Source organism: Hypanus sabinus, chromosome 3 (genome assembly GCF_030144855.1).
Source record: "Hypanus sabinus isolate sHypSab1 chromosome 3, sHypSab1.hap1, whole genome shotgun sequence".
Lineage (NCBI taxonomy): Eukaryota > Metazoa > Chordata > Chondrichthyes > Myliobatiformes > Dasyatidae > Hypanus > Hypanus sabinus.
The window spans coordinates 121729489-121973281 of record NC_082708.1 but is presented as its reverse complement, the minus strand read 5'-3'; the positions used below and the strand labels follow the sequence as shown (position 1 = coordinate 121973281).

General features: G+C 42.2%; 2 protein-coding genes across 9 annotated transcripts; one reads left to right on the top strand and one right to left on the bottom strand.

Moving 5' to 3' along the window:
• The first annotated feature begins 596 nt into the window (after positions 1 to 596).
• gatb (glutamyl-tRNA(Gln) amidotransferase, subunit B) lies at positions 597 to 65521 on the top strand. Of its 4 annotated transcripts, none has more exons than XM_059965031.1 (14): positions 597 to 751; positions 1523 to 1664; positions 1860 to 1973; positions 3585 to 3777; positions 5340 to 5462; positions 14402 to 14515; positions 15460 to 15544; positions 16644 to 16688; positions 17200 to 17389; positions 20047 to 20180; positions 22117 to 22195; positions 28248 to 28382; positions 46675 to 46767; positions 65052 to 65508. In XM_059965031.1, exons 1-14 carry the CDS (start codon positions 639 to 641, stop codon positions 65241 to 65243), a joined length of 1752 nt encoding a protein of 583 aa, XP_059821014.1. In that variant the 5' UTR covers positions 597 to 638; the 3' UTR covers positions 65244 to 65508. The 4 variants fall into 4 exon arrangements, with proteins under 4 accessions (XP_059821014.1, XP_059821015.1, XP_059821013.1 ...); XM_059965030.1 differs by having other exon boundaries at positions 604 to 751; positions 1520 to 1664; positions 65052 to 65513; XM_059965032.1 differs by lacking the exon at positions 46675 to 46767 and having other exon boundaries at positions 603 to 751; positions 1520 to 1664; positions 65052 to 65521.
• Positions 47237 to 198426, bottom strand: fhip1aa (FHF complex subunit HOOK interacting protein 1Aa). 5 transcript variants are annotated; one of them, XM_059965028.1, is made up of 13 exons: positions 197683 to 198426; positions 195640 to 195819; positions 131811 to 132016; positions 127788 to 128411; positions 117489 to 117647; positions 105807 to 105893; positions 95605 to 95772; positions 94275 to 94354; positions 79366 to 79568; positions 76958 to 78007; positions 67396 to 67574; positions 57813 to 57954; positions 47237 to 48740 (listed from the first exon to the last, which is right to left on the bottom strand). In XM_059965028.1, exons 3-13 carry the CDS (start codon positions 131895 to 131897, stop codon positions 48541 to 48543), a joined length of 2979 nt encoding a protein of 992 aa, XP_059821011.1. In that variant the 5' UTR covers positions 131898 to 132016; positions 195640 to 195819; positions 197683 to 198426; the 3' UTR covers positions 47237 to 48540. The 5 variants fall into 5 exon arrangements, with proteins under 5 accessions (XP_059821011.1, XP_059821008.1, XP_059821010.1 ...); XM_059965025.1 differs by lacking the exon at positions 195640 to 195819; XM_059965027.1 differs by lacking the exons at positions 195640 to 195819; positions 197683 to 198426 and adding an exon at positions 197501 to 197649.
• Between the last annotated feature and the right edge of the window lie 45367 nt (positions 198427 to 243793).

The following is a 243793-nucleotide window of genomic DNA, read 5'->3' as shown; positions in this document are numbered from 1 at the left end:
CTAAACACAGAAGTGACCGACGAACCTACTCGGGACGTCTTTGGACAGTGAGAGGTACAGTACTGTAACGGCGCTGGAATTAAACTCCGAGCTGTAATAGCGTTAACGCTACGCTGCCATATTGTTGATCGTGAGGGAAAAGTCGAAAGTTACTGCATGACTGGTAAAATAGACAGAGCAATGCTAGTTTGGAATTTAATTCTAATAAATGCGAGAAGAACGTGAAGAAGAAAGGCTGCAGATATATTGAATAGAGAAGCTGATCCCAGATCCTATCCTCCCATCAAGTTTTTAAAAAAATAAAAATTTGTCATATCCGTCATGTTGTCATATCACTCCGTCGCATTGTATTTTTGACACTTTCAGACGCTCATCTGTTTTTTTTTCATTAAAAAGCACGGACTCATGCCTGGATAAACACAAGCGCCAAGTCACGTCACGCAGTCCACAGGCGAGCCGCGTTTAGGACTACACTGCCCGTGAGCCCTTGCTCTCCCCGTGGTAGGACGACACTGCCCATGAGCCCTTGCGCTCCACGTGTTAGGACTACACTGCCCATGAGCCCTTGCGCTCCACGTGTTAGGACTACACTGCCCGTGAGCCCTTGCGCTCTCCGCGTCATCCCACGCTGCAATGTTATGGCGCTGTGTGTGAGCTGCTGGAGGAGGAGAGTATTGGCGGGCACGACGTTGAGCCATTTAACGGTGTTCGGGCGAAGCGTTCGGTCCGCGGCAGGACGGCAAGGCGGCAGGTGATGGCGGCTCGCAGCGCGGGCTTGTTGCTTCACCGTGCGATTGAGCTTCAGTGTGTCCTTGAGATTAGCTTCCGGGCTCGGGAGCCGCTGGCCGTTCAGTCTGATCTGCTCGTTCGCTGCAGTAGCGTCTTGTCTTGTCATCGATAGTATGGTCAAGAAGTGTTTTATTACCCATCTCTGATGCAGTTAAACTATGTATATTTCTATAAAATTGATTTATTTGGTCGTGGGGTATGCAGTGAACAATTAACAAGTGCAACCTCATCAGAAATCCAACTAAAATGCAGTTTTCCAATTTTTGTAGTCTGACAGGACTGTTCAAATAAGCTGATGCACAAAAGTTTGAACAAAACTATCCTAGGTAAAGGAAACTATAGACAGAATACAAAATAAATGAAGAGCATCTAGTTTAAAAAAAATAACATCCTCCAATCAGCCTTTTACCTTAAAAGGACAGCATGCTGCTTTCTTTCCTGAAAACATTGCAGCTATCTATATTCAGTTTACCCCAAGCAAAATTAGGTTCCGGTGGTATAGCAACAGCATTTTCAACTAATCGATCACTGAAAAGTTATGTTCCTAATATTCACAGTAAACTTAAAAACATCAAACTGATAAATTCAAATGTTATGAACATCTACTAGTAATTTTGTAATATTTCAATTAAGCAGAGGAATAGATATTGTAATTGTTTCTATAAGGGGTTATAATTTTGATTATTGTTCATGTTTATTTCTTGCACTTTATAAACTACCTTTATTCCAGCAGATGGGAAGGAGTTGTGGGATTGGAAGTCCATGCTCAGCTGTACTCCAACTCCAAACTTTTCTCGGGGTCACAGGTGCAGTTTTCAGCACCTCCAAATTCATTGGTGTCATTTTTAGATGCTTCGCTTCCAGGCACTTTACCAGTGAGTGTTTTTAAATAAGTTCATACTAAGAAAAAGCATTTCAGGATGTATACTGTATACATTTTTCTGACATTAAATTGGACTTTTGAACTATTGAGTTGAAAATAATTGCACTTCGTATAACCTCCTTTGGATTGGATTCCTACAAGATACAGCTTAATCATCTTAATCATAAATTATATTTCTTCATCCTAGGTTCTAAATAAAAATTGTGTCGAAGGAGCTGTGAAGACAGCATTAGCTGTAAACTGTACTATTAATAAGAAATCTACCTTTGACAGAAAACACTACTTCTATGCTGACCTGCCAGTAAGCTTATGCCTTTTCAGTTCACTTGTATGAATTAAATTATTTTAAGATGATTTGAGTTTTTAATAAATAATATCAATGAAATAGAATACCAATACTTGCTGATAAGTTAAGCTGATTGAAATACAAAGGCATACTTGAGAAATTTAAATCTAGCATAAAGATGTTTAAGTCTGTTTCAAAATGCTAATTTGAGTGACTGCAGCACAATTTACATTGAATTTCTACTTTGATTTGTCTTGCAGAAATTTGGGGCATGATCAATGTGTTATTTCACTGTTTCAAAGACTAAAAATTGCTGAAATGCATTTTAATTAATTATATCAGAATCAGCTTGAAAATATCTAAAATCATTACTGATGGCAATTAATATTTTCCTTATAATGCTAAACACAACATCTTAAAGTTCAAAAAGGGCTGATTGCATTGTAATCTTTATTTTTTTTTACTTAGTTTTGGAATAATATTATAAACATGTTTTTCATTTTATAACAGTCTTTATTTTTATTCTGCTGGTTAAAATTTAATAACTTTACCCCAGTCAAAATTATTTTGTCCTGGAGAACTAATTATGCCCTTTCCTTCAGCCACTGAGAGGGTAGATCAGGACAGGCTTCCATTTATTGTTCAATAACAGTTTGTTTTCACCTCTGAAACTTACTGTAAATCAGGCCTGAAACTGTATACTATATCTCCTAAATGCATGGCCAACTGTAGGCTTCCTGCTATTATCCCAGCTTTTAAAGTTTTCAGTTAATGGCATATGGGCCACAGATCTAAACTGTAATCTTATTCCTGTGAACTAGTTTGGACAATCTGGGTGGAATGAAGAGTAAATTAACAATATTTTTATACCTCATTTTAATCCCTTTTCTCCCCCACTTCCATGAAATTACACAGTTACTTTGTGGAGAGAGAACTGCGGAAGAAGTGGATTTTTTAAAATCTATGATGGCTCATTGTTATGCCGTTCCTCAGTCAGTTTAGATGATGCGTAAAACTGAGGCACAGTTTCCAAAAGTATCCTCTAGCCTCCAAACCTTGCCCAATCCTCTCATTCAGCAAAGGGCTCAAGCTCCTCTTGTGATGTTTTTACACTTTCAGCAGAGGGCATACAACAGCAGTTATGCATTGCTATCAAACATTTCTCCATAGCTGTGAAATGCAGCTGGCGAGTAATAAACCTGGATGTCTGCACTAGAATATTTTTTAATGTAGTACAGATTCTGTTCCCCGCTCTCCACCAAACTCTTTCGCATCTCCACTTGATCTAGATATTTTTATTTCTGTTGTTTTCAGTAATTTTAAATTAATTTTTGTTTTATTAGCTGATTTGCTTTGCTTTCATTTTTTGATAATATCAGGACTTTGGAACAAAGGTAAATGATTGGCCTTATTTATTATTGCCTTGGCTCTTAACTGACTATTGTTTTAATAATGCAAATTTACTGAGATTTATGAATATACATTTTTTTTAAAGAAAAGTACTTTCAGTTTGGTGATTGGGCTTTTGACACTTCCTAAAGAGCATTTATAGAAACGTATTAAGAATTCATGAGTTAATCTCTGACTTCAATCTGACTTTTTGCAAAGTAATGTATATCCATTTAGGTTGGATATCAGATAACACAGCAGAGATGTCCAATTGCCATCAACGGAAGCCTCGAATACAACCTTTGTATTGGGAAGAACCATGTGATACCCAAGCTCGTGCGAATTAAACAGATCCAACTGGAGCAAGATAGTGGCAAAAGTCTTCATGATGATGCAAGAACTCAGACATTAATTGACTTAAACAGGGCTGGTAGGTGTACAGATTTACTATGCCATTATAGTGGGCACTTGGCTCATTTTAAGGAGGGAGCTATAGGTTATCTGTAATTTTTCCGCTTGAGTCACTAGGTACAGGGTTTAATTACTGCTCCAGATGGCTCTGGTTCCAAAATCTGGGTTAATGTACAATGGAATGTGATACCAATTCTGTATAGTCCTTCTTACCTAATTTTCTTCTACCAAATGCACACACACACCCACACACTAATAGTAAGAGTTGTCAGAGCCAGTAAAACCCTTCAGCTATATTGAACTGGTGCCCAGTAACCTAATGTAAATATGATTTTCATTATGGAAAGTGCTTTGATGTTAGGGTTTGTTAGAATCTTAATCAGCCCACTATTTCAGGTGAATAACATGAGTATGTAGTCATAATTCTGATTTGGTGGCTCTGAGGACATTGTCCGAAATGCTTTTTGGATGACTTATACTGCAGATGGAATGCTGGGGTTTTAGCAACATACAAAAAGCCAGAAAAACTCAGCTAATCAGGCAGTGTCTATGGAGGGAAATGGACTCAAAGGTGGCGGGGGATTTAGCTAGCTTAAAAAGGTGGAGGAAAGGGGTGGGGCAAGCTTTAAGGCAATAGATGGATCCAGGTGAGAGGGACTGAAAGGCAGATGGGGGAGGGGAGTATGGGCATTGTACCAGAAATTGGGAGATAATTGGTGGAAGTGACAGTGGAGTGAAAATGGAATCTGTTAAGAGAGGAAGGTGCAGCATGGACTAAAGGGAAGGAAGCTGGGTGGGCAGATAGTAGCAGTGGGAGAGGGGAATCAGCATGTGGGTAAAGGGTAGATGGAGTGGGCAGACGAGGGAAAAGGGATAGGGTGATGGAGACTGGATAATTCTGGAGGAGCATAGAAGGGACATGGGGTAGTTTACAGGAAGTTGGAAAATTCAGTGTTCATGCTGCTGGATCATGGACTATCCAAGTAGAATTTAGACTCCTCTGGTTTGTGTTTAGCCTCATCTTACCAGTAAAGGAGGCCACCGACAGACACTGGTATAGGAATGGGGTAGAGAGTTAAAATGGCTGGTAACTAGGAGATCCAGATAGCAACAATGAATGGAGCAAAAGAGCTCATTGAGGCATTGGGCCCGTCTTTCTCCAGTTTTACCGATGTGGAGGAGGCCACATTGAGAGCACTGTATGCAATAAATAATGCAGAGGATGTGCATGTGAAAGACTCACCTAGAAGTTGCCTATTTTTGGCAAAGATCAGTGTTTCTAATAAGGTGCAAGTCGATGTTGTCCATTCAATTGAATGCAAGTTATCTTTTCCACCTTTCAGAAAACACCAGCATTTCTCCCTGTTCGTGCCTATAGTTAGATATGAACAGATAGCTGATATGCCTTTCATTTTTATTGTGTGTATTACTGCATTTCCCTTCATAGCAGAAACAATATTCTTCAAAACTTCATTTAATTACAAATTGCAGTAGGACGTATGACTTACCATCTCACTGTTCCCCTCCCTTTTAAAATGTGTTTTCTCCTTTAGAAATAACCACTAAATGTTTTGATTGCAGGGATTGGTTTGATAGAGATTGTTATGGAACCAGATATGTGTTGTGGTGATGAAGCTGCAGCAGCAGTTAGGGAGCTTCAGCTTATTTTACAGACGCTCGGGACAAGCCAAGCAAATATGGCAGGTAAGCGTTATGTTCTCCACATCTGAGGTTGTGCTTCAGTATTCACAAACTTTTTATTTTGTTTAATTCTGAGACTATTGGCTATAAACTGCTGTGTTGTTGAATGGGAGCAGTTGAAGAATGTTCGTCATCATATCGTAAGATTTTTGATGTAAAATGTGTAAAGATGTAAAAAGACTGCTGGTCATCAGTTTTGGCTGTTTTAGCTCAGTCAGAATCAGGCTTAATGACACTGGCATATGTCATGAAATGTAGCATTCTGTTGAAATAAATAAAACGTAAGTTAGATAAGTAGTCCAAAAAGAGAGCAAAAAAAATAGTGAGGTTGTGTTCATGATTCTTTGTCCATTCAGAAATCTGATGACAGTGGGAAAGAAGCTGTTCCTAAAATGTTGAGTGTGTGTCTTCAAGCTCCTGTACCTCCTTGATGGTACATGTCCTGGGTGTTGGGGGTCCTTAATGATGGATGTTGTATTTTTCAGGCGTCTCCTTTTGAAAGTGTCCTTGATACTGGGGAGGTTAGTGCCTGTGTTGGAGCTGAATGAGTTTGCAACTTTCTACAACTCTTTCCAATCCTGCGCAGTGGCCTCTCTGTACCAGACGGTGATGCAACCATTTAGAATGCTCTCTGCCGTACATCTGTAGAAATTTGCAAGGTCTTTGGTGACATAACAAGTCTCCCCAAACTCCGAATGAAATTTCGCTGCTGTTGTGCCTTCTTTGTAATTGTATTAATATGTTGGGTCCAGGATATATCTTTAGAGATGTTGAAACCCAGGAACATGAAACTGCTCTCCCTTTCCACTTGTGATTCCGTCAATGAGGACTGTTGTGTGTTCCCTCGACTTCCTCTTCCTCAAGTCCACAATCAATTCCTTGGTCTTAATGATGTTTAGTATGTTGTTGTTGTTGTGACACCACTCAATCAGCTGATCTATCTAACTCCCATCACCATCTGAAGTTCTGCCAACAATAGTTGTCATCAACAAATTAATAGATGGTATTTGAGCTGTGCCTAGCCACACAATCATTAGTGTAGAGAGAGTAGAGCGCTGGGCTAAGCATGCATCCTTGAGGTGCACCAATGTTGATTATCAGTGAGGAGAAAATGTTATTTCTAATCTGCATTGATTGTGGTCTTCTGATGAGGAAATCAAGGAACTACTTACTGACAGAGGTACAGAGGCCTAGGTTTTGGAGCTTGCTGACTAGTACTGAGAGTATGATGGTGTTGATCACTGAGCTGTAATCAATACACCTCAACCTGACGTAGGTATTGCGAATGTTCAGATGATGCAAGGCCAAGTAGAGAGCCAGTGATTTTTCATCAGCTATAGACCTACTGTGGTGACAGGCAAATTGTAGTGGGTCCAGGTGCTTGCTTTGTCAGGAGTTTAATCTAGCCACGACCACCCTCTCAAAGCACTTAATCACAGTAGATGTGAGTACCACTGGATGATAGTCGTTGAGGCAGCTCACCCTGCTCTTGGGTACCAATATGATTGTTGCCCTTTTTTGAAGCAGTGAGAGATTGAAGATGTCCATGAACACTCCTGCCAGCTAGTTTTCACAGGCTTTCAGTACACATCAGGGTCTGACCTACCTTGTGAAGGTTCATCCTCATGAAAAATGTTCTGACATCGGCCTCCATGACAGACTATTGCAAGGAATTGCACAGGGTAGTTTTATTCTCCCTTTCAAAGCGTGCATAAAAGGCATTGAGCTCATCTGGAAGTGAAGCATCACAGCCATTCATGATGTTAGGTTTCACTTTGTAGGAAGTAATGGCCTACAAACCCTACCAGAGCTGACGTTTACCCAATTTAGTCTTTAACTTCAATTGGAATTGTTTTTGCTTTTAAATAGCCTTCTGTAGGTCATACCTGAACTTCTTGTATAGTTCTGGATTACTGGTCTTGAACGCCATATGTCTAACCCTCAGCAGACTGTCAATCTTGCATTTTTTCCACTGCTTTTGGTTTGGATATGTCCAGTATGTTCTCAAAGGCCCACACCTACGTAGGTCTTGAAGTCTGCGACTGCTGAAGCTGATTCGTTCAGATCCGAAAAAGAATCCCTGAATATCGTCCAGTCCACAGATTCAAAACAGTCCTGTAAGCGCTCCTCTGCCTCCCTTGACATAATCATCACTGGTGCTGTTGTCTTTAGTCTCTGCCTACATTCTGGGAGTAGAAGTACAGCCTGCAGTTGTTTTCTTTGCTAATGAATTTTAAGAAATAAATGCACTGCAAATGACAGGAATTCAGAAATGTGTTAGTGTATCAGGTAGGAAGTATATTATTAGAGCCATTTATTCTAAAATTACCATCTATTCATAGTTGTGGAGTCCTCAGGTATATCATATTCTGTCAGTTTTAATGATTGCTCTACAAGAACCATCACAATCATGCTTGAACTTGTCCAAATGTATAGATCAGGGGTGCATCCCATAGCTGCTCGTAGAGTTTAAAAAAAACTTAACAGGTTTTATTCATCTCGGTATGATTGTCAATAATACTCCTCAGACAGGATGAAGAGATCATTACTCCCCAACCCCATTCACCGGGGCAAGACATGTTAAAGTGCCGGGGTTAGGACTGAGCTTAAGTTACCACTCAATGCACTTTAGTAAACTATTTAAGAACTTTTTAAAAGCTATTTATTAATGCTTTTTGGGAGGGTGATTTTAGATGCATATCATATTTATATTGAGTTAAATACTGTATGTAATTAATTTTGCTACAATAAGTGTATGGGACACTGGAAAAATGTTGAATTTCCCCTTGGGGATGAATAAAGTATCTATCTATCTACTGCCTTAGCACCTTGCTGAGATTTCTTTACTTGTAGCAAATTAATTTGCTTTAGCCACCCAGCTACAAACACCTAGAGCGGATCAGACGGTTGTATCTGCTCACCATCAGCATCCTGAATTGGTGTACTACTACTAAGTTTACAACCAATTATATCCTAGGATTTGATAGGAAAGGGGAGTGGAAACTTGTGAAAGGTCATAATTTATTGATCAGTAATTTTTAATGACCCATAAAGTTGATAATTAAAACATTTTAAAAATAATGTTGATTAAATGCATAAAGAAACTTGGATGTACAAACATAAACCTGTTATAAAATAATTTTCAAAAAGTCTTACCTTTGCTTCCTAAGCAGTAGGGTGAGAAACAAGAAAATATGCAAAGAAATGAAAGGGGTTGCCGATCATGCATTATTTTAGACATAGGATTGAAAGAGACTTTCCCCGGAGTAATGCTGGGAAATCTCAATACAGTCAGACTCCATGTGGAGCCCAGTAGCAGAACATAATGACAGATGTAATGTCATCTGTTACTCAACCTTGGACTTGCAATTAGCCTATGCAAATCTAGGACTTGCTCCAGGTGGCATGCTGAATGCCATCGGTCTCAGACTGCCGATCACAGCCCAAAAGATTCTCCCCAATATGTTTCCATAGCATTGAGTAAAGATATAATGTGCAATCTAATTCAAAAGAATGAAGTGTGGAAATTGGTGTACATTTTTGTAGGAGAGTAATCAGAAAAGAATAATTAAAAAATCATTAAATCTACAGTATTAGGAAAATGATAAAGGTCAAATACAAAGATCATACAATTGAAAGGTGTTAATTTCAGTGAGTTGAAAGAATTTGTTTCAGATTAAATAGAATCAAAATATTGGCAGATAAAACAGGAAATGAGCAAAGGGGGATCTTCAGAGAAGGGATGGTTAGTATACAGATGAAAAGCATTCCACACGGGGGCAAATTAAGATCATCCATAGATGGACTTCGTAGCCATCCAGTGGTGTAATGACATGAGTACTGGACATCAAGGCGAATGTTGTCTAGTTCAAGTATGGCCAGCTCATCTCACGCTTTCCATCCTTGCTGGGTTGAGCGTTGAGCTAGCAACTTGGCCTCATTTTTTTAAAAAAAAGTAAAATGCTATGGAAACAACAAAAGTGTCACCTGATGCACTACAAGGAATGAAAAGGAACATAGATGGAATTTGGTGAGGTAAATATCTATAATTGGACTCTATAATAGAAATTAAAATGCAACAGAAAAAGCAGGTTGATTTAAAAAAAATTCAGGAAATTGCTAAAGTAACAATAGTTTTGATTTGCTAGTACTAATGAGATGTCATGGGCGTTCCCTGTCCTATGACCATTTGATTATTTCAAACTTCCAACATATGCAGCATTTTACTTTTTGAGTAATGATAGATCTTGAATTCATAATTCTTAAATATAGCGCCGCAGAAATTTGGCAAAGAGATTGCATGAAAAGAGAGCTTACAAGTATTACGTGTGTGAAGGACGGGTGTAATTGGGTGTAGCAGAGGGTATCATCTAGAGGAGGCAGAGGATATGGTTATACTGCCAATGAATAGTTCTGTATCCATCTTCAATAAAGAGCTAATGCTGATAATTTAACAGGGACAAAGACAGTAAAGCTTTCAGACAAGAATTGGGTTGTACAGGCAATGTAAGTTGTCTTTAGGGTTAGGTATTGGTTTCTGAAATTTATACTCAAAAGCTCACAATTTAAGTTTATGAATATTTGTTAAAAGTTTTAGTATTTTTAAATATTAATGCTCAAAGCAACATTTACAGAATCATAACAATGTGGAATCAGACTATTCAACCCAGCTTATCCATGCTGACCGTGTTGGCAAGCTAGCTGGTCCCGTCTACCCTCATTTAGCCTGCCACCCTCTAAACCTCTCCTATCTATTACTTAGGTAGATGGCTTTTAAACGTTGCTAGCAAGCTCACCTCAGCCACTACTTCTGGCAGCTCATTCTAATTACACACAATCCGTTGTGTGAAGTTTTCCCTGATGTCCCTTTTTAAATCTCTCATCTCTGATCTTAACCATATGTCCTCTTGTTCTTTAATACCCCTCTGCCAGAGTAGCAGACTATGTGCTTTCACTCTGTCTATGCTCCCTCATGATTTTGTATACCTTCAAAGAGTCAAAGCAAATTTATTATCAAAGAATGTACAAATTGTACACCTTGAAAGCCCGAGTGTACACCTAAAGCCCGAGTGTCAGGTACACAGGCAAGGTTCAGGCTGATTCCACTCACTTTCCCGCAAATGTTTATTCCTTTTTCTGTGGCACCGAGGCTGTAAACTCATCCAAATGCTGTGCATTTCTGCCCAACTGCTGTGATAAACTGAGGCCTGCTCTGGGACTCAGTCTGGTTTGGGATGCTGTTGGCTTGTTTTTTTTGCAATGATATGTGTGTGTTTTTCCCCTTTCTGTCTGTTTCTGCGCAGTGGTTTTTGGTCTTTTTTAAAAATTGGGTTATTTGGGTCTCTTGTGCCTGGCTGTAAGCAGACAAATTTCAAGGTGTACAATTTGTACATTCTTTGATAACAAATGTGCTTTGAATCTTTGAAGGTATACAAGATCATGAGGGAGCATAGAGTGAAAGCACATAGTCTGCTTCTCTGGCAGAGGGGTGTTAAAAAACAGGACACATGGTGGGAGGAGGGAAGAGAGAACCACCAGGTAATAGATGAAACCTGGAGGGGTCGGGATGAAGTAAAGAGCTGGGGTTGACTGGCGAAAGAGACAGAAAGCCATGGAAGAAAGAAAAAAGGGGAAGGAGCACCGGGGGGGGGGGGGGGGGGCGATGAGCAGCCAAGGAGATGAGGTGAGAGAGGGAAAAGGTGATGGGGAAATGGATAAGTGGGGTGGAGCTTGTCATTACTGGAAGTTTGAGAAATCGATGTTCATACTATTAGGTTGGAGGCTACCCAAACAGAATATAAGGTGTTGTTCTTCCAACTTAAGTGTAGCTTCATCATGACAGTGGAGGAGGCCATGGATGGGATGTGAAATTAAAATGGATGGTAATTTGGAGTATTGTGTGCAGTTTTGATCACCGAATTACAGGAAGGATATTAATAAGGTTGAAAGAGTGCAGAGAAGGTTTACAAGGATGTTGACGGGACTTGAGAAACTGAGTTACTGAGAAAGGTTGAATAGGTTAGGATTTTATTCCCTAGAGCATAGAAGAATGAGGGGAGACTTGATAGAGGTATATAAAATTAAGATGGGTATAGATAGAGGGAATGCAAGCAGGCTTTTTCCACTGAGGCTAGGGGAGAAAAAAACCAGAGGACATGGGTTAAGGGTGAAGGGGGAAAAGTTTAAAGGGAACATTAGGGGGGGGTTCTTCACACAGAGAGTGGTGAGAGTGTGGAATGAGCTGCCAGATGAAGTGGTGAATGTGGGCTCACTTTTAACATTTGAGAAAAACTTGGACAGGTACATGGATGAGGGGTATGGAGGGATATGTTGCAGGTCAGTGGGATTAGGCAGAAAAATTATCTTGGCACAGCCAAGAAGGGCCAAAAGGCCTTTTTCTGTGCTGTAATGTTCTATGCTTCTATGGGTGTCCACAGAAAGATCCTGCTTGTTCTGGTGGACGGAGCATAAATGTTCAGCAAAGTGGTCTCTCAATCAATGTCAGGACTCACTGATGTATAAAAGGCCACGCTGGGAACACTGAACACAGTAAATGACCCTAACAGACTCACAGGTGAAGTGTTGCCTCACCTGAAAGGACTGTTTGGGGCCCTGAATGGTAGTGAGGAAGGAGATGTAGGGGCAGGTGTACACTTGCAAGGATGAGTGCCAGGAGGGAGATCAGTGGGGAGGGATGAATGGACAAGGGAGTTGCGTAGCGAGCGATCCCTGCAGAAAGTAGGGGGGAGGGAAAGATGTGCTTGGTGGTGGGATCCCGTTGGAGGTGGTGGAAGTTTTGGAGAATTAGGTGCTGGACATGGAGGTTGGTGGGGTGCTAGGTGAGGACAGGAGGAACCCTATATCTGGTGGGATGGCAAGAGGATGGGGTAAGAGCAGACGAGTGTGAGATGGAAGAGATATGGTTGAGGGCTCTGGACAATCTGCTTTTATAGCAAAATTCTACTTTGACATGTAATTTTGTCCCTATATTAAAATTCTGAATTTGAAAGTTTTATGTCGGTTTAATAAATTGAAAATGGCACTTTTTCTAAGAGTAAAATAATTTCAATTTACTGATGACTTGCAGTTTCTTTAATCTAGCACAGAAAAGTAACTTCATTGAAAAGCAGTGTACTGGGGGTGCTGCAAATGTAAAGTTCTGAAAATGCTTAGCATTCAGCTGTTACAGTTAATTCTTCACCATAATGCAGTATGATATTTAGAAAAATAGTATCCAGCAAGTTATGGAAGATTCTGATTTAAAAATGAAATGTATGATGTAATTATAGGGAGAAGTGCTGTCGACGTTTTGGGCCGAGACCCTTTGTCAGGATTAACTGAAAGGAAAGATAGTAAGAGATTTGAAAGTAGTGGGGGAGGGGAAAATGCGAAATGATAGGAGAAGACCGGAGAGGGTGGGATGAAGCTAAGAGCTGGAAAGGTGATTGGCGAAAGTGATACAGAGCTGGAGAAGGGAAAGGATCATGGGACGGGAGGCCTCAGGAGAAAGAAAGGGGGAGGGGAAGCACCAGAGGGAGATGGAAAACAGGCAAACAACTAAATATGTCAGGGATGGGGTAATAAAGGGAGGAGGGGCATTAACGGAAGTTAGAGAAGTCAATGTTCATGCCACCAGGTTGGAGGCTACCCAGCCGGTATATAAGGTGTTGTTCCTCCAACCTGAGTTTGGATTCATTTTGACAGTAGAGGAGGCCATGGATAGACATATCAGAATGGGAATAGGATGTGGAATTAAAATGTGTGGCCACTGGGAGATCCTACTTTTTCTGGCGGCCGGAGCATAGGTGTTCAGCGAAACAGTCTGCGTCAGGTCTCACCAATATATAAAAGGCCACAACGGGAACAGCGGACGCAGTATACCACACCAGCTGACTCACAGGTGAAGTGTCACCTCACCTGGAAGGACTGTCTGAGGCCCTGAATGGTGGTGAGGGAGGAAGTGTAAGGGCAGGTGTAGCACTTGTTCTGTTTATAAGGATAAGTGCCAGGAGGGAGATCGGTGGGAAGGGATGGGGGGGGGGAACGAGTGGACAAGGGAGTTGCGTAGGGAGCGATCCCTGCAAAAAGCAGAAAGGGAGGGGAGAGGGAAAAATGTGTTTGGTAGAGGGATCCCGTTGGAGGTGGTGGAAGTTACGGAGAATTATACGTTGGACCTGGAGGCTGGTGGGGTGGTAGGTAAGGAGAAGAGGAACCCTATCCCGAGTGGGGTGGCGGGTGGATGGGGTGAGGGCAGATGTAATCCAAACTTAGGTTAGAAGAACAACATCTTATATAGCCTCCAACCTGATGGCATGAACATTGACTTCTCTAACTTCCGTTAATGCCTCTCCTCCACTTCTTACCCCATCCCTGACATATTTAGTTGTTTGCCTGTTCTCCATCTCCCTCTGGTGCTTCCCCCCCCCCCCCTTTCTTTCTCCTGAGGCCTCCCGTCCCATGATCCTTTTCCTTCTCCAGCTCTGTATCACTTTCACCAATCACCTTTTCAGCTCTTAGCTTCATCCCACACCCTCCGGTCTTCTATCATTTCACATTTCCCCCTCCCCACACTACTTTCAAATCTCTTACTATCTTTCCTTTCGGTTAGTTCTGACGAAGGGTCTCGGCCTGAAGCGTCAGCAGTGCTTCTCCCTATAGATGATGCCTGGCCTGCTGTGTTCCACCAGCATTTTGTGTGTGTTGTTTGAATTTCCAGGATCTGCAGATTTCCTCGTCTTTGCTCTGTATGATGTAATTTCCTCCTTTTGCATTACAATTTGAATGAAATTATTTTAATTCTTTCATGTGAAAGTGTTGTAATGTAGTGATGTTATAATCTAAATCTATGTACACTTAACAAAATCTCTATCCTGGAGCCATATTCAGGTTGCATGCATTTCACTTTAATAAACTGTAGTTGTTTCTCACTTTGATTTGTATAGAGGGACAGTTAAGAGTGGATGCCAATATTTCAGTACATCGACCTGGGGAACCATATGGCGTGAGAGCTGAAGTGAAAAATATTAACAGTGCCCGATTTCTGGCAAGAGCAATCGGTCTGTGAACATTCTCCATCTGTTCTAATTTATATTTTTAACTGCTTGGTACTTTGAAACTTTATTTTTTCCCTTTTTGCAAGTTTCCAGTGTAAAGGGGGTTTCTTCTTTTTTCTTTATTACTGTGTATGTAATCAAAAGGGCTTCTTTGTTTTGTTAACTAGCAGGAATGCTAATTTACTGATAACGAGAATTGTATTCCTTTGTAAACCAAATGGGGATTAATGTTCTTTCTTCTGAGTCTGTAAGCTTTTGTTGACGGGTTTTTGGGCAGATCGGCGCGAGGGGGGTGAGAGAGAGGACGCAATGCTGTAAAATGGGCGAGGAACGGACCCCAAGCGGGGGTCCGAGGCCAGGAGGTACTCCAAGGAGGGGGGATGAAGCTAGATGTGCTTGGTTGACCACTCGGAGGGTCCTGAGCTGCGAGTCGAGGAGTTCGGAGGGGATCGAATGGTGGCCGGAAGACTTCAGTAATTGAACTCCAACAGTTGTGCATGAAGTGGTTTGGACTTTGATAAGTTTGGCGCCTTTTCTTTATTTTTTCTCTTCATATATACTGTATCGTTATTAATCACTTAGTTATAGTAACCTTTATAAATTGTACTCATTTAATCGCTTATGGTGTACTGTCTGTTTTTGGGTGAGGCGGGGACAACACACAGCATCCACACCAGCTGATTACCCAGTTTGGCGGAGCCGAAGGCTGCTCCCCCTAGACGAGAACGAGCTGAGCGAGCCTGAGGTGACCCAGGGGGTCACCCAGTTTGGTCCATAACTTCACTTGTATCAATATTAGTACTTTGATATGACCAGAACTTTATGTGTAAATAATTGTTTTGAAAACATTTACTTGGAATCCATCTTGAACAATAATACTGTTTGATTTATTGAGAGAAATCATTGCTGTAATTGATTGTAATGCAATATAATTCTCTTCATAACAGATTATGAAATTCAGAGGCAGATTAAAGTTCTGGAGAATGGAGGGGAAATATTAAATGAAACAAGAGCATTTGATTATAAATCAGGGTAAGAATGAATTTTGGACTTGTGTATTCAAAAGAGTAGGAGAATTGGAATGTTGAACTATATTTTCTTTAGGCACAGTGTATTAATTTTCTGTGTTGCTAAGCCTTACAGAACAGAAATGTTACAGCTTTTATCATCTTTCTGTATTGTGTTGGCTGACTCCCTGCACATCTTTCTTTCTGCATCTTTGAGCTAGGGAATGATAAAGCAACTCGTGTACTCTTCCACTAAGGCATTACTCATACCACTGTAAGTGCATAAAACATGAAGAGTAACACAACTATTTCCAAAGTCATCATCTTCAGCTAGGACTCTCAAATATGTAAGAATAGAGTATTAAATCAATCTCTTTGAAACTCTCTATTTTGAATAATTTCAGGTTGGCTGAAAGTAACAATACTGGCTTGCCTAAAATTACAAACTATATACTTGTTATTCCTGACCCTTCCAAAACACTTTTTATGATCAATCATGCCATCCATGTCTGACTACCAGTACTCATAGGATACATATAGTCAAAGATTTACAGAGGGCTTAGATCTGCTGTGCAGGTGAAATTTAAATTTAAAATTTCAATTAAACTATTGCACCTATTTTTTGTTTTCAAATATTTTTCACTTCCTGTGTCTAAGAGCATTTCATAATTAAATCTTCTCTCTTAGAAGCTAAAACTTGCATGTTTAGTCAACATACACAAAATGCCGGAGGAACTTGACAGTCCAGGCAGCATTTATGGAAAGAAAAGTACAGTTAATGTTTTAAGGACAAGACCCCTGCATGTTTAGTGTTGTTGAGGGATTGTGGGAATTGAGTATTCTGTATCTAGCAACAATACTTGTCACATGAATGGTGTATTCTTTATGCTTAAGAAATAAATTGCACAATCCTAGGTTAATCCTGTAAATAATTTGAGATTTGAATCTACTTGCATGGAATATTGTTGCATTTTTCAAGGAAAGAAGTGAACAAAAAGACCATGTGGATTGATTGTAGTGAATTTAGAGAAACTTTAAAGTGTTCCTGTATGCATTGGATCTGCAGAAGTAGAATTTGCATTTGTTTTAAGAAATTTATTCTAGAAATGTTAATTTATTTTCAGACAGACCATATCTATGAGAGACAAAGAAGGAAAGCAAGACTACAGGTAATTATGCATTGGAGAAAATGTACTTGGTATTACAACCACTGTTTCTTCATATAAATTTTGAGCGTAATTTGAAAGAAAAACTTTCTTAAATTTCAATGTTTTTTCCAATTCAAAATGAGTTGATATTTTTCTGTAAGCATTTTCTCATTTCTATTTTATCTACTGTCTTCTTTTGATTTCAGAAAATACAATATTCTATTTTTAATCATAAATTCATTGAAATAAAATGGTTGAATTAATCAGTGTACATCCATATCATTCAGTATGCGTTTATTTATTTTCACATTGTTAAATAAAAAGTTAAGTATTAATACTAATGAGGTGGGGAAATAGTAATAAAATACAATATAACATAGTGGTGTTTCAATTTAATATTTATTGGAATGGACAAATTAAATTGTGTAAATTGTGATTTTCTCAGCCTCTCATTGAATATTTTAGTTTAAATCAAAACTGTTGGAAATGAATCCAGAGTTTTAAATTTACAGATGCTTTAAAAATGTTTAAGGTTTATGCCAGAGCCAAATTTGCCTCCATTGATTATTTACGACAATGAAACTCTCCCTGATCATGAAAATCCGCAACAAGTGGTGAATATTGACCATATTCGTGAACAGCTGCCTGAGCTACCTAATGCAAAAAGAACAAGATTGGTGGAGAAGTACGGTATTCTTATTGAACACAGTGTCACTTTGGTGGTAAGTAAGTGGAATTGATGTTGAACCTTGCAGTTACTGTACAGTACTATACAAAAGTACTATACTGTACAATACAGTATGCAGAAGTCTTTGGGGGGAGCGTGTGTGTGTGTGTGTATATACACACACACATACATACATACACACACACACGCCCCCCCATATCTGGGGTGCCTAAGACTTTTACACAGTACTGTATACTAAAATAGAAAGGTCGTTGAGACACAGAAATAGAGTACATAGCTTTGTATTAGCTCAGTAGTATTAAGTGTTATTTGGTAACTGGAAAGACATAATACACAGTACTGTGCAAAAGTCTTAGGCACCCTATCTTTGTGCCCAAAGACTTTTACACAGCACTGTATCTGATTCCTTTTATTAATGTTTTAACTATATGAAACATGATATTTTCTCCAATTATTTTTTTCATTAGATGGCATATCTGGAGTAACTTCAGATCCCGTTTGTAAAATTAAATAAATATTGTTAGCTCTTGTTTTTATCACTTTGAGCATTGATGCTTAAAATTATTAAAATGATCTATTATTGGATTATGGTAAATTGAAATTCTGAATTTTATATATCAACTAAAGAATGTTTTAAAAAAAAACTATTCACTACTTATTGGTGAGGGCAGGTAGGAGTTTTCCATTTAAGTATTTTGCTCAATTAGATTTTTTGTTTAAATTATAAGTATGATTTACTGATAGTCCCTTCTACTTTAAACCCAAATATGTCATTATTGTATTAAAAATAGTGAGCGTGCTTTTTCATGAGAATATTCATTATACCAATTTGTGTTTTGTATCTTATCAACTCAAAGATGAAAATGCTGAACAATTTATCAATTCAATGATGAAAATAAATATCCTAAATTTTTTCAGTTGCACCTGCTACATTTATTGTTATTAACATGTTGCAATGATCTTATTCCATGGAGTATGTTTCTTTTTCAAAGTAAGCATGGAAATGGAAGGCTTCCCAATAGCTCAGTTGGAACATGGCCATGCAGACCATTCATAGCCGTCATTAGACTGAGTGAAAACACAAAATACTAGCAGAACTCAGCACTCAGCAGGCCAGACAACATCTATGGGAGGAGGTAGTGACGACGTTTTGGGCCGAAACCCTTCATCAGGAGTGAAGTAACATGGGATGGTCGAGGGGGGATAAGAAGTGGGGGGAGGAATAAAGTAGAGAGCTGGGAAGTGTTAGGCTGGAGGGAAATGGGCTAGGGGGAAGGTGGGAGAATTATGGGAAATAAAAGAGAAAGAAAGGTAGGGCTGGGGGGGAGAGATTATAGTGAGGGGGAAAAAAAGAGAGAGAAAGAGAACCAGACTGAAATAATAGATAGGGATGGGGGTAAGGGTGGGGGGCAGGAGTATCAACGGAGGTCAGTGAGTTGGATGTTCATGCCGGCAGGAAGGAGGCTAGGCGAGAGATAAGGTATTGCTCCATCGACCTGTGTGTGGCCTGATCTTGACGGTACAGGAGGCCATGGACAGAGATGTCGGAGTGGGAGTGGTCTGTGGAATTGAAGTGTGTGGCCACGGAGATCCCGCCACTGCTGGAGGACTGAGCACCGGTGTTCGGCGAAACAGTCCCCCAGTCTGCAGCGGGTCTCCCCAATGTATAAGTGGCCACATCGGGAGCACCGGATACAGTATATCACCCCAGCTGACTCGCAGGTGAAGTGGTGCCTCACCTGAAAGGACTGTCTGGGACCTAGGACGGTGGTGAGGGAAGAAGTGTGGGGGCAGGTGTAGCACTTTTTCCGTTTGCAGGGATGAGTGCCCGGAGGGAGGTCGGTGGGGAGGGATGAACGGACAAGGGAGTCGCATAGGGAACGATCCCTGCTGAAAGCTGAGAGTGGGGGGTAGGGGAAGATGTGGCTGGTAGTGGGATCCCATAGGAGGTGGCGGAAGTTACGGAGGATCTGTAGGCTGGTAGGGTGATAGGTGAGGACCAGGGGAACTCTATCCCTCGTGGGCTGGTGGGGGGATGGGGTGAGGGCAGAGGTGTGTGAAATACGGGAGATGCGATGGAGGGCAGAGTTGATAGTGGACGAAGGGAAGTCCCTTTCTTTAAAAAAGGAAGACATCTCCTTTGTCCTAGAATGAAAGGCCTCATCCTGAGAGCAGATGCAGTGGAGGCGGAGGAATTGAGAGAAAGGGATAGCATTTTTGTAGGAGACAGGGTGGGAGGAGGGATAGTCTAGGTAGCTGTGGGAGTTAGTAGGTTTGTAGTAGACGTCGGTGGATAGGCTGTCTCCAGAGATAGAAACAGAAAGATCTAGAAAGGGGAGGGAGGTGTCGGAAATAGACCAGGTGAACTTGAGGGCGGGGTGAAAGTTGGAGGCAAAGTTAATGAAGTCGATGAGCTCAGCATGTGTGCAGGAAGCAGCGCCGATGCGGTCGTCAATATAACGCAAGAAAAGAGGAGGACAGATACCGGTTTAGGCTTGGAACATAGATTGCTCCACATGGCCAACAAAAAGGCAGGACCCATGTGGCTGAGTGGTTGACTTCTAATTTTAAATGCAAGCGATGCTTTATGTTTAGAAGATTTCCTTGTGGGCTTCAGTGGAAGATGGGAAAGCAATTAACATGGGGGAATATCGTTTGTGGCTTTATGGTTATTGTCATTTTATTTTGCAGAATGAAGATGGACTTATGCAATTTTTTGAAAGTGTTTTAGAACAGACCCAAGCCGGTCCAAAGAAGGTAATAGGTTGGGTAATTAATGATTTTCTGGCACTCCTAAAACAAGATAATCTGAGAGTAAACCAAAGGTGAGCCATATGGTTTTCTGTAGACAACTTGAACTGCATTTTATTTTGAAATACTTTTGTGACTCTGCTAGAAGGGCATTGTTGAACATCTGCCAATGTAAACGTTAATCTGTTAGTCTTGGGTTGTCATTCATATGGTGGATGTCTTGAAAATATTAATCTATATCCTTTGCATTTTATTCCAATAATTGCTACATTTACAACAAGCATTAAATGAAATTTTTTCCACAGAATACTCTGCAATTGAATAAAGTAGCAATATAAAGGTGCAGAAAGGTATCTAAGCATATCTTGAAGAGTAGCTTAGATGTGGAAAATGGTTAAAATAAGCTAGAATGTGATTTATAAACTGGGTGGATGGGGTGAGTCATATGTTAAGCTGGCCTTGATTTGTGCCAGGACATTGTGATCACAATGGACCATTTAGCATCCTTGGTAGTGTAGGTGTAGTGGTTGATGCCTGTTAGCAGAGAGCGGAGCTTATGAATGTGCAGATTTAGACATAGAAGTTATGAAGGTAAGGTGGTTGATGCCATGGAGGATGGTTAAACTGGAATTCTAAACTCAACTGATGGATCAGGGCATGTTAAATATGATTTTGTGCCTAGCTTGTTAAAGAAGTGATTTAAAGACAATTTTGTTGCAGATATTAAATAAATCTGTTTTGAGTATTTTTTTAAAAAGTTTCTGAAAAAGCAGAAGTTGCAAAACACAACACTGCAGATACTAGAAATCAGAAATAATTGACCGAAGTGTTAATTCCTCGTTCTTTCCTGTTTCTCTCTCCATAGATGGTGTTTGACCTGATTACTTCTGTCATTTTCTGTTTGTATTTCTGCGACTAATATAAGTGTAGAAAGATGTATGTTTTTCAATGTGCAATGTGTCTTGATGTTGGGAAAAGAGGTAGGCAAAAGCCAAAGGGTTGATAATAGCTGGTTCTGATCAAGTGTTCTATTGTTATTGTGAAGAGAGGACTTCAACTTAGGAAAAGGAGGATATGTTTGGAAATATGATTATACAGAGTTGTGTTCCTCTAGCATTTTGTATGTGTTGTTGTTTTTGCTTGTGTGTTCTGCAAACATGGTGAGCATGTTGTGTTGGTGCTGGACTGTGTTGATACTTGAGCTTGGGTTGTATTGGTTGTTCACTGTGTACTTACTGTGATAAATAAATCTGAATATTTACATAAAATGAATTGGGAAAATTCAAATGCTGTAAACGGAGTTGATAGTTTAATAGATAAAATTTTCCTTGTCTATAAAGTAAAAGACATTGAAAATGGGAAAAGTGAGGAATAATTTGAAGAGTACTGTGTTCAGTTCTAGTCACCTCATTGTAGGAAGGATGTGGAAACTTTAGAGAGGGTGCAGAGATTTACCAGGATACTGCCTGGATTAGACAACATGCTTTGAGGTAAGACTGACCAAGCTAGGGCTATTCTCTTTGGAGTGAGGGGCAACTTGATAGAGGTATATGTAAGTATAAAAGGCCATCTCAACACCCCCCCCCCCCCCCCCCACCGAGTGTTTTGGGGAGATGTCAATTTTTGGTAGAGTGTAGGTGCCTGAAACATACTGCCGGGGTGGTGATAGAGGCTAATACAATTGGGGATAGTGAAGAGTCTCTAAGATAGACATATGGCTATAAGGAAAAAAGAGGGGAAGGGATATTGGTTCTGTAGGTGGGAATGGTTAAATTGATCATGGTTTACATAGGTTGGCATATCATGGGCTGAAGTGCCTGGACTGTTACATGTTCACTGTATTAATTTTAATCTAAGTTAGACATTAATAATTCACCAGCCCAAATGATGTAAAAGATTAAGTTATTCAATTTTACAGTTTTGCTATTTAGAAAAGGTACAGTTTGTTTTGTATGCTGTTAATTTTAATTTGCAACTTTCAACATTTAATTTCTATCTGTTATATTTCAGTCCCATTAGACCCACCGATATGTCAGAAATACTTAATCTCTTGGAAACTGGATCTATATCTTCGTCTGCAGCAAAGCAAGTAAATATTAATTTTTGCATTGTGGTTGGTTGGTAACCAAGCAGAGGCTATTAGGCTCTTGTACCTACTTCCAAGCACCTCAAATCTATGCTCCCTCATGTTAGCCATTTCAGCCCTGGGGAAAAAGCTTCTCATCAACTTATATACCTATATCAGGTCACCTCTCATCTTCTGTCACTCCAAGGAGAAAAGGCCAAGTTCACTCAACCTATTCTTATAAGACAAAGGAGCTGAATTAGGCCATTTGCCAATCAAGTCAGCTTCACCATTTGATTGTAGCTGATTTATTTTCCCTATCAACTCCATTCTCCTGCCTTCTCTCCGTAATCCTTGACACCCCTACTAATAAAGAACTTATTAAACTCAGCTTTAAATATACCCAGTGATTTGGCCACCACAGCCATCTGTGGCAACAAATTCCAAAGATTCACCATCCTCAGGCTAAACAAATTCCTCTTCATTTCTGTTCTAGAGGGATGTTCTACAAATCTGAAGCTGTGCCCTTTGATCCTAGATCCTCCCACCATTGAAAACCTCTCCTATTTCCTTCTTTCAAGAATCAATAAACTTTGGCATTGTACCAGATGACTGGAAAATTGCAAATGTTACTCCGTTATTTAAGAAGGGTAGGAGGAGGTGGAAGGGAAACTATAGACCTGTTAGCCTGCATTCAGTGGTTGGGAAGTTGTTGGTATTGGTTGTTGGGTATGATATTACGTAGTACCTGGAGGCACATGACAAGACAGCCCAAAGCTAGCGTGGTTTCCTAAAAGGAAAATCCTGCCTGACTTACCTACTGCCATTTTTTGAGGAAATTACAAGCAAGGTAGACAAAGGAGGTGCTGTAGATGTGGTATACTTGAATTTTCAGAAGGCCTTTGACAAAGTGCCTGCTGGTTGCCAGTGGAGTTCCACAGGGGTCAGTGTTGGGACCGCTGCTTTTCACAATGTACGTCAATGATGTGGACTGTGAGATTAAAGGATTTGTGGCTAAATTTGCTGATGATACAAAGATAGGTGGAGGAGCGGGTAGTGCTGAGGAAACGGGGAGCCTGCAGAGAGGCTTAGATAGTTTAGGGGAATGGGCAAAGAAGTGGCAAATGAAATACAATGTTGGAAAGTGTATGGTCGCGCACTTTGGTGGAAGAAATAAACGGGCAGACTATTATTTAGATGTGGAGAGAATTCAAAATGCAGGGATGCAAAGGGACTTGGGAGTCCTTGTGCAGGATACCCTAAAGGTTAACCTCCAGGTTGAGTCAGTGGTGAAGAAGGCAAATGCAATGTTGGCATTCATTTCTAGAGGTATAGAATATAAGAGCAGGGATGTGATGTTGAAGCTCTATAAGGCACTCAAGAGACCACACTTGGAGTATTGTGTGCAGTTTGGGCTCCTTATTTTAGAAAGGATATGCTGACATTCGCTCACAGACACGCTTTCCATCCAAGCTCGTGACTCGGCCTCGTAACAAAAAACACTGTGCTGTGAGAGGGATGTGGCGGACCACTCACAGAATCTTCTGTCCAAGACAACTGCTTTGAAAAAAGTGGTTGCTGAGGCCCTGGCAGAGTATGGCACACACAAAAAAATACTGTCATTGGAGAGGGTTCAGAGAAAATTCACGAGAATGATTCCAGGAATGAAAGGGCTGCCATATGAGGAATGTCTGGCTGCTCTTGGGCTGTATTCCCTGGAGTTCAGGAGAATGAGGGGGGGATCTCATAGAAATGTTTTGAATGTTAAAAGACCTGAACAGATTAGATCTGGCGAAGTTATTTCCCATGGTAGGGGATTCTAGGACAAGAGGGTACAACTTCAGGATTGAAGGACGTCCATTTAGAACTGAGATGTGGAGAAATTACTTTAGGCAGAGGGTGGTAAATCTGTGGAATTTGTTGCCACAAGCGGCTGTGGAAAGTCATTGGGTGCATTTAAGGCAGAGATGGATAGGATCTTGATTAGCCAGGACATCAAAAGATATGGGGAGAAGGCAGGGGAGTGGGGGATGACTGGAAAATTGGATCAGCCTATGACTGAATGGCAGAGCAGACTCGATGGGCCGAATGGCCTTCTGCTGCTACATCTTATGGTTTCCACGTTCACTCTGTCTAGGGTATTCAATATTTGGTAGGTTTCAATGAGATCCCTTCATTCTTCTAAGGTTCAGTGAGTACAGGCCCAGTGTCATCAACCACTCATCATATATTAACCCTTTCATTCCTGGGATTATTCTCATAAACTACCGTTTAATCATTTGCAATGCCAGCACATCCTTTCTTAAATATGGGGCCCAGATTTCATCTGGCCAATGCCTTATAAAGCCTCAGCATTACGTCATTACGTGCTTAATTTTGTTTTGTTTTCTAGAGCTCTCGAAATGAATGCTCACATTGCATTTGCCATTCAAAGTAAAATTTATTATCAGAGTATATACATGTCACCCCTGAGATTCTTTTTCTGTGGGCATACTTAGCAAATCTATAGAACAGTAACTGTAAACTGTAGACATCAGGAATTGTTAACTGTAAACAAACTGCAAATGTAGATATAAATAAGTAACATGAAATGACAATATAACAGAGTCCTTAAATGAGTGTAACTATCCCCTCTTGTTCAAGAACCTGATGGTTGAGGGGTAGTAACTGTTCTTGAACCTGGTGGTGCAAGTCCTGAAGCTCCTATACTTCTATCTGATGGCAGCAGCGAGAAAAGACCATGGCCTTGGTGGTGCTTGATGCTGCTTTTCTACGGCAACATTCCATACAGATGTGGTCAATGGGCGGGAGGGTTTTAACTGTGATGTACTGGGCCGAATTCGCTACCTTTTGTAGGATTTTTCGACTTGAAGGCATTGGTGTTGCCGAACTGGGTTGTAATGCATCCAGTCAGCACACTTTCCACCACACATCTGTAGGAATTTGCCAAGGTTTTCAATGACATGCCAAACCTCCACAAACTCCTGTTGAAGTAGAGGCACTGTCATGCTTTCTTTGCAGTAATATTTTTCTGATGGGTCCAGGATAGGTCCTCTGAGATAGTGACACCCAGGAATTTAAAGTTACTGACCTTCTCCGCCTCTGATCATCTGATAATTACTGGCTAATGGACCTCTGGTTTTCCTCTCCTGGTCTATAATCAGTTCCTTGGTCTTAGTGACATTGAGTAAGACGTTGTTGTTGTCATTACAGCGCTCAGCCATGCTTTCAATCTTCCTCCTGTATGCTGATTCACCACTCCCTTTGATACAGCCCACATCAGTGGTGTCATCAGCAAAATTGTATATGGTGTTGGAGCTGTACATAGCCACGCTGTCATTGGTGTAAAGCGAATAGAACAGGGGGCCAAGTACACATCCCTCCAGTGTTTTTGTGCTGATGGAGATTGATGTTTTTGCCAACCAAACTGAGTGAGATATACAAATGAGGAAATCCAGGATCCAATTGCATAAAGGGGTATTGAGACCCAGGTCTTGGAGTTTACTGATTAGTTTTGAGGGGATGATGGTGTTAAATGCCGAGTTGTAATCGATAAAGAGAATCCTGAAGTATGCCCCTTTGTGGTCTATATGTTCCATGAAGAGCCAACGAGATAGCAAAAGGTCTACACCAGCCTTTTGGTTGGCACAAATCTTTAGTACTCAGCCAGGTACTTTGTCCAGACTGGATGCTTTCCTTGGATTCACTCCTGAAGGCAGCCTGTACATCATGATCAACTACTGAGAACAAAGAATCTTCAGGAGACATTGTTCCTCCTTGTTCTGGTGGTCAAAGTGAGCAAAAATGGCATTGAGCTGATCTGGAAGCGAAGCTCTGCTGTTCCCTATTTTGCAAGGGTTAGCTTTGTAGGAGATTAGAGCATTCAAACCCTGCCACAGCTGTTGAGCATCCCTTGTTGATTCCAGTCTAGTCCAGAATCCCCACTTCACTTGAGAGGTCACTTTCCAGAGATTATACTTACACTTCTTGTAGCATTCTTGACAGACTTGAATGCCTCTGATCTGGCTCCGGATTTTATTGTTTGTCCAGGGCTTCTGATTGGAGAAAACACTCAACGATTTTGTGGCGACGTACCAACTCAACCTGCAAGTTAATCTTTAGGGCAACCTGCACAAAGGGCTCCTAAATCCCTTAGCATCTCTGATTTCAGAACTTGCTTCCTGATTAGAAATTTGTCTGTGCTTTTATTCCTTCTACCAAAGTGCATGACCATACATTTCCCTACAATGTATCCTATCTGCCACTTCTTTGCCCATTCTCTAAGTCCTTCTGAAGACTTTCTGCTTCCTCACCACTACTTGGTCTTTCACCTATTATTTATTATCCATATTAGCATGTCTAACTTGAAATAAAATATGATTATCAAAAGAATAATAACTCATTTTAATGGATTTTGATTTAAATGGAATTTCCATGATTTTAATAAACTGAGAGCTGGGATAAATAATATTGGTTAAGAAGTGGTTAGTGGGGTGAAATGCGGTGATATAGTAAACGTGGGTTAGAAACATAGAAAATGTACAGCACCATACAGGCCCTTCGGTCCACAAAGCTTTGCTGAACATGTCCTTACCTTAGAACTACCTAGGTTTTACCCATAGCCCTCTATTTTTCCAAGCTCCATGTAGCCATCCAGGAGTCTCTTAAAAGACCCTATTGTTTCCACCGCTGCCGGCAGCCCATTCCACACACTCACCACTCTCTGCGTTTTTTAAAAAAAAAAGTAACCTCTGACATCTCCTCTGTACCTACTTCCAAGCACCTTAAAACTATGCCCTCTCGTGCTAGCCATTTCAGCCCTGAGGAAAAGCCTCTGACTATCTACATGATCAATGCCTCTCATTTATCTCATACACCTCTATCAGGTCACCTCTCATCCTTGTCACTCCAAGGAGAAAAGGCCGAGTTCACTCAACCTATTCTCATAAGGCATGCTCCCCAAAGCAGACAACATTCTTGTAAATCTCCTCTGCACCCTTTCTATGGTTTCCACGTCATAGTAAAGGACCAAAAATGGAGTGTAATTTTAGCCCTTTCTTCTCACCCCACGCCAATAAGACAGAAGAGCAAATATGCTTAATAAATAAAGTAAAATGATAGTTGGAGACATTGGCTTCACTAACATTATTTGTGGCAATATCAAAGTATAGAAAAAGCAGAATTCCGGAAGTGCATTCTAGAGATGTTTTTGATCTTCACACAGCAAGCCCAACGTTTTAAGAAACACAGACATAAAAGAAAAAAGTCACAGTGGGGGAATGTATTGGAGACAGTGCTCTTGATTTAATTAAATGCGGCATAATTATATAAAAGAACACAAATGTATCAGAAGTAAAAAAAAATTAAATTGGGGCAGAGACAGTTTACAAGACTAAGATATGATTTAATGAAAGTGAATGGGAAGTACACCATCAAGGTAAATAGGTGTCTGACTAGTGAGAGACATTTAAGATGAGATAGTTAAAAGTTTAGAACAAGTGTTTTTTTTTGTTTAAATGGGGCCTTTTGATTTCAGGTGCCCAAATGGTTTGAACACCCTGGTAGAAATAAAATAAAAAAGGAAGCTTATGGCAAAATCCAAGAAAAGTTAAAGCCAAAATGAATATGGGAAATTTAGATGGATTCCAGAGATCCTTTAGTAATTCCTTCATGCATTTGTGTCACTTTTGACATTAAACATCAGTTGTCTTTTCAGCCTTAATGGAAATCAGAGCCAGCTCTCATTTCTTGTTTGAGTGCATATATCGTATGGGGCACCCTAAAAAAGTATAGGTGTTTATAGCAATCCTACTCTCCCTCATCTTCCATAAACTACACAATTGGGGTACTCTGGTAAGATTGTTTTGTGTGGTTCAGCTATTGATTAAAAATAACAATGTATGAGGGAGGCTGAATCTACAGTATGTAACGACATTTATATATAAAATATATTGGCACTATCTAAATACAGCATTCAATGACATTTTAAAACAAACTTTTAACATACTCTTGAGTAATTGGGGATACTTTTGGAGATTTTGGCAGTGATATTTTTCTTCTGACTCTGTTTTGACAGATACTACTTGAATTGTGGAAGGGTGAAGGCAGAACTGCAACCCAAATAGTTGAACTAAAAGAATTGGGAATGATCAGAGACCAGAAAAAATTAGAACAAATCTGTCAACGTGTTATTGAGGATCATCCTTCAGAGGTGAGTTAATTCAAAAGCTGCTGCTTCCTTTTATTTAATGGCAGAATGAGGAAAAAATAACTGGCAAGTAACTACTGCAAGATGAAAGTTTGTTTTGTTTCACAGCCATTTCTCTGCCATTTTTTTAACATGGTTCATTACATTCATTCATTATATAAATGATTAACAATCGTGTAATGGTATATAATCCATTTAGTCTTGCACTATTAAAATATTGTTTAGAGAAAGTTGGTAACTGTTTTATGCATTTGAAGCCTGTACCAGTATTGAGGGTTCACTCGCTACTGATTTGCAGTCTAACTGTATTTACTCCCATTTTCAACATACTCGATATTTTTGATTAAAATGATCCATTAATCAGAAATTAAAATTACTTTTCTCATTGCTGTTTTCATTAGAGAGTTTCCAACTTCAATCTTTGTACAAAGATGCAGATTGCTTCTCTAAGTACTGTAGTCGCTGTGAACCCAGGCTTTGGATACTGTAATGTGGGTTATTCTGGTCCATTGTGTATAAAGCAATTTTTTTTGTGTGTATCTGTCCATTTATTTTTTTTTGTAATTTATTTTTTATTGAAGTTCATCATCAAACAACCATTTCCATAAGATGTATTTTAGACATTGTACATCTATATCATATAATCATATATATCACAAATCTCCACAAAGTATTTATCTGAGGTATACACTTATAGAAAAGAGTGGAAAGAAAAAACAAGCAAAAGGAAAGAACTATGTACAAGTAGGGGGTGATCTTTTTTTTACAACAGATTCATTGATTTGTGAGAATAAAATCAAGCCTATGAGGCATTATGTAGTTAAACCATTTTTCCCAGTATGAATCAAATTGTTCCAGCTTATGGTTAACAGATGCTGTTATCTTCACCATTTTGTAAATGTCCATTGTAATTTCCATCCAAGTATTTAATGTTGGGCTCTCCTATGATAACCATTTCCTAGTAAGAGTCATTTTACCAGCCACCAACAGTATATTCATTAAATATTTATCTCTTTTCAACCATTCTTGAGGTATATATCCAAAATATATGGTCTTACTCTCTAAAGATATTTCACATTTAAAGATGTCTTGTAGGGCATTGCGTATCCCCCTCCAATAGTGTTTTTTTTTAAATTAGTTTTTTTTATACATTTTCGACATTGCTACAGATAAAAAAAAAACCCAGATCAAAATGAAGAACATTAATACAGTGCAAAAATAAACATACAATAATAATATAATACAAAAAAAGATAATTGAGAAAGCACCCAAATTGAAGACATGTAAAATTAGTATCCTCCCCAAGCCCCACAACAAAAAAGAACTCCAGACCAACCATAACACAATATAGAGAATATAAATCAGGACAATCAAACCCCCAAAACTGTAAATACACTTAGCAACAGAAGATGTTAATGCCTACTACCAAAAAATAAGGAGCTGAAAGCAAGGGACCGGGAAAAAACCCTTAGTTAAGAGGAAGGTCATGAAAGTACTCAATAAAAGGTCCCCAGACCTTATGGAACTTTATATCTGAATTAAGAACTGAATAATGAATTTTTTCAAGGTCTAAGCAGGACATAATATCATTAAGCCATTGAGCATGCGTGGGCGGGGCAACATCTCTCCATCTAAGGAGGATTAAACGTCTAGCCAGGAGAGAAGCAAAAGATAATATTCGACACTTAGTCAAACTCAGACGTAAATCTGTCTCACCCAAAAAACCAAACAAAGCAATTAAAGGGTTAGGTTCTAGGTGATGATTCAGAATATACGATAACGTTATGAAGACATCTTTCCAAAATTTCTCCAAGCTAGGACAAAACCAGTACATATGAATGAGAGAGGCCTCGCCCCTTTTGCATTTATCACAAAGGGGACTAATATTAGGGTAAAATCGAGATAGTTTAGATTTAGACATATGGACTCTATGAACAATCTTAAACTGTAAAAGGCAATGGCGAGCACAAAGAGAGGTTGAATTAACCGATTTGAGAATCGAGTCCCAAGTCTCATCAGATAAGGAGGTACTTAAATCATGCTCCCAAGCCATTTTAATTTTATCCACAGGGGCACGTCGTAAGGCTGCTAATTTATCATGAATAAGTTATATTAAACCTAGTGGATTAATAGAAAGAAATAAATCCATAACATTTTTCTCAGGCATTTCAGGGAAGTTAGGAATTAAAGGATTAATGAAGTGTCTAATTTGGAGATATCTAAAAAAATGAGCATTGGGCAGATTGAACTTAGCAGACAGCTGTTGAAAAGATGCGAAGCGATTATCAATAAAAAGATCTTCAAAATGTCTAATGCCCTTCCTATACCAATCATGGAATGCTGAATCATAGGTAAAAAAAAAAGGTGATTATGTAAGATAGGGCTAGAAAAGGAAAAACCATGGAAACCATAACATTTCCTAAACTGAGCCCATATACGCAAAGTGTGTCTAACAAGAGGATTAACTATTAATTTGGACAAACTCCTAGGGAGTACAGAGCCAAGAAATGCAGAAATAGATAAATCTTTAGTGGAACTCAACTCCATTGCCAGCCAATTAGGGCACACGGGTTGGCCATGGAAAAAAGACCAAAAGGTAGCATAACGTATATTGGCTGCCCAATAATATAAACGAAAGTTAGGTAAAGCCATGCCACCCTCTTTTTTAGATTTTTGGAGATAAACTTTATTAATTCTAAAGCGCTTATTCTTCCACATATATGACAAAATAATAGAGTCTAAGGAATCAAAAAAAAGATTTAGGAATAAAAATTGGGATTGATTGAAATAAATATAAAAGTTTAGGGAGAACATACATTTTAACAACATTAATACGACCTACCAAAGACATAGATAGAGGTGACCATTGTAACAGACTCTGTTTTATAGTATATGAAAGATTGGCAAAATTTTCACAAAAAAGATCTTTAAACTTCCTTGTAACTGTAATCCCAAGATAAGTAAATTGATTATGAACTACTTTAAAAGGGAGATCACGGAATGTTAATTCTTGTGCTTCTTTATTAATTGGGAAAAGTTCACTCTTATGTAAATTAAGTTTATAGCCAGAGATCTGGCTAAACTGATCAAGAAGTGAAAACATTGGAGGTAAGGATGTAGATGGATTTGAAAGAAAAAGTAATAAGTCATCAGCATAAAGAGAAACTTTATGCTCAACACCCCCTCTCCAAATCCCGGTCAATTCGGGACAATTTCAAAATGCTATCGCCAATGATTCTATAGCCAAATCAAAGAGAAAGGGGCTGAAAGGGCATCCCTGACGGGTGCCACGTTTGAGGTTAAATAACTGGGATTTCTGAAAATTAGTCAAAACAGAGGCAGTAGGACACAGATACAGCAATTTGATCCAAGAGATAAAACTTTGACCGAGGTAAAATTTTTCTAAAACTGCAAAGAGGTAGTTCCACTCTATATGATCAAATGCTTTCTCCGCATCGAAGGAAATAACAAATTCAGGAATCCCAGTTGGAGGTAAATAAACGCCGAATATTAAAAAAAGGAAGACGGTTTTTAATAAAACCAGTTTGATGCTCAGAAATAATAGAGGGAATAACAGTTTCTAATCTATAAGCCAAAACTTCGGCCAAGATTTTAACATCAACATTAAGCAAAGAAATCGGCCTATATGAGGAACACTCTGTTGGGTCTTTACCCTTTTTTAATAAAAGAATAATAGATGCCTCATTAAAGGAGGGTGGCAATTTGCCGTAATTAAACGAATCAGATAATACTGAGAATAACTGAGGAGAAAGAAGTGAAGAGAATGATTTATAAAATTCTACAGGGAACCCATCAGGTCCAGGAGATTTCCCTGAAGACAATGCAGAAATTGCAAGATATTTCTTTTGATGATATAGGCGCATTAAGTTTAGCTTTGAAATTGGATGAAAGCGAAGGAATATTCAGATTATTTAAAAAATGATCAACAGAGATTTTCTCATTCAGAGATTCTGAGGAATAAAGTCGAGAATAAAAATTTTTAAATGTGTCATTGATTTCTAAGTGATCCGATGTAAAGTCTCCATTCTCCTTCCGGACCTTTGTAATATGTTGTTTGGCTTTGGAACGCTTCAGCTGATTGGCTAGAAATTTACCAGATTTGTCACCGTGAATATAAAAGCGACTCTTACTTTCAAGAAGTTGGCGTTCGACAGGTTGAGTAGACAGAAGATTAAATTTAGTTTGAAGTTCTACACGCTTCTTGTATAATTCAGGATTCTTAGTTTGAGCATACAGTTGATCCAATTCTTTAATCTGATTAATGAGGTCTAATCGATCTGCACAGGACTTTCTATTAAGATTTGCTGTATAGGAGATTATTTGACCCCTCAAGTATGCTTTCATGGCATCCCAGACAATTCAGATGATGTATTGGTGTTAAAATAAAAGGTTATCTGATCCTTAATAAATTTTAGAAAATCATCATCCGATAATAAAGTCGAGTCAAACCGCCAGTGTTTATTCCTCTGAGGGAGACCAGGAGAATTTAAAGACAGAGTAATTGGGGCATGGTCAGAAATCAGTATACTCTGATAATCACAAGAATAGACAAGTGGAATAAGTTGATTATCGAGTAAAAAGCAGTCAATTCTAGTAAAGGTATGGTGAACATGTGGAAAAAAAAGAATAATCTCTCTCAGTAGGATGAAGGAAACGCCATATCTCAGAGATATCATAATTAGGGAGAAAAGATTGAATAGCTAAGGCAGATTTAGTAGGTAGTCTAGTAACAGAGGACGATCGATCCAAATTAGGATCTAACCAACAATTGAAATCGCCACCCAGTATAAGAGAGTATGAGTTTAAGTCTGGCAGTGAGGAGAAAAAACGTTCAAAAAAATTAACATCATCAAAATTGGGAGCATACAGGTTTGCTAGTACAACTTTAGTATTATATAATTTACCAGAAACAATAATAAAATGGCCATTTGTATCAGATATCTTATTATGGAGTTCAAAAGGAATATTTGAGTTAATAAGGATGGAGACCCCCCCCCCCCCCCCCCCAGCTTTGGCAGCAAAGGATGAATGAAAATGCTGACCGGCCCACTTTGACAAAAGCCGAGAATTATCAAAACTACGAATATGAGTTTCTTGAAGGAAAGCAATGTCAGCTTTGAGTTGTTTAATATGTGAGAAGACCTTCCTTCTTTTAACAGGGTGATTCAATCCCTTTACATTCCAGCTCACAAGTTCAAGTGTATTAACCATTATCAATTGTTAGTGCATAGAAGGCAGCAGGCATATAAAAAATCAAGCAGTACAATAACAGTCTGGGAGCAAAAATGTAAACATAGATCCGTAGAATCAAAACAAAGACATGTCCTGAATAACAAAGGAAAGCAAAAGAAACAGTGACTAGTGTTGGAACTGGAGAATCCACCCCATCCTCGCAACCCAAAACTAGACGGCTACCTAAAAAGGCAGCTAGCTCTACCAAAAAAATTAACCCAAGTATGACTTCCAGTTCTGTGTCGTTAACAAAAGTTCCGTATCAATACTACAGCAAATAATAACTAATTTATGTACTAGAAAACAGAATTACCAATAGGAACAACTTCAACAGAAGTATAAAACTTAATACAAAGAAATCCGAAGAAAACCAAAACTAACCTACCCGCGAAAAATTATAAAAGATTAAAAGAGAAAAAAGGGTGGGAGGAAAGGAGGAAATTATAGATTCGGAGAGAGTACTTATCAACCATTTACAGAAAAAAAAGCAAAACTTAAACTATGAATCAACCAACAGGGAGGCCTTCAATAAAAACTCCAAACCTCCAAAACAAGTTAAAGTCAATTGTAGATCTCTATAGATAAAGTTATACAAAAATAAAATAGATTACACAAGTACAATCTAAAAGTCCGCAGGGAAACATTAAACTTAGATTATCTATTTAGAAAAAACGCACCAAGTCAAGAGAGAGATTGACTACAGCCCTTAGAGTTTCAATAGATAATGTCTGAATTATTCAAGTAAAGTCTGAGTTCGGGAAAAATAGTTTTACTTCGAGAAGTACTTATCAACCATTTTAGAAGGTCGGACCGGTTCCGAAGAAGACGGGGTGGCCGGAAGACTTCCAACAAATGCCTCAGCCTCCTTCACTGATTTAAACCACTTATAATCTCCAGTAGTAAGTGTAATTCGAAGATCGGCTGGATTTCGGAGAGAGGATCTGGATCCACGATCAAAAAGCACTTTCATTACACCTTTAAACTCAGCACGCATCTTCAGAACCTGGGGGGCAAAATCCTCCACAAAACGAATGACCATATTTTGAAAAGCAAAAGCACCTCTGCGGCGTGCCTCCATAATCAAACGGTTTTTCACCTGGTATTGATGAAAACACAAAATTACCGGCCGTGGACGGGAACCCAGAGTTGCACGGGGAACATACATCCTGTGAGCCCTTTCAAGCTCAGGTGGGGTCGGAAGAAATTCTTTCCCAAAAATCTCACAGAGAAAATCAGAAAAAAATTCAACGGGAGAGCCCTTTTCGGTGGTCTCTGGCAAACCAAGAATTCGTAGATTGCAACGTCTGCTCCGGTTTTCAAGATCCACCATTTTGGAAAAAAGTTTACTGTTCTTCTCCTCTAGGTTGGAGCAGTGAGTTTCAAGATATTGAATACGGCGTTTTAAATCTTCAGAAGTTGAGTCAATGCAAGATAAATGTTCAGCATGTTCATCCACTCTAGCATTGATCTGATCCAATTTGAAATCCAGCTGGTTGAAAGAAGTTCTAAATTCATTTCTAAAATCCATTAAAATATCTTGTCGATGTTGTTCCAAAACAGCGAGAATGTCAGCCGGCAAAGCCGTAGAAGTTTCCTTTTTCCCAGTTTCAGTACTTTTGGTAGCCATTATAAGATAGATGTGTTCGCAGGCAGGTAAAAGAGAACTAATAAAATACCTAACTAAGGTTTAAGAAGGGAGACATATAGTGCAAAGATAGGGAGAATGACGGAGCAGAAGTTCAGAGCAGCTAAACAATCGCCATCTTACCGGAAATCTCCCTCCAATAGTTTTTGATAACAGGGCAGTCCCAAAAAATATGATAATGATTTGCATTTTGATTTCCACAATTTCTCCAGCAAACTGGGAGGCTACTATTATAATGGGATTTCTGAGAGGGTGTAATAAAATATCAAGTTTTTCCATCCAAACTCCCTCCATTTCTGTGAACTGGTACACTTCCATTGATATCTCCATATTGTTGTCCGTTCTTCCTCCGGATATAATTATCCCTCCTTCCTTCTCCCATTTTGTTTTAATGTACGAAGTCGAATGTGTTTTAAGATTTGACAACCCCTTATACATGCTTGAAATGGTTCTGCTACCATTATATGAATGATATGCTTTTCTAAAGAGCTCTATCAAGCATGTATTTGCCTATGTTACATTTTTAAGCATCTTATTAACATATTGTCGCATCTGTAAATACCGATTTAAAAATCTTGTTTTTCTAATAAGTGTTTCTCTTTAAGCATTTCAAAACTGAACAGTGTTCCTTCATTATGTTGCAAAGAACTGTTATTCCCTTAGCTGTTCAGTCCTTAAATCTAGCATCCAAATTACTTGGTGTAAAATCCGAATCATATGCACACCATTTAAGAATTGCAATATCTCCCTCTAGATTATATTCTTTTATAGTAATTTTCCATATTTTAAGAGTCAATTTCACCCATGGGTTATCAGTAGTATTTATGTACCTTTGCAAGTTGTTATCAGCCAAAATTGCTTGTATGGGGATGGGAAGTACCCGCTCCTCAGTGTTTTTCTATTGAGCGTCATATGATGGGTTGCACCAACATATCACAGCTCTCAACTATGCTGCAAAATAATAATCTCTAAGAGAAGGCGAGACTTATCCCCCCTTTTCCTTTGCTAATTGCAAAGTTTTGAGATGAACTCTAGGCCTTTTACCCTGCCAAATATACCTTGATAGCATCTTGTTCCATTCATTGAATTGATTTTGATTAATCTCTATTGGTAGGGACTGAAAGAGATATAACAGCCTGGGCAGTATATTCATTTTAATAGACTCAATCCTTGAACTAAGACTGAAAAAAGGTATCAGGCTCCATCTTGCCACATCTTCCTTAATTTTTTTATATAAAGGCTGATAATTACATTCTGATAATTTTGCCAAATCTTTTGGCATTATGATGCCCAAATATTTGAAAGACTCTGTGTGCCATGCCCAGGGGTATCGACTTTCAATTTCTCTTGGTGGGCTATAGTAATATGAAAGTAATTGGGTTTTATCTATATTGATCTTATATCCTGATAATTGACCATATTATTCAAAGAATTGCATCAATTTAGGTAAAGAGTATGTTGGTTGCCCTAGATTGATCAAAATGTCATCCGCATAACAAGCCAATTTATGCTCTGTCCCTTTAATAGTAATTTCCCTGATATCTTCATTTTGTCTGATGTATTGAGCTAATGGTTCCAGATATACAGCGAAGAGTAGTGGTGACCATGCACTACCCTGTCTCGTGCCCCTTTCTAGGGTAAGACTATTTGATAAATATCCATTGATTTTAATCCTAGCAGTAGGATTGTCATATAGTGTCTGTATAGTTTTAATAATCGTGTCTTGGAAACCAAATCTATGTAAAACTCTGTAAAGAAAATTCCAATTAACTGAATCAAATGCTTTTTCAGCATCCACACTTATCACTATTGCTTCGATTTTATTTTTTTATATAAGATCCATAATGTGAAGTGTCCTTCGTATATTGTCTTGAGTCTGGCGTTGTCGTATAAAACCTGTCTGATCATTACGTATCAGTATGGGTAGAAACTCCTCTAATCGTTTGGCCATGATGGAGGTAAATAACCTATAATCTACATTAAGAACGGATATTGGTCTAAATGACCCGCATTCCATTTTATCCTTGCCTTCTTTCGGTATAGCTGAGATTATAGCTTCCTTCCAACTGGGTGGCATTTGTGCCTTTTTTAGAGCCCAGTTCAGTGTGGGGAGTAAAACAGGAATTAACTCATTTTTAAATTCTTTGTACCACTCTGCCGTATACACATCTGATCCTGGTGACTTGCTTAATTTAAGCCTGCTAATTGCAGCTTTTAATTCAACTTCAGTTATGTCAGCAATCATCATTCTATTTTGTTCTTCAACTTAAAGTGGGTAACTCTAGAGAATTCAAGAAGGTGTCAATTTGGGTTATGTTTCCCCCTGGAACTTTGCAATATAGAGTTTTCTAAAACACATCAAATGCTTCTTGAATTTCACTTAGCTTATTTTTTATCATTTTCGTTCTTGGGTAGCTGATTCTATGAATTGTATTTTCTGCTAACTTTTTTTTCAGTTTCCGCGCCAGTATTTTCATAGATTTCGATCCACTTTCATAATGCCTCTGTTTCAGAAACATTAAGTTTTTCCTGATTTCTTGTGTAGCCTAATTATTTATTTCATTCCTAATTCTTTTAATTTCCCCTAATGGATCCTGTGCCAAATTCAATTTGTTTTTTTTTCTCTAGTTCCTTCAGCCTACTTTGTAATTCCTCTAATGTTTTATTCCTTATTTTTTTCTTATATGAAGATATCGCTATAATTTTCCCTCTTAAGACAGCCTTCAGAGTATCCCATAAAATGGGAGGTGAAACCTCTCCATTATTATTAAATTCTAAGTAGAGACCAATTTCTTTTTTAATTTGTTCCTTAAAGTACGGATCATTGAGTAGACTTGAATTTAGTTTCCAAATAGTATTCTTTGGTTGTAGGTCAAAATCAACAGATAAATATATAGGTACATGGTCACTTACATCTATTGTCCCAATTCCACAGGTGTTTATTTTGTCTTTGTCTTTTCCAAATGTTATGAAATAGTCTATTCTTGTATATACAGAATGTGGAACAGAATAATGAGTGTAATCCCTTCTGTCAGGGAAAAGGTCCCTCCATACATCAATTAAACCAACATCCTCAAAAAGTGTATTAACTTTCTTATGTAAAGATTTTGTTTCATAGGTTTTTCAATTGGAAGAGTCTAAGTTTGGTTGTAATTCTAAATTTATGTCTCCACTACATATCAGGAGACCTTCTGTTTCTGTTAGCATAATATCAGTAATTTTCTGAAAGAAAATCTGGGGGTGCGTATATATTCAATAGAGTAACTGAATTGCTGTCTATATTCCCCCTTACCAGAATATATCTGCCCTCTTTATCTCCCATTTCAAATACTTTTTCAAAATTTAGCTTTCTTGAGATAAGAATAGCAACTCCTCTCCTATGTCCTGATTTATATGAGGAGAAAAACAGATTAGTGAAGCCCATTCTCTTTAGTTTTTTATGCTCATTATCACTTAAATGAGTTTCCTATAAATATACTACATGGGCTTGTTCTTTTTTCATTTTGGATAAAATTCTCTTATGCTTGTTTGGATTTAATAGCCCATTTACATTAAAAGAAATGAATTTTACCTTGTCCTTAGCCATCTGTATTTATCTGTCAATGTATCATTGAAATTAGAATAAAACTTAATCGATCTACTCTCTGAACAAATAAGAACCAAGAACGGCAAATAATAACAAAAATGGCAACGAACATGTGATTCCAAGGCTGAGGTCTCCAGTAGATGACCCTGCGTTGAGCTAGAGGAAATGTCTAGCTATGGGGAATAACCCCTCCTACTTGTGAGTTGAGGACCCCCATTGCAGTATTCATAAAAGTCAGTGAACAAATCCATTACATGGAAAAGATTTCCCTGTGTACTCCTATATATACATACACACACACGTATATTTTCATTTTGGTGGGGAACAAGGAGTGAGCGAATAAAGAATAACAAAGTAATATAAAATCCACATTATAATAAGTATTTCTTGAGATAGGTATATCACCGTGTACTTTTGCTTCTGTTTAGCTTCTCAACATTTTTAAAGTTAGCTAAACCTTATGGCTCTTCTGAAGGGGGTGAGGACTGTCTTTGGGAAACTCCCGGTTTCTTCCTAATAGATTTCTCTTGGCCTCCTCCTATCTCCTGCCTTCTCGATTCTCGCATTATTTCCCAAGCAGTGCGGGAAAATTCCTCAGTGAGGCTTTCCCTCGTTTTGGTCATGCTGACGGGCAACCCTCTGGCCTTCATGTCTGTAGTCGCCTCTTCCACTGTCTGGTACAACCGCGTCCCATTGTCATAAAACACTCTGAAGTTTAGCAGGGTACAGAGTTTGAAATCTAATCTTATTTTGCTTTAATACTCGCTTTACTTCAGAGTATTCTTTGTGTTTCTGGAGAACTGCGGGGGTGGGGGAGGTAAAAACACTCACTTCTTACCCCAGGCTCTTTGTAGAATCTCTGCCTTGGTGCTGTACTGAAGGAATTTAATTATTATTGAGCGTGGCTTTCTATCCTGGGTAGGTTTTGGGACTAACGTGCAACGGGCTCTTTCGACTTCCAGCTTCATAGCCGGGGGAAGATCCAGCGCGTCCCGCAATAACTTTCCGACAAACTCCGTCATAGATGAGCCCTCCGCTCCTTCAGAAATGTTGTAGATTCTGATATTTTTCCGCCGTGACCTTCCCTCCAGGTCACCTTTTTGGTGATGTATTATTTTTAATGTCTTGCTCAGTATCCGTTCCACGTTTTGCATGCGATCTTCCACCATCTCAATTCGAGTCTCTGCCACCGCTATTTTTTGATTAACGCTGGCGAGCTCTGCCTTAATATCACGGAGCTGCTGCTCTATTTCTTTCCGGAACTCCCTTATCTCTTTCAGGATTTCGAAGATAATCGCCGCCTTGCCTGAACAAGGCCCAGCAGCCGCCTTGCTAGCACGCGGTCGGTTCGGAGAGCCGCTCACTGCACTCCTCTCAGACGCAGGCTCCGCAGTGTCACTTTTTTAATTTCCATTTCTTTTCCCCATTCTTGCCTCCCTTTTCAGTTCAAATATTTTTCAAAAAATACTGCTATTCTCGACGATGATGTCACCGGAAAACCCTGTCCGTTTATTTTAATAGATTTTTTTTAGCCTTCTAAATCTCTGGATCTGCATTGTTGCTGGCTTTTATGCCATATAGAATGATGTTTCTACACTTTAAGTCCAAAATACCTAATCTCTTGCCAGTACTGAAATATTTTTGCTGCATTTTATTCTCTTGTTTTTGAATTAACTCTCTCTAATGCTTCTATCTATATTGATATTGATATCCGTTATCTCTTTGACCCTGACAAACCCGCAGATGTTATTCTACCCATCATCAGTATGGTTTTTTCAGTAGGAATTATTAAATATTCTAAGATGGATTGTTGCTGGGGTTGCTAATTTGAATATTTGCTCTTTGCAGTCCTCTGGATCTACTCCTTTACAGTCTGCTTCCTAAATGGATCAATAATTTATTTTCATAAGCTTTAACTTGAGTGAGCCAACAGACTGTTGTAAGGAACTTTATCATGTGCATTTCAGAATTCCATCCAAATATCATCCATTGGTGTTCTCTCAGTTTTGCAATTTATTCAGAAGCTGAGTTAAATTTGTCAGGTAGAATAACCCTTTACAAATTCTACAGTGACTCCCTGTTAAAGTTTTTCAAAGTATTCAAACATTCTAGCCTCAATTCTGTGCACAAATATTAAAGTATATGGTTTTCTCTCTAGCCAAGATTGATAATTAAACAAGTTTTATAAATATATGATTTATAAGCGCACTTCCTAAATTAAGAATTTTGGACGATTATACTTAACATATCTGTAATGTTCTCAGCTATTTCCTTTAAAACAATGGGATGGAAACCATGCAGCCCTGGAGATTTGTCATTCTTCTATGCCATTTTTTTAACATAATGATTGGTGGCTTTGTTTCTTTTTGAAATGAAAGATGGTTAGAGTCAAGATTGAAGAGTTGTGTATGGTTAGATAAATTGAAAATCACTCTCTTCCTGCTTCATTTTGCCACTGTCCATTTACACATACGGCAGCATTTTCCAACCTTTTTTAGTCCAATGCCCCCTCCTCCAAAGTACTTTCATAGTTGCCAATGCTCCTCTTAGGCACAAAATACTTTCCAGTGCTCCATAGTGTAAAAACATGTCTACCATATTCTAACATGAGAAAAATGATTCTGCTTTAAATTTTTTGTTTGTCTTTAAACCTAGCTGACACAGTACCTGTGCACTGTACAGCAGCTTCAATATCATAGTGATCATTGAGCTTGAAGGTTTTTAGTAAAAGTTAAAATATCTCATTCCCAGGAAAACCCTGAAGCCTCCACGTATAACAATGCCCAAGCGGTTTGTTTTTCTACCTTTCAACAAGGTAGAAGGATAGAAATGCAATGAAGAGCAGTTTGGCTCTTCTCCAAAGATCAGGAAACTTCGTATGACAGTATAGCCAAATGCCATAAAAGCTGACATTTTTGAAAAGCTTTTTGTTTTCTCATCATGATGAATTTTGATCATTTCTTCTTAGAAGCTCTCTTCCTGTTCTTCCACCTTGCAAAGAAATGAGTTAATTACCCAGTCTGGAATTTCCAGATTGTTCAATTCCTGAGTCAATTCTGAAAATCCTTCTTCAGTGACTGCAGGTGTAAGCAGTACTCTTGCAATCACCATCTGTGAAAGAGAGTGCCATACTTTCCATGCAGGGGAACTATGAGAACGTTCTTCTCCCAATGTTTTGCTTATATATTTCCAATTTTCCTACAAAAGAGGGCACTGTACTTTTTGCTTGGATTAAATCGAAATCCTCACCCTGCAGTTTCATATTAGCGTGCTTAGTTTGTCATACAAATCGGCTAGTTATACCAAATCTCCATGTAGAAGTTCAGTCTTGTTTCCCAAGCTCTTGTCAACTTTGAGCAAAAATTCAACCAGTATCAGAAAGATCAAGGAAATGTTTTAAGCAGCAGCCAATGCACTTCAGTGTGAGGAAGGAAGCGTTCAGACTCTTCATTGTTATCTTGGTATAACTGACAAAATCTTCTGCTATGTAATGGATCAGCTTTAATTTTGTTGACAGCAGATATTACAAGAGTCATGCTTGAAGAAAGTCTGGCTGAGGTTTTTGGCTGCAAGGTGTTGATGATGAATTACACAGTGGATTGCAAACAGACTTGGAATTTCTGCTTTCATAAATGACACTAAACCAGCATGGCGGCCTGTCATTTATGGTGCTCCATCTGTTGCACAAGAAATCATGTTCCTAATGTGAATACTTTTATCCTCAATTGTTTTTAGCTTTTTACAAAAGAGAATCTCTTCAAACTTTTCAATTTTTGATGAACCGTACATATGCCATTAGCAATGCCTCATTGTCTTGCAATTGTCTCATCCATTTGTATCCCAAATTCTGTAGAGCAAATTTTTGAACGTCAGCTTCCAAATGCCTCTGAATTATTGCAGCAATAGCCCGTGTGCTCAGAGGTGAACCTGCTTGTACTTTGTGAAGTAAAACATCATACTCTTTATTGAATAAGGGAGAAAAACATGGAAAAACTACCGGAACCTCTCCAGCATCATATAACCCATATAACTGCATTTGAGCAATTACTTGAGGAATAGCAGTGCAATTAATTTCCAGGCCAGCTCAAGCTTTCGGTTTGGATTTTGCAAATACAGCATTGTGTTATTTCGCCAGTGATTTGAGGTCAATGCTGTAGGTCATGCATGACTCTAAGAGGTACAGGCTGGAGATCTCTGCTGCAAGAATGCCCCTGAGCTAGGTGCTAGGTTTGATGTCTCAATCTTTGGAACAACTTTTTGCTTGGCTAGCCAAACGCTATTCTGGTGTAATCAATGTGATGGTAATCAATGCCTGCCTTCATAGAGGGATGGCTCCTGAGGTATGTAAAATGCTTGCTGGACTCTGACCGCAAATCTTAATTGCTTTATGTTACAGTATTGAATGCAGGTTTGGAACGAACTTTGGTCTTCCAGATATTTGAGACCTGGTTTTCATACACTTCATTGAATGAGCTTGGTGTCTGAATATTCACATGTGCAACCATTGTTTGAGTACTGTCATTGAGTTAGGTTTGTGTATCATGTCCCACATCTCCTGTAGATAAACAGCACTCAAAATGAAAGCTTGTTGGAGGTTAGGTACAGTATTGCTACAAGGAAGACTGAGAAGGTAGATGGCCTTCCTTGACTTTTGTCTGTCGTAGGATTGACTGTGTAGGATCTCAGCCTGCAATAAAGAATTCTGTATCCTTCTCTGCTTGACAGAGTCAAAGGCATTTCTTAGACCTTACACCTTCGGAGCAGTGTCTCAGAAAGGCAGCGTCCATTATTAAGGACCTCCAGCACCCAGGGCATGCCCTTTTCTCACTGTTACTATCAGCTAAGAGGTACAGAAGCCTGAAGGCACACACTCAGCAATTCAGGATCAGCTTCTTCCCTTCTGCCATCCGATTCCCAAATGAACATTGATTCCTTGGACACTACTTCACTTTTTTAATATACAGTATTTCTGTTTTTTGCACTTTGTTTAATCTATTCAATATATGTGTAATGTAATTGATTTGTTTAATTATTATTATTATTTTTTCTTTCTTCTAGATTATATATTGCATTGAATTGTTGCTAAGTTAACAAATTTCACATCACATTCCGGTGATAATAAATCTGATTCTGATTCCTATTTCAACACTAGAGGGAGCTCTCTGGCAGTGCGTCAGGCGGATACTTCGATGACTCACTGTAGTAGAGAGCAGAAGCTGCAAGTGAACTGCCATTTCCTGAATGTTGCCATGAAAATGTGACCATGTTTCCTCTTACCAGAGAAAGAAACTTGGTTCTTTCTGTGCTTGGTTCTCTGAAAGCAATGTTTAAATTAGCCAACCTGGCATATTTACAATTGATCTAAGATACAAACTTTCATCTGTTACTGGTGGGAAATGTTTGGCTGCATTCAGCAACTTCACAATTTAGTAGAGGTGAGAATTGGAATTAACCATTAAATTGTGCAGGCAGACTGGTTTCTTACTGTATTCACTTGTACATGGGATGTAAAGAGAATTCAGTAAGTTAATATTTTTGGCTGCTGTTCAACCATTTGTGTGAAATCTCATGAGGTAATTCACAAGTCGAAGTGGCAGGGACCAGGTCCAAGAGTGAGGAATGACCGAGGTTTAACTGATTTAAGCGTTGGGCTAAATTGCAAAGGTCAGGGTGTCAGGGCCAGAGGCAATGAATAGGCTGATGTTCAGCTTGCTGCTCTTTATTTTACTCGTCTCCATGCTGAACTGAGGCTGTGGCCTGCAACTGTCAGGCTCCTGGATCAGCTGTGACTGCTTTCGTGGTTGTGAACTTCTGCTCTGAACGTTATTTACTTTTATTGTTTGCACAATCTCTTTTTCTGCACGTTGAGTGTTTGATGGTCTTTTTTTAATGGGTTCCATTGGGTTTCTTTGTTTTGTGGCTGCCTGTAAGGCGATGAATCTCAAGATTGCACACATTCATGATAAATGTACTTTGATCCTTGAAACTGCTGGAGGAGCACTGGAAGTCAGGCAGCACCTATGGAGGGAAATTAATGGTTGACTTTTTGAGTTGAGACCTTTCATTAGGATGAAGAAGCCGAAATAATAAGGTGGGAGGAGGGGAAGAAGTACAAGCTGGCAGCTGTTGGGTGAAGCCAGGTGGATATGTAAGGATTGCACTCTGTTCCTTCTGTGTTTACTTGTCCTTCCCACTGATCTCCCTCCTGGCACTTAACCCTGCAATTGTGACAAATGCTACACTTGCCCCTCCACATCTCCTCCTTACCACTATTCAGGGCTCAGAACAGCTCTTCTGGGTGAGATGACACCCCCTGCAAGTCTGTTAGGGTTTATTTATTGTATCCAGTGCTCCCAGTGTGGTTTCCAACACCAGTGAAACTATAAGCAGATTGGGGCCCACCATGATGCAGGATTTCCCAGTGGCTGTCCATTTCCAATTGACTTACCATTCCTGTTCTGACATGTCTGTCTGTGGCCTTCTCTACCACCGTGATGAGGCCAAATTCAGGTTGGATGAGCAATATCTCATACTCGGTTTGGGTAGCCTCCAACTGATGTGAATGTTAATTTCTTCAACTTCCGATAATTTTTCCCACTCCCTCCTCTTTTTCAATTCCTCACTCCTTCTCTCACCTGCACATCACTCCCATCGGGTTCCCCTCCTTCCCTTTCTTGCATTGCCTACTGTCTTCTATTAGACTCCTTCTTCAGCCCTGTATCTCTTCCTAGTATTTGCAGTGTAGCATCATTTTAATATGTTGTGTATTTACGGGTTAATGTCCAGAAAATTTGATAGCCTGGTACCAACAAAGGGGTAAAGGTGCTGGATCATTGGAGTATTAGAATAATAGTATAGTGTAAAATCTGTTTTCATTTTTGGATCCAAAGTAAGTCCAGTGAGCTTCAAGACTGGCCTCGATACCTCCTTGTGCAATTGGATCCTGGAATTCCTCACTTGGAGACCACAGTCCGTTCGGATTGGCAATATGCATTACAAGGCTGTGTGCTTAGACATTGCTGTACTTGCTTTGCACTTATGACTGTGTGGCTAATCACTCACAGTTCCAGTGCTGCATTTGTTTGCTGATGCCACCACTGTTGTAGGCTGAATCAAAAGTGTTGACGCAGAAAAACAACATTCATCGGACCCCCAGCACCCAGGTCATGTCCTTTTCCCGCTGCTGGCATCAGGAAGAAGGTACAGGAGCCTCAGGACTCACACTGCCAGTGCAGGGAGAGTTATTATCTCTCAACCATCAGGCTCCTGAACCAGAGGGGATAGCTTCACTCATTCCATCACTGAACTGTTTCCGCAACCCATGGACTCACCTTGAAGGATTGTTCATCTCACATTCTTAATATTTGCTGCTTATTTATTTATTATTTTCCCCCCTCTTTTTGTATTTTGCACCCTGTTGGTGTGGTCTTTCATTGATTTTATTATAGTTATTGGATTTATTGAGTATGCCTGAGAGAAAATGAATCTCAGGGTTGTAAATGGTGACATATATGTACTTCGAACTTTGATTTAAATTCAGCAGATTAATAGAGCAACATAGAATTGTATTTTAATATTGAATAGAATTATGCTTTTCTCCTGTTCAAGAAAAGGCAAATGTATATGATAATCAGCCATTGTCTGCAAAATCTGAAAAATTAAGTTGAAATTGATAGTTTTGGGAACCTTGGGAATATTAATCATTATTAAGTAGGCTGAGTAGCTAAGAAAATTTCCAAATTGATCCAGCAAGTAAAAGCATTATTTAAGCTGGTTTACATTAGTTACATAGCTTTCCCTTTCACTTACAGGTTTCTGAAATACAGCGAGGAAACTGGAAAGTAGTAAATAAACTGATTGGCCAGGTTCAGAGAGCAACACGTGGTTGTACATCCCCCATCCAGGTGAAAGCTATTTTAGAAAAGAAGTTGTCTTTAAAGATACACCATACAAATCAAGATTGATGGCAAGACTTATTTCCAGAGTTGCTTGGGATCACTCAGATTTGACTTTATGCATTTGCAGGGGGTTTATTCTGATGTCACTAGGACATTTTGAGTTCATCAGACAAGCACCAGAGATTCTGGGAAGTTACTGATGCTATCTGCATTATTTGCTCAGATATGTTTATCTCTTCCATGATAAATTGTGATAGGATTATGTACTTGTTATAGGAAAAATAATTTTCAATAAATCCGACTATTTAAATAGATTAAAAGATGTAGCTGAGTTTTTTTTATTGGAGTGACAACCATTCTTTTTGTTTGATTGTTGGTCACAGTTGTGCATTGATATCAACTGAATACAGATCTGTTCTATTCTACAAAGTTGCCTGAAGTGAACCTAGGGGCTGAGATTCAATATGGGATTTCTATTCACAGAAGTTATTTTGCAATGAACTTGGACTGATGGGAGTTTATGCTTGAAACCACTCTTAGAATTCCCTTTTGATTGAAAAGCTGGCACAAGAATAATGAGATCTCTTCTACTCCTCTGACTGATGACACAAGTGTGCCCAGTTAATTCAAGTACTTGCATTATCATAAAATTACATTTGTGGCTGAGAAAGTTGCTTTTTCAAATCGGGTTTTAAATTTTACTTACGTAAAATAATAAACATTCTACTGAATTTTGTAAAACTAATTTTTGAAATCAAGCCACTTTAAAGTAAATGTTACTTAGTAAGTAGAGAACTTAAGTTGGTACTTTATACAGACACGAGATTTTTACTGAGTTCACAGAATATTTTAATAAGTTATTTTGCTCTTCAGAAAAATCTTTGCATATTTATAAATACCAATAACCCTCAATTCTGGAGAAGCATCTAGATGCAATAAAAATATTTTCATTTTATAAAGCCAGAAATACTCCACTTCAGACTTATATATTTAAATATCTTTTAGAACTTTGTTACTAATACCTACTGATCTTACAAAAGGAAATAATGTCAAGGTGACTTCAACACCAACAATAAACTGTTACCACCAACATTGCATGCAACAATTTTTATCGCATGAAACAGTATCAGGATATCCACAAATGTTATGCTTTTGTGATTGTTACTTTTCTGCTTCCAAGTCATGCTCAACTTTTATTTCATTTGTTAAAAAAATACATTGTCATGAAGCTCCAAATGTGCATTAAGGCTGTTCCAGAAAAAAAAGAGGAAATTATTGTTCAAATGGAAAGATTGATTTCCCCCTCCCAACCCCTTCCAATATCTTCAAGGCAGATATTGCTACTTTCACACTTGGTCTTTGGTGTTATTGTTTTTACAGTGTAATGTCACAGAATATGAATAGAAGAATCGAATCAGCTGTGCATTTCTTAATGCTACCAACAGCCAAAAGATTGTACTGGTTATTTAAATAGCCTCAAAAATACAATACCCTTTTAAAATAAAATATTTCTGTTTCCAGAACAATTCATGTACAGCTTGCATAGACAGACATTTTGTCTATTCCAAAAGTAAGGTGACTACATTTAAAAACAAACTTTCATGAAAATGCTGAGCTCAGCTAAGATTTTTTTCATTTTGTTTATATAAAATAGACCACTCCCCTCTCCCCCCGATCTTCTTCATTTTTTATTAAGGCTTGGTAGAAATGTTTTGGAAAGAAAATTTTAAAAGGAGAATGCAACATTTGTTTTAAACATTTATTCAAACTAGTTAACTCTTATTCTTCACAGTCCACAAGAGAAGAATGAGATAAGATGGAATGTTCTTGTGCAATTGCTGCAAGTTCCTTAAGAAATTCAATGAAAATAACAGCTGCATTGATTGAATTTTTCAAACTAGAAGGCATTGCTGTCTTGCTGAAAATATCTGATTGCTGGTGGCCATTTTGGGCACGACTTGCTGTCTCAGATCCGTTTTCTGCAAGAAAGTTGTATTTTGAGGAAAGATACAGTTCAGTTACTTTTTATATTCTACAATTAAGTTATTTAACATTTTCACATGACAGCTAATCTAAGTTTAATTTATGCATATTTAGAAGGAAATACAGTGACAGCCTTGTGCAACTAATTGTACCACAACTACTTTATTTCACAATATGATGATTTTCCACTTAAATTAGTCCAGGACTCCAAAACAAATAGTGCCCCATGCATGACTGCTAGCAGGTGGTGGTAGGAAGAAAGGATGACTATAATAAACCATAAGACAGTAGAATTAGGCCATTCAGCTCAGCAAATCTGCTGCACAATTTATTCATATTATTATCCTTCCCAAAGCCATTCCCCTGCCTTCTCCCCATAACCTTTGACTCCTTTACTATTCAAGAAGCTATCAACCTTCTCTTTAAAGATACACAATGACTTGGCTTCCACAGCTATCTGTGGCAATAAATTCTACAGATTCACCACCCCCAGCTAAAGAAATTTAGCTGGGTAAAGTTCATATATTACAATGTGACACTTAATCAATTAATATATTATTTACGTAAGGAGGAGTGATGCTCAACATTTATTCATTGTAATTCAAGCACAATTAGAGAAATTCAGGGCAATGTATAGGAATGCCTCCAGCTGCTTGAACTCAAACTCAGGGTCTTTGAGTGTCCTGCTCATAAATTCTTAGTGAACGGCATGGGGAATAATCTGGACACCAATTTGGCTAGAAAAATGGTAAGTTGATCAATGCATGACAAAGGTGCAGGCTGAAGGGCTTGAGCCATTTACAGGGACTTAGTCACACCAGAAAGTTTCCATTTTTAATGGACTAAGCAATATCCGTGTTGGGGAGGTTGTCAATTATGGTTAGATATGGGATAGACACCCGTCTATGCAGACTGCACACTGCAGTACAAGAGGAATAAGATGCACAAAAGAATGAGTGTCACATATTAAACTGAAGACCAACACTATCATGAAATACAAAACTTACTGCCACATTACAACTTACCTAGGACTTTACTTGTAGTTGTTGTGCAAATAAGATTGGTGAACTGGAGGTACGAGTAGGATTCTACACATATAATACCAATTAATTTTATAATGTTGTGGTAGTAATTGAAATGTGGCTCAGAAAAGACTGAGCACTAGATCTGCCAGCTCCATCTTGGGTACAACCCTTGAGGATATTTGCAAGAGGTAGTGCTTCAAGAAGGTGAAATCCATCATTAAGGACCCTTACTATCCAGGATATGTCCTCTTCTGGTTACTGCTGTTAGGGAGGAGGCATAGGACTTGAAGATGCCACACTCAATGATACAGCAGCAGCTTCAAAGATGCCCTGTCGTCACATTTCTGAGTGGTTCATTAAAAACACCTCATTATTCCTTTATTGCATTATTTATTTACTTTGTAGTTTTAGTGATTTTATGCCTTTGTGGGCCAAACAACAAATTACAAGTCGTACAAGACAGTGATAGTAAATTTGATTCTGAGAAGGAAGAATGGGGATGTTTTGCAGAATTACTTAAGAATTGGTGCATCCTTTGCCCATTTTCTGTAGCAGCAGGAAAGCACTAATGGAGTATTCCACAGGCCAAGATAACACAGCAAATCTGCAGAGAAATTACAGATATTTCCCAGAACTAAAAGGCTGTGTTATTGATTGGGATAATTAGAGTAAAGGGCAACAAAGGACAGGGATCTGTTGAAATGTGTCCAGGAGATTAATTGTTCAGTATCTTTCTGACCCAACAAGGAACTAAATACATTCGGATCTGGCCCTGGGGAATACGATGCGTCAAGCAAGCTAAGCCTGAAGTGATAAAGTTTAATATTGGAAAGAGATTAAGAGCAATCTGAAGCAGAACTACTTAACTGGAGGTGGGATAAATACAGTGGAATGAGAAGTAATCTGCATTGGAAAGACATTGAACCACTGGTATGTAAAACTAGCAGTACTGTCAAGCAGGTGTTTCAGGTAGAAATAGCTACATTCCCACAGATCTCCCTGAATGATAAAGGGAATAGCAGATGAAATCAGATGGTATATAAAACAGGTGAATAACTGCAATGAGACCTAGGCTAAATAAATTAAGCTGCAAAACAAATTGAGAGCACAACAATTGACAGAAAAGAACAAAAGTGTCCTTTATTGGCACATCAGTAGTGAGTAGTAAGACCAGATTTGAGGCTGATGAGGATAAAAGGTTATAAATACTCCTCCAGTCTTTACTAAGGAAGAGCATGTTGCCAGTAAATTACTTTGGGGAGGTAACAGAATGTGTAGGAGCAAGTTCTAGAAAGGCTGGATCTGTTTAACATAAATTAACCACTTGATCCAGATGTTTCCTCAGCAAAAAGATGCATCAGAAAGTTTGGTGGTTGCCAAACACACTGCTGTAATATTTGTATCCTACATGGCTACCAAAAAGGTGACAGGAGGAACAGAAAGCAGTAGATACAAGACCTTTTTATAAATACATGTATGGTAACAGTTAACCTAACCTTAGTTGCTCTTAAAAATAGGCACTTCAAAAAGTTCAAGTTAATGATTAGAAGCGAGTACGTACTAGTCAAAAGCAACTAACTGAATCTCTTGTTCTGGTAACCCAGAAAGTTAATGAAGGGTCACTAGTAGATGGTGTTTGTAAAGTCCCACATGAAAGGCTGGTTAAGCAAAACTGAGTGCCAAGTTATTAAAAAGTCTGCAGCTACAGGGATTAGTAATTGGCATAGAGCCAGAAAGTAGGGAGCAGCGATAAATGGATATTTCTCAGAGCAGAGGATGGCAAATGCCTGTGTTCCTAGGACCACCTGAGGTCCTTCATTGGTTAGGGTCAACCATGGATGTTACATCCCAGCTACCTTCATAATACACAAGCCAGGGCAATATGATATGGAGAACAAGCTGTTGCCCATGTAGTAGGCTCCCCCTCCCCAAGCAGTTGATGAATCCAAAGGAATGACAGAAACTGACAGAGTTTGGCATCCGCAGCGTCGCAGTTGTCAGTCAGTGTTAAACTCGATATAGGACTACCTCGCGGACTCCAGCTCCGGATTTTTCCTCAGGATTCACTCCCAAAGCCTTCCCCGTGAGTGGGTATGGCTGTAAAGCAGTGGGAGGTTTGAGATCAATTTTTCTTTTCCTAGATGAGCTGCCAACCACAGCTGATGAGCCCCAACTGCTAGAAGCAACTGGTTTTCAGGCACTAGTAACCCACCTTCGCCCAGGAGCTGGACTTTGTTGTCAGAGGCTATTTGAGATGCATGCCACTGGAAGCATTTAATAGGTAGTGGTCCTTGTCCCCAATACTTAGATGACAAAATTTGTAAGTATAGTAAAGAAAACAGATAGACTGATTGATTGGCAAATTGGTGGAAGCCAAAAAGAAATTCTGTTATGAAATTAGACTGCAGATGAGGTTCTCCTTGGTGCACAAAGTTGAGGGAGTTTTGATCACAACCAGAAGACACAGGAGCAGAATTAGGCCATTCAGCCCACCATGTCCATCCTGCCATTCCATCATGGCTGATCCATTATCCGTCACAACCCCATTCTCTTCCCTTTCCCTGTAACCTTTGATGCCCTAACCAAGAATCGATCAAACTCCACTTTAAATATACTCAATGACCTGGCCTCCAAAGCTGTTGTGGCAAAAAATTCCACACCTTTACCATGCTCTGGCTAAACAATTCCTTCTCATCTCTATTTTAACTGGATGACCTCTATTCTGAGGCTGTGTCCTATGGTCCTAGACTCCCACTATAGTAAACATCCACTCTGTCTAGGCCTTTCAATATTCGATAAATTTCAATGAACAACGCCCCTCTCCCATTCTTCTAACCCTTTCATTCCCAAAATCATTCTAGTGAACCTCCTCTGAAACTTTTATTAGATAAGGGGCCCAAAAACTGCTCACAATGTGATCTGACCAATGCATTGTAAAGCCTTAGCATCACATCCTTGCTCTTATATTTTAGTCCTCTCAAAAAGAAAACTTTTGCATTTGCCTTCCTTACCACTGACTCAACCTATACGTTAGCATTTGAGGAATCCTGCACAATGATTCCCAAATCCCTTTGCACCATTGATTTTTTGAATTTTCTCCCAATTTAGAAAATAGTTTATATCTTTATTCCTTCTACCAAAGTGCATGACCGTACTATATTCCATTCTCCTAATCTGTCCTTGTCCTTCTTCAGACTCCCTGCTTCCTCAACACTACCTGCTCCTCCCCCTAGCTTTGTATCGTCTGTAAACTTCACTACAAAGCCATCAATTCCATCATCCAAATCATGGACATAATGTGAAAAGACATGGTCCCAAGTGGTACCAGTCCCTGCAGAACACCACTAGTCACTGAGGGCCAACCTGAAAAGGCTCCTTGTATTCCCACTCTTTGCTTCCTGCCAGTCAGCCCGTCTTCTATCCATGTTAATATCTTTCCTGTATACCACGGGTTCTTAGCTTGTTAAGCAGCTTCATGTGTGGCACTATATCAAAGGCTTTGTGAAAATCCAAGTAAACAACATTCACCGACTCTCCTTTGTGCCTCCAAGTATCCTGAAACGTCATCTTTAACAATGGACTCCAACACCTTCACAACCACTGAATTCAGGCTAACTGGCATATAATATCCTTTCTTCTGCCACCCTCCCTTCTTAAAGAGTGGAGCGACATTTGCAATTTTCCAGTCTTCCAGGACCATTCGAAATCAAGTGTTTCTTGAAAGATCATTACTATCCACAACCTCTTCAGCAATCTCTTTCAGAACCCTGGGGTGTAGTCCATCCGATGCAGGTGACTTATCTGCCTTCACACCACTCAGCTTCCCAAGCACCTCCTAAGTAATAGCAACTACACTCACTTCTGCCCCCTTACACTCGAATTTCTGGCATCTTCCACAGTGAAAACTGACACAGTATACTTATCAAATTCATCCACCATTTCTTTGTCCCCATCACTACCTCTCTGCTTCATTTCCAGCTGCCCAACAGCCACTCTTGCCTCTCTTTTACTCTTTATATATCTGAAAAAACTTCTGGTATCATCTTTGGCTAGCTTACCTTCATTTTTAATTTTTTCTCTCCTTATGGGTTTTTTGGTTGTCTTCTGTTGATTATTAAAAGCTTCCCAGTCCTCTAACTTCCCATTAATTTTTGCTGCATTATAATGCCTTCTCTTTTGTTTTTATGCCGTTTTTGACTTCCTTGTCAGCCGTGGTTGCTTCATCCTCCCTTTAGAATACACTTCTTATGCTTTCCAAATCACTCCTGAAGTTCCAGCCACTGATGTTCTACCATTATCCTTGCTAGTAACCCCTTCCAATCAACCGTGGCCAGCGCCTCCCTCATGCCTCTGTAACTCCCTATACTGATGCATCTGACTTTAACTTCTCCCTTCAAACTGCAGGGTGAATTTGATTATATTATGACCATTGCTTCCTGAGGATTGCTTTATCTTGTCAAATCTGGTTCATTACACAACACTCAATCCAAAATTGCTTTTACATTAGTAGGTTCAACCTCAAGTTCTTCTAAAAAACCATCTCGTAGGCATTCTACAGATTTCCTCTCCTGGGATCCGGCACTAATCAACTTCAATATTGAAATCCCCATCACTATTGTAACATTATTACAGCCATTTCTATCTCCTGGTGGAATTTATAACACACATCCTGGCTGCTGTATATAACTCCCTTCAAGAGTCTTTTTACACCTGCAGTTTCTCAATTCTATCCACAAGGATTCTGATCCTATGTCACCTCTTTCTAAGGATTTGTTTCTTTTTTTAACCAACAGAGCCACCCCATCCCCACTACCTTCCTACCTGTCCTTCCAATACAATGTGTATTCTTAGATGTTAAGATCCCAACTATGATCTTCTTTCAGCCACAACTCAGTGATGCCCACAATGTCATAGCTGCCAACTTCCAACTGCGCTACAAGATCATCTACCTTATTCTGTATACTGCATGCATTCAAATATAACATCTTCAGTCCTGTATTCATCATCCTTTGCAATTTCACCCTTATGTTACACTTCAAATCATCCCATGGACAGCAGTTTTGCCCTATCATCTGCCTGTCTTTCTTCACAGTCTCACTACACAATGCATTGACTTTATACCAATTGTCCCACCCTCAGCCACTCTGATTCCATTCAACCTGACAAATTAGCTTAAACCCTACCCAACAGCTCTAGCCAACCTGCCTGCAAAGTTATTGGTCCTCCTCACATTCAGGTGTATGCTGTCCTTTTTGTGCAGATCATACCTTCCTCAGAAGAGATCCCAATGATCCAGAAATCTGAAACCCAGCCCCCTGCACAGCTTCCTCAGCTACTCACACAAAGTGCTGGAGGAACCCAGCAGGCCAGGCAGCATCTATGGAAAAGAGTACAGTCAACGTTTTTGGCCGAGACTTTTCATCAAGACTTAACCACTAGGACACTGCCTGGCCTGCTGAGTTCCTCAGTCATTTTGTGTGTGTTGCTTGGATTGGCTGATTTTCTCACGTTTGTTCATCAACCACTCATTCAGCTGTACTATTGTCCTATTTCTGCCCTGACTAGCATGTGATACCAGAGATTACTACCTTGGAGGTCCTTTCTTCAGCCTTTTCCCTAACTCCCCATACTCACTGCGCAGGGCCTCTTCCCCCTTCCTACCCATGTCTTTGGTGCCAATGAGCACCACAACCCCTGGGTGCTCACCCTCTCTCCTGAGAATCTTCTGTAGCTGCCCTGAGACATTATGGACCACAGCACTGGGAGCCAACACACCATCCCAGCTTCTCCTTCTCGGCCACAAAATCTGCTGTCCATCCCCCTCACAACTGAGTCAGATAATCACTGAATCAGATAGCAGCTAAAATTGAGAGAAGCTGGTTCTTATTGAACAACTGGAGGCTAAGAGGAAATCAGTAAGTATGAAGAAAATATTTTACTAGGCAGAAAATAGTTGATGGTCTGGAACTCGTTACCTATACAATGATGGGAACAATCAATCATGGTTTTCAAAAGGAAACTAGATAGCTGCTTGAAGCAATAACTTGCAGGGCTATTTGACAAAAGCAAACAATGGGACTGACAACATTGTCTAGTTGGTATAAATGGACCAGCGGGGCGGCCATTGTTGGGAGTAGGCCAGTAGTGAGAGTAGGAGTGTCAGACTATGGCTGAAAGGAGGCTTCGGCTCGTAAGAGGTGTTGGCTCTGGGTAAGCTTCTGTTTAGGTTCCTTTTTTTTTCCTCTTATTGTGCCTAGTGAAGTAAATGACTGTTGTGTGTTCTTCATGCCAGATGTTGGAGACTCAGTGTCTCCCAGGGAACTATTTCTGTGTGAAATGCATCCAGCTACAACTCCTTGATGACTGTGTTACGGATCTGGAGCAACAACTTGTAAGATAGAGAAGGAGAAGATAATCGATCAGAGTTACAGGGAAATAGTCACTCCTAAGTTGCAGGAGGCAAGCAACTGGGTGACTATCAGGGGAAATGGAAATGTGAATAGGCAGTTAGCACAGAGCACCCCTGTGACCACTCCCCTCAGTAATAAGTATACCGCTTTGGATACTGTGACGGAGGATGACCTCCCAGGGGGATGCCACGGTGACCGGGTTACTGGCACTGAGCATAGGTCTGTGATGCAGAAGGGAAAGATGGAGAAGTGGAAGTGGTAATGATAGGGAACCCAATAGTCAGGGGAGCAGGAGGTTCTGTGCACGTGAGCGGGACACCCAAATGTTACGTTGCCTCACAGGTTCGAGGGTCAGGGACATCTTGGATAGTGTCCACAGTATTTTGGAGAGGAAGGGAGAGCAGCCAGATGTCTTGGTACACATTGATACCAATAACATAGGAAAGAAAAGCAAAGAGGTTCTGAAAGAGAATTTAGAGAGCTAGGTAGAAAGCTGAGAAGCAAGACCTTCAGGGTAGTAATTTCAGGATTGCTGCCTGTGTCACACACCAGTGAGGGACGAAACAGGATGATTTGGCAGATTAATGTGAGGCTGAGAAGCTGGTGCAGGGGGCAGGGCTTCAGGTTCTTGGATCATTGGGATCTCTTCAGGGGTGTGGGGAGGTATGACCTGTTCAAAAGTGATGGGTTGCACCTGAACCCAAGGGGGACCAATAATCTCTCAGGCAGGTCTGTTAGAGCTGTTGGGGAGGGTTTAAACTAATTTGGCCAGAGGGTGGGAACTGGAGTGAAGGGATTCAGGATAGTATGGATGATAAAAAAGCAAAGATAGCACGCAGTCAGACTGTCAGCAAGGACAGGCAGATGACTGGACAAATTTGCAGCCAGCACGGTGAGGATCAGTGCATCAGGGATGCAGAATCAAAAAGTGTAGCAAATACAGTACTCAAAGTGTTATATCTCAATGCACAGAGTATAAGAAATAAGGTGAAGAAATTTCTTTAGCCAAAGGGTGGTGAGTTTGTGGAATTTATTTTGACAGGCAGCTGTGGAGGCTGTTGGGTGTATTTAAGGCAGAGCTTGATAGGTGCTTGATTGGACACGACATCAAAGGTTACAGGAAAGAGGCTGGGGAGTGTAAAAAAGAATTAGCCATGATTGAATGGCGGAGCAGACTTGATGAGCCAATAGCCTAATTCTGCGCCTATGTCTCACAGTCTAAATGGGCTGAATTTCCTTCAATTCTGGAATTGTTCTGAGATTCTACTAAATGTGAAGCCTTCTTGGACTTAAAAACTTAAGGAGCATATGATAACAAAGCAACAACAAAAATCCTGGTTATTTCAAAGGCTTGTTTAAATTGTTCCTTACTAAAATAATTAAATCCAGAACACTGCAGATAGAAGCCTTGTACAATTTTTAATCTAATTAGATTTAGTGACTTTTTTTGATGAATACTTTGAGGATGATTAAGGAAATACTTCTAAGAACGTCGGGAGGGAGAGCAAGGGAGTGGGTGGAATTGAATAGATCTTTCAGAATTCCAAAGCATATTATACCCAATGGTAGCCTACTAGGTTTTAAAAGTATTTGATTTCTTATCTGAAAGAAGGTACACATTTTTGGACATTACCTTTGTCTGTTAATTCTCCTTTGTACGATGAAGGGTTATCAACCCGAGCAAGCAGATTTTCACGAGACTGGGTTAAAATTGTTGTGAAATTTTCCACTTTTGCAGCAAACTGCTCAATACTATTTTTAACAGATGCCAGCACCTACATAAACACAAAAACAGAACAATCAAAGCTTTGGCATTTCCTCTATTTGGATGAAGAAGTGATGCATCAAGTTAAACTACTAGAAAATTTGTGTTTTGTTTTAAATTTTGCTTACCAGTTAGATAAACAAAGAAGAATGAGGAAAAGTAGGGCATTTGGATCCTCAAGCCTGCATTTAGTAAGATTATGGATGGTCTGATTATAATTCCAACTCTGCCTGCCTATTTGCTGTATTCTTTCATTCTTTTGTTTGTCAAGAATCTACCCACCTTGGCTTTACAAATACTCACTCTGTTTCCACTGCCCTTTGAAACAGGTTCCAAAGTCTTGCTACCCTCATCCTCAGAGACTGTCTTCTATGGGTAAATTCATTTTAAAACAGCAACTAAGGAGCATTATTTCCCTACATTTTTATTCCATTCCCCTGGCAAAAATCGTTCAGTTAGCTCTCCTGATTTCCTCTTCACCTGCATACTAACATTTATAAACCATGCAAAGAACATTCAGCACAATGCGCAACTCAGACCTGTGATCTCTCACCATTTATATCATTTGTTACTTTATTTCCTGCTAGTATGATTAATTCCACATTTCTTCACAATATATTTAATTTGCCAGATCATTACCCACACTCATTACCACAATTATTATATTAAGTTAGTTTTGGATACATTTAAAAATCAAAACATATGTGAATTCAGAAGCATTGCCTGATAATGTAAAGCAAATGCTTTGACGAAGTTAAAAGTAAAATTACATATAATATCACCATATACAACCCGGTGATTCATCCTCAGTAAGTTCAAGAACCATAATAGAATAAGTGAAAGGCCACACCCAATAGGGTGGATTAACCATCAATGTGCAAAAGACACCAACTGTGCAAACGCAAAACAGAAAAGAAATCATAGTAATAAATAAATAAGCAATAAATATTGAGAACATGAGATGAAGAGTCTTTGAAACTGATTCCCAAGGTTGTAGAAATAGTTAAATGGGACAAGTAAAGTCATCCCCATTGGTACAAGAGCCTGATGGCTCAGACAGTTGTATTATACATGCATACTTTGACAACAGAATGACCCTTTGAGGAGTAATAATTGTTCCTGAACTTGGTGGTGTGAGTCCATAAGACATAGAAGCAGAATTAGGCCATCTGGCCCATCAAATCTGCTCTGCCATTCAATCATGGTTGATTAGTTTTTCTATCTCCTCCTCAACCCCAGTTCCCGGCCTTCTCCCTGTAACCTTTGATGCCGTGTCCAGTCAAGAACCTATCAATCTCTGCCTTAAATACGCCCAACGACCTGGCCTCCACAGCTGCCTGCGTCAACAAATTTCACAAATTCAACAAACTTTGGCTAAAGAAATTTCTCCGCATCTCTGTTTTGAAAGGGTGCCCCTCTATCCTGAGGCTATGCCCTCTTGTCTTTTCCACAACTATTCTGTCTAGGCCTTTCAACATTTGAAAGGTTTCAATGAGATCTCCCCTCTTTCCTCCTGAATTCCAGCAAGTACAATCCCAGAGCCATCAAACTTTCCTCGTATGATAACCTTTTCATTCCTGGAATCATCCTTGTGAACCTCCTCTGGACCCTCTCCAATGCCAGCACATCTTTTCTAAGATGAGGGGCCCAAAACTGTTCACAATACTCAAGGTGCAGCCACACCAGTGCCTTATCAAGCCTCAGCATCACTTCCTTGCGTCTGTGATGTCACAGAAGTCCAGAGGCTCCTGTAACTTCCTGATGGCAGCAGCGAAAAGAGGACATGTCCGGGGCGATGCTAGTCTCTGATGATGCATGCAGCTTTCTGTGACGGAGCTCCCTGTAGACGAGCTCAATTGTGGGGTGGGGCTTTACCCGCGACTGACTGGGCTGTATCCACTATTTTTAGTGCAATGCCAACATCTTAATTTGAGCATCCACTTCTGAGGGTTTGCCCCACAGAACACAATTAATAAATCATTGTCATTCCTGACCAGGTGCAGTAAAAGGATTCTTAACCAGTGTTGATTTCGCCAAACAGCAATGGGTAGCAGGTTTCCCAGCCAGTAAAGGTGTTTCCTCTCCCAATTACTAGCTAGTCAGTGATCTGTACTATAAACTTATTCATGTAGGATGCACCTTGCTTGATTAGGCTCTGGTGTGATTCAGAAATCAAACAGAATATCTTAAAACAAAGGGTAATAAATACATTAAAGTTGAAAGTAGCTTTTTAAGATTTGAACTGTATATCAAGATTGGGAGCTCACTATCAATAGAACTGGGTACTTCCTACTGTTAAAATACAATGAGATCAGTTGTCTCTATTACACACCCAGAATGTTTCAACATTCTTCAATACCTTGCAAATTAGTTTTGAAAACTTAAAGGGCCATAGTCAAAACCTGAAAGCAGGTCCGGTCTTTAAGGTATCAAACTTTCTTCTTTCAATAGGAACAGTAAACCTTTGACTTTAAGGAGGATTGCCAGGTTCTATGAATAGTAAGAAAAGTCAGAAACTAGTCAACATTCTCTGATGGGGAGGCCAATGCAGACTGCACTTGTTTAGACAAGCTGAAGCTGACATGAACATTTCTCAAATGGATACTGTTGCCAGATTGAAAAGGCCAAGTGCTTGAGAATTTATTTATTTCAGATTCCTTCCTATTAACCCAAAAAGATTATTGATTTCTACTAATTTTCATGGATCTGTGTTTGAAAAAGTCCTCAAATGTGTTCCTGCAATTTACTATAGGTAAGGGAGCTTTTTTTTTAAAGTGACAAATTAAATTGTTTATTTTCGTGAAGATGTGTTAAGTGAATATTTTCTAATGGAGACCTACATTACAGCACCTGAACTTGAAAGCTGGAAATTATTTTTAAAGTTGCCTGATTAGCTGCAATTTGCCTAATGCCACAATCGGCTTCAGCAGATGCAATGTCACTAGCTCGCCCCTTGGATCACCTGGACAATTATACCTACGTCAGTCAGGCTGCTGTTTGTTGGTTACAGCTCAGCATTCCACACCATCGTACCCTCAGTACTAACCAACAAGCTCCAAAACCCGGGCCTCTGTACCTCCCTCCGCAATTGGATCCCGGTATCAGGAGACCACCGTCTGTGCAGATCGGAAATAACATCTCCACCTTGCCGACAATCAGCATTGGTGCACGTCAAGGATGCGTGCTCAGCCCCACTGCTCTACTCTCTCTACACCCACGACTATGCGGCCAGGCCATCTATAAATATGGCGCTGAGATGACAATCGATGGCGGAATTTCAGAGGGTGATGATGAGATGTACAGGAGTGAGACAGATCAGCTGGTTGAGTGGTGTTGCTGCAACAACTTTGCACTCAACATCGGTAAGACCAAAGATTGTTTGTGGACTTCAGGAAAGGGAAGTCGAGGGAACACACAACAGTCCTTATCAAGGGATCAGCAGTTTCAAGTTCTTAGGTGTCAACATTGCTGAGGATCTATCCTGGGCCCAACACATTGATGCAATTCCAAAGGAGGCATAACAGCAGCGATATTTCAGTCAGGATTTGAGGAGACTTGATACATCCCCAAAGACTCGCAAATTTCTACAGATGTACTGTGGAGAGAGGATTCTAACTTGTTGCATTATCGTCTAGAATGGTGGGGCCACTGCACAGGACAGGAAAAAGCTGCAGGAAGCTGCAGCTCCGTCATGGGCACTAGCTGCCACAGTATTGAAGACATCTTCAAAAGGGGATGCCTCAAAAAGCAGTATCCGTCATTAAAGACCCCCACCAGCTAGGACATACTCTCTTCACATTGCTAACATTACAGAGGTGGTACAGGGACACAAAGACACACACTCAATACTTTAGGAACAGCTTCTTCCCCTCCACCATGAGACTTCTGAATGGACAATGAACCCATAAACACCCCAGTTTATTTTTCATTTTTTGTTCTTATTATTTAAATTTACACACACACACACACACACAGAGTGTATACTGTGCAAAAGTCTTAGACATGTATGTATAGCGAGGGTGCCTAAGATTTTGACACATTACTGTAATTTTATGAATTGCCCCATACCGCTGCCACAAGAAACAATCATGACATTCATGAGTTATGATATACTAGGTCCCTTTTGTGGACTGAGAGTAGGAAGGGGGCAGGGAGAGGGAAATTATGGTTGGGAAAAGGGGAAGGGAGAGGGGAGGGTTTAAGACTTTTGCACAGTATAGTATATATTTTTTTACTGTAATTTAATTTTTAAAATAACGTATTGCAATGTACTGTTGCCTCAAAACAACATATTTCATGACATGTCCCGTGATTCTGATTCAAGTGACACAAGCGATCACCAGATGGGCGGGCCTTGCAATCCCAGAGTCGCAGCAGGTTGGAAGGCTGTCGCTGTCACTCATGTTACAGTTCTCTGGAAGAGTTAGATATCCCAGGCAAGCAATCTTCTATTCAGCCTGACTTTCCTCAGATATCAGCGGTGCAAGGTGGAGAGACACCTGGTACTTGCGATCTGCTGACTGACCAGACGGAAACATCTCGGAAAGAAAGGTTGTCTATCAACACTAAAGGGCCTTACTGAGGACTACAACAGGGGCGTATACTTCGTTGGTCCAGTACAGGTGCCTGATGAAGTATTAAGTGCACTGTCTGGTTTGCCTGACAGAATGTAAGTGGAGGCATGAAAGGGAGGTGTCCATCCCCAGTTTCTCGCATGATTTCATGTGCCCCAGAGCTGCATTGTTTCCAGTCTGCGAGTGATGTGGACCTTTCTGCCAAGACGTGGAGCAGCTAATGGAAGTCGCGTAAGTTCCAGGACAGCGGCGACACACGGCGCATGTGGTAGGGCATCCAGGACATCACCAATTACAGGACAACATCACCTGACTGTGCAGGTGATGCCTCCCTCCCAAATGCGTTGAATAACTTCTACGCCCAGTTTGAGGCGGAAAATGATGTGGTGACGAGGAAGTCCACCCCTCCTACGAATGACCAAGTGCTGTGTCTCTCCGTGGCTGACGTGAGAAGAACCCTGTGCAGGGTCAACCCACAGAAGGCTGCTGGACCAGACAACATCCCCGGTAGAGTGCTCAGAGGATGTGCAGACCAGCTAGCAGATGTTCTCACTGACATCCTCAACATCTCCGTGAGCAGCACCACCATTCCAATGTGCTTCAAGGCCGCCACCATCATCTCCGTGCCAGAGAAGTCTTCAGTGTCCTGCCTCAATGACTACCGTCCCATTGCACTTACATCCATCATCATGAAGTGTTTCGAGAGGCTCATCATGAAGCATATCAAGACCCTGCTGCCCCCCCTCACTGGACACCCTGCAGTTTGCGTACCGTCCCAACCGCACAACAAGTGATGCCATTCCCATCACCCTCCACCTGGCCCTAACCCATCTGGACAAAAAAGACACATACATTCGGATGCTGTTCATAGACTTCAGTTCAGCATTCAACATAATCATCCCTCAGAAACTGATTGGAAAACTGAGCCTACTGGGCCTGAACACCTCCCTCTGCAACTGGATACTAGACTTCCTGACTGTGAGACCTCAGTCAGTCCGGATCGGGAGCAGCATCTCCAAAACCATCACACTGAGCACGGGGGCTCCCCAGGGCTGCGTGCTCAGTCCACTGCTGTTCACTCTGCTGACCCACGACTGTGCTGCAACACACAGCTCGAACCATATCATCAAGTTTGCTGATGACACGACCGTGGTGGGTCTCATCAGCAAGAGCGACATGTCAGCTTACAGAGAGGAGGTGCAGCGGCTAACAGACCGGTGCAGAGCCAACATCCTGTCTCTTAATGTGAACAAAACAAAAGAGATGGTTGTTGACTTCAGGAGGGCACGGAGCAACCACTCCCCGCTGAACATCGACAGCTCCTCGGTACAGATTGTTAACAGCACCAAATTTCTTGGTGTTCACCTGACGGAGAATCTCACCTGATCCCTCAACACCAGCTCCATTGCAAAGAAAGCCCAGCAGCGTCTCTACTTTCTGCGGAGGCTGAGGAAAGTCCATCTCCCACCCCCCCCATCCTCATCACATTCTACAGGGGTTGTATTGAGAGCATCCTGAGCAGCTGCATCACTGCCTGGTTCAGAAATTGCATCATCTTGGATCACAAGACCCTGCAGCGGATAGTGAGGTCAGCTGAGAAGATCATCGGAGTCTCTCTACCCGCCATCACAGACATTTACACTACACGCTGCATCTGCAAAGGAAACAGCATTATGAAGGACCCCATGCACCCCTCATAAAATCTCTTCTCCCTCCTGCCTTCTGGGAAAAGGCTCCGAAGCATTCGGGCTCTCATGGCCAGACTATATAACAGTTTCTTTCCCCCAAGCTATCAGACTCCTCAATACCCAGAGCCTGGACTAACACCTTGCCCTACTGTCCTGTTTATTATTTATTGTAATGCCTGCACTGTTTTTGTGCACTTTATGCAGCCCAGTGTAGGTCTGTAGTCTAGTGTAGCTTTCTCTGTTTTTTTTTTATTACGTAGTCAGTCTAGTTTTTGTACTGTGTCATGTAACACCATGGTCCTGAAAAACGTTGTCTCATTTTTACTATGTACTGTACCAGCAGTTATGGTCGAAATGACAATAAAAGTGACTTGACTTGAATTGAGAATCCTGTTCATCCAGTCTCAATGGAGATCTAGCTACACAGAGTAGAGGACTGCTTTTCTCTCCCAGATCAGAAACGTCACAACCATCAGAACTTACTTGCTTACAGAGAACAAACTTGCCATTTAGGATTTAATCAAATATCTGGAGATTTGATGGCAGCAGTAGAATCTGGGTCAGAAAGCACATAGTCGATTAAATCTTCTTTAATCTACTGGCATTGCAGAGCATGACAGTGCTGTCATTTCTCAGGATGTCAGTATTCCTCCACTCCCTGTTGGTGCTGGCTTGTGTTACACTGTTATGTTTAAATATTACATTTCCCATCATCTGGTATTGCAATGTACTGCTGCCACAAAAACAATACATTTCACAATGTATGCTAGAGATATTAAAGGTGAATCTGATTCTTAACGGTTTGGCATTAATGTTAATCATTTTTTTTACTTAAACTATTCCAGTGCCAGAAGGAGGATAGGTGGTGGATGGTTGCAGATGCTACTACAAGATGGAGAGTGGAGAGCATTCTGTTGGCTGCATCACTGCCTGATACGGAGGCTCCGACACTCAAAATCGCAAGAGGCTGCAGAGGGTTGGAAGCTGAGCTATCTCCATCATGGGCGTGGCTCTCCCCACCATTGAGGACATCTTAAAGAGGTGCTTCTTCAAGAAGATGGATCCCATCATTATGGACATTGACCTTCCCGGATATGGCCTCTTCTTGTTACTACTGTCAGGGAGGAGGTACCAGAGCCTGAAGACCCATACTCAGAGATTCACGACTACTTCCACTGCTCCATCATCAGATTTCTGAATGGTCCATTACTATTTAATTATTCTTTTTTTTGTACTATTTATTTAATAGTGATTTTGTGTCTTTGTTCTGTACTGCTGCTACAGAACAATAAATTTGATGTAATAAAAGATTGATAATAAATCTGATTCTGTGTGACATAGGAGATAGGCCCTTCAGCCAATCTAGTCTGTGCCGAACCACTTAAACCATCTACTCCCATCGACCTGCACCCGCACCATAGCCTTTCATACCCCTGCCATCCATATACCCATCCAAACTTCTCCCAAAAAGTTGAAATCGAGCTCGCATGTCCCACTTGCGCTGACAGCTTATTCCCACACTCTCCTGACCTTTCAGCACTCATTTGTTGAACATGATTGAATGCAGGTGCCCAGAGGATAGAACCCATTGTTTAAAAGTGTGTTCTCCAGCGAGGAAGCACAAAGGTTGCAAGATGAGCTTGAGCTATGTGCAATATGTGCAAGAAGTAATCAGTGCAAGGAAGCTGAACTATTGGTTTCCTGAGCTTGTGATAGTTCCTCCTTTACTTCTATGAGCAGAAAATTCCATGCTACTATTTCAAGGAAGCTCAGGCTGAATTTGTTGAAAGTCAGGCCTGGATAATAGTTGTTTGCGTAATGAAGGGATTTTGAAGTCCAGATGAGCGGCCATAATCCTTGGAAACAACTCTTGGAAATGGCTGTACATTTTATTTGCTGATATTACATTGAACTTGTGACCTACAGCCTGGTTAAAGGTTAATTGTTGATTCTGCTCATTCTGTGTATGATTCTTAAGCTGACAAGACTTCTTCACTGGTCTGGTGTTCAAGCAGTTATGAAGTAATAACACAGATTTTGACAAATAACTATCTAAAAGTTATGAACTCATCATTAGCACTTCTTGCTGGCCCAAGTTTTGTCCACTGTGTTTGTATATTCCTTCTGCAAATTACTCCATGGCCCAGAATAGATTTTCCAAAGATACGAATTGGCATAAGTCTCATATCTTGTGTGTCCTTAAAAAAAGTAAAAGCTTACTCTGAACTCAGTGCAATACACTCAGAAGGGGTGTCCGAAACACTATAAGTGCAGATTGTCTTTCTCTGACCATTACTCTGATGCCCAGGCAATAGTCTCTGTTCAAGAGGAAGCAAGCAAAAAGACATTTTCCCTCGCTTAGTGAACAGAGACATCTGCTAGAGCTGATAGTCATGTATGACGCAAATCAGCCAACACCGCCTGGACACTGGTAAGTTCAGGGTAACAGTGTTTTCAGCCTAGATGGCTAAATAGTCAAGGCTTCTGTGAAAAGATGTATTCTACAATATACATGGGTGTTTGTTACACCACCCGAGCCATGAAATGATCTCCTGTAGAGAATTCAAGTGCAGCAGGCTCATTTGTACATCAAACTGCCTCGGGCCCTAGTGTCTTTTTGATATCAGAGAAAGGGCATTAGCATAGAACTTGCTGTCAGAATAAGTACATTAAATGGTTATGGACGAAAACCACCAACATGACCTAGATTCACCAGTAAATAGGAAACTAAAATAGGCAAAGTCACTAACTTTTGACTTGTATGAAAAAAATGATCGATTTCCAGAACTGAAATAAGCAAGTGTTTAAAAATATCCAGGCATCCCATATAATGCAAATTGAACTTCTCGGCCCCAAATTTCCTGGGGAAAACAAGCCACTGCCCTTGCTTCCATCCCCACTCTTGATCACAGTGACCTGGAGCAAATCTTCCAAGTAGCAGCTTGGTTACTGAAGCCAGCTCCCACCTGTCCCCGAGGCCCTGAAATGTGCTGAGCTTTCTGGTCGAAAATCCCACAGATACACCTTGACAAGCAGACAAGCAATGCCTTCCAGAGCACCTCCATTGCAATCAGTGAGGAAAAATTTCTAATACAAAATCAGGTCAAAGCATACCATTGTGTTTTGTTTCAAAGACTGCTCTTTGTCCTGAATTGTAAATCTCGCTGACTGAAGATCTGTTTGTTGTACCTGATAGAGTGAGCGTACGCTGGGCTGGAAGACCATGTTGGTGTTGAGCAAGAATGAACGGAGAAGAGGTTGTGGATAGCAAGCCAATTGTGCAACAATCCCGGTCAGCAGCAAGTTGACGTGTAGTTCATTTTCGATCATGTTCTCCATCTTAGATAATAAAACGCTAATGAATGGTCCTGTAAACAGAAAGTGAAAATGAGTCACGGCACATCCTGCTAATGCTCATGTTAACTTCTTGACTGTCAAGAACATGCAGCTATCAGCCTCTGAAGTCAATCTCACAATTCAACAAGATCATGGATGATCTTTGACACAATTCCCACTTACCAGGCCTTCCCCCATATTCACTTATACCGTTGGTTACTAATCCCAGGATTAAAATTATTAATCTTGCATTAAATGGTGTTTGCAGAAGAGAGTTCCAAATTTTCATCACCCTTTGCATTTCCAAACTTTGCTCCTGAAAGTTGTGACTCCACCCCATGATTACTACATTACACAATCAAGATGATTTCTCCCTTTACCTTGTTTGATTCCCCTCAATAACTTAAATTTCAACCAAATAGTTCCTCAGCTTCTAAATTCCACAGAATAAATCCTATTTGTGTGATACAAAATCAAAATATTGTAGATGTAATCTGAAATAAAGACAAAAACAGATGGAAAACTCAACATATCATGTCAAGCAGCATCTGTGAGGAAAGCAAGGTGAGCATTTTAGGGTTATCAGAACTCTATTCCATCTAACCTCTGACAAAGGGACATTGATCTGAAGACCTGTTTCCCTCTGCACATATTCTACTTTTATTCCTAGTTTGTGTGATCCCTCTTTGGAACTTAACTACTGCAGTCCAAGGATCTTTCTGGTGTACCTGCATAACACTCACTCACTCTTAGTGAATCGACTACAGAAATGCTCACAGAAATACTAACGTGTTGTAGATAAGACCAACTCCAAACATGTTCTAGATAAGACTGTTTCCAAGCATGCTCTAGGTAAGATTGAATTTTATTCTGTGTACTCCACTCATCCAGATATAAATAAAACATTTATTTTCTGTACTTATTCACACCATTTGATGATGTGTACACAGAATCCCATCTCCCAAGCTTTTCACCATTTAGAAAGTGCTTGTTTTGATCCTCTGACGATCCAAAGAGGATGCCCTCACATTTGCCCACACCGATACATTTACCATTGATTTTATCCTCGTTTTAGAACCATAGAACACTACAGCACAGTATAAGCCCTTCAGCCCTCCATGTTGTGCCGACCCATATAATCCTTTAAAATAAAAGTACTAAACCCACACTACCCCAAAACCCTCCATTTTTCTTTCATCCATGTGCCTGTCCAAGAGGATCTTAAATACCCCTAATGTTTTAGCCTCCACCGTCATTCCAGGCACTCATAGCCCTCTGTGTAAAAAACTTACCCCTGATGTCTCCCCTAAACTTCCCTCCCTTAATTTTGTACATATGCCCTCTGGTGTTTGCTATTGGTGCCCTGGGAAACAGGTACTGACTATCCACCCTATCTATGCCTCTCATAATCTTGTAGACCTCTATCAAGTCCCCTCTGATTCTTCTACGCTCCAAAGAGAAAAGTCCCAGCTCTGCTAACCTTGCTTCATATGACTTGTTCTCCAAACCAGGCAACATCCTGGTAAATCTCTTCTGCACCCTCTCCATTGCTTCCACATCCTTCCTATAATGAGGTGACCAGAATTGAACACAATACTCTTAAGTGCGGAGATTTGTAGAGTTGCAACATGACCTCTCTACTCTTGAACTCAATCCCCTTTTTAATGAAGCCTAGCATCCCATAGGCCTTCTTAACTACCCTATCAACCTGTGCAGTGATCTTGAGGGATGTATGGATTTGAACCCCAAGGTCCCTGTTCATCCACACTCTTAAGTAACTGACCATTAATCCTGTACTCAGTCTTCTGGTTTGTCCTTCCAAAATGCATCACCCCACACTTGTCCGGATTGAACTCCATCTGCCATTTTTCTGCCCAACTCTGCAGCCTGTCTATATCCTCTTGTAACTTTCAACCACCTACAGCTCCATCCACAACTCCTCCAATCTTCGTGTCATCCGCAAACTCACTCACCCATCCTTCTGCCTCTACATCCAGGTCATTTATAAAAATCACAAATAGCAGGGGTTCCAGGATAGATCCCTACGGCACTCCACTAGTCATCGACCTTCAGGCAGAATACTTTCCTTCCACAACTACCCTCTGCTTTCTTCCTTTAAGCCAATTATTTATCCAAACAGCCAAGGTTCCACTTATCCCATGCCTCATGACTTTCTGGATGAGTCTCTCATGAGGGACCTTGTCAAATGCTTTGTGAAAGTCCATGTAGACCACATCCACTGCCCTACCCTCATCAATTTCTTTAGTTACCTCTTCAAAAAACTCAATCAGGCTATTGAGGCACGATCTTCCCTTCACAAAGCCATGTTGACTATCCGTGAGTAGACTGTACTTCTCCAAATGCTCATAGATCCTATCCTTAAGAATCCTTTCCAATAGTTTGCAGACCACCAACGTAAGACTCACCGGTCTATAGTTCCCAGGTTTCTCTCTATTACCTTTTTTAAACAAGGGAACTACATTTGCCATTCTCCAGTCCTCCAGCACTTCCCCTGCAGCCAAAGGGGATTCAAAGATCATGGTTAATGCTCCAGCGATCTCTTCTCTCAGTTCCCACAACAACCTGGGGTGTATCATATCCAGCTCTGGGGATTTATCAATCTTGATGTTTTTAAGATGATCCAGCAATACTTCTTCCGCAATCTCCATATTGTGCCGCACACAGGCCCACTCTACTTCGACCTCACCCTGACCAAGATCCTTTTCACTTGTGAATACTGAAGCAAAGTATCCATTTAGGACCTCCGCAACCTCCTCCACCTCCAGGAACATGTTGCCCTCTTTATCCTTTAACGGTCCCACCTTTGTTCTCGTCATCCTCCTGTTCTTCACATACGCATAGAATGCCTTGGGGTTCTCCTTAATCCTACATGCCAAGTCCTTCTCACGCCCCCTTTGAGCTCTCCTAAGTCCTTTCTTTAGCTCCTTCCTGGCTACCTTACATTTCTCATGAGCCCCTCCTACTTCCTGCTTCTTATATCTAACAGTTGCTTCCAAGATGGCGGTGCAATGCAGCTTGCAACGGCCACTCCAGAACTGATTATCTGTTATTTGTGAAGTTGGGTGCCGTGTGCAATCGTAATCGATTGAAAACGGACGTGGAAACACAGAGAAACATCGGGAAATTCCAGTAAGTCCTTCTTTGTTGCTGCTGCTGCTGTGAGGTCTGGGACTCTGCTGGGAAGAACAGGCCCCCAGTCCTTGGGTCACATTGCCAGTTGTCATTGGCGGGGCCGTCTTAATACACTCGGCAGAGGATGGTGCTCAGAGAAGCTGTGCCGGAGGGGATGGTCATCGGCTCGGAGTTTCAACAGACTCAGGTCACTTTCGGTGTGTGCTGCGTCTGCGAGGCTGATTTCAATGGAGCTTCCATTGTGTACTGTGTCTGCGAGGCTGGGTTTGACGGAGCTTTCATTGTGTGCTGCGTCTGCGAGGCTGAGTCGGGCGGCGCCTTGGAAGTCCATAGTGGGGGTATTCCCTTCTGCCGCCGGTGTGGGATGGTGAGTCTGTCGGGACCCTGGGGACTTGTGGAAACTGTGGTGATTTCTTTTGAACTTACAGTCCTTTAACATCTTGGACTATTTTTACTATGCCCATAGTCTGTTTTTTATCAATTATGCTATTGTTTGCACTGCTGTAATTATGTGGTTTTGTGCAGGTCTTGTAGCTTTAGTTTCTGGTCTTGTTTGTCTGGTGGATTTGGAGCTCCTTTCTGGGGAACGGGCTAAGACAGTAGCGCGATATTAATACGCAGCAGCCTCTCTGGACTCTGGATTGGGGATTGCCAAACGTTATGTGGATTTTTTGGTGTAGTCTGTTTTGTCATGTGCTTTTGTGATATCATTCTGGAGGAACATTGTCTCACTTTTTAACTGCATTGGATTTGTGGTTTCTAAATGGCGATAAACTGAATCTGAATCTTTTTCCTCTTGACGAGTTGCCTCACATGTTTCGTCCCTTTTCTTACCATTTTTTCCTTGCCTCAGTGGGACAAACCTATCCTGAACCCAGCTCAAGTGGTCCCTAAACTTCTCCCACATTACTTCTGTGCTTTCCCCTTTGAACATCTGTTTCCAATTTACTCTCACTAGTTCCTGTCTCATCCCTTCAAAGTTAGCCCTTCCCCAGTTAAGCACTTTACCATTTCGTCTGATTTTATCCCTTTCCATAGCTATGCTGAAGCTGAGGGAGGTGTGGTCACTCTCACCAAAATGCTCCCCCACCAAGAGGTCTGTCACCTGACCAGGTTCATTACCCAGAACTAGATCCAGTATAGCCTCTCCTCTCATTGGCCGGTCCACATACTGTGTCAGGAATCCTTCTTGAACACACCTGACAAATTCAGCCCCATCTATCCCCCTTGCACTCAGGAGGTGCCAGTCAATATGAGGGAAGTTAAAATCACCCATAACTACTACCCTGTATTTTGTGCACCATTCTAAAATCTGTCTACTTATCTGCTCCTCGGTGTCCCGAGGGCTATTTGGGGGCCTACAGACTACTCCCAGCACAGTGATTGATCCCTTCCTATTTCTGACTTCCACCCAGTGGACATTCCCTCTGCAGCATCCTCCCTTTCTATAGCCGTGATATTATCCCTGACAGACAATGCCACTCTCCCCCCCTTTTCTACCTCCTATCCTATTCCTTTTAAAACACCTGAACCCCCGGACCTGTATCATCCAATCCTGCTCTTCCTCCACCCAAGTTTCAGTAACGGCCACAACATCGTAGTTCCACGTACTAATCCATGCTCTAAGTTCATCCTCCTTGTTCCTAATACTCTTAGTATTGAAATAGACACATTTCAACCCCTTTAACTGGCTACAATTATGTTTTGTCCTCTGCCTGTCCTTCCTCATCAACTCAGAGCTCTTAACATCATGCCCTTGTCCTTCTACCTTAATCTTTGCACTCACATTCTGATTCCCACCCCCCTGCCAAACTAGTTTAAACCTTTCCTGACAGCTCTATCAAACCTGCCCATCAGGATATTGGACCCCCTGGGATTCAAGTGCACTCCGTCCCTTTTGTACAGGTCACACCCACCCCAAAAGAGGTCCCAATGATCCAGAAATCTGAATCCCCGTTCCCTGTTCCACTCCCTCAGCCACCCATTTATCCTCCGCCTCACTCTATTCCTATTCTCACTGTCACGTGGCACAGGCAGTAATCCCGAGATTACTACCTTTGAGGTCCTGCTTTTCAACTTCCTGCCTAACTCCCTGTAGTCTTCTTTCAGGACCTCTTCCCTTTTCCTACCTATGTCATTGGTACCAATATGTACCACGACCTCTGGCTGTTCTCCCTCCCACCGCAGGATATCTTGGATGCAATCAGAAACATCCCGTACCCTGGCACCTGGGAGGCAAATTACCATCTGAGTTTCTTTCCTGCATCTACAGAATCGCCTGTCAGGCCCCCTAACTATAGAGTCCCCTATCACTACTGCCTTCCTCTTCCCTTCCTTACTCTTCTGAGCCACAGGGCCAGACTCTGTGCCAGAGGCACGGCCACTGTTGCTTCCCCCAGGTAGGCTGTCCCCCCCACAACAGTACTCAAACAGGAGTACTTATCGTCAAGGGGTACAGCCACAGGGATACTCTCTAGTACCTGACTCTTCCCCTTCCCTCTCCTGACTGTGACCCATTTCTCTGTCCCCCATGGTCCCAGAGTGACCACCTGTCTGTAACTCCTCTCTATCACCTCCTCACTCTCCCTGATCAAACAAAGGTCATCGAGCTGCAACTCCAGTTCCCTAACACGGTCCCTTAGGAGCTGCACCTCGAAGCATCAGGTGCAGATGTGGCTGTCTGGGATGCCGGGAGACTCCAGGACCTCCCATATCTGACACCGACCACAGAAAACTGGCCTCACATACATACTACTGCCTTTTGCAATTAACAACTGCCTCACCTCGTCCTGTTACCGCTGAAGTCCGTGGAGCCAAAGCCCTTTCACTCTGTGGCCCGCTCCCAACGCTGACCGCTGGATATGGCTGCCTTCTTTTTAAACTGTTTGTGCTCAACTGGCTGACAGCACGCGCCTGCACGGTCTGGCCTCTCCCTTCCCCCGAGAACTCAAAATGTCTTCCTGCTGGAAATCCTTAGTGCTCTCCTGCTGCCTTCTTGTTCCGAAATCAAAAACTTCTGCAGATTCTTTGCCCTTTTTAAACTGTTCACACTCAACTGGCTGACATTATTAATGCCTTTATAATTTACTTTATTTCCCCTACACCATTTACAATTCTGACTATTCAGCTCAGTTTTAGTTTCTAAACTGTTCCCACTATTGGTTTAAGTGTTTCTGGCCACTGTTCATACTTTTGTCTACAATTGTTATTTATAATAATTTTATGCCTTTGTGCTGCACCTCCATGTCATGAAAGTCAGTAATAAACAACTTGATTCTGATTCACTTTGAGAGAACTCCACAATAGCCAACAGGTTCTCGCTACAAGATACAGTGATTGACACTATGAACAGTATATTTAAACACCAGATCCCAATCATGTGTTGCAAATAATTTAATTGTGCTCAGCACCAAAGAATCATGCTTAGGAGCTTTAAGAACAAAATAATAATGTCCCCCCATCTTGAGCTTCAACCACCCATGATTGCTGGTGCAGTCTTACAGATACTGACTGAATGCCACTTCAAACTTCAGTATTCTCTACTGGTAACTACAATGCTTCCCTTTTAAGAGAATGGGAATCTTTCGTAGCCTCAATTTAGGTTAAAGTAACAGGTTGGGGGGGGGGGGGGAGCTCATCTCAAGTACAGTACCTGATGAGGCCAGATGTGACAATCATTCTTGGTGGCAGAGGGGTCACCAAAGCTCACACCATCAAACTCACTGACGATGCCGTTCAGTCATTTACATGTTCGTTAGCACCTGTGCTGCTGTGTTACCAAAGAGAAATTGGGGCACAGCTTCTCTGTGCATCTCTCTTCTGCTCGGTCTCATCAGTGTACGGGAGGCAGCCCCCTACCCTCACCCCACCCCTCAGGTCGCAAAGCTGGAGAAGGAGGGACGAAGGGAGGATGAAGGTGATTACTGCGGCCGACAAGCCACAGGACCACATCAGAGTGAATGGGATGAACAAACGAGTCTGGAGCCTGGTGACATGGAGACAGCAGGGATGAGGGGGCACCAGAAGGAGTGTGTAAGGAATCGGGTGCGGCCATGCATCTGAACTCCCTTAGGGCACGCAGAGCAGGAGTTGAGGGGCTGCCCCCACTGATGGGGTGTGATGCACAATAAGATGTATTGTAAGAGACTCTTAGATAGGTACATGGAACCTAGAAAAATAGAGGGTTATGTGCTAGGGAAATTCTAAGCCGTTTCTGTCTTTTAAGAGACTCTTAGATACTGTAGGTACATGGAACTTAGTAAAATAGAGGGCTATGTGCTAGGGAAATTCTAAGCCGTTTCTGTCTTTTAAGAGACTCTTAGATACTGTAGGTACATGGAACTTAGTAAAATAGAGGGCTATGTGCTAGGGAAATTCTAGGCAGTTTCTAGAGTAGGTTACACAGTCAGCACAACATTGTGGGCTGAAGGGCCTGTAATGTGCAGTAGATTTTTCTATGTCCTATGTGCTAGGCCAGACTGAGGAGATGCCATGGTACATGGAGCAGTCTCTCCAAGTCCTCCCAGGTGGCAGGGCAGAACCAGGAGAAGGTGACCTCCTTTGTGGGAGGGCAGCACACTGACTGTACATGCAAGGACTCTGTGACTCTCCCCTGGTTTAGGTGACTGCATCATAGGAGACCCAGCTACAAATGCACTGGATCAAGCTGGGTGTCAGGTGGTGACAAGTTCTTTTATAAATAAATTCTCCAAAGATTGCAGCTAAACCACAGCCACAGGATGGTCTAGGCTGTCAAACCCAACTCCTTGGCAGCTAAAAAGAGACAAATACCAATGTGCCTAATGCAAAAAAAACTATGTCATAATTTTCTCAAAATGCTGGTGGAATGCAACAGGCAACATCTATAGGAAGAAGTACAGTCAACGTTTTGGGCCGAGACCCTTCGTCAGGACTAACTGAAAGTCTCTCTTCTTTCAGTTAGTCCTGATGAAGGGTCTCGGCCCGAAACGTCAACTGTACTTCTTCCTACAGATGCTGCCTGGCCTGTTGCATTCCACCAGCATTTTGTGTGTGTTGCTTGAATTTCCAGCATCTGCAGATTTCCTTGTGCTTGCATCATAATTTTCAGCTTTTTTGTATTATCTGATTTCACTTTGTTCTCAATGAATTTCAAGGTGCAAGTAAAGCTGTGCCCAACAGCATAAGCAGTAGCACTGCCTCCTCACAGCCTCAGTGACCTGCTTCAGTGCTGACCTACACAGCCACCTCTGTGCGGTGCAAACTCACACATTTGCCCTGTAACCACGTGTTTCCCACATCCCAAAGGCGTACAGGTTAGTACGTCAACTACTTCTACAAATTCCTCCCAAAATGAAGATAAATTTTACAACCTGGGGGTAGAGAAAGGAATAAGTAAAATAGAAAGGGTTTAGTATAAAATGGGCAGCACATAATCAGGCAGAGCCAAACAGCCTCTTCTGTTTCTATGTGATCAAGAATAAGCGTCAATAATACAGCATGACAACAGGCCCTTTGGCCCAACTCATCCGTGCTAACCAAGATTTAAATCTGAATTACTCCCATTGCCTGCATATGAATAAATAGCCCTCTAAACCTTTTCTATCCATGTACCTGGTCTAAATATCTTTTAAATGTTGTTAGTGTATCCATCTCTGCATTTCCCTCCGGCAGTTGTTTCTATATATCCTCCACCCACTGTGTGAAAAGGTTTTACCTCAGTCCCTTGGCCAAAGTAAGGAAGTTCAAAATCTCTGGGTAGAGATTTCAAGCAGAATAGCACAATTCACCTCCAAGTGTAAGAACACTGAACACCATCTTTGTACGAAAGGCAATGCCTGCCTTCTCCAGTGGTCCAACTGGTTTTGTGGCATTGTACAACAAAAAAAACCACTGATACGTATCCAGCAGCCAAAAGCACTAAGTACAGATTGAAAAGCAAAGCAACGTGGATTATGTAAATCTGAAAAAAAAAGAAAATGCTGGAAGTACCCAGCAAGTTAGGGAGCTTCTACAGAAAGAGAAACAGAATTAACATTGTAGGTTGATGACCTTTTAATCAGAATATAACAGGTCATCAACATGGAATGTTGAAAGTTTTTTCTGACATAGATGCTGCCAGAGCTACTGTGTCTGTCTTAGAATCAGATTCACAATCACTGGCGTATGTGGTGAAATGTGTTGCTTTGTGGCTCACTGTGCGTATGAAATGACCTCTCCCTAATGCTGGCTGCTAGATCTATGACACCCCCATTCAGATACTCATTTTAATAAGTCAACATACCTGTGAAAGGAGCTCCATGTATCCTAGCTGGATTGTTGGAAAACATTAAGTGAACTTTTGGACCAAATGGAAAAGTTAGGTTGTCGGTATGTGGGGCCACGGTGAACTTCTCAAAATCATCTTCGTCCTCTGTGGGAGTGCTGGGCTCAGAAGAGTTTTGGTTCGATGCACTTAATTCATTCGGATTATAATTTAGTTTTGCAAGGAGGTCGTGGTACTGGGAAAGGAAGTCTTCGGTCTCCATACTCAGCACGTGCTGGTTAAAGCCTTTGGACTCAGTGCTCAGTATAGCTTCCTGGGTCTGATCGTCATGGTCAGGTGCCAGTCCAGAATGCTCCATTTCTGTGCCCTGCTCACCGCGGGCACTCACAGCGTTTTGTTTCTCAGAAACCGTGCTCCTTGAGGTGCTGCGCATTGTCCGATTCACCGGCCCGTTACTCAGCTGTGCCTTCTGATCTGTTATCCTACCACCAGATGGTGTTTTCACCTTTTTGACGTTACTTTCAACATTATCCTGAGCATCCTTTTCGGCACAAAGTCTATAAACCATGACATCATCGTGAAAATCCGATTCCTCAATATAGGACCCTCTAATTAGCATTAACGCGCTTTTCTTCATCTCCTGAATATGCTTGGGAGGATCCGCTGGTGGTGCATCAATCGCAGTTCCTTGCTTAATAAGTGAGTAAGGATGTAGAGACCCGTCATCCGAACTAGGAGACATCCCGGTATCGTAGCTGTCATCCCATTCCAGCTCCGGCTGCATCTTCTCCCTGATGGGCCTGGTCCTCCTGACGGCAGGGTTGTGCTGGCTTTTAGCTGGCGCCTTGCTGCCGCGTTTGCTGGCGCCCTCTGTCAACGCAGGAGAGAAGTGTTCGGGATCTGGATTTTCACCGTCGTAGGGGGCAGACCACACCTTACACTTCCTCACACAGGCAGTGATGTTAACCCGAGCCTCCCAGAGGTAGTGCAGGTAACTGACATCCAGTGGCTTTCGGAGTCTGTCCCAATCCCCTGGGATTTCTACGCAGGCTACCTCTCCTTCAGAGCCTGAGACGAGACGAAACAAGACTGAAGTTAATATTACAACAGGCAAGAGGGGGCAGGGATAAAGAAGCCACATCATTTAGATACCAATTAAGTTCAGTTTTTCACCTACCTTCCAGAAAATGAGTGCAAGGATCCAACTTCTGGAATCTCAACCATGCTTGAGATATTTGAATATTACGCCCACACTTGTCAGCGCAATGGATTGTCAAAACAGCGACTAATGGAGTGGGAGTAAGTGGGAAGGGTTTTTCTAAAGAACATGTGCTGTGATCATCAGTAATTTAAAAAAAACTTACAGTAAATGATTGGAATTGGAAAGTAAATAGATACATAAACTACGAAGGATATGCTGGGGAAACTGATCTGCTGTGGGTGGTAGTACACAGGTGTTTACAGGGGAGGGAGTAGTGCAGAGAGCCCTCACTACTGAATCCAGAGTCAGGATCATCACTGACATTCATCATAGAATTTGCTGTTTTGTGGTAGCAGTAAAAATTACAAAATCAATAAATAGTGCAAAGAAATGTAGTGTACGTGGATGGACCATTCCGAAATTTGATGAGAGTGGGGGAGAAGCTGTTCCTAAGTCATTGAGTGTGGGACGTAACTCCTCTCCAACGATAGTAACAAGAGGGTCCTTTGTGATGGACGCCACCTTCTCGAGGCTCTGTCTCTTGAAGATATTCTTGGTGGTGGGGAGTTTGTGCTTGCAATGGAACTGGCTGAGGCTACAGACTTCTGCAGCCTCTTTCAATCCTGTGTATTGGAGACTCCACACCAGGCTGCGAAGCAACCAGTCTAAAGAAATTTCCAAGTCTTTGGTGACACTCCAAATCTCCCCAAACTCCTAAATGGAGTTCCTAGCATGCCTTTGCTGTGATTGCATCAATGTGTTGGGTCCAGAATAGTTGCCAAGATGTTGACACTCTGTAACCTGCTCACCCTTTTCACTGATGCCTCCTCAAAGAGGGCCAATATATGTTTCCTGATTTCCTTTTCCCGAAGTCCACAATCACTTCCTTGTTCTCTTTGACACTGAATGCAAGGATTTTGTTGCAACATCACTCAACTATCCAATCTTTCTCACCTCTGTAAGCCTCCTCACCGTCACCTGAGATTCTACCAACAAGTGTTGTCACTGATAAATTTATAGATGGCACTTGAGCTGTACTTAGCCACATAATCATGAATGTAGAAAGAAAAACAATAGGCACCATTAAGCCTCACAGTAACGGACCTAATATGGGCAAAGAAGCTTCCTCCTGATTACTTGAAAACCATAAATGGACACAAAGGTACTCCACAGCTTTCAACTGCAGGAGATGAAATAAAAGAATACACCAGAAAATAAACCTTACCTGCAGTGACTGAGTGAGATGGATCGGAGACTCGTGATCCCAGAACGTTTTCACCCTCTGGTTGTTCCTGGACGAGGGTGGTTCCAGAGCTGCAGCAGGCTGGCGTCAAGGCAAGTAGTTTGGCAGCAGATACAGAGTAGCAGTCTCTTTCCCTCACTGCCTGACGCTGGCTCAACATCATGTGGTTACATGGTATTAGATACCTACAAAATCCAAGCTTCCACATTAGACAGAAATACAAGTTTTACGTTTCCTACTAACATATCTTTTATGTTGCTTCTGAAGCCAAGACCATTTACAGGTAATCCTTCAGAATAAATTCTCTGAAGTCCTGGTCACTAGCGGCAGTGAAACTCTGTTGGACTGTAATGTCACTTATTGCCTGTAACAATAATAGATTTGCAAAGCAACAAATTTCACAGCATATGTCAGTGATAACAAACCTGATTCTGATTCCAATTGCAAATTTGACTTTATATTCCCAGTTTTGATTGCCCTCAAAGAGGCTGATTCTTTAGCCTACTAATCTGGGCAATTATACTGTCAACAAGGTGATTCAATCCAAATATAACACTAGAAGGGCATCTTCCAAAGAAAGAATGACGCAATGGAAACCTTGATAGTTTCAAGAACATCTGCCTTTTCACGGGATATGTAAAACATTCTTCATCCTTTCCACATAAATTAAAGTTGGTGCCTTCTCTGGCTCTGACTCCAATCTGGAAAATTTCACCAACTTTGCTCTAATTTTCAACTTCACTTTCTCTTTACTTAATCTAACATCAACTCTATTCTACTGGGCAATATCTACTCTAAACCTACCAACTTTCATGACTACCTTAACTGTATTTTCTCACACCTTGCTTTCTATAAGAACTGTAACCCCTCCGGGTGTACTGTCTCCTTTGTTCTGAAGACGTCCTCTTCTATACCAGTGCTTCCAAGATAACTGCTTCCTTCTTCAACAAAGGACCATCTCTGCCTATTCCTCACTTGCTTTCTCAATGGTGGTTCACAAGGCCCTCAGCCATTTTCAATCCACTGACCGATTCTCCTTCCTCACAAACCACCTCATGATCACCTTCTCACCAAGAGTCAAATAATGAATATCAGCCACAATCAAACACACTCCCCCTTCTCCTGCATTGTTATAAAGACACTGACCTTGCCCCCATGCCATGGACCACTACCCACCAGACACTTTCTCCTGGGAGTGTAGCTCCAAGCATTTCCTTTGGGTGAAGTAGTAATTAAAGTGTTTGCCACTCATCAAAGAGAAGCCATGGGTGACCACTTTGCTGAACACCGGATTGCCACCAGTTAATTCTCTAGACCAGGGGTTCCCAACCTTTTTTATGCCATGGACCCCTACCATTATCCGAGGGGTTCGTGGACCCCAGTTCGGGATCATCGGATCTAGACCCATCCAATGCTGTGCCATTCATTATCTCAAATATACACTTTTTACAGCTTATTGGATTCAATACTGAGTTCAACAATTTATGGTGTTTCTACAATTCCCACTTGCATCTCCACGTTACACAACGTTTATTTCATTCCCTTCTCCTCGGTTCTCCCTCAATCTGATGATTGGTCATCAACCACAAACGCTGAGCTGGACTGACTGTCTACAGTTCCACTGAGAATCACCGGTCACCTGCACTCCACCGTTCACCGAATCTGCAGCTTCCTTCCTCTCCCTACGGTGATGTAGGGGTACTGACCACACTGTAGATCAGATGTCAGCACACTGAGCCCCTGCCTCACTGCTGGACCCACCACTGAAATGGCCACCATACCAGCAGCACTCGCATTTGATGTGAAATCAAATCAATGGCCATTAAAAGGCAATCTTAATTACATTTTTATTTATTTTTCTCTGGAGAAAAGTAATGTGTTTAAAATGTTTTCTTAATTTATTTCATCCTGGATTGAAAGCCTCCAAAAAAGGCCAAGCCACAGGAGCCACTGAAAGCATATGTTGCTACAGGATTTGCACCTGGATCGAGCACAGATGGCAGGGTAGATCAAACACCATCCTGCCCAGTAACTATTCTTCTCCTGAAGTGCTCTCTGAACTACAAAATATTTCTGCATTTTCTGTTTTCCTTCTGGGGCAGAAAATACAAACCAGGAGAGCACATACCACCTGCTCAGGTTTAGCTTAATTCTCCACCATTATCAGAATCTTGAATGGACTTCTCATTCGCGAGGTGAACTCTAACTTTTTGTCTCCCAGTCTACCACGTCATGATCCTTGTACTTTGTCTTCCTTCACTGTACCTTTTCTGTAACCCTAACACTATCTTCTGCATTTGGTTTAACTTTTGCTACCGCAATGTACATATTTGTGTATGGAATGATCTGTCTAGTTGACATGTAGATGTAAGTTATCACGGTACCTGTGACAACAGTACACAATACCTTCTTTGTTTCTCTCCCATTTGGAGCTCAGTTAATTTAAAGCATGCTGAGGCCACATATTGAGAATGAAATGCGTCAAGGCAAATCCATTGATAAAAATCTGCTAAAATTTACATAAAGGATTTCTGAATTCTATCATCTCCACTCCCCTAAAAAAGTCTGATAATTATGCTCAATTCAAACGGGGGGAAATTGCTTTATAGAGCACCTTCAATCCATCTGTCATAATTGCCAAGATCGTCTGGTGACCAGCCATTTTAATTCCACTTTTCATTCCTACACCGACATGTCCACCCATGGCTTCTTCTGCTGCCAAGTTGAGTCCAGACACAGATTACAGCAGTAACACCTTACATTCTGCCTTGGTCAGCTTCATCTAGCTGGCATTAACATCCATTTTTCTAACTTATGCTAACCAGTCTCCTGGTCCCCATCACCATATCTCTCTCTTCTCCCTTACTCTCTCAATCTGCCCATCACCCTCACCTCCTTCCACTTATTCCATGTTCCACTGTCCTCTCCACTCAGCTTCCATCTTCTTCAGCTGCTTGTTACTTCCACTTATCACCTCCCAGCTCCTTACATCATTCCCGCCCTCCCCCTCCTGCACCTGTCCATCACCACCTCCCCCGACCTGGATCCACCTATCATCCGCCAGCTCTTGCTGCACTCTTCCCCCCCTACCTTTTTAATTCTGACCACCTTTCCTCTTTCTTTCCAGTTCTAATGAGGGCTCTTGATGCAGAGCATCAACTGTCCATTTCCCTCCAAAAAGAGGCTGCCTGACCCGCTGAGTTCCTCCAGATCATTTATGTGTTGTTCCTGATAATTATAGCACACTCCAAGTAATATATGGCAATATAAAGAACGGTCACTATCTCCAGAACATTCCAAAATGAAGAAAGATTCTTCTTGAAACAGCTACAGTGCAACAGTGTGGGGTGGATCTTAAACACAAGAGATTTTGCAGATGCTAGAAATCTTGAACAACACACACAAAGTATTGGAGAAACTGAGCATGTCAGGCAACATCTATGGAGGGGATAAGCACTCGATATTTCAAACTGAGACCCTTCATCAGGTCTGGAAAGAAAGGGGGCAGAAACCAGAGGACGTTGGAGAGAGGTGAAGAAGTATAAGCTGGCAGGTGATAGGTGAGACCAGGTGAGGGGGAAGGTGAGTGGGTGGGTGGCGGAGGGGTGATGAAGTAAGAGGCTGGAAGTGATAGAAGAAATAAAGGGGCAGAAAAAGGAGGAAGCTGATAGGAGCAGAGTGAACTATGAGAGAAAGGGAAGGAGGGGTTAATCAGAAGGAGGTGATGGGCAGGTGAGAAAAGGGGTGAGAGGGTAACCAGAATGGGAAATGGACAAAGAGAGGGGGGGGACACACAAATTAGAGAAATCATTGTTCATGCCATCAGGTCAGAGGAGCAGTAACTCATATCCCGGGCAGAATACAAGGCGCTGCCAGAGTGTGGCGTCATTGTGGCAGTAGAGGAGGCCATGGTTCCACATGTCAGAAGGAGAATGGGAAGTTGTGTTGAAATAGGTAGCCACCAGCACATGCTTGACAAAGCGGTTCCCCCAGTCTGCATCAGGTCTCTCTGATGTAGGAGGCTGCACCGGATACAATCGGTGACTCTGAGTCTCTCTGATGTAGGAGTCTGCACCGGATACAATCGGTGACTCTGAGTCTCTCTGATGTAGGAGGCTGCACCGGATACAATCGGTGACTCTGAGTCTCTCTGATGTAGGAGGCTGCACCGGATACAATCGGTGACTCTGAGTCTCTCTGATGTAGGAGTCTGCACCGGATACAATCGGTGACTCTGAGTCTCTCTGATGTAGGAGTCTGCACCGGATACAATCGGTGACTCTGAGTCTCTCTGATGTAGGAGTCTGCACCGGATACAATCGGTGACTCTGAGTCTCTCTGATGTAGGAGGCTGCACCGGATACAATCGGTGACTCTGAGTCTCTCTGATGTAGGAGTCTGCACCGGATACAATCGGTGACTCTGAGTCTCTCTGATGTAGCAGGCTGCACCGGATACAATCGGTGACTCTGAGTCTCTCTGATGTAGGAGGCTGCACCGGATACAATCGGCGACTCTGAGTCTCCCTGATGTAGGAGGCTGCACCGGATACAATCGGTGACTCTGAGTCTCCCTGATGTAGCAGGCTGCACCGGATACAATCGGTGACTCTGAGTCTCCCTGATGTAGCAGGCTGCACCGGATACAATCGGTGACTCTGAGTCTCTCTGATGTAGGAGGCTGCACCGGATACAATCGGTGACTCTGAGTCTCTCTGATGTAGGAGGCTGCACCGGATACAATCGGTGACTCTGAGTCTCTCTGATGTAGCAGGCTGCACCGGATACAATCGGTGACTCTGAGTCTCTCTGATGTAGGAGGCTGCACCGGATACAATCGGCGACTCTGAGTCTCCCTGATGTAGGAGGCTGCACCGGATACAATCGGTGACTCTGAGTCTCTCTGATGTAGGAGGCTGCACCGGATACAATCGGCGACTCTGAGTCTCCCTGATGTAGGAGGCTGCACCGGATACAATCGGTGACTCTGAGTCTCTCTGATGTAGGAGGCTGCACCGGATACAATCGGTGACTCTGAGTCTCTCTGATGTAGGAGGCTGCACCGGATACAATCGGTGACTCTGAGTCTCTCTGATGTAGGAGTCTGCACCGGATACAATCGGTGACTCTGAGTCTCTCTGATGTAGGAGGCTGCACCGGATACAATCGGTGACTCTGAGTCTCTCTGATGTAGGAGGCTGCACCGGATACAATCGGCGACTCTGACAGACTCGGAATGTGGACCTTGGGGTAGATCTGGAAAGAATAGAAAGGCCACACAAAATTTATGAATGTGGCCCTAAAGAGACCGTTCACACAGCTAATGTAACTGCAGCCATCCACCAAGATATTGACAAGACTGGATGAGACAGCAAAGTGGAAAGTCTGAAAATTTACTGCGTGTTATTAGGGAGTGCCACTGAGCAGCGTTTTTCCTTGGTGGCAGGAGAGTTTAAAAGCCTCCAATAGCACTGACAGACTATTTACACAAGTTAATGTTTAGATTTACGAGATGTAAAACATAAAAGGAGACATCGATGGTACATATCTGTAGCCAATGCATGGACTGGATTCCAATGATTTAAAACTAGTGTAAAGGGGGTTTCTTCATTTTTCTTTGTTACTGTGTATGTAATCAAAAGGGCTTCTTTGTTGCGAGAGAGTGCTGGAAGCTTGTTTGGGTTAAAATTTACTGATAACAAGAATGGTATTCCTTTGTAAACCAAATGGGGATTAATGTTCTTTCTTCTGATGTCCCCGCCTCGCCCAAAAACAGACAGTACACCATAAGCGATTAAATGAGTACAATTTATAAAGGTGACTATAACTTAGTGATTAATAACGATACAGTATATATGAAGAAGAAAAATAAAGAAAAGGTGCCAAACTTATCAAAGTCCAAACCACTTCGTGCACAACCGTTGGAGCTCAATTACTGAAGTCTTCTGGCCACCACTCGATCCCCTCCGAACTCCTCGACTCGCAGCTCAGGACCCTCTGAGTGGTCAACCAAGCACACCTAGCTTTATCCCCCCCCTCCTCAGAGTACCTCCTGGTCTCGGATCCCTGCTTGGAGTCCATTCCTCGCCCAGTTTACAGCATTGCGTCCTCTCTCTCAACCCCTTCGCGCCGATCTGCCCAAAAGCCCGTCAACAAAAGCTTACAGACTCAGAAGAAAGAACATTAATCCCCATTTGGTTTACAAAGGAATACAATTCTCGTTATCAGTAAATTTTAACCCAAACAAGCTTCCAGCACTCTCTCGCAACAAAAGAGCATTCCTGCTTTTAACAAAACAAAGAAGCCTTTCCCAACAAGCTTCCAGCACTCTCTCGCAACAAAGAAGCCCTTTTGATTACATACACAGTAACAAAGAAAAATGAAGAAACCCCCTTTACACTAAAATTACCAGAATAGGACTGTGTACCTACCCTATCAATTAGCTTGCCTCAGAACAGGAAAACAATGAGTTTTCATGCAGAATCATAGCACGGGCAATTTAACAAAATTATTCCTTGCAATCTCCTTAGCATTTGCAAAATGTGTAATGAAAATGCAGCTTTGGTATTATTATTCAAATCGGATCAATTACAATTGATGTTGGACTAGAAGTTGATTTGCTATTGATCTTTAACAAAGACAGACAATAAATGAGATTCTATTAATTCTTTCAATGGGAACCTGCTGCCAAAAAGAGAGTGATAAAGGAATCTGAACCTTTAGATATAACAATCATGTTAATATTCTTAGACCTTACACTAACAACTACAAGTACCAAAGGTCAAGATTCATATAAATTGGGCTTCAGGCTTCTTCTGAAATAACTTCAAGTTATGGATGCTGATCAAGTTCTCAATGTAGCTGTGAAGCTTACTAAGGACCTGTCTGATGTGTTATGGAGAAAGTGGTGAAGAGCCAGCAGCCTGAAATGTAGTTGTAGAGTCAAAGCTCAATGTAGAATTTATCAGAGTACATACACATCACCACATACAACACTGAGATCCTTTTTCCTGTGAGCATACTTAACAAATCCAGAGAAGCTGAGGATGTTATTATGCTGCCCAGGTAGCAAAACTTGTTGACAGCATTGAGACGAGTGTCATCAATGAGGACAGTTGGTTCTTCGTAGCTTGAGCAAGGAGCCGGTTGGTACAAAACTTCCGTCTTTTTCAGGCTGATTGTCAGTCCGAAGCTTTTGGCTCCACTGGCAAAGCAACTGGTGATCTCCTGTAAGTCTTCGAGAGAGTGGGCAACCAGTGTGCGGTCATCAGCAAACTGTAGTTCACGTGCCACAATGTCCCTGACTTCTGTTGTCGCTCTCAGTCTTGTGAGGTTGAGGAGCCCGCCATCAACCCTCGTTTGTTGGAAGACCCCTGACTTCAGGTCTGATGTGGCATCCTGAAGAACAGCAGTGAAGAATAGTCCAGAGTAGGAGCCAAAACACAACCCTGTTTTACAGTGTTGCTGATGGGAAATGGGTCTGACAACTCACCACACATGTTGATGTGTTCTTCCATGCCTTTGTGGAATGGAAGGATGATGTTGGTTATTCGTGGGGGCAACAGAATTTTGGTAGCAGCTTCCACAGGCCATCTCTACCAACAGTGTCAAAGGCTTTGGTTAGATCAACAAATGTGACAGAGTCTTCTCTGCTACTCAACACATTTCTCTTGGAGCTGCCTCAGTGAGAAGATCATGTCCACTGTACTACGGCCTGGTTGAAAACCACACTGGCTCTCTGGAAGGACGTTGTCACTGATGTTGGACACCAAGCGTCTAAGGGTGATCTTCGCGAGTCATTTTCCCGCAACTGACAGAAGAGAGATGCTTCGGTAATTATTGCAGACTCTCTTGTCTCCCTTCTTCTTGTAGGTGGTCACGACTGATGCATCTTTAAAGTCTTGTGGTAGTTCTGCAGCTCCCCACAACTTTGTAAATAGCTGGTGCAGGCATGATGTCAGTGTGTTACCACCATACTGGTAGATCTCGGCTGCGATACTGTCAGACCCTGGTGCCTTGTTGTGTTTTAGCTGTTTGATGACTTTGATGTCCTTGTGAAGAGTAGGGAGAGCATCTAGCTCGAACAGTATGGGTCGAGGATATACTCTACCCAGTGCTTCATCGGTGATGGTTCCTGGTCTGTTCAGCAGTTTGTGGAAGTGTTCTTGCTACCTTTTCATCTGCTCTCACTTCTCAGTGAAGATGGATGTACTATCCTTGCTCGGCAGTTGTGAGGTGCCTTGTTTTGATGGACCCTACACAACCTTGATTACTTCCTAGAAGCTTCTTGAGTCATTACAGTCAGCAAAGGCTTGTAACTCCTTAGCCTTGTTCACCCGCTACTGGTCTTTCATAGCTCTGAGCTGCCTCTGCAAAGCTGATTTTGCACTCAAAAAGGCACGTTTATTGGAACTTGAGAAGAAGAGCCTGGTGTGCAGCTGCCTTAGCTTTTAGAAGGTCTTGCCCAGACTCATCAAACCAGTCTTGATGCTTGCACTTGACTTCCCCAAGGTGTCCTGGGAAGTGCTGTATACCGTTTCTTTGAAGGCATTGAAGCTGAAAGATCTAGTTTGGTCACAGAACATCAGGTTGGCCACCAAGTGCAGGGCCGTTGTCATATCAGCCTTGCTATAGGGATGTGAGCTCATATCAGAGTCACTTATTCCAGCTTGACCAACTGCAGCAGCGTCACCTACGTTCTCACTTAGCAAGACAAGGTCTCCAATACGAGGTCCTCTCTCGAGCCGGAATGCCAGCAGTTTCAACCTTAGTGATGTCAGCCCAACCGCGCTGGGCAGGACATGTTGTCAGAATGCCTGACGGAAGACTGCCCAAGGGCACTGTCCAGTGGTTCCCGAAAACGAGGAGGTCAGCAACTACGGTATAAGGATGTTCTGCACAGGAGCCTCAAGAAAGCTGACGTTGCCCCATCGACATGGGAGAATTCTTGGGCTCTGTTAAATAAATATTATGCAACAGCTGACAAAGAAGGTAATAGTTAAAATTTAATACTAAGTTAATGGTTACCTACATACCGATATATAAAAATTGAAACACAAATTAGCATGGCAGTGCAAGTGTGCCCAAGCAGATAGTAATCAGTTGTTCTCACCCCATCCCCCCTACAATCAACAAGTTATCTACGCAAAATGAAGGACACAGGAAAATGGGATTGACAATCTTGTACGACCTTTGCGATTCTATCTAAGTGATAATGCCTGCCACAGGAACATTAGCAATGGAGATACTGGATTAATGGCAGACAACCCGCAGTACTGCTGTAAAGTGTTGCTCATTTTTAAAATTAAAATCAGAATCAGGTTTATTATCACCAGCGAGTGTCATGGAATTTGTTAACTTAGCAGCAGCAGTTCAATGGAATATATAGTATAGAAAGAAATTAAATAATAAAATAATGATAATAAATCAATTACAGTATGCGTATATTGAATAGATTAAAAATCGTGCAAAAAACAGAAATAACATATCTATTTTAAAAATGAGGTAATGTCCAAGGGTTCAATGTCCATTTAGGAATTGGGTGGCAGAGGGGAAGCAGCTGATCCTGAATTGCTGAGTGTTTGCCTTCAGGCTTCTGTATCTCCTTCCTGATGGTAACAGTGAGAAAAGGACATGCCCTGCGTGCTGGAGGTCCTTAATAATATACGCTGCCTTTCTGAGACACCGTTCCTTGAGGATGTCCTGGGTACTTTGTAGGCTAATGCCCAAGATGCAGCTTGTTTCTGTCCTGTGCAGTAGCCCCTCCACACCAGACAGTGATACAGCCTGTCAGAATGCTCTCCACGGCACGCCTATAAAAAATTTTGAGTGTATTTGTTGACACACCAAATCTCTTCAAGCTCCTAATGAAGTATAGTCAATGTCAAGCCTTCTTTATAAATGCACCAATAGGAAGGATCTCAGCCCAAAACGCCAACTGTTTACTCTTTTTCATAAATGCTGCCTGGCCCTTCTGAGTTGCTCCAGCATGTTGTGTGTGTTGCCTGGGTTTCCAGCATCTGCAGATTCCCTCCTGTTTGTACAGTGGTAGATAAACCAGATTTTGATGAATAGCAGAGCAGGCTTGAAGAATCAGACGGCCTACTCTTGCCTCGTTTCTGATTCTCTAATCAGGAAAGGAGGATTTTTTTAAAAATACATCTTTTAGATCAAATGAAACTGAGTACTGTAACTTGAACATAAAATGGAAAAAACATTGGATGATATTAAGAAAAATGACATGCACGTTAAATCAAAAAGAGCTTAACTATCATTAAATCTTGTCAAGATAGCACTGGCGCAAATGGTGGTGTTTGCAGGTAGCGCACAAAACCACTAGATATTCTATTAGACATACATCTGAACTACAATCACTGCAATCTGCAGGCTGTAATTTCTCTTTAAGAAATGTACTTTTGAACCATCTAAATGAATTAGCGATTTTATGATCTCCTGAAGGATTTGGTGAACTTGATTCTCAAAAATACAGTTACATACGTTGCCAGGGCAGCCATCACAGGGGGCAAATACAACACCAAGGCCCGAGAAGGGGGATACGAACCCGTGCTGAGCTCCGTTACACCGTGCCGATTAAAGCGCTAGGCCAGTTTAAAGCTTCGCGGCCCGAGGGCAGGAAATGAACAGAGTTCAGCACCATCTGCTTACTTTTGACCCATCTCCTCTCGCTACTACCATCAGGTGGGAGGTGTAAGATTCTTGGGTCCCAACGCTGCCAGGTTCAGAAGCAGTTGTTGTCTTGCAGCCACTGGGCTCCTAGACCTGTTTCTCTCACCTCAGCACTGAACGGACTCTACACTGGGGACTCACTGTCAGGGACTCTGCAGTTCAACTTCTGGTTAAGGTGGCACTACCAAACGCATGCAACAGCGCACCTTTATTAAAAAATAAGAAATTTGATTTAAACCATCACTCTAAACACCTTTCCTGAGGTAAATTATGTTAAATTATCGCCACAAACACTGAAGGGGTGAGTGATGACGAGGTGAGTTCAGGGGATGTGCTGTGTTGCAGAATCAATGCAAATGGAGGAAGCAACTCGGAGAGAAGAGGTCGAGGCAGAGGAGTTCTGATGCCCGTACAACTAGCCCGGGTGTGAGGTTGGATCGCTTTGGGCCCTGAGCTGACTCAAAAAGTTTGAGAGCGGCTTCAAACTGGGCAGCAAAATTTGGGCCCGGAGCAAGTCACTGAACAGTGTGGTCTAGGCCCCGAGCCCTTTGCAGTAGCAAGGTCCTAGTGCGAGGTATGATCCCTGGTTTAGATTATTTAAACATTGGCCCAAATTGGAGGCAAGAGCTAATTTCACTCACTCTTCACAATGTTCACTACTCTCTCCAGTGCGTTGGAGCCTTTCACTGTTCCACTGTTTGGACAATTTAAACACAGACCCATATGGACTGAAAAGTCACGGTGTCAGAATCCAAGGCGAAAGCTGATTTCGCTCGCTGTCTGTGGTGGTCACTCCTCTCTCCATAGCACTAAGGCTATGAGGACTGCCCCGGCTGCTATGTTCTGTGCCCGCTACTATAATGAACTGATAAGAGAGGCTTTGGGCCTACTCCGAGCTGCTCCAGGGTTTGGATCTGAGGACTCAATTTGGTTTGGAAGTTGCCGTTTGCTTCAATTGTTTGCATGATTTGTTCTTTTTTTCCCTTTTCCCTTGCACATCAGGTGTTGGTCTTTTATTTTTACTTTTTTTCTTTAACTGGATTCTTTCAGGTTTCTTGCTTTGTGGCTGCCTGTAAGCAAACAAATCTCAAGGTTGTATAATTTAAGCATTCTTTGACAATAAATGTACTTTGAATGTTCTATATATTATTTGTTTACTTTTTAAAAATATTATTTGCATGATTTTTCTCTTTTTGCACAAAGGATGTTTGTCGGTATTTGTTGCATGTGCTTTGTCATGGGTTGTTTTGTGTTTGTGTTTTGTGGGTTCCTGGAAGAAGATGAATCTCAAGATTGTACTGTATATGGTATACATACTTTGATAATAAATTTGAACTTTGAAATCCTACCTTATAAATTAAACAGGAAAAGAAATGCTCTCTTCTGAGTAAAATTTAACCAAGGGCTTGAAGTGGTCAACTAAGTTTACTTAGCTTCTGAACAGCGTTCAAACCAGATTACAGGTGTGTCCAACACAGTGAGTGGACCCAGGGGAAATGTGCCATCTGAGGTGGGTCACATCAAAACATTAAAAGCAATTACACAGGAGCATACTCAAATTACATTTAAAAAGAACACAATCATTGGCTTTATTTGCATTCACACGATACAATGGTTGACTTTATAAACAATATTTAACTTTTCCAAATGAAACACAAATAACAAATTAACAATTAAAACAAAATAGCACATACAGTAGAGCAGGAGAAATTTATGCTTGGAAATTCCATCACCTAGCCGAACATTTTTGCATGCTAGACAATAGTATTTTATCAAATGAAATCAGGTACTAAAGACACTTCCCTAAATTAGACGGAGTCCTCAACATGTGTGATGTCAAATACAAAATCAGCACGCCAAGCTCACGTTGGCTCTACTCTAGTAAAATAGTTTTGTGAAAATAAGCCATTAAGTCTCACACCTTCAAAGCAGGTCTTCGATGGAAGTCAGGGAGGCTCCAGCATTAATTAAAGGGAGGCCCAACTAAGTAGGTGATTCTGAGGTGACCAACTCATATGGATAGGTTCTTCTGAAAGTGTTCTTCCTCAATGGTCACATCCACTGGTCTCCTGCTTCCCCTTGTTCCTGTGTCATCTCTAAACTGCTACATCCACAACCATCTCCGCAAACTCTCCCAACCTTCTCTCTGACCGACATTTCTGAGATTATTTCACAGATGAGCCCACCCAATCTTGAAATTCTCTCCACATGATCTCTGACAAACATCGACCTGCACCTCCACACAACCATGCCTCCACACAACATCATTTCCACCAGCGTCATCCCTCCCTTGATCTTCTCCCTGACAATTATCTTCCCAAACAACCCTTCCCAAACTCTCTCTGCTCACCACAAACAGCCTTGGTCCTTTCACTCTGCACTGGTGGAAACAGTGGGAGAAAGGTTACTGAAGATCTAATGTGCAAGTTGTAATGGTACTGTCAAGTCGGAGTTCTTGCTCTCCTTTGAACACGTGCAGTTTCCCCACTTGAAAGGGACTGAATACACCTACCCAAAGGTTTTTAACCGGATTCCACTCAATGACCAAACAACTTCCCTTTTTTTTAATTTTTCTCAAGTGCGGCAGTTGATAGATCTTAGTTATTAGTCAGTAGTCATAAGTCATAAATAATCAATCATAAGTCAGTCATTAGTCTAGTCGTAAGTCATTGGGCATTAGTCGTAAGTCATAAGGCATAAGTCATTAGGCACTAGGCATAAGATAAAAAATTGGCTGCCTCTTGGACTTCGCAGACGAATTTGGACCTGCACCTCCGTTTCTCTACCAGACCGTTATGGTTCCAAACCGGGCGAACTCTCTCGAAAGTTCGCGAGCTCTTCTTAAGCCTCGCGCCGTTTGCGAGAAGTGCTTGCGTGCGATGATCCCCGTGGCAGAGTTAACCCAAACGCAGTGACAGCAGTGCTCTTTTCCATGAACAGTTTCAACTAAAGTTCGGCATCTTACCGTGGATTCCAACGCTGCTCTCGGACTGCGTTGTGACACTGGGGGGTCCGCCCAAATGCTTCGGGCAGAAACAGCCCTCAGGCAGTAGGTTCCGTCTGGTCTATTGGCGAATTCTTGCTCTTACTTCTAAATTTTATTTTCTTTTGCCTCTAGGTCCCAATACTTCCTAGAAACTCAAGTTTGACTTGACGGGTACAATGCATTTGGCCTCAGGGAGAAGGGATTATCACTGCTAGGAGCCTCAGGACAAAAAAAAAATCCAGTAAATTACAATTTCCTAACTATATTTGTCTTGGAGTGCAAATACTTTAGTTCTCCTAGGAGCATGAGAGAGGGTTGGGGTGGGGAGAAGTGGAACTGAGGGAGGATGGGAAGAGGCTCAGGGGGCACCAATGGAGAAGAGGTTTTGGGACGAGGGGCCAAGAGAAAGGTTTATGAGAGGGTCTTGCCTGAGTGAAGAAGAGGCAGCATGCAAGGGTACTCATGCCTGAGGCTACCCATATGCATATGCAGGTGTTTGTACAGACATGGTCTTGCACACATGTTCATTTACACACACACAAACATATTAACATCCAGGCAGCAGAGCCTGTTCTCCTGCCATCTTGGACCTCCTTGAAAAAAGAGCAAGGCCTCGGTCTCCAGCCTGTATAGTAACTGGTGTGTAAAAGCCTCCTCCCTCACAGATCACCACTGCTCTTCAAAATTAAGTTCAGGAGCTGGAACTTCACAAAGCACGTGGGCAACCCGAACCGCAACATGGCCTCACTAATGTGGACCGAGTACCCAGAACCACTGACATCGACAGAGGCAATGACAGATATGGCTAGATCAAAGAAGCCAGCGGGGTAGGAAGAGCAAACAGGAAGGGGAATGAGTGGGCTTTGCCATCAAGAATAGGTTTGTCTGGTATTTCAGTAATTCTCTTTGTGGAATCTCACGATAGTTATCAATGCACAGGTCCCAACCCTAGAAGTTTGGAAGAAGCCGAGATGATTTTGTACTCCAGGAATGCTGCGAATACTGCACAGTGTGACACCAAATAAACACATCGACATGTTTGCACGTAATGCCTCAGCATCTCTTTTTCCATAGATTACAGCCAGCTTCATTGATAGACTACAGGGAAGTATCCTCATGAAACATTAATGTTAAGTTGAGCACCACCTAATAGGTTCAAACAAGGACTCTTTTGCACTTACTCCTTCTTAACTACATCTCTTTTCTCAGGGTTTTCTTACCTCAAGACAAGCTGCAGCATAACATCCTCGCAATTCAGACTGATGAGGGTTCTGAACAGAGCCAGAGAAACGACACACAACTAGGAGGGAAGTTTAAAACAAAATTCACCCTTTAACTTTTCAGACATTTGCATAAATGTTGGTTTATGACGACCTGAAAAATTAGAAGTTTTAATAAATTCCTATAATGGAAAATGTTAAAGAGCCTAAAATTGAGAATATGAAAACAGGACACTTAGAAAATATTAACTGGATTAGATAAAGTCCTCATGAATTTATGAAAGGGAAATCAAGACTGGCAAAGTTATTGGAGTAGTCCTTACAGATGTAATTGGTATAATTCATCAGGGAGGACCAATTAATATGGTGTGGTTAGCTTTCTCTACTGACAACTGCTTCCTGAAATCATGCAGTCATAAATTTGATCAAAGACACAAGAGGTACTGCAGATGCTAGAAATCTAGAGCAACACACACACAATGTGCTGGAGGAGACCATCAGGGTCTTGGCCTGAAACGTCGACCATTTATTCCCATCCATAAATGCTGGTTGGCCTGCTGAGCTCCTCCAGCACATCGTGTGTGTGGCTCATCAATTTTAATCAAGTTCACCACTAACCCATCCTGCTCTCAAATTCACATGATCATTTCTGACACTTCTCTGCCTTTTTTGGATCCCTTTGTCTCCTTCTCAGAAAACAAGCTATCCACTAACATTTGCTATAAATTCATCGACACCCACAGCTTCCTAGGCTATACATTTCACACCCAATCTCTTCCAAGGACGCCATCCCGTTCTCCCAGTTTCTGCATCTGCCCTCAAGATAAAGCCTTCTATTAATTATATGAACAATATTTAGTCAATTGTAGAGCTGGAGAAGATAAAGAGCAGGAAGAAATAAAGTTCATTTCATATTCTGATGAAATATCACGGACCTGAAACTACTTGACCCAGTGAACTAGCAACTTCTGCTTCAATTACAATTTTAAGCAAAATAGGACAAAAATCTTCATCATGATTTCTTTCTTCGTGAAGAAGGAAATGCCCCCTCTATTCTGGTCTGTGCAGGGTGTACTCACTTTCAGTGTGGCATGGGTTACCGCACATTTATGGACAAGAAACTTGGCTACATTTCCCCTTATTCAGTTCAGACATTGAAACTAATGTCCTGTCCCTAGTGTCTCCACAGCAGAGGAAATAAATCTGACAGATGAGTGACAGGACTTGTTAATCTGTGGCTTCAGAATCTTGGATTTCTAATTACTTAATGATGGTTGAAATTGTGTGGAAGGAAGGGTACTCCGTCACATACAGTTAAGGGAGACCTTACCCGAAAGGGGGTGTTAATTCGACTGACGAGCGTGTCTAAAATCGGCAAGTTCTCATGCTCGTGCAACAGAATGAAGCTCAGGAAGGTCTGCAACATTGCAGGCTCCGAGATGCTGCGGAGGAACAGATCCAAGTACGCTGTCGTAGTCATAACCTCTTCTACGGTGGTCTGAAATCAAACAACGAACCACATCAGTGATAAAGGGAATGCACTGCCTAAACACACCCCAGAGCTGCAGACAATCCTCACTACTCAGTGGCATAGTGAGGCAAACCCCTCACTCACCTCTCCAACTGTTTATGTCCATTTACATTAACATCAAATTATCATAGTATTGTGTTTCTAACACACAGGTGCCTGTAGCTCTATCAGCAGAGGCCTTTTGTCATTCAACATCCGGGGGGGGGGGGGTGATACTTCCCAGTCAAGTTCAGAACAACTACATAACAGAATGGAGGGCACATGAAACCATTACATACAAATATGTCCCCCCACCCACCGTCTGTGTTAAGTTGAACACAAAAACCATTTAGCACATGATTACGTGTTTCCACTGTTGAAGTGTCCCCTACTGGGAACTGGAAGCACCATTCCGGTGTCATTGTCCACTGTCATTATCTACTTTACACCGTAAATTGAATCACATAGTCACAGCCTGCAGGTTTCATTTCTCACTCAAGTAACACAAGGATTATACGTCACATCAAGTCAAAAACCATCCTACCCAAGAGTTTCAGCCCAAAATGTCAACTGTACTCATTTCCATAAATGCTGCCCCAGTCTGCTGAGTTCCTCTGGGGGGTGGGGGGTGTACACGTCTGTCTGGGATTTCCAACGTCTGCAGATTTTCTCTTGTTTGTCAAGAATTAAAGGACCCCGCTGGGACATCATATTTGTAAGCAATGTCTTAATATTTATTTACGGGGGGGAGGGGGAAAGGAGGGGGGAAGAGGGGGGCAGAAGAGCAAGGCAGGGAAGAGGGTTGAAGGCCCTCTCACTTCATTTTGATAATGGAAATGCACATCCCTGTGTTCCCATCCTCACTCCACCTGCTTGTACTCCAAGCTCCTGCTTCCATCAATTTTCATCCCCAAATTCTCATTTCATGCCGCACTGACCCCACCCCACACCTCACCACCAGAAGCCTCAGTTTGTCTCTCATCCCAAACCACAGTCACTGTTCTCAAGAACAACGAGTCAGCTTACAGAGAGGAGGTGCAGCAGCTAACAGACTGGTGCAGAGCCAACAACCTGTCTCTTAATGTGAACAAAAGAGATGGTTGTCGACTTCAGGAGTGCACGGAGCAACCACTCCTCGCTGAACATCGACGGCTCCTTGGTAGACATTGTAAAGACCACCAAATTTCTTGGTGTTCACCTGGCGGAGAATCTCACCTGGTCCCTCAACACCAGCTCCATAGCAAAGAAAACCCAGGCTGAGGAAAGTCAATCTCCCACCACCCCCCATCCTCATCACATTCTACAGGGGTTGTATTGAGAGCTTCCTGAGCAGCTGCATCACTGCCTGGTTCGGAAATTACACCATCTCGGATCGCAAGACCCTGCAGTGGATAGTGAGGTCAGCTGAGAAGATCATCGGGGTCTCTCTTCCCACCATCACAGACATTTACACTACTGAAACCTAGCCCTATTGTCCTGTTTATTATTTATTGTAATGCCTGCACTGTTTTTGTGCACTTTACGCAGTTCTGTGTAGGTCTGTAGTCTAGTGTAGCTTTCTCTGTGTTGTTTTTTTACATAGTTCAGTCTATTTTTTTTCTGTGTCATGTAACACCATGGTCCTGAAAAATGTCTCATTTTTACTATGTACTGTACCAGCAGTTATGGTTGAAATGACAATAAAAGTGACTTGACTTGACTTGAAACAAATGGATTTTATATAACATCTTAGTGCTTCACAGGAACGCTCCCTATAAAAACTGGAGCTATCAGGACAGATACCCAAAAGCCTCTTGACAGAAAAAACTTTTAAGTTTCAGAGGAAATTTGGGAAGAGAGTTGAGAGATTGATGGAGAGGAAATTCCAAAGCTTCAGGTTTTAGCAGCTGAAGTGTTGCTTCCATGGTGACACAATTAAAAGTGGAGCTAAAGTTGGAGAAGCACAGAGCTCACAGAGGTTTAGATTCTTTTATCTACTCATTTTTCAGGCAGTGGAAGTCAGGGTGGGGCCATCCCTAGAAGCCTTTGACAAGATACTGGTCTGTCCCTTTAACAGGTGGTGTTATACAATAGGAAGGTACTGGTCTTTGATTAGCCCATGTGATCACAGGATTATGTCAAGTGACCAACAGCTTCTGATAGGTGCTGAGGAGACAAAGCTAGATAACACCCAGTTAAAACTAGAGGACATAGATTTAGGATAAGGGGGAAGAGATTCAGAGGAGATCCTTCTTCGCCCAGAGAGTGGCTGGAAATGGGTTGCTGACAGCATTAACAAGTGACAACATACACACGGCGGCGCAACGCAGCTTGCAGCTGCCACTCCGGAGCTGATTATCTGTTATTTGTGAAGTGGGGTGCCGTGTGCAATCATAATCGTTTGAAAACGGACGTGGGAGCATGGAGGAACACCGTGAAATCTCCAGGAAGACCTTCTTCGTTGCTGTTGCTGCTGTGAGGTCTGGGACTCTGCTGGGAAGAACAGGCCCCCAGTCCTCGGGGTCGCGTTGCCGATGGCCGTTGGCGGGGCCGTCTTAATACGCTCGGCAGAGGATGGTGCTCAAAGAAGCTGTGCCGGCGGGGATGGTCGTCGGCTTGGAGGTTCGACGGACTCGGAGTCTGCTGCGGTCAGGTCGCTTTCGTTGTGTGCTGCGTCTGCGAGGCTGAGTCGGGCGGCGCCTTGGAAGTCCATAGTGGGGGTATTCCCTTCTGCTGCCGGCGTGGGATGGCGAGTCTGTCGGGACCCTGGGGACTTGTGGAAACTATGTGGTGATTTTATTTTGAACTTATAGTCCTTCAACATCTTTGGACTATTTTTACTGTGCCCATGGTCTTTTTTTAAAATCAATTATGCTATTGTTTGCACTGTTGTAACTATGTGGTTTTGTGCAGGTCTTGTAGCTTTAGTTTTTGGTCTTGTTTGTCTGGTGGATTTGGAGCTCCTTTCCGGGGAACGCGCTAAGATGGTAGCGCGATAGTAATACGCAGCAGCCTCTCAGGACTCTGGATTGGGGATTGCCAAACGTTACGTGGATTTTCTGGTGTAGTCTGTTTTGTTATATGCTTTTGTGATATCATTCTGGAGGAACGTTGTCTCATTTTTTAACTACATTGCATTTGTGGTTTCTAAACGACAAATAAACTGAATCTGAATCTGAATGGAGGATTGTGAACCAAGTGCTAGACCATGGGGTTAGTATGGGGTCAATGTTGATGAGTTGGGCTGAATGGCCCGTTTCCATTTTGTACAATTCCACGATTCTATGAAGGGAGTCGATGGCTAAAATTCTGTTCTTCAGAAGATACCAAACACAGCACCATTGCCTCAGTAGAAATCAGGACAGGTTTGGTGGTGGAGGGGTGTAGAAGCCAAGGATCTTTCTTGATCATATCTGAACAAATATTTCTGGAGCATTGAGACCTACCATTGTAGATCTGCAATCACACGGTGGAGTGGGTTATCCATGTCGACTTCACCTGGAGATCATCACCATCACAGGAGTCACCCGTGTGAATCTGCATGCTCTTCCCCTCACCATGTAGATTTCCTCTGGGTGCTCCTGTTCCTCCCACATCTCAGAGGCGTGCAGATTAGTAAGAAAATTGACCACAGTAAAATGTGCCAGCCATTCTGCCCCTCCCCTCCCCCCACCCCCCAGTATGTAGTGAGTGATAGAATCTGGGGCCAGCTGATGGGAATATGTAGTGAAGGAATATAACTGGGATTACATTCATAAACACTCAGTGGCCACTTTATAAGCCACTCCTGTACTTAATAAAGTGGCACAGAGTGTATGTTCATGGTCTTCTGCTGCTGTAGTCCATCCAATTCAAGGTCGATGTATTCTGCATTCTGATCTCCTGCACACCTCTGTTGTAACATGTGAGTTACCGTCAACTTCCTACCAACTTTAACCAGTCTGGACATTCTCCTCTGACCTCTTTAATTAACGTATTTTCACCCGCAAAGCTGCTGCTCGCTGGATGATTTTTTTTGTCTTTTACACCATTCTCTGTAAACTCTAGAGATTGTTGTTAAGTTTGAGATACTCAAACAACCCCATCTGGCACCAACAATCATTCCACAAAGTCACTTATATTACATTACTTCACCATTCTGAGGTTTGGTCTGAACAACTCGACCTTTTGACCAAGTCTGCACAGAGTTGCTGCCACATGATCGGCATATTAGATATTAGCATCAAAGAGCAGGTGGACAGGTGTACCTAATAAAGTGGCCACTGAACTCAAGATTAATGTAAAATACAAACATGAGGAAATCTGCAGATGCTGGAAATTCAAGCAACACACACAAAATGCTGGTGGAACGCAACAGGTCAGGCAGCATCTATGGGAAGAAGTACAATCAACGTTTCAGGCCAAGACCCTTCGTCAGGACTAACTGAAAGTCTCTCTTCTTTCAGTTAGTCCTGATGAAGGGTCTAGGCCCGAAACGTCAACTGTACTTCTTCCTACAGATGCTGCCTGGCCTGCTGCGTTCCACCAACATTTTGTGTGTGTTGCTTAATGTAAAATAGAAGTGTGCATAAAATATTTCAGTATTATTTGAGTGATATTGTAAATATATTAAGCATTCTTATTTGTTCAAATAATTAACAGGCTACATGTATAAATATGTCATACCTGTGCACCTTGCTTAAAGTAAACAAAGTCAGACTCATATTTTGGATTCCCATGTCTTCCTTTGAATTAGTTTGATGTTTTGAAGTTACAAAACATAACAATGGCGAAAAGGATAGGACTGGAAAAATTGAGGGTAAAATAGCGTCCAATGAAAATGCCACATCCAGGTTTTCCAAAGCCCTTCTGGTTCCTTATACCATCTGTGTTAAAGCAGCCAGTGAACTAGATCGCAGGAGACTGAAGGAACTCTTCCCAAGGTTGAGTGGAGTCCATGGGTAACCGCGGTGGTCCCAGTGGCTAAGAAGAATGTGTCTGTCAGAATTCGTGGTGAATTCAAGGTCACCGTCAACCCAGAACTGAAAGTTCATCAATACCCTCTGCCCAGGACAGAGGATATCTTTGCAAACCTGTCTGGAGGGAACCACTTCAGCAAGGTGGACTTACCTGAGGCCTACCTACAGATGAAGATGGAAGAAGAGTCCTAAGTGTTTCTCAGGATAATCACTCACAAAGGGCTTTATCACTATAATGGGCTTATTTTTGGAGTAGCATCTGCACCTGCACTCTGGCAGAAAGCTGTGGACCAGGTACAAGGCAGCCCAGGCACTCAATGTTACTTACAAGGATGACAAGAAATATCTCCAAAACGTCGTCACTGTTAAAAAGATTAGAGGTTTATGGGCTTAGAGCATGACGTGACAAGCATTATTTACTGTATTTACACCACTGACGCACAAACTTGTTGAAAAAATTCAGGCAGTGGTGGATGCCCCAAGGCCCAAGGACATGTCACAGTCGTGTCCTTTTTAGGATTTGTCAATTACTGTAGAGGTTCCTGCCAAACCTGGCTCCTATGCTCTACCCTTTGAACTCATTACTACAGATCAGGAAGAAATGGCAATGGACAAAGCAGTGTGAGGTGGCTTTCAGAAAGATAAAGGAAAATGATGACGTTAGACAATGTACTTGTACATGATCCACATCATCCAGTGCAGCTTGCCTCTGATACTTTGCCTAATGGTAAGGTAGGGGTGCAGTCATATCACACGTTATGACTGATGGAAGTGAACACCCCATAGCCTTTGCATCACGTTCCCTTACTGCAGCAGAGAAAAATTATGCACCGTTTGACAGAGAGGCTTTGGACTCTGGCTTGGGGTGTAAAACGCCTTAACCTGTATTTGTTTGGGAGAGTTTACCCTAATTACTGATCATCAACCACTAGAGTCCATTTTCAACATACAGAAGGGTGTTCCACCTACAGCAACAGCACAAATGCAGAGATGGGATCTCTTTCTTTGACACAATTACGTGCTGGAATTCAAGAGGACGACCGATCATGGAGGTGCTGATGGATTATCCCGTTCACTCTTGCGAAATTAAATGCGGGAAAAATTTACAAAAGAGTACACTCCTCTTGACATATTCTCCCTAATGTAAATAGAAAGTCTTCCTATTAAAGCAGAGATGATCCAAAAGGAAACCAGAAAAGACCCAACACTGTTACAGGTCTACATGGCCACCCAAAATGGCTGGAATGCCCAGCAGAAACTCACGCTCCCTCATTTTTTTTTACCAGCACCGGGATGAACTTGCACTTGGCAGAGGTTGCCTTGTGTGGGGATTGAGAGTTGCACCATCCAAGCTGAGAGCTACTGTAACTGCTGGAGGAGGTACATGCTGGTCATCTAGGCCTGGTTAAAATGAACGCATTGGCTCAAAGCCACTTCTTGTGGCCTGGGATAGATCAGCAGATCGAGCAGCTTGTCATGCGCTGTGTAGGTTGCCAAGAGAAATGCCCATCCACCCCTGGAAATGGCCTGCATTGCCCTGGCAAAGGGATTTTGCCAGACACACATTTCTTGGTAATAATGGATGACCAGAAGTGATCCCAATAGCCTCCACTACAGCCTCGCACACTGCTGACGTGCTGAGAAGCCTCTTTGCGAGGACTGGTGTTCCAGAACCCTTAGTTGGTGACAATGGAGCAAAGTCTGTGCTGGAACAGTTTCAATCATTCATAAAAATGAATAAGACATATTACATCTGCACCGTACCACCCAGTGGTTAAGTTTGACTAGAGTCTAAAGATCACACTGCGAGCAATGTCAGCAGAGTACTCTGCACTGACACTGAATCAGAATCTCCCCAACTTCCTCCTTGCATATCACAAGCAGCACACACCACAATCAACAACCCACCAACCATGAGTTATCCCTTGCATTCACGCTTGGATCTCCTCAACTCCAATCTCAGAAGGAGTATGTAGCACGAACAGCTGAGTCAAACTGGAGACTCCTCAAGCAAGGAGGTTTGATGTTTCATTCCTTGACCAGCAGTCCTGACGAGGAACTAGAGATAATCAAAACTGGGTACTCGGAAAGGTTAAGGACGGAACAGGACCACTCTCTTACACATCAGAGATTGTTTCTGATATCATCTGGAGGCAACACGTCGAACAGTTGAGTACAGCAGAATCAATTGTTAGTAGAAAGGTGGCCAGAGCTGTCAGACGCACTTCCTGTCATCCCAGAGTCAGCTCCTACACCCATCCATGGAGGAGGTCCCAGAACTGAGGCTGTTTAACAGTCACATGTCTCACCTGCCAAGCAGAGTGATTCTCCCTTGTCAGTAAAGACGTTATCCCACAAGAGTTACAAATCCTACACAGTAATTAAATTGGTAGGTCGGAATAAGTCAATTTAAACGTGCTATGCTGTGGATGTCTGCATAGCATTTGTATTGTATAGTATTTTGTGCAAATGGTTGAGATGCATTCTATATTGAGGTGGAGTTTATAGCTGAGCAGGGAGGAGTGTTGTGTATTTACAAACCCCATTTCCAGAAAAGTTGGGATATTTTCCAAAATGCAATTAAAACAAAAATCTGTGGTATGTTAATTCACATGAACCTTTATTTAACTGACAAAAGTACAAAGAAAAGATTTTCAATAGTTTTACTGACCAACTTGATTGTATTTTGTAAATATACACAAATTTAGAATTTGATGGCTGCAACAAACTCAACAAAAGTTGGGACAGAGGCATGTTTACCACTGTGTTACATCACCTTTCCTTTTAATAACACTTTTTAATCATCTTGGAACTGAGGATACTAATTGTAGAAGATTTGCAAATGGAAATTTTGTCCATTCTTGCTTGATATAAGACTTCAGCTGTTCAACAGTCCGTGGTCTCCGTTGTCTGATTCTCCTCTTCATGGTGTGCCATACATTTTCAGTAGGAGATAGATCTGGACTGGCAGCAGGCCAGTCAAGCACACGCACTCTGTGTCTACAAAGCCATGCTGTTGTAGCCCGTGCAGAATGTGGTTTGCATTGTCCTGCTGAAATAAGCATGGATGTCCTGGGAAGAGACGTCGCCTTGATGGCAACATCTCTCTCTCTAAAATCCTAATATAGGCCTCAGAGTCAATGGTACCTTCACATACATGCAACTCACCCTTGCCATGGGCACTGATGCACCCCCATACCATCACAGATGCTGGCTTTTGCACCTTTCGCTGATAACAATCAGGATGGTCACTTTCAGCTTTGGCACGGAGAACTCGACGTCTGTTTTTTCCAAAAACTAGCTGAAATGTGGACTCATCTGACCACAGCACATGGTTCCACAGTCTTTTGGTCCATCTGAGATGAGCTCGGCCCAGAGAACTCGCCGGCGTTTCTGCATAGAGTTGATGTATGGCTTCCTCCTTGAGTAATACAGTTTCAGGTTGCATTTCTGGATGCAGCAACGGACTGTGTTGAGTGACAATGGTTTTCCGAAGTACTCCCGAGCCCAGGTGGCTATAATTGTCACAGTCGCATGACGGTTTCTTAGGCAGTGCCGCCTGAGGGCTCAAAGATCACGCGCATTCAACAGTGGGTTCTGACATTGCCCTTTACGCACTGAGATGTCACTGAATCTTTTCACAATATTATGTACTGTAGATGTTGAAAGACCTAAATTCTCTGCAATCTTGCGTTGAGAAATGTTCCTTTTGAACTGACTAACAATTCTCTCACGAATTTTGGCACAAAGGGGTGAGCCACGACCCATCCTTGCTTGCAAAGACTGAGCCTTTGATGGATGCTACTTTTATACCCAGTCATGATACCTCACCTGTTACTAATTAGCCTGCTTAATGTGGAGTCTTCCAAACCGGTGTTAGTTGAATATTCTGTGCACTTTATAGTTTTATTTTAACTCTGTCCCAACTTTTGTTGAGTGTGTTGCAGCCATCAAATTCTAAATTTGTGTATATTTACAAAATACAATCAAGTTGGTCAGTAAAACTATTGAAAATCTTTTCTTTGTACTTTTGTCAGTTAAATAAAGGTTCACGTGAATTAACATATCACAGATTTTTGTTTTTATTGCATTTTGGAAAATATCCCAACTTTTCTGGAAATGGGGTTTGTAATATTTCAGTAATATTGTAAATCTATTGGTTGATTTAGTATTCTTGCTCGTTTAAATAATTCATTACGGGTTACATGTATCAATATGTGAATAGTATGCATCATCGCACTACCACGTGATACAGGTGCACCTCGCTTAAAGTAAACATGAAGTTAGACTCATATTTTGGGCTCCTGTGTCCTTTGAATTAGTTTAATGTTTTGAAGTTACAAAAAAAAACAAGTTGCCACACACACACACACACACACACACACAGACACACACACAGACACACACACACACACACACACACACACACACACGTACGTATATTCAGACTGGGTTTTTCTATTCTATCTTTCACAGCTACTCTTCTGAAAAGCTGGTGTTTACGCAACCACGAGCGCTGTTCACCCTTGCCCAGCTGACTGTTCCTCGTACGCAAGCTGTGCGTAGAGAAACAGGGGTAGTTACTGCAAGCCGACCTGGTGCACATTTCTCCCTTCCTAATCCAAGTACGCTGGAATACTATTATTATCATCACTCATCAGCCAACTAACAAGAGAAAAACCCAGTCACAAATTTCATCTTGAAACTTCAGGAAAGATTTTATAGTTTGATGTGCAATTAACAGTTTCTCTCCAGAAGCCACTGAAGTGTTGCAATCTAGTTCCATAGGTGCCAGCAATTCACCTTTTCCTTGTAATACTAAATCAAGAGCAATAGCATTATTGTTGACTAATAATTCAGAAAGGTATATACCTTTATGGATTATCAGACAAGACAATAAAGCTAGAACCTACTGCACAGAATTTAATATTATTTCACAGAGGTTAGAAAACCCATGGAAGAAGTCATAGAAGTTGCAAGCCCTGCCAAATGCCTATTTCTACATTCCACCCAGGTAAAACATTTTACAGTGTAGTTAACTCTTACAAAATTTGTATAGGAATTCACGGCATACATCGTACTAACTTTGTGAAGTGCAGGAGCCATGACAGGCACGAGGAATCCATTGTAGATATAGTTCACAAGCTGATTCTTTATCAAGGGATGAGCCACCTAAATCAGAAGCACAGATTGCAACATTAAACAAATAGTCGAAGAAATACCCGACATACCTACAACCAGCCCTCTTTCATCAAGCCCAACAAAACAAGAAAGCACTTCAAAAATTTACCAGATCTTCCAAATTAGGAATAAGGAGAGTGCAGCTGTTTTTAATCTTACCTGGTGCTCTGGTCATTCTATCCAAAAATAGAATTCTGTTGAAATTCTGACATCAATTTTCTTACTTGTATCCAGAACCATATCCCAGATATGGCAGCAAAAAGCTTTTTGACCTCAGCAGTGACTGTCTAATCCAGGGGTCGGCAAACTTTTTGACTTGAGGGCCACAAAGGGTTCTAAAATTTGACAGGGGGGCCGGACCAGGAGCAGATGGACGGAGTGTTTTGGTAATACACCTCATAAGAGAAAATAAAATATCATGGGATATGTAGAAAACGTGCTTTAATTTCAATTGAAAATGAACAAATGCATTACAACAAAATATCTGTCTTTGAAGTCCCATGGTATTTAGCTATTTATTGAAATATCTTTTAAAACACTGAAAATTAAATGAATAAAATACAGCTTTTTTTAATAGTAACAGTTATTATTTTAAAGCACTGAAAATTCTGTTATCCTTCAAGATATTATCATCATCACTCTCCTCCTGACTGTCTTTATTTCAAAAACGGTAGGAGATGCAGGTCTACTTGTCCTGCTCCTTCTTATTCAATTGTCCCCTGTGCCAAAACTCAACAACGACCCGCACAATGACAGAACAGTGAGAGCGCGCCAATATGCGGAGCTCTGTGCTCGCAAATCCCTGCAGGCTATCTCCCTTAGCCGGAACGCTGGCTAATTGTGAGCCGGTTCGGATGTGCCAGGAAATGGGTCGCCACAAGGTCACAAAGTAAAGCGCAAATGTGGAGTAATACGCTGCACCTCAACAAAGGTCAGTGTATATAGAGTGCGTCATCTATTGGGAAAACGCCAGAATTGCGGGGAGAAAACGTTAACAAGGTTTATTAATATAATTTCATCAAGTTTTGCGGGCCGGATTAAAAAGCTTAACGGGCCGCATATGGCCCGCGGGCCGTAGTTTGCCCATGCCTGGTCTAATCAGTGTAATAATCACGGGGTTATTGTGATGGGAGATTTTAATTTCCCAAATATCGACTAGAGCGAGGGGTTTAGATTGGGTGGAGTTTGTTAGGTGTGTTCAGGAAGGTTTCTTGACACAATATGCAGATTAGCCTACAAGAGGAGAGGCCGTACTTGATCTGGTATTGGGAAATGAAGCCGATTTGGAAATGAAGCTGATCAGGTATCAGATCTCTCAGTGGGAGAGCAGTTTGGAGATAGTGATCACAATTCTGTCTCCTTTACCATAGCATTGGAGGGGGAAAGGAACAGACAATTTAGTAATGAGTTCAATATTTTAATGAGAAATATAAGGCTATCAGGCAGGAACTTGGAAGCATAAATTGAAAACAGATGTTCTCAGGGAAACGTACAGAAGAAATATTGTGTGGTGTTCTGCATAGGTACATTCCAATGAGACAGGGAAAGGATGGTAGGGTACAGGAACCATGGTGTACAAAGGCTGTCGTAAATCTAGTCAAGAAGAAAAGAAGAGCTTACGAAAGGCTGTAAAAACTAGGTAATGATAGAGATCTAGAAGATTATAAGGTTAGCAAGAAGGAGCTCAAGAATGAAATTAGGAGAGCCAGAAGGGGCCATGAGAAGCCTTGGCAGACAGAATTAAGGAAAACTCCAAGGCATTCTACACATATGTGAAGAGCAAGAGGATAAGACATGAGAGAATGGGACCAATTAAGTGTGACAGTGGAAAAGTGTGTATGGAACCAGAGGAGAGCGGAGGTACTTAATGAATACTTTGCTTCAGTATTCACTACAGAAAAGAATCTTGATGACTGTAGGGAAGACTTACAGTGGACTGAAAAGCTTGAGCATGTAGATATTAAGAAAGAGGATGTGTTCCAGGTTTTGGAAAGCATCAAGTTGGATAAGTCACCGGGACCAGATGAAATGTACCCCAGGCTACTGTGGGAGGCGAAGGAGGAGATTGCTGAGCCTCTGGCGATGATCTTTGCATCATCAATGGGGACAGGAGAGGTTCTGGAGGATTGGAGGGTTGCGGATGTTGTTCCATTATTTAAGAAAGGGAGTAGAGATAGCCCAGAAAATGATAGACCAGTGAGTCTTACTTCAGTGGTTGATAAGTTGATGGAGAAGATCCTAAGAGGCAGGATTTATGAACATTTGGAGAGGCATAATATGATTAGGAATAGTCAGCATGGCTTTGTCAAAGGCAGGTTGTGCCTTACAAGTTTGAATTTTTTGAGGATGTTAACTAAACACATTGATGAAGGTAGAGCCATAGATGTAGTGTATATGGATTTCAGCAAGGTATTTGATAAGGTACCCCATGCAAGGCTTATTGAGAAAGTAAGGAGGCACAGGATTGAAGGAGACATTGTTTTGTGGATACAGAACTGGTTTGCCTACAGAAGGCAAAGAGTGGCTGTAGATGGGTCATATTCTGCATGGAGGTCGTTGACCAGTGGTGTGCCTCAGGGATCTGTTCTGGGATCCCTACTGTTGGTGATTTTTATAAATGACCTGGATGAGGAAGATGAAGGATGGGTTAGTAAATTTGCTGATGACACAAAGATTGGGGGTGTTGTGGATCACGTGGAGGGCTGTCAGAGGTTACAGCAGGATACTGATAGGATGCAAAACTGGGCTGAGAAGTGGCAGATGGAGTTCAACCCAGATAAGTGTGAAGTGGTTCATTTTGGTAGGTCAAATATGATGGCAGAATATAGTATTAATGGTAAGACTCTTGGCTGTGTGGACTCTGTGGTTAAGAAAGCGTACAGTGCATTGGCCTTCATCAATCGTGGGATTGAGTTTAGGAGCCGAGAGGTAATGTTGCTGCTATATAGGACCCTGGTCAGACCCCACTTAGAGTACTGTGCTCAGTTCTGGTCACCTTACTACAGGAAGGATGTGGAAACCATAGAATGTGTGCAAAGGAGATTCACAAGGATGTTGCTTGGCTTATGAGAATAGGTTGAGTGAACTCGGCCTTTTTTCCTTGGAGCGACAGAGGATGAGAGGTGACCTGATAGAGGTGTATAAGATGATGAGAGGCATTGATCATGTGGATAGTCAGAGGCTTTTTCCCAGGGCTCAAATGGCTAACATGAGAGGGCACAGTTTTAAGGTGTTTGGCGAAGGTACAGAGGTGATGTCAGGGTTAAGTTTTTTTTTAATGCAGAGTGGTGAGTGCGTGGAATGGGCTGCTGGCAACGGTGGTGGAGGCAGAAATGATAGGGTCTTTTAAGAGACTCCTGGATAGGTACAAGGAGCTTAGAAAAATAGAGGACTATGGGTAACCCTAGGTAATTTCTAAGGTAAGGACATGTTGGGCACAGCATTGTGGGCAAAAGGGCCTGTATTGTGCTGTAGGTTTTCTATGTTTCTAATTTTGATTGTGCTCAGATTAGCTAAAATCTAAACTTCCCCATGCTATATTGCACCAAAATATCATACGGTCTTCTAAAACACACATTACTAATGGGCAGACAACGTGGTGATAGGTATTTTGGCCATAATAGGTTAGCACTTGTGTGCAGCTGAATCCAGGGAGAGGTGAAGGAGAGGAGTGTTTGATCAGAATGTAGGGGGGAAAATAGAAAAAGGGGACAAATGTACATTTAGATCAATAGATGTTTGAAGGTCAGCACAGACCTGATGGCCCTGTTTTCCTGCTGTGTCACTCTATGACTGTGACTCTCTAAGTTCAATCAGGCACCCATTTGAAAGAAAATGTAATACATCAAATAGACAATGTTATTCATGGGTTTTTAAAAAAAATAATCAGGGAATTGCAAGTAAAGGAATGCCTAACTTCCATTCTGTAAGGAAGTCCTGTAAAAGAAGATGTTTGAATATGAGACTGTACAGTCTGGGATTAAAATAATGTAGATAAGTGATTGGAGTTTAGAGACAAGATTACTTTCAAATAATACTTTTGCCGTAAAGGCGGTCGAGATACTGGGATTTTTGAGAACTGAGATAGAAAGATCGTTATACTGGAACCTGAACAAATATGATGCAGGTTTTGGGGTTAAGTAGTAGTGAGTCGGGAAAAAATTCTACAAGGGGAGGATCTTAGGGCTGGGCGCAAAATTTCTCGAATGATTTTGAAGCCCTTTGTCATAAGACAGCGAACATAATAATATGTCTGAATATAAAAGTAATGGCTTTCAATAAAAGAAAAACAATAATCACCACAGTGCTGACAATTAAATCAGCTTTTACGTGAAACAATTCTGCAAAACGTTTTCTTAAATTCATCTGTTATCTCATTCAGTTCGCTTTTCTTTTTTTATTAGTTTTTTTTTATACATTTTCTACATCGTTACAGATAAAAAAAACCCAGATCGAAATGAAGAACATTAATACAGTGCAAAAATAAACATACAATAATATGGTACAAAAAAAGATAATTGAGAAAGCACCCAAATTGAAGACATGTAAAATTAGTATCCTCCCCAAGCCCTGCAACAAAAAAAGAACTCCAGACCAACCACAACACAATATAGAGAATATAAATCAGGACAATCAAACCCCCAAAACTGTAAATACACTTAGCAACAGAGGATAATAATGCCTACTACCAAAAAAAAAGGAACTGAAAGCAAGGGACCGAAAAAAAAACCTTAGTTAAGAGGAAGGTCATGAAAGTACTCAATGAAAGGTCCCCAGACCTTATGGAACTTTATATCTGAATTAAGAACTGAATAATGAATTTTTTCAAGGTCTAAGCAGGACATAAGCCATTGAGCATGTGTGGGCGGGGCAACATCTCTCCATCTAAGGAGGATTAAACGTCTAGCCCGGAGAGAAGCAAAAGATAATATTCGACACTTAGTCGAACTCAGACGTAAATCTGTCTCACCCAAAAAACCGAACAAAGCAATTAAAGGGTTAGGTTCTAGGTGGTGATTCAGAATATACGATAACGTTATGAAGACATCTTTCCAAAATTTCTCCAAACTAGGACAAAACCAGTACATATGAATGAGAGAGGCCTCGCCCCTTTTGCATTTATCACAAAGAGGACTAATATTAGGGTAAAATCGAGATAGTTTAGATTTAGACATATGGGCTCTATGAACAATCTTAAACTGTAAGATAGAGGTGACCATTGTAACAGACTCTGTTTTATAGTATATGAAAGATTGGCAAAATTTTCACGAAAAAGATCTTTAAACTTCCTTGTGACTGTAATCCCAAGATAAGTAAATTGATTATGAACTACTTTAAAAGGGAGATCACGAAATGTTAATTCTTGTGCTTCTTATTTAATTGGGAAAAGTTCACTCTTATGTAAACTAAGTTTATAGTCAGAGATCTTAGGAGAATTCAGGGTGACTTGGATAGGCTGGGTGAGCGGGCAGATACTCGACAGATGACGTTTAATGTGAATAAGTGTGAGGTTATCCACTTTTGGAGTAAGAACAGGAAGGCAGATTATTATCTGAACGGTGTAGAGTTAGGTAAGGGAGAAATACAAAGAGATCTAGGAGTCCTTGTTCATCAGTCACTGAAGGTGAATGAGCAAGTGCAGCAGGCAGTGAAGAAGGCTAATGGAATGTTGGCCTTTATTACAAAGGGAATTGAGTACAACAGCAAGGAAATTTGTTCAGAGCCCTGGTGAGACCACACCTGGAGTATTGTGTACAGTTTTGGTCTACAGGGTTAAGGAAGGACATTCTGGCTGTAGAGGAAGTGCAGCGTAGATTCACGAGGTTAATTCCTGGGATGTCTGGACTGTCTTACGCAGAGAGGTTAGAGAGACTGAGCTTGTACATGCTGGAATTAAGGAGATTGCGAGGGGGTCTGATTGAAACATATAAGATTATTAAGGGATTGGACAAGATAGAGGCTGGAAATATGTTCCAGATGCTGGGAGAGTCCAGTACTGGAAGGCATGGTTTGAGAATAAGGGGTAGGTCATTTAGGACAGAGTTAAGGAAAAACTTCTTCTCCCAGAGAGTTGTGGGGGTCTGGAATGCACTGCCTTGGAAGGCAATGGAGGCCAACTCTCTGGATGCTTTCAAGAAGGAGCTAGATAGGTATCTTATGGACAGGGGAATCAAGAGATATGGGGACAAGGCAGGAACCGGGTATTGATAGTAGATGATCAGCCATGATCTCAAAATGGCGGTGCAGGCTCGAAGGGCCGATTGGTCTACTTCTGTACCTATTGTCTATTGTCTAAACTGATCAAGAAGTGAAAACATTGGAGGTAAGGATGTAGTCGGATTTGAAAGAAAGAGTAATAAGTCATTAGCATAAAGAGAAACTTTATGCTCAACACCCCCTCTCCAAATCCCGGTCAATTCAGGACAATTTCAAAATGCTATCGCCAAAGGTTCTATAGCCAAATCAAAGAGAAAGGGACTTAAGGGCATCCCTGACGGGTGCCACGTTTGAGGTTAAATAACTGGGATTTCTGAAAATTAGTCAAAACAGAGGCAGTAGGACACAGATACAGCAATTTGATCCAAGAGATAAAACTTTGACCGAGGTCAAATTTTTCTAAAACTGCAAAGAGGTAGTTCCACTCTATACGATCAAATGCTTTCTCCGCATCGAGGAAAATAACACATTCAGGAATCCCAGTTGGAGGTGAATATAAAATGTTAAATAAATGCCGAATGTTAAAAAAAGGAAGACGGTTTTTAATAAAACCAGTTTGATCCTCAGAAATAATAGAGGGAATAACAGTTTCTAATCTATAAGCCAAAACTTTGGCCAAGATTTTAACATCAACATTAAGCAAAGAAATCGGCCTATACGAGGAACACTCTGTTGGGTCTTTACCCTTTTTTAATAAAAGAATAATAGATGCCTCATTAAAAGAGGGTGGCAATTTAACATAATTAAACAAATCAGATAATACTGAGAATAACTGAGGAGAAAGAAGTGAAGAGAATGATTTATAAAATTCTACGGGGAACCCATCAGGTCCAGGAGATTTCCCTGAAGACAACGCAGAAATTGCAAAAGATATTTCTTCTGATGATATAGGCGCATTAAGTTTAGCTTTAAAATCAGATGAAAGCGAAGGAATATTCAGATTATTTAAAAAATGATCAACAGAGATATTCTCATTCAGAGATTCTGAGGAATAAAGTCAAGAATAAAAATTTTTAAATGTGTCATTGATTTCTAAGTGATCCGATGTAAAATCTCCATTTTCCTTCCGGATCTTTGTAATATGTTGTTTGGCTTTGGAACGCTTCAGCTGATTGGCTAGAAATTTACCAGATTTGTCACCATGAATATAAAAGCGACTCTTACTTTCAAGAAGTTGGCGTTTGACAGGTTGAGTAGACAGAAGATTAAATTTAGTTTGAAGTTCTACATGCTTCTTGTATAATTCAGGATTCTTAGTTTGAGCATACAGTTGATCCAATCCTTTAATCTGATTAATGAGGTCTAATCGATCTGCACAGGACTTTCTATTAAGATTTGCTGTATAGGAGATTATTTGACCCTCAAGTATGCTTTCATGGCATCCCAGACAATTCAGATGATGTATTGGTGTTAAAATAAAAGGTTATCTGATCCTTAATAAATTTTAGAAAATCATCATCCGATAATAAAGTCGAGTCAAACTGCCAGTGTTTATTCCTCTGAGGGAGACCAGGAAAATTTAAAGACAGAGTATTTGGGGCATGGTCAGAAATCAGTATACTCTGATAATCACAAGAATAGACAAATGGAATAAGCTGATTATCGAGTAAAAAGTAGTCAATTCTTGTAAAGGTATGGTGAACATATGAAAAAAAAAATCTCTCTCAGCAGGATGAAGGAAATGCCATATCTCAGAGATACCCTAATTAGAGAGAAAAGACCGAATAGCTAAGGCAGATTTAGTAGGTAGTCTAGTAACAGAGGACAATCGATCCAAATTAGGATCTAACCAACAATTGAAATCACCACCCAGTATAAGAGAGTATGAGTTTAAGTCTGGCAGTGAGGAGAAAAAATGTTCAAAAAAATTAACATCATCAAAATTGGGAGCATACAGGTTTGCTAGTACAACTTCAGTATTATATAATTTACCAGAAACAATAATAAAACGGCCATTTGTATCAGATATCTTATTATGGAGTTCAAAAGGAATATTTGAGTTAATAAGGATGGAGACCCCCTAGCTTTGGCGGCAAAGGATGAATGAAAATGCGGACGCCCACTTTGACAAAAGCTGAGAATTATCAAAACTACGAATATGAGTTTCTTGAAGGAAAGCAATGTCAGCTTTGAGTTGTTTAATATGTGAGAAGACCTTCCTTCTTTTAACAGGGTGATTCAATCCCTTTACATTCCAGCTCACAAGTTTAAGTGTTTAACCATTATCAATTGTTAGTGCATAGAAGGCAGCAGGCATATAAAAAATCAAGCAGTACAATAACAGTCTGGGAGCAAAAATGTAAACATAGATCCGTAGAATCAAAACAAAGACATGTCCTGAATAACAAAGGAAAGCAAAAGAAACAGTGAGTAGTGTTGGAACTGGAGAATCCACCCCACCCTCGCAACCCAAAACTAGACAGCTACCTAAAAAGGCAGCTAGCTCTACCAAAAAAATTAACCGAAGTATGACTTCCAGTTCTGTGTCGTTAACAAAAGTTCTGTATAAATACTACAGCAAATAATAACTAATTTATGTACTAGAAAACAGAATTACAAATAGGAACAACTTCAACAGAAGTATAAAATTTAATACAAAGAAAATCAGAAGAAAACCAAAACTAACCTACCTGTGAAAAATTATAAAAGATTAAAAGAAAAAAAGGGAGGGAGGAAAGGGGGAAATTATGGATTCGAAGAGAGTACTTATCAACCATTTACAGAAAAAAAAGCAAAACTTAAACTATGAATCAACCAACAGGGAGGCCTTCAATAAAAACTCCAAACCTCCAAAACAAGTTAAAGTCAATTGTAGATCTCTATAGATAAAGTTATACAAAAATAAAATAGATTACACAACTACAATCTAAAAGTCCGCAGGGAAACATTAAACTTAGATTATCTATTTAGAAAAAACGCACCAAGTCAAGAAAGAGATTGACTACAGCCCTTAGAGTTTCAATAGATAATGTCTGAATTATTCAAGTAAAGTCTGAGTTCGGAAAAAATAGTTTTACTTCGAGAAGTGCTTATCAACCATTTTAGAAGGTCGGACCGGTTCCGAAGAAGACGGGGTGGCTGGAAGACTTCCAACAAATGCCTCAGCCTCCTTCACTGATTTAAACCACTTATATTCTCCAGTAGTAAGCGTAATTTGAAGATCGGCTGGATTTCGGAGAGAGGGTCTGAATCCGCGATCAAAAAGCACTTTCATTACACCTTTAAACTCAGCACGAATCTTCAGAACCTGGGGGGCAAAATCCTCCACAAAATGAATGACCGTATTTTGAAAAGCAAAAGCACCTCTGCGGCGTGCCTCCATAATCAAACAGTTTTTCACCTAGTATTGATGAAAGCACAAAATTACCGGCCGTGGACGGGAACCCAGAATTGCATGGGGAACGTAGATCCTGTGTGCCCTTTCAAGCTCAGGTGGAATTAGAAGAACTTCTTTCCCAAAAATCTCACAGAGAAAATAGGAAAAAAATTTCACGGGAGAGCCCTGTTCGGTGGCCTCTGGCAAACCAAGAATCTGTAGATTGCAATGTCTGCTCCGGTTTTCAAGATCCACCATTCTGGAAAAAAGTTTACCGTTCTTCTCCTCTAGGTTGGAGCAGAGAGTTTCAAGATATTGAATACGGCGTTTTAAATCTTCAGAAGTTGAGTCAATGCCAGATAAATGTTCAGCATGTTCGTCCACTCTAGCATTGATCTGATCCAATTTGAAATCCAGCTGGTTAAAAGAAGTTCTAAATTCATTTCTAAAATCCATTAAAATATCTTGTCGATGTTGTTCCAAAACAGCGAGAATGTCAGCCGGCAAAGCCGTAGAAGTTTCCTTTTTCCCAGTTTCAGTACTTTTGGTAGCCATTATAAGATAGATGTGTTCGCAGGCAGGTAAAAGAGAACTAATAAAATACCTAACTAAGGTTTAAGAAGGGAGACATATAGTGCAAAGATAAGAAGAATGACGGAGCAAAAGTTCGGAGCAACTAAACAATCGCCATCTTACCGGAAGTCTTTTCTCTTTTAGAAAAATGAATGGATTTGCCTTTCAACCAATGGTTTGGTAGGGACCTGAACATGGACCAATCTAATATCCTAAATATGAAACAGAAGTATGCTGGGTAAAATGAAACAAGCGTAAAATGCACTCAGTTCCAGTTTACTTGCCAAATACTTTATAAAACTGCTCATCTAAATAGGAGGCAATACTAAAGTGTGATCTTTATGGGAAAACAGTATAATACTTAATGCAAGATTTAGCAAATACTAGGTTCAGACATTTTAACATTGCAAGCTTTAATAAACTGTTGGCAAATAGCTTCTATCCCTGAAAGAGGTAATATATATAAATAAAAATTTGGGGTAATTTAATTTTCTAACATATTCTGTCTTCTTCTGGTAAGATGGCACTGTCGTGGACTCTCCAGGTCCAACCAACGGTGTAATTGTTCATCCTTTGTGTTCTTTTTATGACCGCAAGACACCGCTGGATATTAAAAACATCAGTTACTGCAGGTCTGCCCCACCAGCAAGTTGCTGGATAGCAACAGAACTGGGACTTGTTGCATACCATAGGTGGTGCTCGGTCCAACAAACGACGCAAATGATCGTGCTGGACGGTTTTATTGTGATTGCAAGACCCTGTTGGACATTAGAAACGTAGAACACTGCAAGTCCAGTTCACTTGCTCATTGGCGAGACTGACGGCGAAGGAGCTGTGGTGCGTTGGTTGCTACGCAGACTAAGCCCTCGTGCAGGCGTCCATGAGAGGAAACGCGGGAGGCGGTGTGGGAGAGAATGGAGGCCTCTGTGGATGCTCTGGATTCCGTGCTGGGTTGTAACCCTGCCCCTCCCATGTTCACACGGTGGAAGACAAGCTGGATCGCATTCGTCTGCAGCTGCACTAACACATGATGAGGAACTGCTGTGTGCTTGTTCTTGCAGAAACATGCTCCAGGACATCATCCCGTGCACCATCAATCTACAGGTCATGGCACTCGGGGACTGGGCTATATTTTTTCTTGTGACTTGCTTTTTCTGTTATCGTAACTATCTGTGTTATATGCTGTGTAGTGAGTGAGAGTGTGGTACTGTGTTTTGCACTTTGGCCCCGGAGGAATGCTGTTTCCTTTGGCTGCATTTGTGTGTATGGTCGAATGATAACTGAACTCCAACTTGAGAACATTAAATTTATCATGAGGATGTTGAATTATAGATTAATTGTCATGCAACCTCATGCAAAGTTCAGAAAAACTTAAGATTCATAAAACATTGCAGGAAATTTGATATGGGCTAAATATTAGACAAAATTCACGGGATGAAAAATGACATGGTACTTATGTACGTTGCTGAGTACATCTTTACCTGTATTACAGCATTACAGAACTCCAGGGAGTTCATAAACTGCACCAACGGTGGAATATGCATCCAGTCCTCGCGCTGCAGATAGTGCCACTCCTCGGATCTCACCTCCAATTTAGTGGGCAATGAGGAGTAGAGGCCGCTAAGTCCTGTGGCCAACACCTGTGGGTCAAATAATAGTGTGAGGAGAAACACTAAACAGAAGCCGTGTTTACTGTTAAACAATATCTATGGAGAGAAAAGCTGTTTAGATATGAAGACTTCAATAAGTAGAAACAATTAGGAGCTAAATATGCAATCTGTTGCCCATTTGTTTTAATCTTTAAAATTCTCATTAAATTCTGAAAAACAGTAATTTTTATTGCTGCATTACTTTTTTTTTACACACACACACACACACACACACACACACACACACACAATCTGATGAGCTGACATCAGATCCAATTTCCTTTCAGTTTGTTTAATCTTAAGTGGTTGTGTGTTATCCTCACTAGGACTGCTAGCCATAACTAACCACGTGTATTCCTGAAGGTTTTCAGCCACGCTACTGATCCCTGATCATAATTTGCTTACATCTCCGTATTCCTCTTATGAACTTCGTACTTATTTGTTGACTATTGTTGCATTCACACAAATAACAAGGAGAACAAAATAGGCTTTTGCATAAAAAGCAAATTTCAAGCCAAGAATTCTATAACCACAAACAGAACGAAAAAGCCATTTATACAAGTACACAGCAACTTAATTAGAAAAGGACAGAGTGCGATTTTTGTTCACAAAGTTTCAAAAGCAGCCAGCTTCAGAGGTCAACTTTATGTACCCCGAGAACACAGAATGACACCCAACATGCCACTTTCCAGAGTCTAGTGTGAACATCCAGCCAACAAGGTCCTCTGCAAATAGCAATGGGATTCATAATTTCAAGACACCTCAGGGTAATGAGGTGACACCCAACAAAAACAGGTTCCCAGTCTATTCTACTGTTTATGTACTGAGGAGGAAGAACTAGGTTGATGACAACCCAGTTTCAGGGTGAGTGGTAGCCCCAGCTCCACTGCAATCTCAAGTTGATACATAATCTCCCCTCCATCAGCCACAAAGCCTAGAATTCAGCACTGCAACCCAAAACTGGATGTGAGCAACACACACAAAATGCTGGAGGAACTCAGCAGGCCAGGCAGCATCCATGGAAAAGAGTAAACAGTTAACATTTCAGGCCGAGATCCTTCGTCCCCATTTTGGGTGTTTTGCTTGGATTTCCAGCAACTGCAGATTTTCTCATGTTCACTTGCCGCATCACTGAACTGTTCCCACAACCTACAGACTCGTTTTCTCATGCTCTCGATATTTATTGTTTATTGATTTATCAGATTTGCTCGCCACTGGATGCAAACGACTGAAGGAAATTCATTTTACTTATTACAAGCATTGAGAAACAAATTCAGGCATTTTGCCAATTATCCATATGCAGCCACAAAAAAGTACAAACTAATCATCCAACGCACCACCCCTGATCATTGAGATTCACATGAGGGAAATCGGTCCTTGTGATTCCCAACATCCACACACACCATCAAGCACCGATTTACATTAATCCCATTTTTCCCTCACATTCCCAGTAGCTCATCGAAAGTCTCCCATTCACCTACACACGACGGGCAATTTACAGTCCCCATTTATCCTTCTGACCCACATGCCTTGGAATGTAAGAGGGCAAGAGAATACCTGGGCAAAATGATCACTATCACAAGGAGAACATCCACACTTCACAGACAGCACCAAAGATCAGGATTGAAACCAGGAACCGTGAGACAGTTTTAACATTTTCATATTTATGATAATATCAAAATGATATTTTACCTATTAAATGGAAATTATCAATATTATTCCAAAGTTACAATAACTTCAAATACTTTATTTTTCTAATAAAAATGTATGAAAATCCGTCTCATCTGCATTTTTGCAATATTACTTTATGACTTAGATTGCTTTACATACTATATGTATGCAAATATTTGGAATTCATTCATATATATCTGCATTAATCAATTCAAGTGTACCACCAATTCAGTATGAAACGGTTTTCAATTTGATAGATTTATATCATTTAGTCTCTGCTTCTGTTTTCAGCTTTTTTTTAATTATCCTCTGACTCCCCACTTACATGCAAGCTACAAAGCAGTGTAAACTTTTTAGAGCTGCCTGCCTTTGTTATGGAAAAGATTGACCTTTTGTTATTAGATCAAATGAATTGTGCAGATAAGCGACAGTCTGACCAGTGAGAAAGTGACGGTCATTAGTCTCGTCATCAGCTCCAAAACCTTTCATTATGTAAAGCTCTGAACAAAGTTTAAATGAGGTATATCATCTCAAAACCTGGCCTCAGTTTGACATTTATAGCAAGAGAAACAATTTATTTTCTTTCAGTAGGAGAATTAATGCCCAATTCTAAATGTGCTTTTTTAAAAATATATAATTCAAGCTGAATAGTGGTCCTGGTTGGAATGAAAGTCATGCTTGGGCCTGATAATACTATTGACGCAAAAGGCTTTGTCTTTAAAACATTGAAATTTCCTCATGAATTGAACTTGATGTGCATTACTTGTGATATTCTAAATTTACAACACTTGAGGAATTTAATTACGTTTTGTTCATCAGAAGACCTTCCACATCTCTTTAAGGTTGTCCCAATTTGTTTTTTTTCCCCCCAAAAAAAGTTAGTCACATGGGAAATACAGGCAAGCTCTCACAAATGCCAGTATGACAATTAGATAAATCACTTTCAGTGATGTTAACTGAACTTTAAAAATTAAGTTACAGCAGAGTAGGCATCAGATGTCAAGTCCATGGCAATTCTTTGGAGCATAATCCCATCAGTCACATAACCCACTTCTCCAACATAACCTTTGCAAATCGTCTTTCCTCAAGCATCTATCCAATTCCCCTTCCACAGCCTTGATTAACTATTTGCATCATCTTTACAGGATGTTCTTGTTCATAAACATAGTCTTCCTGTAAAAAGCTTCTTGCCAAGTTCTCCATCATCTTTTGTCCAGTACTCTGAACCTCAAAGCTTCCATTAATCGAAACAGGGTCTCTCAAGTTACCGTTTCTAAACCAATTTGTACACTTTTACCAAACCTCTCGACTATTTATTCTCCAAGGAGAACATCCCCAGGTTCTTCAGTCCAACTCACCTCGTATGTGAAATCCTTTCCCCCCGTAAGGGAGATGTCAGGGGTAAGTTTTTTTTATGCAGAGAGTGGTGAGTGGGTGGAATGGGCTGCCAGCAGTGGTGGTGGAGGTGGAAATGATAGGGTCTTTTAAGAGACTCCTGGAAGGATACAAGGAACTTAGAAAAATAAAGGGCTATGGGTAAGCCTAGGTAGTTCTAAGGTAAGGACATGTTGGGCACAGCTTTGTGGGTTGAGGGACCTGTATTGCGCTGTAGGTTTTCTATGTTTCTATGTAACTAAGCAAGTAAATCTGCCCTGCATTGTCTCTGGCAGCTTCACGGTGCCATCCTTGCCTCTGCTATCTTGCCACACTGCTGCAAGGTTTCATCTTGGATCCAACCAGCTTCAAATGCTTCATTAATTATCTTTGTTCTTCTGTAAATTCAGAAAGGAGAATACTTGATGACCATTTCACAGTATTTCATTCGAATTACAACTCCTCAGGAAATGAAATACCTGCTTGACAGCAGCTAGACTTGTACAATGCTTACATAAAAGACCCAGCTGCTTATGACAACCACCAATGAAAGTCATACCCACAACCTTAAACAATCAGTAACATTACCACTGGCAAATCCCTCACTATCAATATTCTGAACATCACAAATACTAGAAACTTTAATGCTGTAAATGCAGATCACAGTGTGGGCATTCAGCACAGACCCTTCTCATCCCCATCCCTATCCCATGGTAAACACTGCTTGTCCCACTACAAGGGACAAGTCACCAATATGGAGGAGCACTCCGCATTTGTCTGAAGTCCAAAATGCATGAGATTCTGCACAAGATAACATTCAGAACAAGCCAAACCACTTGATTCACACTCATACTTCATACTTTCTACATCTGGTCCACCATGACTACAATATGTAATGACAGCACTTCCCAAACAAACATCCCAACATAAAAAGGGAAATGGCATAATCCCAAGTCACATATCATTCTAAAATGGAAATATATCATATTGTGGCCATGGTGATCATTCTCATCGAGTTTAAGTCCTGGAAATCCCTACAGGAGTCTACTGAAGGAGTAATTTTGCCAAATGAATAGCAGAGATTCAGGAAGACAGCTCATCGCCACCTTCAAAGGTAATTAAGGATAGCCATTAACAGCTAGCTTTGCCAAAAAGGCCACATCTTGGGAGTTGCTCAGAGATTCTGAGCTTTGAGATCATCTAGGGCAGGGGTCGGCAACCCGCGGCTCCGGAGCCACATGCGCCTCTTTCATCTCTGTGCTGCGGCTCCCCGTGGTTTGTTAGTTTTTGAAATGTAATTCGAAATTTGAAGATTATGGTGATCTTGTACAATCTAAAAACGTTGTGGAGACCCCATTTCCTGGCACATCCGAACCGGCTCACAATTAGCCACCGTTCCGGCTAAGGGAGACAGCCTACGGGGGTTTGTGAGTACGTGTCTTTTGGAGCATCCGCGCCCACGGGGACGGGTTGAGGGAGGCTTTAAAGCAAGGCTGTTTAGTTCGAATAAAGTTACCTTTGACTGCAGTGTCTTTATTTTAGCGCTGCATGTAGCACACAGCTACAACGTGTTTTTTATCGCTATTAATATACATCACCACTGCCAATGCCTGACACCCGCCAGTGTGCGCTTTCTTTTAATTCTTCGATCCAAGGTAGGCTAACTATGGAGTAACCTTCAACCCAACGTCTTTTTTTCGGAGTTCAAAATGTTTTTGTTGCATGCAGAAATGTAATTTTGTTTCCTCTGCAGGAGTTCATCAATTTCATAAATGCAACACATTATAATTTGTTTGTACATAGCATAAAGGCAAAAAAAACCATTGTATGCAGTGTTATTTCATTTTAAATGTCAAACGGGTTTTCTTTTCTGTGGGAAATGGGTCCATATTGGCTCTTTCAGTGGTAAACATTGCCGACCCCTGATCTAGGGACATGTTTGAAACAAGGACATTTTTGTCACATGCATTATCAAGTGGTTTTCATGTTAACAATGACTCAACTATTTTAGTTCAGTCAAACTATACAGGCAAATAAATAAAAATATCAACATTTAGCACAGACATGTCAGTATGAAGCTCAAATTCTTTTTTTTTTAAAAATCAACCTTTGCTTGTAATGTGAGATACAGAGTTACTATATAAATTAATTTACTTTAATATATTAACTTATTTTAATATATAAGAGCTAATTCACCAATAGAATTAACCTCAAATACAGAACAAAAATGTATTAAGATGATCAGATGGCACGCCCTGGTGCGTTTGGGCTAACAACAACTGATAATAAGTTTTATTTAATGCATGCTTCACTGTGTAATTGGGCAAATAAATGAACATTCTGACATGTGACTGAGAGCCTGTTCAAAGAGACACGCACAAAAGGCAGGGTTTTGTAAAATGGGTGGAGAGAGTGAGTGGTGATACTGAAAACTTTAGAGCATAGACAATTATAAGAACAGCAGCCAATAGCTGTCAGGGGTAGGGATGTGGGTGGTCCTGAGAGAAAGAGGGCAGGATTGAAGAACAACCTTCTCAGAGTAACATCAAACTGGAGGACGCTGCTGAAGTTGAGAGAGGTGGATACATGGAAATCTTTGTAAAAAATAACTTTAAAGTCAAGATATAGAGGTGTATAAAATTATGATGGGTATAGATAGAGTGAATGCAAGCAGGCTTTTTCCACTGAGGCCAAGGGAGAAAAAAACCAGAGGTCATGGGTTTAGGGTGAAGGAGGAAAAATTTAAAGGGAACATTGGGACATTGGGGGGGGGGGGGTTTCTTCACACTGAGTGGTGGGAGTGTGGAATGAGCTGCCAGATGGTGAATGCGGGCTCACTTTTGACATTTAAAAAAAAACTTGGACAGGTACATGGATGAGAGGGGTATGGAGGGATATGGCCCAGGGTCAGGTCAGTGGGATTAGGCAGAAAAATGGTTTGGCACAGCCAAGAAGGGCCAAAAGGCCTGTTTGTGCTGTAATGTTCTATGGTTCTATGTTAATAGATCAGGGCTTAATATAGATTACAAAAAACAGAATAATGGGACTTGATACAAGTTAAAATACAGACAACAGAGTTTTCAATAAGTTTATAGAGGGGCAAGTAGGGTGGTCCAGCCTGGAGATGAGACAACTGAGTCTGATTGTGGCATTTCAATTGCAAACAAACTGAAAGAGCCTCAAAACAGGCAGTTCCCATGATGGAGAGAGTAAGAGGCTTGCTGCTCAGCTAAGAAGAAAAAGACTTCAAATTAATGCCAAACCAGAGGCCTGTGAGGGAGATGAACTCAGTGGATAGGGAATAGGGTCAAAGAGAATTTAGCTTTGGTATTTCCAGCATGGGGGGGGGAGGGGATTTTGATTTTCCAGTACTAGACAAACTGCTTAACAACACTGAATTGAAAAAATAACTGGTGTTCACAAATCCCTGGAACCAGCAAATTTACAAAAGGTATTCTAACACACAATTGTTCTGTTAGCAACTTTATATGAATTATAATATTTAAACATATTCCAATCTGACCAATTTTGATTGCATTAAATTCTACATACTCTTCTCAGTGGGGAAAAAGCTGTAGAAAGTTGTACCATATCCTGGATGCCTCCCTAGCATCCAGGACATCTTCAAAAGGTGGTGCCACAAAAAGGCAGCATCCATCATTAAGGACCCCCATCACCCAGGACGAGCCCTCTTCTCATTGCGACCTTCAGGAAGAAGGTACAGGAGCCTGAAGGCACACACTCAATGATTCAGTAACAACTGCCTCCCCTCCATCAGGTTTCTGAATGGACATTGAATCCATGAACACTACCTCACTATTTTTTTACCCCTCTTTTTCTCTTTTTGCGCTACTTTATTTAATTTAACTTATTAAATTTTATATATAGACATACACACTCTTATTGTGATTTAGTTTTTGTTATTAGGCATTGTAACATCCTGCTGCAACAAAACAAATTTCACGACATATACCAGTGATATCACACCCAATTCTGATTTCTCCCTCTTTCAGCCACCCAGGAGCAATTATACCTTATTAAGATAATTATTAACTGCATCGTTCTCAACATAACCTCTTACTCCCCATTTAACACTGAGCTATAAGACCTTAAAATATGGAACAGAAGTAAGTCACTAGGCCCCATTGAGTCTGCTTCACCATTCAACCATGGCTAGTTTGGTTTTTCAACCCCATTTTCCTGCCTTCTCCTCAAAATCTTTAACCTCTTTAGCAATCAAGAACCAATCACCCTCTGCCTTAAATATACCTAATCACTTGGTCTCCATGACCACCTGTGGCAGCAAATTACAGATTCACCACCTTCTAGCTGAAGAACTTCCTCCTCATCTGTTTTACAGGGATATTCTTTTATTCTGAAGCAGTGGCCTTGCATCCTAGACTCTCCTTTTCAGCAGACTGCAATCATCATGAGAAGTCATTCATTGCTGAGGCTGTGTGAAGCATAAAAAGAGTTTAAGGCCTTTTGGAGCCTCTTGGTGGGCTGCATTCATAACGATCTCTTCAACACTTAGCGGGGGCCAATAAAAAGAAGTGAGGTCTCAGCAGAGTGGCCATTGTTGCCGAGTGGGACATTGTTCGAGTAGCCAGGCTTTGACTAAACAGGCCTGGGCAAAAACAGCAGGTTAGAACTTAAGCTTGAGAAGTTAGAGCAGAGGTTTCCAAGCTGGGGTCCACGGAACCATTGCTTATTTGGTCCATGGCATAAAAAGGTTGGAAACCCCCTTAGTTAGAGGTATAACAAGTATAGGCAGGATGGTAGTTCAGGCAGTGGAAGGCTCCTCCTGTGAGATGTACCTGACAGCTTCCCTGATGACTACATCTGCAGGAAACACATCCACCTGCAGCTCCTGACCTACAAGGTCGAAGCACTGGAGCGGGAGCTGGATGTATTCAGGATCATCCCGGAGGCTGAAAACCTCATAGATGAGACTTTTACTGAGTTGGTCACAGCCAGGGTGCTGGATTCAGGTAGTAGATGGGTGACCACCAGGAGGAGCAAGTGGAGTAAACAGTCAGTGCTGGGTGAGGAAGGCAACTGCCATGTTACCATTCATTTCAAGAGGACTAGAATACCAGAGCAAAGATGTAATGCTGAGGCTTTATAAGGCATTGGTCAGACCACAAAGAGTACTGTCAGCAGTTCTGGGCTCTTTATCTAAGAAACGATGTGCTGGCATTGGAGAGAGTCCAGAGGAGATTCACAAGAATGTTTCCAGGAATGAAAGGGTTATTGTACAAGGAGCGTTTGACGGTTCTGGGCCTGTACTCACAAGAGTTTAGAAGAATGGGGTGGGGGGGGGGGGATTTAGTTGAAAGCTATTGAATATTGAAAGGCCTAGATAGAGTGATGTGAAAAGGAGGTTTCCTATAATGGGTGAGTCTAGGACAAGGGTCGGCAACCCGCGGCTCCGGAGCCGCATGCGGCTCTTTCATCTCTGTGATGCGGCTCCCCGTGGTTTGTTAGTTTTTGAAATGTAATTCAAAATTTGAAGATTATGGTGATCTTGTACAATCTAAAAACCTTGTGGAGACCGCATTTTCTGGCACATCCGAACCGGCTCACAATTAGCCACCGTTCCGGCTAAGGGAGACAGCCTACGGGGGTTTGTGAGTACGTGTCTTTTGGAGCATCCGCGCCCACGGGGACGGGTTGAGGGAGGCTTTAAATCAAGGCTGTTTAGTTCGAATAAAGTTACCTTTGACTGCAGTGTCTTTATTTTAGCGCTGCGTGTAGCACACCGCTACAACGTGTTTTTTATTGCTATTAATATACATCACCACTGCCAATGCCTGACACCCGCCAGTGCGCGCTTTCTTTTAATTCTTCGATCCAAGATAGGCTACCTATGGAGTAACCTTCAACCCAACGTCTTTTTTTCAAAGTTCAAAATGTTTTTGTTGCATGCAGAAATGTAATTTCGTTTTCTCTGCAGGAGTTCATCAATTTCATAAATGCAACACATTATAGTTTGTTTATACATATCATAAAGGCAAAAAAAAAACCCAGTTGTATGCAGTGTTATTTCATTTTAAATGTCAAACGGGTTTTGTGGCTCCCAGTGTTTTCTTTTCTGTGGGAAGTGGGTCCATATTGGCTCTTTCAGTGGTAAACGTTGCCGACCCCTGGTCTAGGATCACAGAGGGCACACCCTTAGAATGGAGGGATATCCATTTAGAACTGAGACAAAGAGGAATTTTTTTAGCCAGAGGGTGATGAATCTGTGGAATTCTGACAGCTGTGGAAGCCAAGTCATTGGGTATATTTAAAGAGGAGTTTGCTAAGTTCTTGATTAGTAAGGACATTGAAGGTTACAGGGAGAATGCAGGAGCAGACTCGATGGATCAAATAGCGCAATTCTGCTAAGTCTTATGGTCTAATGGAAATACCTTCTCCATGCACACTCCAATCAGGCCTTTCAGTGCTCCACTGCCACAGATCAAGAGAATTTATCTGAAATCTATAATTCTGTTATTGCTGAAATAACACACAGTGATAACATTTTTGAAGATGGAGGTAAAATAGAGAAATTCAAATGAGAAGTCCCCCTAAGTCACTGTCAGTTTCCTGCTGGTGTGTATACCTATTTTCTGCAGCCATTCAACTCTAAAGTACCACATAACTTTGCAGTGATGACTCCCAATGGTTGCTCCGCACAACCAGTTTGAAACAGCTATCACTGCACAAATCCCTTCCTTCAGGAGAGCTAGAAGCAAAGATTTGGGTTGATGAGAGCAAATGACAGGTTGATTCTTACCACCTCCTAATAAGAGATATACTAGCAATGTACAATTGCCTGTGTAGCCAGCCTCATGCCACAGAAAATGAAGCACTTAAACACTAGCAGAACAAGACAGTGCAGGTCCGAAGTTCCATTATTTTAATTAAAAGCATTTTAATTTTCTATCAAATTTGAGACTGTCACATTTTCTATCATACTTCAGCTGTGGATGAGTGAACTGCCATGAGCTCTTTATGCAATAACAATTGTTCAGGTTCATGAATTTCAAGTTCTCCACATCAAAAAGTGACACAATTACCTACAGTGAACAATTAAACGCTTACCGGACAAAAATACGTGTTATCCACAATGTGTTTTGCCACTTCACGTTCTGAAGAGATAGACATGATAAAGAGCAATGCATCTCGGGCTTGTTGTCCCACTCCTCCTTCTCGGTGAATGAAAGGTATCAGCAGGGAGAAAATGAGGAAGTTCGCTGCTCCCTGGTCTTCACTGGTATGGAAAAAGAGTTCCAGGATGGAGGGGTCCTTGGCCAGGGTGGAACAGAGCTGGTTAAGCAGTAAAACTAGCTCAGTCTCCACAAAAGAAGTGGTAGTCCCAGAGCAAGCACTTAACATCATCATTAAAGGCTTCAGGATTGGCTTGTGGTGCAGTAACGGCTGGCGACACTGGGTGACCAACATCTCATACATCTTTATTTGCTCAACTTTCATTTCATCTGTGAACTCCCTGCGAAGACTCCACAAGAAAAGTTTCTCCATGACATTTTCTGTAACTACAAACTCCAGGATGGGACCCATTGCTGCATCTTCAGCTTGTTCCTCAATTAACAGAAAGATCATGTGTTCAACATAATTCTGGACAGCACTTGCTTCATCAGGAGGAATAACCCCATGTCTTGCATTGGAGTTCTTCAGTGGGTCGTGCCTTTCTAGAATTTTTATCACCTGAACAGGGAAAGGTTTGTTTTAGTCAAATTTAACAAAGTTTTTCCTAGGATGCTTAAGAACTAAATTGTGGCTAAATTAGCAGCACGATGCTCCGAATAGCATCGATATCCCTGGAAGGAAAAAAAACAATGATGTGACTAATTCTAGTTGCTATCCATTACCCACTTTGGAAAGTGGACCCAAGTGACCATCAGATGACAACAGGTTAACTAAACAGTAACACACACGAAATGCTGGTGAACTCAGCAGATCAGGCAGCATCTATGAAAATTAATAAACAGTCGACGTTTCGGGCTGAGACCCTCTTCAGCAGGACGCTCCTCTCCTATCAGATTCCTTCTTCTCCAGCTCTCCATCTTTTCCATCTATTATCTTCTTGCTTCCTCCCCCCTGCCCCCACCTGGCTTCACCCATTACCTTCTAGTTTGCACTCCTTTCCTTCCCTTCCCCCCTTCTTATTCTGGCTTCTTCTCCCTTCCTTTCCAGACCTGGCGGTCTCGGTCCAAAACATTGACTGCTTGTTCATTTCCATAGATGCTGCCTGGCCTGCTGAGTTCTTCCAGCATTTTGTGTGTGTTCCTTTGGATTTGCCTTATGTCTACAGGTTCAATTAATTATTGTACACTCCTAATGATAATGCCCAGCAGGTGCTTGTAAAGAAGCTCTCCTGCGTCACGCCAATGTCCATTATTTCTTTCAGCCACAGGTCACAAACGCACGGGATAGTAAGCAGAGGCCCTGCCTTTCAATTTCACCCTCTATCTGTTATGCAGTGCGGAATAGGCTCTCCTGGCCCTTTCAGCTGTGCCACCCTGATTTAATCCTAGCCTAATCATGGGCCAATTTACAATGACCAATTAAACTTACCAACCCGTTATGTCCATGGACTGTGGGAGGAAACACACAAAGTCACAGAGAGAACATACAAACTCCTTACAGACGGCCAGAATTGAACCTGGGTCGCTGGTACTGTAAAGTGTTGTACTACCATGCTGCCCTTAATTTATGGTAATACTGCAATTGGATCTGGAGTGTTAACTGACTGACGACAAAACTTCCCTTGTGTAGATCAATTGCAAAAAGAATCAAATATAGTTGATGGGCTTAAATTGCAGGAGTCAGACTAATTGCTTCCTACCTAATGCACCTTTAGATGACCAATGATTCACCAGGACACTTCATCTAGATTAACCCACTTGTTTTGTCACACTGGTTCGAGATGAATGAAGGAAAGAGGTGGGCCAGAATGTATGTGTTACTAAGTAATTATTGCTTAGTGAATTGAGAATGACTGCCATTTATGTTGGTCGAAAAACTGCCCTCTCCACGGCCATGCCTGCTTTGAAAACAGTAATGGATTGAAATGGATTAATCATCAGAGTAAAATTGATTCATAAGGAGGGTAATGACTGCATTAATACAAGGAATTCAAATCAAAAGAGTTATCAGTGCATTACATTAAGCAAATCATTCTCAAGGAGGTATAAACTGCTTTTTAAAAAATGATTAAAGAAATAACAGCCCAGCTTAATGAAGATGGATTTGATGTTTATCAATAGATGCTGGGAATGTTTCCCTGTGGGATGGAATTTCCATAATACCACTTCAAGTGTATTAAAGATCTACGTTCTTTCCCTTTTTTGCGAATGAGGACCTTCAACACTTTGCGGTCAAGCAGCGTACAAACCAAAAGAAAAAATCAATATTTTATGTGTGGAGCTGCTGTAAGAAAGGAATTGGAGTTAGTTTAACTCCACACACATGCTGTTGGACTTTAAAAGTACTTTTCCATTTTCTGAACTTATTTTGAAAGATGTCTTGAAATTCAGAAACAAGTAATGTCACAGCCAGAATAGTTATAACAATTTGACATCTGACACCTTACTATTTTTTAACCATGTTTTTGGAGCCAGAACAAGCCCGGACCAACAATTCAGAGACAGGTTCATCTGGTCCAATAGGCTCCCATTCAGAACTATTGTGATAAGCAATATATTCAGAATTAACAATTGTTTTAACAAAAATTTTGTTAATTTCATTAAATGCAATAAAAACAAAGAAAAGCACACTTTAGGAGATGGTAACTGAACCACAAGAAAAATTTGTAAAATTAACACTACCATTTAAGTGCGGAGTGAAATATTTCAAAAATTTCGTTATTTAGAAATCAGCAGGTCCTCGTGGCCCAACGAGACGCACCACCCAACAACCCAACTATTTAGCCTCATCAAAGGACAATATACAACGACGAATTAACCTACTAACTGATACGTCCTTGGACTGTGGGAGGAAACCAGACCACCCAGAGAAGCGTTGCGCTAACCTCTACACTACCGTTAAGCCCACATGGGACACTTTAGGGCATGGCTGAGCATGTGCTAAAAGGGTGATTACAAAGTCTCATTAATGTAGCATATTAATAATGTCAATTGTTCTGGGTTTGGCAAACTGAGTTAACTTTTAAACGAGTGATTACTGTAGGGAATGTCAAGACACACCAGCAGATACAGTGGTGAATTTATAAATAAACTGTGTAAACTATAGGAAGCTACACATAGGCTTGTCAAATTCAATATCAAATTAACTTTGCTTTTGACTGTGAGCCCCTCTGTTTCTTAAGAGATTGTTGACTAAGTTAGCATTGGCATCAGAAAGCCACTGAATGAAATGGCCCCTCTGTCCATGCCTTGATATTTCAGAGGAGGTGATGTGAAGAAAGTGGAATATAGGAAAATAAACCCCACAATAATTAATTTCTAAAACAAAAATGCCTTGCACTAATATACAATAATTTCTTTTAAAAGTTCCAAGATGCTATATTGTGGCAATATTCAACAAAATTTGACTCCCAGACACATAAGGAAATATTAGGCCAAGTGACCAAAAGCTTGATCAATGAGTAAAATATTATTAAGTACTTTCAGATAAGAAAAAGAGGTGGAATTTCTGGAGAGAATCTTGGTGCTTGGGACCTCTGCACTTGAATGCACAGATGCCAGTCATGAAATAGTTAAATTTGGGAATGAACAACATACCAGTTGAACGCAGGAACCTCAGAGGCCAAAAGGCTGAAAGAATTAGGAAATAAAAGGGAAATTGATTTGAAAACAAAGGTGAGAATTTTAAAATCCATGTGCTGTTTAATCAGGAACCACTGTAGATCAGCAACTACGATGGGAACTGGGAGATGGGGGTAAGCTAGACCACCCACAGCAAAGTTTTGGATGTTGTCAACTTCCGGTAAGTGTTATGGACACAGATGAGGAAAGATAAGAGGGAGAAAGTAATGCCTGAAACCAGCTCTGAAAGCTTCTTCTACCACCTTCCCAGGATCTACAAGCAGTTCTGTTCTTGCTCCAATTAGATAGAAGAAATATCCTCTTTACAGAAACTCACCTGAGCCCAGTGATTTTTAAACACAATGGTGCACGTTTCCGAGTCCACTCCTGAGAGACTCGGGGCCTGTTGAATCTCCTTGCTCATGGCAACTGAAGCCAAATTCTTCAGCAGATCGTTTTAAACCATGCCGGAAAAATGCCAGCAGAACATATGTCGCCCTTTTCTGCTATCCAGCAAACATGCTGTACCAAATCTGTAACGACCTGAGAAAGAATTAATACATGGACACATAAATGCACGTCAGCCAGTCCAATTACTAAACAAAAATGCAACTCATCATTTTAGACTTCTTCACAAATTGATTTTCTAAGCCCTTTAAAATATGCTGCTTTATAGATTTTTCACAATTAATTGCAGTAAAAGTTTGCAGGGTGACAATGATTCATACTAAAGAGAATATTTTTTTTCCCTCAGCTTTTAGTGGGTAATTTCTGATGTCCAACAATTATTAACAAGGTGAGAGTAGATATCACAGAACACTTTTATAATCATTTAGCACAAGTACTAGAAAGTAATTAAATATACTTTTAATTACCCATTCACTGACAGAAAATGATAACAACCTACTCTTGTACTACTTGCTAGTTCCGATTTATTTTGGGGGTACATCGTCTGTTTTCAGACCTCTGGCAAAGCAACTAAACGAGTAACAAATTCACCAGTTACACAGGGGTGTTAAAATTTGCTTTAGAGCAGATTCTCGCTGTTTTGACAAAGTGAAGCTCCCACTTGCCCAGCTGGGCTGTCAGACATTCAGCATGTGAATCCATTTCATTCCACTGCTGCTGCTGTCTGTACATCATAGAACCTTGCTAAGATAATTTTAAGCCAAATACAAAGTTACACACTCAACACAATGTCAACGGCAATGACTTAAAATAGTGGACAGCGTCGCGATCCAACTTAAAATGGCAGACGGCGTTCTCCTTCCTCGGTTCGTAAGTACGAGTTGTTCGTAAGTCTGACGTTTGTAACTCAGGGACTACCTGTACGGCAGAATTAGGGTATTCGGCCTGTTGACTCTGGACTGATCTATTTTCCCTCTCCTGCCTTCTCTCCGTATCCCTTCATGCCCTGACTAATCAAGAACTTATCAACCTCCACCTTAAATATACCCAATGAACACGGGATAACAGTTTATTTTCAGGAGAGGGAAAATTACTCCTGCCTCGCTATCAACCACCTTGAGACTCAAAGGGAATAACAACTAGGTATGAAGTATCATTGGATTAAGGGGCATGGCAGCATTGTCTGTGGCCATATGAAACATCTTCCATTTTCCCAGTGTTCCAAACTTTGCCACGAACAACTCACGTAAATGGAAGCTTTCATTCTTTTTCATTTCATTACAATCTAAACCTCCTCCTTAGCCTTTGACGTCTTTGTAGGATCAAAAATGATTTTCAAAGTCAAAGTCCGGTTTATTGCATATGCACTGGTGCAATGAAAAACTTACTTGCAATACCACCAAAGGCATGCAGCATCATACAAGGAGCATTCCAAAGAAAGCCATGAATTATACCATGATTATACATAATTTTTTCAAGAAAGAATACAAAAACAAAAAAAATCCACTTAAGGAAAAAGTGATCAAAGTAAGTCATAGCATTGTTGAACTGCAATGACTGTAGTTATACTGATTGATTCAAGAACCAATTTGTTAAAGTATCTGTTCTTGAACCTTCAAGGCTTCTACGTTTCAAAGGTCAAATTTAATGTCAGAGAAATGTATACAATATACATCATGAAACGCTTCCTGCCTAATCATAGTTATGAGAAACTGGGAAGGCCCAGCTGGTGGAGATCTCTGATGATAAATGTTACCTACTTAAGGCAGCACCTCCTGGAACTACTGCCAGTGGTGGGGAGGGTTGTGCCTGTGGCATTTTGGGCTTCCTTCCACTCCTCCCCAATCTCACTGGACTACTACTGACTCTCTAACATCTATCACCAGCTCCTGGCCTCCATTAATCCCCAGGTCTCTGAGTTCACCCACCAGGTCACCATTCTTTATGAATCCAAATCGATTCAAGCCAATCTCTCGTCAGATGCCTGATCTGTCAAGAAAATTGCCCTCGAGCCACTGAGCTCTATGATCCTCAGCATTGTTGTTCTAATAAACTTAACATCTTTGGCTCCTCCAAGCCCATCATCTCCCCTACTCTCCCCGTACTATCCAAATGAATCAATTGATCTATCCTCTGATCCCACAAGCCCTCGGTCACTCTCTACACCCATGCAAATTACGTCCTTCCTAATCCTCAACACTCAAACCTCTCGTGCTCCCTGTAAATATTCCCCAAAGACTCTTCAATCCTTTCAATCACTTCCTCATGTACCTTCTAGCTCTCAACTCGATGGTTAGTTAGTGGCAGCACCTCCAGCTTACCACCACAACCCATCCAAATCCAATCTCAGCATCCCCACTGAGTTACTCCCAGCTATGCCTACATCCCCAGCAGAAACCTACCCTCCCTCTCCCTTGTGAAACAGAATCCAGAAACAGTAATTAAATCCACTCACTGAATTTACAGAAAGTGAGCAGATTTTGGCTGTGACAATCCAGGCCCTCAGTCAACATCTGTCTTTTCCAGCAGCGTTCATCTTTGCCATTTAAAAATCTGTTAGCTGCATTTCCTTCATGTCCCTCCAGGAGCTGGAAGTCTGGTATCACAAGACAGCCCTCCGAACACAACTTCTGGAATTCAACACATTAAAACTGCCTTTCTGGTCTGCTACAACAACTATTTAGCTGATTCCGTCCTTCAGGAAGGAGTGAAGAATTGCGTACAAATATCTAATCAGATCCAAGGAAAACGGGGGGGGGGGGAATCTGGAGGTCAAGGACACAGTCCCCCGTGTGGAATGGGCAACAGTTCCAGTCAACTGTTTCAAAACCATCTGAATGTGGTTTTGGACACAGCAGGCAAGAATTACTAACATTCTCAGTTTTAAGTTTACCGTCTGTTGTCCTCGCTGATGCATACAACCACCTCAGAGAGGCACAGCGCCAAATCTATTCCAATACTCTCAGCCTTGTCATTACAAAATCCAGTGAGGGAAATTCACAGCTGGTGGGTGAATATCCAAAGCTCCCCTGACGGTTTATGAATTTCTCCAAGCCTGAAAATCTGGACACTGAACCCAAGTTCGCATTCTGACGTATGCAGAGCTAGCTAAAGTTAGCCAGCTAAGTGGTTGGTTTGGCACGAGTTGGTAAATGAAGATATTCCACTGGAATCTCAGTCAATGATTGTGCTTCTCATCAATATTCACCACATTACTGTCGGGAAAGAATACATACCAGGTCTCAGTATGAAATGAAATAATAAAAAAAACTGATCAATCAACTGTTAAACGTTCTGGGGAGTTACATAACCATGAAATGTGCAATACAAATATAATCCTCTTTTCTTTCTAACCTCCCTTAATCTAAATTAATGTCAGTCCTTCTTTAACAGACTTAATTTTTCAGTCAATTATGGTGAGACATTGGATTGTGCATAGTGAAGCACTTATCAAGGACCAATTTAAAAACAGGTTTGAGCAGAGCGGCCATTGTGTGAGTGGGGAGTTAAGGCATTGGTTCATTGAGGCTTTGGCAAGGAGAGGCTGAGCCACAGGTAGATTCTTTCTTTATTCCCTATTTCACATTTAGAGCAGTGGAGATGCTAGACAGGATACTGGAATGCTCCTCTTGTGGTATGTGGGAAGGTAGGGAGACCCTCAGAGTCCCTGATGTTCGCACTTGCAAGAAGTGCAACCTGCTGTAGCTGGAACTGGATGAACTGCAGATCATTCCGGAGGTTGAGGTAGTCACACCCAAGGTGCAGGGCACAGGTAACTGGGTGCCTGTTGTGGGGGGGGGGGGGGGCGGATAGACAGCCAGTGGAGAGTACTCCTGTGCCCATTCCCACTTTGGACACAGTTGGGGGGGAATGAGCTAGCAGAGGAAAGCCACAGTAGTCAAGTCTCCAGGACTGAATCTGGCTCTGTGGCTCAGAAGGGAAGGGGGTGGGGAAAGAGACGAGCTGTAGTGATACGGGATTCATTGGTTTGGGAAACAAAAAAGGAGGCTCTGTGGACAAGAACAAGATGGAGATGTTATTTCCAATCCACACACAGATTGCGTGGAACTCAAGGATCCATTTGCCTAGGGAGGTAACCAGGCTCAGAGTCTGGAGCTTTTCGATCAGGACTGTAGGAATGACAGTGTTAGACTTTGAGCTATAGTCAATGAACACCATCTTGACGTAGGTATTTGTATAATCATCTTTTCAATCTCTCAAACTACTCAGGTTGGAGTAGCAACACCTCATATTCCATCTGGTAGCCTCCAACCTGACGTAGGAACAATGATTTCTATAACTTCTGGTAATTTCTCCTCTTCCCCCCCCCCCTTCTCTCTTTTTCTATTCCCCATTCAGGCTCCCCTTCTCTTCCCCTCACCTGCCCTACAACACCCTCTGATGCCATTCCTCCTTCCATTTCTCCCATGGTCTATTCTCCTATCAAGTTCCTTCTTCAGCCCTCTACCTCTTCCCTCCGTCACCTTCCAGCATCTCACTTCATCCTCACCCATGCACCCCATCTTCCCCCTCACCTAGCTTCACCTATCACTTGCCAGCTAGTACTATTCCCCCTCCCCCACCACCACTTTTTTATTCTTAGTTCTTCTCCCTTCCTTTTCAGTCCCAAATGTCAACTGCTCATTCCCCTCCCCAGATGCTGCCTGACCTGCTGTGTTCCTCCACCAACTTGTGTGTTGATCTTTTTCAACCTAGTTTTTTAAGGAACTCAGTGGGAGAGAGTGTAGCAGACAGCCGAATCTTTAGCAATTACTTTACACCATCCCTCAGATATTGTGGCAAGTAACAATCCTGGGACAATCATCAAACACCAGAAAAACCGGGACCTTGACCAACAAAACCAAAGAAAAAAATCAAGTTTAAACTCAACCAATTTTCAGCCACATTGGAAAAAATTGATGCCTTTGAAAGGATAGTAATATTACATTTTTTTATTCCATCTCCTGTAGGCTGTGGTGTGATTTTGATGCAAGAATGTGAGAATCTCCATGTTGTGCTTTTTCATTTAATGAGTATTAAACTGCCCTGTTTCTAAGTTTCATGTTAACAAAATAATGATGACAGACAAAAAGAGCTCCTCTGATGTCAATATTACACCTGAGGCTCAGCAAAAAAAAAGCTACAAAGCTGTAAAGTTAAAAAAAAACATAAAACTCAGTATTAATTGTGGTAATGGGAATGCCAAACTTTTTAAAGCAGTGAAATTACAGATAATCAATTTATTCCAAACCAATCTGCTTTAAAAGTACAGATTCAAATGAACTGTGCCTGACATTGGGAAATAGGTACACAAATTCATCGTGAATTTTGCAATAGCATAAGGGAATAAGGAAGGGAGGTGGTGAGATTATACGTTAAAAGTTTGATTAGTTAAGGTGAAGTGAGTAGATGACAGTCCATCCTCTGCAATATACACAGCAACGAGAGTATAACTTTTTACCCTAAATATAGAACTGCAGGCTTCCAGGAACTCAGTCACATTTCTCCAAAGAGAATTGCTCAGATCCCATGAGCAAAAGCATAACAGCTAATATCTATCAGTTCATGGGAATTAACACCAGACCCTCCCAATTATTTCTTTAACATCGGTGTCAGACGAGCTAAATTAGAATCAAAGCTTCATATTTCACCAGGTTTTCCCCACAGTGAACTGAGATGGAAATAATCTACTATCCGTCACCACACAAAGTCAGAGGGGAACAGAGTTGCTTGAGCTTACTTTTGACAGCAAAATCATTAGCATGGCCACTGTGGAGAGTTCACCAGAAAGCAGGCCCCACATGAACAAGGCAGCCAACTGGCTGATTACACTGAGCCACAAGGACGCAGCAGCTGGGAGGTATAAAAGAACACACCAACTCTTCAGGAAAGAATCTTTGCTCCTCATGTACGTTTTATACTTTTTAAACGCAAAGGCAACAATAAACAATTAACTACGGTTTAAATTGCAATCATTACCTACCCAACTTTTTAACACTTTGAATGCAGACAAGTAATTTTGCAGAATTAGTTATTTACAATGCCAGCACATCCTAACTAGCAGAATCCCATTTGAATATTCAAATACTTGTGGCCAGTCCAAAAGTTTCTGAGCACGAAGACCAGAACACACAGAATCAGAATCAGGTTTAATATCACTGGTATACGTCGGGAAAGTTGCTGTTTCACTTCTTTAGTTACAGTGTTGAGAAACAGTTCCTGGAATATGCAACTGGCCAAACTATTACGTGACAAAACAGACGTATGCTGAACTGGGCATTAAGTGGCAGAGCCGTGGTATTAGCAATGTGTTAGTACAGGAGGTGGCCACTTATTACCTTTCCTGATCTCATCCTGAAGTTTTCCAAAGGCAACCAGTCAACATGAACATTCGCTGACCATCTTCCCCTAGATCAGGGGTCGGCAACGTTTACCACTGAAAGAGCCAATATGGACCCATTTCCCACAGAAAAGAAAACACTGGGAGCCACAAAACCCGTTTGACATTTAAAATGAAATAACACTGCATACAACATTTTTTTTGCCTTTATGATATGTACAAACAAACTATAATGTGTTGCATTTGTGAAATTCATGAACTCCTGCAGAGAAAATGAAATTACATTTCTGCATGCAACAAAAACATTTTGAACTCCGAAAAAAAGACGTTGGGTTGAAGGTTACTATATAGTTAGCCTACCTTGGATCGAAGAATTAAAAGAAAGCGCGCACTGGCGGGTGTCAGGCATTGGCAGTGGTGATGTATATTAATAGCGATAAAAAAACACGTTGTAGCGGTGTAGCACTACTCGCAGCGCTAAAATAACGACACTGCAGTCAAAGATAACTTTATTCGAACTAAACAGCCTTGCTTTAAAGCCTCCCTCAACCCGTCCCCGTGGGCGCGGATGCTCCAAAAGACACGTACTCACAAACCCCCGTAGGCGATCTCCCTTAGCCGGAACGGTGGCTAATTGTGAGCCGGTTCAGATGTGCCAGGAAATGGGGTCTCCACAACGTTTTATTTAGATTGTACAAGATCACCATAATCTTCAAATTTCGAATTACATTTCAAAAACTAACAAACCATGGGGAGCCGCAGCACAGAGATGAAAGAGGCGCGGGTTGCCGACCCCTGCCCTAGATAGTTTCAATAGCACAGAATCAGAACGTCCAATGATTTTATAAACCTACTGTCTCTCAGCTATCTTGACTATACTTCCTACCACCTGTCACCTGTAAAAATACCATGCCCTTTTCTTAGTTCCTTTGTCTCTGCCTTCATCTTGCACGGGATCAATTGTGATATGGCAATGGAACTCAATCGACAGCTAGAAAATGAAGAGAACTTGCTGAGCAATGCTGACTCACCATTGTAACTTTGTTTACACACTCTTGAGAGGAGAAGTCTGACACTTCTCTCCCTTTTTCCAATCTCCCTGTCTCCATCTCTGGAGACAGACCATCCACTGACACCTTTTACAAACTAAGTTTAAAGTCCTTATTATCAGAGTACACGAGTCACGATATACACTCACGAGGTTCATTTTCTTGCGGGCATGTTCAATCAATCCAGAATAGATTAATAACCATAATACAATCAATGAAAGACCAACCAACTTGGATGATCAACCAGTGTGCAAAAGACAACAAACTGTTCATATACAAAAAATAAGAAACAATAATAAATAAGTAAGAAAAAAATTGGAGAACGTGAGATGAAGAGAATCTACTGGTTGTGGGAACATTTCAATGATAGGAGCAAGTGAAGTTATCTCTTTTGGTGCAAGAACCTGATGGTTGTGGGATAATAACTGTTCCTGAACTTAGTGGTCTGTGTCCTGAGGCTCCTGGACCTTCTTCCTGATGGCAGCAGTGAGAAGGGAACATGTCCTGAGTGGTGGGGGCCCCTGTTGATGGATGCTGCCTGCCTGTGACATTGTTTCTGGTAGACGTGTTCAATAGTTGGAAAGGCCTTACCCATGATGGAATGGGCCACATCTACTTCTTTTCGTAGGGATTTTCCTTTCAAGTGTTTCTATGCCAGACTGATGCAGCCAGTCAATATACTCTCCACCACACACCTGTAGAAGTTTATCAAAAGTTTTAGATGTCATGCCGAATCTTCATAAACTCCTAAGGAAGTAGAATTGCCGCCATGTCTTCTTTGTAATTGCATTTACGTGCTGCACCCAGGACAGGTCCTCTGCAATTATAACACCAAAGAATTTAAAGCTGCTGACCCTCTCCACCTCCGATAAGGACTCATGAACCTCTGGTTTCCTCCTCCTGAATTCAATAATCAGCTCTTTGGCCTTTCTGCCATTGAGTAAGTGGTTGTTGCTATGGCACCACTCAGCAAAGTTTTCAGTCTCCTTCCTACATGCTGATTCATCACCACCTTGATTTGGCCGACAAATCAATGGTGGTGTCATCAGCAAACTCGAATTTGGCATTGGAGCTGTGCCTAGCCACACAGTCACAAGTACAAACAAGAGAAAATCTGCAGCTGCTGGAAATCCAGGCAACACACACAAAATGCTGGAGGAACTTAGCAGGCCAGGCAGCATCTATGGAAAAGAGTACAGTCGACATTTCAGGCTGAGACCCTTCATCAGGACTTATATTTAATAAGTATCAAGTGAGTAGATCAACACTTGAGATCCAATTGTGTTGATGGAGATCGAGGAGATGTTGTTGCCAATCTGAACTGACTACGGACTGTAAATAAGGAACCTATTTACTCTCACAGCTATCTTGATTATGCCTCTTCTCACCATTACCTGTAAAAATGCCATTTCCTTCATTCAGTTCCTCCATCTCTGCCACATCTGTTCTCAGGGTGAGATTTACATTTTAGAACATCTCTGAGCTGTCCTCCTTTTCCAAAGAACATGGTTTCCCTTCCTCCACCGGTAATGCTGCCCCCACCTGCATCTCCTCCATTTTCGGAGATCTGCTCTCATCCCCATCTTCCTGCCCCCTTAACATGGCTAGAGTTCCTCTTGTCCTTACCTACCACCCATGAGTCTCCACACCCAGTACTTCATTCTCGGCAACTTTCACCATCTTCAACCTACCAACAAACTCACCTTCATCTCTCCTCCTCCTCACTTTCCGCAAGGATCACTCTCCCCACGATTCCCTTGTCCATTGTTCCTCCCCATTAATTCCCCTGCTGGCATGTCTCTACAGGTGGCCAAAATGCTATTCTTGCCTATTCACCGCTCTCCCCCATTAAAGACCCAAAAGAGTTCTCCCAAGTGAGGCAACACTTCACCTACAAGACTGTTGGGGTTGCCTCCTCTACATCAGCGAGACCCAACGTAGACTGAGGGACTGATTCGTCGAGTACATTCGCTCCGTCTGCATCAAACAGGGTTTCCTCAGTGGCCAACCATTTTAATTCCAACCCTTATTCTCATTCTGACATGTCAGTCCACGGCTTCCTCTACCTCCACTCTCAGGGTGGAGGAGCATCTCCCCATATTCTGCCTGCGCAGCCTCCAACCTGATGGCATGAATATCAATTTCTCTAGCTTCTGGTAATTTTGCCCCCTTCCCATTCCTCCTCCTTCCATTCCAGTCCAAAAGGTCGACAGTTATTCCTTTCCAGAGGAGCTGTCTGACCCGCTGAGTTCCTCCAGCATTTTTGAGTGTTGCTGTTGATTGGTTTCCAATAGCTTTGAAGTATTAGTTGGGTAAATTGTGAACAGGTCTCATTTGCCAAAGACTGGTTCTATTTTCTATTAATTAATTAAGTCTTAATGATAAGAGTTGAGCCAAGATGTCAACTGTTTATTCCTTTCCGTAGATGCTGTTTAACCTGCTAAGTTCTTCTAGCATTTTGCACGTTATTCTAGATTTTCAGCATCTACAGAATCCCTTGTGATTCTCATTTCAATTAATTTCTGTTATCCTTAATTCCAATTCTCCAGAAAAATGCCGAACAGCAACTGTACCTCATCCTGTGGTAAGGATCATGGTTGGGCCTGCTGTCCCAGTTGCACTCCAGCCTCCAGCTGTGACAGAGGAAGGAGGAAAAATTATTGGGAACTGGGAAAGAAATCAAATGAAGTTGGCAGCTGACCAGAGCAGATCTAGAAAGAGCACCTGATTCCACAGCAGATTAATACTGCCCTCCATTTTTTCCATCAAAACCAATTAGAACCTTTCAGAAACAATTAGTAAGGAGTCAGTTTGTGCTGTTGTGTCTATTTTCCACAAATTAATAAATAACATTGATCACTTGCAATAAAGATTGCACTGAACTGTACATAAGCATCAACTTTTGAGTTAGCTCACTATTAATTCAGATATGTTGCTGGACAGCAGAGCCAAGTCGAGCAACCAGGGCCTGCTTACCCTCAGTGGTGTAAAGGCTTGCATACAGGCCGACTAGTTGCTGCAGCACCACACTGGACAACAGAATCAAAGGCATACTGGTACCTAGTAACTCTCAGAAAGGGAATAAAACTGGTAGGACTGATTTAGGTTGAGACTATAGGGGCACAGGCTACGTAAAGGTGGGCAAAACCCTAACTTTCATTTCCAGGATCAAAGAGTGGCAAACAGTGAAGATGACAATATGTGGAAGCTGCATGTTCTGACCAATGCAGTTCAAGACCCTGTGCAAAGCCCTAATGGTCACTATTGTCAGAGGAATACTCCTGCTCCACCCCATCAGCGGTTCAAAAGGCAGCATGCCTGGGCGTCTGAATCCCCATTGCTTAACCTAAAAGGGAAGCCACAGCTGCTCCCTTAGACAGGCAATCTTCAACACTTGGTAACATAGTCATCTAGACTCTTGTGGAAGGTTCCTTCTGCTCAGAAAATAATACTGAGAAGGAAGAACGATAAGTTGTTTGAGAACAAGAGAGTTTAAGAGCCTGGCACAGCGGTAGAGGCAAATACATCAGAGGCTTTTAAGAGACGCTTGGATAGGCACATGGATGTGAGGAAGATGGAGGGATATGGACATGGTGTAGCTAGGAGGGATTAGTGTTTGGGTGTTCTAGATTTGCTTTTTAGCTGGTTCGATACAACTCTGTGGGTCAAATGGCCTGAATCTGTGCTGTCTCTCTATGTTCTAACAGAATCAGTGGAGTCTCTCCTATCTGGTTTCAACTACAAGATTAATATTTCTTGCTGACCCAGATTCCTTAAACAGTCAAATTCTGACCGTTTAAGTGGTAATCCGGAACCACAGCAGACAATGCAACTAAATGAAATAAAGAATGATGACATTTTAAAACAGAAACACTTTAAATGTAGAACAAAATATATATTTGTAAAAGATATAAAAGAGGATCCATTGAAATCAACCTAAAAATCTGAAGATATTTATATCAGCCCTGCTCACTATGTGGATACTATACAGATAAAACACTTTATATTTGCACTTTGCTGTTCTTAATTCTTTCTGAATGGGATTTCCTCTGATGTGTCTTCTTTAGGTTTCCCCACTTCTCAATGGTTGAAGCTTTCATAGATCAACGCTGTGTAGTAATAACAATCAGGCTCACTCTGAAAATCTCAGAATCTGACTGGAAGCTTCTATATGAATTCCAAGCCTAGAGTCTATTTTATTTACTGTCACTTCCCCTTCACCCCTTTCCTCACCAGTCACCCCACACTAAGTGAGCTAAAGATCTTTCAGCTACCGTTCCAGCTGTGAAAATCTAGTTTAAAGGTTAGTGCATTTTAGGGTCAGAGTAGAAAGAGTCCCGGGTCCCTGTAGATCAGCCAGCTCCTATATTCACCCATTTTCAATCCATACACTTCTACTGTGTGTGATGGCATTCCAAGAGCCTGTCTAGATACTTCATACATATTGTGAGTGTCTCAGCCTCCAACATCTTCTCAGGCAGACTGCAACCATTGAAGTGAAGAAAAACAATGAGCCCAGTCTCCTCTAAACCTCCTATCCCTTACCTTAAGGCACCTCTCCAATGGAGAAATATTTATCAGCTATCCCATCTATCTATGCCCCTACTAACTTTATACATCTCAATCCGGTACTCCCCCAGCCTCCTCTGCTTCAAAACAAAGCATCCTATCCAGTTTCTCTTCATAACTGAGATGCTCCGTCCAGACACAATTTCCTCTTCAGTGCAATCATCTCATCTATAGTCTGGCAAACAAACATACATACTGTGGTCTAACCAAAGCTGTAGCACCATCTCCCTACTCCTACATTCTACAATTTGACTAAACTCAGCATTCCAGCAATGAAGACCAGTACACCATAGGCCTTCTTATACACCCTATCGACCTATGTTGGTACTTTTCAGGCATCACTTGGTGTATATTTAGTGCCGGGTGGTCAAAGACCAATTTCTTCCCCATTAAACCTTACTATTAGTGTGTTTACCAGAGAATGGATACTGCTGACAGTCTGCAAGCCGTTCAGCGGTTGGAGCAGCAACCTGAAGAATTAGTTTAGATTCGGCAAGTAAAATTGGCCACGCAATTATACAGGATCTCCAGGGAAAATTCTCCACCCAATGCATTACCCTTAGTAGTGAACCTAACCACTATCTTGCCATCTCATCGTCCTTGCAGGAATCTGAGGGTATTTCAGTAGTGCCCCTTTCAGGATTTAATGGAATACTAACACAACATGACCTCTCGCTTTCGCCAGCATTAGAAGAAAATTAATTCCTTTGAGTTTTATGGCATGTTCTCCACTCATGAAACCCATACAGGATGCTTCTACTGACTTTGTCCTGGGAAAAATTTAAAGCCATGACTGATAATACAAGGTACGGTATATATTGTTACATATCCCAGTTTCTGGTCGCATTTAACTGGGAGCTACTAGAATATTGTGGCGAGCATTTGGTCCATAATGACAGACGCAGAAGCTCTTTAACTCAACAACCATTTCATTGTGATAGACACGAAACAGACCAGGCACTATGACCCAAAGAATAAACCCCACCAGTCTCACGCAGACAGGGGAAGTGACCATCACACACCCCGGTTACAGTTAGGGTGACCCACAAATACACAAGCAAATAACTGTATAACCCAAGCTAAAATGTAATAATAAACAAACCGGAACTTCCCACCATAATCCCACAAAAGCATTTTAGCACAAGAACAATAAACAGTCCTGGTCATTAGAAATGCAGGGGTGGGCTGTCGACCACGACCCCCCCCCCCAGAGCATCACACTATTTTAGAACTGAAATAACAGGATTAATCTTTAATAGGTGGTTCCTTGCCTTGACATGTAAACTGTAAAATACACAATATTTTGAGCTACTGTGATATGCCACTTCCCTACACCCGTTTTAACTTGCTTTTCCATGTTCCAACTCACTATGAGCACGTCTCACATTCTGCATCTTCACCAACATGTAGTGGTAAAAGTTTTTCCTTAAGTGAAGAAATAGTGTACACTATTTGTCCAATTATTACCTTGCAATATATTCAGAGTTTAGAAACAGCTTCCATGAGGATCTTTGAAGCACACTGATTTATGAACACTTTTAAAAGACACAATTCACATTTCACTTCTCTGTTTGTACAAGAGTAATACACTTCACATGATTCCTCCGTGAAACAAATCCATTCCATATTCAAACAATAAATTATTAAGTTCCTGAAATCAACGTCAGGATTTCTTTTCAGAAATGAAGGCAGAGCAAAACTTTTTTTGAAAACTGTATTTCCTTTTGTGACCGAGCTTTCCATCCTTGCTTTCTCTGCTCCTCTTCAAAAGACATTGATTACTTGGAGCCTAAGATCAATTATCTTGCACAAGTGACCATTTCATTTCATTATTTCATTATACTTTATTGTCACCAAACAATTGATACTAGAGCGTACAATCATCACAGTGATATTTGTTTCTGTGCTTCGCGCTCCCTGAAATACCATAATTAAACACAAGGAACGACTGTTGGTAGGAAATTTCACCACAGGAGGAAGTCCTGACATGTCCCTGTCATCCAAGCTTGGGGCTAATAAATCAGGAGCCTGACACCCAAGCACAAGAGACTCTGCAGATGCTGGAAATCCAGAGTAACACAATGAAATGCTGAAAGAATAGAGCAGATCAGGCAGCATCTAGGCAAAGGAATAAAGTGTCAATGTTTTGGACCGAGACCCTTCATCTGGACAAAGTGGTCGTCAGCAATCTCAGTGGGGGAAATGGCTAAGATTTATCCAATATGTACAACGTAACTTTTCATTATAGTAACCAGTTTAAAAATCAAGACAAAAGACAGGAATTTCCATGTAAGTTTTATGAGTGAAGAAATTGAGACAGCAGTTGCTATGAGTCAGCCAGTGCAATTACGTTTATTAATTGTAAGGTGGGGCAAGTTCAAAAGCTTTATCTTTCTCCCACATATTCTCAGGGATGGAACAGAAAGGATGGCAGAGTTACGTAATTGTAACATTATTCTATCTGTAAGTAATGACTTTCAACAAAGAATCCACATGAGTGCAGTGGCATTTCCTGAGTCTCCAGCCCGGACTTATATGACTGGCAGCAGTGAAAACTGAGCTACTGACACAATGAAGGAAGTCCCGAACACCGCCAGAGATGGAGGACCTTCATTGCTGCCCTAAATGCCAGCAGCGTAACGGGCAGTAGTGGTCGTAGTGTAGACCCATTGTGGTGATAGGTAAATTGCTGCAAATCCAGGTCCTCAGTGGCTGGCCAACCTCTCAAAGCACTTCACCGTAGTAGATGTGAGTGCCACTGGGCAATAGTCATTGAGGCAGCTCATCCTGCTCTTCTTCGGCACTGATATGATTGTTACCCTTTTGAAGCAGGTAAGGATCTCCAACTGTAGCAGTGAGAAATTGAAGATGTCCTTGAACAACTGGCACAGGTTTACAATGCCCTACCGGGTGCACCATCAGGGCCTGACACATCGCAAGGGTTCGCCCTCTTGAAAGATGTTCTGACTTTGGCCTCTGAAACTAGATGCTGCAGGGGTTTGCATAAATGTAGTTTTATTCTAAGCTGTGCTTGTTTGCAGTCTCTGTTTATCTCACTGAGGACTTTTCAATCCAAACATGCTGCCCACCCTCCTTGCACGAAGGCACAACCGTTTCCCTCTGATAATCCGTAAAAAAAAATGCCATGAAGCATTTCCTATACATAAGGAAGCACTACTTCACCAAGATTTGTCTAAAATCTGAACATCTTGTTTTCTTTGAACTGACTGTCCCTCCGTGGATGTGTTGACCAGCTGTTTCTCTACTTTCTTTCAGTTCTCAACCTTGAACTGCTTTTCCCAACTGTGAGGCGCAGTGCTCACAATTCCGCAAACGTTGCTGAAATAGCACGACAGAGATTCATTCTCCGCTTCCGATCATTTTTTCAGAATACTATTTGATTATTGCGCAGTTAATGGAGCTACTATCACTCGGCTCCGATGACCCAGGCTTCATTCTTGTGCTTTGAGTGGAGTATGCACTTTCTTTCTGTGGTTACGTGCATTTCCTCCAGCTGCTTGGGTTTCCTCCCATGTCACAAAAGCACACACGTGAATAGTATGCCTGTAGTGGAGAGTGAATCTGGGGAGAGTTGAAGAAAACGTGGAGAAAATTAAAATGGGATCAGTGTAAATGGATAGCTGATGATTGGCATGGGCTCAGCAGATTGCAGGAATTATTCCCATGCTCCATAACTAAGAACGACATTCGCAGCAGCAGTGAAATTCCAGTGAGATGAAAGATCAGCAGGATCTTATTGAATGACAGAATAAGTACAAGGGGCCAAATGGCCTCCTGCTACTTCTATTTATGTTCTTACAACTTTCACATAACCCCTGCAGGAACAGTTCTCATGCTGAATTCTCCTGCAAAAGCATCAGGAGTAAATAAAACTTCATTCGTGAAATAACTTGCTGGTTGTGCAAAGTGTTAGCTGAATCATTAACAACAAAATAGCTTATCCTTGTTTGGTTTCAGCTTGTCAACCTTGATAAGGGGAAGTTAGAAGGATGGTCCACTGCCAAAACATACCAAAGCCACAAATAATCCACTATAGTTTGACTCCTAGAAATTAATTAATCTGGTCAGCAGGTAAAAGCTTTCTGCACACAAACTAATTAACATTATTAAAAGGGTAAGGCAAAACCACATGACATGTTTAGAGGCTTTCAAAAATCCATTTTAAAAATGAAACAATATGAATGAGTTTCAAAAGGACATAAGACAGCCCTGACTGTAAAAGAGTTTCCAGTCACGTTATTCTCACTTCACTGTTTCTCTCTCTTCTCTTTCCCTTCCCAACTAATGCACATACAGCTTGTATTCTGAGCTAAGCAAAGTATTTACCAGAAACAATAGCTTGCATTTTATACAATGACTTCAACATTGTTAAACATCCCAAGCATTTCCAGGGAACATTACTGAAGTAAATTTGACATGTAGAGACATCAGGACAGATGACCAAAGCTTGACTAAAAATATAAAATTTAAAAAGGATTTGGACTCTAAATTTTAGAGGAAAGAGGAGGCCTGGTTCCAAAGTTTGAAGGAGCAGTTAAGAACTGGGACATGTTAGACCTGCCAGACTTGAGAGAGTGGACTGGAGAAAATAATGGATCAAATAAATAATTGCTTCTTTATATTTCTGTTATCAAATCAAATCAAGTTTAATTATCAGTCAAACCATACATAGATGCAGCTGAATGAGACAGAGTTCCTCTGGGGCTAAGGTGCAAAACATTCAAATTAGTAAGCATTCAAAATAGTGAGTAACATAATTCAAAATAGTGAGCACGAAACACATTCACTTGAAAAGGAACATACACAGTCCAAGACCCTGAGCGACAATGTCCGGCAATTGACGGTACAGTCAATTGATGCAATTGATGTACGGTAGTGTACAGGCAGACACAATCCAGCCTGTCATTCCACCACTAGAACACAAGAGGGCAGCACTGATGAGCGAGGCCAGACCCCAGCTGAGCTCCACCATGCTGTCATGCTTCCACATCTCTCACCTGGTCTGCAGCTACAGGCAAGCCCAAGGCTTGAGGCCTAGACCTTGCTACAACTGAGGCTACACAGCCCCCATGTCATCTGTTCCTCCACCAGACAAGGGTAACAGGCCTGTGGTAACTTACATTATCACTGTCCAACACAGTCTTGTGATCGTAGGTGAAATGTCTGAGACGATCTCCCACGGTTATACTGCACCAACTTTGATGTTTCTGAGTAGCGGGCAGCAGCATGGTCTACAGCCAGGTCAGCTCCTCTGACCCCAAACTGGCTCTTCTGACATCGCAACAGTCCCCATTCCCAATATCCCAGCGGGTTCCTCCGATCTCCCCATGGTCCCCATTCCCAATATCCCAGCGGCTTCCTCCGATCTTCCCATGGTCCCCATTCCCAATATCCCAGCGGGTTCCTCCGATCTTCCCATGGTCCCCATTCCCAATATCCCAGCGGGTTCCTCCGATCTCCCCATGGTCCCCTTTCCCAATATCCCAGCGGGTTCCTCTGATCTCCCAATGGTCCCCATTCCCAATATCCCAGCGGGTTCCTCTGATCTCCCCATGGTCCCCATTCCCAATATCCCAGTGGGTTCCTCCGATCTCCCCATGGTCCCCATTCCCAATATCCCAGCGGGTTCCTCCGATCTTCCCATGGTCCCCATTCCCAATATCCCAGCGGGTTCCTCCGATCTCCCCATGGTCCCCATTCCCAATATCCCAACCGGCTCCTTCTCCAACGTCCCAGTTGTCCCCTTTGACACCGCGGCTGGCTCTGCAGCCAACACCAGTGCAGCTACTCCGATCAACGAGCAGCTCACTGATGGCGTAGCCCTGCAATACCCGAGGCTCTTGGAGTAGAATTGTCATTGGATTGTTAAAAAAAACCACATTTTGCAAAGAAAAAAGTACCTTTGGCTGGCCACTACGTTCACACACGTTTTCATCATACCGAAAGCATCCCGGTAAACATGATCTCAGATTCAGATTCAGTTTATTGTCATTTAGAAACCACAAATGCAATGCAGTTAAAAAATGAGACAACTTTCCCCCAGAATGATATCACAAAAGCATATGACAAAACAGACTACACCAGAAAATCAACATAACATTTGGCAATCCCCAATCCAGAGTCCGGAGAGGCTGCAGCATATTAATATCGTGCCACCGTCTAGTGCGTTCCCCGGAAAGGAGCTCCAAATCAAAACAAGACCAAAAACTAAAGCTACAAGACCTGCACAAAACCACATAATTACAACAGTGCAAACAATAGCATAATTGATAAAAAACAGACCATGGGCACAGTAAAAATAGTCCAAAGATGTTAAAAGACTAAGTTTAAAAAAAAACTGCCACACAGTTTCCACAAGTCCCCAGGGTCCCGACAGACTCGCTATCCCATGCCGGCGGCAGAAGGGAATACCCCCGCTAGGGACTTCCACGGTGCCGCCAGACTCAGCCTCGCAGACGCAGCACACACCTAAAGTGACCTGATCGCAGCGGACTCCATCGAACCTCCGAGCCGACGACCATCCCCTCCGGCACAGCTTCTCCGAGCACCATCCTCTGCCGAGTGTATTAAGACGCTCCTGCCAACGGTCATCGGTAATGCGATCCCGAGGACTAATTATCTAATTATCATGTGAAATGTTTATATTTCTATATTACATTTAGTTTTCTGACCAGCTTATCTACTCTGTGGAATTCCAAAAGGTACAGCTTGGAAAGAGGCCATTTAACCCCCTACATCCAACCATCGTCACCTAACTCAGAATCAGATTTATTATTCACGTGACATGAATTTTTTTTTTCACAGCAGCAACACAGTGCAAAGATGTGATTTTTTTTAAATGACAAAAATAGTGCAAACAAAAAGGAATAATAAGGTAGAGTTTATGTGTTTGCGGACTGTGTAGAAGTCTGTTTGCAGAGGGAAGAATCTGTTCCTAAACCAAGTGTTGGTCTTCAAGCTCCTGTAGCTGCTCGCTAATGTTAGTAACAAGACCAGGGTCATGCCCGGTGCTGAGGGTCGTCACGGATGAGTTCCAAGGTTGGAAGTGTGGATGTTCATTTATCATTAACGAAGTACAGAGAAAAAAAAAACAGCTCAATTCATTTGAATGTGCATCAAGGTATAAATGACAAAATTAATAAATCACCAGGTAAAACAGCAAGAGCGCAGAATAAAGTGTTACACTTACAGAGAATGTGCAGGGTAGGTAGAGAGCATGGCGTAAGGCTACAATGAGGTAGATTGTGAAGTCAGGAGTCATGGTTTTAATGTATGAGGGAACATTTCAAAGTCCCGTTGAACAATAACAGCAGGGTAGAACAACGGTCACAAGTCAAGGGGCTGATTGTGCAAGTGTGTTCTGTTACAACTCTTCAGCAGTTCATAGCTCCTCAGTAATTGGAGCAGTCCACTGCAGCGTGCAAGAGGTGATAATGAGAACCGTTCTCTCCATCATGGCCTCCACTTTAACAGAAGAAACCACATCAACACTCTACTTCCTCAGGAGGCTAAACAAATCTGTTGACCCTCACCAATTTTTGTCAAAGCACGACAGAAAGCATCCTGTTCGGATGTACCACAGCTTGGTACGGCAACCACCTCACCCGAGACCACAAGAAACAGCAGAGAGTCGTGGACACATCATGGAAACCAGCCTCCCCGCCATGAGCACTGTCTGCACTTCTTGCTGCTTTGGTAGAGTGGCCAACATAACGACACACCACCCCAGAAATTCTCTCTTTTCCCTCCTCCCATTGGGCAGAAAATACACAAGCCTGAAAGAATGTACCATCAAGTTCAAGACACCTCTATCTGCTGCTACAAGGCTACTGAATGGTCCCCAGTATGATACAATGGACTTGTAACTACACTGGTTCAATGACATAATGGCCATGCATCATACAGATATCCTTGAAAATTTATTTTTATCTCTCTCTCTTTCTTCAGCAGACACCGTGAAAGCTACAAGAAAATAAAAGACATAAAAGGTTTGAAACATACATCTCTCAATCTTTTAAAGTCTCTCAAGCTAGTGTCCACCAATGAACAGGCCCAAAACACATCAGCACAACAGAAGTGTGTTGAAATCAAATAAAATCACTGAAAACATATCTACCTGTCCATGTAAAGGCACATCAACAACATTATACACAATATAAAATAAATACAATTACCATATGTGCTTCTTGGACCACATGCATAATAAAGTTATTTTAGGGCCATGTGTCTTTCTCTGCTTCCATGTGGGTTCTGACCCATAATGCCAGTCATGCCTTTATTAAACTCTGGTCAAATGACCCATTACACTCTACATTAAATAAAACCTTACATAAAAAACACAAAATTTTTAATCAAACATTATTTTAAGATTTTAAAAAGTCATGACTTTATGACAAAAACATATAAAATAAACATCTCAGACAGTTACAGGACTCTTGACCTCACAACCTACCTTGTTATGGCTTTCTGCCTTGTCTGTCTTTCCCTGCAACTGTAACACTTTATTCTACATTCTGTATTGTTTTCCTTTGTAATGAAATGATAAGAACATAAGAATTAGTAGCAGGAATAGGCCATCTGGCCCATCTAGCTTGTTCTGCCATTCAGTATCATGGCTGATCTGGCCATGGGCTCATCTCCACCTATCTGCCTTTTCCCCATAACCCTTAATTCCCCTACTATGCATCAATCTCTCCAACCTTGAATTAAGTATATTTACTGAGGTAGTCTCCACTGCCTCGCTGAGCAGAGAATTCCACAGATTCACCAGTCCCCAGGAAAAACAGTTCCTCTTCATTTCCATCCTAAGTCTACTTCCCCTGAATCTTGAAGCTATGTCCCCTAGTTCTAGTCTCACCTACTAGTGGAAACAACTTTCCTGCCTCTATCTCATCTATCCCTTTCATAATTTAATATGTTTCCATAAGATCTCCTCTTATGCTTCAGAATTCCAGTGAGTACAGACCTGGGCGACTCAATCTCTCCTCATAGCCTAAACCACACCCCCCATCTCTGGAATCAACCTGGTGAACCTCCTCTACACCGCCTCCAAAGTCAGTATATCCGTCCTCAAGTAAGGAGACCAGAAGTGCACACAGTACTCCAGGTGCGGTCTCACCAGTACCCTGTACAACTGCAGCATAACCTCCCTGCTCTTAAATCCAATCCCTCTAGCAATGAAGGCCAACATTCCTTTTGCCTCTTTGACAGCCTCTGCAGCTGCAAACCAGCCTCTTGTGATTCATGCATGACATGATCTGCATGGATGACATGATCTGCATGGATGACATGATCTGCATGCATGACATGATCTGCATGCATGACATGATCTGCATGGATGACATGATCTGCATGGATGACATGATCTGCATGGATGACATGTACTTCACTGTAGCTCAGAAGCTGTGACAGTAATAAACCAATTCACTAATTTATCCGTCTTTCTCCCACTGGCCATCTGCTCTCTCTACTTTCAACCTTGACCAAGATTTCCGACCAAAAGCAAGAGCAACTCCTTTCCTTCCAAGGGTGTGGAATTCCTTTCCTTCAACTTGCCGATTTCCTCCAGCAGATTCCTTGCTGCTCCAGATGCCAACACCTGCCATCTCTTGTTTCTCACAATCCGGGTCAAAGCAGCAAGCTTGATTGGTATCCATCAACCATCCATAATATACGTTTCCTCCACCAATGGTGCACAATGTATACTGTTTCCAAAAACATACAGCAGTCCTCCCTTTAACTATTCCAACATTCCTTCCAGAAACCGCACTCTTTACCACCACCGTCTCCAATTCCTCAGGAAGCTAAGGAAACATGGTGGGTCCCCATCGACATAAATCTTATCAATGCAACACAGGATGCTTTCTGTCTGGATACATAATAGTTTGCTGTGCTCAAGTAATCGCAAGAAACTGCAGAGAGTTGTGGGCACAGCTCAGCACGTCACAGGAAACAGCCTCCCCTCTGTGGACTCCATCTATCCTTCTCACCAGCACCCAGTCCGGACATTCCTTCCTCTCCCCTCTCCCATCAGGCAGAAGATACAAAAGCCTGAAGGCTCGAATCTCCAGGCTCAAGGACAGCTTCTACCCTGACATTATCAAGCTCTTGAACAGACCTCAAAGTAAGCAAGAATACGCAACTTGTTTCCTTTGTTTTTACCACGCCCCCACTCGTGAATGAGGAATTTGAATCTTTTATAATGGACCCTTGGCCTCACAGTCTCACTTGCACGTTATCATTTACCTGCACTGCACTTTTGCAGTGATTTTGACACTTTATTCTGCATTGTTATGGTTTTACTTTTTCTAGCTCAGAGGACAGTGTAATAATTTCATCTGTATGAGCAGGATGCAAGACAAGCTTTTCACTGTCTATGTGACAATAATCAACCGGTGCTACAAAGGACACCAGCACCTTCAAGTTCCGTTCCATCCTGAACTCCTGAGCCACCGGCATCGTGTGGGAACCTTTAGAGGTTTGCAGCAGTTCATCAGTGTATGGGCCACGTATCTGGTCTCTGTCTGCATTGTATTCTGTGTTGTGCGATTATTATGTTTACTATGGCAACTAGCACAAGTGGGGGCGGGGTAAAAGGGGAATAATTTGCATATTCTTGCTTACATTGGGGCAATTTGAGACTTGGGACTAGCGGAGGTCACATCTTTGCTGACGACTTAATATTGCTTCAAAATTGCATGTTTGCTAATTGCTAATAAAGGATCAAAATAAGGAATTTGAATCTTTGGAACAATCATTTCATTGCAGCGGTGCGCGAGTATTACGGTCATGGTGAAATGGTGTCAGCGCAACTGGAACCCATCAATCTGGCTGATTATTGTTGGACACTTAAGCGAGAAGCCTCAAGCACTGAGTACAAATGAAAATCATCAACAAAACATTTTTAGCTTAGTTGAACTATTGCAAAGTGTCAGCACCATTATGCAGTTAAACGCATTATATTCAATAAAGTTAATTCCTTGTTTCTCCAAACTCCTACATGATACAAGCAGACAGAAATTATATTTGTGTTCAGCTTCAAGTGGTCTAACAAAAACAATTTCTGGGGAAACAACACGTTCAAAAAAATGTTGTTATCCAGTGTAATCAGTAGTCAATAAGAACCCCCTCATTCTTCTATCTCACAAGTATAGGTGAAGAGTCATCAATTGGTCCTCATACGTTAGACCTTTCGTTCCACAAATCATTCTTGCAAACCTCCTCTGGACCCTTATAAAGCCTCAGCATTACATCCTTGCCCTCAACTTGCAAGTGAACCCTCAGAGAATCCTGTACTTAGACTCCCCCCCCACTTGGACTCACACCTCCAATTTCTGAATTCGCTCCGTTTAGAAAATAGCCTACACCTTTACTCCTTCTACTGAAGTACACGACCATACACTTCCCAGCACTGTATTCCATCTAACACTTCATTACTCATTGTCCTGATCCGTCAAGGTTCTGCAAACTCCCTGCTTCCTCAACACTACCTGCCCTTCCATCTCTGTTAGTATCATTTGCAAACTTGGCCACAAAATATCATTCCCATCGTCCAGATTATTAGTGGAGCACCCAACACCAACCCTTGCAGAACACCATTTTGTTTGAAGATGGTCCAGAATCTTTTCCGTTGGGAGGCTGGTGTAACATGGTTAGAGCCACCCGCACAAATAACAGGTATAAGATTAGGAGCCACTTCCACATACACAGTTTGGTGGAAGTTATGAATAATTTTTTAAAAATGCCAACTGATGCTGGATTAGTTGCTAATATTAGCTCTGTAATGTTGGAATGGTTTTTAAAGAGTTGCATCACTTACCGAAGGGCAGAACATATTGCAATGACGGAATGTCTGGTTCAAATTCTTTGTTACACAGTGTTAAACGGGTTGAATAAATTAAGGTGGCTATTTACATCAGCGTACTTACAGCTTGGAAAACTCAACCAGGATTTCTGATTATTTTTCCAGTGGCTCTTTGCCGGAAAGTACTCACGAGGATGTCAGGTGAAAACTGAATCAACTTCCAGCAAGATGGCAGCACGACTGGTCACAGTGGCTTCTACGGGGCCAACGAAAGGTGTTACCGTTCTACTTAAACGCACATCTAATGGTCACAAGATGATACTATACATTAAGAACTCAGAGTTCTGTTGGTCTACACCATCGGTGAGTTGCTCGTTGGTGGACATAATGAAGGAACTGTGCAACGTGCTGTTGCCTGAGTTGATGGAGGTTTACAGTCAAATAGCGAGTGGCTGTCATGGTCACTTGTGATTGCAAGACCCCTTTGGACATTATTAATCTGATATTATTAATCTAGTACGCCGCAAGTTCGATTCGCTGATTTATGGGAGCAAGGTGGGGCGGATGGAGGGGTCCTAGTATACGGTCGTAGCAAGAACTAGGCCTGAAGCCGTGGTGTCTCCTGTTTGCGACTGGCAGGAGCGAGAGGACGAAGCCGTTGTGCTTCACCGGGGGCAGTGTGGCACAGTGTCCAGAACAGAGTCAGAGCTGCCCTCCCAGGGTTTCGCTCGGCAGAAGACAAGCTCCATTGTGTCCAACTGCAGATATTTTAGTCACACTCAAGGGACTCAGGCCTCAAGCTGCGGGGGTCACCTGCTTTTCAGCTGCTGGAGGTGAGGCATCCGAGCCATTGAACTCTACCTGTAGCGTAGTCGTGGCGGCTGAAGGTTTAAAATGGACTGAGTGGTCTGGAATATATACATATATTTGTCTGGTTGTGTTTTTACTAATATTCTATATATGTTTGTATATGCAAGGACTGGGCCTCAAAACCAGTGACTCACCTTGCAGGCGTTAGGGGCCAGTTGGCAGATGATATTGTGGCTGGAGGGGGGAGGGGGGCCTGGACTGCATATATATGCATATTCTGTGCAGTTGTATGTTTACTGATACGCTACATGGGTTTGCTGACTTGTACGTGTAAAGGGGGTTTCTTCTTTTTTCTTTGTTACTGTGTATGTAATCAAAATGGCTTCTTTGTTTTGTTAAAAGTAGGAATGATTCTTTTTTGCGAGAGAGTGCTGGAAGCTTGTTTGGCTTAAAATTTACTGATAACGAGAATTGTATTCCTTTGTAAACCAATTGGGATTAATGTTGTTCTTTCTTCTGAGTCTGTAAGCTTTTGTTGACGGGCTTTTGGGGAGATCGGCGCGAGGGGGTTGAGAGAGAGGACACGATGCTGTAAGCTGGGCGAGGAACGGACCCCAAGCGGGGGTCCGAGGCCAGCAGGTACTCTGAGGAGAGGAGATAAAGCTAGAAGTGCTTGGTTGACCACTCGGAGGGTCCTAAGCTGCGAGTCGAGGAGTTCGGAGGGGATCGAATGGTGGCCAGAAGACTCCATATGCGATTAAATGAGTACAATTTAAAAAGGTTACTATAACTAAGTGATTATTAACGATACAGTATATATGAAGAAAAAAATAAAGAAAAGGCGCCAAACTTATCAAAGTCCAAACCACTTCGTGCACAACCGTTGGAGCTCAATTACTGACGAGCACCCCAGCTGGGCAAGAGTGACGAATACCAAAACACCTGATGACTCCAGGTTACATCACTGATGATGTTCCCAGCGCATTCTACAATGCCTCTCAGCATCATGTGGCAACCAATGTTTGTTTTTCCATTTCAAGTGCACAGGAGCCTCCACCCTGCACATCATAATGGTTTGGGTGTGTTCTAACTGCATGTACACAATCGGAATTAGCAGCTCCTGCATGCAGTTGTACAGGCTCCACAGTTGGAATATGCAGTGTGTGTCAAGTGTTTAAAAACCACAGCATTCAACAACACCTGCTAATACTACCCCCATACTGTTAACTGGGGAGAAGCAATGGATAGGCAGTCAAGCAACACGCAGTTTGGAGGGCAGTTAGAGAAATGGGAAACACCGTGGAAAGAACTGTAGTATCATTGCTGGTTTCCCTCACATTTGCAGTTGAGAACACGCCAGCAAGCCAAAGCAGTGTTGTACAAATGAGTTTATTACCTCTGCACTGTTTTCTCTGTCAACCCTTCCTCTGCTGTTAAATAACACAGGCAGAGGTGCTTATTCAGAGAAGGAAGAATAACTAGGACATGGCATGGTTCCTTTATTTGGTCTGGAAAATCAAATACTTGATCAAATACTTTCAATACTGACACTCACACTGAAACCTTAGGAATACAAATTAAGTTTCAACATGTCAAATCTGTTATGCAATTGTATACAGTACACACATTATTCAAAAGCTAAATGACATTTAATTCAAACAGTAGAGCTTCCAAATATTGAATCAGTATTGTTTGCAGTTTATATTATGTCAAATGAGAAACAGAGCATTGCAATCACACAATGGTCAAGTTACCAGTGTAAATTAGAGACCTAAACTAACAACCTAGAGACCCAAGATTACATTCCACCATGGTAGGTGTGGAAATTAAATTCAGTTAATAATAATGGGATAAAACAAGTCATTATTGCCACAAATATTCATGATACTGTTTGGGGGGGGGGGAGTCCCTTGAGGGTGCTCATGTCCTTTGAAGGAGGACAATTCATCATTCTTAGCCAACATGGTTCAAAAACAAACAAACCAAAAGCACTCCGAGAGTCCTCTGAAGTGGGCCAGCAAGCCGCTCAGTTGAAAGACAAATACAGACTGGCCTGCTGATGACAAAATACTAAAAAATATATTTTTTTACAGTAACCAAGATTTCCTTTAGCTCTGGTGTGTATGAATCCTCACACTTCCCATACAAAATTAAACATTAAGCATGACGCTCGTTTAGAAAAGCTTTGACCTTCAGATATCTTTCAGGGTGCCCCACCCAACAGTGCTCACTTCAGATCAGATAAACTGATAAATGGCTTAATTTTAGAGTGGCCAAACCTGCTTTCAAATCCACTTTTTTTTTTGCCCCCACTGAAAATGTGGTGATTCAGCCTCACAGCACACATCAAAAGGCTGCAAATGCTGCAATCAAAGTCTGCTAGAACTCAGTGGGTCAAGTAGCATCTGTGGGAAGCATGGAATCCTCGACATTTCAGATTGAAACCCACCAGGCTTCTTAGAGCTTTGAAACAAAAGGTTCCCTTCCACAACATTAACTAAATGAACAAATAGTAGTCAGTCTGCTAGCAGACACCCAGGGCAGAATTGGCCAGCAAAGACGAGCTACATATAGAATATGAAAATCAGGGTCACATTTGAGAAATTTGGCAACAAAAATACTGAACTGGCATAGTAATGAATGAAGTTCCAGGCTGCAAGAAGACTTTAGTGGACTGGAGTAAATGGAAATATAACCTGCAGGTGTCAAACAAGATGAGGGAAGATACAACAAATGGTAGGATACCAACAAATGCAATGCAATAAGGGATAGTTAGATGCATGTCATCTGATGTCTGAAGCCACAAAGCCATATGGCTGACTCTGAAATAGTCTACCAAACCACTCTACTCACAAGCTACAAAGGATTGGCCCCGCCAGTATTGCCCACATCCAGAAAAAAAAATAAATAAATAGCATCCTTGTTATAGCAGCAAAAACACCAGAGATTATGCAGATTCTTCTGGAATTCCAGAGCAACACACACAAAATGCTGGAGGAACTCAGCAGGTCAGGGAGTATCTATGGAAGTGAATGAACAGTCGACGTTTTGGTCTGGAAAGGAAGGGGGGAGAAGCCATTCACAGATGCTCCTAGACCTGCTGAGTTCCTCCAGCATTTGGTGTGTGTCAAGTGGCACCTGGGCGTTTTGAGGGGACCGTAAGGAGGCACATCAGGCAGGGGTGGTAACAATTTAGTTGCTATCACTCGTCCTTACAGGACCAGGCAATGGAGGCTGACTCAGATGCAGCAACTGTACCTAAAAACCTGTTCCTAGTGCCTCAGTTGTATTTGAGAATTATTCCAAACTAACATAAATGACAACACATCATTTATGTTGATACAAGACAATGTGACGTATGTTATATACCATCTGCTAAGCTTGCTGATGGCACAACACTGAGGATCATCACCAACAATGAGACTCCCTGCAGAGAGGAGGTGTAAGAGCTCAAAGCCCGATGCCAGGCAAATAACCTCTTCCCTCAATGCCAACATGACAAAGGAGGTGGTTATATACTTCAGGGAAACCTGGACCACTCACACCCCTCCTTACATCAGCGGCACAGCAGTGGAAACAGTGAGCACTTTAAACCCTGGGAATGCACCGTTAGACTCTAAACAGTTAATTTTCCACACTGTTAGCGTTGATCAACATCTCCACCCATTAACCCTCCACGACCACGTGGCACCTAGTGTCACTTCAAGTACGTACAGTCACTACGTATATAACTGTTACCTGCACGTTGCTTTTATACTTCTATTTTACTTTCCTCAGTGTTATCATTTCAGAGATCTGTCCTGGACCCAGCACATAAACACCATCACAAAGAAAGCATGGCGGCCCCTCTGCCTTCTTAGGAGTTTGCAAAGACTCAGCTTGTCATCTAAAACTTTGACAAACTTCTGTTGATACATGGTGCAAGTACACTGGTAGGTTGCATCACAGCCTGGGATGGAACCACCAATGTCCTGGAATGGAAAATCCTACAATAAGTGGTGGATATGGCCCAGTCCATCACGGTAAAGCCCTTTCCCCATCACTGAGCACATCCACGCGGAGCACTGTAGCAAGAAAGCAGCATCCATCATCGGACCCCCAGCAGCCAGGACACGATCTCTTCTCTCTGTGGCCATCAGGGAAGAGGTACAGGAGCCTCAAGACCCATTCCACCAGGTTCAGGAAGAGTAATTACCCCCAAATCATCAGGTTCTTGAACCAGTGGGAATAACATCACGGAACTGTTCCCACAACCTATGGACTCACTTTCAAGGGTTCTACATCTCATGTTCTCGATATTTATTGCTTATTTATTTCTTATTATTACTTTGCTTATTCTTGTTTCTTTGTAGTTACTCTGAATGCCCACAAGAAAACAAATCTCAGGGTTGTATACTGTGAAATACGTGCACTTTGATAATAAATTTACTTTGAACTTTATATTTATTTTTTTTGCTATTGTGTTCCTTATGCTGCATTGGATCCGGACTAACAATGATTTTGTTCTCCTTTGCATTTGTGTACTGAGAATAAGCAATCTTGAATCTTGATGACTTTACATTCTGCCTGATGAGCAGGTCACACTGAAGACTGCACTTGGTGTACGTTCCTGGGAGCTCAGTAAGATTTAGGAGCAACACCTTATATTCCATCTGGGTAGCCTCCAACCTGATGGCATGAACGTCCATTTCTCGAACTTCCAATAAATTGCCCTCCCTCCACCTTCCTTCACCATTCCCGTTTACCCCTCTCATCTTATCTGCTTGCCTGCCCATCACCTCCCTCTGGTGTTCCTCCCACTTCCCTTCTTCCATTGTCTTCTGCCCTCTATCAGATTCCCCTTCCTCCCTTTCTCCCATCACCTGCCACCTTGTACTTCTTCCTCCACCTTCCTACTCTGACTTCTCATCTTACTTTCTAGTCCTGATGAAGAGTCTCAGCCCGAAACATCAACTGCTTGCACTTTTCCATTGATTGTGGCTGGCCTCCAGCATTTTGTGTGTGTAGTTTTCGTGCTCTGTCTTACAAGTGAAACCCTCTTTTTCTGGGCTTCTCTAGAAATGCAGCTCGCTAACAGCCACTAAATTCCAGCAAGAAACCCATCTTTCTCCGGCTCCGTACATCTCAGTGTATACGATTTTGATCCCACCAAATCCATGAGATTGGAATGTCTCGCCCACCCGGTTTGTGTGATTTACTGCCCTGCAATAGCCAGTCAGCATAAGATAACAGATCTCACACTGCATACCATTATAAAGTATCTTTGTAAATGTTAACTTAGCCAAATAGTTAGTAAAGAAAAAAACCCAGAAAGGGCCCATTGTAATTAGACAGCCAAATGTGTACAGGATGGAGCTCAAATCTCCCAGAAGCCGCATTCACCGACCCTTAGCAGACCTCTGTGCCTGGGCTCCGTCAAATCGCGTTTCCCCACAGGATCGAATCCTACAACCAGTTCTCTCCAGCATCTTCCCTCTTCATCTCCTGCTAAAAAGCAAAGACCAACCGATGCCAATCACAAAACCGCTCCCCAGCCTTCTCCCTGTTCCACTTCCTTGATTGGATAGCCCATGTTCCTAAGCCTCCCTCATCTCCCACAGTAACCCAAACACTGCTTCTACAGAAAGGCCATTACATGAAATACCCTACAACATTAGCAGCAAGACCTTTACCACAGTGTTACACAAGTAACATCCAATTTTAGCCCAATATAGCAAGACAGTTTTACTCATGATCTGTTTAACTTGTTTTTGAATTAGAATTCATACAAGGTGAAAAAACAAATCCCCATGATATGAACCCTGGTGCCTAATTAATTTTGTTGATTCTTCCCAGTGGATATTAATCACTCAGTAATCACACCCTTACAATCCGTTCTCTCATTATTGGCAATTAACGTTTCTTGAAAATGTGCATGTTTCAATTTATGGTTTTACTAGTCAAATCAGTGCTGTTATTCACATTCTAATCTAGATATCATTCTTTGGAGTATGGGTCAAACTACTTTGAAAAAAAATGTGAAGATGATGAGAGGCATTGATCGTGTGGATAGTTAAGAGGCTTTTTCCCAGGGCTGAAATGGCTAGCATGAGAGGGCACAGTTTTAAGGTGCTTGGAAGTAGGTACAGAGGTGATGTCAGGGGTAAGTTGTTTTTTTTTGTTAGTGTTTTTTTTTTACGCAGAGTGGTGAGTGCGCGGAATGGGCTGCCAGCGACGGTGGCGGAGGCGGATATGATAGGGTCTTTTAAGAGACTCCTGGATAGGTACATGGAGCAGGGCTGTGGGTAACCACAAGTAATTTCTCATATAAGGACATGTTCGGCACCGCATTGTGGGCTGAAGGGCCTGTATTATGCTGTAGGTTTTCTATGTTTCTATGACACCAGCAGCAGGACAGAAATCTGAGAGAGACAGGTTCAGAAGTAAGTGTAGTTGTTATTATTAAAGAAAAGGTGCTTGGGCATCTGAAAGGTCTGAAGGTGAATAAGTTATCTGAACCAGATAGACTACATCCCAGGTGGTGTACCCAAGAGATTGTGGAGGCATTAATAGTGATCTTTCAGAGTAAACTAAAAGCTGAAGTGGTTCCAGATGACCGAAAAATCACAAATGTCGCTTCACTTTTTAAGAAGGGTGGAAGGCAAAAGACAGGAAATTATCAGCAAGTTGACCTGACTTCGACAGTTGGTGAGCTGCTAGAGCCCATTATTAAGGATGAGGTTTCAGGGTACTAGGAGGCGCACGAGAAATAGGTGAAAGCCAGTATGGTTTCCTAAAGGGGAAATCTTGCGTGACCAGTCTGTTTGGAATTCTTTGATTCTTTGAGGTATTTACAAGTAAGATAGACAAAGGAGCTTCAGTGGGTGTTTACTTGGATTTTCAGAGTGCCTTTGACAAAGTGCACACGAGGCTGCTAAACAAGAGCCCATGGTTTTACAGGAAAGGTACTAGCATGGATAAAAGATTGGCTCACTGGCTGAAGGTGAAGGGTGGCAGTAAAAGAGGCTTTTTCTGCTTGACTGTCAGTGACGAGCGGCATTTCACAGGGGTGAGTGTTGAGTTGCTACTTTCCACATTGTATGCTGATGATCAGGATGACAGAACCGAAGACTTTCCTGCCAGGTTTTGGGACAATACACAGATGGACAGATGGGCAGGTACTGCTGAGGAAGCAAGGAGTTTGCAGAAGAACTTGGATAGATTTGAAGAATAGTTAAGGATGTGGCAGATGGGATACAATGCAGGGAAGTGTACGGTCCTGCACTTTGGCAGAAGGAATAAAGGTGTGGACTATTTTCTCAACAAGCAGTGATTTCTGAAATTGGAGTGCAAAGGGAATTGTGAATCCTAGTGCACGATTCCCCAATGGTTAACTTACAGGTTGAGTCAGTAGTGAGGAAGGCAAATGCAATGCCAGCATTAATTTTGTGAGGACTTGAATGTAAAAGCAAGGATGTAATGGTGAGGCTTTATAAGGCATTGGTCAGACCATGTTTGGAGTACTGACCAGCTTTGGTTCCCATATCTACGAAAGGATGTGTTGGCATTGGAGAGGGTCCAGAAGAGGTTTATGAGAACATTTCCAGGAATGAAAAGGTTAACTATATGAGCAACATTGTGGGGGGGGGGGGGGGAGAGGAGAAATCTCATTGAAACTACTGAATATTGAGAAAGGCCTGGATATAGTGGACATGCAGAGGATGGTTCAAATAGTGGGACAGTCCAGGACCAGAGGGCACAGGATCAGAATTGAAGGATAAGCCTTTAGAACAGAGGTGAGGAGGAACTTCTTTTACCAGTGCGTGATGAATCTGGGGGAATTCACTACCACAAACAGCTGTGGAGGCCAAGTCATTGGGTAACTTAAAGCAGAAGTTGATAGGTAACTTAATTAGTAAGGGCACTAAAGGTTACTGAGGGAAGGCAGGAGAATGGGATTGAGAGGTAAAAATTAATCAGCCACGATCAAATGGCAGAGCAGTCTCAATGGACTGAATAGCCTTGTTCTGCTCCTATGTCCTGTGATCTTATACTAGAGTATTTTTTTCACTTTCAAAGAACTCCAGCAAAAGACAGATATGTATTTCAGGAAAGGAGGCAAGTAGCGTTTCATAAAAATAGAATGTTAGAAGTATTCAGCAAGTCAAACAGTGTTCATGGAGAAATAGTCTGACTTTGATCTTCTGGATAATAACTGAACCATACTAGTCTAAAGAGCAACACTTGCTAAGCACTGTATTGTGTGAAAGGTGAGTGTGTTGCAAATTTTTTATTTATATGCTAGGTTACATGGTTTTCAAACACTCCATTCTAATATTATATAAAATTAATGTACAGACTTTATCGCCCTAAGCTCAAACAATATTGCAATTCCTCAAAATGTTTGTATATTTTGATTGGGGTTGAGTTAGTGAAAATGGTGGGGTCTTGATTAAGCTTTTATTTATAGGGCCAGACAAAGCCTGGGATAGGGGAATAGGACTTTTGGAAGAACATGAAGGTTTATGAACAAGGGGAAAAGAGATGTGCAGTGATGCTTAAAGTCAGGATTGCCCGTTCCCCTTTGAAAAGCTCAGTGTGTGGACATAGCTGGGGCTTCCGAGTCTGCAGAACAACACCGAGTCTGTAGGAACAACACTACACTTGAGGATAAGAATGGATTGCTTTTCCTCGTTTCTTTTCTGTTATTACCTTCTTCGATTGTAATGAAAAACATTCAACCTAGCACAAAAATAAAACTTAAAAAACACACACACACACACACACACACACACACACCCTCCCTTCACAAAGTACTTAGAAACCTGCAACATTTAGACAAATGTTATATAGCTTTCTCCTCACTGCCAACCATGAATAATTACTATACATTTTTAGTGTGCTGACTGAGGAAATACTGTCAAAAAACTGTCATTCTCCTCAAACGATCTCTTGCAATTCAGACTAGTGTAAAGTAAAATATGGAGCACAGGGCCTCTTCTTCATTTTGGGGGGGGGGGGGTTAAATAAATAAATTATTGGCACTTTACTACAGTGCAATGATACTAAAGTGCCAATAATTTATTTATTGACATCACTGAGCACCGAGTATCTATGACAGAAGTGCATGGAGGCTATAAATAAACAATGGAAAGAGTATACAACATCTCAGACTATGCCTGTCAAACCACCTCTGGCGAAGGTCCACGTCCCAGACAGGATTCTTCAGCCAATTCAGGATCCAAAGAGCTGGAGGAAAAGCAAAAGCTATTCTCAGCCTCAAGGGACAGTCAAAGACTCAGAAGTCACAAAACAGTATCTGGAAGAAATGAATTTGAGGAACTATATGAATCTGGTAGCACACAGTTCATCAACCAACTTCTTTTAGCTATAGCTACGTAACCAGACAAAACAAAATCATTCCTCATTACATACGAGGAGCAGGTTCTGAAACTGGATTGACAGGTAATGTCAATGGAAGAGGTCATAAAAGCAGCAGTGAACCTGCAAGGGTGGTTCCCAATGGCTTTAGATCAAAATATTCATCAGTATAATGTTGCTTTTATTTTCTGTTAAGTGACAGAAAAATCATCTGGATTATGATTAGTGTGTTCTATAAATAAAATCCCTGTGTGGATTATAAAACCTAGGGCAGAGAAAAATCCCCAACACAAAAAAAAAAATTCTGCAGATGCTGGAAATCTAAAGCAACACACACAAAATGCTGGAGGAACTCAACAGGTCAGGCAGCATCAATGGAAACGAGAGAACAGTCGACGTTTCAGACTGACCCTTCTCCCGACTCACTTTTAATTTCTCCCAGTCCAGTTACTCCCAATTTCTTAAAAAGCCAAGTAATTTTCTACAAAAATGATCAGAACATTTAAAAAATACTGTTTGAAAGTGGTCTCACTAAATGAAGCAAAACTCAATATTTCTCTCAGATCTATAACTATCTGTTGATGCTCAAGCAAAAGAAACTTGAAGGAAGTGCTAATTTCACCCCGCCTGAACAACAAGTGTATGTTATTTAATGAAGGATGGTAATTCTGCAGAAGCAATTCTATGAATGATGAAATTCACTGTCTTAACACGAAATGTGAAAACAAAAGTTAGTAGAGTGACTTTGTCAATGGTTCCCATCTTAGGACACAACACTCCCTCTACGGAATTTTATTTCCCCATTTGCTTATTTGGTAAAATAAACATGGCTGATTAAAGGCCGAGTCCTGCAGGTGTCCTGTCAAAATACAAACAACACTGGCTGTGGGGCAGGCCCATCTAATCCTGTCTATAAATAATCTATCCTCAAAAGATTTCTGTACATTAATCATTCTGCCTCGTTCATTATCCCTGATTAGGCTGCATTCTTGCTGTAACTGGAATTGAATGCAAAGATTTATTTTCCTAGAGTGGTACTTGCATGCCAGACACTCACATCAGACGCACATTTACCTCCCCATTGATTTTAATAGATGGAAAATAAAACACCCTTCTCTTCATGAGGTGTCCTGTCCCAAAGCAGCAAATTTATAAAGTCAGCCCAGAAACTAGGAAATTTCTTGGTGTTTTTCTGTCATTATTATAACTTTACTAATGATATAAACCATATTATTTCTACAAATGTAATTTTAAACCTGGCAACAATTTTATTCAAATAAAATGTCTAGCAGTTGCTGGCTTCAATTAGGTAGCACTTTTCATAAATAAATTGATTTCATTATATGCTATTATTTGCACCTCCACTTACTTTGCCTTACACTAAAATACCAAAATAAAAGCCCAAGAGAGTGCTTATAATACAGCAAAAATCAGCAAGAAGTTAGGGGATTGGGAAGCTTTTAAATACCAATAGAAGGCAACTAAAAAGTTATTAAGGTGGTAAAAATGGAATATGAAAGTAAGCTAGCCAATAATATTAAAGATGATACCAAAAATTTCTTCAGATACATGAAGTATAAAAGAGAGGCAAGAGTGTATATCAGACCACTGGAAAACGATGCTGGAGAGGTAGTAATGGGGGACAAGGAAACGGAGGATAAAATAAATAAGTATTTTGCATCAGTCTTCACTGTGGAAGACACTAGAAGTATGGTTGACGTTCCAAGTGTCAGACGTCATGAAGTGTGTGAAGTTACCATATCTAGAGTGAAAGTTCTTGGGAAACTGAAAGGTCTGAAGGTAGATAAATCACTTGGACCATATGGTGTCCACCCCAGGGTTCAGAAAGAGGTAGCCAAAGAGACTGTGGAATCTCTAGATCTTGGAATGGTTCTGGAAGACTGGAAAATTGCAAATGTCACTCCAAGAAGGGAGAGAGACAAAATAAGAATTTATGGGCCAGTTAGTCTGACCTCAGTCCTTGGGAAGATGTAGAAGTCAATTGTTAAGTATGTGGTTTCAGGGTATTTGGAGGCACATGATAAAACAGGCCGTAGTCAGCATGGTTTCCTCAAGGGGAAAATCTTGCCTGACAAATCTGTTGGAATTCTTTGAAGAAATAACACGCAGGATAGACAAAGGAGAATCGGTTGATGTTGTGTACTTGGATTTTCAGAAGGCCTGTGACAAGGTGCCACACGAGGCTGCTTAACAAACTACGACACCATGGTATAAGACCATACGACATAGGAACAGAATTAGGCCATTCAGTTCATCAAGTCTGCTCCGCCATTCCATCATGGCCGATGCCAGACCCCACTCACCTGCCTTCTCGCCATATCCTTTAATGCCCTGACCGATCAGGAAATGATCAACATCTGCATTACATATACCCATGGACTTGGCCTCAGTCTGAGGCAGAGCATTCCACAGATGTACTACACTCTGGCTAAAAAAAAATCCTCCTAAAAGATCGCCCCTCAATTTTAAGGCTGTGTCCTTGAGTTCTGTATAACCCAGCCACAGGAAACATCCTCACCACATCCACCCTATCTAGTCCTTTCAACAAATGGTAGGTTTCAATAAGATCCCCACACATTCCCCACATATTACAGGAAAGATTCTAGCACCAATAAAACAGTGGCTGATTGGCAGAAGGCAAAGGGTGGGAATAAAGGGAGTCTTTTCTGATTGGCTGCCAGTGACTAGTGATGTTCCACAGGGGTCTGTGTTGGGACTGATTCTTTTTGTTATATGTCAATGATTTGAATGATAGAATTGATGGCTTTGTTGCAAAGTTTGCAAATGATACAAAGATAAGTGGAGGGGTAAGTAGTTTTGAGGAAGTCAAGAGGCTACAGAAGGACTTAGATTAGAAGAATGGTCAAAGAAGTGGCAGATGGAATACAGTGTCAGGAAGTGTATGGTCATGCATTTTGGTAGAAGAAATGAAAGGGTGGACTATTTTCTAAATGGAGAGAAAATGCCAAACAACTGAGGTGCAAAAGAATTTGGGAGTCCTTGTGCAGGTTTCCCTAAAGGTTAATTTGCAGGTTGAGTCTGTGGTGAGGAAGGCAAATGCAATGTTAGCATTTATTCCAGTTAGACTAGAATATAAAAGCAAGAATGCAATGTTGAGACTTTATAAAGCACTGGTGAGGCCTCACTTGGGCCCCTTACCTTAGAAAGGATGTGCTGAAACTGGAGAGGGTTCAAAGGAGGTTCACAAAAATGATTCCAGGATTAAACAGTTTGCCATATGAAAAAAGTTTGATGAATCTGGGTCACTGGAATTTAGAAGAGTTGACCTAATTGAAACCTATCGAATGATGAAAGGCCTTGATAGAGTGGATGTGGAGAATCTTCCTGTGATGGGAGTGTCTAAGATCAAAGGACACAGCCTCAAAATAGGGGGGGGGGTGTCCTTTTAGAACAGAGATGGGGAGGGATTTCTTCAGCCAGAGAGTGGTGAATCTTCGGAATTCTTTGCCACAGGCAGCTGTGGAAGCCAAATCTTTATGTACATTTAAGGCAGAGGTTGATAGATTCTTGATTGGTCAGGGTGTGAAGGGATACAGGGGAAGGCAGGAGATTGAACTGAGAGGGAAAATGGACAAACCATAATGAATTGTCAGAGCAGACTTGATGGGCCAAATGGCCCAATTCTGCTCCTACATCTTACGGTCTTATGGACCTTAAATTTTAACTCACTTTCTCTATTAATGGCATGTGGTCTGTTTTATTTCAGATTTCCAGTGTCTGCAGTCATTTTTATATTTGCCATTACTGTACAGTGGTGCTACTTCATCAGGAGTTTGAGGAGATTTGGTATGTCATGAAAGACTCCTGCAAATTTCTACAGACGGACAGTGGAGAGCATTCTGACTGGGTTCATCACAGCCTAGTACGAAGGCTCCAATGTACGGGATCGCAAGAGGCTGCGGAGGGATGTAGAGTCAGCTGCTCCCATCGTCAATGACACAACCCATCCATGTTGAGGAGAGTTTTAAGTGGTGGTGCCTCAAAAAGGCAAAATCCATCACTAAGGACCCTTACTGTTCAGGGCATGCCCTCTCCTCATTACAACCAATGGGGGAGAATACTAGAGCCTAAAGACCCACACTCACTGTTCAGGACCAGCTTCCTCTCCTCCATCATCAGACTTGTGAACAGTCCATGAACACCGCCTCACTGTTCCTTTTTTGCACCATTTCTTTATTTTGCTGCCAAAAAAAAACCCAGCAAATTTCACAAATGACCACAATAATAAACCTGATTCTGATGGCTGCACCACTTTCCTCACCAGGTATTTTTGTACATGTAAACATTTAGTTACTCTCCAATCAGTTCCTTCTGGTAATCATTTCATGGATCAGAGAAAGACTCACCCCTACAATTCCCCACAAAGCAGACCAATAATCTGAGGGATTCCAGAGTGGACGGTGCAGTTATTTTTTTTTAAATGAAACTGCAATTAGCAAAGGCTAGGAATCTGCAGGGAGGGAGTGAAAATCAGAAAATCAAAATCAGTGAAAGTTTGCCTTTCACTATTTAAACTTCTCTGAACTGTATTCTGGGTGTCAGATGTGGGATGTCCAGGAGACCTCCAGCCTCCCCAATGGCCACAGCTGCATCGAGCTGCAGCTCCTTGGAGACCGTGTTAGGGGACTGGAGTTGCAACTCGATGTCCTTCGGCTTGTTAGGGAAAAGGGAGGAGGCGATAGACAGGAGCTAGAGGGAGGTAGTCACCCCAAGGCTGCAGGAGACAGACTATCGGGAGAGGGAAGGGAGAACGTCAGTAGATAATGGAGAGCACCCCTGTGGCCGTCCTCCTCAACAATAAGTACTCCAGTTTGAGTACTGTTGGTGGGGGGGGGGGGGGGGTGAAACGACCTACCTGGGGGAAGCTACAGTGGATATGCCTCTGACATGGAGTCTGGCCCTGTGACTCAGAAAGATAGGGAACAGAAGAGGATAGCAGCAGTAATAAGGGACTCTATAGTCAGAGGGACAGATAGGCGATTCTGCGGATGTGAAAAGGAAACATGGATGGCAGGTTGCCTCCCAGGTGCCAGGGTCCACAATGTTTCTGAATGCATCCACAATATCCTGAAAAGGGAAAGTGAGCAGCCAGAAGTCATGGTACCAATGACATAATTAGAAGAAAGGAGGAGGTCCTGAAAATAGAATTGAGGAAGTTAAGATGGAAGTTGAGAAGCAGGACCTCAAAGGTAGTAATCTCAGGATTGCTGTCTGTACCACATGACACAGAGGATAGAAATAGAATGAGGTAGCAGATAAATGTGTGCCTGAAGAATTGGACCAGGAGACAGGGATTCAGATTTCTGGATCATTGGAACCTCTTCTGGGGCAGGTGTGACCTGTACAAAAGGGACAGGTTGCACTTGAATCCAAGATTGGGTTCAATATTCTTGAGCTGTTTGCTCAAGCTGTTGGGAGTAGTTTAAAATAATATGTCAGGGGGATGGAAACCAGAATGATAAAGCTGAGGATCAACCAGCAGGTTTACAAGTAGATGATGAGTGAAACATGAAGTTAGGGACTGTATGAAGGCCAAGGATAGGGCACATAAGGTAGCAAAAGTGAGTGGGAAGTTGGATGATTGGAAAGCTTTTAAAATCCAACAACAAGTAAAAAAAGCTACAAGGGAAAAGATGAAATATGAGGGCAAACTAGCCAATAATATGAAGTAGGATACTGAAAGTATTTTCAGTTATATGAAGAGTAAAAGTGAGGTGAGAGCTAATATTGGACCACTGGAAAATGATGCTGGTGAGGTAGTAATGGGGGACAAATAAGTGGCAGATGAACTTAATGGGTACTTTGCAGCAGTCTTCACTGTGGAAGACAGTAGCAGTGTGCCAGAGGTCTGTGAGCGTCAGGGAGCAGGAGTGAGTGCCATTGCCATTACAAAGGAAAAAGTGCCAGGAAAACTCAAAGGTCTTAAGGTGGATAAGTCACCTGGACCAGATGGACTACATCCCAGAGTTCTGAAAGAGGTTGCTAAAGAGATAGTAGATGCATTCGATACAATTTTTCAAGAATCACTTGATTCCAGCATGGTCCTGGAAGAATGGAAAATTGCAAACGTCACTCCACTACTTAAGAAGGGAGGAAGGCAAAATAAAGGAAATTAGAGGCCAGATAGCCTAACCTCAGTAGTTCGGAAAGTGTTGGAGTCAATTATTAAGGATGAGTTTGAGGTTCTTGGAGACTAATGATAAAATAAGTCAAAGTCAGTATGGTTTCTGTAAAGGTAAATCTTGCCTGACAAATCTGTTAGAGCTCTTCGAGGAAGTAACACGCAGGGTGGACAAAGGAGAGGCAGTGGATGTATCTACTTGGATTTTCAGAAGGCATTTGATAAGGTGCTTCACACAAGGCTGTTTAACAAGATAAAATCCTGCAGTATTACAGGAAATATACTGGGATGCATAGAGGAATGGCTGACAGGCAGGAGGCAGTGAGTGGGAATAAAGGAGGCCTTTTCAGGTTGGCTGCCTGTGACTAGTGGTTTTCCTCAGGGGTCAGTATTGGGATTGCTACTTTTCACATTCTTCGTCAACGATTTAGATAATGGAATTGGAAGAATGGGCAAAAAAGTGGCAGATACAGTGCTGGGAAATATATGATAATGCATTTTGGTAAAGAAAACAATAGTGCAGACTATTATCTAAATGGGGAGAAAATTCAGACAGAGGTGCAAAGGAATATAGGAGTCGTGCAAAACTCCCAAAAGGTTAATTTACAGATTGTGTCTGTGGTAAAGAAGGCAAATGGAATGTTGGCATTCATTTCAAGGGGAATCGAATATAAAAGCAAGGAGATAACGCTGAGGCTTTATAAGACACTGGTCAGGCTGCACTTGGAGTATTGTCAACAGTTTTGGGCCCCATATCTCAGAAAGGATGTGTTGTCATTGGTGAGAGTCCAGAGGAGGTTCACCAGGATGACTCCAGGAATGAAGGGGTTAACATTTGATGAGTACTTGGCAGCCTTGGGCTGTACTCACTGGAATTTAGTAAAATGAGGGGGGGGGGATCTCATTGAAACCTACTAAATGTTGAAAGGACTAGAGAGGGTGGATGTGGAGAGGATGTTTCCTATCGTGGGGGTGTCCAGAAATGGAGGGCATAGCCTCATAATTGAGGGGTTACCTTACAGAACAGAGGTAATGAAGATTTTTTTTAGCCAGAGTAGTGAATCTGTGGAATGCTCTATTGCAGACACCTACAGAGGACAAGACCCTAGGTACATTTAAAGCGAAAAATGGTAAGTTTCTGGATTGATCAGGGCAAAGGTTATGGCAAGAAGGCCGCATGGGGTTGAGTGGGATCCGGGATCAGCCATGATGGAACGGTCGGTGCAGGATACTTGATGGGTGAATGGCCTTAGTGTCTTTATATTTATCAGGCACGTTTCATATCCTTATCAGGACTTCCCAAGTGCCAAAGCCCTTTGTGTTCACCAAAAAGAGCTTTATAAAGTCTCACAAAGCAGTGTGATAATGACCGGCCAAGTTATTTTAATTTATTGATTGAGCAATAACTACTGAACAGAACACCAGGGTTTACTTCCTGCTTTTCAAATTAACATCAGAGGATCTCGTCCTTGTGCCTGGGTTGTGAAGGTGGGCTTTAGATTAATCACACAAACCAGAAAATGATGGCTATATACAGCAGTCAAGCAGCATTACTGGGGGGAGGGGGAGAAAAATAAGAGTGAGGACCTTTAATCAGAACTGGTAAACAAATTCAGAAAACAAGAGTGTTTTACATTGCCATGAGGGGCAAGGTGCAGAGAACAGAGAGAAAGTCTGTCACAGGGCAGAGGTCAAACTTGTCAAGGTAATAATTACTTCAAATACTGCTCACAGCAAACAAAACAGAAATCAGAAACAAATTGAATTATAAAGAGCCAGCCACATCGGTACAAAGCGACCACCTGAAATTGTTCCACTTAGTATGAAGCCCAAACAGCTATATGTTGGATATTGTAGGAGCTGAGAAGGAGGAGAATTAACGTGACAGGAGACTGCAAACTTAGTTTTACCCTTGGAGATGAAACAGGGGTGCACTACAAAACAATGAAGTTGCATTGCTTTCTCAGAGGTAGTAGAGACCACACTGTGAGCACAAATGCAGTGCAAATCTCCCCATTTACCAAGCAATCACTTAACAAGCATTTTTTGTATAAACTTAATCCCATTCTTTCTCTAAATGAAGGCTTTGCTCATTATAACGAAGATTGTGGGATACATTTCACTTCTCACAACAGTTCACACAAGGAAAGGCAGATCCCAATTAACAGCACCATCACACACCTTCTTCACTGGTTTCATTAATGCGCCTTCTCGTGTTACCATTTGTTTCAGACATGGTTAAGCATAAACAATACTCTTTCCCCCTCCAACCGTTTAGTGCTTCTGATACAGCAATCAGAAAACATTGGAGAGTTGCCTTGGCATAGATGTATCAATTCTATTCTCAAGTCAGAACTTCCTTTCCCTGATCAGCTGGAATGCCATCTGGTGTTCTGGATTCTGATCCCAATAGCTGAATTGAAGCCAAGTTGAGGGATTTTTTTTCCCCAACTCAGCAGCAAAGTTGAGCAGTGCATCAGTCATATCACAGACTGCCTGAAACCCTCCCTGGTCTACCGTGAAAATATAACAAAGTGAATTTTCCTACAGTCATTGTGAAATGTCACTAGCAAACAGTAAGCATGTGATTGTTTCTCTCCTGATTTACTGAATCAAAGAACCCAGTAGAGCTGGGCTGATACAAATCAAACTATCCAGGTTATTAAATAGCTTTCTAACTGCAGAACTCAGAGTAAACCTGGATGTAAAATTTACTCGCATAAAGGAATTTGCATAAAGGAAAATCAACTCCAAAATGTTTACAATAAAGCTAAATGAGAGGAAAGAATGGTTAGGTGCAATACATTCTCTTTAAATCAAGTTAACAATTTGTAAATGAAAATAACGAAACTCCAGGCATGTCAAGCAATTATTTTGGATTAGATTCAAAAGAGGAAGAGAACAATATGCCAGTCATTCAGAAATTTATCAAAATGAATATAAAGGAAGTCAGAATAAAGGAACAAAGAAACATGGCTGATATCCCACATTTTGACTCTCTGTGACATCACAAGATCATCAAGAGTATTGTTCCTGAAAGTCTTAAATGAGAAACAAATTGTTATACTGAACAAGTAAATTCTGAAGAAAATTGCTTCCATCAAAAAATCTTAAAAGGAATGAGAACAGCATAACTGCATTATCCACAAGTTTCCAAAGCCCAGTTGATTAAGAGACAGTAAAATTAATAACATCAATCTGCTACTTAAGACGAGGAAACAAAGCAATAGAATTTTCAACCCAGTGACTTTATTAATTTCTTAACAACTAAGGAAAGGTAATTGAACAATCTATATTTTCAAATGAAAACAGAAAAAGCTGGAAATATTCAGCAAGTACAGCCATATCTCTAGAGACAGCCACATTACTGGCTCAGGTCAAAGAGGTTTCATCAGGAATGGAAAAAGTCAGAGGAAAACAAGTTTTAAAATACAAAGAAAGTCAAAAGGGCAGGTCAAACATAAAAGAGTAAACTTGGAAGTTGGGGAGATTATATGACAAAAGGGGCAATACTGCAAAGTATCAAAAGACTGAAGCAGATTAACATGCTAAAGCAATATGAATGGTATGCTGCAAATCTGGAATAAAATTTCTGGAATGCTGATTATTTGGAACTGTTGAACTGAGCAATAAGTCGAGCTATACCTCCGAGATGTGTTCGTTTCTGGGAAGAGTGCAGAAGGCCAAATACAGATGTCGAAGCAGAAGCAAATTAATATGACGAGTGGTCCAGTGCCCAGCTTAGTGCTGTAGGTAATACAACAGAGGGGTTCTACAGAGAGACCACCCAATCTGCATACAGACAGCCTGGTGTACAGACAACATCCTGAGCAGGAAATAGAGCACAAATAAATCTCTGTTTTGAGCACAGGAGATTTTGGGACATTGAGCTGTGGGGGAGGGAGATTGTAAAGCAGCATGCGTAGCATCTTCTACAGTTACAGAGGAAGCCTGTGGAGAGGAGAAGAGCTGTTAGTCAGAGTGTTTGAGCAAACCTCAGCATCCCAGAGGAAACCGTGCTTTTGGAAAACTGAAAAGTGAGGGAAGGGGTACACTTAACTTTTAGGAGTGACCAAAATCATGAAGAATGAGTCAGTGAAGGCTGGTGAGGGTGAAAAGACCTAAATTGTTAAGTTTATTAGGAGCATCTGGGATGGGGAAAGCTGGCTGAAATCTGAGGTGATGGCTAATGCAGTGGTCAAAAGGAAATGTCTAAGGGAATTACTATGTAGACATCAATAAAGCATTTAAAGCAGTTAGTCATCACTGACTGTTAGATGAAGTTGCAATATGGAATTGAAGGCAAATCGGAAGAGTAGCTGAAAACAACAGCAGGACTGCAAATCAGGCATTCAGATTGGGAGAATCTAATGAATATTATCCCATAAGGATCTCTGTTAAGGTTACAGCTACTCACTATATTGATGAACGAGGTGGATGAGGTGAAAACCTACATATCTATGTTTAATGATACAAAGGTACACAGCATCAAAGGTATCATTAATGCAGTCATAAAATAGACCCAATTAAATAACCAAGAAACAATATTCAATGGATCAGGGGTCTATTAAATGCAAATCATTAAAATACTCCAATATATAAAAACAATCAAAAAATGCTGTGAACACTCAAGTAGCAAGCAGGCATCTGTGGAAAGACACGTAGAGTTAATCTTTTAAGCTCTTAAAACGTCATGAATAGGCACAAAAACAAATAAAAGAATAACAACACACACAAAATGCTGGTGGAACACAGCAAGCCAGGCAGCATCTATAAGGAGAAGCAATGTCGACATTTCGGGTCGAGACCCTTCGTCAGGACTGACTGAAAGGAAAGATAGTAAGAGATTAAATAAAAGAATGCTGGCTCTTCCATCTAATGAACTGAGATACAAGAGAGGAAAATTTGCTGAACCTGTACTGACTCCTAGTTAGGCTATGTGTAACATATTTGAGGATGAAGCATATTCTCAAAGCCTTTTTTTAAAAAAGTATAAAATCCCACCAATTTAGGGGCCAAAGATTTCCACGGCTGCTCCAAATGAAGAACAAGCTATTCACGATGGGACTGAGAACCTTAAGCCCTTTCTTTGGAAGCCTGACAACCAGCCCATCAAAAACATCCTAGCCCATCTGTACCAGAGTCCATGGGCAATGCATTGGCCTTATAAACCATTTCTGAACTCAGAGATGTAATGGGAAGGATATAGAAGTTGTAGATAAGTTTGAATTTATGACTGAGATCACACAAACTAGGGCTACATTCCTAGAATTAAGTTACGGATAACCCTAATCAAAGTTTTTGACATTAACAGGAATATAAAGAGTAGAGAGAACACTTCCACATGACAGAAACTCTTGCAGAAATATTCGAACCAGGCTTTTCAGAAATGTAGAAGAAAACAACTGCCTCTTAAGCAATGTCTCCTTGCGGGTTTTGTTGGTTCTGAGGTAGATAAATGAGAAAATAACCCACTCTTGCATGGATGATCCAAATCAGAATCAGGCTTATCATCACTGACACACGTCACAAAATTTGTTCTTTTGCAGCAGCAGTATAGAGAAGGACAGAAGTTACCACAAGTTACAAATAGTGCAGAAGAAGAACAACAAGGTTGTGTTAATAAGCTCATGGACCATTCAGAAATCTGAACGAAGAGGGGAGGAAGCCCATCCCGAATCCTATAGTGTGGGTCTAAAGGCTCCTGAATCTCCTCCTTGATGGCAGGAACAAGAAAAGGTCACGTCCAAGACGGTGAGTGGCATTTATCATGGATGTTGCCTTCTTGGGCCACTGTCTCTTGAAAATATCCTCAATGATAAGAAAGGTTGTGCCCACGATAGACCTGGCTGAATCTCCAATTCTCTGCAGCCTTTTTCAACCCTGCACATTGGAGCCCGCATACCAGGCTGAGCTGCAACTAGTCAGGATGCTCTCCATAGAAGACCTGTGGAAAACTTGCAAGAGCCTTCACTGACAGATCAAATCTCCTCCAACTCCAAACGAATTAGAGGAAATGGCATGCCTTCTTCGTGACTGCCACACTGTGTTGGGTCCTAAGATGTTAACAACCAAGAACTTGAAGCTGCTCGTCCGTTCCACTGACCCCTCAAGAGTTGTGTTGTACATTCCCACAACTTTCCTGGGAGTTTCAAAGTTCAAAGGAAATGTATTATCAAACTACACATATGTCACCATATACAACCCTGAGATTTGCTTTCTTGTGGGCATATTCAGTAAATCCAGCAAACATAATCAAATCAATGAAAGACTGCGCACAACTAGAAAGACAAACAACCGAAGTGCGAAAGACAATGAACTGCAAATACGTAAGAGAAACAGAAAAAAAATACATAAATATCTTAAATAGGAGATGAAGAGTCCTTGAAAACGGGTCTGTAAGTTGTGGGAACAGTTCATGTGATGGGGACAAGTGAATTTGAGTGAAGTTATCCCCTCTGGTTCAAGAGCCTAATGTTGAGGGGTAATAACAGTTCCTGAACCTGGTAGTGCGAGTCCTGAGGGTCCTTCACTTCTCCTTGATGGCGTCAGTGAGAAGAGAGCAGAGTCTGGGTGGTGGGGCCCCTTGATGATGGATGTTGCCTTCCTGCAAAGGGAAGTGTTCCGTGTAATTTGTGCTCAAAAATGGGGAGGGCTTTACCCATGATGGGCAAGACCATATCCACTACTTTTTGTAGGATTTTCTAATCGGGGCATTGAAGTTTTCATACCAGGCTATGATGCAGCCAGTCAATATACTCCCCCACCCCTCATCTATAGAAGTTGTATCTATAGAAGATGTCATGCAAAATCTTCACAGACTTCTAAGGAAGAAGAGGCACTGCCATGCTTTCTTCATAATGCCAATACATGCTGGGCCCTAGACAGATTCCCTGAAATGATAACACCTAAGAATTTAAAGTTGCTGACCCTCTCCATCTCTGATCCCCTGATGAGGTCTAGCTCATGGACTTCTGCCTTCCGCCTCCTGAAGTCAATAATCAGCTTCTTGGTCTTGCTGATGTTGAAAAAGAAGATGTTCTTGAGATTTTTCAATCTCCCTACTGTATGCTGATTCATCACCACCTTTGACTCGGCAATAACAGTGGTGTTGTCAGCAAACTTAAATATGGCATTGGAGCTGTTCTTGCCTCACAGTCTTCAGTATAAAGGAAATAAAGCTGGGGGCTGAGCACACAGCCTTGTGGTACACCTGTGCTGATGGACATTGTGGAGGAGATGGTGCCAATCCGAAGTGATTAGGATCTGCAAGTGAGAAAATCAAGGATCTATATTGCACAGGGAGATAACAAAGCAAAGGTTTTGAAGTTGATTAATTGATTTTGAGGAACTGATTATGTTGAATGCCAAACTATAGTCAATGAAGAGCATCCTGATGTATGCATCTTCACTATCTAGCTGTTCCAGAGTTGAGTGAAATGCCAATGAAATGGCATCTGCTGTGGACCTGTTGTGCTGGTAGGCAAATTGGAGCAGATCCAAGTCACTTCTGAGGCAGGAGTTGATACATTTCATCACCAACCTCTCAAAACACTTCATCACCAAGGATGTAGGTGCAAATGGACGATAGTCATTGAGGCGGGTCACCATGCTCTTAGGCACTGGTAAACATGAAGGCTGCTTGCAGCAGATGGGTACCTCAGACTTCCTCAGAGGTTGTGTTAAAACACCAACCGGCCAAGCTATCTTACTTGTATCAGCCTCTTCACCAGCATTTGTGATTCTATCAACTACAGTAACATCATCGATGAATTTACAGATGGCATTTGAGCTGTGCTTAGCAACAGAGCCATGAGTGCAGAGAGAGGAGAGCGGCGGGTAAGCATGCACCCTTGATTAGTGGCTTTGCTGTCAGCAAGGAGGAAATGCTGTACCGACCCGCACTGACAAGGAACTAGGAAATCCAGTTGCTGAGGGAGGTATAAAGGCCCAGGCTGAAACTTGAGAATTAAAGTGTTGAACAGTGATATATGAATAAAAATCATTGGCTTGTGGTGGCCAATGCAACAGGCAGGTCACACACACATCTGGGACTAGAAAGCAAGGGGAGAAATCAGAGTAAGGAAGTGGGAGAAGGGGAGTACAAGATGGCAGGTGATAGGGAAGTCTGGGAGAGGGGGAGAGGTGAAGGAAAGAGCTGGGAAGTTGATTGGTGGAAGAGATAAAGGGCTGGCGAAAGGGAAATCTGATGGGAGAATACAGAAGACCACATAAGAAAGGGAAGGGGGAGAGAGTACCAGAGGGAGGCCTGCTGAGTTCCTCTTGTATTTTATGTGTGTGGCTTTGGAGCCCTTCTCCAGCCCTTTATCAACAGCCCAAATACACTTTGGGCAGTCGGGGATCAGAGACTCCCCTGAATCAGTGAGAATGCTGTACTTCAAGAAACCTTTTAAGGATATCCCCACGTCATTTCTCTGTTCTCCCCCCCACCCCCCCAGTAATCTCCTCCCATGACAGAGGGTCTGCTTCAGGCATTAATGCAAACAACTTGACTATTTCAACATCATCACAAAGATCTCAGTGCTAAGCTAGTTGGATGTTGATATTCGATTATTCTCCTGGTGAATTGGCAGGATTTTGTGGAGTCAGCATCAACGATGTGAGATTCTTGAAATGCCAATTGTCATAGCCCAGGTCTCAGAAGCATGCCGAAGATGAAGGAGCTATGATCTGGCCAGTTCATTGAGCTTTGTGCTAGGTTTAGATGTCCTCAAGGTAGCTTTTTCCCAATCAACTAAAGGCTATGTCGGCACATAGCGGTAGTAAATTTCATCATCAATGTCTTTATGCGCTGAAAAGTTTCTCCATAAATATGGGAAGAGGTCCATTTACCAGAGTCCCATTTTGAACCCTTATTGTTGGAGGACAGCATGCTGCTACTGGGGAAAGCTGATATGAGAACATTGGTTTAGTGATAATATGCAAGCCATGATAACCAACCTTAAAGACAACTGCCTAATTGTCCCAACTCTTTCTTGATCTTTCTTTCTGCAATGTTACATGCCACCTCCATCTCCCCTGCTTCTGGAAGTTTGTTAATCCTCACAACTAAGGTTAAGCTTACAGTGACTACACTCCAGAACTGATAAGTTAGCTCAAGTTCCATACTTGAGCTGCATCATGAAGACAAATTTTGCACATGCTTGGAAGCCGACCTCAAATCATTGACAAGTCAGTCACTGGGACATACAAGAAGATGGGCATTCGCTAAGCTCTAAAGTAATCGGGAACATCATGAAAGAACAGAAGTAGGTTACTTGCAGATATACCAATGATACTAGGTCAGTTATTGATTTTAAATCTGATACTGATTGTTCTTGTTAACCTTATGTAGTACAAGATACGATACAAATGCAAGCACATACAAGACCACAAGACATAGGAACGGAATTAGGCCATTTGGCCCATTGAGTCTGCTCCGCCATTTCATCATAGCTGATCCATTTTCCCTCTCAGACCCAATCTGCTGCCTTTCCCCGTATCCCTTCATGCCCTGACCAATTAAGAATCTATCAACCTCTGCCTTAAATATACATAAAGCAGACATCCCACCCTGTAAAAACTCATTTCAGGGAGGTAGAACCACCACCTCCCACAACCCCATATCCCCACCCCCCCCCCCCACCTGGGTCAATCTCCAAGGGTGTATGTAATACCTTGTTTAGTGACTTTGTCTAATCTGTAAACCAAGTTGGGTATATGTAGAAAATGTGACATTAAAATACGTACTTATATTATCATGGAGTCATTTTTTTTATTCTATTACAACTTTAAGCAAGTCTACAGGGAGTTTGGCCTCATCACGTAGGGCATCAATAGAGTAGCTCCTTAGCAGCTAACCAGCTAGTTTAAATAACATTAGCTATGCTAATGAATGAATGACACCTGTTAAACTCACCTCAACATGTCTTTTACATTTTAACCCACCATGGGCAATAGAAAAGTCACTGTTGCCATCAGTGCACGAGCAACACTGTCATTATTTTTGAGGTCGACTGTAAAGCCCGCCCACAGAGAAAACTGATAGGTCTACTTAGCACGAAGAGAAACCAATCAGGATGCTCCCTCTTGCTCACCCTCTCAAAAAAAAATTATTTCTGGGATATTGTATATAATTTGCGGGCATCAGGGAGCTGCTATCAATATGCGGGAGACTCCCGGAACTTCTGGGAGAGGTGGGAGGTCTCCATAAAGCCTTAGCCTAGCTGCCCGTGGCAGCAAATTCCACAGATTCACCACTCTGGCTAAAGAAATGTCTCCTCATTTCCATTCCAAAAGGACACCGTCTATTCTGAGACTGTGTCCTCTGGTTTTAGACCCCCCCCCCCCCACCATAGGAAACAACCTCTCCACATCCACTCTATCAAGGCCTTTCACCATTTGATAGGTTTCAATGAGGTCACCCTAATTCTTCTGAATTCTAGTGAATACAGGCCCAGAGACATCAAATGCTCTTCATATGACAAGCCATTCAATCCTGGAATCATTTTTATGAACCTCCTTTGAACCCTCTCCAGTTTCAGCACACCCTTTCTTAGATAAGGGGCCCAAAACTGTTCATAATACTCCAAGTGAGGCCTCACCATTGCTTTATAAAGTCTCAACATTACATCCTTGCTTTTATATTCTCGTCCTCTTGAGATTAACGCTAATATTGTCTTTGCCTTGCTCACCACAAACAACCTGCAAACTAACCATTAGGGAAACCTGCACCAGCACCTACCGACCTGATAACTTTGGGATGTGAGAGAAATGCAGAGCAGTTGCTGAAGATCCATGCAGCCACTGGGAGAGAATGCAAACTCTTAGACAGGTAGCATCTCCAAACTAGTTCCTTTGCATCCTGTCCCCACCCTAATGACACATCGCATTTAGGAACTTAGTGGGATAGCAAAAACTTTTTTCCCCAGGAATTTTACATTTAAGTTCATTCAATTCTCTTTGATAAGAAATATCTGAGAAAAGAAGTTCCTCCTTAAATCTGTGTAAAAGCCACTTACAGCATATGCACATCTTTTTTATTTGGATTTAACATTCTGAATAATACTTCCATGTTTTATCGTTATTTAGGTCTGTGCACGATTTTTGCCGATCACTGAAGCTCCTGTATATCCTGGATACTATCCAGGTTGTTCACTTCACCCCAATCAATGTGTGTACAGCAGAAAAATGTCAACACCATTAATTTTGCTCAATGGATGTATTATTTCCTTGCTTGTAATCCCATCTAATCTTGTTTGTCCCAGTTGGTCATTCTAACCAAACCACCCGTTGCTTCCCTCACTGGAAGATCATTCTGAACTGTTCTCCTAACAGCACTGAATGCTTATTTCTGATTCAACCGGGTAGCAGCAAGAATAACAGTGACTGCTTAATCCTCTCCGATTTCTTGTCTGACACACTAACTGCATTCAGGAGTACAATGGATGGAGAACATGAGTACTCAGTGACTCTACTTGTGGGCACAGGTTGGGCTTGTCATCTCTAACAGACAGAGGACTGAAATCTTGTTTGAATTGTCAACCCAGCCACAGCCTCCCTCCTGGATTTTACTCATCAGAGACACACATGAAACCTAAGTGTGGTAGTTGTTTTCAGTGATAGGAAGGAAATGTGTCTAGCTGGAGCAAACATTTTCCACTCTATGAGGAAGGTGTGAACGAAAGCTTTCTCAAGTCTTAGCATTTGTATTTTTCCAAATTTCTTGCATAAAATGAGCTTTCCATGAATGGTCTTTGGAAATAGTGTGGGTTCGAAATTGACCCTCATCACAAAGTTCTGTCCCGTCAGCTTTCTATCAGGAATCGGGAGCCAGACGACATGCTAACTTCTTCCCAGCTACAGCTTAATAAGGTTTCTGGCCTGTATGGTGGGGGTTCTTGATGATGGAGACCGCTTTCCAGTGACAGTGTTCCTCATCGCTGTGCTCGATAGTGGGGAGGGTTTTACCTTTGAAGGATTGAGCTATACCCACTACTTTTTGTAAGCTTCTTCATTCTTGGTTGTTACGTGTTTCCGCACTAAGACATGATGCAACCAGTCTCCACTGTGTATCGATGGAAGTTGGTCAATGTTTCAGATGACATGCCAAATCTGTGAGAACTTCAAAAGCAGAGATGTTACCATGCCGTCTTCAAGATGGCAGCCATGTGCTGGTCCCAGGACAGATCTTCTGAAATGATAGTGCCAAGGAAATTAAAGTTATTGATCCTCTCCACCTCCAATCCTCTAATGAGGACTGATTCATGGACTTCTGGTTTCTTCTTCCTGTAATCAATGAAAAGCTCTTCGGTTTTGCTAACGTTGAGTGAGAGGCTGTTGTTATGGCACCATTTGACCAGATTTCTAATCTCCCTCCTGCATACTGATTCATCACCACCTCTGAACTTTAGCTTTCCCTTCAAGTTATTCCAGAAACCCTCACCTTTAAAGACAAAGGTAGAACAGGTGCAGACAGCTACAAGTTAGTTTGTCATTAGTAGGAAAGACAGCAGTGTGCAATAAGCTTTTATAACCAACGTGACGAGTTTACACCACGGTCACAATGTGAATCTGAAGATAGTCACTGGTGTCAATAATCATCTTACATATGGTAGCTTTCACTTAAGCAATCTGATTTGACAAGAACTGCAGGTTTTTAAACCTACCATTCTCACATTAAAAACAACACATTGTTGAATGAGTATAGTTTAAACCTCACTGGGCTAATAATTAGTCCATAATTACTGAATAACCTGCCGAACAATGATGAGATCTGCAGATGCTGGAAATTCACACAACACCACACACAAAATGCTGGTAGAACACAGCAGGCTAGGCAGCATCTATAGGGAGAAGCACTGTCGACATTTCGGGTCGAGACCCTTCATCAGGACTAATCGAAAGGAAAGATAGTAAGAGATTTGAAAGTAGGAGGGGGAGGGGAAAATGCGAAATGATAGGAGAAGACCGGAGGGGGTGGGATGAAGCTAAGAGCTGGAAAGGTGATTGGCGAAAGTGATACAGAGCTGGAGAATGGAAAGGATCATTGGACGAGAGGCCTCAGGAGAAAGAAGGGGGGGGGGGAAGCACCAGAGGGAGATGGAGAACAGGCAAACAACTAAATATGACAGGGATGGGGTAAGAAGGGGAGGAGGGGCATTAACGGAAGTTAGAGAAGTCAATGTTCATGCCATCAGGTTGGAGGCTACCCAGCCGGTATATAAGGTGTTGTTCCTCCAATCTGAGTTTGGATTCATTTTGACAGTAGAGAAGGCCATGGATAGACATATCAGAATGGGAATGGGACGTAGAATTAAAATGTGTGGCCACTGGGAGATCCTGCTTTTTCTGGCGGACCGAGCGTAGGTGTTCCGCGAAACAGTCTCCCAGTCTGCGTCAGGTCTCACCAATATATAAAAGGCCACACCGGAAAATGAAACTGAACAATGAAAGGGATAGTTTTGCAGGAAGTCTAACCCATGTGACAAACATCACAGAGGAAATCTATCCATACTCTAATTCACTCCTTTGACTTGAACTTTAGTTTAGATCTGACTTAGGTGGAGCCCAAAGTTAATCTGCCTGATTTCACTCTCATACCCACACAGAACGCCCAACATTCTCAGCACATTTAAAAGACAATTGCTCTGTCACTACAATTTTTTTTTAATTGATAAAAGAAAGAAAGACACATACAGCACGAGCGGAACGGAATCTCAACTGACTTGAGAGAAATCAGCTCTTCAAATTAAAAACTTCACTTTCCTCTGAGCCACAATAAACAAAAACCCCAGAAGATAACCCAGCAATGGCAAAATGACACAATGAAGCCAAAACATCTGGCTGATTAGAGCAGCAAAGTACTGTCATTGAAACAGTACATACGTCGGGTGATTGATAAGTTTGTGGCCTAGGTAGAAGGTCAATTTTAGAAAACCTAGTACCGTACATTCCGTACTATAAGCCGCTACTTTTTCCCCACGCTTTGAACACTGCGGCAACACTGCGGCCTATACTACGGTGCGGCTAATGCATGTTTTTTTTTCATGCCGCCAAAAACATTTTGCCTCGTAACAGTAGACCAATAAAATTGATGAGTAGTTCACAGAGGTCCAATGAAATTGTACGATAAATCAAGCGCACTTTCACAATTAAATTATTGTAAATCAGTCATTTGTACTCACCCTCATCAACATAGAAAACACTCGAAGAAAAGTATATGATGCAGCTTTTAAGGCGATCAATCTGGTGGTTGAAGAAGGAAATCGAGCTGCTGCACATAATCTTGGCATAAATGAATCAATGTTGAGACGGTGGAGACGCCAGCGTGAAGAACTGAGTCAATGCAAAAAGACGACAAAAGCTTTCAGAGGTAATCATAGCAGATGGCCCGAACTTGAAAACTTTCTTGAAGACTGGGTTAACACACAGAGAGCAGGCGGCCGCGGTGTTTCCACCGTGCAGATTAGACTGAAGGCTAAAGCAATCGCCACCAAAATGAAAATCGAAGATTTTAGAGGTGGGCCATCGTGGTGGTTTAGATTTATGAGACGAAAAGGCCTGTCCGTCAGGGTACGCACGACTCTGTGTCAGCAGCTCCCTTCCCGACCACGAGGAAAAGCTTGCTAACTTCCGCACATTCACTCAAACAAAGATAGCGGAGAATTCCATCGGGCCAGATGATATCATAAATATGGATGAAGTACCTTTGACGTTTGACCTGCCTCTCACTCGGACTGTTAATAAAAAAGGTGACTCGTCCGTCACACTGAAAACAAGTGGCCATGAGAGAACGCATTTTATTTGTGTTCTGAGCTGCACACCATCCGGACTAAAGCTTCCACCGATGGTGATTTTTTAAGCGGCTGACAATGAAAGTTCAGTGAAAGCTGCCATCAAGAGTACAAACTCAATTCCAGCTGTGATTCCTGGGGGCACCACGAAGTATTTGCAGCCACTGGACATCAGCGTGAACCGGGCATTTAAAGTGGCACTGCGCGTTGAGTGGGAGGCTTGGATGACGAGCGGCGAGAAATCCTTTACCAAATCAGGACGCATGCGAAGAGCATCTTTAACTCAAGTCTGCCAGTGGATCCTAAATGCGTGGAGCCGTGTCACAACATCCACCATCACCAGCGGGTTTCGAAAGGCTGGACTGCTGCGTGATGAAGAGGACCGCGTGCGCTCAAGTGAGAGTGACAACGAAGAGACTGAAGTGAGTGACGAGATCCTGAGGTTGTTCAATTCCGACACTGAAGAAGAGGACTTTGATGGTTTTAGTGCGCAGGAGGAAGATGAAGAAGGCGATCAATAACTTTTCCTGGTAGGCTGCAGTATATATATTTTTTTTACCAGTCGTTAGGAGATATTGGAATGTTGTTCGTGCACTGTTCAGTAAAAAAGTATACGCAACGTGTTACCGATACGTATGTATATTTAAAAGTAGCTGTGTTACAGGCACTGTTCGAAAAAAAGCATTTGCAATATATATTTGTTTATGTTACCATACAGATTTAATTAAAAGTTAAAAAATCCTCACGTGTAATATCTTTCTGTGTAAATATCTCATATTACAACGTGGGACACCTGTGGCTTAAAATCCGGTGCGGCTTGTACAAGTACAAAATTGATTTTCTTTCGTGCGGCTTTTAATCAGGTGCGCTCTGTAGTCCGGAATCTACGGTACATTTATTTTTCAACATAGTCCCCTCCTACATGAACACACTTAGTCCGGCAGTCATGGAGCATACAGATCTTGGACCTCCAGAAAGTGTCCACAGCAGGGATGATTGATAAGTTCGTGGCTTAAGGTAGGAGATGAGTTATACAGCTCTCGTTACATGCACACGCAGTTCAACTCTGAGTGATTATGCAGAAAGTCGGAAGTTAATAACTCAACCGCTAATAACCCATTGGGGTGATTGATAAGTTTGTGGCCTAAGGTAGAAGGAGATGAGTTATTAACTTCAAACTTCCTGCATAATCACTCAAAGAGTTGAACTGCATGTGCATGTAACGAGAGCTGTATAACTCATCTCCTACCTTAGGCCATGAACTTATCAATCACCCATCTGTGGACACTTTCTGGAAGTCCAAGATTCGTATGCTCCATGACTGCCGGACTAAGTGTGTTCATGTAGGAGGGGACTATGTTGAAAAATAAATGTGCTAGGTTTTCTAAAATTGACTCCTGCTACCTTAGGTCACAAACTTATCTATCACCCCTCGTACAACAAAGAGGAATTCCAGTACAAAAGAAGACCTTTCCTCACAAAATTTTCTGATCATCCAGTTATCACAGGCAGTTTAGTAATGATTAAGATACGTGAAAAGATTCTGCCTTATATGTGGGGTTCTTGAGTAGCTTATCACATGAAGCAAGCCTTACATTTCAAAATGCCAAACTGTAAATAAACTTTCAAATAAATTATAAAACATGCAAAATTCTGCAGGAGCTGGAAATCCAAAGCAACACACAAAGGGCTGGAGGATTTGCAGGTCAGGCAGTATCTATGGAAATACAAACGATTGTAAATAAACAGTTGTATCTTTGGTACAAGAATGATGGAAAAAAGTTTTCTTTTAAAAAATGAGCGCTTCAAAATCATAAAGGACAGTCCTTAAATCAAAGTGTGGCTGAGCCCCCTCTGGCGAGGCAATCTCCGAGCCGGTGACAGACACAAACCTTGAATTTACAATTGTCTGCCAGGTACACACACAGGAAACAACAGTGATCTCATCAGACTTGCATTCTCGGTTGCCTAGAAACCTTTGGAGACGATTATAAAGGTAAGTGATGTCACTCTGATCTGGCATTTCAGCCGGATAAACTGCAAGGCGCTGACAGAACCAATGGGAGCGAGGCTGGTATTGTTGGATCGTAGGTTAACAAGGTTCAAGTACAACCCAGTCTCTTCCTGCATTACAGGTGTACATTTCTCTAAAAGAAATAAAAGCAACAATGCTGAGAACCAGTTAGTGATTCAATAAAGTGCGAGGCAGTCCAGATGGAACAGTAACTCTTCTGGAGAGCAGACAAAAATTAAAAGAAGTCTGTTAATTCCCAGCTGTGTAAATATTTTTTTTTAAAAATAAGATGGCTTTTCAAATTATTCCAATATTAAACAAAATGCATTCTAATAATAAAATGCACCTCCACTCAGAGCTGGTGACAGAAAGTTTGGATGTACAATTGTCCTGAATCTTGTTATTAATTTACAATTAAAACATAGACAATAAAGCTTGCTTAGAGCTAAATCACAACTATAACTCAAATAATGAGGAAAAAAAACAGCCTCCAGTCCTGACGTTAGTATTTTCCTTCCCCAAGCTAAACAGCTAATGCAGCCATGAGGTTGAAAGCAATCTGCTGTATAAACTCCAACATGATTTCTGCCTTCAGGTGAAAGGTGGATTGTGGTAATTTAACAGCAAATTGTTACCATGGAGAACCACAATTATCATCAGGAATTCAGCTCAATGAAAACAACCCAGTGGACCACCGACTATCACTGGAGCCTTCAGTGCAGTGCAAGAACAATGCCAGCCTTTGTTTAATCCTCACTGCATGGGCATCACAGGAAAGACCAGCATTTGTTACCCCCTGCTTCTTCTGTGGATGGTTAGAGGGTGGAAAGAGTAGAAGTGGTAGGCGCAGGTTCAATTTCAACACCTAATGCAAGCTTGGATGAGGGGTATGGAGGACCATAGACCAGGTGTAGGCTGAACTATTATTCAGTATGGACTAGATGGGCCAAAGGGCCTGTTTCTGTGCTGTAGTGCTCTATGACTCTATAACACACTGACAGAGTCACTTCTAAACCAGTTTATTATGAATAGCAAACTCCTGTCCCCAAAGAGACGAATCCTCCTAGGCAAGTCAATAAAAATAAATACTTATTAATTCCAATCCAACACCTTCCCAGCATCATAGAAATGCTCATCTTACCCATGCCAGCCTAAAAGCAACCATTTAGGTTAATTCCATTTCACAATTTTGGAAAATTGAATAACCCTTTGGAACTCCATTACACAGGAGGTTTCCAATCACTATCAATTTTCTGAACTTTTACCCTTTTATTTCTGTGTTTCAACCAAATGTCAGCATTCAGAAACATGTTTCATTTTCACCAATAAAAGGAGTTTGTCACATTTTGTTTGGTAACTCTCTGTTAAATGCTTTGGAATTCTCGACAATGCATGGCAAATTTCAGAAGGCTAAATAAAAAGTGCTTCCTGGTGCAAAGAATCTAATTTCATTCTTACATAATGAAACATTCACTATATTTATCAGAAATTTGTGAAGACCATGCTGAAAGGGGATTCTTTGCAAAACTGATGAACAAATCTATCAATGCTGAGCAAATTATTTAACGTAAACAGATCATGTTTCTAGTGCTCAGGTCAATGAGCAACTGCAGAAGCTGGTTATTATTTCCACCGTCATCGAGCACAGGAATAGGTCCTTTGGTCAAGAGTTAACACCAACCATCGAGCACCCCACTTACAGTGATCTCATGTGAGATGTGGGTGGAAATCACAGCAGCCAGGGCAAATCCATGCGGAGGCAGGCAGGCTGTACGAACTCCACACAAACAGATCCCAAGGTCAGGACTGAACCTGAGTAACTGGGACTGTGAGGCAAAATCAGAACCAGGATCACGTTTAACGTCACTCTCATTTATGAAATTTTCTTTTTGCAGCAGCAGTACATTGCAATACATAATGATAAAAAATATAAATTACAATAAGTACACATTAAAAATTAAATAAGTAGCAGTGCAAAAAGGGAGGAAAAAATACTGAGGTCGTATTCATGCATTCATTATGCACTCAGAATGCTAAAGACGGAGGGAAGAAGCTGTTCCTGAAAGGTTGAGTGTGTGTTTTAAAGCTCCTTTACCTCCTCCTTAATGGTCACAATGGGAAGGGGGCATGTCCTAAGTGATGGGGGTCCTTAATGATGGATGCTGCCTTTTTGAGGCATTGCCTTTTAAAGGTGTTCTCAATGCTGGGGAGGCTAGTGTCCATGATGGAGCTGGCAGAGTTTACAACTTCCTGCAGCTTCTTCTGATCCTGTACAGTGGCCCCTCCACACCAGATGGGGATACTACCACTTCAAATGCTCTCCACAGCACATCTGCAGAAATTTGTAGCTTTTACTAGCGCTGCCCCCAGAAAGAGAAACTGTTCCTGTTCTGGTACAAAGGGAGCAAGGGCAAAGAACAAAAGGGTGAAAGTCTCAAGTGTTAAGTGGCAAAATGGATAATAGTACAGTACAAAATCATGGCAATGGGACAAGTGAAAAAATAATCAATGAGCTTGCGAATGAACAATAGAATTATTCAATTCAATTTGGTTAGCCGACCAAATGGAAGTGACAGATTACAATCAGAATATGGACAAATATTTGAAATAAAACAAAAATGAAGCTAAAACAAGTGGGCGACTGGTTAGTTCTGAAAAGAGGCAGGAGAGATCTGATCGGCCCCTCCAGCCTCGTCAGGCATGGTACCAATGATCTGGACTTTCTGATGAGTCAGGAAGGGCAGTGAAGTACTTTATTAAACAATGAGACATTGTTCATTGGGTTCCTGTTGAGCACTCATTGCAACAGTGTAGAAACCAGAGGCTAGAAACCAGAAACCAAACCAGAGATTTGGGTCAGAGGAGAAATGGGACAAAGCATTAAAACACCATACAGCTACTAGGTCGCACAAGCCAACTGATTGGGATTGTTCAAAACCTGCAAGGGGGCTCCACACTGTTGAGATGTCGGCAGCAAATTCATCATATCAAAATAAAAAATAAACTGCTCTTCCGGTTGGGAGGAGCTTGCGGCACGAACAGCAAGGTGTAAGTCTATTGCATCTTAGGCCGTCCCTCAAGATCCAGGATGACTAACTTGTTTTTCCAGTTTTAATGGGTAATGAGGCCAGAGTGGGAAATGTAGACTCCAACAGATCGGATAGTGATGAACAGTGGAGTGGGGAGGGTGCAAAAGTATCAAGATATGTGTTGCTCTAACACGCAAAATTGTTTGGGGGAAGAGGAACCAGTTGACGGAAAATAGAACCCTGCACTGAAGAAATAAAGGCCCTTACAAATTACCGAAGTGCAAAGAGAAGGGAATGTGGGCTTGCCCAGAGATGATACGAATGGCAGCAGGTACCATTGCACAATTTGTATTTTTTGCACGTGGGGAGGGTTGAGGTTCTTGTTGTTTGCATGATTTTTTTGCAAATGAGGAAGGGTTAATGTTTTTCTTTGAAAATGGTTCCATGGTTTTCTTTCTTTCGTGGCTATCTGAGGAAAAGATGAATCCCAGGATTGCATACTGGATACACACTCTGATAATATTTGAACTTTGATTTAATAAGGGGGATGTCAATATGGAAGGTAAAAGTAAACAGCACCCTACCATAAACTCTTCAAAGTACAAGATCAGCATTACAGGAAACAGAACAGATATGGCTCCGAACTCTGCCAACCACAGTAGACAGTTAGTACTTGTTTGATGAAACAAAACACTATATTATCAGAATCAGGTTTATTATCACCGGCATGTGACGTGAAATCTGTTAACTTAGCAGCAGCAGATCAATGCAATACATAACATAGAAGAAAAAAATTAAATAATTACTAAATCAATTACAGTATATACATTTTGAATAGTTTAAAATTCATGCAAAAAACAAAAATACTGTAATATTAATAAAGTGAAGTAGTGTTCAAGGGTTCAATGTCCATTTAGGAGTCGGATGGCAGGGGGGAAGAAGCTGTTCCTGAATCACTGAGTGTGTGCCTTCAGGCTTCTGTACCTCCCCTGATGGTAACAGTGAGAAAAGGGCACATCCTGGGTGCTGGAGGTCCTTAATAACAGACACCACCTTTCTGAGACACCACTCCCCTAAGATGTCCTGGGTACTTTGTAGGCTAATGCCCAAGATGGAGCTGACCAGATTTACAACCTTCTTCAGCTTCTTTCTGTCTTGTGCAGTAACCCCTCCATACCAGACAGTGATGCAGCCTGTCAGAATGCTCTCCATGGTTTTTGAGTGTATTTGTTGACATACCAAATCTCTTCAGACTCCTAATGAAGTATTGCCATTGTCTTACCTTTTTTAGTAGCTGCATTGATATATTAGAACCACTTTAAATGAAAGTGATGTAATTAATGTAACTCAAGGCAAAAGCAGGAAGTAGCATCTTTACACTCAGAGTACTAAAAAAAAGCTAAGGGGGAATCAGAGTATGACAAAGAAAGTTCCTCAAATTTTATAAAAATAAGCATAGTTATATAAAAAACAAAAGAATTATGAAATATTGAAATAGTGTGATCAGTGGAAGTTTAGACAGACATTGTTTATAAGAATGAAATGCCATGCTCAGAATAATACCCATGAAACATATCACGATGCTTCTGTGAGCTCACTTTCAAGCTACACAGATACCATCTGACCCACATGCTTTGAATGCACCGAGGAAGAAGCAGCGGCAGATGCTGGAATCTGAAGCAATGCACAACACCATGAAGAAACCGCACGGGTCAGGCAGCATCTAATCAGTCCAGATCAGGGACCCCTGCTATTAATCGAGGGGTCCATGGAGCCCAGGTCTCAACCTGAAATGTTAACAGTACATTTACATCCACAGATATCGCCAAACCTGCAGAGTTTCTCCAGCATCATGTTGCTTTGATTTTGTGTTTCCTGAAATTCCAGTTTGTTTCCATATAACAATTCCCTTTTTTTTCCAGGTGGAAAAATGTAATGATCCTTCTGCAGCCATTTCACCTCCTCCCAAACCATCTTTTGTTTCTTATTCCATTACATCCTCTCTGCTTTGCATGCCAATCTCTTTCATCATTCTTACTTTCAACTTCCTTTTTGTTACATACAAATTAGGAGCAGAAGTGAGCCGCTTAGCCTTAGCCTCAAATTCATATTCCTGCTTCCCTTCGGTAACCTTTCACTCCTCTGCTACTCAAGAATCTCTCTACCTCTGCCAGAAAAAAATATATTCAAACATACTTGCAACACACACAAAATGCTGGAGGAACTCAGCAGGCCAGGCAGCATCTATGGGGAGAAAAGTAGAGTTGATGTTTTGGGCCGAGACCCTTCAGCAAGACTGGAAAAAAGACGAGGTGAAGCTCCAGTCCTGCAGGAGAGTTTCGGCCCGAAACGTCGACTGCTTTTTTCCCCATTGACGTTGCCCGGCCTGCTGTGTTCCTCCAGCATTTTGCTTGGATTTCCAGCACCTGCAGGTTTGTGTTTCAAAGATACAGCCTCATAGGGTGGCAACAGCAGAGTTCCTCGGGCTCAGGGATTTCAGAACAAAAAATTCTCATTTCTGTTTTACAGGGGTCAGCCATATACGTATCTAAATTCTCCCACAAGAGGACACATGCTTTCAAAATTCGAAGTACTTTTATTATGCATACATTATACAACCTTGAGATTGGTCTTCTTACAGGCAGCCACCAAAGGAATAAACCCAAAAGACACCATTGTAAGAAAACTGACAAACACCCAATGTGCAAAGCAAAGAAAAATGAAACATGCAAAACAATAAAAGCAAGCAGATAGCATACAGCACTGAGCTCCACACAAGACGCTCTGTCTACAGACACGGTCATCATCTCAGTTCAGCACAGAGTTGAACAAACGTCGCGGAGAAGTGAGCTGAACCAGCCTACCTCTGGCCCGGACTCCCTGACCTTTTTAAACCATCCAAGCATCGGGTTCGGATGCTTCAATATAATTCGAGGCCTGGGCCCCACCACCACAATTCGGCCTGGTGCACCATCAGGATCCAATACTTCAATCATCCCCTCGACCCTCACACCCACCACCGTCTGTGACACTGGCCGATCAAGCTAGTTCTCAAGACATAACCCAACCATTCCACTAACCCTAACCCTTCAGTGACTGTTTCCAATATATTTGCATCTTTTCTTAAATAAGGAGACCAATACGGTGTACCGTACTCCAGAAATGTCCAATACCCCTTTAGCTGAAATACATCCTCCCTACTTTCTCGGTTCAATCCCTGAAGCAACAAAGACATTCTGTTTGCTTTCTTCATTACCTGCTGTGCACACACCAAAACGCTGGAGGAGCTCAGCTACATCTATGGAGGGGAATAAACAGCTGACGTTTCGTCTCGAAACCTTTCATTAGGCTCAGAAAGGGGCAGAAGCCAGAATAATATGACAAATCAAGCCACTAATTTGGCACTCCACCCACTCTGCAAAACACTTTCTTCCACTATGGCACACAGTTGAGAACAACGACTACACCACAAAATGCAATGTAGCTATTCGCCTGAACTTCTCCAAATTCGTCTGCCATCAAGGAGGTCAGGGGCAGTTGCAGCACCTCCATCTTGCAGGTGTCTCATAGTCTCCAGGTTGAAACCCATATCCAACAGCACTAAGCAAAGACATTCACCATTAAAACTCGAATGGCTCACTGGCACTTTAGAATGATTACGGTAATAGATGTGGTCTTTGGAGGTGATTCCTCATCCCAAAATATAAATAGATAAATCTGCTTATATTTCAGTTTTGCAGCACCGACAATATTTTGCTTTTTAAGAGGACAATAATGTTTAAACAGGAGTAAACAAGTAACTCACAGGTCGGGGGGAGTGGGGAGCAAGGAGGCGGATATCTTCCCTCTACCCTCATGCAGTGTCTCAAATTGTCAACTGGGAGACAGAGTGTGTCAACCATTCATGTTTGACGAGAATGTCAGCCATCCCTTGGTCTCCACAGATGCTGCACATTCCTCCAGAAATTTGTTTTCTGCATTAAAACTGCAAGGATGAAGAGTCAAACTGTCAGCTTTCCAGCCATTAACCCTGGCAGACAGACCATGCTCCTCTGACAAATCCATCAATTCCCCAGACAATCACTCTGCAAAAGTGCCCAGGAGTGTGAGCCACCATTCTACCCATTTGCAAATAAAGCTCAGAAAATAAGAAAATACGGAGATGGTCTGGATGTTTCATTTATGCAGCAGGAGGCTGTTGTGCTTCATGTAAAAGTCTGCTTTTATCAATTACATGGACTGCTTTCCCTGCGAAAATTCTTTTAAATATGTGTAATGCTGACTCATTTATGTGGAAAGTGGCTGGGGAAATATTCAAAAACATCTTGCAAGTGTCCTCTTTAGAAACAGAAAAAAATTGTACTATTTAACAAACTACCCAACTGGCTGTTTAAAAACTGAAACTAACTTATTAAGACTATATAGAAATAATTTCATGATTATATAATGATTCCTAAATGACTCTGCTTCCATGAAAATGGAATAATGTTGGATAATTTGGCATGAAGAATCAATTTTTAAAAAGTTACTATACTTAAGTTTATGTCTTGATATTCCTTTGCCAACAGGAACATAAATGAACAAATTCATGAGAAAATGCCAAATTGCCCAAAAAGTTTACTACTGTGCAACACATGTCACTCAGTACTTTTCAGTTTACAAGAATAAGCCTGACAATTCTTCAAAATGAAGCTTCCAATCCATTCACAAATATTCATTTGAGGCTGACACGTTACCAAAACTACTGGCCTACAATGACAGAATAAATGCAAATGTTCTTGATTATTTAAAATCCCATATTTTAAAATGATTAAATTAGGGATCTGCATCAGCGACTCTGCTAATTTCCCCAGATTTGCTCATCATTTTTATACCAGATGCACCAGCGCATTTAATGGATGATGTGATAACCGCAAGTCTATCGCAGTCAAACAGTTCAAGCACAAAAAGCTGCAACTCTTTTACCCCCTAAAAGGTTGCAAAAAAAAATACACGGTTACTCACGTCTCCTGTATAACTGATCTTCCACTACTTTAGACAAATGTTAAAAATCAGGAAAGTAAAATCATCGTAACGTTGCAAGTTAAGTGCAGGCCAGCGAGCGCCGGTGAGTCCCTCAAAGAGTTAACAATAGTGATGTAACGTTCCAAGACCCATCTCCTTAACAACCGTTCCAGTTCGGTTCCGAGGGACGGGTCACGTGAGTGCCGCCCGCCCCCAGTCCTTCTCGCTGTTGTTTGACGGGGAGTGAACACGCCGGCAGCGTCGAACAAAGTTTGTTCCGAATTAACCAAACTCTTGCGCTACTGCAGCCAAAGTTTCTTGTTAACGCGCTTCGGGCCACCTGACCCACCGGCGAGTTTCAATTCCTTGGATCCCTCGCCTGTCCCAAAGTGCCCGCGTTGACTGGAAGACCCTGTAATGAATAACCGGCTCGAGTATGGTCCAATTGCCCCATTCTAACAAATGCTCTCTTTTCCCATTCCCATAGATATTGAACCATGACTAATCTCTCGCTTTCATCAAGACTCTGCCCAGCCAATAACATGCACCACACACATCGTGTCCTGAGTAGGCTGCGGTGCCCGATTGTGAGGGAAATAAAGCCAATACTGGTCCTGAAGTGGAATATCCACGCGGGGCGCGGCAACAAACCATGTCCCTACCTCCAGCCGTCGTCGGTGCAGGAACTGTGCTCTGCTTTACATCGCGAAACCAAGTGCGTAGAAAGCGTTACCTCCCGATACAAAAAAGTTAAATCGCCACAATCGTCCATTGCTGGGTTAGCGAAATAGAAAGAGAGACCGAACTCAAGCGAGGGGTGCAAAAGAAAGGCGTGTGAACTTACTCGTCACAGGACCCACAGCTCGGCAAGGATCACTGGGTCCCCTACTCCTGTTTGTTACACGATCCCTTGTTTTGGATCAGAAATCCGCTGGGAGGCAGAAGGGGAGACGGCACTGGCCTCTCTCTAATCCCCAGGATTAAGACAGTCACTTCCTCCCCGCCTGCATCGCAGATTCCTCCAGCATCTGCTCTCCGTGATACCGAGAGGATTGCAAAGTAACCGGAGATCCAGCGAGAACTGTGCCCCACCGGGGAGGAGCTGTCACATGATGCCGAGCTCGCACAGGTGCCGAGGTAAAACCTCCCCGGGCGGGACCGCCAGAGGGAGTCGCACCTCCGAACTTCCCAGGAGCCGAATGCCGCCGGAGTCCCGCAGGAGAGCGGACTGCTCCGACGCCCAGTCCACTGAGAGTCAAAACCACTCTTCGTGCCCAACGTGGGTACTCAATATGAAGAAGGACCAAGGATCCGACAACCAAACCTCACTGAGTTCTATCTCTGAGCCTCGGTGCAAATCTTTGGGTTTGGGCCATGTTGGTGAATGTAATAACACAGCCGCCATTTACCCTTGGTGCTTGTGTTAGCGCTTCCAAAAAGGACTCTCCCCAGTTCATTCCCGTAGCCAGGGAAATTTATCGTTTCAATTGCATATCCAATTCATGTTTTGAAGATAAAACAAAACAAAAGATACTGGAAGTACTCTTGACAAGACACAACAAATTCTCAGGTCACTTGCTCAATGACCAGAAAATGTATACTCCTTTCTTGGATCACTTTCTGAAAATTCCATTGAATCTGGTTCCACATCCATTCCACTTCATGTAATATATTCAAGATCATGACAACTGATAAAAATAAATTATGAATTATCCACTCAGCAGCCAATTAATTTTACAACTTAACAGAATTGTGTCATCCTATTGTCAATTTCTTCTCCTACCTCACACCTTGCTTCTCCATATCAAATCTATTAAAATCCTTCATTGTCACAGAGCAGTGCGTCAAAGAAACAGCGACAGCTGTGTTGACCATTATGTCTGACTGTATCACCACCTGATGGGAGGATCCAAGGTGCAGGATGGAGAGAGGCTGCAGATGGTTGTTGGCTCAGCCAGCTCCATCGGGTGCACAATTCCACCCCCCCCCCCTTCCCACCATTGAAGATATCTTCAAGAAGTGGTGCCTCTAGAAAGCTGCATCCATCACCTCACCATCCATGACGTGCCTCCTCATTGCTACCTCCATGGAGAAGGCTCAGGAGCCTGAAGACCCACTCACTGTTTCTTCCCCTGAGCCGTCCATGATCACTGTCTTCCTGTTCTTCCTCTGCATCACTTTTTTTTGTAACAAAGTAATTTTTAAGCTCTGCACTGTATTGTTGCCACAAAACAAGAAGATTTCATGGCACACTGTATGTCAGAGGTAATAAAGCTGATTCAGATTCCAATCCATCTGCCAAAAGAGGAACTTCCTGGTAGCCAAAGATTTTAACACCAATCCTCACTCCCGTTCCCATGTGGCCTCTTCTTGTGTTGCGATGAGGCCACCCGTACGCTGGGTGGGCAACACCTTATATTTCTTCTGAGTAGCTTCCAACCTGGTGGGATGAATATTGATCTCTCCTCCAATAACTTCTCCCTCCTCCTCCTCATTTTTTCTATTCCCCACTCTGGCATTTTATCTCTTCTCACTTGCCTATCACTTCCCCCGGGTCCCTCTCCTCCTATGGCCCACTCTCCCCTCCTATCAGATTCTCCCTTCTCCAGCTCGTGACCTTCCCACCCACTTGGCTTCACCAATCACCTTCCAGCTATCTTTCTTAGATTTACCAGGATGTTGCCTGGATTGGAGAGCATGCCTTAGGAGAACAGGTTGAGTGAGCTTGGCCTTTTCTCCTTGGAGTGACGGAGGATGAGAGGTGACCTGATGGAGGCGCCTAAGATGATGAGGGGCATTGATTGTGTGGATAGCCAGAGGCTTTTTCCCAGGCTGAAATGGCAAACACGAGGGGGCAGAGTTTTAAAGTGCTTGGAAATAGGTACAAGGAGGATGTCAGAGGTAAGTTTTTCACACGGAGAGTGGTGGGTGTGTGGATTGCACTGCCAGCAAATGTGTAGTGGCGGATACGATAGGGTCTTTTAAGAGATTCTTAGATGGGTACATGGAGCTTAGAAAAATAGAGGGCTATGTGGTGGAGAAATTCTAGGCAGTTTCTAGAGTAGGTGATATGGTTTGCACAACATTGTGGGCCGAAGGGTCTGTAATGAGCTGTAAATTTTCTATGTTTCTGTTTTATCTTCCCTTCTTCCCCATCTTTCCATTCTTCCCCCTTCCTCTTAAGTCCTGAAGAAGAGTCTTCACCTGAAATGTCAACTGTTTATTCATTTCCATAGATGCTGCCTGACCTGCTGAGTTCCTCCAGCATTTTGTGTGTGCTGCTTTGGATTTCCAGCATCTTTGGACTTTCTTGTGTTTCTGATTCTGATGCCTATCTAAACTAATTCCACTTGCCTTCATTAATTTCATATCCCTCTTTCCCCTGCTAGTACAAGTACCTGTCAAAAATGTCTGTTAAATGCAGTTACTGCTCCCATCTTCTACACATTCTCTGACAGCTCATTCTAGAATCCAATGACTTTTTTGTGAAAGAGATAGTTGGAACACCTCTGCTGAACCTTCCCTGTGGAACAGGGAATAATCCCAGGTTTTCCAGTTTCTCCATTTACACCCCTGTTTTCGTTCCTGCAAGCCTCCCCTTCACCATCTGGCAACATGAAAAGTTGTGCAGAGAATAAATCCAATCTGGTTAATCATCTTCCAAACAGCAAAATGATGGAAGTGGCTATCAGTATTATTTGATCACCAATACTCTGCTCAAGGGTGTGTTCCCACTGTTTGGGTTTCACTAGGTTAAAGAGGCTTCAGGCCTCTTCACAGTCGTAGTTTATATTTAGACCAAAGAGTTGAATTCCAGTGGTGAGGTTAGAGTGACAGCCTTTGACAACAAGACAGTGCTTGACTGATAGTGATATCAAGGAGCCTTGGCTAATGGTCATCGAAAAGAAATCACTCCAGTGGTCAAAGTCATACCTTGCAAAGGGAAAATAGGGTGACAAGAGGCGAATCATCTCTTCCCCAGGATATCACAATGGGACTTCTTTAGAGCCTGGACATTTTCAGCTGCTTGATCAATGACCAATCATTGATCTGAGTTTGAGCTGGTATGATCATTAATCATCACATAATGCTCAATTCTATTTGCAAGTCAGAGTATTCTATTCAGAGTAAAGAAGGTGGTGCGACGCAGCGCGCAGCGGCCACTCCAGGAATGAATATCTGTTATCTGTAAGTAGAGGCCATGTACAATCCTAATTTGATGGAGACGGATGTGTGAAGCACAGAGGAACATCTGTGAAACTTTTGAAATGCCTGTTTCGCTGCCGCTGCTACTGTGCGATTGGAAAAATCTCCGGGAGGAAGGCCCCGAATCCTCGGCTTTGCCTGTTGCTTGGCGGCCGGGGCCGGGGTCGAAGCGCTCGGCAGAGATGGTGCTCGGTGTCGGAGGGCTGGTCGGAGGCTCAAAGTTTTCGGACGGACTCTGAGTTGGCTGTGGTCGGGGTTCCCAGAGTGCTGTATCGGCAAGCTGCAGCGCTGGAGGTTCATGGCAGGAAGAGTTTTTCTTCCTTCTACCGTCTGCGTGAGATGATGGGCTGTCGGGACTTTGAGACTGTCTTTTAAACCGTACCATGGACTGCTCTTTATCAGATTACAGTATTGCTTTGCACTGTTGAAACTGTGTGTTATAATTATGTGGTCTTTGTCAGTTAGTCTTTTATCAATTATGGTATTGTCTGCACTGTTGAAACTATATGGTAACTATAACTATATGTAACTATGTGGTTTTGTGTAGGTCTTGTAGCTTTAGTTTTGTCTGATGGGTTTGTAGCTCCTTTCCGGGGAACATGCTAAGATGGTGGCACAATATCGATATGCAGCAAACTCTCTGGACTCTAGATTGGGGATTGCCAAACGTTATGTGGTTTTTCTGGTGTGGTCTGTTTTGTGCTTTTTCGTGATACCATTCCAGAGAACGTTGTCTCATTTTTTAACTGCATTGTATTTGTGGTATATAAATGACAATAAACTGAATCTGAAGTCCTCAGCAAATGATACACACCATGCCCGAATGCAACAAAACCTAAGTTTCATTCAGGCATGGCAGGGAACATTCACTCCACAAAGGTTTACCATCTATTATATCCCAAACCTAACCTGAATAATATTATATATTATTTCAGACTCTGCCTGAAAGGATTGTGGAAGCAACTTTACCAGAAGGAGAATTCAAAAAGGCTCATCACTGCCTTCTCAAGCCCAAATTCGGATGGATAATTAATTGCGGGATTTACTATTGACATCTTTATCTCAGCAAAATTAAACTCTCTCTGCTCTTTGCCATTCTTCCTGAATTGTAGGATCCAGACTCTAAATAATGGTTTATAAAATTTGAGCACAACTTTTTTTTTTGCATTCTATGCCTCTGATTAGAATTCCTGTGTTATCTTATCAGCATAAACAGGACACCTCTTGTAACAAGATGCAAATATTGATCATGAGCATCAAGACTGCTATTTTTTTCCGAATGCAACAATCATTGTTTCTTGATTTTTGCTTTATATTGTCTGGGTGATTTGTTCTTCACCAGGATGTACTTCTTTCATTTCAGCTCCAAACGACCACCTTAATTTTTGCTCAAACTTTGCCGAAAGTGCTCTGTGGGCCAATCACCCCTGACTTATTCTCAAGAATTCTTTTACATTTGTGCTAACGTGGAGAATTAAAGAGAGGGGGCAAGGATGACAAAGTAGTGTTTATAAAATCTGGACCTCATTCACTCTGTGGATGCCTAGCTGTTCACACTTTGGGATCAAAATATCGCTTTCAAAGTCAATATTTATTGCCTCTCTCCAGTTGCCTATTAAATGGTGACAAGGTGCCACCTTCTTGAACCATTGCAGTCCATCTGTGGAAAGCAGTTCTACAGTGCTTTGGGGTTACCAAGATTTAGATTTAGCAATGGTGAAGGAATAACTAATGTTTCCAAACTGGGCTAGTATGGGACACATGGGGGAATCTGCATTCGGTCATATTCCTTGCACCTACTAACCTTGTCTTTCTTGACAGTTGAGGTTGTCAGTTAGGGAGGTGTTGCCGGATAATCCGAGTTGGAATGGTACAGGTGTGTAACTGAAATGCATTGTGCGGGTGATAGACCCTGCAGCAACATGTGCTGGTGATGGAGGAAATGAATGTTTGGTGTACTAATGAGATGTCAATCAGGTGGGCTGCTTCATTCCCCATTGGGACTTGGTAAGTGTTCTCGGGGTTGCACGCATCCAGGCACTTGGAGAGCATTTCATGTATAACCTGTAGACAATGGAAAGGATTTTGAATGTCAGGAGCCTCCCAGCCCCGGCTCAAACCTCCTGTTGCATTTGAGTTCCTGGTCAATGGTGACCCAGCCCCAGAATAATGAACGTGGGATTGAAAATGGATTTGAGCATTGTGATAGAAACATAGAAAACCTACAGCACAATACAGGCCCTTCAGCCCACAAAGCTGTGCTGAACATGTCCTTGCCTTCGAAATTGCCTAGGGTTACCCATAGCCCTCTATTTTTCTGAGCTCCGTGTACCTATCCAGGAGTCTCTTAAAAGACCCTGTCATATCCACCTCCACCACCACCATCAGCAGCCCATTCTACGCACCCACCACTCTCTGCATAAAAAACTTCCCCCTGACATCTCTTCTGTAACTACTTCTAAGCACCTTAAAACTGCCCTCTTGTGCTAGTCATTTCAGCCCTGGGGAAAAAGCCTCTGACTATCTACATGATCAATGCCTCTCATCATCTTATACACCTCTATCAGGTCACCTCTCATTCTCCGTCACTTCAAGGAGTAGAGGTCGAGTTCACTCAACCTATTCTCATAAGGCTGGTTCCCCAATCCAGGAAACATCCTTGTAAATCTCCTCTGCATGCTTTCTATGGTTTCTACATTCTTCCTGTAGTGAGGCGACCAGAACTGAGCACAGTACTCCAAGTGGGGTCTGACCAGGGTCCTATATAGCTGCAACATTACCTCTCAGCTCCTAAACTTAATCCCATGATTGATGAAGGCCAATGCACCGTATGTCTTCTTAACCACAGAGTCAACCTGCACAGCAGCTTCGAGTATCACCAGTGAACACCATACTTCTTCTCATATGGTATGAAGAAGATCACTAATGAGGCAGCTGAAGACTGTGGTCTTAGGGCACTATTCTGATGAACTCCTGCAGTGGTTCTCAGGAGCTGAGATGATTGACCTCCCAACAGCCATAATCGTCTTCCTGCATACCAGGTACAATTCCACCCAGCGGGATGTTTCCCCTTATCACCGATTGACTTTGACTCGCTGCCAAACTCAGTCAGGTGCTATCCTGAAGTCAAGGGCATTCATTTTGTACATCATCTCTGGAATTCATCTCTTTGATCCGTGTTTGGACTAAGACTACAATGAGGTCTGCAGCAGAGTGAACCTGGCCAAACCTAATTGGGCAGCGTTGAGTGAATTATCTGTGAATGAGTTCTGCTTGCTAGCTCTGTCAAGAAGATTTTCCATCACTTGGAAAGTACTGACAGTTGAGAGCAGACTGATTGGGTGGTAATTAGCTGGACTACTTTCCCTGAGTATGTCAAGGTAAGCCAGTTTTCTATGTTGTCAGGTAGATAACAGCATTTTTATAGGATTGAAACTAGAGTAGTCCTGGTGCATAGGGTTTTATGATTTAAAAATGAATGTTGCCTTGTTTCTTGGCATTTTCTTTTTGCCGTGCTCTCAGCTGTTTCTTAATAACACATGGAGTGAGTCAAATTGGCTGAAGGATGACTCCTCTGCTGGTGGAGACTCTCGGGGGAAGTTGAAATGGATCATCCTTTTGAGAATTCTGGATAGAGATTGTTGTAAAGCCTTCACCCTTTCCAATTGTCCACAGCTATTTATGACTAAGTATGGAAGGATTGCAGAGCTCTGGTCTGATCCACAGCTTCTATCTATTCCCTGCTGTCTTTGCTGTTTAGTTTGCATGTATTTCAGTTTCATGGGGTCGACATTTCATTTTTTATAGGTATGCCTGGTCCTGCTTTATGATGCACATCTGCACTACTCTATAAACCAGCTTTATAGTATGAATGGGGTGAAGCACATGCCAGGCCACGAGATTACTGACTGTGGTGATATATATTTCTACTGTTGTTGACAGTCCACACTACCCCCTGGATGCCCAGTTTTGAGTTATCATTATTATTTTTGGTTTCATCTAATGAAGAATAAGAGTAATGGCACACAATACAATGGAGGGTGTCCTGAAGGGAGGAGCAGGTCATTTAGGCTTAAGAAGATGTAGGTGATTACTTCTACCAATGGGATTAAGGCCAGATGGATCTACTGTATCACAAGTGGACTGGCGGAGGTGATGTCACATTGGTACGTTAGGGGCGCTGATGGGCAATTTAAGAGTCAGCCACAGTTGTAGGCCAGGAGTCACTGGGGTAGCAACAACCTTATATAACCTAATATCTGCAGGGATCTGTCCGGGACCTCTGCTGTTTGTGATGTATATAAATGACCTGGATGAAATGGTGGATGGGTGGGTTAGTCAATTTGCAGATGATACCGAGATTGATGGAGCTGTCCAGTAAGGTGTTTGAGGCAAGTACATCAGAGGCTTTTAAGAGACGTTTGGATAGGTACATAGATGTAAGAAAGATGGAAGGATGTGGACATTGTGCAAGTAGGATTTGCTTTTTAGCTGGTTCAGCACAACATTGTGGGCTGAATGGCCTGTTCCTATGCTGTACTGTTCTATGTTCTGTTAAGAACCGGGGATTATCCTGTGAAGAGGTTTAGAGCAAGGGCTCTATATATACTGTTCAGCAGATTTAGAGTAGTGACTTGGGTGCCAGTGCCCAGGATATCTCGAATAGAGTCCTTAGCATTCTTAAATGGAAGGGTGAATAGCCAGAAGTCGTGGTCCAATGACATAGGTAGGATGAGGAACGAGGTTCTGCATAGGAAGTTCAGGGAGTTAGGTGCTAAGTTAAAGGCCAGGGCCTCCAGGATTGTGATCATGTGCTAGTGAGGACAGAACCAGGAAGATTATACGTGGCTAAGGAGTTGATGCAGGAGGGAGGGCATCTTTGGGGTCTCTTCCAGGAAATTGGAACCTGTACAGAAGGGACGGTTTGCAACTGACTAATATCCTGGTGGGAAAGTTTGTTAATGCTGCTCAGTGGGGTTTAAACTAGAGTTGCAGGAGAATGGGAAGCAGAGTGACAGAACAGTCAGTGGAGAGGTTGTGGAGGTAGATGCTGGTAATACCTCAGACAAAGTTAGGAATCAAAAGACTGAGCATGGTGCAACAAAATTGAAAAGGGTGAATACAGGAATAAAGATGTTGTATCTGATTGCGTGCAGTATGCGGAATAAGGTAGATGAACTTGCAGCAGAGTTACAGGTTGGCAGGTATGATGTTGTAGGCATCACAGAATTGTGGCTGAAAGATTATAGCTGGGAGTTTAATGTCCAAGGATGCACAATGTATCGAATGGAAAGGCGGAAGGCAGAAGGGCAGTATTGCTCTGTTGGCAAAAAAGATTTGCTGCCTCCCACCCTTCTTAAATAGCCAAGTAACATTTGCAATTTTCCAGTCATCCAGTACAACGCCAGGATCTATCGGTTTTTGAAAGATCATCATTAACGCCGCCACAATCTCTCCAGCTACTTCCTTCAGAACCCAAGGGTGTGTTCCATCATAAATCCAGGAGATTTATCCACCTTCAGACCATTAAGCTTCCTGAGCACCTGTCAGTTGTAATTCTCACTACACATAGTTCACTTCTCTGACTCTCTTGAATATCTGGTATACTGTAGATGTCTTCTACTGTAAAGACTAATGCAAAGTACGCATTGTTCCTCAGCTATCTCTACATCTCTCATTACAATATCTCCAGCGTCATTTCCTATTGGTCCTGTTTCTACCCTCAACTCTCTTTTACCCTTTATATACTTAAAAAAACTTTTAGTATCTTCTTTGATATTAGTCATCAGCTTCCTTTCATAATTCATCTTTTCCTTCCTAATGACCTTCTTAGTTTCCTTCTGCAAGTTTTTAAAAGCTTTCCAACCCTCTATCTTCCCACTAGCTTTGGCTTCCTTGTATGCCCTTTCTTTTGCTTTTACATTTGCTCTGACTTCTCTTGTCAGCCACAGTAGTGTCTTTCTTCCATTCCAAAATTTCTTCTTATTTAGAATATTATTTAGAGATTGAGAGGGGATCTGATTGCAACATATAAGATTATTAAAGAATTGGACAAGATAGAGGCAGGAAATATGTTCCAGATACTGGGAGAGTCCAGTACCAGAGGGCATGGTTTGAGAATAAGGGGTAGGTCATTTAGGACAGAGTTAAGGAAAAACTTCTTCTCCCAGAGAGTTGTAGGGGTCTGGAATGCACTGCCTCAGAAGGCAGTGGAGGCCAATTCTCTGGATGCTTTCAAGAAGGAGCTAGATAGGTATCTTATGGATAGGGGAATCAAGGGATATGGGGACAAGGCAGGAACCGGGTATTGATAGTAGATGATCAGCCATGATCTCAGAATGGCAGTGCAGGCTTGAAGAGCCAAATGGTCTATTTCTGCACCTGTTGTCTATTGTCTATATCTGTCTTGCACTTCCCTCATTTTTCACAGAAACTCCAGCCATTGCTGCTCTTCTGTCCTTCCTGCTAGTGTCCCTTTCCAGTCAATCTTGGCCACTTCCCCTCTCATGCCATTGTAATTTCCCTTATCCCACTGAAATACTGACACATTAGAATTTGGTTTCTTCTTCTCAAATTTCAAAGTGAACTCAATCATATTGTGATCACTAGTCCCTAAGGATTCCTTAATCTTATCACCTCCGGATCATTGCACAGCACCCAATCCAGCACAACCGATCCCCTAGTGGGCTCAACAACAAGCTGTTCTGAAAAGCCATCCCTTAGACATTCTACACATTGTCTCTCTTGAGGTCCAGTACTGACCTGGTTTTCTCAATCCACTTTCATGTTAAAATCCCCAATGATTATCATGACATTGCCCTTCTGACACACCTTTTCTATCTCCTACTGTAGTTTGTAATTCACATCCCAGCTGCTGTTTGGGAGCCTGTACACAACTGCCATTAGGGTCCTTTTACCCTTGCTGTTTCTTAGCTCAACCCATAGAGACTCTACTCCTTCTGATCCTATGTCATCCCTTTCTAATGATTTAATATTATTTCTTATACACCAGGCCACACCACCCCTCTGCCTACTAACCTATCTTCCTGATACACCGTATATCCTTGGACATTCAACATCCTTTAGCCAAGTTTCAGAGATGGCCACAACGTCATACTTGCCAATTTATAGCTGAATTTCAAGATCATCCATTTTATTTCTTATGCTGTGTGCATTCAAATACAATACTTTCAGTCCGGCGTTTGTTGCTTTCTGCTTTAACTGCACCACACCTCTACTACCCTGTAACTCATCCCACTGGCTGCGATTATGCCTCATCTCCTGCCTGTCCTTTCTATCATCTCTGTTGCACACTAAATAAACAGATTTATTTCTGATTTCCCCTTTCTCAGCCCTATCATTCCAGTTCCCATCCCCCTGACAAATTAGTTTAAACCCTTCTGAACAGCTCTATTAAACCTGCCTGCTAGATTATTGGACCCCTTTGGGTTCAAGTGTAACCCATCCTTTTTGTACAGATCGTACCTCCCCCAGAAGAGGCCCCAGTGATACAGGAATTTGATCCCCTGCCCCCTACACCAGTCTCTCAGCCATGCATTAATATGCCTGATCATGCTATTCTCGTGCTCAGCAGCAATCCTGAGATTACTACCCGGAGGTCCTGCTTTTCAGCTTCCTACCCAACTCCCTGAATTCTGTCTTCAGGACTGCCTCCCTTTTCCTACCTATGTCATTGGTACCAATATGTACCAAGACTTCTGGCTGTTCACCATCTCCCTTCAGAATACTCTGCACCCAATCCGAGACATCCCGTACCCTGGCACCTGGGAGGTAACACACCATGAGGGTATCTCTATCAGGGTGACAGAAGCTCTTTTCTGTTCCTCTCACTATGGAATTCCCTGTGATTACCACATTCCTCATCATCTTCTCTCCCTTCTGCACCGTGGAACCAGGCTCAGTGCCAGAGACCTGATCGCTGTGGTCATCCTCTGTCAGGTCAACCCCACCCCCCCCGAACCACATCCAAAATGAGGTGACAATTACTGAGGGGGGTGGCCACAGGGGTGAACTCAACTATCTGATCTCTTCCCATCCCTTCCCTGACAGTCACCCACTTATCTAACTCCTGCAGCCTCAGGGTGACTAACTCCTCATAGCTCCTATCAATCTCCTGCTCACTTTCCCTAATAAGCTATAGGTCATCAAGCCTACATGCGATTTTAGCATTCATTTCAAGAAGTCTAGAATATAAAAGCAAGGATGCAATGTTGAAACTTTATAAAGCATTGATGAGGCCTCACTTGGAGTATTGTGAGGAGGTTTGAGCCCCTAATTTTAGAAAGGATGTGCTGAAACTGGAGAGGATTCAAAGGAGGCTCATGAAAGTGATTCCGGGATTAAGTAGTTGTTCATATGAAGAGCTCTGGGCCTAGATTCACTAGAATTCAGAAGAATAAGGGGTGACCTCATTGAAACCTGTTGAATGGGGAAAAGCCTTGATAGAGTGGTTGTGGAGATGTCGTTTCCTTTGGTGGGAGAGTCAAAGAACAGAGGACACAGCCTCAGGATAGAGGGGCATCCTTTTTGAATGGAGATGAGGAGGAATTTCTTTAGCCAGAGAGTGGTGAATCTGTGGAATTCTTTGTCACAGGCCAAAATCTTTATGTATATTTAAGGCAGAGACTGATAGATTCTTGATTGGTCAGGGCATGAAGGGGTATGAGGAGAAGGCATGAGACTGGGGCTGAGAGGAAAATTGGGTCAAACATGATGAAATGGCAGAGCATAATTATACAAGGCCTTGGTGAGACCACAGCTGGAGTATTGTGTGCAGTTTTGGTCCCCTAATCTGAGGAAAGACGTTCTTGCCATAGTGGGAGTACAAAGAAGGTTCACCAGATTGATTCCTGGGATGGCAGGACTTTCATATGAAGAAAGACTGGATCGACTAGGCTTATACTCGCTGGAATTGAGAAGATTGAGGGGAATCTTATTGAAACGTATAAAATTCTAAAGGGATTGGACAGGATAGATGCAGGAAGATTGTTCCTGATGTTGGGGAAGTCCAGAACGAGGGGTCACAGTTTAAGGATAAAGGGGAAGGCTTTTAGGACTGAGATGAGGAAAAACTTCTTCACACAGAGAGTGGTGAATGTGTGGAATTCTCTACCACAGGAAACAGTCGAGGCCAGTTCATTGGCTATATTTAAGTGTGAGTTAGATATGGTCCTTGTGGTTGAAGGGATCAGGGGGTATGGAGAGAAAGCAGGTACAGGGTTCTGAGTTGGATGATCAGCCATGATCATACTGAATGGCATTGCAGGCTTGAAGGGCCAAATGGCCTACTCCTGCACCTATTTTCTATGTTTCTATTCCTCTACGCCTCCTCATTGCCAACGGATATTGTACCAACAATTTATAGATGGCCTTTGAGCTGTTCTTAGCCACACAGTCATGCATGGAGAAAGAGCTGAGCAGTGGGCCAAGTAAGCATCCTTGGTGTGTGCTTGTGTTGAGAGTCAATAAAGAGTAGATGTGATTACCGATCAACACTGACTGTGTTCTCCCAATGAGGAAGTTGAGGATATAATTGCAGAGAGGTTGTGGGATGGGAACAGTACAGAGGCTTAGGCTTTAAAGCCTCGTTAAAAGTACTGAGGGAATGATAGAAACATAGAAAACCTACAACACAATACAGGCCCTTCAGCCCACAAAGTTGTGCTGTACATGTCTCTACTTTGGAAATTACTAGTCTTCCCCATAGCCCTTTATTTTTCTAAGCATATACCTATCCAAAAGTCTCTTAAAAGACCCTATCGTATCCACCTCCACCACCATTGCTGGCAGCCCATTCCATGCATTCATCATTCTCTGAGTAAAAAACTTACCCCTAACATCTCATCGGTGCCTACTCCACAGCACCTTAAATCTGTGTCCTCTTGTGGCAACCATTTCAGCCCTGGGGAAAAGCCTCTGACTATCCAACACAATCTACACGATGCTGTTGAATATTTTTATAAACCAAAATAAACTTTATTCATAATAAAAAAATACTTACAGGATCAATCAAACCATGCAACACCTTTTATATCTTACATTGATAATGTTGACTGCCAAACTGTAATTGATAAACATTAGCCTCACACATGTCTTGCAAAGCAGAGTGAAGAGCCAGTGAAATTGCGACCACTGTAGGCCTGTTTTGGTGGTAGACAAATTGCAGTGGGTGTAGGTCCTTGCCCACGCAGTTAATTCTAGCCATTACCAACTTCTCGAAGCACTTCATTACAGTAGATGTGAATGCTTCTGGGTGATAGTATCTGAATGTCCTCATTTGCCATCAGATAATATTGCAAACAGTAACCTCTAGATATGCATGTTTCCTTTTCATAGCATTACACAGCAGTTAACTTTGACGATTCCAGTTGCAAAATGAAACCACTGGTAATAGTAAACCATCAGATCATTAGAAATAATTCCATTGAAATAATTGTTAAAAGGTTTACCCACCGAGCACACCAGTTTTGCCTTGCAGAGATGTTTATGTTAGAAGGATGTAAGCACAAATTTAACTATAAATAATAGCTTCTGTTTAAATGTATGTGCCAGTGGTGTAGTGGCATCTACACCTGGATTTTAGAGTGAGAGGTGTGGTGAACTGCATGTGCCTGTCTGGACGCCCCCCACCCTCCCCCATCCGCTGGCTGCTCCTGTGGCTCCTCCCATGGACCCCAGTGTGGAGGCGATTGGGGGCACCGCCCCGGCTTCGGTCTCCAGGGTGCGGTGTGGTGGTCGGTTGCTGCTTGTTCTTTCTTCCAGCCAGTAGAAGCCTATATCTCGCCTCATGTCTCCAAGAGTTATTGATGGTGCATCAAGAGGTCCTGAGTTTGAATCCAGCTGGCTCCTTGCATGAGTTGCACCCATGCTGGGTTGAGCATTGTGCTAGCAACTCAGCTTTGTAAAACAGACAGATGCTGAAGAATGGCAAGATTGCTGCCAACACACCTGAAGGCATGGGGAGGAACTTCACTTTCTGTTCAAATGCTTAACTAGGAAAGACAACTTTCGTGCAAAAGTTCCTCTGGTTTACAGTCATTGAGATAGTTATAAATGCTTAGCTTCAACTAATGTTTTTGTAATGGTCTTAAGAACATAAGAAATAGTGGCAAAATTGGCATATCGTTCCTTGAACCTAGTGTCATGCAATGTCATGCTTGATCCTGTGTCTCATCCATTTTCCTGCCAATTAATCCCTGTTGATTCATCCCGTAGTGCTCAAAAATCTTCCTGACATTGAATGTGAGGTGATTGTTGCAACATCACTCAGCCAGCAAGTCTACCTCACTTCTGTAAGTGTCCTCATCGCCATCTGAGATTTTACTAATGATAGTGGTGTCATCAGCAAATTTATGGACAGCACTTGAGCTGTACTTAGCCACACAGTCACAAGAATAAAGAGAGTAGAACAGTGGGCTAAGCATGCATCCTTGAGATGTGCTTGTGTTGATGGATAGCAAGGAGATGTTATTACCAATCTGTACTGACTGTGGCCTCCTGATGAGGATGTCAAGGAGCCATTTGCAAAGGGAGCACAGAGGCCCGGGTTTAGAAGCTCAGAGGTCAAAACTGAGGGAACGATGGTACTGAGCACTGAACTGAAATCGATAAACAGCAGCCTGAGGAAGCAGAGTAGAGCACCAGGGAAACTGTATCCGTTGTAGATATGCTGCAGCAGTTGGGGAATTGTAGAGGGCCATTAGCCATAACCAACATCTTGAAGCACTTCCTTACGATAGTTGTGGGTGCTGCTGAGTGATAGTCATTGAGGTAGTTCAGTCTGCTCTTTCTGGGCACCAGTATGATTGATGTCTTTTTGAAGCAGGTGGTAACATCAGACCGCAGCCAGAAGAGATTGAAGATATCCTTAAACATTCCAGCCATTTGTTCAGCGGGAATGTTCGGTACCTTGCCAGGCATACCACCTTGCAAGGGTTCACCCTCCGGAAGGATGTTCTGACATCGGCCTCTGTGACAGAGATCGCAGGTCACCTAACGCTTTGGGGATTCATATGAGTGGAGTGTTATTCTGCCTTTTAAAGCACACATAAGAAGCATTGAGCTCATCAGGGAGTGAAGCATCTCTGCACTTACACTGTAATGGCATAAAAACCTGTCACCGTTGTTGTGCATCCAATTGTGTCTCTAAATTTGCTCAGAAATATCTTCTTGCTCTTACAATGGCATTCTGTAGGTCATACCAGGACTTCTTGTAGGATTCTGAATCACTGACCTTCAATGCCTCAGATCTAGCCCTGAGCAGACTGGTTCATCCAGGGCTTCTGGTAAGAGAAAACTTGGTATGCTGTCCAAGTCACACACTCGTCCACTTAGGTCTTGATGAAGTCAGAAGTGTAGGGATGTAGTGTGTAATGACAGAGTGTACACCCAAAGATGAATATCTGAATATGGTCCAACCACTGATTCAAAGCAGTCCTGTAAACACTGCCCCACTTCCCTTGACCACACCTTTGCTGTCCTCACCACTGCTGTTGTGGTCCTCAGTCTCTGTCTGTATGCCAGGAAAAGTACAGGTGTGTGTGTGTGTGTGTGTGTGTGTGTGTGTGTGTGTGTGTGTGTGTGTGTGTGTGTGTGTGTGTGTGTGTGTGTGTGTGTGTGTGTGTGTGTGTGTGTGTGTGTGTGTGTGTGTGTCACAGTTATTGAGTGAGTTGGCTCTCCTAGTTCTGTAGATGACATGTTGGAGATAGTTTGCCAGAGACTTCTCGCGATAGCTTGGTTGAAGCTGCTCACAATGACGGGGAAGACGTCAGGATCAGGGAGGTGGTATAAAATAAACCCAGCCCTTGCTCACCATTAGATCGACCAACACACAGAATGTAACTCTGTTTTCTATCATTCAGTAATCCTATCAGTCTGATTTTTATCCGTCAGTAAAGCTTACTGGCTACTGACAAGACTGATACAACAGAGTGGGAGGTTCTCTTTTCAAAATATTTTGTGCAACTTATTCTCCTTGCAGGTCCAAAATAACTAAGTTCAAGGCAAATATTGACAAATGTTTCATAAAGGAAACAGAATATCATTTCTTCTGAATAGTATGTACCTAGTGTAGAAATTCACAATTATCTCTCACTGAGATGAAAGCACAAAATGTCAAGATAGAACAGTTCTAATTAAATTCATGGTGTTTTTTTTTGTTATTCATCATTTATCAGAATATATGACAAGTCTAAGGGAAAAAATAAACAAAGATGCCAATACAGTAATCACAAACCCATGAAATGCATTTTAACAAGTTACAGAGGAGAGGGCTGGGACAAGCCTGCCGTGTTACAACAGGAGAAAACCTGTCAATTTTTTAAATCAAATCGTCTTTCAAAGCCACTTTAGTACAAGATGGAAAGTCATGGCATTTGCATTTAAAGTGCTCACATTGTCAGAAACAAGATAAACCAAGATAGGAAGAAAGCTAGCAGCAGCCATGTCTGAATGAGAGAGCCTCCACACCATAGCAAAGAAGGGACCTCACAGTAGAAAAGTAATCAACGAGGTCCTTTCTGCAAGAAAAACTTGGCAAACCCCTCAAGGGTTCGGAATTATTATTTTACTCCAAATTAAGAGAAAAAGAAATGGTTCTGGCAGATGCACCATTTTTGTGCGTCATCACAACGAAGCAAGAGATGAGAGATTTATGCATGAAGATGCAATGGTGCATAGCATATGTGACAAACAACAAAGCTGAGAGGACAGACAGGCAAAGACAAGGACATGCAGTGGCCTTCTCTGCAAGACCTCAGAGGTGACCCTTAAGGATGAGTGAAACAAATATGGCCAACACCAACATGGTATTGGCTGGTCAGAAGTAACATCTCCACATTTGATACAACGCACAAAAACAGTTCAGTGAGTAAGGCAGCGTTTATGGAGAGGAAGATAACATTAACATTTTCAGTCAAGAGCCTTCATCAGAACTGGAAAGGAAGGGGGCAGAAGCCAGAATAAGGGGGTGGGGGGAGGGGAAGGAGTAAGGACGAAAGGGAAAGAAATTACCAGAAGCAGAGAAATCAATGTTCATGCCATCAGGTTGGATGCTACCCAGATGGAATATGATGTTGCTCCACCAACCTTACTTGATTCTCATCATGGCAGTAGAGGCAATCATGTCAGAATGTGAATGGAAAATAAAATTAAAATGGATAGCCACCAGGAGATCCTGTAGAGCGAAGGTCCTCAACAAAGCAGTCCCCAAATCTATGTCGGGTCTCACTGAGGAAGTAAGAGGGGACAATGGAATCATGAGGAGAATGATCCCAATGGAAAGTGGAAAGGGGGAAATGATAATAATACATTGATAATAACAATGTATTTATGGAGCATTTTCACACAATGTAGTTGAGAGGTGACCTGATAGAGGTGTACAAGCTAATGAGAGGCATTGATCGTGTGGATAGTCAGAGGCTTTTCCCCAGGGCTGAAGTGGCTAACATGAGAGGGCACAGGTTTAAGGTGCTTGGAAGTAGGTACAGAGGAGATATCAGGTGTAAGTTTTTTACGTAGAGAGTGGTGAATGCTGGGTTGCCGGTAGCAGTGTTGGAGGCAGAAACAATAGGGTCTTTTAAGAGACTCCTGGATGGCTACATGGAGCTTAGAAAATTAGAGGGCTATGGGTAAAGCCTAGGTAGTTCTAAGGTAGGGACATATTCGGCCCAACTTTGTAGGTCAAAGGGCCTGTATTGTGCTGTAGGTTTTTTATGTTTCTATGTTTCAAATTGTTTTACAATGGGATAAAGTGTAAAGATAAAAATAAAAGATAAAATTATTTTAGTTAAATAAATGGGTTTAAAAGCATCGGCTGAGTCTGCACCCATCCTTAACCCTCCTGACCTGCTGAGTTCCTCCAACATCGCATCTGTATTGCATCCTTCATAGTTTTAAGTACTGAGTTCCACAGTTTTGAGTGTAATTAACAAAAGCAAACCTGCCAAATTTCTTTTGACGGAGGTTATTTAAATTTAAGAGATCACTGGAAAAAGATCCAAGAGCTTGAGCAGGATTATAAAACAAAAGAGATTCTGTGATGAACTCCAGTCCTAGACCATTGAGAGTTTTAAAAACTAGTCAGAGATCTTTAAACTCAATTCTAAAAGATGCAGGAAGCCAAAGACGTGTAGTTGGGATGGGAATGATATGCTCCCTTGTTCTGGTTTAAGTTAAAAGACTACCAGTGGCATTCTGAATGATTTGAAGTTTGTCAATAGATTGCTTTGGACGGCCAGAAAAGAAGTGCATTGCATGATGCACCATCAATAACTCTCCGAGACATGAGGCGAGATATTGACTTTTATTGACTGGAAGAAGGAAGAAGCAGTGAGTGACCACCATACTACATCCTGGAGACTGAGGGCCGGGCTCAGGCCTCAATCGCCCTTATACCGGGGTCAGTGGGAGGAGCCACAGAAGCAGTCAGCGGGGGGGGGGGGGCGGGGGGCGTGTCCAGACAGGTATATGTAGTTCACCACATTGCAGTAACCTAATCTATTCAATATAAAGACATAAATTTGGGTTCTTCTTGAAGAGTGTAAAGAGTGTGTAGCAGCATTAAAGGAGACAAGTTTTTCCTTGAAAATATTGCAGTGGACTTCTAGCTCAAATTTCCTCCATTTTCTCTCAGCTACTCTGCAGGATCTCTTGCAGACAGAATTGTTTAACCATAACTACATTTCAGTAAGTGATTTCTTTTCATGCCTAAATGGGCCAACGTGTTTGATATTTGACTTGACAATATTTTGTTGAGTTATTGTTGAAAGAATCAACCATTTCAGCTACTGAGCAGTTTAGGTCACGTGGGTCAGGTAAACCAGTCCGCTCAGAAAATTTAAGTTGCACTGCAGACTCAAAAAATTGTTTTTTAACTGTAATTTCTTTCATAATCCTGTTTACAGGCAGGAGGGCATCAAAAGGTACATAAAATGATCAGAGATAGTGATATCAGACAGGGAGACATTAATAATATTCAACTCTTTTGTTATTACTTAGTCAAGTGTATTTTCAAGTCAATGTGTGGGCTCAGTGACATGCTGGGTAAGATCTAGGCTGTCTGGTAAGTTCATGAATTCAGCTGCCAGAGAGTTCGTATTGGAGAGATCATTAATATGAATATTGAAATCACCAGCAATGACATTCCTCCTGTAGTTCAATATAATAGAGAACAAGAATTCTGAGAATTCCAGGAGAAAGCAGGCATTGGGTTTAGGAGGGCAATAAATGATGTGCTTAGTAGCTAGATCCAGAATCATCACAGCCAAAAAGATACAAACGTTGTTTCTTCGCGTGCATCGTTCATATTCCCACGTGACAGAGTGATGGAAGACTTGGAGTTACAGCAATAGCCAGTAATTCACGCTTGGTCAGAGAAGGACTGTTGGATCTTCTGTGATGTATGTGATTGGACTGCACCTTATATTGGTCTCCCTCGGTTTTTTGCCGCTCCCTTTCTTGTGGCCGATTGGCGGGTGGGTGATCTGTTAGTTCTTTGTGTGTGGGGGGGAGAGGGGGAGGGGGCTTTGTTGCCACTGTTACTATTCCTTTCTCCAAGTGAGGGGGGGGGGGTCAGGGATTGATGCTGTTGCTGTTTTTTCTCCGCAGGAAAGGGGTAGAAATTTGTTGCTATTGTCGCTTTTTTTCCCCGCAGGGGTGGGGGATTTTGGGCTTTGTGAGTTTTGTTCCTTTTTCTTTCTCATGCAGGGAGTTGGTGTTTGGTCTTCTTGTGTTTCGTGGATATCTGGAGAAGACAAATATCAGAGTTGTATTGAACCTGCATACTTTGACAATAAAATGAAAGTTCTGAACTTTTGAAATAGTCAGGGAGACATAACAACATGGGAAACAGAGAAAGACATAAACCATTTGTTTTCATGCTGCCGAATGATATCATTCTTATCTTTTTGGGATACAGTTCGTAGGCTAACATGAAGTTGATAGCCCCCCTCCCACTTTCAGCTATCACCTACCACCTTGTATTTCTTCCTTCCCTCCCACCACCTACTTACTCTGACTTATCATCTTTTTTCCAATGCTGGTGAAGGTTCTTGGCCCAAGACCTTGACTGTTTACGCATCTTCATAGATGCTGCCTGACCTGCTGAGTTCCTCCAGCGTTTTGTGTGTGTTGCCCATGAAATCGACAGTTTGGCAACTGTCGATTTACCAACCAAATATAATCTCCACGTGACCAAGTATCAAGAAGATGACTGGCCAATTTACATGTCAAAGGAGACAAACTCTACAACAACCAAACTAGCTCATTACATCAGCTGTTGATAAACTGCGCAACACCATTAACAGGTTCCATTTATGAAATCTAGCTAAAGCTATCGATGATGCTGATGCCCCAAGATCATGTGTCCAAACTAACCCAGGCCAGAAAATGAGATGAAACAAAATCCATCTCTATCCTAAGAGAGAATCAGTTTCAACAGCTGCAGCAGTGGACCACATCTCCAACGCAGCCATCATGGAGAGGGGTGACTCCATTCAGGTCATTAAATAGAAATTTTACATCCCAGGTGAGCACAGAAAGTGAATGATAATTATAGAGACATGAAAATTATAATATGATTTAAATGAAGTTCAAGCAATCTCTCAAGAAAGATATTTATACTCCTGAAATATTTTTTGAAGAAAAAGAAATGTTATATTATTGTAAAAATGATTGAGGATATATATTGTTAGAAGCACAAAAATGCTATTTGTAATTATTGAACTGAGTTACACACCAGAACACAATGTTCTATGTGGAAGTCATACATTATATCACTTGGCAGCAGTTGGCTTGCAGTCTGAAAATAAACCAGTGGCAATCAGGAGTTTGAAACTGAAAGTCACCAGGAAATAGAGCTCTGAGAACCAAATGTAAATCTTAAGAATTTCCAGTTGGATACACCGGGCTGCACAGAGAACATAGAACATAGAAATCTACTGCACATTACAGGCCCTTCAGCCCACAATGTTGTGCTGACCATATAACTGCCTAGAATTTCTCTAGCGCATAGCCCTCTATATTTCTAGGCTCCAGGCATCTATCTGAGTCACTTAAAATATCCTATTGAATCCGCTTCCACTGCCGCCACCGGCAGCCCATTCCACGTACCCACCACTCTCTCTGTAAAACTTACCCCTGACGTCCCCTTAGCACCTATTTCCAAGCATCTTAAAACTGTGCCTTCTTGTGTTTGCCATTTCAGCCCTGGGAAAAAACCCCTGGCTATCCACATGATCAATACCCCACATCATCTTATACACCTCACTCAACCTATTCTTGTAAGATTATGCCCTCCAATCCAGGCAACACCCTTGTAAATCTCCTCTGCACTCTCTCTATAGTATCAACTTCCTTCCTGTAGTGAGGTGACCAGAATTGAACACAGTACTCCAAGTGGGGTCTGACCAAGGTTTTATATAGCTGTAACATTATCTTACAGCTCTTGAACTCAGTCCCATGATTGATGAAAGTCAACACAACATATGCCTTCTTAACAACACTATCAACCTGCGCAGCAGCTTTGAGTGTCCTATGGACACAGACCCCAAGATCTCTTAGATACTCCACACTGCCAAGAGTCTTACCATATATTATATTCTGTCTTCAAATTTGACCTACCAAAATGAACCACTTCACAATTATCTAGGTTGAAGTCCATCTGCCACTTTTCAGCCCAGTTCTGCATCTTACCAATGTCCTGCTGTAACCTCTGACGACCCTCCAGACTATCCACAACACTCCCACCCTTTGTGTCATCAGCAAACTTACTAACCCACCCTTCTACTTCTTCATCCAGGTCATTTATAAAAATCACAAACAGGAGGGGTCCCAGAACAGATCCCTGCAGAACACCACTAGTTACCAACGTCCATGCAGAATGCGAACCATCTACAACCACCCTTTGCTTTCTGTGGGCAAGCCAATTCTGGATCCACAAAGAAAGGTCCCATTGGATCCCATGCCTCCTTACTTTCTGAAGGAGCCTTGAATAGTGAACCTTATCAAATACCTTACTGAAATCCATATACACTACATCCACTGCTCCACCTTCATCAATGTATTTTATTACATCCTCAAGGAATTCAAAGAGCAAACACGAGGAAATCTGCAGATGCTGGAAATTCAAACAACACACACAAAATGCTGGTGGGAACACAGCAGGCCAGGCAGCATCTATAAGGAGAAGCACTGTCAATATTTCGGGCCGAGACTCTTCGTCAGGACTAACTGAAAGGAAAGATAGTAAGCAATGTTAGTAAGTAGTAAGTAAGTAATGCTCTTACTATCTTTCCTTTCAGTTAGTCCTGACGAAGGGTCTCGGCCCGACAGTCCTTCTCCCTATAGATGCTGCCTGGCCTGCTGTGTTCCACCAGCATTTTGTGTGTATTGTTTCAAAGAATTCAGTCAGGTTCATAAGGCATGACCTGCCCTTGACAAAGCCATGCTGACTATCCCTAATCAGATTATGTCTCTCCAGATGCTCATAAATCCTGCCTCTCAGGATCTTCTCCAACAACTTGCCCATCAATGAAGTCAGACTCACTGGTCTATATTTTCTTGTGTTATCTCTACTTCCTTTCTTGAACAAGGAAACAACATTTGCAACCCTCCAATCCTCTAGTACTTCTCCTGGCCCTATGATTGGGTCCCGGTGACTTATCTAACAAAGCTTTTCAAAAGAACCAGCACGTCCTCTTTCTTGTTGTCTATATGCTCAAGCGTTTCAGTCCACTGTAAGTCATCCCCACAATTGCCAAGGTCTTTTTCCCAGGTGAATACTAAAGCAAAGTGATTCATTAAATACCTTCTCCAACTCCGTGCACACATTTCCACTATCGCACCTGATTGGTCCTATTCTCACATAGCTCATCCTCTTGCTCTTCACGTACTTACAGAATGCCTTGGGGTTTTTCTTAATCCTGCTCACCAAGGCCTTCTAAAGGCCCCTTCAGGTTCCCCTATTTCCATTCTGTAGTTCCTTCCTAGCAACCTTGTAATTTTCTAGAGCTCTAGCAGTATCTAGTTTCTTGAATCTTTCGTAAGCTTTTCTTTTCTTCTTTACTAGATTTTCTACATACATTGTACACCATGGTTCTTTAACTCTACCATCCTTTCCCTGCCTCAATGGAACATACCTATGCAGAACTCCATGCAAACGTTCCTTGAACATTTCTGCCTCATTTCTGCCGTGCATTTCCTAAGAGCAGCACCTTCCAGGTTTCTGCCTTATAGCATCATATTTCCCACTACCCTAATTAAATGTTTTTCCAAATTGTCTGCTCCTATCCCTCTCCAGTACTATGGTGAAGGAGATAGACTTGTGGTCACTACCTCCAAAATGCTCTCCCACTGAGAGACCTGACACTTGACCAGGTTCATTTCCCAATACCAGATCAAGTACAGCCTCTCCTCCAGTTGGCATATCTACATATTGCATCAGAAAACCTTCCTGAACAAGCCTAACAAACTCCACCCCATTTAAACCCCTTGTGCTAAGGAGATGTCAATCAATATCAGGAAAGTTAAAATATTTTTATTGCACCGTTCCAGAATCTTCCTCCCTATCTGCTCCTCGATAGCCCTGGGAGTGGGGGTATGTCTATAAAAGACACCCAGTAGAGTTATTCCCCCTTTCCTGTTTCTGACTTCCACCCCCACTCAGTAGACTATCCCCCATGACTTCCTCCTTTTCTGCAGATGTGATGGTATCCCTAATTAGCAATGCCACGCCCCACCTCTTTTGTCTCCCCCTCTGTTCTTTTTGAGACACCTAAAGCCTGGCACACTCAGCAGCTATTCCTGCTCCTGAGACATCCAAATCTCATCCAAGAGACACCTGCAGACCTGGAGGATTTCTGTAACTGCCTAACACAAATAAATCACAGCGGCCTGTAATATTACCTGCAACCAGTTTATATTCCTCTACAAGAATCTGGGAGCCTTCTCCCTCTCCTCTGCATTCTCCTCCAACACTACAACAGAGTAGAAGTATTCACCCATACTGTGCACGCGAGGCGTTAGTCACTGGGTGTGTCATCACTATAGAATTGTATTCAGTCCAGTACTTGTCCAAAACAGAACCCTGTGTTTGTACCACCAGGCCAAGCAGCAGCAAAATCAAGTTTTTGCAATGAATCAATAGAATAACTGCTAAAATGACTCAGCTTTTCAACACCCATGACCTGATGATGTCCCTCTGTCAACCTTGCATGGTAACTTCACAAAATGGAGATACAAGACACTCTGCAGAAGCTGGAATCTTGATCAATGCAAAATGCTGGAGGAGCTCAGCAGGCCAGGCAGCATCTATGGAGGGAAATGAACAGCTGACAGTTCAGTTATGACTCTCCATCAGTCCTGATGAAAGGCCTCAGTTTAAAATGTCGACTGTTTTTGTCTTTCCTCAGATGCTGCCTGATCTGCTGAGCTCCTCCAGCATTTTGTATGTGTTGTAAAATTGCAATCTTTCTGACACTTTTAAACAGTGTTAGCATGCTGCACTAGAGGCAATAAATGTAATCTCAGTCTGATCCCTTGACTCCTTACGGTTCTGATCTATTCTCCATACTTTCTTATCCCCTATCTGTCCTCCTTCAATATTTCTCCAATCAGGAATGAGCCAACAATCTAGAACTAAGCTGCACAACTGTTACTTTATAGGAAAGTCAGTTTTGATAAAATTTCAGCAACTTAAAGTGTTAACTTTGTACGAGAGAGTCAGGGTCACCAATATCAGATTTTGTGAATAAAAGGTGCAAGAGTTGTTTTATGTACTTAGTAAAACCTGCAGCCCTTTACTTCCAAACCCAAAATGAACAAACCAAAAGCAGTCACCTTACATTCACATCATTACACTAGACACCATCTCTTAAAGTGAACACAATTCAGTGTTTGTGAATGATGTGGAACAGTTTCTATTATGCACAATAGGTGTCATCTGTCACCCATTACAATATCCTTTACAGGCCTCCTCTGAATTCTCCAACACTGACACTCTGGGTCTGTCTGGAGCTTGTACAAGCTGCCTGGCTCAGTCTTGCGTGCCTTGGCCGGAGTAACTGCAGGTGCGTCTGGCTCATCCCCCTGGGGTGTGCTGACATGCCATGTTGTGATACAGAGGGTGAGGGAGTGGAACCATCCAGGTTTTGGCGAGCCGGTTTAAGTTGATTACAGAAATACATTCAGGTTTACTCCTCCTGTCTACAATAAAATTCTTTTCACCCCATTCCAAAACATGGGACAGACCTTCGTAAGGGGGCTTGGGGAGGCAGGGGGTTGTATTGATGCGCATCATGGCAGGCAAAAACAAACAAGGTAGAACGTAGGTCAACTGGAACCCAAGGGTGTTGTGTGCCATGATGGGAGGTAGGAATAAGTGTAAAAGAATTGAGTTTACTGGGGAGAGCGGAATGCTGCTCGGTGTCAGGAATAAAACCACCCAGTACCCATAGCAGCTGCCATCTCAGCTGTGGAGCCCCGCAGCTCTGCTTTTGGAGCCATTCCAGTATACTCCAGTCTCTCACGTCCTTCCCAAGGCCATGCCACAGAAACTTTAAAGCAACCACTTTCAGTGAAGCCTTCCAGCCTGGATGCGAAAGGCTGTGAATGGAGTTAATAACAGTCTGCCTCCAATATGCAGGAACCTGCAAGGTGAGCATAATGAACAATAGACAACTCTAGCAGCTGGAAACCACGGTGTTCACAGACCTCCAATGTCCCGATATACCGGCACTGTCAAAGCTGCAAGGCAGTTGGCACTTCTGCCGTTCGTGGCAAAGTGTGAATGGTAGAAACATAAACCCAGTATTGTTTAGTTTAGAGTTATAGGAGTGAGTGTGCTGGAGGCTCTGCTGATAGGGCTTATTGAGACAGGGAAAGATACATCTCTGCCTGGCTGAGTGAAGACCTTTGGCCAGTTCAGCAAGCTCCCTATAGTCCTTTACAGTTGTATTAGAGAGAGCTATATGAACTTGATCAGGCATTTGTTGCATAAAGAGGTCTTTAAAAATAAAACAAGGATACTGATTGCCCAGGAGAGATAATATGTGGTCTATTAGTTCTGGAGGCCTAGCAACACCCAGGCCGGGCAAGGAGAGCAATTGTTTGGCACACTCAGACTTAGACAGTCCAAAAATCTGGAATAGGTGAGTTTTCCGAGTGACATATTTATCATGGCGGGTCTTTGAGTAGACGCCACTCTTGCTGCAGTGGATCTACAACGTAGTAAAATTTAGTATTGTCTTCAGTGATTTCTCACAGCGTGAACTGGGTTTCCACCTGAGTCAACCTTAAGGTAGCATAATGCTCTCAAAACTCTGGCAGCTTCTAAGTGACTGCATTGGTCGACATGTCGCTGAGTAACTTCAGAATCATCTGAGTATGTCGGGGTCACTGATGTAGGATTTTGTGAATAAAACATGCAAGATTCATTTCATGTGCTTAACAAAAATCGCAGCCCTTTACTTCCATTATGAACGGTCATCTTACACTAGTGTCATTTCATCAGACACTGTCCCTTAAAGTGAACACAACTCAATGGTGGTGTTTGTGAATTACGTAGAATAGTTTCTATTCTGAACAACAAGCGTCATCTGTCACCCACTGCATTATCCCACAACTTCACTCTCCACAGCCACTACCTGACCTGCTAAGAATCTCCAGTATTTATTTACTTATAGAGGTGGAACTGTTTATTAAAGTCATTCTGTGTAAATGACACAGGGCTGATTTATGATGACACCCATATTCATTTGTACAGTTGAGGAGCTGTCCTCAAAGGAACTGTAAAAGTTCGGACTCAAATCTAACCTGTTAAAATGAATATTGCACAACAACAAATTAGTATCCCAAGAACTCCAAGAATTGAATTGAGTTGACTTTATTTCTTACATCCTTCACACATGAGGAGTAGAAATCTTTACGTAATGTCTCCATCTGAATGTGCAAATTATAGTAATTTGTAATTAATAGTATGTAGAGTAAGATGTACAACAGAACAGTCAATATAGCTTAGAATTACAATTGTGTTAACGTGAGTTAATCAGTCTGAAGGCCTGGTGGAAGAAGCTGTCCCCGGAGCCTGTTGGTCCTGGCTTTTATGTGATGGTACCGTTTCCTGGATGGAAGCAACTGGAACAGTTTGTGGTTGGGGTGACTCGGGTCCCCAATGATCCTTTGAGCCTTTTTTACATACCTATTTTTGTAAAAGTCCTGAATAGTTAGAAGTTCACATCTACAGATGTGCTGGGCTGTCTGCACCACTCTCTGCAGAGTCCTGTGATTGAGGAAAGTACAGTTCACATACCAGACAGTGATGCAGCCAGTCAGGATGCTCTCAGTTGTGCCCCTGTAGAAAGTCCTTGGGATTTGGGGACTCATGCCAAAATTCTTCAACCATCTGAGGTGAAAGAGGCGCTGTTGTGCTTTTTTCACCACACAGCCGGCATGTACAGACCACGTGAGATCCTCAGTGATGTGTATAGCAAGGAACTTAAAGCTGTTCACCCTCTCAACCCCAGATCCATTGATGTCAATAGGAGTTAGCCTGTCTCCATTCCTCCTGTAGTCCACAACCAGCTCCTTTGTTTTTGCGACAGTGAGGGAGAGGTTATTTTCTTGATACCACTGGGTCAGGGTGATGACTTCTTCTCTGTAGGCTGCCTCATTATTATTTGAGATAAGGCCAATCAGTGTACTATCATCTGCAAATTTAATTAGCAGCTTGGAGCTGTGAATGGTGACACAGTAATGGGTGTACAGAGAGTAAAGGATGGGGGTTAGGACACAGCTCTGGGGGGCTCCTGCATTGAGGTGAGGGATCCCACTCTTATTACCTGTGAGCGATTTGACAGGAAGTCCAGGATCCAGCTGCACAAGTCAGGGTGAAGGCCAAGTTCTCTGAGCTTCTTGTCAAGCCTGAAGGGAATTATAGTGTTGAACGCTGAACTGATTACTTGAGTTATAATTGTCTACTGATTTCCAGGCAACATGGAATTAATGGGATAGGAAAGCTGTGACATGTCATTGAGTTTTATTTGATCAATCCTCTGCCACCAGTTTTGTGCAACCAAAGTGTTGTTCCCAAAGTCACAGGTAAAACAGTGGTAGCTGCCAGCGATACAAACATGAAATAAAGCTCATGTGCCTCCATTTAGTGACTGAGCATCTACATGCTGCTGAGGTAGAGCATTCCAAAGATTTACAGTCCTCTCTCTCCAATAAAATCTCTTCTATCTCAGTCCACATGGCAAATTCCTCACACTGAGATTATGCCCCCTGGTGTTAGGCCCCAGCAACAGAAAACATTCCTCAACATTTACCCAGTCAAACCTCTCATTATATATAGTTCAATGATACCACTCACTCTTCTAAACATAAGAGTCATTCCCTTCCCAGAGATCAATGTTACAGTGACTCAGACAAATCCATCCTTAGCAACACACACAAATGCTGGAGGAACTCAACAGGTCAGGCAGCATCTATGGAAAAGAGTAAAGAGTCAATGTTTTGGGCCGAGATCCTTCTTCAGGAATGTTCTTTTTCAGATATGAATAACTTACTGCGGACAATACTCAGAATAATTTCATCAAGGCTTCTTTACTGCTGTATTTCACATCTTTGCAATAGAGGTTGACATACCACTTACCTTTGTAAACGCTGGCAGTGTGGCTAAATTTTTGCTTTCCCCACACCCCCACCACCCCAATGGCTGCTGGGGCTATTGTCTGTGCCTATAGTGGATGTACAGGTGTTTCCAACACAGCATCCAACATTATTCAGTACCCAAGAGTACCATTGGTTCATTCCCAACCAAAGCACCCTTCGTTCAGTTTTAACTGTTCCTGTACTACTCTGGATGACTCAGTTCTGGGCAGGGCCTCAACCCAGAAGCTTGCTGGCTGGTGTATTCCATTGCTGTTTGGTATGTTTGTTCACTAAGTGGATGAGTATTTGAGTATTTCTTAAAGTCTTAAACAGGGTTGTACAGGAAATAATATCAGAAAGCAATGAATAGAATTGTGCGCACTGTATGTGTGCAAATAGCAAAGTGCATTTTATCACAGCTCTGGCTCTATATCCATTGCCTATAAAAAGTATTCATCCCCACCCCCCTTGGAAGTTTTCATGTTTTATTGTTTTACAACATTGAATCACAGTGGATTTAATTTGGCTTTTTTGACATTGATCAATAGAAAAGACTCTTTCATGTCAAAATGACAACAAATTTCTACAAAGTGGTTTAAATTTATTACAATTATTAAACACTAAATAATTGTTTGCATAATTACTCACCCCTTCAAGTCAGTATTTAGTAGATGCACCTTTACAGTAATTACAGCCTTGAGTCTGTGTGGATAGGTCTCTATCAGCTTTGCATATCTGGACCCTTAAATTTTTCCCCATTCTTCTTTACAAGCTGCTCAAGCTCTGTCAGATTGCATTGGGATTCTGAGTGAACAGCCCTTCAGTTTAGCCACAAATTTTCTATTGGATTGAAATAGAATCTGACTTGGCCACTCCAGCACATTAACTTGGTTATTTTTAAGCCATTCCTGTCGCTTTGTCTTTATACTTGGGGTCTTTGTCTTGCTGGAAAACAAATCTTCTCCCAAGTCACAGTTCTCTTGCAAACTGAATCTGGTTTTCCTCCAGGATTTACCTGTATTTTTCTGTATTCATTTTACCCTCTACCTTCACAAGCCTTCCAGAGCCTGCTGCAGTGAAGCATCCCCACAGCATGATGCAGCCACTACCATGCTTCACGTTAGGGATGGTGTGTTTTTGATGATGTACGATGTTTGACTTATGCCAAACATAGCATTTAGTCTGATGGCCAGAAAATTCAATTTTGGTTTAATCAGACCATAGAACCTTCTTCAGCTGACTTCAGAGTCTCCCACATGCCTTCTGGCAAATTCTAGCCAAGATTTCATGAGGTTTTTTTTTTAACAGTGGCTTTCTCTTTGTCACTCTCCTATAAAGCTGTGACTGGTGAAGCACCTGGGCAACAGTTGTTGTATGCGCAGTCTCTCCCATCTCAGCCATTGAGGCTTGTAACTCCTCCAGAGTTGTCATAGGTTCCTTGGTGACCTCCTTCACTAGTCCCCTTCTTGCATGGTCACTCAGTGTTTGAGGACGACCTGCTCTAGGCAGATTTACAACGGCGCAATACTCTTTCCATTTCTTGATGTTTGTCTTAACTCTACTCCAAAGGATACTCAGTGACTTGGAAATTTTCTTGTATCCATCTCTTGTCTTGTGCTTTTCAATAACCTTTTCACGGAGTTGCTTGTCTTCATGGTGTAGTTTTTGCCAGGATACTGCTTCACCAGCAGTTGGACCTTCTGGATACAGGTGTATATTTACTACCATCAATTGAAACACTTTGACTCCATACAGATCGCCATTAAAATAATTATGCGACTTCGAAAACCAATTGGCTGCACCAGTGATGATTTGGTGTGTCGTATTAAAGGTGGATACTCCTCGGTACAAAGGAGGAATTCAGATGTTGAAGTTGGTCACCAATCAAGCTGGAGGAAATGTCAACTTTGTGACCAGTGGTTGAATGGCAGAGCAGACTCAAAGGTCTGAACGGCCTAATTCTGCTCCTATATCTTACTGTCTTATGGTCTCAGGATACAGAGTGGGAATAGATTCTAAGGACAGTGATAGGGGCAGGGGTAGATTTACCTAAGGGCTAAGTTTTTAACTTAAAATTTGCACCTTTCCACAATCTTCTCTCCAGATTCCCTGTGCATCAGATCCATTCATCCAAGGAGGCACCTGGGCTTACACTGTTTCAGGGTTGGACTCAACAGCCTGGGAGCTTTTAAATTACACCAAGTCAGGCTTTGCATGTAAAGCAAAGGCCACACATTGGCAGGTGAAAATCACAGAAGAAACTTCTAGACCAGGGGTGGGCAAACTTTTTGACTTGAGGGCCACAAAGGGTTCTAAAATTTGACAGGGGGGCCGGACCAGGAGCAGATGGATGGAGTGTTTTGGCAATACACCTCATAAGAGAAAATAAAATATCATGGGATATGTAGAAAACATGTGCTTTAATTTCAATTGAAAATGAACAAATGCATTACAACAAAATATCTGTCTTTGAAGTCCCATGGTATTTAACTATTTATTGAAATGACTTTTAAAACACTGAAAATTAAATGAATAAAATACAGCTTTTTTAATAGTAACAGTTATTATTTTAAAGCACTGAAAATTCTGTTATCCTTCAAGATATTATCATCATCTCTCTCCTCCTGACTGTCTTTATTTCAAAAACGGTAGGAGATGCAGGTCTACTTGTCCTGCTCCTTCTTATTCAATTGTCCCTGTGCCAAAACTCAACAACGACCCGCACAATGACAAAGCAGGGAGAGCACGCTGGTATGCGGAGCTCTGTGCTCGCAAATCCCCGCAGGCGATCTCCCTTAGCCGGAACGCTGGCTAATTGTGAGCCGGTTCGGATGTGCCAGGAAATGGGTCACCACAAGGTCACAAAGTAAAGCGCAAATGTGGAGTAATACGCTGCACCTCAACAAAGGTCAATGTATATAGAGTGCGTCATCTATTGGGAAAACGCCAGAATTGCGGGGAAAAAATGTTAACAAGGTTTATTAATATAATTTCATCAAGTTCTGCGGGCCGGATTAAAAAGCTTAACGGGCCGCATATGACCCGCGGGCGGTAGTTTGCCCATGCCTGGCCTAGACATTAATCACACTCCACGGTGCAAGTCCAGGTGTCCCTGTGGATTAATAGATCTGGTGCATAGGCAACCTAGAGTGAACACTGAAGGATTTGTAAACTCCGATTATTTTCTTGAAATTTGATCTGGTAAAGCATTTTAATGTTGTGCTGCAGGTTAGAGTTCATTGTTCCTCCTGCTTTCTATGTCCATGTGTTGAGATGTTTATTTGAATTTGCCTTCAGGGTGGCTCGGTTTTACATGGGATTGGAGCTAAATGAAATAATAGCCCTCCCTCCTATTTGCCTATGCAAAGCTTCTTAGCAAAACAATGCTCCCCATGATAATGCAGAGTTCACGAAAATGTTTTACATTTGATAGTATGCAAATACCTTGTGGCAGGAAACTATGTAGTGAATCAACATAGAATCAATGCAGATTCAGGATCACTCAGTGGCCACTTTATTAGGTACACCTAAACACCTCCTCTTTAATGCAAATATCTAATCAGTCAATCATGTGGCAGCAACTCAAAGCATAAACACATGCAGACATGATCATGAGGTTCAGTTATTGTCCAGACCAAACATCAGGATGGGGAAGAAATGTGATATAAGTGACTTTGACCATTGAATGATTGTTGGTGCCAGATAAGGTGGTCTTGTGGCGACCCACCTTCTGCACAGGCGAACCGGCTCACAAATAGCCAGCACATGGGGGGAGACTTTGGTAATGCACCTCCGATGTCATTTCCGCCCAGAGAGGGCGGGTGCTAGGGATTAAATGCCAGAACTGCGAAGTTTGAATAAACTAGTCTTCAAACGACTTACCGACTGCGTGTTGTTATTTCAGCGCTGTGTATAGCACATCGCTACATTGGTGACCTCAATGGTCCAAATGGGATTTGGACCAAAGATGACCGGCTCTTCATCTGTTCACGCAGTTTCGCTGAAACTGCCGACTTTCTGGACGCTGCGACCACGCATGTGGTTTAGCCAAGCAGAAGCCCAGTTCCAGATTCGGCAGATATCCTCTGATTCCACACGTTACTACCATGTGGTGCGCGCCCTTGACCAGGAGACGGCCGCCCAGGTTGCGGATTTCATACAGTCGCCCCCAGAAGAAGACAAATATGAAGCATTCAAAGCGCTGCTCATTTGGACCTTTGGCCTCTCACAGCGTGAGTGAGGTGCCTGCCTGCTTCACCTGGATGTTTTGGGAGACAGACTGCTGTCAGCACTGATGAAGGAGATGCAGGCCCTGGCTGACGGACACAAGCCCTGCCTCATGTTCGAGCAAGCGTTCCTAGAGCAACTGCCCGAGGACATACATCTGCTGCTGGCCGACGCAGATTTCAGTGACCCCCTGAAGGTGGCGGCCCGGGCAGACGTGCTGTGGAAAGCCAAGAGGGAGAGCGTGGCATCCGTCGGTCAGATTACCAGGCCACGCACCCAACAGCAGACCAGACCAGGCCTGGCAGGGGGGCGCACACAACACAGAGGCCGGAGCGAGGAGGACGGTGAACAGTGGTGTTTCTACCACCAGCGGTGGGGCACAAAACCCCGCCATTGTCGCCCGCCCTGCAAGGGCCAGGGCCAGGGACAGCTGCCACTAATGACTATGGCGGCTGGCCACCAGGACAGTCTCTTGTACATTTGGGACAAACAGTCGGGACGCCGCTTCTTGGTCAACACCGGAGCAGAGATCAGTGTCTTGCCCCCGATGGGGTACGACACCCACAACAGGAAGCCAGGACCCACCCTGAGGGTCCAAACAGCAGCATGATATGGACCTACGGGAGCCGCACAGTGCAGCTGCAGTTCGGCACCAACGGTTCACGAGGTGGCCAGAGGCAGTCCCGCTCACCGACACATCTGCCGATTCCTGCGCCCAAGCACTGATCGCAACCTGGCTAGCACGCTTTAGGGTACACCACACTACTGCCTACCACCCACAGTCAAACGGACTAGTGGAATGCTTCCACTGTCACTTGAAGTCGGCTCTCATGGCCCACCTGAGAGGACCTAACTGGGTGGACATGCTTCCCTGGGTCCTGCTTGGAATTTGTACAGCGCTCAAAGAGGATCTGCACACCTCGTCGGCCGAGTTGGTGTACGGCGTACCCCTGACTGTCCTGGAAGAGTTTATACCAGCCCCAAGGGGGCAAGAGGAAGAACCCACAGTAGTCCTGGACAGGCTACGCGAAAGGCTCGGCAACCTGGCCCCTGTACCAACTTCACAGCACGGACGGACCCCGACCCATGTACCCAAAGACCTGCAGAACTGTAAGTTTGTGTTTGTACGAAGGGGTGGACACCGGGCACCGCTACAGCGGCAGTACGAGGGGCCATTCAAGGTGATCAACAACAACGGGTCCATGTACGTTCTGGACATTGGGGGGAAAGAGGAGGTTTTCACGGTGGACCGACTCAAACCAGCCCATGTAGACTTGGTGCAGCCGATCGATGTTCAGGCACCGCGGCGCAGAGGCAGACCTCCCGAACAGAGGCTGATCCAGACTGTGGACTTTGGGGGGTGTATCGCCAGTTCTGGGGGTGGGGAGAGGTTATGTGGCAACCCACTTTCTGTGTAGGCGAACCGGCTCACAAATAACCAGCGCGCAGGGGGAGACTTTGGTAATGCACCTCTGACGTTATTTCCACCCAGAGAGGGCGGGCGCTAGGGATTAAATGCCAGCACCGCGAAGTTTGAATAAACTAGTCTCCAAACGACTTACCGACTGCGTGTCGTTATTTCAGCGCTGTGTGTAGCACATCGCTACAGTCTGAGTACCTCAGAAACCGCTGATCTCCTGGGATTTTCATGCACAGCAGTCTCTAAAGTTTACACAGAATGATGCAAAAAAAACATTCAGTGAGCAGCAGTTCTGTGGGCAAAACTTAATGAGAGAGGTCAATGCCAAGTGGCCAGTCTGGTTCAAGCTTATATGAAAACAACAGTAACTCAAATAACTATACATTACAACAGTGGTGTACAGAAAAGCATCTCTGTATATGATATCTTAAATGAAGAGGACCACAGTGGGTTCAATGCCTGTACCTAATAAAGTGGCCACTGAGTAAGTATAGAGTATGAAGAAAGTGTGATAACTGATTTGTCTAAAGCATTTACATTGAGCTAGTTTTGTGATTTAACATTGTTACTCCTGTGATAAACTGGTTGGCCAGAATTAAGGGGGATGCTATGATTAATTTACAGTGGAATGCCACCATGTCAGAGGAACCTTGGATGGAGTTTAACTGAGGCATGAGCGAGAAAGATTCCTTGCCGGGTGAAATCGGGGCAAGCAGGAAAGCAAGAGGGTAGGTGGAAAAACTTTCCCCATGGAGTGTGGAAGTGCAGCAGTTCCCCACTGGGCCACTGGAAAATCAGCATGGTTTCCTCCCACAGAATCCAGCTTTCCACTCACCCATCTCCCTCCTGAAATTCCCAATCAGCTGCTCCGTCCAGAGCAAATAACCCAGGAGTAGTGGCTTTTCTAAAAAATTTCCGCAGTTAAAATCACCAAGGGATAGTCGCACATGGCAGCTAAATAATAACTTGTCTGAGCAAAATGTCCCAGGTTAGAAAGCTCCAAGGCTGAGTTAAGAGTGATAATTTTAATGTTAAAATTCCATAAAATTATTTGCTTTCCTGTTTCTGGCACACTTACATAAAGAAGATATTGTGGCACGTTATTTTTATTCCCAGTAGCTTAATAATTTTGTGAATTTCACCTTTAATTATTTTATTATTCACCTGATTATTCTTCGTTAAAGCAATCCCCTTTAAAAAGATATGAAGGAATCTTTTAAATTGTATCATGTTTAGAATTTTGGCAGCGCATTGTATATATTCTTACATTTTTTTATATAGAAGCACCTTTTTATTATTTCCTCCTGACCACTACTGATGATTACAGTACTCTTACCAGTACGCACTTTGATTGGGGTCTTCCATTTAAAGTTACCAGTAATGGTACACACACAAAATACTGGAGGAACCCAACAGGTCAGGCAGAATCCATGGAAATGAATCAACAGTTGACGTTTTAGGCCGAGACCCTTCTTCAGGACTGAGAAGGAAGGGGGAGGGTGCCAAAATAAGAAGGATGGGAGGGGAAGGAGGACAAGCTGGAAAGTGAAAGGTGAAGCCAGAAGGGTGGGGGAAGGGAGGTGATAGGTAGAAAAGCCGAAGGGCTGGAGAAGAAAGAATCTGACCGGAAAGGAGAGTGGACCATGGGTGAAAGGAAAGGAGGAGGGACAACAGGGCAAGGAATTATGCAGAGGGAAGGGGAGGGATTTTTTTTACTGGAAGGAGAAATCAACGTTTATACCATCAGGTTGCCAGTTTCCTGGACAGAATATGAAGTGTTGCTCCTCCCACCTGAAAGTGGACTCTTCATACCGGAAGAAAGGGTCATGACAGGTCTCACCAATGTAGAGGAGGCTGCATCAGGAGTACCGGATACAGTAGACGACCCCAGCAGATTCGCAAGTGAAGGGTTGCCTCACCTGGAAAGACTGTTCACTGCCCTGCGTGGGAGGAGATGAATGGCAATATTTGCTTTCATTGGGATGAGCCATTTGGTGATACTATCAAAGTTGTTTAGAAGTATTCCTTAGAACTTATTGGTATTATTATCTTGCGATGCTCATCTATGTTCAAACCCTATCAAGGTCACCCACCCTCCTGACGCTTCCCCTGATTTGCTGCACAGATTCAAGCCCTTGTTCACGGTGATCTAGGCCACCAGCAGACTAGAATATTGGACTGTTGTATTTTTGAACCTGAAATTGAGAGCTCCAGATTTCAAAGAGAATTTTACAAGCAATGTGGTAATTAAACATTTATATTTGTATTAAGGTCTTAAAGCCAAATTTACTATCACCATTTGTTTTACTGTTACAAAGCAGAGGTAACTTCTAAATTAAAGAAGATCTCTCAATGTCTTTATTTAACGTAAATCTCCCCTTTCTGCACATTAAGATCCACAAGAACCAGAAAGAATAGCTTCAACCAAAACATATCATTGGAGCTGAGCTGAAGTAACAGATGTTCGTTTGTTGCCATTTTGTTTATATATTTTTACTTATTTATTAATTTACCGCTCTCAGTACCAGTAACTGTGGTGTTAACCGTTCAGGCTAACAAAATGGCTTCTCTGTAATGTTATTTAATGCTGTAATGGTTTCTGTGTCTGGAATGTTTGGGTTATGACTGCAGATAAGGGGGGAACTAACCAATGGAGAATTGTTATGTTATCTTGTATGTGTGAGCTGAGCGGGAGTTCGCGGTCTTTTTCGGGAGACGGGCGAGGAGGGTGGATGTGTGAGGAGCGGACAGCAGTACCAGGGCAGCAGATACTGGACGTTGGCTGTTTGGATGGTGGCCGAAGGCTTGGAAGGTCGTTGTGGATGGAACCAGAGGCGTGAGCTCCAACGTATTAAAATATTATGTGCACAAGCTGATAAACTTACTGATTTGGCACCTTTAGGTTATCTGTTTCTACTAACCAATCACTAAGAAATAACTATAAAGTTGCAATTATTTACTCGCCTTTGGTGTATTGTCTGATATTTGTGTTGTTGGGCGTGTACTGGGGGGACATTACACCGAAGTATTGCACTGTTGGCGGAGCAACGGCAGTTCACCCTAGGCGAATGGGGGTAAACTGGGGGCACGGAGGCTACAACTGAGATACAATGTGGAGTGGGCTCTTCCAGCCCTGTCGCTGAGCAATCCCCCGATTTAATACTGGCCCACTCACGGAACAATTGACAATGACCAATTAACCTACCAACCTGTATGTCTTTGGTCTGTGGGAGGATACTGGAGCAACCAGAGGAAAGCCACGCAGTCACAGAGAGAAGGTATAAACTCCAAACTCCTTACAGGCAGCAGCGGGAGTTGAACCTGTACTGAAAAACATTGCACTGAAAAACATTGCACTGAAAAACATTGCTAACCACTATGCTACCGTGCCACCATGTAGAATAGTATTTTTTGATCCATTGTTTAGTGAGAAGATTGTTGGAATCTATATAATTTGTGTTGATGCATTGAATATTGATAATTTCTTTACAGCGCATAAAATTATATGTCTTGTTTTCTGCTTTAAGACATGCAACATTGTAATGTTGATGTAGCAAAAAGTTTAGAAGATTAAAATATTGTGCAAAATAAATGAGAATTGTAAACCAAAAAAATTCTAAAGCAGTATGAAAATCAACTGTTGCTAAATTCAGGACAATTCACAATTATATATTTTAATAACAAGGTGCATTTAAAAACAAATATTTATTTATAGTTTGGATAAAACATGCTGATTTCAGTGAAGGTATAGAGTGGCAGTACGCAGTTTTATTAAGCAGCAAACTTAACCAAATATACCAAGTACATTTGGAGAAGCCTACTTGTAAATTACAATGGTAAAGTAAAATGATTTTTTAAATATTTTCAGTCACCAACAATATTTTCCTTTCCCTCATCCTTATTTAATTAATTAATCTGTAAAGATAGTACATGCAATTTTCAGTGTTTTCTAAACTCCACTTAATGTGAAATGCAACTTTTGAAACTGAACTCATGGTGCAAAATTCAGTATTTGGGGCAGTAATGTAATAGAGTGAGATGAGAAACTGGGTTCCAGTCACTCAGCAATAGCACAACCTCTCAGAGTTTCCTCACCCCAGACTGGGGATGAGCCATTGAAGAGTGCAATAAAACATGGAACCACATGAGGGAGCTCCAACAGTACAGTCACTTCGGGGGCATTCCTTTTCCTCTCAACTAATGACCCACAGGTGGCAGAAAGGCTGAATCCAATATCAACCTGAGTGCACCCTGATGTAAATATCTTTTCAACAGAAAGGACACCCATGGATTCTTTAATGTTTTATAGTTGGTTTGATTGCATTAAACAGAGAATACTGGAAATAGTAATCAAATCAGGCATCATTTATATAGAGAGGAAAACATAAGAGGGCTGGGATTCATCTCAGAGGGCAGACAGTGCCCAGATTTATTGGTTCATCTAAAGACAGTGATTCCTACTGTGGGGCACACACCAGATTTCAGCCTCGATTTTGTGTGCAAGTCTGCAAGTGGGGTTTGGATTCTCAACTTTGAATCAGAAGAAGAGTGCTACCTCCCTATCATAATGACACCACATGCTTGAATTTCCAAATAAAATCCAATGTGTTTGTCTTCTGCTTTAGCTACATGAATCAGGCTATTGCAACTTAACTGAACTGACGCATCACAGTATCACTGGATGAACTTCAACTGCGGAAAAAGAAATCAACACTTGTTGTTTCGTTTTGTGACTCCAAAACAAAAAAAAAACTGAACAAGAGAGTCAGAAGATAAGTCATATACTTCATGTTTACTTCAAGCGAGGCATGCACATATCACATGATAGCATAATGACTTAAGTAATTCACATACTTTTTACATATAACGATAATGAATATATAAACATCAATGAATGCTTGATCAAACAATATATTTACAAGATTAATCAAAGGTTACTGAAATGTTAAATACACAACACTGCTTATCTGTAAACTCCAACTCAATAGAGAATGCATCTCAATTATATACACAGTATATTATATGATACAACTACTATAGAGCATAGTAAAATTTAAATTGCCATATTCAGGCCTAAAAATTTAATCGCTGTGGATGTGTTCTTACTCTTATGGGTAACATCTTTTGTGATGGGGTGTGGGGAGGTGGGGTGCGATGGGGTGTGGGGAGGTGGGGTGCGATGGGGTGTGGGGAGGTGGGATGTGATGGGGTGTGGGGAGGTGGGGTGCGATGGGGTGTGGAGAGGTGGGATGTGATGGGGTGTGGGGAGGTGGGATGTGATGGGGTGTGGGGAGGTGGGATGTGATGGGGTGTGGGGAGGTGGGGTGCGATGGGGTGTGGGGAGGTGGGGTGCGATGGGGTGTGGGGAGGTGGGGTGCGATGGGGTGTGGGGAGGTGAGGTGCGATGGGGTGTGGGGAGGTGGGGTGCGATGGGGTGTGGGGAGGTGGGGTGCGATGGGGTGTGGGGAGGTGAGGTGCGATGGGGTGTGGGGAGGTGAGGTGCGATGGGGTGTGGGGAGGTGGGATGTGATGGGGTGTGGGGAGGTGGGATGTGATGGGGTGTGGGGAGGTGGGGTGCGATGGGGTGTGGGGAGGTGGGATGTGATGGGGTGTGGGGAGGTGGGGTGCGATGGGGTGTGGGGAGGTGGGGTGCGATGGGGTGTGGGGAGGTGGGGTGCGATGGGGTGTGGGGAGGTGGGGTGCGATGGGGTGTGGGGAGGTGAGGTGCGATGGGGTGTGGGGAGGTGGGGTGCGATGGGGTGTGGGGAGGTGGGGTGCGATGGGGTGTGGGGAGGTGAGGTGCGATGGGGTGTGGGGAGGTGGGATGCGATGGGGTGTGGGGAGGTGGGGTGCGATGGGGTGTGGGGAGGTGGGGTGCGATGGGGTGTGGGGAGGTGGGGTGCGATGGGGTGTGGGGAGGTGAGGTCGATGGGGTGTGGGGAGGTGGGATGCGATGGGGTGTGGGGAGGTGGAATGTGATGGGGTGTGGGGAGGTGGGATGTGAAGGGGTGTAGGGAGGTGGGATGTGATGGGGTGTGGGGAGGTGGGGTGCGATGGGGTGTGGGGAGGTGGGGTGCGATGGGGTGTGGGGAGGTGAGGTGTGATGGGGTGTGGGGAGGTGGGATGCGATGGGGTGTGGGGAGGTGGGATGTGATGGGGTGTGGGGAGGTGGGGTGTGATGGGGTGTGGGGAGGTGGGGTGCGATGGGGTGTGGGGAGGTGAGGTCGATGAGGTGTGGGGAGGTGGGATGCGATGGGGTGTGGGGAGGTGGGGTGCGATGGGGTGTGGGGAGGTGGGGTGCGATGGGGTGTGGGGAGGTGGGGTGCGATGGGGTGTGGGGAGGTGAGGTGCGATGGGGTGTGGGGAGGTGGGATGCGATGGGGTGTGGGGAGGTGGGATGTGATGGGGTGTGGGGAGGTGGGGTGCGATGGTGCTCACTCTTCCTGGCAGGAGAGGCTTGTGGCTGTGAAGCAATCTAAGGTTTTGGGGCCTCCTTCATGGTGGTTGGGACTGCAGCAAGTGGTTCTGACAGCAGTAGCCACCTTACTTCTCCAAGGTGATCTTTAGCTGATCAGCTAATCCTTGATGTGTCATCTCCTGATGATATCAGACACAATCTCCACTGTGTTGGATGGAGAGTGGTCCAGTTCTGTCCTTAATCTTTCCAACTACTGAGTTTTGATCGTCACTGTAGTCCCTCACCGGGAAATGAAACATTGAACCTCCTGGTTTGATTTGTCTCAGCTGCTTGTCCTGCATACTGCTTCTGAGATTGGGTTTAGGAGATCCAAGCATAAATGCAAGGGGCGGCCCAGAAACAGCATTGTTGTTTGTGGAGTGTGCTGCATTGTGATATGCAAGGAGGAAATCGTTGAGCCTTCAAGCCCTGACTAATCTAGAATCTATCAACCTCTGCCTTAAATATATCCAATGATTTAGCCTCCACAGCTGCCTGTGGCAATCAATACCACAAATTCACCATTCCCTGGCTAAAGAAATTCCTCCTCATTTCTGTTCTAAATGGGCATCCCTCTATTCTCAGGCTGTGCTCAATGGTCCTAGATTTTGCCACCAAAGGAAACATCCTCTCCATATCGATTCTATCAAGGCCTTTCAACATTCAATAGATTTCAATGAAATCCCCCCACCCCATTTTTCTGAATTCCAGAGAGTGCAGACCCAAAGCCATCGATTAGTCCTCACATAGTAACCCTTTCATTCCCAGAATCATTCCTGTGAAACTCCTTTGAACCCACTACAATATTAGATCATCCTTTCTTAAATAAGGGGCCCAAAACTCCTCACAATACTCCAAGTGAGGCCTTACCAATGCTTTAGAAAACCTCAACATTACATTCTTGCTTTTATATTTCAGTCCTTTAAAAATGAATGTTAACATTCCTTGGTCCATTTTATCATGTGCCTCCCAATTCTTCCCAACCACTGAGATCAGACTCACTGGCCTGTAATGTCATTCTTCTGCCTCTCTCCCTTCTTGAAGTGACATTTGAATGTTTCTAGTCTTCCGGATTCCAGAGTCTATTGATTGTTGAAAGATTATTACAAATATCTCCACAATCTCTTCAGCCACCTCTTTCAGAACCCTGGGCTGTAGACCATCTAGTTCAGGTGATTTATCTACATTCAGACTTTCCAGCTTCCCAAGCACCTTCTCCCTAGTAATGGTAATGTCACACACTTCATGACCGTGACATGTGAAACTTCCACCATTCTGCCAGTATTTTCTACAGTGAAGACTGATGCAAAATACTTATTCAATTTGTCAACCACTTCCTGCCACACCCCCCCCTTTACTACCCCTCCAGCATCATCTTCCAGTGGTACAATATCCACTCTGACCTCACTTTTACTCTTCATATATGAAGAAACTTTTGGCATCTTCTTTAATATTATTGGCTGGCTTACCTTCATAGTCCATCTTCTCCCTCTTTGTGACTTTTTTTAGTTGCCTTCTGTTGGTTTTTAAAAGCTTCCCAATCCTCTCACTTCCCACTGATTTTTGTTCTATTAGATGCCCTTTCTTTGGCTTTTATGTTGTCTTGACTTCCCTTGTCAGCCACAGTTGAATCATGCAGACTTTGGAATACTTCTTCTCTGGGATGTATCAATTCTGTGCCTTCTGACTTGCTCTCAGATTTTCCAGCCATCCCTGCCCTGTCATCATCCCTACTAGTGTCCTCTTCTAATCTAACTTGGCTAACTCCTTTCTCATGTCTATGTAATTCTCTCACACCGCTGTATACTGATACATCTGACTTTATCCTTTACGTCTCAAATTGCAAGGTGAGTTCTGTCATCTTATGACCACTGCCTTCTAAGGGTTCCTTTACTTTCAGCTCTCTAATCAGTTCCAGTTTATTGCACAGCACCCAATCCAGAATAACTCATCCCTAGTGTGCTCAACCACGAGCTGTTCTAAAAAGCTATCTCATAGACATTCTACAAACTCCTCTTCTTGGGATCCAGCACCAACCTGATTTTCCCAAACTACCTGCATATTTAAATCCCACATCACTATCCTAACATTGCCCTTTTGATATGTGTTTTCTATCTCTCCTTGTAACTTGTAGCCCTCGTCTTTGTTACTGTTCAGTGGCCTGCATATAACTCCCATTAGGGTCTTTTTACCTGTGCAGTTTTTTAGCTCTACCCATAAAGATCCTACACCCTCCAATCCTATGTCATTTCTTTCTAAGGATTTTATTTTATTTTTTACCAACACAGCCATCCCCGCCCCTCTGCCTATCTGCCTGTCCTTTTGATACAATGCCTATCTTTGGATTTTCTAATCTTCTTTCAACCACGATTAGGTACCTGCCAATTTCTAACTGTGCTACAAGTTCATCTACCTTATTCCATATGCTGCAAGCATTCAAATAAAACACCTTCAGTCTCGTATTATCACCCTTTTTGATTCTATCCCCCGTTAAATTGCAATTCATCCGGTTGACTGCAGTTTTGCCCTATCTTCAGCCTGTCCTTGCCAACAGTCTCACTACACACTGCCCCTCTTTGTAAAGCAACTGCCCCAACCTCAGCCTTACCCCTCTGGTTCCCATCCCCCTAACAAATTAGCTTGAAACCCTCCCGAACAGCTCTAGCAAACGTGCTTGCAAGGATATTAGTCGCCTTGGGTTCAGGTGTAACCTGTCCCCTTTGTACATGTCATACCTTTCCAGAAGAGATCCCAATGATCCAGAAGTCTGAACCCCTGCCCCTGCACCCACCCAGCCATGCATTTATCTGCCAAGTCATCCTATTCTTACTTTCACTGGTGTGTCACACAAGCAGCCAGAGATTACTATCCTGGTGGTCCTGCTTCTTAGCTTTCTACCTAGCTCCCTAAAACCTCTCCTCAGGACCTGCTCACCTTTCCTACCTATGCCATTGGTAAGTCTTCTGGCTGCTCACCCTCCCCATTAAGAATGCTGTGGACCCAATCCCTGACCCTGACACCTGGAAGAAACAAACCATCCGGCTGTCTCTATCACACCCACAGAATTTCATCTCTAATCCTCTATGGAATCTCCTATCACCACTGCAGTCCTCTTCACCTCTCTTCTCTTCTGAGCCTCAGAGCCAGAGACCCAGTCACTGCAGCTCCCCCTGGTAGGTCATCCCCTTCAATAGTATCCACAACGGTATACCTATTATCAAGGGGAGCACACAGGGGTACTCTGTAGTGGCTGGCCATTTCCCTTCCTTCTACTGACAGTCACCCAATCACCTGCCTCCTGCAAGCTGTAGTCACCACCTACCCGAAGATCCTGTCTATCACTTCCTCAGTTTTCGGTATGAGCTGATTATCATCGAGCTGCTGCTCCAATTCCTGAACACGTTCTCTGAGGAGCTGAGGCTTGGGCAGACTTGGTTATCTGGGAGGCTGTATGTCTCACAGAATTCCCATATGTTACACAAGGAACGTAACAGTGCCCTGGAGTCATTCTCATTGCTCCAACTGTTCCCTATCAGATGAAGAATGAAGAATAAAGAAGAAGAAATTTACCAGATATTAACCTCGCCCAAGCCTGATTTCACCTTAGCCTGAGGAGCTAAGTCAAAGCCTCCCCACTCTAACCCTGGCCCATTCACACGATGGCCACACCGCTTGCCCCTGCCTGATTTTTATTCATCCTTGCTAATGGATCCAGTTCATTGACTGGCCACAGTTCAAACTCTGAAAACTGCCGCAAAGTGCAGCTTTTTAAATCTTTAATCACTGTCCTGTGTGAAGTACACATGTGTGAGTACAGTATCTGACATCACCATTTCCTTCACCTTTTGGAAAGCCACCTCACACTACTTTGTCCATTGCCATTTCTTCCCAATTTGCTGTAATGAGTTCAAAGGGTGGAGCACAGTAGACAGGTTTCACAGGAACCTGTTATAATAATTGACAAAACGGACCACATCTGTGACACATCCTTTGGCCTTGGGGCATCCATCATTGCTTGAAGTTTCTCAGCACAATTGTGTAATTTTGTGCGTCAATAGTGTGACCACATTAAGTGATACTTGGTTTGAATAATTCACACTTGTCACATCATATTCTGAGCCAATAACCTAATGTTTTTAACACTGTCTTGAGATTTTGGAGATGTTTCTTGTGTTCCTTACCAGTACCAATGATGTCATTCAAGTAGCACCGAATGCCTAAGACAACCTTATGTCACCTGGTCCATAGCTTTCTGCCCGAGTGCAGGTACAGATGCTACTCCAAAAATAAGCCCATTATAGCAATAAAATCCTTTGTAAATGTTTATGTTGAGAAACACTTTGGACTTCTCTTCCTTCTTCATCTATGGGTATGCCTCAGCTGTCCACTTTGCTTAAGTGTTTTTCTCCAGAAAGGTTTGGAAAGATATCCTCTATCCTGGGCAGAGGGTAATGATCTACTAGGTTGATGGTGACCTTAAAGTCACAACCTATCCTTATTGGCTACTGGGACTACTGGTGTAGCCCATGGGCTCTACACAACGATGGAAAGAATTTCTTCGGTCTCAATGTGATCTATCTCACTGGCTACTTTATCACAGATAGTATAAGGAACTGGATGGGCTTTAGTTCTATATTACCCTTGATATGTTTGAGTTTTCCAATGCCAACCCTGAACACAGCTGTGGCTACATCCAGTACTTTTCTTAATTCGCTTTCAGTTGACTCTATTACAGGAGTTGTGGCATGCAAATAGTAGATGAATCTGCAATCCAGTTGTAGTTGTCTCAGCCAATCATGCCCCAATGCCGGTCCTCCTGTTTTTACCAGGAGGCTTGTTGGTTGTGTATTTCATTGTCAAGAATGCCATTCCCAGAGGAGTTCTCTTTTCTCCAGCGTAAGTTCTTCGTTGAATATCTGCAGGCTTCAGTTTAGTATATTTGAAATGCCTTTCAAACTCATTATGTGGACTGACTGAAAC

Bases quoted from the DNA above. Each gene is read 5' to 3' on its own strand.
- gatb (XM_059965030.1), top strand. From the start codon at position 639: ATGGCGCTGTGTGTGAGCTGCTGGAGGAGGAGAGTATTGGCGGGCACG. The intron at 5,463-14,401 runs GTAAGCGTTATG...TGATTTGTATAG, and splicing joins AAGCCAAGCAAATATGGCAG to AGGGACAGTTAAGAGTGGAT. The intron at 17,390-20,046 runs GTAAGTAAGTGG...TTTATTTTGCAG, and splicing joins AACACAGTGTCACTTTGGTG to AATGAAGATGGACTTATGCA.
- fhip1aa (XM_059965028.1), bottom strand. From the start codon at position 131,897: ATGAGCAAGGAGATTCAACAGGCCCCGAGTCTCTCAGGAGTGGACTCG. The intron at 79,569-94,274 runs GTAAGAAAACCC...TGGATTTTGTAG, and splicing joins ATGCTGCAGCTTGTCTTGAG to GTATCTAATACCATGTAACC. The intron at 67,575-76,957 runs GTATGTTGACTT...TTCTGTTTACAG, and splicing joins ACATGGAGCTCCTTTCACAG to GACCATTCATTAGCGTTTTA.